The sequence below is a fragment of the Haliotis cracherodii genome, unplaced genomic scaffold (genome assembly GCF_022045235.1).
Source record: "Haliotis cracherodii isolate W230 unplaced genomic scaffold, xgHalCrac1.p SCAF_12, whole genome shotgun sequence".
NCBI classification, from domain to species: domain Eukaryota; kingdom Metazoa; phylum Mollusca; class Gastropoda; order Lepetellida; family Haliotidae; genus Haliotis; species Haliotis cracherodii.
The window spans coordinates 43,217,855-43,506,212 of record NW_027266267.1 but is presented as its reverse complement, the minus strand read 5'-3'; the positions used below and the strand labels follow the sequence as shown (position 1 = coordinate 43,506,212).

Genomic DNA, 288,358 nt, shown 5'->3' with positions numbered 1-288,358 from the left:
CTTTTACGGCTTCTGATTGGATTATGTGCAAGGGTCTTCGAACAGTACGTTTATTAAGACATATAGAATTCATTATTTGTTCGATTCAAGAGGGAGAACCTGGAGGTTTGTTCATTCAAATGGTAGCTTCCAACGGAGATATCGCATGGGAGAGTTCAAGCCATATATACGTGGATATATTCCTGCAATGAAATTGTATCACAAAGCTTTGCGGACCATTGTGACGTCATTACATTACATCACTCATCTCTAAACCTCTGAAGCTGGTTTGCTGTACCTTTTAAAGTCAGAACACTGGCTGTTACTGCTACAAACTGCAAAAGTTGGAAGATAGATTTTTGGAGGATAAATAGAATCTTATCCTCGGGTCTAAAACTCGTCGATACAAGTTTAAACCTCCTCAACAAGCCTTCGAGTTTTAAACTTTTGTGTTGATGTGTTTGATGTCGAAAGGCACTTACGTCATAGTCTCAATTTATCAAGGAAGAGAATTTATGGATGTCAATTTTTTATTATGAGGAACACAACGTTTCGGAGTATATGCTTACTCCTTCATCAGGCCAACTTCTTTATAATGAGGAACACAACGTTTCGGAGTATATGCTTACGCCTTCTTTATGATGAGGAACAAACGTTTCGGAATATATGCTTACGCCTTGAAAGAGTAAGCATATACTCCGAAACGTTGTGTTCCTCATAATAAAGAAGTTGGCATCCATAAATTCTCTTCCTATTGTGTATCACTTCTAAATGCCTTTCAAAGACCTCAATTTATTAGATAGTATGTTTCAAAACAAAGGGCATGGAATGTTTCAGAATACATGATGTAAATAAAAAACACAGTTGTATAAGATGATCTTGGAAAGATCAAAGTCACGTGACGAGTCCGCATCATATCTCTCCCACTCACCTGTTGGCACGTGTTTCATAAACGTTGGTGTGTTTGTTCACGTAGTTACTTATTATCGATGAAAAAATGGTATGTGGATAATCACCTTAAATATTTGTAAGGATTGTATTTGTTTCAACGTATGCCTTCTTTATACCAATCAATAAGCAGCTCGTTCTTTTTTTAATAACATAAAAAAAACCTCGGTATATTATCTTTTGCCCCTTCGTGCCATGCTGGATGCTGAATGTGTGCTGTGTGCTTATGTGCTTGTGTGCTTGTGTTGTAAAGTGTTACTGAATGTGGAACATTGGAGAACTCGTGATATGTTAGAGGTAAGGCTATAGAATTAATAGACGAGGACGCCAGTCGCTCACACGTCAACATGTGATCATGGTCTGATATGTTTTCAACAAATCAAAATGGTACCTCAGGGCACATGATATGCAAGTCAGACTCGAACACCTTAAAAAGATGGTTATGCGAGTAGTGCGGGCTTTGTAGTCCTCAGATCGAGTCGAAGCGTGGTCGCTCCAGTTGCCCATTCGGTCTGTTCTGATCTGGTAGTTGTCCTTTCAGGCCTGGTCTGAGGTTCAGTAAAAGTATGCGAGTATAGAACCTTGTGTTGTGGTAAGTCCTGCTTGAGTGTGCGACAGTACATGAATGTCTGTGTAAGTAATTAGGAGGTACGGTTCTCGGACCAAACCATCGCTTCTGGACTTTCAGTGTCTCATTCTTACAATGTCGTCGATAAAAAACGTTCATGTATGTATGTATGTATGTATGTGTGTGTGTGTGTGTGTGTGTGTGTGTGTGTGTGTGTGTGTGTGTGTGTGTGTGTGTGTGTTACTATGCCACATTCAGCCATATTCATGATTGTCTGTAAGTAATCAAGTCTTGGGAGACAAACCAGTGCGTGATAGCATGGCTAGCAATGTACATATTGTCACTACACTGAACGACTGACTTCGAATCTAACTGCTTCGGGATGCCTAATTGTGTGCTTGCGTGCGTGCGTGCGTGCCTGTGCGTGCGTGCGTGTGTGTGTGTGTCTGTGTGATGTATGTGTGTGTCTCTGTGTCTCTTTATATCGACACAATATACACAAATGTATATAACATTGCATAGTCTATTAACTTCACATGTTTTATTCACAAATATCTCAATAGACAAATAAAACATTATTTTAAAAAATGGTAGAAAAATGAAAATACAGATGTTCTTCTGAATGCTGAATCTTGTGTAGAATGTTAAGCTATTTTTCTACATGAGTATTGGCAGGCCTGATGTAAGAGATACCGCTGTCTAACTGCCTCCAAGTTTAGTACGCGTCTACTGAACCCATCACACGTACAATATCACAAACCCATGGGGCATATTGTCTGATATACTACATAGCGTTTGGTTTTCAGAACTTAGGGAATGTCAACATTCTAATAGGAAGGCACTGAGTTGTGTAGGACATCATGGTATTAATACCACGTATTCAAGTATTTTAAAACAGGTAATTGGAATTCGGGTAAGTAATTCATTAACCAAGTAATACCAATAGAATACTCACTGTTTAGACCTGCCTAGTTAACCAAGTAATACCAATAGAATGTTCACTGTTTAGACCTGCCTAGTTAACCAAGTAATACCAATAGAATGTTCACTGTTCAGACCTGCCTAGTTAACCAAGTAATACCAATAGAATTTTCACTGTTCAGACCTGCCTTGTTAACCAAGTAATACCAATAGAATGTTCACTGTTCAGACCTGCCTAGTTACGCAAGTAATACCAATAGAATGTTCACTGTTCAGACCTGCCTAGTTAAGCAAGTAATACCAATAGAATGTTCAGTTTAGACCTGCCCAGTTAACCAAGTAATACCAATAGAATGTTCACAGTTCAGACCTGCCTAGTTAACCAAGTAATACCAATAGAATGTTCACTGTTCAGACCTGCCTTGTTAACCAAGTAATACCAATAGAATGTTCACTGTTCAGACCTGCCCAGTTAACCAAGTAATACCAATAGAATGTTCCCTGTTCAGACCTGCCTAGTTAACCAAGTAATACCAATAGAATGTTCCCTGTTCAGACCTGCCCAGTTAACCAAGTAATACCAATAGAATGTTCCCTGTTCAGACCTGCTTGGTTAACACACAGTACTCGTACATAGTAACTGTTTCATCTTTGGTTCATTACAATATTTGGATTATGTACAGAGATGAAGGTGTCCTCTTTGAGGATGTCCCCTGTGTTGGTGCTGGTGGTGTTCCTGACGTCCCAGTTTGTGGTTGTCCCTCCTATGTATGTACGAGGTCCGACAACACCAGCATCTCAAGCTGAGGGTCAAATGACACTGAAACACAGAAGAATTCGGGTTGTACAGTTTAAGATATATCAGTCAGGTTTACTGATCACGTAATATCATAGCTATATCTATCTACTACAGGAAGCCCACAGAGGCAGTTTGTGAGCTATTTTGAGGGTAGTGTGTATGTCTCAGAAGGAGTTTTTGCCAAGTCAACAGTGTCGAGGCAACTCATGGCAGCTTTTACGTTGGTTGGTTTGTTGTTTTACGCCGCACTCAGCAATATTCCAGCTATATGACGGCAGTCTGTAAATAATCGAGTCTGAACCACACAATCCAGTGATTGACATCATGAGCATCGATCCACGCAATTGAGACCGATGACATGCATCAACCAAGTCAGCGAGCCTGACCATCCGATCCCGTTAGTGGCCTTTTACGACAAGCATAGTCGCCATTTACGGCAAGCATGGGTTGCCGAAGACCTATTCTACCCCGGATCTTCACGGGTCGGCAGCTTTTACGAAGGTATTCTTTACCATTACCTCTAACACTAAGTTATCGCTATGAGTGAGTGAGTGGGTGAGTATAGTTTTTCGCAGATTTTAGCAATATTCCAGCAATACGGCGGGGGATACCAGAAATGGGCTTCACACATTGTACCAATGTGGGGAATCGAACCCGGGTTTTCGGCGTGACGAGCGAACGCTTGAACCACTAGGCTATCCCACCTCCTCTTATCGCTATGGACAATACTATTTGTGTGCCCGTGACAGTATTAATGATATGACCCTTCTCAAATTTATCATTGTTTTCAAGATTAAGATGTTATCAATATTAAATAATCTGATTCCGGAAAAGTTTGAAAAATAACAATTCCTGAATTTCCATTAAATGGTAAAATCGTTGGGCATGCTGTATGGTTTTGTAGATAGAAAAATGTTTGACTTTCAGAGAAAACAATTGTATCCCTCGAAGCAATGGCCACCTATAATACCCCCCCCCCCCCCAACACACACACACACACACAGCTAGTCCCTCTGTTTCTACCTAGAATGAGTAGTCCCGTGAAGATCCGGGGAAGAATAGGTCTTCGGCAACCCATGCTTGTCACGAGAAGCGAATATGCTTATCGTATCAGGCTCACAACTAGGGGACTAACGGGATCGGGTGGTCAGCCTCGCTGACTTGGTTGATGCATGTCGTCGTATCCCTATTACGTGGATCGATGCTCATGATATCAATCACTGGATTGTCAGGTCCAAACTCGATTATTTACAGCCCGCCGTCATATAGCTGGAATATTGCTGAGTGCGGCGTTAATCAAGAAAACAACCAAAAGCAACTGTACACTGTATTGTGAGGTGAGGTGAAATTGGGTTTAACGTCGCGTCCAAGATTATTGCGCTTATATAGCGACGTGCATACACGTGTATGTGTGTGTGTGGCTGCTTGTACTAGTCCGGACTGATGCCGATTTATAGTGCTAGCTCACTGTGATACGATGCCGCAGTTTAACATGAATACCCCACTCAGACACAGTATACTGACTCCGAGGTGACCAGTCCTTGTTTTAGCCCCTTAATGCCGAACGCCAGACAGGGTAACAACAAGTACCATCTTTTAAATTCTTTTGGTATGAGCGGTCGGGGATCGAACCCCGGACCTTCTGCTCTCCGGGCGGACGCTCTACCACTAGACCACGGTGGCGGTCACATTGTATTGTACTGTAAAGTAGTGTATTATAATAGTGCGGCGTTAAACAACAACAACAACAACGACCTAGAATGAGTAAAGCTCACCTGGACCCGGGCAGCAGATTCCCATGTTCAGGTTCCCAGCCCCGATGTCCTGACACTGGTAGGGCAGGAGCCTCATCCTCGTGTTCTTGATCATATCCAGGCGCTCCCCGCTAAACGCTGGACCAGTACCAAGTCCCTCCGGCCCGTTCACCATCCGGAAGATCGCCGGGTTCATCCGACCACGTGTGTTCCTGCCCACGAGGTAGTCATTAAACATGTTATAAGGACTGAGCCCTTGGAGTCGAGACACGTACATGCTCTGTTGCATGGCTGGCATGGCGCTCTGGGCTAGAACATTCGTCGCACCTAGCTTGTTGATGGCATAGCGAGAGCAGGTGAGGTTTGCAATTGGGCTATTGGCGCAACCCGCACTCATTGCCATGGACGATAGACTACCATCAGGCAGCTTCTGGACCGGGTCGATACAGCCGTGGTTCTCGTACAGCTTGATGACGTTCTTCAATAAGGTCCTTTTCCTCTCATACAGCGACACCTGCATCATCAGCCTCGAGCTCCGCATCATTGATCTGCCTGTGCCTGGAGCCCCGGCCCCGCCCATGCTGCTCATAAAGGAAGCCATGCTGCCTCCTGCTAGTCCTCCCGGCATTGACATTCTTCCCATGGACATTCCTGCGCTGCCCATTGGGGACATTCCAGACATTGGTCCAGGCATAGACATCCTGCTATTGGTCCCCATTCCCATTGGTATTCCTCCATTTGAAGGCATTCCTCCCATAGGCATTCCTCCATTTGAAGGCATTCTTCCCATAGGCATTCCTCCATTTGAAGGCATTCCTCCCATAGACATTCCTCCATTTGAAGGCATTCCTCCCATCGACATTCCACCATTTGAAGGCATTCCTCCCATGGACATTCCACCATTTCCTCCCATAGGCATTCCTCCATTTGAAGGCATTCCTCCATTTGAAGGCATTCCTCCCATAGGCATTCCTCCATTTGAAGGCATTCCTCCATTTGAAGGCATTCCTCCATTTGAAGGCATTCCTCCCATAGGCATTCCTCCATTTGAAGGCATTCCTCCCATAGGCATTCCTCCATTTGAAGGCATTCCTCCCACAGGCATTCCTCCATTAGTAGGCATCATACCCGATGTACCCATGCTCGACATGGATGGCGCCTGGCCCATGCCTTGTCCTGTCTGTCCTGACTGGCTGGCCTGTCTACCCGCCTGCAACTGCGCGGCCAATCGGAGTTGTTCCAGGTATCTGCTGAGGCCAGCCATCGGGTTGGTGCTGACACCTGTCGGAAACAACATATCCCATAGGATCAGTGCTCATCCTGTTAGTCCGACATGGCATGCCAGAGGTGTGGAGGGTAGGGGATATATGGTGTTATGTCCCGACACACGTATAGGAGGTTAACACCGCAGCGCCAGACATGCACGCCCAGCGCGTTAGGGGGTGGTGAAGAGTATATACACGCCAAGATAAGTAAGCGTCAGTTAACAGTAAAAGAGCATGCAAGGTCATCCTTGGTGAGATGAAGAAACAGCAATTGGTGACGTGTGGAGGCTGACGTCCACAGTGTTAGGAGACAGAGAAAGACGCGGTAAATGGGATGAGCTGAAATGCAGCGCGCAGGCTACATTTGGTTATTCAAGGAAAAGAGAGAAAACAGACAGCGAGAAATGGTTGGAAGGTGTTAGGAAAATATAGGTGCGCCGCGCACACGTGCAAATGACATGCAATTTTTTTTCATAGATGTAAACGTTATGCACGTGTAGATAGCACGCTGATACATGCAGTGATACACGCGCAGCATATTAATTTGCAAGTATTTATATTGTCATCTTGTTTATATGTCTTTATCATCCAAAACTGGCTCCCACAGGAGATGTCGCTTGGGTGAGATCAAGCGATATCTACAGTGTAGATATCGCTGCAATGAAATTGCATCAAAATGCTTTGCAGACCATTGTGACGTCATTGGTTACCATGACGTCAGAAATCAAATGACATCACTAATGGCTCTGCTACTGAAGCTGTTAGCAGTGTCTTTTTACACTTAAGACACTGCTTATTACTGTCTATAAACTGAAAAAGTTGGAAGAATGATGTTGGATGATAAATAAAATCTCACCATCGTGTCTTTTGATATCAATTATATCAACACTCGTTGATAAAAGTGGAAAAAATCCTCGGGAATCCTCGGAGTTTTCCCACTTTTATCAACTCGTGTTGATATATTTGATATCAAAACACACTCTGGAGAGATTTTCTATGTATATTGGAAACACAGTTGTACACAGGTTATGTATCTGAATGATGTAAATAAGCAGTAAATGAAGTCAATACAATTGTAAAATTTAAAAGCGAAGCTGAGACTCGAATTTACTCTGTTTCAAGCATTTTGGGACATTTTGGTGTATAAGAAATATACCTAAATACTGTAAGTAGTATATATACGGGCGATAGTTTATACACGAACATGATTGTAAGGAATAACATATGTACTCTTCCAATTGAAGAAGTAAAGATACGGGACACGCTTCGCTCGTGTGCCGATTATGCAAATTCAGAGAGTTACACGCTCAGCGCACGTGCAGATACAAGCAGAGCATATAGTGTATCGGTATTGACGACTTGATAATCAGATATGGCAACACTTGTTCAGAGGTTATATGCTTGTAAATTGTATGCATGCAAGTTAGTGTACTTGAATTAGCTACGCCTCGAAATGGGGCGAGGAGGGAGGCACGGGTGGCCCAGTCGTCTAAAGTGCAGCGATTCGCTGTGCAGAGTTGCGTCCCTTGGGCACGCCAGAAACCTATAATTGTGGGTTCGAATCTCGGTTCGCACCGATTATGTTTCTAGGTTTGTCAGCACCATTACCGTGATAGGGGGTTTCATCGAAGTGGTAAACGTGTGAGACCTGCATCACTTCGGGCTTTCCTCCCACATTAACCTGACACACCGTGATGTAACTGGAATACTGTTAAAAGCGGCGTTAACCCAACTCACTCACTCACTCGAAATCGTGGGATGGTTAAGCATGTTTGCGTTATGTGTGGGTGAGTGAGTGAGTGAGTGAGTGAGTGAGTGTGGTTTTACATTTGAAAATAATATGAATATTAAAATATCTATAAAGAAGTCAATTGAAATCAAATTCAATCAAACAAGTGTTCGAAAGGGTGGAAACTGGACTTTTCTTTGTCAATTAACTCTCTTGCCTCGGGAAGATGGTTGAAATAAAAAAGATGATGATTATTAACATGTTGGTCTATGTAAACGCCTATATTAACTATAACAAGTAACTGTAACAATCGTGTGCGTGTGTGCTCGTAGTGTTCCATTCAAAGTTACTGGCGCCATGGACAGGGTATATTCACATTGTTTTGTTAATTAACATGGTCGCTCTTTGTCGTGTATCAGGGCTGTCTTACCTGTGGGCGGGGCATTCTGACCACCTGCAACAGAGAAATATACTCATGGTAATACGTTGCGTAATACGTTTGGCCTAATGGAATCCTCTTATTTACGCCTAATGGAATCCTCTTATTAACGCCTAATGGAATCCTCTTATTACGCCTAATGGAATCCTCTCATTTACGCCTAATGGAATCCTCTTATTTACGCCTAATGGAATCCTCTTATTACGCCTTATGGAATCCTCTTATTTACACCTGATGGAATCCTCTTATTTACGCCTAATGGAATCCTCTTATTACGCCTAATGGAATCCTCTTATTTACACCTGATGGAATCCTCTTATATACGCCTAATGGAATCCTCTTATTTATGCCCAATGGAATCCTCTTATTTACACCTGATGGAATCCTCTTATTTACGCCTAATGGAATCCTCTTATTTACACCTGATGGAATCCTCTTATTTACGCCTAATGGAATCCTCTTATTTATGCCTAATGGAATCCTCTTATTTACGCCTAATGGAATCCTTTTATTTACGCTTAATGGAATCCTCTTATTTACGCCTAATGGAATCCTCTTATTTACGCCTAATGGAATCCTCTTATTTACGCCTAATGGAATCCTCTTATTTACGCCCAATGGAATCCTCTTATTTACGCCTAATGGAATCCTCTTATTTACGTCTGATGGAATCCTCTTATTTATGTCCAATGGAATCCTCTTATTTACGCCTAATGGAATCCTCTTATTTACACCTGATGGAATCCTCTTATTTACGCCTAATGGAATCCTCTTATTTACGTCTGATGGAATCCTCTTATTTACGTCTGATGGAATCCTCTTATTTACGCCTAATGGAATCCTCTTATTTACGACTAATGGAATCCTCTTATTTACGCCTAATGGAATCCTCTTATTTACGCCTAATGGAATCCTCTTATTCTGTTTCGTCGGTAATCGAGAACGATTGTTCTCTTGCATGGACGATATATATTTACGATACTTTATATTTTTCTCTAAATCCGAAATTACGAAAAAGTGAAAAATGTAAAAGATGGTTTACTGCGTTTCCTAGTTTCACAAAATATCAGAATTCATTCATATTCTTTTAACGTCCGATGAATACAAAATAGGATATTGTCAGTAGTGAATGTTTTTTATGTAACACATTCCAAGAGCATCTTCAGCTGCAGAATCTGCTTTACAAGAGGGAGGGGGGATATTGAAATGATATTACTCAAAACGATTTGCTAATACCCACAATCGACAACGTTTGCCGGATACTGATTTTTTTCACATTAAAAAAGGCAGGCCATTAATTGCATGACGAGTTTTTGATAAGGCGTCGACGCTCGCAGTAATGTGGTAACGCTTAAATTTCATGATTTACAGCGAGTGAGTATGGTTTTACGCCGTATTAGCAATATTCCAGCAATTTCATTGAGTGAAACAAAATACATAAATAATTGCTCCTTCATACCATTGGATTAACTAAACATACGAGACGCAATAAATGTTGCTGTAAAATGTAGGAATTCCTTGTTTAAAAACTGTCAGCGGAATTTCCGGGTAATCTGGTTCATGACCAAACCGGATTTTATAGTAGAGTTTATTGCGAGAGTCACATGGTGAGTTTTAAAAACAACCCCCAAATCGTGACACTGGGAGAAGCTGTGACCCTGAATGACCTTGAGTTGATGTACGTCAACATGACGGCGGTGTGATCGGACCAAGATCGTCTGTCACATCCGTCTTTTCCGCGACGTCTGTCAACTCCTTAACACCGTAACATCACAGGGCATGCTCCATCACCAGGATGGCAACACTGCTGTTTTCCCATACTTATACATATTTAAAAAGGTGTTTAAGAACCTTGAATTTTTTTTAATATTTAATGACATTTTTTCTTTGTTTTTTTATATGTGCGATGTCATCATTGATACATCATGTCATGTTAGCGAATGTAAATGACCCCCCCAAAAGGATTCTTCTTTGTTATGAAGCTGTAATATTACCTTAAATGACAACATGCCTCCGTCAGATAAATAAAGTTCTTTTCATATGTTTTAATTGCTTTTTGACAGTTATAACGTCACACTTTCTGTTGCAAAAAAGCGTCATCATCATTCGTCAAACTGGTACTACGCATCTAAATAATCGTGTAGGACGCATCTTAAGCTTTCAACGAGAGCTTTTAACTTCCTTTGTCGTGTTTGTTAAGACGGTTAGATCATGTTTATGGTAAGGTAAGATTCGTTATGAATAAATGTTTATAAACTCTTATTATTTATACAGTAAACTACGTTTATAACGAACACGCTTATAACGAACTTACCGATATAACGAACTTATTTTTTAACCCCTGCCATTTGTTGTGTATATGCTGTATATATCTTTATAACGAACTACGGTTATTCCGAACTAAAATTAGCGGTCTCTTTGAGTTCGGTATAACCGTAGTTGACTGTATATAATCTTCAACAAAGCTTTTTTTTATTTTCCGAAAAACTGGTTAGATGTGTCTGTTTATGCAGAACAACATATCTAAATTGGTTGTTACCCCCTGTTGTTGTTGTTGCCTATGCTAAAGCATGGGACTTACGATCACCTTAGTGCTAAGATCGCTTTGGGGAACGGGGCCCTGGTAGTCAGTACACCTGTTAATATATTAAGAACTGTGTTGTACAAGAATATGTAGCCGGGAGCGAGTCGTTACAACGTGAAATATGGGAGCCCCTGGACAAACAACTACACATCGTGCATGGCTGTCTCCGTCGCTGAAAGCTTTTAAATTTATGACCGTAATAAAAATGTAAATCTTTCGTCAACGGGCTGTATGTATTATCTAAGATTATAAACGTCATAGCGAAAACGTGTATACCCCATGACAGTATTTCAAACGTACATTTACCCGGATACCTGTGCTTTGTTTTACATCGTATTAGTGACCGCCTCCGTGGTCTAGTGGTAGAGCGTCCGCCCGGAGAGCGGAAGGTCCGGGGTTCGATCCCCGGCCGCGTCATACCAAAAGACGTTAAAAGATGGTACTTGTTGTTACCCTGTCTGGCGCTTGGCATTAAGGGGCAAAAACAAGGGCTGGTCGGCTCGGAATCAGTATACTGTGTCTGTGTGGGGGATTCATGTTAAACTGCGGCATGGTATCTCAGTGAGCTAGCGCTATAAATAGTCATCAGTCCGGACTGGTACAAGCAGACACACATACACACACACACACACGCGCGCGCGCGCGCGTGCATGCATGCACGTCGATACATAAGTGCAACAATCTTTGACATCCCATTGACATTGCTTGTGGAAACGGTTTTGTCGTTTTTATTACTTGATAGAGGTGAAATAATGTTCCAGACAGCGTTAAACCAAACTATGTCGAACTAGAACTGTCGCCATAGGAAACAACTTCTTTCACCTGTTTCAATTTTATTTTACTTTTGACAAGACGTCTCGTAAAAAGGAAGAACTTGTTTAATGCATATCCTTGTATCACAGTTGCGTGGATCGAAGCTCATGACGTAAATCACTGGATAGTCTTGTACGAACTCGACTATTTACGATCTGCCGTCATGTAGCTGGAATATTGCCGCATTAACCGGGAAACAAAGTAAGAGTGAGTGAGTGAGTGAGTGAGTGAGTTGGGTTTAACGCCGCTTTTAACAGTATTACAGTTATATCACGGCGTGTCAGCTTAATGTGAGAGGAAAGCCCGAAGTGATGCAGGTCTCAGACGTTTACCACTTCGGTGAAACCCACGAGCACGGGTATTGTGCTGACAAACCTAGAAATGTAATCTGGGCGAACCGGGATTCGAACCCACAATCATAGGTTTCTGGCGTGCCAAAGGGACGCAACTCTGCGAATCGCGGCGCCTTACACGACTGGGCCACCCGTGCCCCGCGAAACAAAGAAAGAGTGAGTGTTGCCTTTGGTCTTTGAACAAAAGAAGCAATGTTCAAAATAATGACAGTACATCGATGCCGCTGAACAGAGCTATCTTAGCGCTAAGGTGTCGGTTCATACTTTAACATAGACTTACTACAACGGTTCAGGTTGTTTTGTACAGTAACAGGGCCCTGCATAGCACTTAATGTCCTTGGTGAGACAACATATTCGTTTTTATGTTTAATACATCAAGTAAACGTTGCTGTGGCTGTATAAACACATGTATGTAAAAATAACTCGCAGAGATAGTAACTTGACAGGGATGTGTCATGTCGGATAGGATGTGATATGCCACGGACAAGAAAAGCACTGGGCTTTTTCAGTAACAAATCTCCTGTCATGGGAATGCAAATTTGACGACATCATAACTTACTTTACTATCTACTTGGGGCCAGGAAACATAGGTGATGTGTGGAAGCATAACCGTCATGATGGACAGACCGGCACCAGCAGATTTTCTTGTGTCACAATGTCAAAAGAAACATAGTCATAGGAGCCATGAAACGGAACTGGTGCCAAACATCAGGACACTTCATGTGGGAGGTAGTGAGTGAGTGAGTGAGTATGGTTTTACGCCGCTTTTAGCAATATCCCAGCAATATCACGGCGGGGGACACCAGAAATGGGCTTCACACATTAAATTTTGGTTGGTTGGTTTGTTGTTTAACGCCACACTCAGCAATATTCCAGCTATATGAGGCGGTCTGTAAATAATCGAGTCTGGTCCAGACAATCCAGTGATTAATATCATGAGCATCGATGCACACAATTGGGATCGATGACATGTATAAACCAAGTCAGCGAGCCTGACCACCCGATCCCGTTAGTCACCTAGTTGTGAGCCTAAGCCAATATAACTCTAGAGTCGTTTGAGCCTACTACACCGGTCTGGCGGAGGAGCCTGGGAACACCGGTATGTGGGATGTACACAGGGCGGCCTGGGACATTGACAAATTCTTTTCGTCCAACTTCTGCTGTTCATATGACCTCAAAGCCCGTTTAATTTCAGGAGCAGATGGATAAAGCAACGTGCTCACATTTATAAAGACGTTGTCGTGGTCTCCCTACATCTATTTAACGCGAGTATTATCAATCACCTCGTCTGGAATGAGCACGAGTCTCGTTTGTTTGTTGCTTACGCCGGACTAAGCACGAGTCCAGCTATGTACGCGTTCTGTAAATAATCTAATTTACACTAAATTGGATTTGAGCAAACGATTATAAATTCCCCAATCCCCATTTGTACAACAAAGACTTTTGTTTTAAAAATGGTCAAATCTAGTTATTCAATCAGAGGTTTCAAATCACAATAACCTGCCTCTGATTAAAAAAACCCCAATTTCCGTAAAATTTAAATAACATAGCATTTGTTTTTAATGTTTAAACAGTAGGTAGACACAAAGTAAGAGTAGAACTCCATTTTTAACAGAATGCACCATTAAGAAATTAACGAGCCTATTAGAATTACAATATACAAGCGAATCAGGGAGCGCGTTACAAATATACAGCACCCATATCTGTGAGACAGTCTGCTGTCGTGATAGGGAACTTATCCTAAATATTAAGACCTGCTTGGTTCGCTTTATTTTGATTTGCGATCGCAAAGTTTGTACATATTTTCAGCCAGGAATGTACACGACTTAAAAGAAGTTAAGAAACACCCGATTGTTTCATGACTATAGTGAAACTGGCTAGAAAATACTCTGCAACAAGAAACAGTTCGTTATATCCGACTGTTCGTTATAAGCGTGTTCGTTATAAACCTAGTTTACTGTAGTAGTCATTCTACAATATATACTGCTCACATCAACTTCTAGAACACCAGTAAATGGAAGCATTTTCTGTATAGATGTTGTACATATGCTTATAACGAACTACGCTTATAACGAATTAAAATTATTGGTCCCTTTGAGTTCGTTATAACCATAGTTTACTGTATCATAATTTATACAGCAGCATACTTTGTTAAAGGTGAATTCTCCATGATTCATAAATAACTAAATTCAGAGGTCTTAAACTGGAACATGAAATGTGAAGCGAAATTGTCAAAAACTAAAATGGAAATATCAAAAACAAAAACGAAAAGGTCAAAAATAAAAACGAAAATGTCAAAAACAAAAGCGAAAATGTCAAAAACTAAAATATTAAAACAGAAAACTATTTCCATCGCGGTGATAATATTTCCACCGAGGTGGAAAAACTTTCTGTATTTTCATTTTAGTTTTTGACCTTTTCGTTTTTGTTTTTGCCATTTTCGTTTTTGTTTTTGACATTTCCATTTTAGTTTTTGACCTTTTCGTTTTTGTTTTTGACATTTTCGTTTTTGTTTTTGACATTTCCATTTTAGTTTTTGACTTTTTCGTTTTTTGATTTTGACATTTCCATTTTTGTTTTTGACATTTTCGCTTCACTTTTCAGCGATTCACTATCTTCATTATACATGATTTACCACATATTTGTATGACAAATCGTGTTAATTTGCAAAAGGTGACGATAACAGTAAGCGAAATATCAAAATATTAAAAAACAGACTCCATGTCCCTTATGGGCCACCGTAAACTATTGTGATATCAAAGAATCGGATGATCCTTAATTTTATGCCATGAAAGATTAACTTTAGTACTATGAAAAAACCCCAAAGGTAGTTAATTGTAAGCCACGGCAGATAAAATACAGTAATATGAAACCGTCGAGTGATCCTTAATTTATTTTGGGTACAGTAAGACAAAAACTTAATCCACATAATTGCATCAGCTTAAGAAAAGACAATCTGTCATATCGAGTATTAAGAAAGTCGCGTGTCGTTCGAATTGACAGTGACATTTAAAGCTCTTACAGCAGCACGGGTGTTAGCGTGACATTGATATCCTGCATGAGGTGCTGGAAACTGCAGTCATCTGACAGTGATGGGCAGATAGCGCATGTGTCTTTATAGCCGTAGGGAAGACCGATCAGGAGGTATAATCCATGACGTTTAACTACATAACACTCAGTGTGAAATGATCACATTGTCCTGTGGTGTCATTATGGTGAATAGTTACTGACGGATTTTAACTGTAAACCAGAAAGTTGAAATTACATTCATTGTAATTATAACTGCCATATTTTTGTATGTAATGTTGTTTCTTATTTTTATCATTATTGTTATCACGAATTTCATCATAATCATTAGCTCTATAATGTTGCTAAAAATGAAAGACGATTTTTTTTCTGTCTAAATTGTATAACCATATATACTTTGATTGTGGGAATTGTGATTCTCACTGACCAATAAGATTCAAGTATCGAGTATCTGTGGAGCTTCTTTCTGTTATATTTACCCAGTGACAAGATAGGAGTATCAAACATGTACATACTCGTTGAACCAGTTCGGAATGTTAAGTTAAGAAAAATCTCAAATAGTTAAACGTAATATTCAACTTAGTAACTGTACGAAATGAAATACGTTACTATGGGTAACTGTACGAAGTGAAACACGATACTATGGGTAACTGTACGAAGTGAAACACGTTACTATGGGTAACTGTACGAAGTGAAACACGTTACATTTGGTAACTGAACGAAATGAAACATCTTACTATTGGTAACTATACGAAGTGAAACACGTTACTATGGGTAACTGTACGAAGTGAAACACGTTACTATGGGTAACTGTACGAAGTGAAACACGTTACTATGGGAGCGGTAAATAATTACCTAAGGACTCAAGGACCACAGTTGGACACACGCACAAAAACGGCTTTGAGTCTCAGAATTTGTTGCCATAGCAATATTAAACAAAACACACCACTTATGAGCCTTATGATATAAATTATAAAATATTTATGAATTTAAGAAATAATAAGAAACCTCACGCAAATACATGTTTACATGTAGAGCTTTAAATATTTTGATATGATATTAAAAATGGTTTTCTATTTCTAAAGAAACCATTACACAAATAAAACATGAGCTTAAAAAAAATAAATTTTGGTTTTCAGTGGATTAAACAAATATCAAATTGCCTAAAGCTCATTGAGAAGTAACACGACGTCAACACAACACAAAACAGCTATTACTACAAAAAGCCGAGGTGGACAATGAATAGAAGTAGATCAACTTACAAACACAAGAGAGGACTGCTAGGATTATGATGGTAGCGTGTGAGGACCCCATGATGCTGATGTGAGATTCCAGTCTGAAGGGGGGTCGTCCAGACAACTTATATATAACAGGTTGATGGACACCTGTCAGAACTGATAGCTCACCAGGTTTGACATCCTGCTTTTTAAACTCGCCTTAACGGCAAACACGCTGATGTCAAAGGGGCATAAATTCGTGTTTCAGGGAGAAGATTAATCGATGGACACGGAGACATGCCTGTCTCCTGTACAGGGCGGTAAGTCTGTGTGGTAGGCTGGCCACAAGACATTGGTCAACATGGTTTATTGTGAATTAGTAGGTACGTGTCAGGACATAAGCTGTGACTTTTCTGGGTCATAAATGACATCCGGTTTTTGGCGTACACCCCCGTGGGGGCAAGGCTTGGGGGTGACACGTTGTTTCAGACTGGACTAGCATGTGTCACACTGGATGTAGTAAATAATTTTGATAAATTTTCTTGAAGTCAATCGTGACATGCTACTTACCTTTGATACCTTCGTGCATCAGAGCATCTGTTTTAAACAGTCTTCTTATGAATTGTCGGTCGGGTTTTGTCGCTTTTATTTTCGTACATACTCTCCACACGATGTTTAATTTTACATGTTAAAAAATTGTCTCTAACGTTTTTATATGTTTTATAAATATGTTGTCACATCATAAAGTGTTTTGTAAATGAACACCGGGTGGAAGCCAGCGTGTGCTATTAACTAGAGGTTTCTCTGGTCCAGATTATTTACTGACCGCCGCATTAACCTGATACCTTGAATGCTCGCGAGGTTCTCTGGTCCAGATTATTTACTGACCGCCGTATTAACCTGATAGCTTGAATGCTCGCTTGCTCGCTCACTCACTCACGCACGCACGCACGCGAGCACTCACGCACGCACGCACGCACGCACGCACGCACGCTGGTATGGAGTTTTATTCGAATATTAATTTAGGCTTAACTATCGCCTCTGTCACATACTGGATGCGGGACTTGTTTAGCTTCTTTCTTCAGATATTTTTTATTTTGGAAACAGTTACAGAAAGAAATCTACCCTTTAAACAAATCGGTCTCTATCTCATACCTCCATATATTTTACCACTCTGTTCCCTGCAAGATCTGGGTCTTTAGGGAAAACGTGTTGTACCCTAACGTAATATGTCAGAGATGAGTCATTACACAGATGAACCCCGTTCCTTCGTGTTTCACTTTACACTGTCTGACATGGCTTTGATAGATGCATAGTGCTTAACAGTATGTGTACATGTCAACAGTGTTGTAAGTGGCAGCTTTACTGTAGGTGTACCGGTCAGCAGGACTGTAGAGTGTTGGGAACTGGGTAGACTGATAGGAGGTCCTGGGTCACCAGTTCATTCGGCAGTGCGTGAACACGACATCGATGAAGTGCGTGGACATACGAAAAACAAATGGACAATATGGCTTGCATTCAGTTTTTAGCGTGTTAATGTAAAACGTAAACGACAGAGAATAACCAGTTTCGATTATCCGCCGAAACATTGGGCATAAAAGGCAAAATTGCGATGAAAATGATGTTGTTTAACGCCGCATTCAGCAATATTTCAGCTATAAGACGGCTGTCTGTGTCAATCCAGTGATTGACATCATGAGCAATTGGGATACGATGATATGCATCAACCAAGTCAGCGAGCCTGACCACCCGATCCCGTTAGTCGCCTCTCACGACAAGCATAGTCGGCTTTTACGGCAAGCATGTGTTGCTGAAGACCTTATCTACCCCGGATCTCCACGGATGCGAACCGAAGAAACATATAGAGAATTATGTAGAAGAGATGTTCCTAATGTGTACCACCTAATGACAAAACTAACAATCAATCAAGTGTTACCATTAAGTGTCTTTATTCTTATCACGATATGCTGCATGTGATATCCAAACTTTACACGCTAATTAAACGAGACAAATGGTGCATCTCGACTCATGGATCTATGACATCACATGTGATGCGTTCATGAGCATAGGTTCATACAACATACCAGTATGTTCGTTTGTGCATCAACCAATCCAATACATCTTGAATATGAGTAATTCTTCATATACTCAAAACAACAAAAGTTCCTGTGACATTGAATAAGATTTAATGCAAAGTTATGTTTTTACGAAATCTGAAACAATTTCGGTTTGCAACAGATAAAAGACTCCTGTAAGTGTTCAAATGGTTTAATTTGCCATACTGACTTCAGAAAATGCGTGATTTCATAAAAAAAACATGAACATGCCAAAATGTCAATTTACAAATCAATAGCGTGTGTGTCCACCTCTGGTTGCGATGCAAGCAACACATCTTCGTCTCATGGAATGGACCAGGCGTCGCACAAAGTCCTGTGGGATATCTGTCCATATCTGCTGGTGCATGTTTCGAAGTTCCTGGAGTGTCTGTGGAACACGTGGTTGACGTCGAAGGCGCCGATCCATCTCATCCCACCTGTGCTCGATTGGTGAGAGATCAGGGGAGCGAGCCAGCCAGGCGATGACATGCACGTTGTTTTGTTGAAGAGAATCCTGAACAAGTCGAGCAAAATGAGGCCGGGCGTTGTCATGTTGAATGGTAATGCCTGGGCCATGACGACGCAAAAACGGTAGAACAACAGGGCCGATGATCTCGTCACGGTAGCGCTGTCCATTGACGCTGCCGCCCCCGAACCGATCTTCTTCCACGATTGACGTAACGTTTATCTCGACGTCGGTACACTCGAATCCGTCCATCGCTGTGGCTGTGGTGAAAATGAGACTCGTCAGTGAATAGAACTTGTCCCCACTGCATGGCCGTCCAGCGTAGACGCTGTCTGCACCACTGTAGACGTGGTTGACGGTGGTTTCCTGTCAAATGGGACGTCTGGCGGGTCTTCTGGCGACAACCTCTGCACATCTGAGACGGCGACGTACGGATTGTGAAGATATTCGTCGAAGGCCAGGGATGCTTCTTGCAGTCACTGTTGCTGGCTGGAATCGATTTCGTAGGTGTGTTGTTCGAATCCAGTTGTCTTGTCGATTATTTGTAACTCGTGGCACGCACTCCGAGGATGGTCTGCATTCGTCTGTTGCCAACGTTGCCATAAACACCAAATGGTGTTTCTGTGGACGTTAAATTGTCTTGGAACATCACTATGACTCGATCCTGCCTCAAGCATACCAATTGCTCGAAGACGCTGATTTTTGGACAGGCGTGGCATTTCGTAATGTTGAATAATTGCGTAATTTTGTTGTTTTTCTCTGTGGTTGTTGTCAGCACGATGCTAAACAATACATATGGATTCCCGTTAACGCACATGTTTTTATACCCATTCTTGGGCAGTGAAATACACGGGGCTTGCATAAAAGTCAACTTTTGCATGGAATGCATGCTTTTCTGTAGCAGTTGTGGTTTTTTACTTGATTCCATACATGTACTACAACATTGAAAACCAAACTTTACTTGTTTGAAAAATACACTAAAATATTGATGTAACAGGAACTTTTGTTGTTGACTATATTTTAACCAACATGCGCATTTCTCTTGTCGGTGAGTATATAAATGGAAAAAGCATTGTCTTTCAAAACAAATTAAAGTAGCGGTTAAGAGACAAGACCGTCAACACGACCAGACATGCTACAAGATGTTCATGTTGTTCGTGATACAGATGACCCACTAGGATGTGACTTTGGGATGATGGACAGGCGTGCAGCTGTGACGGTGTAGCAATAAACACATCCTGTCTCCAACATTGGTCCTACATTTCATGACAACCTTAAGAATATTATGTATCCATAACATGTTTGAACCTGTTTTCTCAAATAAATATATCTGTAATATGAAACAAGAGGGCAATGGGAGACTGCGTTGTGTGTGTGTGTGTGTGTGTGTGTGTGTGTGTGTGTGTGTGTGTGAGAGAGAGAGAGAGAGTGTGTGTGTGTGTGTGGTGTGCGTGTGTGTGTGCTTGCGTGTGTGTGTGTGTGTGCGTGTGCGTGTGCGTGTGTGTATGTTTGTTTGTGCGTAAGTGCTCGTGTGTGTGTGTGTTTATATATATATGATGAGATGAATTGTAAGATGCACTGGTCTACAGCAGCACGTATGTAAAGATATTCACAAAATAATTACACAACACGGATTGTTCTAAGACTTTGTTCAGCTAGACACACACACACACACACACACACACACACACACACACACACACACACACACACACACACACACACACACACACACACACACACACACACACACACACACACGGACACACACACACAACACACACACTAAAGGCATTCCGAAGCAGTTAAGATTCCAAGTTAGAACAAAACAACGTATACTTCTTAAGTCACTTCTTAGTGACAGTCTGTACATTGCTAGCCATGCTATCATCCATCGGTTTGTCTGTCCAAGACTTGATTACTTACAGGCGATCGTGAGTATAGCTGCATGTCGTATAGTAATACAGTCACGCCGTCCTCACTGCTTACATGTGTCGTAGTGTGCATATCAAATTTGTGAGTGAGTTTGGTTAACGCCGCTTTGAACATAACTTCAAGTATTCCACCGTGTGTCATCTAATGGAGGTAAGTCTATGCGATGCCAATCTTGGACGTTTACCACTTTGGTGAAAGCAATGATTCTAATCAGGGCGAACCCACGACCACAGGATTCTGTCACTCCTAAGGGACGCAACTCTTCGTAGCAAACAGCGCCTTTAAAAATTGACGACCAGGCCACCTGCGCTCTCTTCATGCTTGTGAAGATTGGGACAATGGTACCGTGGATAATTACAATTGTCAAACAGTCCAACTTTGGGCGTTCAGAAAGGTTGACCATGCCCGCATACATTTAACACCACTCTTCGACATATTACCCTGCGAAGGTCAAGATATAGGTGCGGTAGTGTTTAAGGAAACAACTTGCACATAAATAGACGATATGAGGTCCTGCTATTTATGGCATTCTTTGTCAAAAGTAAACGTCTCCCCTGTTTGTTTATGTGTAGAAGGAATGATTAGATGTCGTGTTTCATACACAACTGCGTGATGATGCAGTAAGGACAAACTAATATTTGTTTGGTTTAGGGATTCTTGGCCCCCAAATTCAGATCGGTTGGTGAAAAAACATAATAAATAAAAATTCCAATTTCAAATACACCGTATTCTTTTATTTAACACTCGCGATTCGTCATACTTGGTTGTATTTTGAAGTTTATAAAATATACTTTCAACAGGTTATATTTATGGCATTTAAACTGTATTATGTATCTTTCATAGCGACTGTAAATGACGTCGCTCTTAATTGTAATAAAGAAGTTGTTCATCCATAAATTCTTATCCTTACTTAGTATTCCAAGTTCTAAATGTCTATCAAAGAAGAAGACAGTAAATGAGTTTATTTCACATTTTACATATTTCTGATCGGCGGAATAAAAAAGTAAAACCAGGTTTCAATGTTTTTTGGAGTCGGTGGATTCGCGAAGCAACTTTAAGACAGTGTGGCCTAAGTTGTCAGTCTCCATCGTCGGTGATGCTGGTGACCTCAGTGCTCGTCAATCCTCTCAGTCACTCTACCACACTGAAACGTTTATACTCCTGCAGTCACGCTGCCTGTATTTATTGCATTACAAATTCAGTTGAGGTCACGCTGGTAACTCCGTGATTGTCACGACCTGGGTACACGAAACCGTTCAAGAGTGAGTGAGTGAGTGAGTGAGTGAGTGAGTGAGTGAGTGAGTGAGAATGGTTTTACGCCGCTTTTAGCAATATTCCAGCAATATCACGGCGGGGGACACCAGAAATGGGCTTCACACATTGTACCCATGTGAGTGAGTGAGTGAGTGAGTGAGTGAGTGAGTAAGTGAGTGAGTATGGTTTTACGCCGCTTTTAGCAATATTCCAGCAATATCACGGCGGGGGACACCAGAAATGGGCTTCACACATTGTACCCATGTGAGTGAGTGAGTGAGTGAGTGAGTGAGTAAGTGAGTGAGTATGGTTTTACGCCGCTTTTAGCAATATTCCAGCAATATCACGGCGGGGGACACCAGAAATGGGCTTCACACATTGTACCCATGTGAGTGAGTGAGTGAGTGAGTGAGTGTGGTTTTACGCCGCTTTTAGCAATATTCCAGCAATATCACGGCGGGGGGACACCAGAAATGGGCTTCACACATTGTACCCAATCGAATCGAACCCGGGTCTTCGGCGTGACAAGCGAACGCTCAGAGATTATTAAGATACATATAACTGCTGTATCGTAACTATCATAGATTACGATTGTGTATACCAAGTTAACCAGATGCATCCCACAACGGGTAGATGTCTCCGGAGGATTGAAAAATAGTCACACCCCTCAATGTTAATGAACTGGACCAAATGATTTCATTAGATTGCTACACGACTTTAAATACTATTCTTAAGGATCGTTTTTAAAAAAAAGAATCTTAAGTAATATCTTTAGTAATCAAAAGTCCGAAAATGTTTTCCTTTAACACTGTACTGTAAAAGTTTATGCAAATGTGTCATCTCAGGCGACGATGCGTATCACGTGACATTTTGCACGCGCAGTTCATGACTGTCATGCATAAGAGCACATGTTATCGCTTTGAGACAGCGGCGTGTGACACACTGCCAGTATCGTGAGACGATATCAAGTATCATGGAGTTTGACGAGGATTTATTTCTGACTCAAAGTAATTTTATTGATGAAGAGAAAACAGAAGACATTGAATGTGTTTGCAGTTTGGCGACCCTGTAGATATAGAAAGAATCCAAGGTATGGTGAACGAAGCAACTCTATGATGCCCGAATTGACGAACAACAAATCTATGAGCAAACGGGTAAGATTTATGAAATTTAAAAATCTTGTAATATTGTCCTTGCCATTAATGGGATAAGAAGAAAATGAATCAATTATAGAACCGATTTAGATATGTATCGGTCTATGCGAAATACCTTTTTATAACCATTTAATTCACTTCATTCTGTCTACAGGGCAAGCGGAGGTTTCAGACATCTTGTACGGCAATTCGAAGAGGAGTAAAAGTGCGACAGAGGCGTCCCCAAAGTCCGTGGAATCGGTAGCGGTAGAAGGGAAACCCAGCACAGTAACTACACCCACTGTCGCTGTGCCAAGCTGAGCAAGGACGAGGAAACCCAGAAACGTCCAGTCACCCTTGTTGTCAATTATAACATGTAAATTGATGATATTAAACTGATTTAAAAAAAACAACGCTGTTTATTGTATATATTTGAAAAGCAGTCATGCTCAGGTCAGTAGGACAGTTTAATTTTCAAAAGTAGATCAATTTGCTTCATATATTATTTCTACATGCTTTCTCTACTGAAAGCAAGACTGCTGACAGAAATCTAGTTGAGCAGACCTGGACGTCACCAAGGTAGGTCTGTCTATGATTTAGGAGACCTCGTATGAGGTCTATCAACTCATCAAGGACCCCAATCAGCCATAATCCCGTTGTTTACATTACTGGCTTCATCCTTTGTATCACGGCACTGACTTCATCCATGGTCATCATCACTGCCCTTGTGTGTACACAGCAGGCTTCGCTACTCCAGTATATCTACCCTACGGTATAAACATTGCCTCCTACGTGTATATATACTTGCTTACTGCACTCTGTAAATCACTTGCTTGATAACGGTGTTAGAACCTACACCGAAACGTCGCTCTTAATTGTAATAAAGAAGTTGTTCATCCATAAATTCTTATCCTTACTCATATGAGGTCTTTAAAATCACAGAGAGACCTCGAACGAGGTCTCAAAGTTACAGATAGACCTACCTTGGGGTCGTCCAGGTCTTACCTCCAGGTTATGGCACGGTGCTAAACAAAGGGATGACGTCACCATATGTTTATAAGGATAAGTACAAAAAGTCACATAGGGACTTAACTGACAGGCAAGTAAAACGTTACGAACAGGAAAAACTGAACACGTATCCAGGTCAGAAAAGACCTCTTATGACCTGTGCGTAATGTTCAAGAAAACTAATGAGGGTCGAATGGTTACAATGTGTAAGTTACCATGTTGACCCCAGGTCAGAGTAGATCCCTTTTGCCTAGTGCTTCATGTGAAAGTCAATTATGGAGGATCGGATGGCTACGAGGTGTCACCATGGTGATTGCATGTCAATGTACCCTGACAGTATGTCTATAGACACTGATTTGTCTGGAGAAGCCTCGAATATTCAAAGGCTGTCGTTACATAGCTTGAATATTTCAACACGATACCCACGTCTATACGAATAACAATATTACAGATTATTTTATTTGGAAAGGCAATTATTATCAGTGATTCCTCATTCTCCGCATCTATCGCTACTAACTATTATAGAGTGGATACCATTTTAATTATCGCTATCAGCCCTTGAGCCATTGCAGGATTTCGATAATAGTATCATTCCTGCTGCAAAAATAACGTTGGTACTTCAAGGCAGGGCATTTTTTAGTTGTTTAACGCCGCACTCAGCAATATTCCAGCTACACGACGGCGTCCAGTTAATTGTTTGTTTGTTTGTATGTTCATTTGTTGTTTAACGCCGCACTCAGCAATAATCCAGCTATATGACGGCGTCCAGTTATTTGTTTGTTTGTTTGTATGTTCATTTGTTGTTTAACGCCGCACTCAGCAATATTCAAGCTATATGACGGCGGTCTGTAAATAATCGAGTCTGGACCAGACAATCCAATGATTATGAGCCTCCACCTACGCAAGCCTGACCACCCGCCCCGTTAGTCGCCATTTACGACAAGCATTGGTGATTGAAAACACAGACATTGTGTTCTTTGCAACCACGCGTAAAACAAAAAAACAAATCTCTCACGAAACCATTGCATAATAAACAACACTGAGGTCATCCCAAACAAAAGTTAATTTTAAACGCACAATGTGCTCTTTCGTGACGCTGTTACATGAATAGGAAATAAAAACATGCTCATCCGCTTTCTAAGTTTAAATATTTACATATGATGACACCCAAAGCACGACTGGCAGACTTGGCTAGCTCGTTCACTGCAAAATTTAGGTCAAAGTGCTCATGAAACCAGAGACCAAGATATTGGTATGCATGAGTATAATCAATGACATTGTTACTTAAAGTAAAAACAAATTTGGATCGGGGTATTACATTTGGGCGGAAATGGATTACGTTTGTTTTTTTAACGTTGACTAGCAAGCGCCAACGGGCGCACCAGTCGCTAACACACTCAAGCATACGTCGCAAGCTACTCTCGTCCGGGGCTATTAAAGCAATATCGTCTGCATAAAACAGAGTACTCAACATTGCATGATCAATGTATATACCACAGTTCAAATTGTTGATTTCACTGACCAAGTCGTTTACGTATACTGAAAATAATGTCGGCGACATGACACAACCCTGTCGAACTCCAGAATAGACTGGGAATATATCAGTGTGACTGTTGTTTACACGAACATATGATTTAGTGTTGTTATACATTGACTGAACTGCATGAAGAAATCTACCATTTATACCTAGACACATAAGTTTGTACCACAGACACCCTCTATTGACAGTGTCAAATGCTTTTTTTATGTCAATGAAGCATACATAGGTAGATTGTTTTAAAGAATTTCCTCTAATGGTAATTGAGTACAGAGTAATTGAGTTCTGTTCGTCAGCTAGAATGTTATTACTTTCTAACCATGTATTTAACCGCGTATTTAAAATGTCAGAATACAGTTTACATGGAATTGATAAGAGAGATATGCCTCTATACCCGAGGGGGTCAAGGGGATTTACAACCAGATAAGTACAATTAGTGAGGGGACAAAATGACCATAAATACTTGAGAAATATCTACATAGTACTAGATAATTCCGTGTACTGCGTGAAAGATACCAAACAATCTCGATACATGAACAGATCTGCCTACATATATGTGATAACATATATCAAATCAATACATGATGAAAGTAGGAGATTAAACTGCGAGAGGATAACATTTACAGACAACAAATTCTCTTACAATACCCTGATGAACATAAAGACACCCAGCTGTGCTTAGCGGCAGCGACCGCCTGACAGGAATGGACCGTGACAGAGAATTGACAAAATTGGTGTCACGAACGTAAGGATTTTTGGGGCGTTTTTAACTGAATAACAATAACAACAACAATAACAATAACAATAATAATAATTATAAGGCTGCAGTGTTGAGGAGTCTTCACATTCTCCGAAAAGTTCTGGGAGGGTTTGACTAGGCAGCGCAATAACAATAACAATAATAATAATTATAAGGCTGCAGTGTTGAGGAGTCTTCACATTCTCCGAAAAATTCTGGGAGGGTTTGACTAGGCAGCGCTTCCTGGGAGAAGTCCCGTTCGCTGACTGGGCTGCGTGTAGAGGGGGCAAGAGCTGATGATGAGCCTAACCACCCTGATTGTGGATCACCCAAACTCTCTTTGCTGCATTTTATATTATAATCTGTAAATAATAATAATAATAATAATAATAATAATGAAATGAAGATTGTGTAATAGATTTAATGAAAGGATGCTTCATTTTAATGGCTCTCCCTGCAACACTTCCTATTAGAGATACATAGTCGAAACGTTTTATATGTCAAATAGAGACTTACATGTTGTTGTGGCCTGGCTTTATGAATCCATCGACCTTAAAAGTCGAATCACTATCAACATCCGTGAACCAGACTAAGAAATGTAGCTTAATGTGTAACGTATAGTTAAGTTACTCACTGATACCAGTAGAAACAAAAGACCAAGGACGCCGATGCCAAGGAAAAGATTCCCCTGCAATATCTGAATGAAAGATTTGGCTTCAGTTATCTAAAACAGCACGAAGGTTATAAAATACATTCCTATACCAAATGAAAACGAATGAAATACAGTAAACTACTGTTATAACGAACTTACTTTTTTGGTCCCGACTATTTGCTGTAGTTATGCTGTATATCTGCTTATAACGAACTACGGTTATAACGAATTAAAATTAGTAGTCCCTTTGAGTTCGTTATAACCGTACTTACGGTAGTTATTGTTTTAGAACGACATAGCTTGACGATACATTTGAAATGTATAATAAATATAGGTGTTTAATGCTTTAGATGTTTCAACAAATCTTAATTAACTATTTATTTATATCTTTTTCGTGGCATGGATGAATCACATTCTTGTCCTTCAAATTATCATTGGTTTCGGCCTTCTGTGCCTTGTGGTATCTGAGAAGAGGATTCTTAAAGATTTTGATTTTTAAGAGCATTCCGTCAATTTAACGAAGGAAGTTTAAACATATTCTATTTCATATTTCTAGATTTTGTGCATTATGGAGAGAAGCTTTTTAAACAGTTTTGATGTGATATTTTTCGTTTAAAATTATTTTAAAGACAAACATGAGTTCTCTTATGTTGCTAGACAACCTCCTGAATTTCAGACTTATACCTTCAACCATTTCGGAGAAGTAGAAAGTTCACAGACAAAAGGTCAGAACCCCAACAAAATATCACATGGAGCTACACGGCCCAGATTGTCACTTACGATTACTGTCAACAGCACTGTCAAACCGATGAGGCCGTAAACCCGAGCAATCATAATCATGTCCACCACTCGTTTGTAGAAACCCTTGTAGACGTTTAAAATAAATGCAGATGTTTTATTTATGAGATAAGTATAATGTGTTTTTAATGAAGAGGTTTGTTACCTGGAGATTGAAACCAAACCCGCTGTTTAAAAGTTACTTGAAGTCAACAGGCAACACATCTTTTCATTAAACGCATTCTCCATTCTGCCACGACAAACTTCAAAGCAAATTCTTTAATATGAGCCAAAAGAATTGTTCCAGTCTTGCTTCGAACTGTTCACTTTGTCGATTCTTAGGTTACAATACAGGTTAGAGGAAGGTGTTTTCTGTTTTAGCAAATTATGTTTTGAGCAAATTACCATTGCATTTCAGTTGGAGTATCTGTCTATTAAAAAGAAAGAAAATTACTCACGCTGTGGATAGCTGCAGCGAAATCGCCCCCAGCACTGATCCAGATGTCCTTTGCTGTCGCATGACCCTGAAATCACCTTTAAGATTTTTGAAAACGTTCATGGCAACAAGCGTGAGTAAATGTATTTTAAGGCCAAGCATCAATATTCAAGCTAAAACAACATGATAATGGAGTCTGGACTGATCCACACAACAAGCCAATTTAGTCAGACCAACTCATTAATCAAAGCATCCATTCTTCTTACAGGACTCATACAATCCTCCAAGTCACATAGTCTGACCATCTGATCCTCTTACAGGATCCACACGATCATCCAAACCACATTGTCTAACCATTTGTTTCTCTTACAGGGTCCACACAATCATCCAAGTCACATAGTCTGACCAACTCATTAATCAAAGCATCCGTTCTTCTTACAGGCCCCATTCAATCCTCCAAGTCACATAGTCTGACCATCTGATCCTCTGACAGGATCCACACAATCATCCAAGTCACATCGTCTGACCAACTCATAAATCAAAGCATCTGTTCTTCTTACAGGAACCACACAATCCTCCAAGTCACATCGTCTGACCATCTGATTCTGTTACAAGATCCACACGATCATCCAAGTCACATAGTCTGGCCATCTGTTCCCCTTACAGGATCCACTCAATCATCCAAGTCACATCGTCTGACCATCTGATCCGCTTACAGGATCCACACAATCATCCATGTTACAACGTCTGACCATCTAATCCCCTTATATGATCCACCCAATCATCCACGTCACATTGTCTGACATTTGATCCCCTTACAAGATCCACTCAATCATCCAAGTCACATAGTCTGACCATCTGATCCTCTTATAGGATCCACACAATCGTCCAAGTCACAACGTCTGACCATCTGATCCCCTTACAGGATCCAGGCAATCATCCAAGTCACATCGTCTGACCATCTAATCCCCTTACAGGATCCACACAATCATCCAAGTCACATAGTCTGACCATCTGATCCCCTTACAGGATCCACCCAATCATCCAAGTCACATCGTCTGACCATCTGATCCCCTTACAGGATCCACACAATCATCTAAGTCATATCGTCTGACCATCTGATCCCCTTACAGGATCCACCCAATCATCCAAGTCACATCGTCTGACCATCTGATCCCCTTACAGGATCCACACAATCATCTAAGTCATATCGTCTGACCATCTGATCCCCTTACAGGATCCAGGCAATCATCCAAGTCACATCGTCTGACCATCTGATCCCCTTACAGGATCCAGGCAATCATCCAAGTCACATCGTCTGACCATCTGATCCCCTTACAGGATCCACACAATCATCTAAGTCATATCGTCTGACCATCTGATCCTCTTACAGGATCACACAATCATCCATGTCATATCACCTGACTTCTGATCCTCTTACAGGATCCACACAATCATCCAAGTCACATAGTCTGTCCATTTGATCCCCATCGTTGTCTGACATGGGACATATTGAGAAACTTACCCGAGTTTCTTTTGCTATCAAATGTACGAGTCGATAATTGTTTCAAATTCCGAGGCTTGCCGAGTGATATTGACGAGGGATATATTTGATATCAAACGTCACAAGGGTGAGATACTAGTTATTGTTCCTCCTATCTTCTCAGTTTGTAAACGGCAATAACCAGTGCTTTGTGTGTAAAATGTGCAGCTTACCAGCTTCAGTGGCAGAGAGATTAGTGAAATCTTTTGATGTTAACGTCATGGTAACGGATGACATCACATTTGTTTGTAAAGTATTGCGATGCAATTTCATTGAAACAATATTTTCGTAGGAGAGATCGCTTGATCTCCCTCAAGCAATATCTCCTGCTGAAGCCAGTTTTGGATGACGGGCGGTGAGGTAGCCTAGTGGTTAAAGCCTTCGCTCGTCACGCCGAAGACCCGGGTTCGATTCCCGACATGGGTACAATGTGTGAAACCCAAGACTTACCTTAGCGTTTCTTTCGATTATGAAATGACCAACACACAACTGGCAGAGGACAGCTATTAGAATACAAACACACGCCTGAAAAAAAGTGTATGAGGACGAGTTTGTTTGTTTGTTGTTTATGACGGCAGTCTGTATATAATCGAGAATAATTATCATGAGAATCGAAATACGCAATTGGTATACGATGACACGCATAAAAAAATTCCAACCACCCGATCCAGTGTCTGTACAATACAGTAATACAATATATTGTATACAAACACAGAGAAAGTTTAGATGACAGTTGACTGCTACCTGTATGTGGGCGAGGGCGGAGAATTACAATACTGTTCAATACAGTCATACATGTCCTATTTCTAGATCTTACCTTCTACTTGGCTTGCCGACAAATATGGAAGAGCTGTATGGACATGTATAAAAGGGAAACGTTTCCTGTCCAGTTTTCGATCACTTGGTATAAGGAGTATAGCACAAAGCAGTGAAAGAACAGAAAATCGCAAATGGGATACGATGACTTGCATCAACCAAGTCAGCGAGCCTGACTCTGCGATTCCGTTAGTCGCCTCTTACGACAAGATTAGTAGCCTGTTATGGCAAGCATGGGTTGCTGAAGATCTATTCTAACCCGGATCTTCACGGGTCCGTCTTATACATCCTGGTGCGGATGCAGGTTATATGTTTGCATACATCTTGGTGTACTTCAAAGAGCTTCACCCTTTGAATCAAGGGGTTATAGCGAAAACTGCACCTCAGCAAAACGTCACCGGGCGAAAACGGCACCGATTGGCGAAAACGGCACCTCGACTCAAGCGAAAACGGCTACTATTGCCTGGCGAAAACGGCACCTTATCTTTTTTACCTTGGTCAAATAAGTGATATTAAACTTACATGTCACCACCTCACTTAGGTTATGATATGATATACAAGTAATTAATACACTTGGGAGTGATATCATGGTTAGAAAGTAAAAATGCTGTATCATGTGATAACTGTGACCATGTAAATAAACCATATATATTACTACAAAAATCGTTCTTATCATTATTAAAAATAGAGGTGCCGTTTTCGCCGGACACATTGTAGCCGTTTTCACCAAATGCGGTGCCGTTTACGCCAGAGAAATCGGTGACGTTTTGCTGAGGTGCCGTTTTAGCCTGCACCCGAAGGTGTGACGACCTTACCATATACACCTGGGTTTCGGGCTGATTAAACCTTTTCCTGCTGATACATAAATTGACTTCTGTGACATATGGAAGCCATGTCCGGCATTTTGAAATGACATGCATCTGCATGGTGTATTTTGATTAGTTAGTTGGCGAAACCGCATTATCAGTGGTTCATATTGGGAAAGGGAGGTCACTCTAATTTCAATCGGGAGCTATCTCCGTTGTTTTCGTATTTACGAAAAATGACGTCAGTCACGCTGAACGTTGTAGTTGGTCCAATCATTAAGATAAAGATAAAGCGTATTCTTAATTAAATGTTTGAAGACAATATATATTTCCCTTCCCATCCGTATCTTGCAGAAAAATAAAAAAAACGGTGCTTGCCAATGGAATTAACGACCTAGTTTTGCGATGTTCGTACAAGTGAGGTCTGCTGTAGTTTATACACATTGGTATATTCTAATCCAATTAAAAGGGGCGGTCGGGTAGCCTAGTGGTTAAAGCGTTCGCTCGTTACACATATCAAACTCATTGCATTTCAATCACAAATTTGTGAAAACGGTATATAGTTAAACAGGCCAACACGTGTTGAAACATACCACTCTGTATCTTTGCCAGTCCTCTCGTAGACGTACAAGCAGAACTCCGGCTGTCATGGCCAACACTATACAGAGAGTGCCGATATCTTCAAGGAGAGGGCAGAAAGCTGCTACGTCCATGTTCTGGTCCGTCGGCAGTAACCGTATCACGAAGCCAGGCGACACCCATGTCAGGAACCCAATAGTTAGGACGCCTACTAGAATTATCTGAAGAAGAATATCAAGTAAACCATCACGGTCGGGTAGCCTAGTGGTTAAAGCGTTCGCTCGTCACGCCGAAGACCCGGGTTCGATTCCCGACATGGGTTCAATGTGTGAAGCCAATTTCTGGTGTCCCCCGCCGTGGACAATGATTACTTGTCAGGAATGTAGTACTATCTAATATATCTATATTTAGGTACAAGTGTGTTGCTATATTTAGAAGCTAGTGCTTTACTGATCCAGCACTGTGCGGAACCTACCAGAAGCTGGTTATACTATATGAGGGACCGACGGCATGCCTATGTTATCTCACATTTCATCTTGCATTAGATCAAGACCAGCTCTTGTGTGAAGATCACTTTTCACCCTGGAGATCCAGCCTAGGCCTATCTCGGAAGCTTGACCACTGTTGCTGCCAGGTGAATATTCTCACTGACATTTGCTATAACCATTACTCTCATATTTTATATTGCCACTGTACTTGTATTGCTTTTATTCTCTGTACTGTCACGCTATTGTGTACTGACATTGTAATTACTTTGCAGTAATTTGTATTGATTTGTAAACCTAGACTTTATAATACAAGTGTTAATTGTATACCATTTGTTAAGTGTTTGTTAGTTTAAAACTGAATTCTTTTGCATACATGTTTTTGGGTTAACTTACTGTTACAATTTGGAAATCGACACGTCACACGGAAATCGTCCATGATGTTATTGAAAGAGCGCCCAGAAAGCGGAAGGTCGATGGTTCGATCCCCAGCCGCGTCATGCCAAAAGACGTTAACCGGTAGTACTTGTTGTTACCCTGCCTGGCTCTCGGCATTCAGGAGAACAAACACGGACTGGTCGGAGTGAGTATTCTATGTCTGAGTGGTATTTATGTTAAACCACAACAAAGTATCACAGTGGGCTAGCACTATAAAACCTGCTTTAGGCCCACAAACACATCCAAACACACACGCGGCGGTGAACCCCATTCAGATGAATCTAATCATGTAGAACATAAACTGACGTCCAAAAGAAACTTTACCAGAGTTTGAAATCACTCTTGCTCAAAAACAACAAAACACACATGCATGAAGTAAAGTGTATTGAGAAGATCAATATATCAACATAATCAACGCTAAAATGACAATCATACCGCGACCGAGAATGACGTCAGAGCCCCCTAAACGTGTGGTACAAAACTTGAGCTTTCAGAATCATGGACAATAGACAGAGTACATAAACAATAGCTCAATAACAAGTCATTAGTAGCGTGTGTGACCACCAAATTCCCCAATACACGCAACAACTCTTCGACGCACACATAAAAGTCGGTCGTCTGATGAGGTCAGGTGGGATTTGACGCCATTCTTCTTGGAGGGCCAAGATCAGTTCTTGCCGGTTGGCTGGAGAGTGTGGTCGTTGTCGAACACGACGATCCATTAAGTCCCAGAGGTGTTCTATGGGGGACGTGTCGGCTGAGCGTGCGGGTCACGGCAGGGCGTTGACGTTGTTGGCTGTGAGGAAGTTAGTGACAATTCTGGCTGTTTGGGCTCTAGCGTTGTCATGCTGATAAACTGACACCACGTGGCTGCTGTTGGAGAAATAGTAGGCCAACTGGACGAAGAATGTTATCCATGTACCGCTGAGCTGTCAAGTTTCCGTCAACGATGACCAGCGGTGTCCTCTCCTTCCCACAGATCCCTCCCCACACCATGACACTCCCTCCACCATATGGTACGACCTCCTGCACGCAACACGCCGCCGTTCGTTCACCCCTTCGGCGATAAACACGTTGTCCCCCATCAGCCCTAAACATACAGAATCGACTTTCGTCAGTGAAGACAACCCTCTTCCAGTCACGTCGTTGCCAACGTCGTACAGTCCGGGCCAATCTCAATCGCGGACGACGATGTTGCGCTGTCAATAGCTGTCCTCTGTATGGTCTAAAAGCCCTGATTTCACGAGCCCTGAGTCTCCTGGCCACTGTATGTCGACTAACCCTGTGACCTAAGGCATTTGTCGCCGATGACGTCACTGTCAGGAAGCGATTTCGGAGGTGCAAGGAACGCAATTGCAAGTACCGGTCATCATGGGGCGTGGTCACCCTGGGTCTGCCTGTTCTTGGCCTGTCAGCGGTCCGCCCTGTCTGTCTGTAACGTTGCATCAAGTTGGTAACGGCAACACGGGAGCAACCCAAGGGTCGTGCAATATGGGCGTGGGTGGCTCCCATCTGTGTTTTTCACTTTTTCGCGTGTTATCTCGCAAACATGTAACAGACGATTAACATCTTCTGCACACACTATTGTTGTATTTAGGTTATGTGTTTTAGATAGTCTTCATCAAAGAAAAATTTATACTTTGTCTGAAATTTATATTTTCAGTTGGTAAAGTTTCTTTTGGACGTCGGTTTATAATAAAATGTATTCTCCATACAACCTTTGAAGGAACAGTGACATAACATTGTGTTGTCGACACACAGGAGAATGTCCACACAACAGATATGTATTGGCTAGAGTTTTTTCTTTACTAAATTTGAGCACAATAATGTTATCGGTTAGTGTTTCGGTAATAACAAATTGTAGCATTACTTTTAGTCAAGCTGTCTTCATTTGACATTGTCTTCAGCAACCCACGCTTGCTGTGAAAGACGACTATGCTTGTCGTAAGAGGCGACTAACGGGATCGGGTGGTCAGGTAAACTGACTTGGTTGATGCATGTCATCATATCCCAATAGCGTGGATCGATGCTCATGATGTCAAACACTGGATTGTCTGGTCCCGATTCGTTTACTTATACAGACCGCCGTCATAGAGCAGGAGTATTGGTGAGTGCGGCGTTAAACAACAAACAAACAAACATTCGACAGATGTGTACCTGAACACCTGTTTGTATCACTTTCTGAACATGCAGCGAGTACAGATGCCGAGGGAAGACACTCATTGTCCACTACTATTTATTCCGACTAGTTGTGTTGGGTTTAATAAAAGCGTAATCATAATAAAACCTCTTCCAAAAGCAGCATCCAGCGTACGATTCCGACCATATCATGAACACGTGTTTATAAATCACTATCAAATAGTGTACATGTGATGTTTACGAAAAGGCGAGCGTCTCCTGCCCTACCGAGGCGCCAGTCCTAAACCCTTGCAAAGGCAAACTGTTCATCCGAAAAAATACACCCCATTTGTCAGATATCCCATTTGTCAGACAGATTAGTAAGGATGGCATATAAAAATATGTGATGCTATAATGAATCAGTCCTATTCGACTTAATCTCCTGAGTTTGAAAGATCAAACAACTGAGGACCACTCTAATTAGATACAAATATGCTTACTACATGGAGAAGTGAATACCTTTGAGACCTAATCAATGAACTTTTTGATGACGTAAATAGGAGTGAGTGAGTATGTTTTTAGCAATATTCCAGCAATATCACGGCGGGGGCCACCAGTAATGGTCTTCACACATTGTACCCATGTCGGGATTCGAACCCGGGTCTTCGGCGTGGCGAGCGAACGCTTTAACTACTAGACTACCCGACCGCACCTCTGATAAATGAGAGGATACGCATTCATTAATGGAACATGTAGATTTTGATGAACTATTCAAGACAAAGACATGAGGTGATATGAGGTGAAATGGGGTTTAACGTTGCGTCCAAGATTATTTCACTGAAATAGCGACGTGCATGCAATAGCTTATGTCAATTAATGCATGAACCTATTTGTATGCGTGGCTGCTTGTACTAGTCCGGACTTATGCTGAAATTATAGTGCTAGTCCGCTGAGATACCATACCACAGTTTTACATGAATACCCCACTCAGACACAGGGTGCTGACTCCGAGCCGACCAGTCCTTGTTTTAGCTGACGATGGTTGGTTGGTTGGTTAGTTGTTTAACGCCGCACTCACCAATATTCCAGCTATATGATGTCGGTCTGTAAATAATCGAGTCTGGACCAGATAATCCAGTGATTGATATCATGAGCATCGATCCACGCAATTGGGATCGATGACATGCATCAACCAAGTCAGCGAGCCTGACCACCCGATCCCGTTAGTCGCCTTTTACGACAAGCTGGTCACATTTACGGCAAGCATGGGTTGCTGAAGACCTATTCTACCCCGGAATCTTCACGGGTCTGTTGTTGGTTAGACGCCGCCGGGAATCGAACTCCGGACTTTCCTCTCGCCTGTTGGACGTTCTACCACAAGACCACGAAGGCGATCGAAGGTAAATGAAATTTACCTTTTACCAATAGTTACGCAATTATAAACAGGTCATTTTGGCGCTAGACGAAATTTATCAGTTTCTAGAGGAGAAAAAAAACCCATTTATTGAAACATTTACTTTATAGTTAATAACGTAATAGTTAAGACTTTCACCCAACCACTTCAGGTTAATTATTATTACGGGGCGGTCGGGGAGCCTTGTGGTTAAAGCGTTCGCTCGTCACGCCGAAGACCCGGGTTCGATTCCCGACATGGGTACAATGTGTGAAGCCCATTTCTGGTGTCCCCCGCCGTGATGTTGCTGGAATATTGCTAAAAGCGGCGTAAAACCATACTCACTCACTTATTATCATTACCCACAACATGCAATATATTTGCAGCGTGTACGTCGGCTATAACATTAACATAAACATTAGAAACAAGTTAAGTCCACTAACACTTACACTTGTTACCTGAACCAGGTCAACCTTTCACTATGGTTTAGCGTAAGAGGTTTTGAACCAAGAGACGAATTCACGTCGGCGACACTGAATTGTACACCACGTGGTCTCTTAGTGTAAATGTTATTGGTGAAATGATGAAGGATATTTCTAGCTATGGCCTCCATGAAGTTAAAATTTGACTCGATTCTGTCACCACCTCTATTTCAAGCGAGCTGATATGAGACTATTTTTTTAAATTGGTTATACAATATATACGTCTTCCTTAATTGATTATGTGTATCTTGAAGATACACATGTCTACAACTATATTTGAGAACAAGAACAGGGATAAAGAATTATGAATGGTTTGTTTGGTTTTTATTTTTCTGAAAAATGAGCGTGAAAACGTGAACACGCCTTTAATATAAGTGAACCGTTATAATAGGAGTACCTTGAAACCAGTGATGGGTTTCGCGGCACCTATGTCACGGAGGTGAAGGTAACTGCATCGTTGCAACTGCCACACTGGCACTTTGATAGCAGTCAAATCAGCTGCAGGTATGTATAAAATCGTTTCAAAGCGGAAATTAATAACAAATAATCAATAGAAAGATATTAAGCATTTAAAAACCTTAAAAACTCCATGTGTGAATAAAATATACAATGTCTGATGAATCAAGATATGATTGAAAAAAAAGAACATGAAAGGAAGGTAATACACTGGAAAACTTACAGCCACAATTTCTGCAAGAACCATTTTCTGTTTTGTTCGCTGCTTACCGCTGCACAGCTCGAATAAGTGATCTCAGTACAGGACCTAGATATCAGCACCTGTGTTTCACTTTCATACATGCCTATGCAGCTCTTCTGTCAGCAAGCCAGGGAGAAGGTAAGGTGTAAAAATAGGAATTGCATAACTGTATTGTACAGTATTGTAATGGTAACAGCCAGCGTACACACACAACACAATCGGCGTGCATATGACAAGGGTCTATTGTCCTAAAACACTATTATTATTTGCGAACAGATAACATTGAGCATTCAGATACAGTATCAACCGGTTTGGTTCATTCCAACACATATCCTTAGTGTATCCCGCATTATTATTGGGATTTTAACGACAAAGCGAAATTAGCCCCGTAAATAATAAGTATGCTTCCTATCGTTAGAACAAAAAATGCTGACCACAAAAATGATATCGTTGGAATGTGAATTTAGGAAAACAGTAGATCCCCCCCTATCAGAATATCAAGAATATCAGATGGTCGGTCCCTAATAAGGTGTCAACATAACATACCACGTTAAACATATGTTTAGGCCAAGACAATAAAACCGTGTTGCAAAACGAACGCAGCAGACGTAATATTCAAACTTTAGCAACCAAATCAGTAAATGCACTGTCGCGTCATTGGATTTTCTGTTTCGTCACATGATTGTCTGGTTTGTTTACAGGCAAGCATCCCATGGCAGAAGTAGTGTTGGTCAGAGTCAGGCAACACACACTTACTGTTTGAAACATGTTGTGTGAGTGAGTGAGTACCGGCAGAACAGGATGTGCATATTTCTTAATCGCCTTATTCTTCACATCTTCCCGAAGCAAGAGAGTTAACAGACTTCAAAAGTCTAGTTTCCACCCTTGCCGAACTAGGCTGGAATTACTGGGCTCGATCGTAGTGGCTATTACCAGTTATGTCCCTTTTAAGCCTCTCCTATGGACCAATCACACCTTGATTTAAAACTTGAAAAGATTTGGAAAATATCTGCTGACAACGAGTTGACGGTGCACATGGTTTGCAAATCCTGCAATCGATCGAAATCTGCACGACAGTTTACGAACCTGATTACGATTTCGGTGCGCGATTTTGATTGGACTATGCATAGACTCGTTAGTCCAGCCAACATGTAACTCCATAATACCAGCCTAGTTCGGCGAGGGCTGAAACTGGACTTTTATAGTCAGTTAACCCTCTTGCCCCGGGAAGATGTATTCTTCAATATCGGACATCTTTGTGGGCGACTTGATACCATCAACGTTGCAATGTTGGTAGCAATGGTTACATATATAGCAGCTGGTATGGCTGGTTGAAACCCGCTGTTTGTGGAAGTTCGAACCCACTTCTGACGATGAGACGTTATACGTGATCTGCTACGTTGGTGATCACCTCCGTCTTCCTGGTTTCCTTAGACTGTTTAGTTGTTGACATGTTTCATTCCCTAACATGTTCTCGTCGCAATATGGCTGAAACAATAACGGTGTGATTGTACATTTTCACTCACTCACTCAAATCACAAAAGAGACAAAACCCTTTCCATATGCAACAAACTGAGTTTTTTATGCACATAGTATAAGTGGCGCGCTACCGGAGGAGCAGGACATGCGTACCCTTTTCGCGAACACCTGGCGTCATCACTGATTTTCTATTTTGACTTTTACGCCGAATAGTGAGTGAGTGTGTGAGTGAGTATGGTTTTACGCCACTTTTGAATCCTGCTGCAGGTACTGGGAAGGCTTCAGATTCAAGTGTTCTCCATGTTCATTTGTGGTTCGATCCTCGTTCGCGTTCTACCGAAAGTCGTTAAAAGATGAACCAAAGGAAGGTAATAAACCTGAAAACTTACAGCCAAAAGATTTGCCTTTTTTTTTTTCTGTTACCGCTTTCCTCAATACTCCTCGTGACCCGTGAAGGAATAGGTCTTCAGCAACCAATGCTTGCCATAAAAGGCGACTATGCTTGTCGTAAGAGGAGACAAACGGGATCGGGTGGTCAGGCTCGCTGACTTGGTTGACGCATCTAATCGATGCTCATGATATCAATCACTGGATTGTCTGGTCCAGACTCGATTATTTACAGACCGCCGTCATATAGCTAAAATATTGCTGAGTGCGGCGTTAAACAACAAACAAACAAACCATACTCCTCGTAACATTACCAGGGACTACTGGTAGTAAGCTGTGCATGAAGCGCGTCAAGTCCATATTAGTCCGTACACATTGTCCTTATCTGCCCATACGCCATTTTAAAGGTAAGGTGTAAAAATAGGACTTGTATAACTTGAATGGCTGTATTGTACTGCAGTGAAATTCCGTATTGTAATTCTTCGCCCACGTACAGGTAATATAGCCAGCTTTCATCCACAAGGTGCGTGTGTTTGTGTACATGTGCATAGAACTACGGTCGTTTTAGATTAGCAAACATTGAACAATGTGATGTGTCAATACAGTATCCAGCATTCGCACAAATGCCCGTGCTTTTTTGTATTTTGTTGTTCAGCAATATTCCAGGTATATGAGGACGTCCAGTCTATTATGTGTAACGCCCCAAGCCGTACAGGTATGAATTGAGCCATCGACCACCCGATCTATTCAGTCGCACGGTACAGAAATTTTCTTCTGTTTCTTTCAACAACATACAATGTATCTCAATAAAAGGATTAAAAAAACTCCCTGGGGAGTATAGAAACCAAGAGGCACTAGAGGGTTTACAGTCACATTACCATCTAATCATACAAGGAACCCATTCACTGCTGTGTGAACAGAGACATACTTCCAACGAAGTCACTTGCTCAACTGAGGATAAACCATATTGAAACTATGTTTCATGTGCAGCAGAATTGAAGCCCAAGAAACATTAAGTTTAGCTGGTCACCCACCAACCTCCTCTCCGCGAACAACAATCTCAAAACACAGTAGGTTTATGTCCTAATTATCAAATGGATTTAAACAATATTTCACATGGCCTCTAATGTTGATGTTCAAATTTATTTTTCATCTTTATTTTATTACTTTACTTTATTACTTTTAACACCTTTGTTTTTATATATAATTATTAATGACTATAACACGATCAACCTGCTCGACTAACCTGCAATATCTTCCATCCATACTGTTTTTTTTGCAATGTTGAAACCTGGTCTGGGTGCGCACCTGATATTGTTTTATAGCCAAATATGTCCACTGATATTACCCAAATATTACGTGGTGATAAACAATACACGATATGAATACAAGTTTTAATTGTATTATATAAGATAGCTACGAGATAAATCGCAAAGAACAATGAAGGACGAAGCGTGGCTTATTTCTCGCCCTTTCTGGAGATTCGAACATGCGCTCGCAGCTTGACGTCGTAAATGGGACGACTTTATTTTTGAGAGGGAACTATCTAGTAAGTTGGTTCAGAATAACACGATTTAACCAAAATATTTCGTAAAAATCTGAAATTCATCGTACACGAGGATTTGTAATTTGATTGCCTGCCTCAGGTCACGTGCTCAAATTTGACAAATCATGAACCTTGTAGAAGATTTCGGCAAGAAAGCGTCATTAGAAACCATTTGTTATCCAATGAAATCTTATGTTATAGCTGCGGAAAGACTCCAGGCAATGTAACGAGCGTATAGATGAAAAAACAAGCTTTCTAGCGATGTGTCATACATCAGTCTTCGACGAACGTGTTATTCATACGAAGCTTTCGAAAACGGAGTTATTTCTTCATGTTACTGAGCGGACAGCTGCTGTTATCTGGAAATGAGTGAAAACAGATACTATTCATAATTCTTTTTAAAATAATTTTCCAATTACGTAAACAATGAAAATCAAAAGGAAATGATACGTAGATCTTTTGAAATCTTATATTTGCCCCAAATCGTCAAATTTTCGCTTACTTGGTCCTTAATTTGGACGTTATGAATGTGTTAGCTCACATTGTTTTAATTTACAACGAACTTAATTAGGTTGTCAATGCATTTTTTAAATAATGTGATAAACATAACTTTCATATTTATAAACACTAGGATTAGACCTTTCAAATGGTGTATAACATTGCTGTTAATATAATTATTTTTAGTTGTTTTTTTTGCCTTTATACATGAAAATGGCACATCATTAGTTACTGGACACTGGTACATTTAGTATTTACTCCTACCATCTAGTCAAAACTCAAAAATATGTAGGACTGTTACTTTTGTGTTTGCTAGCCATTACATGGAAATGGCAGATGATTCATTAATTTAAAATACTCATTACAGTATATATTTTATGTCTAATGAACATTCATTCACTTTCATTTAATTTTTCATTTTAATAAACTAAGTTTAATTCATTTATCTCTTGTCACAATGTGTATCGTAGCATATCGAGATACGTATCGAATCGTGATTTAAGTATCGAGATACGTATCGTATCGTGACCTAGATGTATCGCTGCAGCCCTACCAGTTGGCCTACCATTTCTCCAACAGCAGCCACGTGGTTTCATTTATCAGCATGACAACGCTAGAGCCCATACAGCCAGAATTGTCACTAACTTCCTTGCAGCCAACAACGTCAACGCCCTGCCGTGGCCTGCACGCTCACCCGACATGTCCCCCATATAACACCTCTGGGACTTGATGGATCGTCGTGTTCGACAACGACCACACTCTCCAGCCAACCAGCAAGAACTGATCCAAGAAGAATGGCGTCAAATCCCACGTGACCTCATCAGACGACTAACTTTTTCTGTGCGTCGAAGAGTTGTTGCGTGTATTGAGGCATTTGGTGGTCTAACATGCTACTAATGACTTGTTATTGAACTCTGCCTATTGTCCATGATTCTGAAAGCTCGAGTTTTGTAACACACCCAACTTTGGGGGGCTCTGACATCATTCTCGGTCGCGGTATGATTGTCATTTTCAGTGTTGATTATGTTGATATATTGATCTTCTCAATACACTTTACTTCATGCACGTATGTTTTGTTGCTTTTGAGCAAGAGTGATTTCAAACTCTGGTAAAGTTTCTTTTGGACGTCAGTTTATATTTCCTAGGATAATGTTCACACAAGCATGACTATCAGAAATAAATCCTTGCAAAAGACATTAACAGTATTATCCTAAATTGCTCATCATATTAGAGGCCATTTTCTGAAGAATTCAAAACAAGAGGCCATGTACTTAATTTCGGAAATTTGAATTTGAATGAACTGTATTCAGTACAATTGACATAAAAATGTCATCTTCATCTGAAGGATTCTTGTCACTAGATGACTGTTCATTTTTCAAAGTTGTATTCAATACTCAAACAGACACCTTTTTTAATTACTTCTAACTTGGAACAGCTTGAGGCCAGCGTTCTTGACAGTGACAGATGTCCATTATGGCATAAGATCTCATGTTTATTGCTACACATGGAGGGAAAACTGTGAATATCGGGAGCATGTTAGTACACTGACCGAGACACAGCAGTGTCATCTCGACGTGTTTGCAAAGGAGCACTTGATGCAGAGACTGGTTAGATAACAACCAACACAACTGTCCACACACGTCCACTAACTACCGTCATCCGAAACTGATACCAAGCTGAAGATCAATATAAGATGTCTGCCAAATCGATGACTAGTGAAGAATGGGGTTATATATGACTTATGGACTGATCCTTCATTGACAAAGTACATAAAACATTTATCTCTTCTCTTATTTATATATCGAAAACCAATACAACGACAGCTGGAAAAAAGTATTTATCAGATAATGATGATTTACTGAATCTGAATTTGAAAGATTGGGGAAGGTGATTTCATTATCTCCCTTTGACTTTAAATAGTTTTCGATCGTTGTTATTAATGTTTTAAATGCAGTAAAAAGAAACGTGTTTCTAACAGTTATACTTACAATAAGGAAGATTCTAATGTTTACCATTCGGCCATATGGATTTACAAAAACAATTATTCCAAGAGCCCTTGGTCAGACGTATGATTTGGTTGGTTTGTTGTTTAACGCTGCACTCACCAATATTCCAGCTATATGACGGCGGTCTGTAAATAATCAAGTCTGGACCAGACAATGCCGTGATTAATATCATGAGCATCGATCTACGCAATTGGGATCGATGACATGCATCAACCAAGTCAGTGAGCCTGACAGAAGTATGAAAAACTGTATGATTATATGCTTCTGGTATTGTTGATAAACGCATATGTCTGTATAGATACTCTGTGTATGGCTCTTATAAGTGAAAATACATGATATGGATATGACAACTTTTGACATATGGATACATCTGTATTTTATTGTAGGTACAGTGTTTGTGTGTGTGCCTGATTACATAAGCTTTTATATGTATGTACGACTCGTATTTGTCACAGTGAATGTCGATAATCAGGTAATATGTATATTGACTAAAAATGTCAGTCATTTTGTATATTGACATATTCACTCAGGCAATAAACATGTTGACTGGAAGTTTCGATCAATATGCATATTACCTGAAAAATGAGACTGGAATTTACACAGATTGACTGAAATGAATTCCTCAAGAGACTCCTTAATCTTTTCATGTAGTAGGATCTATTTTGACCTTATGATCATCAAAGGAACTCGTCTAAGTAAGCAGTTCACATAATATATTGGAAGCAATCAAATGTCACCTTCTGCAGGCAAGGGAGGACTACTTACTATAATGTCCAATACTCACTCTTGTCGAACTAGGCTAGAATTTCGTGGCTTAATTATAGCGTCATCAGTTGCTAATACGAGTTATGTATTATGTGTCAGATTCAATCCCTCATATCTCGTGCATGAAAAGATTTGGAATATCTGTCGACGGCCAGTTGACGGCACACATGCTTTGCAAATCCTGCAATCGACTGAAACATCCATGCAAGTTGCCGTGTTGTTAAGGAATCGGATGTCGATTTTGTTACACAGTTTTGAGTGAACTTTGTGCAGATTTGTAAGGCTAGCCAAAACTCGGAAGTTCCAGCATAGTTTGGAAAGGGAGGAAACTAGAATTGTATAGTCAGAAAACTCCCTTGCCTCGTGAAGATGTCTGATGTCAATACATAAAAAAATATTTTTGTTTTTGTAATAAATATAAAGTGAAACAGATTTGAAGCCCAAAAGTTGATTAGACAAATAATAGGTAGTAGTGTCCTGAAGCAGTCTCCTTATCAAAGCAAATAACCTGATTTTTAACCAGATAATTACAATGGTTACTTGTCAAAACAATAGGTGATTGTGACCAGTAAGATACAATGGACCACAATCAACTGTTGCAATGGCGGCTTCAACTGAAGGGCTGTTCATAAAGTGCCTGGTGTCACCAAATCATGAAGAACGACACTGTATAAGACATGAACTGATTCTCTACAGACCATACCTGTAAAGTATGTATCTGTCGTCTTAAAACTAGCAATGAAATGTCAGATAACACATCAATCAAATGAAAAGAACAAATCAATATAAAAACAGAATGATAATAATGATTTACTGATCATTCCTTAAATGATTATCATCAGGCCGTGTCAAGAACGTGGTGAACCAAGTCAAACTGCGTCATCTGTTAGATCTAAGCATAAACATTGAGATAAACAAACTATTTTCCACAGTTTCCACTTCAATTTTCCAATTGTTACATTCCCTTTTTTGTCAAGCAATCTGGATGCAGCCCGAGCCTTTGGTGTCTACATTTCACAATTCTGGAGGTCCCATCGAGCCTGCCCTTAGAGTGTGTTTTACACGTTTTAGATTAGGTTTGAACAATTTAGTATGTAATACGGGTCGTTTTTCCTGTTTAAAAAAATATGCGTTTTTGTCCTTTTTGCCCCACATTTATTGAAAACGAATACCATTTTATGCTTATCTGTCTATGTTATGAATCGCTCAGAACAAAATATTTCCAAGGTTTACCCCAAAACATCAATACACTAATCAAGCTCCTCCGTTTTGATGAAATATCTAACGGGCAACAAAAGAATACTATCCTATACATTAATTATGGTTTACGACTTCGCAACCGTCTTTGTACAAATGATGTAACAGTTTAATTATTCTTTAGGTTATTTGCCTTCATTAATCAAATGCTTTTATCTCTTCTTATTTTTCACAAAATTGTACACGTGCACATCTCTGTGCATATAAGTCGGTTCCAAATTAAATTTGAGATATCTATTCTATAGTGGGACTTGATCATTTTCAAAAGCAAAGAAGGTTGATCTCCCAATTAGACATCATTTAAAGGTCACTAGCCATTTGGCCTAATAATTGGGCACCATCTTCCTGAGTTAAAAACAATTGAAGAATGTACAGATGCCCTTCTCTTTCCATAGACTGGATAAATGTCACAGATGACCTTATATGTTCCTTTATGATCATATCTGTGTCAGTCAGTTCTGAATGAGAAAAGTAGATGGAAATTTGAGTGAGTGAGTGAGTTAATATTTAAAGTCACATTGGCATTATTTCAACCATCGTGACTTGAGCAAGTTATGCATTTATATAATATCTTAAGACCTGTCGTCGCAGGACAGTATAACAACTAGCAAAATATCACAGATTCTAATTGTAAAACTAGTTTTAGAACAATAAAAATATTGAATTATAACACACGACACAATATAAAAACGGGCTATAGATAGTCAGCAACTGAAGGCAGACCACCATACTGGGGACAGACCACCATACTGGGGACCATGGGGACTTACAGTACCTTTGCTACCTGCATGGACCCCAGCAGGATTTACAAGATGGACATTTGAAGTTAAGTGAGTATTTATTTCCATTATTATAATAACATTATGCTTCACTTTGTATGTTTCTATAATATATATATACAACAGCAAGTTAACGATGAATTATGAGACTCACAGAACAGTTTAATCTGGTACAAATTTTCTATCCAAAAGGAAATTGTAAACACATTTCAAACTATTCACACACATTTACATCATACCAAACATGGATAATCGTACAAATGAAGGCACCTATAGAGCACCATGCGACACGAGAAAGTTATGCACTTCACTGTTCTTTCTTCGTTTCGCAATCGACGCTGCTGTTTCTCCTTGTTTGGTCCTGGCGTTAATGTTCAGAATGTTCTTTGAAACGATATACTTAACCATGTCTAGAGTTCCCTTAGTACTGACCAAGTGAAGGATGTTCTTGCCTTTATAAGTCACCATTGACATATTACCTCCTCTTCTCAATATGAAGTCAAACACTTCTCTATGTGCCTGCTGTGCTGAGAGCATCAATGCTGTCTTCCCATTCCAACGTCTGCTATTGATGTCTACAAAATCCTGAGAGACAACGTATTTAACCATCTCCTAATGTCCCCCAATGCAAGCCGCATGAAGGATGTTGGTATCTTCATTTGCCGTCAGTGACACATTACTCCCTTTACTTATAAGAAAGTCCAACATTTCTCTGTTTCCCAGTCGTGCTGCCACCATCACTGATGTCCATCCGTGTTGTCCTCTTCTGTTGATGTGTACCTTGCTCAGTGAGAGGACATATTTCACCATCTCCATCTGTCCCCCAGCACAGGTATAAAGTAGGATGTCGTTACCACGTTTATCTGTCAATGACACATCAGCTCCTTCACTTACAAGAACGGCAAGCACATTTCTATAACTCCTGTTTGCTGCCATCATCACAGATGTCCTGTTGCACTTCGTCCTACTGTTGATGTCAACGATATTCTGTGATAAGATATACTTTACCATCGCCACATGTCCTATACAAGTGGCTATGTGAAGAAGGTTGTAACCATGATCTTCAACAAGTGACACATTACTTCCTGTATTTATGAGAAGTTTTACGACGTCCTTATGTCCTGCGCATGCTGCCGCCATCACCGGTGTCCTTTCCCGCCTGTCCCTGCTGTTGACATCCAGTTGTGCTTCAGACAAGATACGTCTCACCATGTTCAGGTTCCCCTCCCAGCATGCATCGTGAAGTTGGTTGTCCATTGACCTGCCCTCCTGGTCACATGGTTTATCTGGTATGTATCTTTCAGGAGAGAACTGCTTTCCACCTGTATATATTGGAAAGTTGATATAAATATCTGAAATAAATAGTCAGCGTTTGATTTTAGTTTATATCACAATTTTTCTGTGTGGTTGGTGATTAGATGACTTGGTTGACAGCGTGGAATCGACCCCCGACGACATGACTAATTTCTCATGATACTGATCATATGATTGTCAGGTCCAGAACTGATGTGTTACAGGCCGCTTTTGTATGGTAGGAAACTCCTTGATGCGGAGTTCAACAAACAAACACGAACACCGGGTGTCATCACAATTTTTCAGTTATCCATCATTTCAATTTTATCGATATTTGCTTTTTACGACCCATGGGATCTGTTTCCACATAAAAGAGACGAGTATACTAAAACAGTTTCTGTGGACAATAGTTTTCTTTCGGGAAACTTTACATTGTAATTTAGAAATTGTTTTGGCATGTACATGTGAATTCTTATTTGATGTATTCTTTATTTTGAGGAACATCTGCCTCAATCATTATCAACTAAATGATGCAGTTACCTGTAACACAAACCGTTTTTCCAGATCGAGCCTTCAAACATCGAGACGTGACACTGCAAGACTTGGCTACACAAGAGCCAGTTGGAACCTTTAGTCAGAAGTAAGAAAAAGTATATGATTATAATGTATGTGTGTTCTATATGAAACGGGTTTTGTTTGTTTGTTTGTTTTGTTGTTTAACGCCGCACTCAGCAATATTCCAGCTATATGACGGCGGTCTATAAATAATCGAGTCTGGACCAGACAATCCAGTGATTGACATCATGAGCATCGATCTACGCATTTTGGATATGGTGACATGCATAAAACAAAATCAGCGAGCCTGACACTGGACAAAATATCATCCATTCCAAAAAATCCAAAACTTGGAAATACTACCATTCCAATTGGAAATATGACCATTCCAATATTTGGAAAGGTCATATTTCCAAGCTTGGATTGGTTTGGAAATGTTTGGAAATGTTTGGATACAATATGTCATAATCATATCTGTTAAAAGTTGTACAACTTTTGACGTTTTGTGAGATTAATAATGACATGAAAGTAAATAATTAAAGTATTTTGGCACTATGTACCACGAAAAGACCAAATCATGAGCAAATTTAACTAAAAGAAATTCTGTCATTCAAAGTGGCTACTCTTTATATTTAATTTCTTATCTTCCTTGTCTACAATCATATGACATTGACTTTGAACTTTGAACAATTAAACAAATATTTTGTTTTCCCATACTGACTTACGGTTGTCGTAGAACAAAGACCGTTTCGAGAATATAGAGGGACTCATTATTATAATTTGAACTAATACACATATGTACATAATAGTACTAGGTATAAATGATTTTTGATAAGTGTTCGTACAAGAATATGAACTTCGAATTATCTCGGAATTATGCGCAACACATAGGGCTGAAAATTTTATAATTGTTGTGGAACTATCTGACGGTAATTCAAAACAGGGAACAAGATTTCGTCAAATGAATCTTTGTGCCAGGAATGCAACGATTTAAATGCTGACAAAATGAATAAACATATCTGGAACAGAGTAGACTGTTCATGTGGACAATTATATGCTACGTCTATTGCCAATGAAGTTTATCACCCCATGTTATAGCATTTGTTTCATATAAAAGATAGAAACCAAATAAATGGGACAATTAGTTGTTATGAATTAGCTTTACCTATGTGACATATCACACAACTAAATGTGAATATGTTCATCAAATAATCAATGACAGTAATTAACGTAGTGTCCTTTTTTATACACAATTTAATTACGTATTGGGGTACAATATATAATACATATATACACGGAATGATTTCTTATTTTGTCAATTTAATCATAACCCAAATCATGAAAATCAAAGTGTGAAAGTAGTGACTATCTTTATGATCAAGGGCATAAATACTCAATTGTATCTATTAATCCTAATAGTATAACAATAAACCCTGTTATCCACGTAAGCCTAAACCTGGGAGAAATAAAGTTCTGTTCTGTTCTGAAGACGCCGTCATGATTAGTTGGCGCCAGTCTAGACTGTCCAATCAACGTGAGTATACAAACCGTGATGTTACTTGACCAGTTGATGACACCTGTCAAACTCAAAGTGCGCCTGGTCCTCCACCCACCATGTGTAATACTTTAGCGTACTTGATTGTTTAATTTGCAGTTATATCACTGTTAGGCTGAGTGATGAGAGAATACATTTTGTTGTTTTTGTTAACGATCGTTTCCATTTTCAAAGTGGTAACCTTATAAGTGACTAACTTTTTTATCAAGATGAAATGAAACATATTAAATAATCAGAGGGACTGACGATCGCATTTTTCGCATAAATGTCATTCTCGCATTAATTTCATGATTTACTTAGATTGATTTGAACATTTCTGAGCAACGATCATGTTTGGGTAAGGGAAATAATCTTGTCTCCGCTTGCAATTGGATTCAGTTCCGGGATCGCAGCTTGACTGTTTGGTACGGCCGAAAGGCGGCATCCATGTTGTTCACGCTCCGCTGATCACGTGGCCTCATTTGTCTGTATTCTGCTTATGAGCCGGGATGCTTATGAAACACGGGTGTCAAAACGAATATATTTACCAATTATACGTACGGTCAGTTAGCCAGTCCAAGAGACAATACCCTGGTTCTACCACCTTTAGGTGTAATTACGTCGCATGCCCCTGGTTCACGGTTCGTCTGATCTCCCGTCATAAAACCACGATGTTTATTTACCTGGAGCCTCTGACAGCGCCGACTTCCTGTGTACATGTACGTACATGGCAATAAATAGTTTGACAGTTGTTTGACGGAATCAATCAATAATTATTGACACGGTGATGTAATGAAAATTTGTCACTATTCACAACTCCTATTTTTATTTTTCTATTGTTCAGCTGTATTTTCGACCAGTTTTATATGTATAAAAATCTTCTCTTGTATTGATAAACCAAACCTAAAAACATTATATAAGAACAATTGTGTTTTTAAACTGTAAGTTTTCTATTAAAACAACCATGCAAGTAAGATTTCAGCTGTAATATTACTTTAGTCACTCCACAGATTACACATCTTATATGCTGCAAACGCAGCGAATGTAATGCTACTACGTCACAGCTGCCTCGGTAATTAAGGGCTGGAATGTTTTTGTGAAGGCAGTTAGAGCAGACGAATTTTCCCCCTCGCTGTATAATGACGGTCGCTAACCATATATGTGTATTTTTACTGTTTTTGGCTTGATGTGATTGTCCTTTGGTGAAAACAAATGTTCAATTGTGAAAGCAAACCCTTTTCCCCTGAACGTTAAAAGACAGCTGACTTTGTTTTTGTCTGAAATATGAACGTTTGGAGTCGTTTATATATTCGGAAATCCATATTATGGTTAATATTGATGATATAATATGGACAATGGTAAAATTCATTATCACAGTTTAAGTGCCATTCACAAATGTATGTAAATCTACTTTGTGATGAATGAAGCATAGCAATAAATGTATGCATCTGATTCTTCATTTGTTCTGTATTCTTTGACGAGAATGAGTTTCGTTAATGATGATCACTCTCACAGATTTTTTGATAAGAGGATAGGACTTTAACTGGAGAATAGTTATGAAAAATATATATATAAGTATAGGCGGTCTGTGAAACTGATACCTCATTGATTTGCTCATCGGGACTTGGAAATCATAATCTGTCATTAAATTGATTCTAAAATATATGGTTTTGACTGTAGTACATCCTGACATCATAATATTATGTTGTAAACAACTTATCTTATCTTATGTTAAGTAAAACAATTATTGATAACTTCCTGAATTCCAATTGTTCAATGAACAGAATTATTCACAGCTCTGGCGTGAGACAACAATAAATTAGATGTTACCAAAGATTGTCCATTTTATGATCTTAGGCACTTACATGTGAGCCATCTAGACGACTGTCTGTTTTGTAATTAAATGGCAGCTGCCATCCAGCCGAATACTTAATCTTGAGACCTATTAGTTGTCTCATAATTAACCAAAACATTTGCCCAAGAAACCAAACTCTAGCTCGCAAACACCCCTTACTCACCCCAATATCCCAAAGAATAACTAACTACCTCAATGAACACCAAACTCAAAATCTTAAACAAAACTGCAAAAAATCAAATATCTTCACCCCTAAACTCAAAATACCAAAATAGACACAATGCTAGCTAACCAAATAAATAAACAAACCGACCCAAACATAGCTAAAACCACCACACTTGCATTCATACACGAAAATTGGCCAAATGGGTGTCACATATACACTGACGGATCTTCAGACCCGATCTCCAACCACACAGGCTTCCGAGTCCATACCACACAACCAGTTATATCCACACAATCTTACCGACTCCCTAACAACCAATTTATATTCACGGCCGAACTTATGGGCATGGCCTCAGCCCTGCATAACCAAAAATCTAAAAACAACAATAAAATCCTAATTCTCACCGACTCCCTTAGTGGACTACAAGCCCTCCAAAACAAAAATACCAAAAAACGACCTAAATTAATCAACCAAATACTTAAAAGCTCCAACGACCTAACAAAAGCAGGCAAACAAATAACCTTCTTGTGGATCCCCGCCCACGTAGGAATTTACGGCAAAGCAGCTAAATTATCTCTTAAAATACCAAAAATAAGCCTAAACCTACCCATCTCCAAATCAGAAATTAAAAGTGTAAACAAACAAAAAATGGCATAATCAATATCAAAACTCAAATAGCCAAATAAAAAAGTGGTCAGAAAACCACTTGCCGAACCTAAAATCCTACACCCCTCTAAAAAAATTGACAGATTAATTACAAAACTCCAAACAGGACACACGAACCTAAATAACCACCTAAAAAAACTTAAAAGACACACCACAGGCAACTGCCCCCACTGCAAACAACCTGAAACCACAGAACACGCACTCAACCACTGCACCCACTACCAAACACACAGAACCACACTACAAACCACCCTCAATCTTAATAAGGTTCCTACTCTAGATGAAATACTAAACCCTCAAAATAAACTAGAAAACTTCAAGGCCCTAGGCGTCTTCCTATTCAAAAAAAGACCTAATTAAGCGCATCTAAAAACTAATTAATCTACCAATCCAAAATCCAATAAACATACAAACACCCACCTTACCCGGCTCCCTTAGTTCCCTCCTCCACACACCTCGGCATTTATTCCAAATTTAAAAATCTCAAAAATTCAATGTAAGGAACCCCTAAAAGCCCCCTCTTGGGTTGCACACACCACTTTCATCCTTTTCGGAATACACTAAATGGTCCGGCCAGGCCCGTGTGCGAAATATGCTGCAGTCGGAAAGCGCACGTTAAATCTTCTATATCAGTCAGTAGTTGTCTCAGCACTACACAATCAGCAATCTAAAAAACAACAAAAAATCCTCATCCTAACCGACTCCCTCAGTGGACTACAAGCCCTCAAAAATAAAACACTAAAAACCACCCCAAACTAATAAATCAAATACTCAATAGCTCAAACAACTTAACTAGGGCAGGTAAACAAATAGAGTTCATTTGGACCCCCGCCCACGTAGGAATCTTTGGAAATGAAAAGGCAGATAAAGCAGCATTATTATCCCTTTAACTCCCAGAAATAAGCTTAAACTTACCCAGCTCAAAATCAGAAATCAAAAGTCTCACTAAACAAAAAATCAACAAAAAATGGCAAAATATATACCAAAACTTAAATAGCCAAATCAGGAAAGTACCCCCAAAACCCCTAAATAAACCAAAAATACTACACCAATACAAAAAAATCGACAGAATAATTACTAAACTACAAACAGGCCACACCAAAGTAAATAATCACCGTAAAATAGCTAATCTACACAAAACACGAAACTGCCCACATTGCAAACAACAAGAAACACCAGAACACGTATTCATTCACTGCACACACTACCAAACACACCGAACAACACTACAGACCACCCTAAATCTTAAAACCGGACTTACACTAGAATCAATTCTAAATCCACAAATTAATTAGTAAAATTCAAAGCCTTAGGTTTATATCTAATTAAAACAGGACTAATTAGTCGCATTTAAACCCCAAATAAAATGATAAAACCAAAACTACCTTATCTAACAACCACCCAACACACACAGCTCCCTTAGTTCGTCCCCCCAACCACTCTTGGCATTCTCAAAATCTCAAAATTTCAAAATTACTATATAAGCAACCCCTAAAGCCCCTAATTCATAGTCTTTTTATTGTTCAAATTACTGCTAAAACATATTTAAACGTGTTCCTTCTAACCATATTTCCAAACAATTCCAAACCATTCCAAGTCATTCCAAACATTTCAAGTGTTGGAAATATGTTTGGAAATGTTGCCTTTCCAAATTTTGGATTTTCTGGAAAGATCGATCTTTCCAAGCTTTGGAAAGTTTGGAATTAGCGATCTTTCCAAAGCATTCTAATGTTCATTCCAAATTGGAATGGACGCTATTTGGTCTTGTGTGACGACCCGATCCCGTTAGTCGCCTCTTGCGACAAGCATAGTCACGTTTTACAGCAATGATGGGTTGCTGGCACATCAGTAAGTATAGTTACTTTTGGTATGGCTTTTATGTGTGATGTCTGTAAAGAGATAGTATGGACATGTTTGCAATATGGAAACATCTGTATATTTGTTGTGGTTATTGTTCTTGATTGTGCGTCTGTGTTATATATTGTTGGTTTGTTCTTACATGTCTGCATACATAATGTGGATGATGCTCATATGTTTGTTTGTGTGTATACGTTTATAAACATAACTGTTTGTGTACATATTGCACACAAACAATAACACATTTATTGTTAGACCCATGAATTTCCGGGTAGAGAATAGGTCTTCAGCAACCCATACTTGCCATAAAAGCCGACTTTGCATGTCGTGAGAGGCGACTAACGGGATCGGGTGACCAGGCTAAATGACTTAGTTGATGTCACCATATCCAAAATGCGTAGATCGATGCTCATGATGTCAATCACTTGATTATCTGTTCCAGACTCGATTATTATAGATCGTCGTCATATAGCTTGAATATTGCTAAGTGCGGCGTTAACCAACATACAAACAAAAGCTAAAGTAAGTTAATGTTAGGTTGGTGCAAACATTAAGCATTAAAGAGGGTAAACGTTTTGTTTATTTAGGGATATAATGATTGAGGGTACTGTTCATATATGCATAAAACTGTGTATATAATGTGCAAGTTCTGTTCACAAAGGCATACCTATCTATATAACCATTGCCTTTTTTCATAGCTTAATATGTGGATTTATAAACTGTGAGTTTCGTTCATACATGTGTCATTCTATGTGTCTTGTGAATTGTTTCTAAACATTTTATGCTAGTTAAGTATCAAAATAGAAATATAAAAAAATAAATATGGCAGAATGTACAAATTCATGACAATGCTGTGTTAGTTAGACCAAATGGCTAAAACGTAGCTTTCAGCTAAATTCTGTTTCTGAAAAGAAAATGATATTCTGTGGTGATAAGCATTCATGTCATTGATTTTATCATACTATTGTATGATGCATATTATTATGGGTTTCTTGGTAAATTAACACACCATGTGATAAACTTACGTCGGTTTGATTCCTAAGATGAAATATGTGTCTTGCATTCTCCTCAAAATTCTTTGATTCAGCACTCAGTAGGTGGCAGGTTAAAAGTTCCAAATCGTATTCAAAACTCAAACAGCCACCTTGTTCAATACATCTGACTTGGCACAACTTAAAGCCAATGTTCCCAATAGTGCCATAATTTCGAATCGTTGTGTCCCTTACAAAAATGTGGCATGGAACCTTCAAGCACGTTGACAATGTAATAACAGAATAAGCTGCTAATATCAGAAGCATGTTCCCACTGTCACCGAGACACTTCATCCTGGAGAGATCTTAGAGAAGCACAGGATGCACCACTCCGGACACAAATGTCCAGACGCTTCCTCTGACATATATCACCAATCTGACGATGGATATAGCCAATATGATATATATCACCACGTGACGTCCCACGCGTTGTCTATATCGCGTTTCAAGTCGTGCAGAACGACACTGTATACGACATGTAATGATTCAGTATAGACTAAACCTATAAAATATTTATCTTTCGTCTTGAAAATAGCAATGAAATGTCACATAAAATATCAATCAAATGATAAGAACAAATATGTATTCAACAGAATTATAATAATTATTTACTGAATGACATATATCTTTCCCATGATATTCGAGAATGATTATCATCAGGTAACGTGAAGAATGTGGTGACTATTATTGTGTTACCTCTCGACTTCCAAATTGAAACAATAAGAAAATCTAGAAATGTATGCGCCAAAACATTCAATAAGAAAACAACACATATCAAGGAAACGAATACAATTAGCACTCTCTGGAACTTTCCAGTGGCTGGTTTGGTTGTATATTTATAGTGGAACAAGAACGTGTTTACGTATCTCTCACACATTTCGTGTCTTACGTTTTTCTTCGCTTAGGTACCAGGTTTCTCGAGAACATCGGTCATCATCCCTGATTTCCCTGCCTAGGCCCTACCGGAAGCTTGGCCATTGTCGACGCTGAGTGAATATATCTTTTTGTCACTGACTTATCCTATCACCACTGTATTTTTGTATTTGATACTGACCACTGCCATCAAATTATATATTGCCATTGAATATATATTGTACTCCCACAATATTGTGTACTGCCATTGTAATTGCTGTGCAATAATTTGTATTGATGTGTAAACCTAGTTAATTTTTGTAATACACGTGTTGATTGTATACCGCTTGTTGGTTATCCACACTTGGTTCTTTTACTTACATATTTCTGGATTAACATATTGTTTCAATTTGGGAATTGACATGTAACATTGTGCAATCTACACATACCGAAAACCATGTGGGAATAGTATCCTACTGACGCATGTTGCCCAATCTTGGTGTTTTCCATCAATTTATACTTTCTCACATTCTTTTGCATTGATGAGGGTGCCTCTGATGTGGCGATCTCAAGAGACGAAGCCAGTACCTGATGAGGCTGTTTACATTGAAGTGCTTACAGTGTTCGGTCCTTTCTAAACACGATGACTTTACTTTGATACTTCTAAATTGATATCCAAACCTCACATTATAGAACAGTCTTGAAGTTTATTTAATCTTCATTGTAACTTGACAACATTATCAGCTATCCCGTGAAGATTCCGGGTAAGAATTGGTTTTCAGCATCCCATGTTTGTTGTAAGAGGCGACTAACGAGATAGAGTGGGCTAGCCAAATCCATCAAATCAATATTATATTTTGGGGAGAGAAACTAGAACAAGTTGATCATTTCATACTTTGGTATAAACTTTCACAGAAATCATCAACAGCAAACGCAACAGAATCAACGAACTGCCTAATGAAAAGAGCACGAAACGTGAACCGACCATGACATTGCCTACATGTATTGAAAGCTTTTGATGTGATGGTAGAACCAATCCTTCTCTACTGTTCCGAAATATGGGGATTTGCTAATTTAGAAATAATGGTGAAAGTGCACCTGAAATTAAACAAGGGTAACTGGTCTGAGGAAATAAACATGGTTAATGGTTTATGTGGAACTTGACGAATATATGACTTGTGTCAAATCGGTGAATGATGAAGAAGGTAGCTGTATATAACAGTGACTGATTCGTCATTGATAACACGTATTAAACATTTATCTCTTTTCTTGGAAATATATGGAAAGCCAATCCAACGTCAGCTGAAAATGAGACTCCATATTTATCTGATTGTAATGATTTACTAAAACTGAATTTGAAATATGTGAGTAGGTGATTTTATTGTATCTCTGTGACTTGACTAGTTTGCGATTGTTTTTGTCGTTGTAAGAACAGTTAAAAGAAAAGTGTTTCTACTAGGTACCATTACACATAAAGACGATTAAAATGTTTACCATTCGGCCACATAGACACACAGAAAAGTTTTAACCGGCACATATTTTCAGCCAAAACACATATCCTCACGTCATACAAAACGTAGATGCGAGAAAGTCATACAGTTCGATGTTCTTTTTTTGTTTTGCTATCAACGTTGCTGTATCATCTTTGTTGGTCCTGACGTTAATGTCCAGAAAGTCCTTTGAAATAATAAACTTCACCATGTCTAGATTCCCCTTCTGACAGACCAAGTGAAGGAAGTTCTTGCCTTGTTTTGTCACCATTGACATATTACCCCCTCTGCTCAGAACGAAATAAAACACATCTCTGTGTCCCATCATTGCTGACAACACCAGTGGTGTCTTCCAATACCGTTTTCTGCTGTTGATATCTACAGCGTTCTGAGAGACAACGCATTTAACAATGTCCAAATGTCCCCCAATACACGCCGCATGAAGGATGTTGGTACGTCCAGTTGCCATCAGTGACACATTACACCCTTCACTCTAGATATTGCAAATTGTATACAAATATCTAAAATAAATAACCAGAGTTTGATTGTCGTCTGTATCACAATCTGTATGTGTGGTTGGTCATCAGGTTGTCATACTTGGTGACTTGGTTGACAGTGTGGTGTCATACCCCGATGACGTGGATCATTTCCTATAATTCTGTTCACTGGATTGACTGATGATCCACGAAATTGGACCTGCATCAACCAAGACAGCGAGCCTGACCACCCGATCCCGTTAGTCGTCTTTCACGACAAGCATAGTCGCCTTTTACGGCAAGCATGGGTTGCTGAAGACCTATTCCACCCCGGATCGTCATAGTGATCAATTGATATCACATTTATCACGCCCCATGGAATATGTTACGGCAAATTATCGAGACGAGTTGACTAACATAACTTTTGTGAATGATGAGTCTGTAATACAAATTGCTTTTCTGGATCGTGGCTCCAAACATTGGGACATGATTTGACTACGCAGGGGCTATTCAGAGCACTTGATCAGAAGTATGATTTGGTTGGTTTGTTGTTTAACGCCGCACTCACCAATATTCCAGCTATATGACGGCAGTCTGTAAATAATCAAGTCTGGACCAGACAATACAGTGATTAATATCATGAGCATCGATCCACGCAATTGGGAGCGATGACATGCATCAACCAAGTCAGCGAGCCTGACAGAAGTATGAAAAACTGCATGATTATATGCTTCTGGTATTGTTGATACACGCATATGTCTGTATAGATATCTGTATTTTATTGTAGGTACAGTTCTTGTGTGTGTACCTGATTACATAAGCTTTTATATGTATGTATATGCCACAGTCAATGTCAATAATCAGGTAATATGTATATTGACTAAAAATGTCAGTCATTTTGTAAATTGACATATTCACTCAGGCAATAAACATGTTGACTGGAAGTTTCGATCAATATGCCAATTACCTGAAAAATGAGACTGGATTTTACACAGATTGACTGAAATGAATTCCTCAAGAGACTGCTTAATCTCTCCATGTATATAGTAGGATCTACTTTGACCTTATGATCATCAAAGGAACTCGTCTAAGTATGCAGTTCACACAATATATTGGAAGCAATCAAATGTCACCTTCTGCAGGCAAGGGAGGACTGCTGACTATAATGTCCAACTCTCACTCTTGTCGAACTAGGCTAGAATTTCGTGGCTTAATTATAGCGTCATCAGTTGCTAATACGAGTTATGTATTATATGTCAGATTCAATCCCTCATATCTCGTGCATGAAAAGATTTGGAAAAGATATTTGTCGACGGCCAGTTGACGGCACACATGCTTTGCAAATCCTACAATCGCCTTAACCATCCATGCAAGTTGCCGTGTTGTTAAGGATTCAGATGTCGATTTTGTTACACAGTTTTGAGTGAACTTTGTGCAGATTCGTTAGGCTAGCCAAAATTCGGAAGTTCCAGCATAGTTTGGAAAGGGTGGAAACTAGAATTGTATAGTCAGAAAACTCCCTTGACTCGTGAAGATGTCTGATGTTAATACAAAAAAAATGTCAATACATCAAAAAATTATTTTTGTTTTTCTAATAAATATAAAGTGAAACAAATTTGAAGCCCAAAAGTTGATTAGACAAATAATAGGTAGTAGTGTCCTGAAGCAGTCTCCTTATCAAAGCAAATAACCTGATTTGAAACCAGATAATTAAAATGGTTATTTGTCAAAACAATAGGTGATTGTGACCTGTAAGATACAATGGACCACAATCAACTGTTGCAATGGCGGCTTCAACTGAAGGGCTGTTAATAAAGTGCCTGGTGTCACCAAATCATGAAGAACGACACTGTATAAGACATGAACTGATTCTCTACAGACCATACCTGTAAAGTATTTATCTGTCGTCTTAAAACTAGCAATGAAATGTCAGATAACACATCAATCAAATGAAAAGAACAAATCACTATAAAAACAGAATGATAATAATGATTTACTGAATGATATATATCATTCCTTAAATGATTATCATCAGGCCGTGTCAAGAACGTGGTGAACCAAGTCAAACTGCGTCATCTGTTAGATCTAAGCATAAACATTGAGATAAACAAACTATTTTCCACAGGGCAAGGGCTTGACTTCAATTTTCCAATTGTTACATTCCCTTTTTTGTCAAGCAATCTGGATGCAGCCCGAGCCTTTGGTGTCTACATTTCACAATTCTGTAGGTCCCATCGAGCCTGCCCTTAGAGTGTGTTTTACACGTTTTAGATTAGGTTTGAACAATTTAGTATGTAATACGGGTCGTTTTTCCTGTTTCAAAAAATATGCGTTTTTGTTCTTTTTGCCCCACATTTATTGAAAACGAATACCATTTTATGCTTATCTGTCCATGTTATGAATCGCTCAGAACAAAATATTTCCAAGGCTTACCCAAAAACATCAATACACTAATCAAGTTCCTCCGTTTTGATGAAATATCTAACGGGCAACAAAAGAATACTATCCTATACATTAATTATGGTTTACGACTTCGCAACCGTCTTTGTACAAATGATGTAACAGTTTAATTATTCTTTAGGTTATTTGCCTTCATTAATCAAATGTACACGTACACATCTCTGTGCATATAAGTCGGTTCCAAATTAAAATATGAGATATCTATTCTACAGTGGGACTACATCAAATTTAAAAGCACAGTAGGTTGATCTCCTAATTAGACATCATTTAAAGGTCACTAGCCATTTGGCCTAATAATTGGGCACCATCTTCCTGAGTTAAAGACAATTGAAGAATGTACAGATGCCCTTCTCTTTCCATAGACTGGATAAATGTCACAGATGACCTTATATGTTCCTTTATGATCATATCTGTGTCAGTCAGTTCTGACTGAGAAAAGTAGATGGACATTTGAGTGAGTGAGTGAGTGAGTGAGTGAGTGAGTGAGTGAGTGAGTGAGTGAGTTAATATTTAAAGTCACATTGGCATTGTTTCAACCATATCGTGACTTGAGCAAGTTATGCATTTATATAATATCTTAAGACCTGTCGTCGCAGGACAGTATAACAACTAGCAAAATATCACACATTCTATTTGTAAAACTAGTTTTAGAACAATAAAAATATTAAATTATAACACACGACACAATATAAAAACGGGCTATAGATAGTCAGCAACTGAAAGCAGACCACCATACTGGGGACCATGGGGACTTACAGTACCTTTGCTACCTGCATGGACCCCAGCAGGATTTACAAGATGGACATTTGAAGTTAAGTGAGTATTTATTTCCATTATTATAATAACATTATGCTTCACATGGTATGTTTCTACCATATATATAACAGCAAGTTGACGCTGAATAAGAGACACACAGAACAGTTTAATCTGGTACATATTTTCTATCCAAAACACATTTCAAACACATTCACAAACACTATTTCCTTACATCATACTAAACATGGATAATGGTACAAATGAAGGTACCTATAGACCACCATGCGACACGAGAAAGTTATGCACTTCACTGTTCTTTCTTCGTTTCGCAATCGACGCTGCTGTGTCTCCTTGTCTGGTCCTGGCGTTAATGTTCAGAATGTTCTTTGAAACGATATACTTAACCATGTCTAGAGTTCCCTTAGTACTGACCAAGTGAAGGATGTTCTCGCCTTTATAAGTCACCATTGACATATTACCTCCTCTTCTCAATATGAAGTAAAACACTTCTCTATGTGCCCACTGTGCTGAGATCATCAATGCTGTCTTCCCATTCCAACGTCTGCTATTGATGTCTACAAAATCCTGAGAGACAACGTATTTAACCATCTCCAAATGTCCCCCAATGCAAGCCGCATGAAGGATGTTGGTATCTTCATTTGCCGTCAGTGACACATTACTCCCTTTACTTATAAGAAAGTCCAACATTTCTCTGTTTCCCAGTCGTGCTGCCACCATCACTGATGTCCATCCGTGTTGTCCTCTTCTGTTGATGTGTACCTTGCTCAGTGAGAGGACATATTTCACCATCTCCATCTGTCCCCCAGCACAGGTATAAAGTAGGATGTTGTTACCACGTTTATCTCTCAATGACACATCAGCTCCTTTACTTACAAGAACGGCAAACACATCTCTATAACCCCTGTTTGCTGCCATCATCACAGGTGTCCTGTTGCACTTCGTCCTACTGTTGATGTCAACGATATTCTGTGATAAGATATACTTTACCATCGCCACATGTCCTATACAAGTGGCTATGTGAAGAATGTTGTAACCATGATCTTCAACAAGTGACACATTACTTCCTGCGTTTATGAGAAGTTTTATGACGTCCTTATGTCCTGCGCATGCTGCCGCCATCACCGGTGTCCTTTCCCGCCTGTCCCTGCTGTTGACATCCAGTTGTCCTTTAGACAAGATACGTCTCACCATGTCCAGGTCCCCCTCCCAGCATGCATCGTGAAGTTGGTTGTCCATTGACCTGCCCTCCTGGTCACATGGTTTATCTTGTATGTATCTTTCAGGAGAAAACTGCTTTCCACCTGTATATATTGGAAAGTTGATATAAATATCTGAACAAAATATCCAGCGTTTGATTGTAGTTTATATCACAATTTGTCTGTGTGGTTGGTGATTAGATGACGTGATTAACAGCGTGGAATCGACCCCCGACGACATGAATAATTTCTCATGATACTGATCACATGATTATCAGGTCCAGAACCGATGTGTTACAGGCCGCGTTTGTGTGGCAGGAAACTCCTTGATGCGGAGTTCAACAAACAAACACTAACTTTTTTCTGGAAAATTGTGTGAGAGGCGGTTGCTACCAGTAGAGCTTTTTCCTTTTGATGAACACCGGGTGTCATCACAATATTTCAGTTATCCATCATTTCAATTTTATTGATCATTGCTTTTTACGACCCATGGAATTTGTTTTGACATAAAAGAGACGAATGTACTAAAACAGTTTCTGTGGACAATAGTTTTCTTTCGGGAAACTTTTCATTGAAATTTAGAAACTGTTTTGGCATGTGATTTCTTATTTGATGCATTCTTTATTTTGAGGAGCATCTGCCTCAATCATTCCCATCAAAATGATGCAATTACCTGTAACATAAACCGTTTGTCCAGATCGAGCCTTGAAACATCGAGACGTGACACTGCAAGACTTGGCTACACAAGGGTCAGTTGGAACCTTTAGTCAGAAGTAAGAAAAAGTATATGATTATAATGTATGTTTGTTCTATATGAAACGGGTTTTGTTTGTTGTTTAACGCCGCACTCAGCAATATTCCAGCTATATGACGGCGGTCTAGAAATAATCGAGTCTGGACCAGACCACCCAGTGATTGACATCATGAGCATCGATCTACCCATTTTGGATATGGTGACATGCATGAACCAAGTCAGTGAGCCTGACGACCCGATCCCGTTCGTCGCCTCTTGCTAATAGCATAGTCGCCTTTTACAGCAAGGATGGGTTGCTGGCACAAGAATATGTATAGTTACTTTGGGTATGGCTTTTATGTGTGATGTCTGTAAAGAGATAGTATGGACATGTTTGCAATATGGAAACATCTGTATATTTATTGTGGTTATTGTTAATGTTTGTGCGTCTGTGTATATATATTGTTGGTTTGTACTTACATGTCTGCATACATAATGTGGATGATGCTCATATGTTTGTTTGTGTGTATACGTTTATAAACATAACTGTTAAAACAGTTAAAACGTATCTTTCAGCTAAATTCTGTTTCTGAAAAGAAAATGATATTCTGTGGTAATAAGCATTCATGTAATTGATTTTATCATACTATTGTATGATGCAGATTATTAAGGGTTTCTTGTTAAATTAACACACCGTGTGATAAACTTACGTCAGTTAGATTCCTAAGACGAAATATGTGTCTTGCATTCTCCTCAAAATTCTTTGATTCAGCACTCAGTAGGTGGCAGGTTAAATGTTCCAAATCGTATTCAAAACTCAAACAGCCACCTTGTTCAATACATTTGACTTGGCACAACTTAACGCCAATGTTCCCAATAGTGACATAATTTCGAATCGTTGTGTCCCTTTCAAAAAAGCGGCATGGAATATTCAAGCATGTTGACGATGTAATAACAGAATAAGCTGCTACTATCAGAAGCATGTTCCCACTGTCACCGAGACACTTCATCCTGAAGAAATCTTAGAGAAGCACAGGATGCAGAGACTGATTTCACCACAGCTGACAAAAAACGTCCAGATACTTCCACTGGCTGATAGGACTGCGCCAGGTGACGTCCCAAGGTAACGTCCTGTGTCAAGTCGTGAAGAACCACAAGAAGTACTCATGAATAGATTATTACAGTATCTATTTCTAGTCTTGAACATAATCAATAAGCATCAGTCAAATGGTAAGAAAAAATCAGTGATTAACAAAATGATAGTTATGATTTACTGGATCAGTGTGTCGCCAAATATTTGAGACTGGATATCTCTGGCGTTGAGCAGGTGAGTCGCATTCTACAGGACTAGTCTACAGAACTAATGACGAATAGGGTTCAACCTTGGATATGCATTGAAGATCTGAAATGAAAATAATGATTTGGATGCCACAACAGATAATCTCAGTTCCAATTACTTGTCATGTTAATGATAAATGTTTTTATCAGTCACAGTGATAAGTACAGCGTATGATTTGAGGATGCTCTTGAATAGATGACACCTGTCGAAACATTCATTTTAAACAGTTGGCGGAAGATAATACGTCAACTATTTCTTTGTCAACGCCTTCATCTTAGCAGCTTTTCATGTAATGGCTATTCCTGCTGGTGATATATTTTCGACACATTTTATATGTCAAATAGTGTATAATGTAGAGTTAAGTTACACACTGACACCACTAATATCACAAGGCCAAGGAAAAGTAGACCAACCTATGGCTTAGGCCCCGCTACCCGAAAGAAGTATTGGGTTAGAGCTCGACCAGGTCGCCCATGTAACAAGGATCAGTTGGCACAGGCCTTCTGAGAAGAATGGTCCACTGAGATACCATCAATAAGTACCATCTTTCAACATCGTCTGGTATGATGCAGTCGGGAATCAAACCCCAGGGCTTCCGCTCTGTGGGCAGTTTATATTTATAATAGGCCTGGGTAATTCACATCCCAGTCAGCAGCTGTTTCATACAGTTGGACAATTGGAGTCAATAACCTTGTCCAACTATACGACTTGCATGATATGGCCTCTTGAAATGAGATCATATTTTCTCAAGTAGTTGGAGGCTAATTTTTGGTTTGCACAAAATTGTGACCTGTGCGTCATTTGTTTTCATTCGTGTTGATCCTTGGAAATATTTCCTAACATTATCTTTTCATTTAACTGAACATTTTCTTAGTAGGGTTGCATTCGTGATGTATTCTCGATGAAGATGTCAGCTTTGATGAAACAAAAATGATAAATCATTGCATTTCCATGAATTACTTGTTAAAACATAGTGTTGCAAGATGCTAACGCTTGTTGAAACGTACTTTTCGCCCGCCTGGATGTGACATTATCATTACTTGTGAGTGAGTGCGTGAGTTACGATTAACGTGGCTTATAACATTATTCCAGTTATATCACGGTGTGTCAGCTTCATGTTAGAGGAAAGCTCGAAGTGATGCAGGTCTATAAGTACTATAAGTGGGGCCCTATTCTGCCCCCGAAATCCCACTTTTTACTGACGGAAAGATCTTTTACATGGATCAGTGCTGTTCAAATATAAGCTATAATCATTCACCATGTCATCAGCAGAAGCGGCACAATGTCAACAATCTCCTGTTCCGTCCATCTGGTATCACCTTATGTGAACTATTCCAAGAATAGGTCAGTCATGTTTTCGTTTGTATTGGCCTTATACGGCCTTATACGGGGGGTCATCGTCTGGTCTTTCTGTCTGTCCGCCCCTCCCTGTCTGTCCGTCCCTCCAGCCGTCCGGAGCATAACCTGAAAACCGTGAAATATTTTTCTCCCAAATATGATACATTTATTAAACAGGGGCTGAAATGGCGCCTTTTGCTATTTAGGCAGTTTGCAGAATTTCCATGGAAACAACCTGGACGTATTAGCTGAAAATAGGTAGGTGTCGCTTCCGAAGCAAAACTTAAAACATCATAACTTGGTACATGTATTAATCAGGGACTGAAGTGGTGCCTGTTGCTTTTTAGGAATATTTAAAAAAAAAATCTGTTTCCATGGCAACAAGTTTGACTTTGACTCTGTTCACACTGGTGTGTTTGTCCGAATCATATCTCGATAATGATTAGGTATTATTTCATGAGACTTTGCACACATAAAGACAAGGTTGTCGACTGGTGCTATTTAAGGATTTTCATATTTTTTATATATTTTACCCTTCATTTGGCAACATGGTTTGACTTGCACACTGTTCATATGTGTATGTTTGTCCAGACCATATCTCTGAAACTAAAAGTCTTTCATGACACCTTGTCCACACAAAAACAAGGTTGTCAAATGGTGCCTTCTGCTATTTACAGACTATTTGAATTCATATTTTTTTGATAACTCAATAACCACTCATGTATACGGCGCCGTGCCATCATCAAGCCAAGTGGACGGTAAGGGGTAAAAAAAAAGCCATGAAAAATCTAAAAAAATATACATAGAAGTACTGCATATTGTAATGTTTCACACTCGTCCATGCACAGGAAATATTCTCCACTGATGTAATATGCGCCTGTTCATGTGACACAGAGGTCATGTTCTGTCTCTTTTTATTAGCATTAAGGGACATCCGTAAAAAATATTTTCTCATGTTTGGTCTTGCTTTCTCAGCAGCAGCGACCATCTGATTTTTGTGCTCCCTATGTCTTTTATAATAAAGCATCTTGTCTCGACCGATCTAAAAAACAAAGCAAAAATGAATAATAATGAATGTGCAATCGATCATAATTCTCAGCTTCCAGGGGGTTAACACAAGAGAAGCTTGAAGGTTTATGGACACACGGCCATCTCATTATACATGGCACCCATTCACTGCTGGGTGAACAGGGACTCTTCGAAGGAAGTCACTTGTCTAACAAAAAGAAGCCACATTTAAACTGTGTTTCAGTATTAAGCAGGATCTGACGAAACCCTAGAAAAACTCACCACGTTAGTCAAACTAATCCCCCATCCACCTACTCTCTGCAAACAACGCTGCATAACTTGTGCCTAATTTGTGATTCTTAGGCATATTGTGAACAAAGCAGACACTATATCGACGTTTTGTTGGACAGAACTGAAGCCCAAGAAACTTTCAGTCCAGCTGGTCAAATTGGTCACCCACCCACTTCATCGACCAACCCCTCTTGCCATTTCCTGGTTTGTGAACCAATACAATACACAGGATCATATGCCACCATGAACAGGTTTTCTGTTGCCACAGGTGTGAGTGGCGGGCGGAACTCGTAGGCTTACCCTTTTTGAGAAAACCAGGTGTCATCATTGATCTCCAATGATCCATTTATATAATTTTCACTACTGTTTTATCTTTGATGGTCAATGGAATCTGTCGAGACCGGTCACTTTCTGGCGTTGATGCACTTATGTAAAAACGTTTCCAGTGTGAAATGTGGCAGAAAAAATAGATGTTACATTATATTTGTTTAATGTCTCTCCGCGACCAACACTATCACATGTATACTCAGACCACAATAATGAACAGTCATTATTTGAAATTCTACCATGACATTGCTAAATGCTTGATTCTGATTGGATAAAAAGTGGTTTCCTTTTGGCTATGGAAACCACTTTCACATATATATATGTTGAAATCTGGTATGGGTGCGCACCTGATATTGTTTAATAGCAAAATGTGTCAACTGATATTACAGAAATATCACGTGCCGCCAAAAAATACACGACATGAACACAAGTTGTTATTGTGTTACATAAAATAGCTACGAGATAAATCGCAAAGAACAATGAAGAACGAAGCGTGGCTTATTTCTCGCCCTTTCTCGAGATTCGAACATGCGCTCGCAGCTTGATGTCGTATATTGGACGACGTTATTTTTGAGAGGAAACTGTCTAGTGAGTTGGTTCCCCATAGCTGGGCAAGTCAGATAAACGTGATGGCCGAACGATCGCATCCAAAACCGGGAGAAATATGACAATCGGTTGTGGGGAAATACCTACCTGTGCATAGAATGGACTTGTCCGACATTGTCGAGGTCGGATTCTCTTCAGGGAGTCATCATTACTTAAATACGGCTAGATATGTTTAAAGCTTATACATTTTATCATCATCCTTAAAGGGGCTGTACATAATGTTGAAATCTCATATAAGAAATAAGAAATCGCACAAGAAAGTATGCAGAGAGAATAAACCACACTTGTTTCACCTGAAGTATTTTATTGCACGATAAACAACTCCCCCTCGTCATTTACGTCTTAAATATTGCTTTTCAGGGCTACTTCTTGCACCTTAATAAGATGAACACTGAAACACTATGCATTTATTCGTTTTACAGGATAATAACCAATCCAAAACATTGTTCCATGGTTACAGTATATATAGGTGAAGGTCATAGAATGATGGAGGGGCTTGTGACCTAAGGGTATATTGTGAACACTTTGTTTTCGATATGACATTGAAAAGTAATTCCATGTACAATGTAATATAAACTATTCAGTGCAGTACTATGACTTTTGTTACGGATATTGTGTTTTTCAGTGACAGTTTAAATGTTTTCACCAAACATTTGTTTCAGTACGTGTCCCATGTACTCATATGAGCGTAGACACTATGTTATGGGGTGCTGTACCTACACAGGAATATATCTATATATATTTCCAAGGATAATGTTCACACAAGCATGCCTATCAGAAATAATTCCTTGCAAAAGACCTTAACAGAAGTATTATCCTCAATCGCTCATTATATTAGAGGCCAGTTTCTGAATAATTTAAAACAAGAGGCCATGTACTTAACTTCGGAAATTTGAATTTGAATGAACTGTATTGAGTCCAACTGACATAAAGAATTCATCTTCATCTGAAAGATTCGTGTCGATAGATGACATGTTCATGTTTCAAAGTTGTATTCAATACTCAAACAGGCACCTTTTTTAATTACTTCTAACTTGGAACAGCTTGCGGCCAGCGTTCTTGACATTGACAGATGTCCATTATGGCATTATGGCATTATGGCATTATGGCATAAGGTCTCATGTTAATTGCTACACTTGGGGGGAAAAACAGTGAATGTGAGGAGCATGTTGGTACATTGACCGAGACACAGCTGTATCATATCGACGTGTTTGCAAAGGAGCACTTGCTGCAGAGACTGGTTACATAACAACCAACACAACTGTCCACACACGTCCATTTAGAACCGTCATCAGAAACTGATACCAAGCTAAGGATCAATATAAGATGTCTGCCAAATCGATGAATAGTGAAGAATGGGGTTATATATGACAGGGACCGATCCTTCATTGACAAAGTGCATAAAACATTTATCTCTTCTTTTATTTATATATCGAAAACCAATCCAACGACTGCTGGGAAAAGTATTTATCAGATAATGAAGATTTACTGAATGCAGTTATTTAAATGCAGTTAAAAGAAACGTGTTTCTAACAGTTACCCTTACAAATAAGGAAGATTGTAATGTTTACCATTCAGCCATATGGATTTACTCAAAACATGATTCCGAAACATATTTTCATTCGAAATAGAATTTCCAAACACATTTCAAACTCATATCCTAACGTCATACCAAATGTGGACGACGGTACAACAGAAGTAACCTATAGACATCCATGATATGAGAAAGTCTTACACTTCACTGTTGTCTCTTCGTTTTGCTACCAACACTCCTGTGTCTGTTGATCCTGAACAGGGTCCTCCTTGTGAGCCATTGTGAAGAATGATGTAACCGTGATCGGCAACAAGTGACACATTACCTCCTGTATTCATAAAACTATTCATTACCACGCCCCCATGCCCTGCTCATGCTGCCGCCATCACTGGCGTCCATGCCTGTTCAATGTCCTTCAGAAAAGATGCGTCTCATCGTGTTCAAGTTACCCTTTTGGCGAACACAGGGTGTCATGACTGATGTTAAGTGATGAATTGGTTGCTTGGTTTGTTGTTTTACGCAGCAATATTCGAGCTATATGATGGCGGTCTGTAAATAATCGAGTCTGGACCAGACAATCCAGTGATTAATATCATGAGCATCGATCCAAGCAATTGGGGTCGATGACCTGCATCAACCAAGACAGCGAGCCTGACCACCCGATCCCGTTAGTCAGCTTTTACGACAAGCATAGTCACCTTTTACGGCAAGCATGGGTTGCTGAAGACCTATTCTACCCGGATCATCATTGTGATCCATTGATATCACATTTATCACGCCCCATGAAATATGTTACGGCAAAATATCGAGACGAGTTGACTAACATAACTTTTGTGAATGATGAGGCTGTAACACAAAGTGCTTTTCTGGATCGTGACTCCAAACATTGGGACATGATTTGACTAGGCAATGGCTAGTCAGAGCCCTTGGTCAGAAGTATGATTTCGTTGGTTTGTTGTTTAACGCGGCACTCAGTAATATTCCAGCTATATGACGGCGGACTGTAAATAATCAAGTCTGGACCAGACAATGCAGTGATTAATATCATGAGCATCGATCCACGCAATTGGGAGCGATGACATTCATCAACCAAGTCAGCGAGCCTGACAGAAGTATGAAAAACTGCATGATTATATGCTTCTGGTATTGTTGATAAACGCATATGTCTGTATAGATACTCTGTGTATGGCTCTTATAAGTGAAAATACATGATATGGATATGACAACTTTTGACATATGGATACATCTGTATCTTATTGTAGGTACAGTTCTTGTGTGTGTGCCTGATTACATAAGCTTATATGTGTATGTACGACTCGTATATGTCACAGTAAATGTCGATAATCATGTAATATGTACGTTGACTAAAAATGTCAGTCATTTTGTATATTGACATATTCACTCAGGCAATAAACATGTTGACTGGAAGTTTCAATCAATATGCATATTACCTGAAAAATGAGACTGGATTTTACACAGATTGACTGAAATGAATTCCTCAATAGACTCCTTAATCTCTTCATGTAGTAGGATCTACTTTGACCTTATGATCATCAAAGGAACTCGTCTAAGTATGCAGTTCACACAATAAATTGGAAGCAATCAAATGTCACCTTCTGCAGGCAAGGGAGGACTACTGACTATAATGTCCAACTCTCACTCTTGTCGAACTAGGCTAGAATTTCGTGGCTTAATTATAGTGTCATCAGTTCTATCACGAGTTATGTATTATATGTCAGATTCAATCCCTCATATCTCGTGCATGAAAAGATTTGGAATATCTGTCGACGGCCAGTTGACGGCACACATGCTTTGCAAATCCTGCAATCGACTGAAACATCAACGCAAGTTGCCGTGTTGTAAAGGAATCGGATGTCGATTTTGTTACGGAGTTTTGAGTGAACTTTGCACAGATTTGTTAGGCTAGCCAAAACTCGGAAGTTCCAGCATAGTTTGGAAAGGGTGGAAACTAGAATTGTATAGTCAGAAAACTCCCTTGCCTCGTCAAGATGTCTGATGTCAATACATAAACAAATATTTTTGTTTTTGTAATAAATATAAAGTGAAACAGATTTGAAGCCCAAAAGTTGATTAGACAAATAATAGGTAGAAGTGTCCTGAAGCAGTCTCCTTATCAAAGCAAATAACCTGATTTTAAACCAGATAATTACAATGGTTACTTGTCAAAACAATAGGTGATTGTGACCTGTAAGATACAATGGACCACAATCAACTGTTGCAATGGCGGCTTCAACTGAAGGGCTGTTAATAAAGTGCCTGGTGTCACCAAATCATGAAAAACGACACTGTATAAGACATGAACTGATTCTCTACAGACCATACCTGTAAAGTATTTATCTGTCGTCTTAAAACTAGCAATGAAATGTCAGATAACAAATCAATCAAATGAAAAGAACAAATCATTTAAAGGTCATTAGCCATTTGGCCTAATAATTGGGCACCATCTTCCTGAGTTAAAAACCATTGAAGAATGTAGAGATGCCCTTCTCTTTCCATAGACTGGATCAATGTCACAGATGACCTTATATGTTCCTTTATGATCATATCTGTGTCAGTCAGTTCTGACTGAGAAAAGTAGATGGACATTTGAGTGAGTGAGTGAGTTAATATTTAAAGTCACATTGGCATTGTTTCAACCATATCGTGATTTGAGCAAGTTATGCATTTATATAATATCTTAAGACCTGTCGTCACAGGACAGTATAACAACTAGCAAAATATCTAATTCTAATTGTAAAACTAGTTTTAGAACAATAAAAATATTAAATTATAACTACACGACACAATATAAAAACGGGCTATAGATAGTCAGCAACTGAACGCAGACCACCATACTGGGGACCATGGGGACTTACAGTACCTTTGCTACCTGCATAGACCCCAGCAGGATTTACAAGATGGACATTTGAAGTTAAGTGAGTATTTATTTCCATTATTATAATAACATTATGCTTCACATGGTATGTTTCTATAATATATATATACAACAGCAAGTTAACGATGAATATGAGACTCACAGAACAGTTTAATCTGGTACAAATTTTCTATCCAAAAGGAAATTGGAAACACATTTCAAACTATTCACACACATTTACATCATACCAAACATGGATAATCGTACAAATGAAGGCACCTATAGACCACCATGCGACACGAGAAAGTTATGCACTTCACTGTTCTTTCTTCGTTTCGCAATCAACGCTGCTGTGTCTCCTTGTTTGGTCCTGGCGTTAATGTTCAGAATGTTCTTTGAAAAGATATACTTAACCATGTCTAGAGTTCCCTTAGTACTGACCAAGTGAAGGATGTTCTCGCCTTTATAAGTCACCATTGACATATTACCTCCTCTTCTCAATATGAAGTAAAACACTTCTCTATGTGCCCACTGTGCTGAGATCATCAATGCTGTCTTCCCATTCCAACGTCTGCTATTGATGTCTACAAAATCCTGAGAGACAACGTATTTAACCATCTCCAAATGTCTCCCAATGCAAGCCGCATGAAGGATGTTGGTATCTTCCTTTGCCGTCGGTGACACATTACTCCCTTTACTTATAAGAAAGTCCAACATTTCTCTGTTTCCCAGTCTTGCTGCCACCATCACTGATGTCCATCCGCGTTGTCCTCTTCTGTTGATGTCTACCTTGTTCAGTGAGAGGACATATTTCACCATCTCCATCTGTCCCCCAGCACAGGTATAATGTAGGATGTTGTTACCACGTTTATCTCTCAATGACACATCAGCTCCTTTACTTACAAGAACGGCAAACACATCTCTATAACCCCTGTTTGCTGCCATCATCACAGGTGTCCTGTTGCACTTCGTCCTACTGTTGATGTCAACGATATTCTGTGATAAGATATACTTTACCATCGCCACATGTCCTATACAAGTGGCTATGTGAAGAAGGTTGTAACCATGATCTTCAACAAGTGACACATTACTTCCTGTATTTATGAGAAGTTTTACGACGTCCTTATGTCCTGCGCATGCTGCCGCCATCACCGGTGTCCTTTCCCGCCTGTCCCTGCTGTTGACATCCAGTTGTGCTTCAGACAAGATACGTCTCACCATGTTCAGGTTCCCCTCCCAGCATGCATCGTGAAGTTGGTTGTCCATTGACCAGCCCTCCTGGTCACATGGTTTATCTGGTATGTATCTTTCAGGAGAGAACTGCTTTCCACCTGTATATATTGGAAAGTTGATATAAATATCTGAAATAAATAGTCAGCGTTTGATTGTAGTTTATATCACAATTTGTGTGTGTGGTTGGTGATTAGATGACTTGGTTGACAGCGTGGAATCGACCCCCGACGACATGACTAATTTCTCATGATACTGATCATATGATTGTCAGGTCCAGAACTAATGTGTTACAGGCCGCTTTTGTATGGTAGGAAACTCCTTGATGCGGAGTTCAACAAACAAACACGAACACCGGGTGTCATCACAATTTTTCAGTTATCCATCATTTCAATTTTATCGATATTTGCTTTTTACGACCCATGGGATCTGTTTCCACATAAAAGAGACGAGTGTACTTTAACAGTTTCTGTGGACAATAGTTTTCTTTCGGGAAACTTTACATTGTAATTTAGAAATTGTTTTGGCATGTACATGTGAATTCTTATTTGATGTATTCTTTATTTTGAGGAACATCTGCCTCAATCATTATCAACTAAATGATGCAATTACCTGTAACACAAACCGTTTTTCCAGATCGAGCCTTCAAACATCGAGACGTGACACTGCAAGACTTGGCTACACAAGAGCCAGTTGGAACCTTTAGTCAGAAGTAAGAAAAAGTATATGATTATAATGTATGTGTGTTCTATATGAAACGGGTTTTGTTTGTTTGTTTGATTTGTTTGTTTGTTTTGTTGTTTAACGCCGCACTCAGCAATATTCCAGCTATATGACGGCGGTCTATAAATAATCGAGTCTGGACCAGACAATCCAGTGATTGACATCATGAGCATCGATCTACGCATTTTGGATATGGTGACATGCATAAAACAAAATCAGCGAGCCTGACACTGGACAAAATATCATCCATTCCAAAAAATCCAAAACTTGGAAATACTACCATTCCAATTGGAAATATGACCATTCCAATATTTGGAAGGTCACATTTCCAAGCTTGGATTTGTTTGGAAATGTTTGGAAATGTTTGGATACAATATGTCATAATCATATCTGTTAAAAGTTGTACAACTTTTGACGTTATGTGAGATTAATAATGACATGAAAGTAAATAATTAAAGTATTTTGGCACTATGTACCACGAAAAGACCAAATCATGAGCAAATTTAACTAAAAGAAATTCTGTCATTCAAAGTGGCTACTGTTTATATTTAATTTCTTATCTTCCTTGTCTACAATCATATGACATTGACTTTGAACTTTGAACAATTAAACAAATATTTTGTTTTCCCATACCGACTTACGGTTGTCGTAGAACAAAGACCGTTTCGAGAATATAGAGGGACTCATTATTATAATTTGAACTAATACACATATGTACATAATAGTACTAGGTATAAATGATTTTTGATAAGTGTTCGTACAAGAATAGGAACTTCGAATTATCTGGGAATTATGCGCAACACATAGGGCTGAAAATTTTATAATTGTTGTGGAACTATCTGACGGTAATTCAAAACAGGGAACAAGATTTCGTCAAATGAATCTTTGTGCCAGGAATGCAACGATTTAAATGCTGACAAAATGAATAAACATATCTGGAACAGAGTAGACTGTTCATGTGGACAATTATATGCTACGTCTATTGCCAATGAAGTTTATCACCCCATGTTATAGCATTTGTTTCATATAAAAGATAGAAACCAAATAAATGGGACAATTAGTTGTTATGAATTAGCTTTACCTCTGTGACATATCACACAACTAAATGTGAATATGTTTATCAAATAATCAATGACAGTAATTAACGTAGTGTCCTTTTTTATACACAATTTAATTACGTATTGGGGTACAATATATAATACATATATACACGGAATGATTTCTTATTTTGTCAATTTAATCATAACCCAAATCATGAAAATCAAAGTGTGAAAGTAGTGACTATCTTTATGATCAAGGGCATAAATACTCAATTGTATCTATTAATCCTAATAGTATAACAATAAACCCTGTTATCCACGTAAGCCTAAACCTGGGAGAAATAAAGTTCTGTTCTGTTCTGAAGACGCCGTCATGATTAGTTGGCGCCAGTCTAGACTGTCCAATCAACGTGAATATACAAACCGTGATGTTACTTGACCAGTTGATGACACCTGTCAAACTCAAAGTGCGCCTGGTCCTCCACCCACCATGTGTAATACTTTAGCGTACTTGATTGTTTAATTTGCAGTTATATCACTGTTAGGCTGAGTGATGAGAGAATACATTTTGTTGTTTTTGTTAACGATCGTTTCCATTTTCAAAGTGGTAACCTTATAAGTGACTAACTTTTTTATCATGATGAAATGAAACATATTAAATAATCAGAGGGACTGACGATCGCATTTTTCGCATAAATGTCATTCTCGCATTAATTTCATGATTTACTTAGATTGATTTGAACATTTCTGAGCAACGATCATGTTTGGGTAAGGGAAATAATCTTGTCTCCGCTTGCAATTGGATTCAGTTCCGGGATCGCAGCTTGACTGTTTGGTACGGCCGAAAGGCGGCATCCATGTTGTTCACGCTCCGCTGATCACGTGGCCTCATTTGTCTGTATTCTGCTTATGAGCCGGGATGCTTATGAAACACGGGTGTCAAAACGAATATATTTACCAATTATACGTACGGTCAGTTAGCCAGTCCAAGAGACAATACCCTGGTTCTACCACCTTTAGGTGTAATTACGTCGCATGCCCCTGGTTCACGGTTCGTCTGATCTCCCGTCATAAAACCACGATGTTTATTTACCTGGAGCCTCTGACAGCGCCGACTTCCTGTGTACATGTACGTACATGGCAATAAATAGTTTGACAGTTGTTTGACGGAATCAATCAATAATTATTGACACGGTGATGTAATGAAAATTTGTCACTATTCACAACTCCTATTTTTATTTTTCTATTGTTCAGCTGTATTTTCGACCAGTTTTATATGTATAAAAATCTTCTCTTGTATTGATAAACCAAACCTAAAAACATTATATAAGAACAATTGTGTTTTTAAACTGTAAGTTTTCTATTAAAACAACCATGCAAGTAAGATTTCAGCTGTAATATTACTTTAGTCACTCCACAGATTACACATCTTATATGCTGCAAACGCAGCGAATGTAATGCTACTACGTCACAGCTGCCTCGGTAATTAAGGGCTGGAATGTTTTTGTGAAGGCAGTTAGAGCAGACGAATTTTCCCCCTCGCTGTATAATGACGGTCGCTAACCATATATGTGTATTTTTACTGTTTTTGGCTTGATGTGATTGTCCTTTGGTGAAAACAAATGTTCAATTGTGAAAGCAAACCCTTTTCCCCTGAACGTTAAAAGACAGCTGACTTTGTTTTTGTCTGAAATATGAACGTTTGGAGTCGTTTATATATTCGGAAATCCATATTATGGTTAATATTGATGATATAATATGGACAATGGTAAAATTCATTATCACAGTTTAAGTGCCATTCACAAATGTATGTAAATCTACTTTGTGATGAATGAAGCATGGCAATAAATGTATGCATCTGATTCTTCATTTGTTCTGTATTCTTTGACGAGAATGAGCTTGGTTAATGATGATCACTCTCACAGATTTTTTGATAAGAGGATAGGACTTTAACTGGAGAATAGTTATGAAAAATATATATATAAGTATAGGCGGTCTGTGAAACTTATACCTCATTGATTTGCTCATCGGGACTTGGAAATCATAGTCTGTCATTAAATTGATTCTAAAATATATGGTTTTGACTGTAGTACATCCTGACATCATAATATTATGTTGTAAACAACTTATCTTATCTTATGTTAAGTAAAACAATTATTGATAACTTCCTGAATTCCAATTGTTCAATGAACAGAATTATTCACAGCTCTGGCGTGAGACAACAATAAATTAGATGTTACCAAAGATTGTCCATTTTATGATCTTAGGCACATGTCGGCGCACTTACATGTGAGCCGTCTAGACGACTGTCTGTTTTGTAATTAAATGGCAGCTGCCATCCAGCCGAATACTTAATCTTGAGACCTATAAGTTGTCTCATAATTAACCAAAACATTTGCCCAAGAAACCAAACTCTAGCTCGCAAACACCCCTTACTCACCCCAATATCCCAAAGAATAACTAACTACCTCAATGAACACCAAACTCAAAATCTTAAACAAAACTGCAAAAAATCAAATATCTTCACCCCTAAACTCAAAATACCAAAATAGACACAATGCTAGCTAACCAAATAAATAAACAAACCGACCCAAACATAGCTAAAACCTCCACACTTGCATTCATACACGAAAATTGGCCAAATGGGTGTCACATATACACTGACGGATCTTCAGACCCGATCTCCAACCACACAGGCTTCGGAGTCCATACCACACAACCAGTTATATCCACACAATCTTACCGACTCCCTAACAACCAATTTATATTCACGGCCGAACTTATGGGCATGGCCTCAGCCCTGCATAACCAACAATCTAAAAACAACAATAAAATCCTAATTCTCACCGACTCCCTTAGTGGACTACAAGCCCTCCAAAACAAAAATACCAAAAAACGACCTTAATTAATCAACCAAATACTTAAAAGCTCCAACGACCTAACAAAAGCAGGCAAACAAATAACCTTCTTGTGGATCCCCGCCCACGTAGGAATTTACGGCAAAGCAGCTAAATTATCTCTTAAAATACCAAAAATAAGCCTAAACCTACCCATCTCCAAATCAGAAATTAAAAGTGTAAACAAACAAAAAATGGCATAATCAATATCAAAACTCAAATAGCCAAATAAAAAAAGTGGTCAGAAAACCACTTGCCGAACCTAAAATCCTACACCCCTCTAAAAAAATTGACAGATTAATTACAAAACTCCAAACAGGACACACGAACCTAAATAAGCACCTAAAAAAACTTAAAAGACACACCACAGGCAACTGCCCCCACTGCAAACAACCTGAAACCACAGAACACGCACTCAACCACTGCACCCACTACCAAACACACAGAACCACACTACAAACCACCCTCAATCTTAATAAGGTTCCTACTCTAGATGAAATACTAAACCCTCAAAATAAACTAGAAAACTTCAAGGCCCTAGGCGTCTTCCTATTCAAAACAGACCTAATTAAGCGGATCTAAAAACTAATTAATCTACCAATCCAAAATCCAATAAACATACAAACACCCACCTTACCCGGCTCCCTTAGTTCCCTCCTCCACACACCTCGGCATTTATTCCAAATTTAAAAATCTCAAAAATTCAATGTAAGGAACCCCTAAAAGCCCCCTCTTGGGTTGCACACACCACTTTCACCCATTTCGGAATACACTAAATGGTCCGGCCAGGCCCGTGTGCGAAATATGCTGCAGTCGGAAAGCGCACGTTAAATCTTCTATATCAGTCAGTAGTTGTCTCAGCACTACACAATCAGCAATCTAAAAAACAACAAAAAATCCTCATCCTAACCGACTCCCTCAGTGGACTACAAGCCCTCAAAAATAAAACACTAAAAACCACCCCAAACTAATAAATCAAATACTCAATAGCTCAAACAACTTAACTAGGGCAGATAAACAAATAGAGTTCATTTGGACCCCCGCCCACGTAGGAATCTTTGGAAATGAAAAGGCAGATAAAGCAGCATTATTATCCCTTTAACTCCCAGGAATAAGCTTAAACTTACCCAGCTCAAAATCAGAAATCAAAAGTCTCACTAAACAAAAAATCAACAAAAAATGGCAAAATATATACCAAAACTTAAATAGCCAAATCAGGAAAGTACCCCCAAAACCCCTAAATAAACCAAAAATACTACACCAATACAAAAAAATCGACAGAATAATTACTAAACTACAAACAGGCCACACCAAACTAAATAATCACCGTAAAATAGCTAATCTACACAAAACACGAAACTGCCCACATTGCAAACAACAAGAAACACCAGAACACGTATTCATTCACTGCACACACTACTGGCACATCAGTAAGTATAGTTACTTTTGGTATGGCTTTTATGTGTGATGTCTGTAAAGAGATAGTATGGACATGTTTGCAATATGGAAACATCTGTATATTTGTTGTGGTTATTGTTCTTGATTGTGCGTCTGTGTTATATATTGTTGGTTTGTTCTTACATGTCTGCATACATAATGTGGATGATGCTCATATGTTTGTTTGTGTGTATACGTTTATAAACATAACTGTTTGTGTACATATTGCACACAAACAATAACACATTTATTGTTAGACCCATGAATTTCCGGGTAGAGAATAGGTCTTCAGAAACCCATACTTGCCATAAAAGCCGACTTTGCATGTCGTGAGAGGCGACTAACGGGATCGGGTGACCAGGCTAAATGACTTAATTGATGTCACCATATCCAAAATGCGTAGATCGATGCTCATGATGTCAATCACTTGATTATCTGTTCCAGACTCGATTATTATAGATCGTCGTCATATAGCTTGAATATTGCTAAGTGCGGCGTTAAACAACATACAAACAAAAGCTAAAGTAAGTTAATGTTAGGTTGGTGCAAACATTAAGCATTAAAGAGGGTAAACGTTTTGTTCATTTTGGGATATAATGATTGAGGGTACTGTTCATATATGCATAAAACTGTGTATATAACGTGCAAGTACTGTTCACAAAGGCATACCTATCTATATAACCATTGCCTTTTTTCATAGCTTAATATGTGGATTTATAAACTGTGAGTTTCGTTCATACATGTGTCATTCTATGTGTCTTGTGAATTGTTTCTAAACATTTTATGCTAGTTAAGTATCAAAATAGAAATATAAAAAAATAAATATGGCAGAATGTACAAATTCATGACAATGCTGTGTTAGTTAGACCAAATGGCTAAAACGTAGCTTTCAACTAAATTCTGTTTCTGAAAAGAAAATGATATTCTGTGGTGATAAGCATTCATGTCATTGATTTTATCATTGTATGATGCATATTATTATGGGTTTCTTGGTAAATTAACACACCATGTGATAAACTTACGTCGTTTTGATTCCTAAGATGAAATATGTGTCTTGCATTCTTCTCAAAATTCTTTGATTCAGCACTCAGTAGGTGGCAGGTTAAAAGTTCCAAATCGTATTCAAAACTCAAACAGCCACCTTGTTCAATACATCTGACTTGGCACAACTTAAAGCCAATGTTCCCAATAGTGCCATAATTTAGAATCGTTGTGTCCCTTACAAAAATGTGGCATGGAACCTTCAAGCACGTTGACAATGTAATAACAGAATAAGCTGCTAATATCAGAAGCATGTTCCCACTGTCACCGAGACACTTCATCCTGGAGAGATCTTAGAGAAGCACAGGATGCACCACTCCGGACACAAATGTCCAGACGCTTCCTCTGACATATACCACCAATCTGACGATGAATATAGCCAATATGATATATATCACCACGTGACGTCCCACGCGTTGTCTATATCGCGTTTCAAGTCGTGCAGAACGACACTGTATACGACATGTAATGATTCAGTATAGACTAAACCTATAAAATATTTATCTTTCGTCTTGAAAATAGCAATGAAATGTCACATAAAATATCAATCAAATGATAAGAACAAATATGTATTCAACAGAATTATAATAATTATTTACTGAATGACATATATCTTTCCCATGATATTCGAGAATGATTATCATCAGGTAACGTGAAGAATGTGGTGACTATTATTGTGTTACCTCTCGACTTCCAAATTGAAACAATAAGAAAATCTAGAAATGTATGCGCCAAAAACATTCAATAAGAAAACAACACATATCAAGGAAACGAATACAATTAGTACTGTCTGGAACTTTCCAGTGGCTGGTTTGGTTGTATATTTATAGTGGAACAAGAACGTGTTTACGTATCTCTCACACATTTCGTGTCTTACGTTTTTCTTCGCTTAGGTACCAGGTTTCTGGAGAACATCGGTCATCATCCCTGATTTCCCTGCCTAGCCCCTACCGGAAGCTTGGCCGTTGTCGACGCTGAGTGAATATATCTTTTTGTCACTGACTTATCCTATCACCACTGTATTTTTGTATTTGATACTGACCACTGCCATCAAATTATATATTGCCATTGAATATATATTGTACTCCCACAATATTGTGTACTGCCATTGTAATTGCTGTGCAATAATTTGTATTGATGTGTAAACCTAGTTAATTTTTGTAATACACGTGTTGATTGTATACCGCTTGTTGGTTATCCACACTGGGTTCTTTTACTTACATATTTCTGGATTAACATATTGTTTCAATTTGGGAATTGACATGTAACATTGTGCAATCTACACATACCGAAAACCATGTGGGAATAGTATCCTACTGACGCATGTTGCCCAATCTTGGTGTTTTCCATCAATTTATACTTTCTCACATTCTTTTGCATTGATGAGGGTGCCTCTGATGTGGCGATCTCAAGAGACGAAGCCAGTACCTGGTGAGGCTGTTTACATTGAAGTGCTTACAGTGTTCGGTCCTTTCTAAACACGATGACTTTACTTTGATACTTCTAAATTGATATCCAAACCTCACATTATAGAACAGTCTTGAAGTTTATTTAATCTTCATTGTAACTTGACAACATTATCAGCTATCCCGTGAAGATTCCGGGTAAGAATTGGTCTTCAGCATCCCATGTTTGTTGTAAGAGGCGACTAACGAGATAGAGTGGGCGAGCCAAATCCATCAAATCAATATTATATTTTGGGGAGAGAAACTAGAACAAGTTGATCATTTCATACTTTGGTATAAACTTTCACAGAAATCATCAACAGCAAACGCAACAGAATCAACGAACTGCCTAATGAAAAGAGCACGAAACGTGAACCGACCATGACATTGCCTACATGTATTGAAAGCTTTTGATGTGATGGTAGAACCAATCCTTCTCTACTGTTCCGAAATATGGGGTTTTGCTAATTTAGAAATAATGGTGAAAGTGCACCTGAAATTAAACAAGGGTAACTGGTCTGAGGAAATAAACATGGTTAATGGTTTATGTGGAACTTGACGAATATATGACTTGTGTCAAATCGGTGAATGATGAAGAAGGTAGCTGTATATAACAGTGACTGATTCGTCATTGATAACACGTATTAAACATTTATCTCTTTTCTTGGAAATATATGGAAAGCCAATCCAACGTCAGCTGAAAATGAGACTTTATCTGATTGTAATGATTTACTAAAACTGAATTTGAAATATGTGGATTGGTGATTTTATTGTATCTCTGTGACTTGACTAGTTTGCGATTGTTTTTGTCGTTGTAAGAACAGTTAAAAGAAAAGTGTTTCTACTAGGTACCATTACACATAAAGACGATTAAAATGTTTACCATTCGGCCACATAGACACACAGAAAAGTTTTAACCGGCACATATTTTCAGCCAAAACACATATCCTCACGTCATACAAAACGTAGATGCGAGAAAGTCATACAGTTCGATGTTCTTTTTTTGTTTTGCTATCAACGTTGCTGTATCATCTTTGTTGGTCCTGGCGTTAATGTCCAGAAGGTCCTTTGAAATAATAAACTTCACCATGTCTAGATTCCCCTTCTGACAGACCAAGTGAAGGATGTTCTTGCCTTGTTTTGTCACCATTGACATATTACCCCCTCTGCTCAGAACGAAATCAAACACATCTCTGTGTCCCATCATTGCTGACAACACCAGTGGTGTCTTCCAATACCGTTTTCTGCTGTTGATATCTACAGCGTTCTGAGAGACAACGCATTTAACAATGTCCAAATGTCCCCCAATACACGCCGCATGAAGGATGTTGGTACGTCCAGTTGCCATCAGTGACACATTACACCCTTCACTCTAGATATTGCAAATTGTATACAAATATCTAAAATAAATAACCAGAGTTTGATTGTCGTCTGTATCACAATCTGTATGTGTGGTTGGTCATCAGGTGGTCATACTTGCTGACTTGGTTGACAGTGTGGTGTCATACCCCGATGACGTGGATCATTTCCTATAATTCTGTTCACTGGATTGACTGATGATCCACGAAATTGGACCTGCATCAACCAAGACAGCGAGCCTGACCACCCGATCCCGTTAGTCGTCTTTCACGACAAGCATAGTCGCCTTTTACGGCAAGCATGGGTTGCTGAAGACCTATTCCACCCCGGATCGTCATAGTGATCAATTGATATCACATTTATCACGACCCATGGAATATGTTACGGCAAATTATCGAGACGAGTTGACTAACATAACTTTTGTGAATGATGAGGCTGTAATACAAATTGCTTTTCTGGATCGTGGCTCCAAACATTGGGACATGATTTGACTACGCAGGGGCTATTCAGAGCCCTTGATCAGAAGTATGATTTGGTTGGTTTGTTGTTTAACGCCGCACTCAGCAATATTCCAGCTATATGACGGCAGTCTGTAAATAATCAAGTCTGGACCAGACAATGCAGTGATTAATATCATGAGCATCGATCCACGCAATTGGGAGCGATGACATGCATCAACCAAGTCAGCGAGCCTGACAGAAGTATGAAAAACTGCATGATTATATGCTTCTGGTATTGTTGATACACGCATATGTCTGTATAGATATCTGTATTTTATTGTAGGTACAGTTCTTGTGTGTGTACCTGATTACATAAGCTTTTATATGTATGTATATGCCACAGTCAATGTCAATAATCAGGTAATATGTATATTGGCTAAAAATGTCAGTCATTTTGTAAATTGACATATTCACTCAGGCAATAAACATGTTGACTGGAAGTTTCGATCAATATGCCAATTACCTGAAAAATGAGACTGGATTTTACACAGATTGACTGAAATGAATTCCTCAAGAGACTCCTTAATCTCTTCATGTAGTAGGATCTACTTTGACCTTATGATCATCAAAGGAACTCGTCTAAGTATGCAGTTCACACAATATATTGGAAGCAATCAAATGTCACCTTCTGCAGGCAAGGGAGGACTGCTGACTATAATGTCCAACTCTCACTCTTGTCGAACTAGGCTAGAATTTCGTGGCTTAATTATAGCGTCATCAGTTGCTAATACGAGTTATGTATTATATGTCAGATTCAATCCCTCATATCTCGTGCATGAAAAGATTTGGAAAATATATTTGTCGACGGCCAGTTGACGGCACACATGCTTAGCAAATCCTACAATCGCCTTAACCATCCATGCAAGTTGCCGTGTTGTTAAGGATTCAGATGTCGATTTTGTTACACAGTTTTGAGTGAACTTTGTGCAGATTCGTTAGGCTAGCCAAAATTCGGAAGTTCCAGCATAGTTTGGAAAGGGTGGAAACTAGAATTGTATAGTCAGAAAACTCCCTTGACGCGTGAAGATGTCTGATGTTAATACAAAAAAAATGTCAATACATCAAAAAATTATTTTTGTTTTTGTAATAAATATAAAGTGAAACAAATTTGAAGCCCAAAAGTTGATTAGACAAATAATAGGTAGTAGTGTCCTGAAGCAGTCTCCTTATCAAAGCAAATAACCTGATTTTAAACCAGATAATTAAAATGGTTATTTGTCAAAACAATAGGTGATTGTGACCTGTAAGATACAATGGACCACAATCAACTGTTGCAATGGCGGCTTCAACTGAAGGGCTGTTAATAAAGTGCCTGGTGTCACCTAATCATGAAGAACGACACTGTATAAGACATGAACTGATTCTCTACAGACCATACCTGTAAAGTATTTATCTGTCGTCTTAAAACTAGCAATGAAATGTCAGATAACACATCAATCAAATGAAAAGAACAAATCAATATAAAAACAGAATGATAATAATAATTTACTGAATGATATATATCATTCCTTAAATGATTATCATCAGGCCGTGTCAAGAACGTGGTGAACCAAGTCAAACTGCGTCATCTGTTAGATCTAAGCATAAACATTGAGATAAACAAACTATTTTCCACAGGGCAAGGGGTTGACTTCAATTTTCCAGTTGTTACATTCCCTTTTTTGTCAAGCAATCTGGATGCAGCCCGAGCCTTTGGTGTCTACATTTCACAATTCTGGAGGTCCCATCGAGCCTGCCCTTAGAGTGTGTTTTACACGTTTTAGATTAGGTTTGAACAATTTAGTATGTAATACGGGTCGTTTTTCCTCAGTTTAAAAAAATATGCGTTTTGTCCTTTTTGGGCAACAAAAGAATACTATCCTATACATTAATTATGGTTTACGACTTCGCAACCGTCTTTGTACAAATGATGTAACAGTTTAATTATTCTTTAGGTTATTTGCCTTCATTAATCAAATGTACACGTACACATCTCTGTGCATATAAGTCGGTTCCAAATTAAAATATGAGATATCTATTCTACAGTGGGACTACATCAAATTTAAAAGCACAGTAGGTTGATCTCCTAATTAGACATCATTTAAAGGTCATTAGCCATTTGGCCTAATAATTGGGCACCATCTTCCTGAGTTAAAGACAATTGAAGAATGTAGAGATGCCCTTCTCTTTCCATAGACTGGATCAATGTCACAGATGACCTTATATGTTCCTTTATGATCATATCTGTGTCAGTCAGTTCTGACTGAGAAAAGTAGATGGACATTTGAGTGAATGAGTGAGTTAATATTTAAAGTCACATTGGCATTGTTTCAACCATATCGTGACTTGAGCAAGTTATGCATTTATATAATATCTTAAGACCTGTCGTCGCAGGACAGTATAACAACTAGCAAAATATCACACATTCTAATTGTAAAACTAGTTTTAGAACAATAAAAATATTAAATTATAACACACGACACAATATAAAAACGGGCTATAGATAGTCAGCAACTGAATGCAGACCACCATACTGGGGCCCATGGGGACTTACAGTACCTTTGCTACCTGCATGGACCCCAGCAGGATTTACAAGATGGACATTTGAAGTTAAGTGAGTATTTATTTCCATTATTATAATAACATTATGCTTCACATGGTATGTTTCTATAATATATATATACAACAGCAAGTTAACGATGAATATGAGACTCACAGAACAGTTTAATCTGGTACAAATTTTCTATCCAAAAGGAAATTGGAAACACATTTCAAACTATTCACACACATCATACCAAACATGGATAATCGTACAAATGAAGGCACCTATAGACCACCATGCGACACGAGAAAGTTATGCACTTCACTGTTCTTTCTTCGTTTCACAATCGACGCTGCTGTGTTTCCTTATTTGGTCCTGGCGTTAATGTTCAGAATGTTCTTTGAAACGATATACTTAACCATGTCTAGAGTTCCCTTAGTACAGACCAAGTGAAGGATGTTCTCGTCTTTATAAGTCACCATTGACATATTACCTCCTCTTCTCAATATGAAGTCAAACACTTCTCTAGGTGCCCGCTGTGCTGAGAGCATCAATGTTGTCTTCCCATTCCAACGTCTGCTATTGATGTCTACAAAATCCTGAGAGACAACGTATTTAACCATCTCCAAATGTCCCCCAATGCAAGCCGCATGAAGGATGTTGGTTTCTTTCTTTGCCGTCAGTGACACATTACACCCTTTACTTATAAGCAAGTCTTACATTTCTCTGTTTCCCAGTCTTGCTGCCACCATCACTGATGTCCATCCGCGTTGTCCTCTTCTGTTGATGTGTACCTTGTTCAGTGAGAGGACATATTTCACCATCTCCATCTGTCCCCCAGCACAGGTATAATGTAGGATGTTGTTACCACGCTTATTTCTCAATGACACATCAGCTCCTTTACTTACAAGAACGGCAAACACATTTCTCTAACTCCTGTTTGCTGCCATCATCACAGATGTCCTGTTGCACTTCGTTCTACTGTTGATGTCAACGATATTATGTGAAAAGATATACTTGACCATCGCCACATGTCCTATACAAGTGGCTATGTGAAGAATGTTGTAACCATGATCTTCAACAAGTGACACATTACTTCCTGCATTTATGAGAAGTTTATTGACGTCCTTATGTCCTACGCATGCTGCCGCCATCACCGGTGTCCTTTCCCGCCTGTCCCTGCTGTTGACATCCAGCTGCCCCCCAGACAAGATACGTCTCACCATGTTCAGGTTCCCCTCCAAGCATGCATCGTGAAGTTGGTTGTCCATTGACCTGCCCTCCTGGTCACATGGTTTATCTGGTATGTATCTTTCAGGAGAGAACTGCTTTCCACCTGTATATATTGGAAAGTTGATATAAATATCTGAACAAAATAGCCAGCGTTTGATTGTTGTTTATATCACAATTTGTCTGTGTGGTTAATGATAAGATGACTTGGTTGACAGCGTGGAATCGACCCCCGACGACATGACTAATTTCTCATGATACTGATCACATGATTGTCAGGTCCAGAACCGATGTGTTACAGGCCGCCTTTGTGTGGCAGGAAACTCCTTGATGCGGAGTTCAACAAACAAACACTAACTTTTTTCTGAAAAATTGTGTGAGTGGCGGTTGCTACCAGTAGAGCTTTTTCCCTTTTGACGAACGCCGGGTGTCATCACAATTTTTCAGTTATCCATCATTTCAACTTTATTGATATTTGCTTTTTACGACCCATGGAATCTGTTTTGACATAAAAGAGACGAGTGTACTAAAACAGTTTCTGTGGACAATAGTTTTCTTTCGGGAAACTTTTCATTGAAATTTAGAAATTGTTTTGGCATGTGATTTCTTATTTGATGTATTCTTTATTTTGAGGAGCATCTGCCTCAATCATTCTCATCAAAATGATGCAATTACCTGTAACACAAACCGTTTGTCCAGATCGAGCCTTCAAACATCGAGACGTGACACTGCAAGACTTGGCTACACAAGGGCCAGTTGGAACCTTTAGTCAGAAGTAAGAAAAAGTATATGATTATAATGTATGTGTGTTCTATATGCAACGGGTTTTGTTTGTTGTTTCACGCCGCACTCAGCAATATTCCAGCTATATGACGGCGGTCTATAAATAATCGAGTCTGGACCAGACCATCCAGTGACTGACATCATGAGCATCGATCTACCCATTTTGGATATGGTGACATGCATCAACCAAGTCAGTGAGCCTGACGACCCGATCCCATTAGTCGCCTCTTGCGACAAGCATAGTCGCCTTTTACAGCAAGGATGTGTTGCTGGCACAAGAGTATGTATAGTTACTTTGGGTATGGCTTTTATGTGTGATGTCTGTAAAGAGATAGTATGGACATGTTTGCAATATGGAAACATCTGTATATTTATTGTGGTTATTGTTCATGTTTGTGCGTCTGTGTATATATTGTTGGTTTTGTACTTACATGTCTGCATACATAATGTGGATGATGCTCATATGTTTGTGTGTGTGTATACGTTTATAAACATTACTGTTATAACGTAGCTTTCAGCTAAATTTCTGAAAAGAAAATGATATTCTGTAATAAGCATTCATGTAATTGATTTTATCATACTATTGTATGATGCAGATTATTAAGGGTTTCTTGTTAAATTAACACACCATGTGATACACTTACGTCAGTTAGATTCCTAAGACGAAATATGTGTCTTGCATTCTCCTCAAAATTCTATGATTCAGCACTCAGTAGGTGGCAGGTTAAATGTTCCAAATCGTATTCAAAACTCAAACAGCCACCTTGTTCAATACATTTGACTTGGCACAACTTAAAGCCAATGTTCCCAATAGTGACATAATTTCGAATCGTTGTGTCCCTTTCAAAGAAGCGCATGGAATATTCAAGCACGTTGACGATGTAATAACAGAATAAGCTGCTACTATCAGAAGCATGTTCCCACAGTCACCGAGACACTTCATCCTGAAGAAATCTGAGAGAAGCACAGGATGCAGAGACTGATTTCACCACAGCTGACAAAAAATGTCCAGATACTTCCACTGGCTGATAGGACTGCGCCAGGTGACGTCCCAAGGTGACGTCCTGTGTCAAGTCGTGAAGAACCAAAATGAAGTACTCATGAATAGATTAATACAGTATCTATTTCTAGTCTTGGACAAAATCAGAAAGCATCAGTCAAATGGTAAGAAAAAATCAGTGATTAACAAAATGATAATTATGATTTTCTGGATCAGTGTGTCGCCAAATATTTGAGACTGGATATCTCTGGCGTTGACCAAGTGAGTCGCATTCTACATGACTAGTCTACAGAACTAATGACGAATAGGGTTCAACCTTGGATATGCATTGAAGATCTGAAATGAAAATAATGATTTGGATGCCACAACAGATAATCTCAGTTCCAATTACTTGTCATGTTAATGATAAATGTTTTTTACCAGTCACAGTGATAAGTACAGCGTATGATTTGAGGATGCTCTTGAATAGATGACACCTGTCGAAACATTCATTTTAAACTGTTGGCGGAAGATAATACGTCAACTATTTCTTTGTCAACGTCTTCATCTTAGCAGCTTTTCATGTAATGGCTATTCCTGCTGGTGATATATTTTCGATACATTTTATATGTCAAATAGTGTATAATGTAGAGTTAAGTTACACACTGACACCACTAATATCACAAGGCCAAGGAAGACTAGACCAACCTAGGGCTTAGGCCCCGCTACCCGAAAGAAGTATTGGGTTAGAGCACGACCAGGTCGCCCATGTAACAAGGATCAGTTGGCACAGGCCTTCTGAGAAGAATGGTCCACTGAGATACCATCAATAAGTACCATCTTTCAACATCGTCTGGTATGATGCAGTCGGGAATCAAACCCCGGGGCTTCCGCTCTGCGGGCAGACGCTCGACCAGACAGTCAGACAGACAATCCTCAGTTCAGGTAATTGTAATAAACTGTTTATATACAATAGGCCTTGGTGATTTGCATCCCAGTCAGCAGCTGTTTCATACAGTTGGACGATTGGAGTCAATAACCTTGTCCAACTATACGACTTGCATGATATGGCCTCTTGAAATGAGATAATATTTTCTCAAGTAGTTGGAGGCTAATTTTTGGTTTGCACAAAATTGTGACCTGTGCGTCATTTGTTTTCATGCGTGTTGATCCTTGGAAATATTTCCTAACATTATCTTTTCATTTAACTGAACATTTTCAAAGTAGGGTTGCATTCGTGATGTATTCTCGATGAAGGTGTCAGCTTTTTATGAAACAAAAATGATAAATCATTACATTTCCATCAATTACTTGTTAAAATATAGTGTTGCAAGATGCTAACGCTTGTTGAAACGTACTTTTCGCCCGCCTGGATGTGACATTATCATTACTTGTGAGTGAGTGCGTGAGTTATGGTTAACGTGGCTGATAACATTATTCCAGTTATATCACGGTGTGTCAGCTTAATGCTAGAGGAAAGCTCGAAGTGATGCAGGTCTATAAGTACTATAAGTGGGGCCCTATTCTGCCCCCGAAATCCCACGTTTTACTGACGGAAAGATCTTTTACATGGATCAGTGCTGTTCAAGTATAAGCTATAATTATTCGGTTGTTTCTATATTACGTTTCGTTGACCGCATTCACCATGTCATCAGCAGAAGCGGCACCATGTCAACAATCTCCTGTTCCGTCCATCTGATATCACCTTATGTGAACTGTGTTTTCGTTTGTATTGGCCTTATACGGCCTTATACGGGGGGTCATCGTCTGGTCTTTTTGTCTGTCCGTCCCTCCAGCCGTCCGGAGCATAACCTGAAAACCATGAAATATTTTTCTCCCAAATATGATACATTTATTAAACAGGGGCTGAAGTGGCATTTTGCTATTTAGGCAGTTTGCAGAATTTCCATGGAAACAACCTGGACGTATTAGCTGAAAATAGGTAGGTGTCGCTTCCGAAGCAAAACTTAAAACATCATAACTTGGTTCATGTATTAATCAGGGACTGAAGTGGTGCCTGTTGCTTTTTAGGAATATTTTCCATGGCAACAAGTTTGACTTTGACTCTGTTCACACTGGTGTGTTTGTCCGAATCATATCTCGATAATGATTAGATATTATTTCATGAGACTTTGCACACATAAAGACAAGGTTGTCAACTGGTGCTATTTAAGGATTTTCATATTTTTTTATGTTTTACCCTTCATTTGGCAACATAGTTTGACTTGCACACTGTTCATATGTGTATGTTTGTCCAGACCATATCTCTGAAACTAAAAGGTAATCTTTCATGACACCTTGACCACACAAAAACAAGGTTGTCAAATGGTGCCATTTGCTATTTAGAGACTATTTGCATTTATATGTTTTTGATAACTCAATAACCACTCATGTATACGGCGCCGTGCACATTACCACGTGCCATCATCAAGCCAAGTGGACGGTAAGGGGTAAAAAAAGGCCATGAACAATCTAAAAAAATATACATAGAAGTACTGCATATTGTAATGTTTCACACTCGTCCATGCACAGGAAATATTCACCGCTGATGTAATATGCGCCTGTTCATGTGACACAGAGGTCATGTTCTGTCTCGTTTTATAGGCATTAAGGGACATCCGTAAAAAATATTTTCTCAATTGATTTAAAAGAAAAGAAACATAGTAAATGAAAGTGCAGTAGATTATCGTTCTCAGCTACTGACAACTTCTACAAAACCATGAGGCATGGTTTTCAGTCACATATGCATGATTACACAACAGTCATGTTTGGTCTCACTTTCTCAGCAGCAGCGGCCATCTGATTTTTGTGCTCCCTATGTCTTTTATGATAAAGCATCCTGTCTCGACTGATCTAAAAAACAAAGCAAAAATGAATAATAATGAATGTGCAATCGATTATAATTCTCAGCTTCCTGGGGGTTAACACAAGAGAAGCTTGAAGGTTTATGGACACACGACCATCTCACTTGTGCCTAATTTGTGATTCTTAGACATATTGTGAACAAAGCAGACACTATATCGACGTTTTGTTGGACAGAACTGAAGCCCAAGAAACTTTCAGTCCAGCTGGTCAAATTGGTCACCCACCCACTTCATCGACCAACTCCTCTTGCCATTTCCTGGCTTGATAACCAGGTTTGTGACCCGATACAATACACAGGATCATATGCCACCATTAACAGGTTTTCTGTTGCCACAGGTGAGATTGGCGGGCGGAACTCGTAGGCTTGCCCTTTTTGAGAAAACCAGGTGTCATTGATCCCCAATGATCCATTTATATAATTTTCACTACTATTTTATCTTTGATGGCAAATGGAATCTGTCGAGACTGGTCACTCTGTGGCGTTGATGCACTTATGTAAAACGTTTCCAGTGTGAAATGTGATTATTTGAAATTCTACCATGACATTGCTAAATGCTTGATTCTGATTGGATAAAAAGTGGTTTCCTTTTGGCTTTGGAAACCACTTTCAAATATATTAAGCGCTCGGTTCCAAATTATAATTAGAGGTATCTACACTACATTGGGACAATATCAAATTTCAAAACACAGTAGGTTTATGTCCTAATCATCAAATGGATTGAAACAATATGTCACATGGCCTCTAATGTTGATGTTTAAATTTACTTTGCATCTTTATTTTCTTACTTTCTCATTTGTAACACCTTTGTTTCTAAACATAATTATTGATGACTATAGCACGATGAAGCAGCTTGACTAACCAGCAATATTTTCGATCCCTACTTTGTTCTTTTTGCAATGTTGAAATCTCGTCTGGGTGCGCACCTGATATTGTTTAATAGCAAAATGTGTCAACTGATATCACAGAAATATCACGTGCCGCCAAAAAATACACGACATGAACACAAGTTGTTATTGTGTTATCTAAAATAGCTACGAGATAAATCGTAAAGAACAATGAAGAACGAAGCGTGGCTTATTCCTCGCCCTTTCTTGAGATTCGAACATGAACTCGCAGCTTGACGTCGTATATTGGACGACGTTATTTTTGAGAGAGAACTGTCTAGTGAGTTGTTCCCCATAGCTGGGCAAGGCAGACAAACGCGATGGCCGAACGATCGCATCCAAAAGCGGTAGAAATATGACAATCGGTTGTGGGGAAATACCTACCTGTGCATAGAATGGACTTGTCCAACAGACATAAAGAATTCATCTTCACCTAAAAGATTCGTGTCGATAGATGACATCTTCATGTTTCAAAGTTGTATTCAATACTCAAACAGGCACCTTTTTTAAGTACTTCTAATTTGGAACAGCTTGAGTCCAGCGTTCTTGACAGTGATAGATGTCAATTATGGCATAAGGTCTCATGTTTATTGCTACACATGGGGGGAAAAACGGTGAATGTGAGGAGCATGTTGGTACATTGACCGAGACACAGCAGTATCATCTCGACGTGTTTGTAAAGGAGCACTTGATCCAGAGACTGTTTACATAAAAACAAAGACAACTGTCCACACACATCCACTAACAACTGTCATCAGAAACTGAAACCAAGCTAAGGATCAATATCACATGTCTGCCAAATAGATGAATGGTGAAGAATGGGGTCATATATGACAGGGACCGATCCTTCATTGACAAAGTGCATAAAACATTTATCTCTCCTCCGCATATATCGAAAACCAATCCAACGACTGCTGGGAAAAGTATTTATCAGATAATGAAGATTTACTGAATCTGAATTTGATGATGGGGGAAGGCGATTTCATTGTCTCCCTTTGACTTTAAATAGTTTTCGATCGTTGTTATTAATGTTTTAAATGCAGTTAAAAGAAACGTGTTTCTAACAGTTATCGTTACAAATAAGGAAGATTGTAATGTTTACCATTCTGCCATATGGATTTACTCAAAACATGATTCTGAAACATATTTTCATTCGAAATAGAATTTCCAAACACATTTCAAACTCATATCCTGACGTCATACCAAATGTGGACGACGGTACAACAGAAGTAACCTATAGACATCCATGATATGAGAAAGTCTTACACTTCACTGTTGTCTCTTCGTTTTGCTATCAACACTCCTGTGTCTGTTGATCCTGATCAGGGTCCTCCTTGTGAGCCATTGTGAAGAATGATGTAACCGTGATCGGCAACAAGTGACACATTACCTCCTGTATTCATAAAACTATTCATTACCACGCCCCCATGCCCTGCTCATGCTGCCGCCATCACTGGCGTCCATGCCTGTTCAATGTCCTTCAGAAAAGATGCGTCTCATCGTGTTCAAGTTACCCTTTTGGCGAACACAGGGTGTCATGACTGATGTTAAGTGATCAATTGGTTGCTTGGTTTGTTGTTTTACGCAGCAATATTCGGCAATATGATGGCGGTCTGTAAATAATCGAGTCTGGACCAGACGATCCAGTGATTAATATCATGAGCATCGACCCACGCAATTGTGAAAAGATGCGTCTCATCGTGTTAAAGTCCATTTCATTGTAGGCCTCGTGATGCTGGTTGTCTACTGACCTGCCCCCCCCCCCCCCCCCCCCCTTGTCGTAGGCGTTATACTCTATGTAATTATCATGAGAAAACTTCTTTCCATCCAAGATATTGCAAATTTTATACCAATATCTAAAATAGATAACCAGATTTTGATTGTCGTCTATATCACAATCTGTATGTGTGGTTGGTCATCAGGTGGTCATACCCCGACGACGTGGATCATTTCCTATAATTCTAATCACTGGATTGTCTGGTCCAGACCAGATTGTTTACAGCCCGTCGTCGTATGATATGAGTATTGCTGGATGCGACGTGAGGCAACAAACACACACTACTTACCCTTTGGCGAACACAGGGTGTCATCACTGATGTTTAGTGATCAATTGGTTGGTTGGTTTGTTGTTGCAATATTCGAGCTATATGATGGCGATCTGTAAATAATCGAGTCTGGACCAGACAATCCAGTGATTAATATCATGAGCATCGATCCACGCAATTGGGGTCGATGACCTGCATCAACCAAGACAGCGAGCCTGACCACCCGATCCCGTTAGTCAGCTTTTACGACAAGCATAGTCACCTTTTACGGCAAGCATGGGTTGCTGAAGACCTATTCTACCCGGATCATCATTGTGATCCATTGATATCACATTTATCACGCCCCATGAAATATGTTACGGCAAAATATCGAGACGAGTTGACTAACATAACTTTTGTGAATGATGAGGCTGTAACACAAAGTGCTTTTCTGGATCGTGACTCCAAACATTGGGACATGATTTGACTAGGCAATGGTTAGTCAGAGCCCTTGGTCAGAAGTATGATTTGGTTGGTTTGTTGTTTAACGCGGCACTCAGTAATATTCCAGCTATATGACGGCGGACTGTAAATAATCAAGTCTGGACCAGACAATGCAGTGATTAATATCATGAGCATCGATCCACGCAATTGGGAGCGATGACAAGCATCAACCAAGTCAGCGAGCCTGACAGAAGTATGAAAAACTGCATGATTATATGCTTCTGGTATTGTTGATAAACGCATATGTCCGTATAGAGATACTCTGTGTATGGCTCTTATAAGTGAAAATACATGATATGGATATGACAACTTTTGACATATGGATACATATCTATTTTATTGTAGAAACAGTCTTTGTGTTTGTGCCTGATTACATGAGCTTATATGTATATATTTGTCACAGTCAATGTCGATAATCAGGTAATATGTATATTGACTAAAAATGTCAGTCATTTTGTATATTGATATATTCACTCAGGCAATACACATTTTGACTGGAAGTTTCAATCAATATGCATATTACCTGAAAAATGAGACTTGATTTTACACAGATTGACTGAAATGAATTCCTCAAGAGACTCCTTAATCTCTTCATGTAGTAGGATCTACTTTGACCTTATGATCATCAAAGGAACTCGTCTAAGTATGCAGTTCACACAATATATTGGAAGCAATCAAATGTCACCTTCTGCAGGCAAGGGAGGACTACTGACTATAATGTCCAACTCTCACTCTTGTCGAACTAGGCTAGAATTTCGTGGCTTAATTATAGCGTCATCAGTTGCTATTACGAGTTATGTATTATGTGTCAGATTCAATCCTTCATATCTCGTGCATGAAAATATTTGGAAAAGATATTTGTCGACGGCCAATTGACGGCACACATGCTTTGCAAATCCTGCAATCGACTGAAACATCGACGCAAGTTGCCGTGTCGTTAAGGAATCGGATGTCGTTTTTGTTACACAGTTTTGAGTGCGCAGATTCGTTAGGCTAGCCAAAACTCGGAAGTTCCAGCATAGTTTGGAAAGGGTGGAAACTAGAATTGTATAGTCAGAAAACTCCCTTGACTCGTGAAGATGTCTGATGTCAATACATAAAAAATATTTTTGTTTTTGTAATAAATATAAAGTGAAACAGATTGGAAGCCCAAAAGTTGATTAGACAAATAATAGGTAGTAGTGTCCTGAAGCAGTTTCCTCATCGAAGCAAATAACCTGATTTTAAACCAGATAATTACAATGGTTACTTGTCAAAACAATAGGTGATTGTGACCTTTAAGATACAATGGACCACAATCAACTGTTGCAATGGCGGCTTCAACAGAAGGGCTGTTAATAAAGTATCGGGTGTCACCAAATCATGAAGAATGACACTGTATAAGACATGAACTGATTCTCTACAGACCATACCTGTAAAGTATTTATCTGTCGTCTTAAAACTAGCAATGAAATGTCAGATAACACATCAATCAAATGAAAAGAACAAATCACTATAAAAACAGAATGATAATAATGATTTACTGAATGATATATATCATTCCTTAAATGATTATCATCAGGCCGTGTCAAGAACGTGGTGAACCAAGTCAAACTGCGTCATCTGTTAGATCTTAGCATAAACATTGAGACAAACAAACTATTTTCCGAAGGGCAAGGGTGTGACTTCAATTTTCCAGTTGTTACATTCCCTTTTTTGTCAAGCAATCTGGATGCAGCCCAAGCCTTTGGTGTCTACATTTCACAATTCTGGAGGTCCCATCGAGCCTGCCCTTAGAGTGTGTTTTACACGTTTTAGATTAGGTTTGAATAATTTAGTATGTAATACGGGTTGTGTTTCCTGTTTCAAAAAATATGCGTTTTTGTCCTTTTTACCCCACATTTATTGAAAACGAATACCATTTTATGCTTATCTGTTTATGTTATGAATCGCTCAGAACAAAATATTTCCAAGGCTTACCAAAAAACATCAATACACTAATCAAGCTCCTCCGTTTTGATAAAATATCTAACGAGCAACAAAAGATACTATATACTATCTTATACATTAATTATGGTTTACGACTTCGCAACCGTTTTTGTAGAAATGATGTTACAGTTTAATTATTCTTTAATTTATTTGCCTTCATTAATCAAATGCTTAAAAGTTATCTCTTCTTGTTGTGTTGTGTTGCGACTTATTTTTCACAAAATTGTACACGTGCACATCTCTGTGCATATCAGTCGGTTCCAAATTAAAATATGAGATATCTATTCTACAGTGGGACTACATCAAATTTAAAAGCACAGTAGGTTGATCTCCTAATTAGACATCATTTAAAGGTCACTAGTCATTTGGCCTAATAATTGGGAACCATCTTCCTGAGTTAAAAACAATTGAAGAATGTACAGATGCCCTTCTCTTTCCATAGACTGGATCAATGTCACAGATGACCTTATATGTTCCTTTATGATCATATCTGTGTCAGTCAGTTCTGACTGAGAAAAGTAGATGGACATTTGAGTGAATGAGTGAGTTAATATTTAAAGTCACATTGGCATTGTTTCAACCATATCGTGACTTGAGCAAGTTATGCATTTATATAATATCTTAAGACCTGTCGTCGCAGGACAGTATAACAACTAGCAAAATATCACAGATTCTAATTGTAAAACTAGTTTTAGAACAATAAAAATATTGAATTATAACACACGACACAATATAAAAACGGGCTATAGATAGTCAGCAACTGAAGGCAGACCACCCATTTGGGGACCATGGGGACTTACAGTACCTTTGCTACCTGCATGGACCCCAGCAGGATTTACAAGATGGACATTTGAAGTTAAGTGAGTATTTATTTCCATTATTATAATAACATTATGCTTCACATGGTATGTTTCTATAATATATATATATACAACAGCAAGTTAACGATGAATATGAGACTGACAGAACAGTTTAATCTGGTACAAATTTTCTATCCAAAAGGAAATTGGAAACACATTTCAAACTATTCACACACATTTACATCATACCAAACATGGATAATCGTACAAATGAAGGCACCTATAGACCACCATGCGACACGAGAAAGTTATGCACTTCACTGTTCTTTCTTCGTTCCACAATCAATGCTGCTGTGTCTCCTTGTTTGGTCTTGGCGTTAATGTTCAGAATGTTCTTTGTTGCACTTCGTCCTACTGTTGATGTCAACGATATTCTGTGATAAGATATACTTTACCATCGCCACATGTCCTATACAAGTGGCTATGTGAAGAATGTTGTAACCATGATCTTCAACAAGTGACACATTACTTCCTGCATTTATGAGAAGTTTTACGACGTCCTTATGTCCTGCGCATGCTGCCGCCATCACCGGTGTCCTTTCCCGCCTGTCCTTGCAGTTGACATCCAGCTGTCCTTCAGACAAAGATACGTCTCACCATGTTCAGGTTCCCCTTCCAGCATGCATCGTGAAGTTGGTTGTCCATTGACCAGCCCTCCTGGTCACATGGTTTGTCTTGTATGTATCTTTCAGGAGAAAACTTCTTCCCACCTGTATATATTGGAAAGTTGATATAAATATCTAAACAAAATAGCCAGCGTTTGATTGTTGTTTATATCACAATTTGTCTGTGTGGTTGGTGATTAGATGATTTGGTTGACAGCGTGGAATCGACCCCCGACGACTTGAATAAGTTTTCATGATACTGATCACATGATTGTCAGGTCCAGAACCGATGTGTTACAGGCCGCCTTTGTGTGGCAGGAAACTCCTTGATGCGGAGTTCAACAAACAAACTCTAACTTTTTTCTGAAAAATTGTGTGAGAGGCGGTTGCTACCAGTAGAGCTTTTTCCCTTTTGACGAACACCGGGTGTCATCACAATTTTTCAGTTATCAATCATTTCAATTTTATTGATCATTGCTTTTTACGACCCATGGAATCTGTTTTGACATAAAAGAGACGAGTGTACTAAAACAGTTTCTGTGGACAATAGTTTTCTTTCGGGAAACTTTTCATTGAAATTTAGAAACTGTTTTGGCATGTGATTTCTTATTTGATGCATTCTTTATTTTGAGGAGCATCTGCCTCAATCATTCTCATCAAAATGATGCAATTACCTGTAACACAAACCGTTTTTTCAGATCGAGCCTTCAAACATCGAGACGTGACACTGCAAGACTTGGCTACACAAGGGCCAGTTGGAACCTTTAGTCAGAAGTAAGAAAAAGTATATGATTATAATGTATGTGTGTTCTATATGAAACAGGTTTTGTTTGTTGTTTAACGCCGCACTCAGCAATATTCCAGCTATATGACAGTGGTCTATAATAAATAATCGAGTCTGGACCAGACCACCCAGTGATTGACTTCATGAGCATCGATCTACCCATTTTGGATATGGTGACATGCATCAACCAAGTCAGTGAGCCTGACGACCCGATCCCGTTAGTCGCCTCTTGCTAATAGCAAAGTCGCCTTTTACAGCAGGGATGGGTTGCTGGCACAAGAGTATGTATAGTTACTTTGGGTATGGCTTTTAGGTGTGATGTCTGTAAAGAGATAGTATGGACATGTTTGCAATATGGAAACATCTGTATATTTATTGTGGTTATTGTTGATGTTTGTGCGTCTGTGTGTATATTGTTGGTTTTGTACTTACATGTCTGCATACGTAATGTGGATGATGCTCATATGTTTGTTTATGTGTATACGTTTATAAACATAACTGTTAAAACGTAGCTTTCAAATAAATTCTGTTTCTGAAAAGAAAATGATATTCTGTGGTAAGAAGCATTAATGTAATTGATTTTATCATACTATTGTATGATGCAGATTAGTAAGGGTTTCTTGTTAAATTAACACACCATGTGATACACTTACGTCAGTTAGATTCTTAAGTCGAAGTATGTATCTTGCATTCTCCTCAAAATTCTTTGATTCAGCACTCAGTAGGTGGCAGGTTAAATGTTCCAAATCGTATTCAAAACTCAAACAGCCACCTTGTTCAATACATTTGACTTGGCACAACTTAAAGCCAATGTTCCCAATAGTGACATAATTTCGAATCGTTGTGTCCCTTTCAAAAAAGCGGCATGGAATATTCAAGCATGTTGACGATGTAATAACAGAATAAGCTGCTACTATCAGAAGCATGTTCCCACAGTCACCGAGACACTTCATCCTGAAGAAATCTTAGAGAAGCACAGGATGCAGAGACTGATTTCACCACAGCTGACAAAAAATGTCCAGATACTTCCACTGGCTGATAGGACTGCGCCAGGTGATGTCCCAAGGTGACGTCCTGTGTCAAGTCGTGAAGAACGACAACGAAGTACTCATGAATAGATTATTACAGTATCTATTTCTAGTCTTGAACATAATCAGAAAGCATCAGTCAAATGGTAAGAAAAAATCAGTGATTAACAAAATGATAGTTATGATTTACTGGATCAGTGTGTCGCCAAATATTTGAGACTCGATATCTCTGGCGTTGACCAGGTGAGTCGCATTCTACACGACTAGATTTGTATGATTTGAGGTTGCTCTTGAATAGATGACACCTGTCGAAACATTCATTTTAAACTGTTGGCCGAAGTTAATACGTCAACTATTTCTTTGTCAACGTCTTCATCTTAGCAGCTTTTCATGTAATGGCTATTCCTGCTGGTGATATATTTTCGACACATTTTATATGTCAAATAGTGTATATTGTAGAGTTAAGTTACACACTGACACCACTAATATCAAAAGGCTAAGGAAGACTAGACCAACCTAGGGCTTAGGCCCCGCTATCCGAAAGAAGTATTGGGTTAGAGCACGACTAGGTCGCCCATATAACAAGGATCAGTTGGCACAGGCCCTCTGAGAAGAATGGTCCACTGAGATACCATCAATAAGTACCATCTTTCAACATCGTCTGTTATGATGCAGTCGGAAATCGAACCCCAGGGCTTCCGCTGTGCGGGCAGACGCTCGACCAGACAATCAGACAGACAATCCTCAGTTCAGGTAATTGTAATAAACTGTTTATATATAATAGGCCTGTGTAATTCACATCACAGTGAGCAGCTGTTTCATACAGTTGGACAATTGGAGTCAATAACCTTGTCCAACTATACGACTTGCATGATATGGCCTCTGAAATGAGATCATATTTTCTCATGTAGTTGGAGGCTAATTTTTGGTTTGCACAAAATTGTGACCTGTGCGTCATTTGTTTTCATGCGTGTTGATCCTTGGAAATATTTCCTAACATTATCTTTTCATTTAACTGAACATTTTCAAAGTAGGGTTGCATTCGTGATGTATTCTCGATGAAGGTGTCAGCTTTGATGAAACAAAAATGATAAATCATTGCATTTCCATGAATTACTTGTTAAAATATAGTGTTGCAAGATGCTAACGCTTGTTGAAACGTACTTTTCGCCCGCCTGGATGTGACATTATCATTACTTGTGAGTGAGTGCGTGAGTTATGGTTAACGTGGCTGATAACATTATTCCAGTTATATCACGGTGTGTCAGCTTCATGTTAGAGGAAAGCTCGAAGTGATGCAGGTCTATAAGTACTATAAGTGGGGCCCTATTCTGCCCCCGAAATACCACGTTTTACTGACGGAAAGATCTTTCACATGGATCAGTGCTGTTCAAATATAAGCTATAATCATTCGGTTGTTTCTATATTACGTTTCGTTGACCGCATTCACCACGTCATCAGCAGAAGCGGCACTATGTCAACAATCTCCTGTTCCATCCATCTAATATCACCTTATGTGAACTATTCCAAGAATAGGTCAATCATGTTTTCGTTTGTATTGGCCTTATACGGCCTTATACGGGGGGGGGGGGGGGGGGGGGGGGGGGGGGGGGGGGGGGGGGGGGGGTTCATCGTCTGGTCTTTCTGTCTGTCCGTCCCTCCAGCCGTCCGGATCATAACCTGAAAACCGTGAAATATTTTTCTTCCAAATATGATACATTTATTAAACAGGGGCTGAAGTGGCGCCTTTTGCTATTTAGGCAGTTTGCAGAATTTCCATGGAAACAACCTGGACGTATTAGCTGAAAATAGGTAGGTGTCGCTTCCGAAGCAAAACTTAAAACATCATAACTTGGTACATGTATTAATCAGGGACTGAAGTGGTGCCTGTTGCTTTTTAGGAATATTTTCCATGGCAACAAGTTTGACTTTGACTCTGTTCACACTGGTGTGTTTTTTCCGAATCATATCTCGATAATGATTAGGTATTATTTCATGAGACTTTGCACACATAAAGACAAGGTTGTCGACTGGTGTTATTTAAGGATTTTCATATTTTTTTATATTTTACCCTTCATTTGGCAACATGGTTTGACTTGCACACTGTTCATATGTGTATGTTTGTCCAGACCATATCTCTGAAACTAAAATGTAATCTTTCATGACACCTTGATCACCCCAAAACAAGGTTGTCAAATGGTGCCTTTTGCTATTTAGAGACTATTTGAATTTAATTTTTTTTGATAACTCAATAACCACTCATGCATACGGCGCCGTGCACAGGACCACGTGCCATCATCAAGCCAAGTGGACGGTATGGGGTAAAAAAAAGGCCATGAACAATCTAAAAAAATATACATAGAAGTACTGCATATTGTAATGTTTCCCACTCGTCCATGCACAGGAAATATTCACCGCTGATGTAATATGTGCCTGTTCATGTGACACAGAGGTCATGTTCTGTCTCGTTTTAAAAGCATTAAGGGACATCCGTAAAAAAAAATATTTTCTCAATTGATTTAAAAGAAAAGAAACATAATAAATGAAAGTGCAGTAGATTATCATTCTCAGCTACTGACAACTTCTACACAAACCAAGCAGCCTTATGAGGCATGGTTTTCAGTCACATATGCATGATTACACCACAGTCATGTTTGGTCTCGCTTTCTCAGCAGCAGTGGCCATCTGATTTTTGTGCTCCCTATGTCTTTTATAATAAAGCATCTAGTCTCGACTGATCTAAAAAACAAAGCAACAATGAATAATAATTAATGTGCAATCGATCATAATTCTCAGCTTCCTGGGGGTTAACACAAGAGAAGCTTGAAGGTTTATGGACACACGACCATCTCATTATACAGGGCACCCATTCACTGCTGGGTGAACAGGGACTCTTCGAAGGAAGTCACTTGTCTAAGAAAAAGAAACCACATTTAAACTGTGTTTCAGTATTATGCAGGATCTGACGAAACCCTAGAAAAACTCACCACGTTAGTCAAACTAATCCTCCATCCACCTACTCTCTGCAAACAATGCTGCATAACTTGTGCCTAATTTGTGATTCTTAGGCATATTGTGAACAAAGCAGACACTATATCGACGTTTTGTTGGACAGAACCGAAGCCCAAGAAACTTTCAGTCCAGCTGGTCAAATTGGTCACCCACCCACTTCATCGACCAACTCCTCTTGCCATTTCCTGGTTTGTGACCCAATACAATACACAGGATCATATGCCACCATGAACAGGTTTTCTGTTGCCACAGGTGTGAGTGGCGGGCGGAACTCGTGGGCTTACCCTTTTTGAGAAAACCAGGTGTCATCATTGATCTCCAATGATCCATTTTTATAATTTTCACTACTGTTTTATCTTTGATGGCCAATGAAATCGGTCGAGACTGGTCACTCTCTGGCGTTGATGCACTTATGTAAAAACGTTTCCAGTGTGAAATGTGGCAGAAAAAAATAGATGTTACATTATATTTGTTTAATGTCAGGGATTGTGATTATTTGATTTTGTGATTGTGTGATCGGCTGGTCACCATCAACCTCCTCTCCGCGACCAACACTATCACATGTATACTCAGACCACAATAATGAACAGTCATTATTTGAAATTCTACCATGACATTGCTAAACGCTTGATTCTGATTGGATAAAAAGTGGTTTCCTTTTGGCTATGGAAACCACTTTCACATATATTAAGCACTCGGTTCCAAATTAAAATAAGTGGTATCTACACTACATTGGGACAATATAAAATTTCAAAACACAGTAGGTCTATATCCTCATTTTCAAATGGATTGAAACAAAATGTCACATGGCCTCTAATGTTGATGTTCAAATTTACTTTGCATCTTTATTTTCTTACTTTCTCATTTGTAACACCTTTGTTTCTAAACATAATTATTGATGACTATAGCATGATGAAGCAGCTTGACTAACCAGCAATATTTTCGATCCCTACTTTGTTCTTTTTGAAATATTGAAATTTGGTATGGGTGCGCACCTGATATTGTTTAACAGCAAAATGTGTCAACTGATATTACAGAAATATCACGTGCCGCCAAAAAATACACGACATGAACACAAGTTGTTATTGTGTTACATAAAATAGTTACGAGATAAATCTCAAAAAACAATGAAGAACGAAGCGTGGCTTATTTCTCGCCCTTTCTCGAGATTCGAACATGCGCTCGCAGCTTGACGTCGTATATTGGACGACGTTATTTTTGAGAGGAAACTGTCTAGTGAGTTGGTTCCCCATAGCTGGGCAAGTCAGATAAACGCGATGGCCGAACGATCGCATCCAAAAGCGGGAGAAATATGACAATCGGACGTGGGGGAATATATACCTGTGCATAAAATGGACTTGTCCGACATTGTCGAGGTCGGATTCTCTTCAGGGAGTCATCATTACTTAAATACGGCTAGATATGTTTAAAGCTTATACATTTTATCATCATCCTTAAAGGGGCTGTACATAATGTTGAAATCTCATATAAGAAATAAGAAATCGCACAAGAAAGTATACAGAGAGAATAAACCACACTTGTTTCACCTGCAGAATTTTATTGTACGATAAACAACTCCACCTCGTCATTTACGTCTTGTGACAGTTTAATTGTTTTCTTTTTAAATGTTTTCACCAAACATTTGTTTCAGTACGTGTCCTATGTACTCTTATGAGCGCAGACACTAATTTATGGGGTGCTGTTCCCACACAGGAATATATCTAATTATAGTTCCAAGGATAATGTTCACACAAGCATGACTGTCAGAAATAAATCCTTGCAAAAGACTTTAACAGAAGTATTATCCTCAATCGCTAATTATACTAGAGTCCAGTTTCTGAATAATTTAAAACAAGAGGCCATGTACTTAAATTCGGAAATTTGAATTTGAATGAACTGTATTGAGTCCAACAGACATAAAGAATTCATCTTCACCTAAAAGATTCGTGTCGATAGATGACATGTTCATGTTTCAAAGTTGTATTCAATACTCAAACAGGCACCTTTTTTAATAACTTCTAATTTGGAACAGCTTGAGGCCAGCGTTCTTGACAGTGATAGATGTCCATTATGGCATAAGGTCTCATGTTAATTGCTACACATGATGGGGGGGGGGGGGGGGGGGGGGGGGGGGGAACAGTGAATGTGAGGAGCATGTTGGTACATTGACCGAGACACAGCAGTATCATCTCGACGTGTTTGTAAAGGAGCGCTTGATGCAGAGACTGTTTACATAAAAACAAACACAACTGTCCACACACATCCACTAACATCCGTCATCAGAAACTGAAATCAAGCTAAGGATCAATATCACATGTCTGCCAAATTGATGAATGGTGAAGAATGGGGTCATATATGACAGGGACCGATCCTTCATTGACAAAGTGCATAAAACATTTATCTCTCCTCTTCTTCATATATCGAAAACCAATCCAACGACTGCTGGGAAAAGTATTTATAAGATAATGATGATTTACTGAATCTGAATTTGATGATGGGGGAAGGCGATTTCATTGTCTCCCTTTGACTTTAAATAGTTTTCGATCGTTGTTATTAATGTTTTAAATGCAGTTAAAAGAAACGTGTTTCTAACAGTTATCGTTACAAATAAGGAAGATTGTAATGTTTACCATTCGGCCATATGGATTTACTCAAAACATGATTCCGAAACATATTTTCATTCGAAATAAAATTTCCAAACACATTTCAAACTCATATCCTAACGTCATACCAAATGTGGACGACGGTACAACAGAAGTAACCTATAGACATCCATGATATGAGAAAGTCTTACACTTCACTGTTGTCTCTTCGTTTTGCTATCAACACTCCTGTGTCTGTTGATCCTGAACATGGTCCTCCTTGTGAGCCATTGTGAAGAATGATGTAACCGTGATCGGCAACAAGTGACACATTACCTCCTGTATTCATAAAACTATCCATTACCACGCCCCCATGCCCTGCTCATGCTGCCGCCATCACTGGCGTCCATGCTTGTTGATGTCCAATGTCCTTCAGTAAAGATGCGATTGTCGTCTATATCACAATCTGTATATGTGTGGTTGGTCATCAGGTAATCATACTTGGTGACTTGGTTGACAAAGTGATGTCATACCCCGACGACGTGGATCATTTCCTATAATTTAATTCCCTGGTTTGTCTGGTCCAAACCAGATTGTTAACAGGCCGCAGTCGTATGATAGGAGTATTGCTGGATGCGACGTTTGCAACAAACACACACTTTCTTATTTCTGATCAATTTCTGTGAGTGGCGGATGATTTCGGCAGAGCAGGACCTAATTACCCTTTTGGCAAACACTGGGTGTCCTATACATTTCTGTGAGTGGTAATTGCTTTCGGCAGAGCAGGTGTCATCACTGATGTTTAGTGATCCATTGATAACACATTGATCACGCCCCAACACTAAGTGCTTTTCTGGATCGTGGCTCCAAACACTGGGACGTGATTTGACTACGCAGTGGCTGGTCAGAACCCTTGGTCAGAAGTATGATTTGGTTGGTTTGTTGTTTAACGCCGCACTCAGCAATATTCCAGCTATATGACGGCGGTCTGTAAATAATCAAGTCTGAACCAGACAATGCAGTGATTAATATCATGAGCATCGATCCACGCAATTGGGAGCGATGACATGCATCAACCAAGTCAGCGAGCCTGACAGAAGTATGATAAACTGTATGATTATATGCTTCTGGTATTGTTGATAAACACATATGTCTGTATAGATACTCTGTTTATGGCTCTTATAAGTGAAAAATACATGATATGGATATGACAATTTTTGACATATGGATACATCTGTATTTTATTGTAGGTACAGTTCTTGTGTGTGTGCCTTATTACTGTATGTATTTGTAGCAGTCAATGTCGATAATCAGGTAATATGTATATTGACTAAAAATGTCAGTCTATTGTATATTGACATATTCACTCAGGCAATAAACATGTTGACTGGATGGCAGCCTTTAGCGTATAGAAGAAACGTCAACAAACTTGTAACTATGTATAAATCAGTAAATAAGCAATGTCCTTCATATGTAACTCATCTTATACCACCAGCTGTGCCACAGAACGTCAGTTATAATCTCAGAAACCGCCATGATTTTGTAGTTCCATTTGCACGGACAACTACGTTTAAAAAGACTTATATTATAGATACGTTAGGCCAATGGAATAATCTATCATCAGGAATCAGGGATAGTCCCTCAATATCTTATTTTAAAGCTGTCGCATCTGAGCAGCCTACATCACCACCTATGCACTATAACTGCAGTAAGAGATCTACAAACATATTGCACACTAGATTGAGACACAATTGTAGCACACTAAATTCCGACCTGTTTTGTGTTAATTTATCTGATTCTATTTCCTGTAAATGTGGAGCTCCCTTGTGAAAATTCATTCCACTTCTTCTTCAAATGTACCTTATATGATGATTTTAGGGAGACATTACTGACAGCTATCGATAATCTTAGAGGACAAAAAACTCTACATAGTATTCTTTTTGGTGATCCAAACTTAGATGTTTTCCTGAATACAAAAATATTCTTGTCTGTACACAAATTTATAGAAACGGGTAACAGATTCAGTAGCTAGCATATTATTGTTTCCAAACTGTTAATCATTAATATTGTTAAATCTATATACAACACTCAAATGTATAATATTAGGATATGTATGAGATGCACACTGTCTTCACTTTCCAGCACATTGTACATATCCTTCATATGAGCACTGTATATATATTGCGCAATATGTTTCCACAATGTGAAGCCTCAACTGTAAATTGTTCATTTTCATTATGCAATATTATGTATAACTGTATATAGGGAGAAGGCGGTATTAAGTGCTACACTTGTGCCCAATCCCTTTGTCTTTTTGGACAATAAATATGTTTAATAATAACTGGAAGTTTCAATCAATATGCATATTGCCTGAAAAATGAGACTGGATTTTACACAGATTGACTGAAATGAATTCCTTAAGAGACTCCTTAATCTCTTCATGTAGTAGGATCTACTTTGACCTTATGATCATCAAAGTAACTCGTCTAAGTATGCAGTTTACACAATATATTGGAAGCAATCAAATGTCACCTTCTGCAGGCAAGGGAGGACTACTGACTATAATGTCCAACTCTCACTCTTGTCGAACTAGGCTAGAATTTCGTGGCTTAATTATAGTGTCATCAGTTCTATCACGAGTTATGTATTATGTGTCAGATTTCATCCCTCATATCTTGTGCATGAAAAGATTTGGAAAAAATATTTGTCGACGTCCAGTTGACGGCACACATGCTTTGCAAATCCTGCAATCGACTGAAACATCCAAGTTGCCGTGTTGTTAAGGAATCAGATGTCGATTTTGTTACGCAGTTTTGAGTGAACTTTGCACAGATTCGTTAGGCTAGCCAAAACTCGGAAGTTCCAGCGTAGTTTGGAAAGGGTGGAAACTAGAATTGTATAGTCAGAAAATTCCCTTGCCTCTGGATGATGTCTGATGTTAATACATCAAAAATGTCAATACATCAAAAAATATTTTTGTTTTTGTAATAAATATAAAGTGAAACAGATTGGAAGCCCAAAAGTTGATTAGACAAATAATAGGTAGTAGTGTCCTGAAGCAGTCTCCTTATCAAAGCAAATAACCTGATTTTAAACCAGATAATTACAATGGTTACTTGTCAAAACAGTGAGTGAGTGAGTATGGTTTTACGCAGCTTTTAGCAATATTCCAGCAATATCACGGCTGGGGACACCAGAAATGGGCTTCACACACTGTACCCATGTCGGGAATCGAACCCGGATCTTCGGCGTGACGAGCGAACCCTCTAAACTTGTCAAAACAATAGGTGATTGTGACCTGTAGGATACAATGGACCACAATCAACTGTTGAAATGGCGGCTTCAACTGAAGGGCTGTTAATAAAGTGTCTGGTGTCACCTAATCATGAAGAACGACACTGTATAAGACATGAACTGATTCTCTACAGACCATACCTTTAAAGTATTTATCTCTCGTCTTAAAAATAGCAATGAAATGTCAGATAACACATCTATCAAATGAAAAGAACAAATCAATATAAAAACAGAATGATAATAATGATTTACTGAATGACATATATCTTTCTTTAAATGATTATCATCATGCCGTGTCAAGAACGTGGTGACCATTTGAACCAAGTCAAACTGCGTCATCTGTTTTATATTTAGATCTAAACAAAATATTTTCCACAGGGCAAGGGCGTGACTTCAATTTTCAAATTGTTACATTCCTTTTTGAGTCAAGCAATCTGGATGCAGCTCGAGCCTTTGGTGTCTACATTTCACAATTTTGGAGGTCCCATCGAGCCTGCTCTTTCTGCAAATTTACAAGTTTGTTTATAAATGGAATGCTTTAGTAAAACTTTTATAACGTTTGTGGAAGACATTTCCAAATTCGATGCATCAGTGACAATACATATTTCTGATGCAATTCCCTATTTTGACATGTACCGTGTGTCAACGTGTTTTTTTCCGACTGACAATTGACTTGCCTTTGGATATGTTTGTAACATTTTGGAGCAACATACGCTCACCTCTTCAGGAAAAAAATGCATCATCACTATTTAGATGTGATCCACAGTCGAGCATCAACAGAAATGTTCCCAATTGTGTCTACTAACATTTCAATTCCAAAATATACCCCCCATCTAACAGTCTTAAATGCAGTTGACCTCTAACAATATTCATTTACTTATTGTTTTAGTTGAGCCACTTTTGAAAGCAATAGTTAAAAAAAGACGAGTTACAGAAAAATACTACGTCAAGGTTACCACACTAACATCCGTAACAGCGATTGTCAACCCGAGAGAAGCAGAGAGAAATAGAATTCAGGCGGAGCAAGCCAATAATCAACTACATTGTAGTTGAAAAAAACAACAGAGCCAATGAAGAGACACTCATGATAGTAATGTAAAATATGCCACCAGTACCATTAAGAATCACGGCGTGGACCACAGGGCTTTGGGAACATCCCAATCAGAGGAGCTTATCGGGTCTATTAGAAGAGTTTAACCACCACATCCGTGAAGATCCGGGGTAGAGTAGGTCTTCGGCAACCCATACTGCGTGGATCGATACTTATGATTATAAGGGGCGGTCGGGTAGCCTAGTGGTTAAAGCCTTCGCTCGTCACGCCGAAGACCCGGGTTCGACTCCCGACATGGGTACAATGTGTGAAGCCCATTTCTGGTGTCCCCCGCCGTGATATTGCTGGAATATTACTAAAAGCGGCGTTAAACCATATGCACTCACTCACTCAGTATGATTATAACATAATCATAATTGTCTGGTCCAGACTCGATTATTTATAAAGCGTTGTCATATAGCTGTAATATTGCTGAGTGCAGCGTTAAACAACAAACAACAACAACAATAAGTAAAACCCCAGCTTATAGTGTTATCTCGAGGAAGTTCCTCAAAATATGAAGGAAACCTTTATCGACAGATGAATATATTGAATTCTACAATGACATTGATGAATGCTTAATTCTGATGGGTTAAAAAGAGGTTTCCTTTTAGCTACGAAAACCCCTTTCAAATATATTAAGCCTTTCACAAAAAACGTGCGTATGAATAAATAGATGGCCTACATATCGATTTATAATAAAATGGCTGCCGATGGATGACCCCCATATGAACTGTAAAACGTATCTAAATTTCCTCTCTTACACCTGGGTCTCTAAAAATACCAGCCAGGTCTCTAATACACGCCGAGTTAAGGGTTGTCGCGAATTAATAGACAGCATAGCGTCAAATATAGGAAATATGTGAGTTCGATATCGGATGTTTTGGGCGTTCTAGGCCGCAAGCCTGACTGCTTCGATGATGACATTAAAAAAAATAACAAATGCATATATTTTGCATAGAAATGAAATGTTTATGAAACTGTTAGGGACATGTTCTATGGTGACCAGAATCCGAACAATTTAAGCTATTTCCTCATTTAAACAACCGACAATAAACATGATGAAAGTAAAAAAGAACATAATAAGAATTTGTTTGAAAAAAACTTTATTCATGGCAACATGTTGCTCACAAACCTTTTTTGTGATCGGTATTCGTTGTCATCCCTGTCAAACACCATGACAGAAGAGGATTTGAAAGTCCATCACTCAGGAAACACTAATCTATTCGAAAAGCATTGAAGTCAAACTTGATGAAAATCATTTCAGAACACGCACCACTATTTCTGGGCCACAAATGTCTCATTTCTTTCACTCTCTTGCTTAGAGTCCGTGAAATCTTGAAATTGACAGGTCACACCATGCAGATACCTCGTGTCAATATATACAGCTCGTCTGCAGCCTAAACAGCGGCTGTTCAGCCATACTTAGTTCCAGTGGTAATCATATTGCACCAGCAGACTCGACAATTCCCAGTAAATCTACAGGTTAATGTCGAATCACATCATAGATCTGGGTTGTCATCTTGCTTCTTTTAACTAATAACGGAGAACGTGTACACAAAATTATCAGCCACTGACAGCTGTGAGGTGTGAGTAACCATGATGTAGGTCAAGTTCTGCCACATCCAAGTTAGGGGCGGAGAGGCATTTATTTTGGCCTTATTATTGTTTACTGGAGGTAATAGCTAACTTATTTAAACTAACTTATAACACTTACACATGTCAAATATATTACAGAATGTTAATTCATGAAGTTTTGTTGTAGAAATAGATTCGTTTAGCATTTTAATACCTTTTTCTACAACCAGGCACCCCTACAATGGAAAATGGCATGTTCGATTTCCCTTAATTCCAAGAAATTACATGGTCATTTCAAACAGTGCAGAAATTAAAACATCTGTCCTTGGATTAAGTTTGGAGTGCTATTTGTCAACTTCATTTTGAGAAAACAAAGAGTTTTGAACACTTATTTTCAACTACTCACGCCTATGTTCTTTTTAATCTTCAACTTAAGCAATAAGTGTTACATATATAACCACCTGTGACCACTTTTCGGAATGTTCTTAGATTGCAGACCAGCGCACCCTGTGTTGTTACGACTTGCAAGAGAGCACCGTTTTCAAACCGTTGTTGCCGTCATGGTAGAATGGAGATAAAGCTACTGTGTTTTGAAATGTGATATATCCCACTGTAAAGTAGATACCTCTTATTTATACATTTGAAACCTTGTGCTAGAGCGCTCGACTCCAAATGAAAATATGAGATATCTATTCTACAGTGGGACTGCATCAAATTTAAAAGCACAGTAGGTTGATCTCCTAATTAGACATCATTTAAAGGTCACTAGCCATTTGGCCTAATAATTGGGCACCATCTTCTTGAGTTAAAAACAATTGAAGAACGTACAGATGCCCTGCTGTTTTCATAAAATTGATCAATGTCATACATACATATATATATATATATATATATATATATATATATATATCAACAAGTTGACGATGAATATGAGACTCACAGAACAGTTTAATCTGGTACATATTTTCTATCCAAAAAGAAATTGGAAACACATTTCAAACTATTCAAACACACTGTTTCCTTACATCATACTAAACATGGATAATGGTACAAATGAAGGCACCTATAGACCACCATGCAACACGAGAAAGTTATGCACTTCACTGTTCTTTCTTCGTTTTGCAATCGACGCTGCTGTTTCTCCTTGTTTGGTCCTGGCGTTAATGTTCAGAATGTTCTTTGAAAAGATATACTTAACCATGTCTAGAGTTCCCTTAGTACAGACCAAGTGAAGGATGTTCTTGCCTGTATAAGTCACCATTGACATATTACCTCCTCTTCTCAATATGAAGTAAAACACTTCTCTATGTGCCCGCTGTGCTGAGAGCATCAATGCTGTCATCCCATTCCAACGTCTGCTATTGATGTCTACAAAATCCTGAGAGACAACGTATTTAACCATCTCCAAATGTCCCCCAATGCAAGCCGCATGAAGGATGTTGGTATCTTCATTTGCCGTCAGTGACACATTACTCCCTTTAGTTATAAGAAAGTCCAACATTTCTCTGTTTCCCAGTCGTGCTGCCACCATCACTGATGTCCATCCGCGTTGTCCTCTTCTGTTGATGTGTACCTTGCTCAGTGAGAGGACATATTTCACCATCTCCATCTGTCCCCCAGCACAGGTATAATGTAGGATGTCGTTACCACGTTTATCTCTCAATGACACATCAGCTCCTTCACTTACAAGAACGGCAAGCACATTTCTATAACTCCTGTTTGCTGCCATCATCACAGATGTCCTGTTGCACTTCGTCCTACTGTTGATGTCAACGATATTCTGTGATAAGATATACTTTACCATCGCCACATGTCCTATACAAGTGGCTATGTGAAGAATGTTGTAACCATGATCTTCAACAAGTGACACATTACTTCCTGTATTTATGAGAAGTTTTACGACGTCCTTATGTCCTGCGCATGCTGCCGCCATCACCGGTGTCCTTTCCCGCCTGTCCCTGCTGTTGACATCCAGTTGTGCTTCAGACAAGATACGTCTCACCATGTTCAGGTTCCCCTCCCAGCATGCATCGTGAAGTTGGTTGTCCATTGACCAGCCCTCCTGGTCACATGGTTTATCTGGTATGTATCTTTCAGGAGAGAACTGCTTTCCACCTGTATATATTGGAAAGTTGATATAAATATCTGAAATAAATAGTCAGCGTTTGATTGTAGTTTATATCACAATTTGTTTGTGTGGTTGGTGATTAGATGACTTGGTTGACAGCGTGGAATCGACCCACGACGACATGAATAATTTCTCATGATACTGATCATATGATTGTCAGGTCCAGAACTGATGTGTTACAGGCCGCTTTTGTATGGTAGGAAACTCCTTGATGCGGAGTTCAACAAACAAACACGAACACCGGGTGTCATCACAATTTTTCAGTTATCCATCATTTCAATTTTATCGATATTTGCTTTTTACGACCCATGGGATCTGTTTCCACATAAAAGAGACGAGTGTACTTTAACAGTTTCTGTGGACAATAGTTTTCTTTCGGGAAACTTTACATTGTAATTTAGAAATTGTTTTGGCATGTACATGTGAATTCTTATTTGATGTATTCTTTATTTTGAGGAACATCTGCCTCAATCATTATCAACTAAATGATGCAATTACCTGTAACACAAACCGTTTTTCCAGATCGAGCCTTCAAACATCGAGACGTGACACTGCAAGACTTGGCTACACAAGAGCCAGTTGGAACCTTTAGTCAGAAGTAAGAAAAAGTATATGATTATAATGTATGTGTGTTCTATATGAAACGGGTTTTGTTTGTTTGTTTGTTTGATTTGTTTGTTTGTTTTGTTGTTTAACGCGGCACTCAGCAATATTCCAGCTATATGACGGCGGTCTATAAATAATCGAGTCTGGACCAGACAATCCAGTGATTGACATCATGAGCATCGATCTACGCATTTTGGATATGGTGACATGCATAAAACAAAATAAGCGAGCCTGACACTGGACAAAATATCATCCATTCCAAAAAATCCAAAACTTGGAAATACTACCATTCCAATTGGAAATATGACCATTCCAATATTTGGAAGGTCACATTTCCAAGCTTGGATTTGTTTGGAAATGTTTGGAAATGTTTGGATACAATATGTCATAATGATATCTGTTAAAAGTTGTACAACTTTTGACGTTATGTGAGATTAATAATGACATGAAAGTAAATAATTAAAGTATTTTGGCACTATGTACCACGAAAAGACCAAATCATGAGCAAATTTAACTAAAAGAAATTCTGTCATTCAAAGTGGCTACTCTTTATATTTAATTTCTTATCTTCCTTGTCTACAATCATATGACATTGACTTTGAACTTTGAACAATTAAACAAATATTTTGTTTTCCCATACCGACTTACGGTTGTCGTAGAACAAAGACCGTTTCGAGAATATAGAGGGACTCATTATTATAATTGTTCGTACAAGAATAGGAACTTCGAATTATCTCGGAATTATGCGCAACACATAGGGCTGAAAATTTTATAATTGTTGTGGAACTATCTGACGGTAATTCAAAACAGGGAACAAGATTTCGTCAAATGAATCTTTGTGCCAGGAATGCAACGATTTAAATGCTGACAAAATGAATAAACATATCTGGAACAGAGTAGACTGTTCATGTGGACAATTATATGCTACGTCTATTGCCAATGAAGTTTATCACCCCATGTTATAGCATTTGTTTCATATAAAAGATAGAAACCAAATAAATGGGACAATTAGTTGTTATGAATTAGCTTTACCTCTGTGACATATCACACAACTAAATGTGAATATGTTTATCAAATAATCAATGACAGTAATTAACGTAGTGTCCTTTTTTATACACAATTTAATTACGTATTGGGGTACAATATATAATACATATATACACGGAATGATTTCTTATTTTGTCAATTTAATCATAACCCAAATCATGAAAATCAAAGTGTGAAAGTAGTGACTATCTTTATGATCAAGGGCATAAATACTCAATTGTATCTATTAATCCTAATAGTATAACAATAAACCCTGTTATCCACGTAAGCCTAAACCTGGGAGAAATAAAGTTCTGTTCTGTTCTGAAGACGCCGTCATGATTAGTTGGCGCCAGTCTAGACTGTCCAATCAACGTGAATATACAAACCGTGATGTTACTTGACCAGTTGATGACACCTGTCAAACTCAAAGTGCGCCTGGTCCTCCACCCACCATGTGTAATACTTTAGCGTACTTGATTGTTTAATTTGCAGTTATATCACTGTTAGGCTGAGTGATGAGAGAATACATTTTGTTGTTTTTGTTAACGATCGTTTCCATTTTCAAAGTGGTAACCTTATAAGTGACTAACTTTTTTATCATGATGAAATGGAACATATTAAATAATCAGAGGGACTGACGATCGCTTTTTTCGCATAAATGTCATTCTCGCATTAATTTCATGATTTACTTAGATTGATTTGAACATTTCTGAGCAACGATCATGTTTGGGTAAGGGAAATAATCTTGTCTCCGCTTGCAATTGGATTCAGTTCCGGGATCGCAGCTTGACTGTTTGGTACGGCCGAAAGGCGGCATCCATGTTGTTCACGCTCCGCTGATCACGTGGCCTCATTTGTCTGTATTCTGCTTATGAGCCGGGATGCTTATGAAACACGGGTGTCAAAACGAATATATTTACCAATTATACGTACGGTCAGTTAGCCAGTCCAAGAGACAATACCCTGGTTCTACCACCTTTAGGTGTAATTACGTCGCATGCCCCTGGTTCACGGTTCGTCTGATCTCCCGTCATAAAACCACGATGTTTATTTACCTGGAGCCTCTGACAGCGCCGACTTCCTGTGTACATGTACGTACATGGCAATAAATAGTTTGACAGTTGTTTGACGGAATCAATCAATAATTATTGACACGGTGATGTAATGAAAATTTGTCACTATTCACAACTCCTATTTTTATTTTTCTATTGTTCAGCTGTATTTTCGACCAGTTTTATATGTATAAAAATCTTCTCTTGTATTGATAAACCAAACCTAAAAACATTATATAAGAACAATTGTGTTTTTAAACTGTAAGTTTTCTATTAAAACAACCATGTAAGTAAGATTTCAGCTGTAATATTACTTTAGTCACTCCACAGATTACACATCTTATATGCTGCAAACGCAGCGAATGTAATGCTACTACGTCACAGCTGCCTCGGTAATTAAGGGCTGGAATGTTTTTGTGAAGGCAGTTAGAGCAGACGAATTTTCCCCCTCGCTGTATAATGACGGTCGCTAACCATATATGTGTATTTTTACTGTTTTTGGCTTGATGTGATTGTCCTTTGGTGAAAACAAATGTTCAATTGTGAAAGCAAACCCTTTTCCCCTGAACGTTAAAAGACAGCTGACTTTGTTTTTGTCTGAAATATGAACGTTTGGAGTCGTTTATATATTCGGAAATCCATATTATGGTTAATATTGATGATATAATATGGACAATGGTAAAATTCATTATCACAGTTTAAGTGCCATTCACAAATGTATGTAAATCTACTTTGTGATGAATGAAGCATGGCAATAAATATATGCATCTGATTCTTCATTTGTTCTGTATTCTTTGACGAGAATGAGCTTGGTTAATGATGATCACTCTCACAGATTTTTTGATAAGAGGATAGGACTTTAACTGGAGAATAGTTATGAAATATATATATATAAGTATAGGCGGTCTGTGAAACTTATACCTCATTGATTTGCTCATCGGGACTTGGAAATCATAGTCTGTCATTAAATTGATTCTAAAATATATGGTTTTGACTGTAGTACATCCTGACATCATAATATTATGTTGTAAACAACTTATCTTATCTTATGTTAAGTAAAACAATTATTGATAACTTCCTGAATTCCAATTGTTCAATGAACAGAATTATTCACAGCTCTGGCGTGAGACAACAATAAATTAGATGTTACCAAAGATTGTCCATTTTATGATCTTAGGCACATGTCGGCGCACTTACATGTGAGCCGTCTAGACGACTGTCTGTTTTGTAATTAAATGGCAGCTGCCATCCAGCCGAATACTTAATCTTGAGACCTATTAGTTGTCTCATAATTAACCAAAACATTTGCCCAAGAAACCAAACTCTAGCTCGCAAACACCCCTTACTCACCCCAATATCCCAAAGAATAACTAACTACCTCAATGAACACCAAACTCAAAATCTTAAACAAAACTGCAAAAAATCAAATATCTTCACCCCTAAACTCAAAATACCAAAATAGACACAATGCTAGCTAACCAAATAAATAAACAAATCGACCCAAACATAGCTAAAACCTCCACACTTGCATTCATACACGAAAATTGGCCAAATGGGTGTCACATATACACTGACGGATCTTCAGACCCGATCTCCAACCACACAGGCTTCGGAGTCCATACCACACAACCAGTTATATCCACACAATCTTACCGACTCCCTAACAACCAATTTATATTCACGGCCGAACTTATGGGCATGGCCTCAGCCCTGCATAACCAACAATCTAAAAACAACAATAAAATCCTAATTCTCACCGACTCCCTTAGTGGACTACAAGCCCTCCAAAACAAAAATACCAAAAAACGACCTAAATTAATCAACCAAATACTTAAAAGCTTCAACGACCTAACAAAAGCAGGCAAACAAATAACCTTCTTGTGGATCCCCGCCCACATAGGAATTTACGGCAAAGCAGCTAAATTATCTCTTAAAATACCAAAAATAAGCCTAAACCTACCCATCTCCAAATCAGAAATTAAAAGTGTAAACAAACAAAAAATGGCATAATCAATATCAAAACTCAAATAGCCAAATAAAAAAGTGGTCAGAAAACCACTTGCCGAACCTAAAATCCTACACCCCTCTAAAAAAATTGACAGATTAATTACAAAACTCCAAACAGGACACACGAACCTAAATAAGCACCTAAAAAAACTTAAAAGACACACCACAGGCAACTGCCCCCACTGCAAACAACCTGAAACCACAGAACACGCACTCAACCACTGCACCCACTACCAAACACACAGAACCACACTACAAACCACCCTCAATCTTAATAAGGTTCCTACTCTAGATGAAATACTAAACCCTCAAAATAAACTAGAAAACTTCAAGGCCCTAGGCGTCTTCCTATTCAAAACAGACCTAATTAAGCGGATCTAAAAACTAATTAATCTACCAATCCAAAATCCAATAAACATACAAACACCCACCTTACCCGGCTCCCTTAGTTCCCTCCTCCACACACCTCGGCATTTATTCCAAATTTAAAAATCTCAAAAATTCAATGTAAGGAACCCCTAAAAGCCCCCTCTTGGGTTGCACACACCACTTTCACCCTTTTCGGAATACACTAAATGGTCCGGCCAGGCCCGTGTGCGAAATATGCTGCAGTCGGAAAGCGCACGTTAAATCTTCTATATCAGTCAGTAGTTGTCTCAGCACTACACAATCAGCAATCTAAAAAACAACAAAAAATCCTCATCCTAACCGACTCCCTCAGTGGACTACAAGCCCTCAAAAATAAAACACTAAAAACCACCCCAAACTAATAAATCAAATACTCAATAGCTCAAACAACTTAACTAGGGCAGATAAACAAATAGAGTTCATTTGGACCCCCGCCCACGTAGGAATCTTTGGAAATGAAAAGGCAGATAAAGCAGCATTATTATCCCTTTAACTCCCAGAAATAAGCTTAAACTTACCCAGCTCAAAATCAGAAATCAAAAGTCTCACTAAACAAAAAATCAACAAAAAATGGCAAAATATATACCAAAACTTAAATAGCCAAATCAGGAAAGTACCCCCAAAACCCCTAAATAAACCAAAAATACTACACCAATACAAAAAAATCGACAGAATAATTACTAAACTACAAACAGGCCACACCAAACTAAATAATCACCGTAAAATAGCTAATCTACACAAAACACGAAACTGCCCACATTGCAAACAACAAGAAACACCAGAACACGTATTCATTCACTGCACACACTACTGGCACATCAGTAAGTATAGTTACTTTTGGTATGGCTTTTATGTGTGATGTCTGTAAAGAGATAGTATGGACATGTTTGCAATATGGAAACATCTGTATATTTGTTGTGGTTATTGTTCTTGATTGTGCGTCTGTGTTATATATTGTTGGTTTGTTCTTACATGTCTGCATACATAATGTGGATGATGCTCATATGTTTGTTTGTGTGTATACGTTTATAAACATAACTGTTTGTGTACATATTGCACACAAACAATAACACATTTATTGTTAGACCCATGAATTTCCGGGTAGAGAATAGGTCTTCAGCAACCCATAATTGCCATAAAAGCCGACTTTGCATGTCGTGAGAGGCGACTAACGGGATCGGGTGACCAGGCTAAATGACTTAATTGATGTCACCATATCCAAAATGCGTAGATCGATGCTCATGATGTCAATCACTTGATTATCTGTTCCAGACTCGATTATTATAGATCGTCGTCATATAGCTTGAATATTGCTAAGTGCGGCGTTAAACAACATACAAACAAAAGCTTAAGTAAGTTAATGTTAGGTTGGTGCAAACATTAAGCATTAAAGAGGGTAAACGTTTTGTCCATTTTGGGATATAATGATTGAGGGTACTGTTCATATATGCATAAAACTGTGTATATAACGTGCAAGTTCTGTTCACAAAGGCATACCATTCTATATAACCATTGCCTTTTTTCATAGCTTAATATGTGGATTTATAAACTGTGAGTTTCGTTCATACATGTGTCATTCTATGTGTCTTGTGAATTGTTTATAAACATTTTATGCTAGTTAAGTATCAAAATAGAAATATAAAAAAATAAATATGGCAGAATGTACAAATTCATGACAATGCTGTGTTAGTTAGACCAAATGGCTAAAACGTAGCTTTCAACTAAATTCTGTTTCTGAAAAGAAAATGATATTCTGTGGTGATAAGCATTCATGTCATTGATTTTATCATTGTATGATGCATATTATTATGGGTTTCTTGGTAAATTAACACACCATGTGATAAACTTACGTCGTTTTGATTCCTAAGATGAAATATGTGTCTTGCATTCTTCTCAAAATTCTTTGATTCAGCACTCAGTAGGTGGCAGGTTAAAAGTTCCAAATCGTATTCAAAACTCAAACAGCCACCTTGTTCAATACATCTGACTTGGCACAACTTAAAGCCAATGTTCCCAATAGTGCCATGATTTAGAATCGTTGTGTCCCTTACAAAAATGTGGCATGGAACCTTCAAGCACGTTGACAATGTAATAACAGAATAAGCTGCTACCATTAGAAGCATGTTCCCACTGTCACCGAGACACTTCATCCTGGAGAGATCTTAGAGAAGCACAGGATGCACCACTCCGGACACAAATGTCCAGACGCTTCCTCTGACATATACCACCAATCTGACGATGAATATAGCCAATATGATATATATCACCACGTGACGTCCCACGGGTTGTCTATATCGCGTTTCAAGTCGTGCAGAACGACACTGTATACGACATGTAATGATTCAGTATAGACTAAACCTATAAAATATTTATCTTTCGTCTTGAAAATAGCAATGAAATGTCACATAAAATATCAATCAAATGATAAGAACAAATAAGTATTCAACAGAATTATAATAATTATTTACTGAATGACATATATCTTTCCCATGATATTCGAGAATGATTATCATCAGGTAACGTGAAGAATGTGGTGACTATTATTGTGTTACCTCTCGACTTCCAAATTGAAACAATAAGAAAATCTAGAAATGTATGCGCCAAAAACATTCAATAAGAAAACAACACATATCAAGGAAACGAATACAATTAGTACTGTCTGGAACTTTCCAGTGGCTGGTTTGGTTGTATATTTATAGTGGAACAAGAACGTGTTTACGTATCTCTCACACATTTCGTGTCTTACGTTTTTCTTCGCTTAGGTACCAGGTTTCTCGAGAACATCGGTCATCATCCCTGATTTCCCTGCCTAGGCCCTACCGGAAGCTTGGCCGTTGTCGACGCTGAGTGAATATATCTTTTTGTCACTGACTTATCCTATCACCACTGTATTTTTGTATTTGATACTGACCACTGCCATCAAATTATATATTGCCATTGAATATATATTGTACTCCCACAATATTGTGTACTGCCATTGTAATTGCTGTGCAATAATTTGTATTGATGTGTAAACCTAGTTAATTTTTGTAATACACGTGTTGATTGTATACCGCTTGTTGGTTATCCACACTGGGTTCTTTTACTTACATATTTCTGGATTAACATATTGTTTCAATTTGGGAATTGACATGTAACATTGTGCAATCTACACATACCGAAAACCATGTGGGAATAGTATCCTACTGACGCATGTTGCCCAATCTTGGTGTTTTCCATCAATTTATACTTTCTCACATTCTTTTGCATCGATGAGGCTGCCTCTGATGTGGCGATCTCAAGAGACGAAGCCAGTACCTGGTGAGGCTGTTTACATTGAAGTGCTTACAGTGTTCGGTCCTTTCTAAACACGATGACTTTACTTTGATACTTCTAAATTGATATCCAAACCTCACATTATAGAACAGTCTTGAAGTTTATTTAATCTTCATTGTAACTTGACAACATTATCAGCTATCCCGTGAAGATTCCGGGTAAGAATTGGTCTTCAGCATCCCATGTTTGTTGTAAGAGGCGACTAACGAGATAGAGTGGGCTAGCCAAATCCATCAAATCAATATTATATTTTGGGGAGAGAAACTAGAACAAGTTGATCATTTCATACTTTGGTATAAACTTTCACAGAAATCATCAACAGCAAACGCAACAGAATCAACGAACTGCCTAATGAAAAGAGCACGAAACGTGAACCGACCATGACATTGCCTACATGTATTGAAAGCTTTTGATGTGATGGTAGAACCAATCCTTCTCTACTGTTCCGAAATATGGGGTTTTGCTAATTTAGAAATAATGGTGAAAGTGCACCTGAAATTAAACAAGGGTAACTGGTCTGAGGAAATAAACATGGTTAATGGTTTATGTGGAACTTGACGAATATATGACTTGTGTCAAATCGGTGAATGATGAAGAAGGTAGCTGTATATAACAGTGACTGATTCGTCATTGATAACACGTATTAAACATTTATCTCTTTTCTTGGAAATATATGGAAAGCCAATCCAACGTCAGCTGAAAATGAGACTTTATCTGATTGTAATGATTTACTTAAACTGAATTTGAAATATGTGGATAGGTGATTTTATTGTATCTCTGTGACTTGACTAGTTTGCGATTGTTTTTGTCGTTGTAAGAACAGTTAAAAGAAAAGTGTTTCTACTAGGTACCATTACACATAAAGACGATTAAAATGTTTACCATTCGGCCACATAGACACACAGAAAAGTTTTAACCGGCACATATTTTCAGCCAAAACACATATCCTCACGTCATACAAAACGTAGATGCGAGAAAGTCATACAGTTCGATGTTCTTTTTTTGTTTTGCTATCAACGTTGCTGTATCATCTTTGTTGGTCCTGGCGTTAATGTCCAGAAGGTCCTTTGAAATAATAAACTTCACCATGTCTAGATTCCCCTTCTGACAGACCAAGTGAAGGATGTTCTTGCCTTGTTTTGTCACCATTGACATATTACCCCCTCTGCTCAGAACGAAATCAAACACATCTCTGTGTCCCATCATTGCTGACAACACCAGTGGTGTCTTCCAATACCGTTTTCTGCTGTTGATATCTACAGCGTTCTGAGAGACAACGCATTTAACAATGTCCAAATGTCCCCCAATACACGCCGCATGAAGGATGTTGGTACGTCCAGTTGCCATCAGTGACACATTACACCCTTCACTCTAGATATTGCAAATTGTATACAAATATCTAAAATAAATAACCAGAGTTTGATTGTCGTCTATATCACAATCTGTATGTGTGGTTGGTCATCAGGTGCTCATACTTGGTGACTTGGTTGACAGTGTGGTGTCATACCCCGATGACGTGGATCATTTCCTATAATTCTGTTCACTGGATTGACTGATGATCCACGAAATTGGACCTGCATCAACCAAGACAGCGAGACTGACCACCCGATCCCGTTAGTCGTCTTTCACGACAAGCATAGTCGCCTTTTACGGCAAGCATGGGTTGCTGAAGACCTATTCCACCCCGGATCGTCATAGTGATCAATTGATATCACATTTATCACGACCCATGGAATATGTTACGGCAAATTATCGAGACGAGTTGACTAACATAACTTTTGTGAATGATGAGGCTGTAATACAAATTGCTTTTCTGGATCGTGGCTCCAAACATTGGGACATGATTTGACTACGCAGGGGCTATTCAGAGCCCTTGATCAGAAGTATGATTTGGTTGGTTTGTTGTTTAACGCCGCACTCAGCAATATTCCAGCTATATGACGGCGGTCTGTAAATAATCAAGTCTGGACCAGACAATGCAGTGATTAATATCATGAGCATCGATCCACGCAATTGGGAGCGATGACATGCATCAACCAAGTCAGCGAGCCTGACAGAAGTATGAAAAACTGCATGATTATATGCTTCTGGTATTGTTGATACACGCATATGTCTGTATAGATATCTGTATTTTATTGTAGGTACAGTTCTTGTGTGTGTACCTGATTACATAAGCTTTTATATGTATGTATATGCCACAGTCAATGTCAATAATCAGGTAATATGTATATTGGCTAAAAATGTCAGTCATTTTGTAAATTGACATATTCACTCAGGCAATAAACATGTTGACTGGAAGTTTCGATCAATATGCCAATTACCTGAAAAATGAGACTGGATTTTACACAGATTGACTGAAATGAATTCCTCAAGAGACTCCTTAATCTCTTCATGTAGTAGGATCTACTTTGACCTTATGATCATCAAAGGAACTCGTCTAAGTATGCAGTTCACACAATATATTGGAAGCAATCAAATGTCACCTTCTGCAGGCAAGGGAGGACTGCTGACTATAATGTCCAACTCTCACTCTTTTCGAACTAGGCTAGAATTTCGTGGCTTAATTATAGCGTCATCAGTTGCTAATACGAGTTATGTATTATATGTCAGATTCAATCCCTCATATCTCGTGCATGAAAAGATTTGGAAAAGATATTTGTCGACGGCCAGTTGACGGCACACATGCTTAGCAAATCCTACAATCGCCTTAACCATCCATGCAAGTTGCCGTGTTGTTAAGGATTCAGATGTCGATTTTGTTACACAGTTTTGAGTGAACTTTGTGCAGATTCGTTAGGCTAGCCAAAATTCGGAAGTTCCAGCATAGTTTGGAAAGGGTGGAAACTAGAATTGTATAGTCAGAAAACTCCCTTGACTCGTGAAGATGTCTGATGTTAATACAAAAAAAATGTCAATACATCAAAAAATTATTTTTGTTTTTGTAATAAATATAAAGTGAAACAAATTTGAAGCCCAAAAGTTGATTAGACAAATAATAGGTAGTAGTGTCCTGAAGCAGTCTCCTTATCAAAGCAAATAACCTCATTTTAAACCAGATAATTAAAATGGTTATTTGTCAAAACAATAGGTGATTGTGACCTGTAAGATACAATGGACCACAATCAACTGTTGCAATGGCGGCTTCAACTGAAGGGCTGTTAATAAAGTGTCTGGTGTCACCTAATCATGAAGAACGACACTGTATAAGACATGAACTGATTCTCTACAGACCATACCTGTAAAGTATTTATCTGTCGTCTTAAAACTAGCAATGAAATGTCAGATAACACATCAATCAAATGAAAAGAACAAATCAATATAAAAACAGAATGATAATAATAATTTACTGAATGATATATATCATTCCTTAAATGATTATCATCAGGCCGTGTCAAGAACGTGGTGAACCAAGTCAAACTGCGTCATCTGTTAGATCTAAGCATAAACATTGAGATAAACAAACTATTTTCCACAGGGCAAGGGGTTGACTTCAATTTTCCAGTTGTTACATTCCCTTTTTTGTCAAGCAATCTGGAAGCAGCCCGAGCCTTTGGTGTCTACATTTCACAATTCTGGAGGTCCCATCGAGCCTGCCCTTAGAGTGTGTTTTACACGTTTTAGATTAGGTTTGAATAATTTAGTATGTAATACGGGTCGTTTTTCCTCAGTTTAAAAAAATATGCGTTTTTGTCCTTTTTGGGCAACAAAAGAATACTATCCTATACATTAATTATGGTTTACGACTTCGCAACCCTCTTTGTACAAATGATGTAACAGTTTAATTATTCTTTAGGTTATTTGCCTTCATTAATCAAATGTACACGTACACATCTCTGTGCATATAAGTCGGTTCCAAATTAAAATATGAGATATCTATTCTACAGTGGGACTACATCAAATTTAAAAGCACAGTAGGTTGATCTCCTAATTAGACATCATTTAAAGGTCACTAGCCATTTGGCCTAATAATTAAGCACCATCTTCCTGAGTTAAAGACAATTGAAGAATGTACAGATGCCCTTCTCTTTCCATAGACTGGATCAATGTCACAGATGACCTTATATGTTCCTTTATGATCATATCTGTGTCAGTCAGTTCTGACTGAGAAAAGTAGATGGACATTTGAGTGAATGAGTGAGTTAATATTTAAAGTCACATTGGCATTGTTTCAACCATATCGTGACTTGAGCAAGTTATGCATTTATATAATATCTTAAGACCTGTCGTCGCAGGACAGTATAACAACTAGCAAAATATCACACATTCTAATTGTAAAACTAGTTTTAGAACAATAAAAATATTAAATTATAACACACGACACAATATAAAAACGGGCTATAGATAGTCAGCAACTGAACGCAGACCACCATACTGGGGACCATGGGGACTTACAGTACCTTTGCTACCTGCATGGACCCCAGCAGGATTTACAAGATGGACATTTGAAGTTAAGTGAGTATTTATTTCCATTATTATAATAACATTATGCTTCACATGGTATGTTTCTATAATATATATATACAACAGCAAGTTAACGATGAATATGAGACTCACAGAACAGTTTAATCTGGTACAAATTTTCTATCCAAAAGGAAATTGGAAACACATTTCAAACTATTCACACACATCATACCAAACATGGATAATCGTACAAATGAAGGCACCTATAGACCACCATGCGACACGAGAAAGTTATGCACTTCACTGTTCTTTCTTCGTTTCGCAATCGACGCTGCTGTGTTTCCTTATTTGGTCCTGGCGTTAATGTTCAGAATGTTCTTTGAAACGATATACTTAACCATGTCTAGAGTTCCCTTAGTACAGACCAAGTGAAGGATGTTCTCGCCTTTATAAGTCACCATTGACATATTACCTCCTCTTCTCAATATGAAGTCAAACACTTCTCTAGGTGCCCGCTGTGCTGAGAGCATCAATGTTGTCTTCCCATTCCAACGTCTGCTATTGATGTCTACAAAATCCTGAGAGACAACGTATTTAACCATCTCCAAATGTCCCCCAATGCAAGCCGCATGAAGGATGTTGGTTTCTTTCTTTGCCGTCAGTGACACATTACACCCTTTACTTATAAGCAAGTCTTACATTTCTCTGTTTCCCAGTCTTGCTGCCACCATCACTGATGTCCATCCGCGTTGTCCTCTTCTGTTGATGTGTACCTTGTTCAGTGAGAGGACATATTTCACCATCTCCATCTGTCCCCCAGCACAGGTATAATGTAGGATGTTGTTACCACGCTTATTTCTCAATGACACATCAGCTCCTTTACTTACAAGAACGGCAAACACATTTCTCTAACTCCTGTTTGCTGCCATCATCACAGATGTCCTGTTGCACTTCGTTCTACTGTTGATGTCAACGATATTATGTGAAAAGATATACTTGACCATCGCCACATGTCCTATACAAATGGCTATGTGAAGAATGTTGTAACCATGATCTTCAACAAGTGACACATTACTTCCTGCATTTATGAGAAGTTTATTGACGTCCTTATGTCCTACGCATGCTGCCGCCATCACCGGTGTCCTTTCCCGCCTGTCCCTGCTGTTGACATCCAGCTGCCCCCCAGACAAGATACGTCTCACCATGTTCAGGTTCCCCTCCAAGCATGCATCGTGAAGTTGGTTGTCCATTGACCTGCCCTCCTGGTCACATGGTTTATCTGGTATGTATCTTTCAGGAGAGAACTGCTTTCCACCTGTATATATTGGAAAGTTGATATAAATATCTGAACAAAATAGCCAGCGTTTGATTGTTGTTTATATCACAATTTGTCTGTGTGGTTAATGATAAGATGACTTGGTTGACAGCGTGGAATCGACCCCCGACGACATGACTAATTTCTCATGATACTGATCACATGATTGTCAGGTCCAGAACCGATGTGTTACAGGCCGCCTTTGTGTGGCAGGAAACTCCTTGATGCGGAGTTCAACAAACAAACACTAACTTTTTTCTGAAAAATTGTGTGAGTGGCGGTTGCTACCAGTAGAGCTTTTTCCCTTTTGACGAACGCCGGGTGTCATCACAATTTTTCAGTTATCCATCATTTCAACTTTATTGATATTTGCTTTTTACGACCCATGGAATCTGTTTTGACATAAAAGAGACGAGTGTACTAAAACAGTTTCTGTGGACAATAGTTTTCTTTCGGGAAACTTTTCATTGAAATTTAGAAATTGTTTTGGCATGTGCTTTCTTATTTGATGCATTCTTTATTTTGAGGAGCATCTGCCTCAATCATTCTCATCAAAATGATGCAATTACCTGTAACACAAACCGTTTATCCAGATCGAGCCTTCAAACATCGAGACGTGACACTGCAAGACTTGGCTACACAAGGGCCAGTTGGAACCTTTAGTCAGAAGTAAGAAAAAGTATATGATTATAACGTATGTGTGTTCTATATGCAACGGGTTTTGTTTGTTGTTTCACGCCGCACTCAGCAATATTCCAGCTATATGACGGCGGTCTATAAATAATCGAGTCTGGACCAGACCATCCAGTGACTGACATCATGAGCATCGATCTACCCATTTTGGATATGGTGACATGCATGAACCAAGTCAGTGAGCCTGACGACCCGATCCCATTAGTCGCCTCTTGCGACAAGCATAGTCGCCTTTTACAGCAAGGATGTGTTGCTGGCACAAGAGTATGTATAGTTACTTTGGGTATGGCTTTTATGTGTGATGTCTGTAAAGAGATAGTATGGACATGTTTGCAATATGGAAACATCTGTATATTTATTGTGGTTATTGTTCATGTTTGTGCGTCTGTGTATATATTGTTGGTTTTGTACTTACATGTCTGCATACATAATGTGGATGATGCTCATATGTTTGTTTGTGTGTATACGTTTATAAACATTACTGTTATAACGTAGCTTTCAGCTAAATTTCTGAAAAGAAAATGATATTCTGTAATAAGCATTCATGTAATTGATTTTATCATACTATTGTATGATGCAGATTATTAAGGGTTTCTTGTTAAATTAACACACCATGTGATACACTTACGTCAGTTAGATTCCTAAGACGAAATATGTGTCTTGCATTCTCCTCAAAATTCTATGATTCAGCACTCAGTAGGTGGCAGGTTAAATGTTCCAAATCGTATTCAAAACTCAAACAGCCACCTTGTTCAATACATTTGACTTGGAACAACTTAAAGCCAATGTTCCCAATAGTGACATAATTTCGAATCGTTGTGTCCCTTTCAAAGAAGCGGCATGGAATATTCAAGCACGTTGACGATGTAATAACAGAATAAGCTGCTACTATCAGAAGCATGTTCCCACAGTCACCGAGACACTTCATCCTGAAGAAATCTGAGAGAAGCACAGGATGCAGAGACTGATTTCACCACAGCTGACAAAAAACGTCCAGATACTTCCACTGGCTGATAGGACTGCGCCAGGTGACGTCCCAAGGTGACGTCCTGTGTCAAGTCGTGAAGAACCAAAATGAAGTACTCATGAATAGATTAATACAGTATCTATTTCTAGTCTTGGACAAAATCAGAAAGCATCAGTCAAATGGTACGAAAAAATCAGTGATTAACAAAATGATAATTATGATTTACTGGATCAGTGTGTCGCCAAATATTTGAGACTGGATATCTCTGGCGTTGACCAAGTGAGTCGCATTCTACATGACTAGTCTACAGAACTAATGACGAATAGGGTTCAACCTTGGATATGCATTGAAGATCTGAAATGAAAATAATGATTTGGATGCCACAACAGATAATCTCAGTTCCAATTACTTGTCATGTTAATGATAAATGTTTTTTACCAGTCACAGTGATAAGTACAGCGTATGATTTGAGGATGCTCTTGAATAGATGACACCTGTCGAAACATTCATTTTAAACTGTTGGCGGAAGATAATACGTCAACTATTTCTTTGTCAACGCCTTCATCTTAGCAGCTTTTCATGTAATGGCTATTCCTGCTGGTGATATATTTTCGACACATTTTATATGTCAAATAGTGTATAATGTAGAGTTAAGTTACACACTGACACCACTAATATCACAAGGCCAAGGAAGACTAGACCAACCTATGGCTTAGGCCCCACTACCCGAAAGAAGTATTGGGTTAGAGCACGACCAGGTCGCCCATGTAACAAGGATCAGTTGGCACAGGCCTTCTGAGAAGAATGGTCCACTGAGATACCATCAATAAGTACCATCTTTCAACATCGTCTGGTATGATGCAGTCGGGAATCAAACCCCGGGGCTTCCGCTCTGCGGGCAGACGCTCGACCAGACAGTCAGACAGACAATCCTCAGTTCAGGTAATTGTAATAAACTGTTTATATACAATAGGCCTTGGTGATTCGCATCCCAGTCAGCAGCTGTTTCATACAGTTGGACAATTGGAGTCAATAACCTTGTCCAACTATACGACTTGCATGATATGGCCTCTTGAAATGAGATAATATTTTCTCAAGTAGTTGGAGGCTAATTTTTGGTTTGCACAAAATTGTGACCTGTGCGTCATTTGTTTTCATGCGTGTTGATCCTTGGAAATATTTCCTAACATTATCTTTTCATTTAACTGAACATTTTCAAAGTAGGGTTGCATTCGTGATGTATTCTCGATGAAGGTGTCAGCTTTTTATGAAACAAAAATGATAAATCATTACATTTCCATCAATTACTTGTTAAAATATAGTGTTGCAAGATGCTAACGCTTGTTGAAACGTACTTTTCGCCCGCCTGGATGTGACATTATCATTACTTGTGAGTGAGTGCGTGAGTTATGGTTAACGTGGCTGATAACATTATTCCAGTTATATCACGGTGTGTCAGCTTAATGCTAGAGGAAAGCTCGAAGTGATGCAGGTCTATAAGTACTATAAGTGGGGCCCTATTCTGCCCCCGAAATCCCACGTTTTACTGACGGAAAGATCTTTTACATGGATCAGTGCTGTTCAAGTATAAGCTATAATCATTCGGTTGTTTCTATATTACGTTTCGTTGACCCCATTCACCATGTCATCAGCAGAAGCGGCACCATGTCAACAATCTCCTGTTCCGTCCATCTGATATCACCTTATGTGAACTGTGTTTTCGTTTGTATTGGCCTTATATGGCCTTATACGGGGGGTCATCGTCTGGTCTTTCTGTCTGTCCGTCCCTCCAGCCGTCCGGAGCATAACCTGAAAACCATGAAATATTTTTCTCCCAAATATGATACATTTATTAAACAGGGGCTGAAGTGGCATTTTGCTATTTAGGCAGTTTGCAGAATTTCCATGGAAACAACCTGGACGTATTAGCTGAAAATAGGTAGGTGTCGCTTCCGAAGCAAAACTTAAAACATCATAACTTGGTACATGTATTAATCAGGGACTGAAGTGGTGCCTGTTGCTTTTTAGGAATATTTTCCATGGCAACAAGTTTGACTTTGACTCTGTTCACACTGGTGTGTTTGTCCGAATCATATCTCGATAATGATTAGGTATTATTTCATGAGACTTTGCACACATAAAGACAAGGTTGTCGACTGGTGCTATTTAAGGATTTTCATATTTTTTTATGTTTTACCCTTCATTTGGCAACATAGTTTGACTTGCACACTGTTCATATGTGTATGTTTGTCCAGACCATATCTCTGAAACTAAAAGGTAATCTTTCATGACACCTTGACCACACAAAAACAAGGTTGTCAAATGGTGCCATTTGCTATTTAGAGACTATTTGCATTTATATGTTTTTGATAACTCAATAACCACTCATGTATACGGCGCCGTGCACAGGACCACGTGCCATCATCAAGCCAAGTGGACGGTAAGGGGTAAAAAAAGGCCATGAACAATCTAAAAAAATATACATAGAAGTACTGCATATTGTAATGTTTCACACTCGTCCATGCACAGGAAATATTCACCGCTGATGTAATATGCGCCTGTTCATGTGACACAGAGGTCATGTTCTGTCTCGTTTTATAGGCATTAAGGGACATGTGTAAAAAATATTTTCTCAATTGATTTAAAAGAAAAGAAACATAGTAAATGAAAGTGCAGTAGATTATCGTTCTCAGCTACTGACAACTTCTACAAAACCATGAGGCATGGTTTTCAGTCACATATGCATGATTACACAACAGTCATGTTTGGTCTCACTTTCTCAGCAGCAGCGGCCATCTGATTTTTGTGCTCCCTATGTCTTTTATGATAAAGCATCCTATCTCGACTGATCTAAAAAACAAAGCAAAAAAGGAAAAATAATGAATGTGCAATCGATTATAATTCTCAGCTTCCTGGGGGTTAACACAAGAGAAGCTTGAAGGTTTATGGACACACGACCATCTCACTTGTGCCTAATTTGTGATTCTTAGACATATTGTGAACAAAGCAGACACTATATCGACGTTTTGTTGGACAGAACTGAAGCCCAAGAAACTTTCAGTCCAGCTGGTCAAATTGGTCACCCATCCACTTCATCGACCAACTCCTCTTGCCATTTCCTGGCTTGATAACCAGGTTTGTGACCCAATACAATACACAGGATCATATGCCACCATTAACAGGTTTTCTGTTGCCACAGGTGAGATTGGCGGGCGGAACTCGTAGGCTTGCCCTTTTTGAGAAAACCAGGTGTCATTGATCCCCAATGATCCATTTATATAATTTTCACTACTATTTTATCTTTGATGGCAAATGGAATCTGTCGAGACTGGTCACTCTGTGGCGTTGATGCACTTATGTAAAAACGTTTCCAGTGTGAAATGTGATTATTTGAAATTCTACCATGACATTGCTAAATGCTTGATTCTGATTGGATAAAAAGTGGTTTCCTTTTGGCTTTGGAAACCACTTTCAAATATATTAAGCGCTCGGTTCCAAATTATAATAAGAGGTATCTACACTACATTGGGACAATATCAAATTTCAAAACACAGTAGGTTTATGTCCTAATCATCAAATGGATTGAAACAATATGTCACATGGCCTCTAATGTTGATGTTTAAATTTACTTTGCATCTTTATTTTCTTACTTTCTCATTTGTAACACCTTTGTTTCTAAACATAATTATTGATGACTATAGCACGATGAAGCAGCTTGACTAACCAGCAATATTTTCGATCCCTACTTTGTTCTTTTTGCAATGTTGAAATCTCGTCTGGGTGCGCACCTGATATTGTTTAATAGCAAAATGTGTCAACTGATATCACAGAAATATCACGTGCCGCCAAAAAATACACGACATGAACACAAGTTGTTATTGTGTTATCTAAAATAGCTACGAGATAAATCGTAAAGAACAATGAAGAACGAAGCGTGGCTTATTCCTCGCCCTTTCTTGAGATTCGAACATGCACTCACAGCTTGACGTCGTATATTGGACGACGTTATTTTTGAGAGAGAACTGTCTAGTGAGTTGTTCCCCATAGCTGGGCAAGGCAGACAAACGCGATGGCCGAACGATCGCATCCAAAAGCGGTAGAAATATGACAATCGGTCGTGGGGAAATACCTACCTGTGCATAGAATGGACTTGTCCAACAGACATAAAGAATTCATCTTCACCTAAAAGATTCGTGTCGATAGATGACATCTTCATGTTTCAAAGTTGTATTCAATACTCAAACAGGCACCTTTTTTAAGTACTTCTAATTTGGAACAGCTTGAGTCCAGCGTTCTTGACAGTGATAGATGTCAATTATGGCATAAGGTCTCATGTTTATTGCTACACATGGGGGGGAAAACGGTGAATGTGAGGAGCATGTTGGTACATTGACCGAGACACAGCAGTATCATCTCGACGTGTTTGTAAAGGAGCGCTTGATCCAGAGACTGTTTACATAAAAACAAAGACAACTGTCCACACACATCCACTAACAACCGTCATCAGAAACTGAAACCAAGCTAAGGATCAATATCACATGTCTGCCAAATAGATGAATGGTGAAGAATGGGGTCATATATGACAGGGACCGATCCTTCATTGACAAAGTGCATAAAACATTTATCTCTCCTCCGCATATATCGAAAACCAATCCAACGACTGCTGGGAAAAGTATTTATCAGATAATGAAGATTTACTGAATCTGAATTTGATGATGGGGGAAGGCGATTTCATTGTCTCCCTTTGACTTTAAATAGTTTTCGATCGTTGTTATTAATGTTTTAAATGCAGTTAAAAGAAACGTGTTTCTAACAGTTATCGTTACAAATAAGGAAGATTGTAATGTTTACCATTCGGCCATATGGATTTACTCAAAACATGATTCCGAAACATATTTTCATTCGAAATAGAATTTCCAAACACATTTCAAACTCATATCCTGACGTCATACCAAATGTGGACGACGGTACAACAGAAGTAACCTATAGACATCCATGATATGAGAAAGTCTTACACTTCACTGTTGTCTCTTCGTTTTGCTATCAACACTCCTGTGTCTGTTGATCCTGATCAGGGTCCTCCTTGTGAGCCATTGTGAAGAATGATGTAACCGTGATCGGCAACAAGTGACACATTACCTCCTGTATTCATAAAACTATTCATTACCACGCCCCCATGCCCTGCTCATGCTGCCGCCATCACTGGCGTCCATGCCTGTTCAATGTCCTTCAGAAAAGATGCGTCTCATCGTGTTCAAGTTACCCTTTTGGCGAACACAGGGTGTCATGACTGATGTTAAGTGATCAATTGGTTGCTTGGTTTGTTGTTTTACGCAGCAATATTCGGCAATATGATGGCGGTCTGTAAATAATCGAGTCTGGACCAGACAATCCAGTGATTAATATCATGAGCATCGACCCACGCAATTGTGAAAAGATGCGTCTCATCGTGTTAAAGTCCATTTCATTGCAGGCCTCGTGATGCTGGTTGTCTACTGACCTGCCCCCCCCCCCCCCCCCCCCTTGTCGTAGGCGTTATACTCTATGTAATTATCATGAGAAAACTTCTTTCCATCCAAGATATTGCAAATTTTATACCAATATCTAAAATAGATAACCAGATTTTGATTGTCGTCTATATCACAATCTGTATGTGTGGTTGGTCATCAGGTGGTCATACCCCGACGACGTGGATCATTTCCTATAATTCTAATCACTGGATTGTCTGGTCCAGACCAGATTGTTTACAGCCCGTCGTCGTATGATATGAGTATTGCTGGATGCGACGTGAGGCAACAAACACACACTACTTACCCTTTGGCGAACACAGGGTGTCATCACTGATGTTTAGTGATCAATTGGTTGGTTGGTATGTTGTTGCAATATTCGAGCTATATGATGGCGATCTGTAAATAATCGAGTCTGGACCAGACAATCCAGTGATTAATATCATGAGCATCGATCCACGCAATTGGGGTCGATGACCTGCATCAACCAAGACAGCGAGCCTGACCACCCGATCCCGTTAGTCAGCTTTTACGACAAGCATAGTCACCTTTTACGGCAAGCATGGGTTGCTGAAGACCTATTCTACCCGGATCATCATTGTGATCCATTGATATCACATTTATCACGCCCCATGAAATATGTTACGGCAAAATATCGAGACGAGTTGACTAACATAACTTTTGTGAATGATGAGGCTGTAACACAAAGTGCTTTTCTGGATCGTGACTCCAAACATTGGGACATGATTTGACTAGGCAATGGTTAGTCAGAGCCCTTGGTCAGACGTATGATTTGGTTGGTTTGTTGTTTAACGCGGCACTCAGTAATATTCCAGCTATATGACGGCGGACTGTAAATAATCAAGTCTGGACCAGACAATGCAGTGATTAATATCATGAGCATCGATCCACGCAATTGGGAGCGATGACATTCATCAACCAAGTCAGCGAGCCTGACAGAAGTATGAAAAACTGCATGATTATATGCTTCTGGTATTGTTGATAAACGCATATGTCTGTATAGATACTCTTGTATGGCTCTTATAAGTGAAAATACATGATATGGATATGACAACTTTTGACATATGGATACATCTGTATCTTATTGTAGGTACAGTTCTTGTGTGTGTGCCTGATTACATAAGCTTATATGTGTATGTACGACTCGTATATGTCACAGTAAATGTCGATAATCAGGTAATATGTACGTTGACTAAAAATGTAAGTCATTTTGTATATTGACATATTCACTCAGGCAATAAACATGTTGACTGGAAGTTTCAATCAATATTCATATTACCTGAAAAATGAGACTGGATTTTACACAGATTGACTGAAATGAATTCCTCAAGAGATTCCTTAATCTCTTCATGTAGTAGGATCTACTTTGACCTTATGATCATCAAAGGAACTCGTCTAAGTATGCAGTTCACACAATATATTGGAAGCAATCAAATGTCACCTTCTGCAGGCAAGGGAGGACTGCTGACTATAATGTCCAACTCTCACTCTTGTCGAACTAGGCTAGAATTTCGTGGCTTAATTATAGTGTCATCAGTTCTATCACGAGTTATGTATTATATGTCAGATTCAATCCCTCATATCTCGTGCATGAAAAGATTTGGAATATCTGTCGACGGCCAGTTGACGGCACACATGCTTTTCAAATCCTGCAATCGACTGAAACATCCATGCAAGTTGCCGTGTTGTAAAGGAATCGGATGTCGATTTTGTTACGGAGTTTTGAGTGAACTTTGCACAGATTTGTTAGGCTAGCCAAAACTCGGAAGTTCCAGCATAGTTTGGAAAGGGTGGAAACTAGAATTGTATAGTCAGAAAACTCCCTTGCCTCGTGAAGATGTCTGATGTCAATACATAAAAAAATATTTTTGTTTTTGTAATAAATATAAAGTGAAACAGATTTGAAGCCCAAAAGTTGATTAGACAAATAATAGGTAGTAGTGTCCTGAAGCAGTTTCCTCATCGAAGCAAATAACCTGATTTTAAACCAGATAATTACAATGGTTACTTGTCAAAACAATAGGTGATTGTGACCTGTAAGATACAATGGACCACAATCAACTGTTGCAATGGCGGCTTCAACTGAAGGGCTGTTAATAAAGTGCCTGGTGTCACCAAATCATGAAAAACGACACTGTATAAGACATGAACTGATTCTCTACAGACCATACCTGTAAAGTATTTATCTGTCGTCTTAAAACTAGCCATGAAATGTCAGATAACAAATCAATCAAATGAAAAGAACAAATCATTTAAAGGTCATTAGCCATTTGGCCTAATAATTGGGCACCATCTTCCTGAGTTAAAAACCATTGAAGAATGTACAGATGCCCTTCTCTTTCCATAGACTGGATCAATGTCACAGATGACCTTATATGTTCCTTTATGATCATATCTGTGTCAGTCAGTTCTGACTGAGAAAAGTAGATGGACATTTGAGTGAGTGAGTGAGTTAATATTTAAAGTCACATTGGCATTGTTTCAACCATATCGTGATTTGAGCAAGTTATGCATTTATATAATATCTTAAGACCTGTCGTCACAGGACAGTATAACAACTAGCAAAATATCTAATTCTAATTGTAAAACTAGTTTTAGAACAATAAAAATATTAAATTATAACACACGACACAATATAAAAACGGGCTATAGATAGTCAGCAACTGAACGCAGACCACCATACTGGGGACCATGGGGACTTACAGTACCTTTGCTACCTGCATAGACCCCAGCAGGATTTACAAGATGGACATTTGAAGTTAAGTGAGTATTTATTTCCATTATTATAATAACATTATGCTTCACATGGTATGTTTCTATAATATATATATACAACAGCAAGTTAACGATGAATATGAGACTCACAGAACAGTTTAATCTGGTACAAATTGTCTATCCAAAAGGAAATTGGAAACACATTTCAAACTATTCACACACATTTACATCATACCAAACATGGATAATCGTACAAATGAAGGCACCTATAGACCACCATGCGACACGAGAAAGTTATGCACTTCACTGTTCTTTCTTCGTTTCGCAATCAACGCTGCTGTGTCTCCTTGTTTGGTCCTGGCGTTAATGTTCAGAAGGTTCTTTGAAAAGATATACTTAACCATGTCTAGAGTTCCCTTAGTACTGACCAAGTGAAGGATGTTCTCGCCTTTATAAGTCACCATTGACATATTACCTCCTCTTCTCAATATGAAGTAAAACACTTCTCTATGTGCCCACTGTGCTGAGATCATCAATGCTGTCTTCCCATTCCAACGTCTGCTATTGATGTCTACAAAATCCTGAGAGACAACGTATTTAACCATCTCCAAATGTCCCCCAATGCAAGCCGCATGAAGGATGTTGGTATCTTCATTTGCCGTCGGTGACACATTACTCCCTTTACTTATAAGAAAGTCCAACATTTCTCTGTTTCCCAGTCTTGCTGCCACCATCACTGATGTCCATCCGCGTTGTCCTCTTCTGTTGATGTCTACCTTGTTCAGTGAGAGGACATATTTCACCATCTCCATCTGTCCCCCAGCACAGGTATAATGTAGGATGTTGTTACCACGTTTATCTCTCAATGACACATCAGCTCCTTTACTTACAAGAACGGCAAAAACACCTCTATAAACCCCGTTTGCTGCCATCATCACAGGTGTCCTGTTGCACTTCGTCCTACTGTTGATGTCAACGATATTCTGTGATAAGATATACTTTACCATCGCCACATGTCCTATACAAGTGGCTATGTGAAGAATGTTGTAACCATGATCTTCAACAAGTGACACATTACTTCCTGCATTTATGAGAAGTTTTATGACGTCCTTATGTCCCGCGCATGCTGCCGCCATCACCGGTGTCCTTTCCCGCCTGTCCCTGCTGTTGACATCCAGTTGTCCTTTAGACAAGATACGTCTCACCATGTTCAGGTTCCCCTCCAAGCATGCATCGTGAAGTTGGTTGTCCATTGACCAGCCCTCCTGGTCACATGGTTTATCTTGTATGTATCTTTCAGGAGAAAACTGCTTCCCACCTGTATATATTGGAAAGTTGATATAAATATCTGAACAAAATAGCCAGCGTTTGATTGTTGTTTAAATCACAATTTGTGTGTGTGGTTAATGATTAGATGACTTGGTTGACAGCGTGGAATCGACCCCCGACGACATGAATAATTTCTCATGATACTGATCATATGATTGTCAGGTCCAGAACCGATGTGTTACAGGCCGCCTTTGTGTGGCAGGAAACTCCTTGATGCGGAGTTCAACAAACAAACACTAAGTTTCTTCTGAAAAATTGTGTGAGAGGCGGTTGCTACCAGTAGAGCTTTTTCCCTTTTGACGAACGCCGGGTGTCATCACAATTTTTCAGTTATCTATCATTTCAGTTTTATTGATATTTGCTTATTACGACCCATGGAATCTGTTTTGACATAAAAGAGACGAGTGTACTAAAACAGTTTCTGTGGACAATAGTTTTCTTTCGGGAAACTTTTCATTGAAATTTAGAAACTGTTTTGGCATGTGATTTCTTATTTGATGTATTCTTTATTTTGAGGAGCATCTGCCTCAATCATTATCAACTAAATGATGCAATTACCTGTAACACAAACCGTTTGTCCTGATCGAGCCTCCAAACATCGAAACGTGACACTGCAAGACTTGGCTACACAAGGGCCAGTTGGAACCTTTAGTCAAAAGTAAGAAAAAGTATATGATTATAATGTATGTGTGTTCTATATGAAACGGGTTTTGTTTGTTGTTTAACGCCGCACTCAGCAATATTCCAGCTATATGACAGTGGTCTATAATAAAAAATCGAGTCTGGACCAGACCACCCAGTGATTGACATCATGAGCATCGATCTACCCATTTTGGATATGGTGACATGCATCAACCAAGTCAGTGAGCCTGACGACCCGATCCCGTTAGTCGCCTCTTGCGACAAGCAAAGTCGCCTTTTACAGCAAGAATTGTTTGCTGGCACAAGAGTATGTATAGTTACTTTGGGTATGGCTTTTATGTGTAATGTCTGTAAAGAGATAGTATGGACATGTTTGCAATATGGAAACATCTGTATATCTATTGTGGTTATTGTTCATGTTTGTGCGTCTGTGTATATGTTGTTGGTTTTGTACTTACATGTCTGCATACAAAATGTGGATGATGCTCATATGTTTGTTTGTGTGTATACGTTTATAAACATAACTGTTAAAACGTAGCTATCAGCTATATTCTGTTTCTGAAAAGAAAATGATATTCTGTGGTAATAAGCCTTCATGTAATTGATTTTATCATACTATTGTATGATGCAGATTATTAAGGGTTTCTTGTTAAATTAACACACCATGTGATACACTTACGTCAGTTAGATTCCTCAGACGAAATATGTGTCTTGCATTCTCCTGAAAATTCTTTGATTCAGCACTCAGTAGGTGGCAGGTTAAATGTTCCAAATCGTATTCAAAACTCAAACAGCCACCTTGTTCAATACATTTGACTTGGCACAACTTAAAGCCAATGTTCCCAATAGTGACATAATTTCGAATCGTTGTGTCCCTTTCAAAAAAGCGGCATGGAATATTCAAGCACGTTGACGATGTAATAACAGAATAAGCTGCTACTATCAGAAGCATGTTCCCACAGTCACCGAGACACTTCATCCTGAAGAAATCTGAGAGAAGCACAGGATGCAGAGATTGATTTCACCACAGCTGACAAAAAACGTCCAGATACTTCCACTGGCTGATAGGACTGCGCCAGGTGATGTCCCAAGGTGACGTCCTGTGTCAAGTCGTGAAGAACGACAACGAAGTACTCATGAATAGATTATTACAGTATCTATTTCTAGTCTTGAAAATAATCAAAAAGCATCAGACAAATGGTAAGAAAAAATCAGTGATTAACAAATGATAATTATGATTTACTGGATCAGTGTGTCGCCAAATATTTGAGACTGGATATCTCTGGCGTTGACCAGGTGAGTCGCATTCTACACGACTAGATTTGTATGATTTTAGGATGCTCTTGAATAGATGACACCTGTCGAAACATTCATTTTAAACTGTTGGCGGAAGATAATACGTCAACTATTTCTTTGTCAACGTCTTCATCTTAGCAGCTTTTCATGTAATGGCTATTCCTGCTGGTGATATATTTTCGACACATTTTATATGTCAAATAGTGTATATTGTAGAGTTAAGTTACACACTGACACCACTAATATCACAAGGCTAAGGAAGACTAGACCAACCTAGGGCTTAGGCCCCGCTACCCGAAAGAAGTGTTGGGTTAGAGCACGACCAGGTCGCCCATATAACAAGGATCAGTTGGCACAGGCCTTCTGAGAAGAATGGTCCACTGAGATACCATCAATAAGTACCATCTTTCAACATAGTCTGGTATGATGCAGTCGGGAATCAAACCCAAGGGCTTCCGCTCTGCGGGCAGACGCTCGACCAGACAGTCAGACAGACAATCCTCAGTTCAGGTAATTGTAATAAACTGTTTATAAATATAATAGGCCTTGGTAATTCACATCCCAGTCAGCAGCTGTTTCATACAGTTGGACAATTGGAGTCAATAACCTTGTCCAACTATACGACTTGCATGATATGGCCTCTTGAAATGAGATCATATTTTCTCAAGTAGTTGGAGGCTAATTTTTGATTTGCACAAAATTGTGACCTGTGCGTCATTTGTTTTCATGCGTGTTGATCCTTGGAAATATTTCCTAACATTATCTTTTCATTTAACTGAACATTTTCAAAGCAGGGTTGCATTCGTGATGTATTCTCGATGAAGGTGTCAGCTTTGATGAAACAAAAATGATAAATCATTGCATTTCCATGAATTACTTGTTAAAATATAGTGTTGCAAGATGCTAACGCTTGTTGAAACGTACTTTTCGCCCGCCTGGATGTGACATTATCATTACTTGTGAGTGAGTGCGTGAGTTACGGTTAACGTGGCTTATAACATTATTCCAGTTATATCACGGTGTGTCAGCTTAATGCTAGAGGAAAGCTCGAAGTGATGCAGGTCTATAAGTACTATAAGTGGGGCCCTATTCTGCCCCCGAAATCCCACATTTTACTGACGGAAAGATCTTTTACATGGATCAGTGCTGTTCAAATATAAGCTATAATCATTCTGTTGTTTCTATATTACGTTTCGTTGACCGCATTCACCATGTCATCAGCAGAAGCGGCACCATGTCAACAATCTCCTGTTCCGTCCATCTGATATCACCTTATGTGAACTTTTCTAAGAATAGGTCAATCATGTTTTCGTTTGTATTGGCCTTATACGGCCTTATACGGGGGGTCATCGTCTGGTCTTTCTGTCTGTCCGTCCCTCCCTGTCTGTCCGTCCCTCCAGCCGTCCGGAGCATAACCTGAAAACCGTGAAATATTTTTCTTCCAAATATGATACATTTATTAAACAGGGGCTGAAGTGGCGCCTTTTGCTATTTAGGCAGTTTGCAGAATTTCCATGGAAACAACCTGGACGTATTAGCTGAAAATAGGTAGGTGTCGCTTCCGAAGCAAAACTTAAAACATCATAACTTGGTACATGTATTAATCAGGGACTGAAGTGGTGCCTGTTGCTTTTTTGGAATATTTTAAAAAAAATTCTGTTTCCATGGCAACAAGTTTGACTTTGACTCTGTTCACACTGGTGTGTTTGTCCGAATTATATCTCGATAATGATTAGGTATTATTTCATGAGACTTTGCACACATAGAGACAAGGTTGTCGACTGGTGCTATCTAAGGATTTTCATATTTTTTTATATTTTACCCTTCATTTGGCAACATAGTTTGACTTGCACACTGTTCATATGTGTATGTTTGTCCAGACCATATCTCTGAAACTAAAAGGTAATCTTTCATGACACCTTGACCACACAAAAACAAGGTTGTCAAATGGTGCCTTCTGCTATTTAGAGACTATTTGCATTTATATTTTTTTGATAACTCAATAACCACTCATGTATACGGCGCCGTGCACAGGACCACGTGCCATCATCAAGCCAAGTGGACGGTAAGGGGTAAAAAAAGGCCATGAACAATCTAAAAAAATATACATAGAAGTACTGCATATTGTAATGTTTCCCACTCGTCCATGCACAGGAAATATTCACCGCTGATGTAATATGTGCCTGTTCATGTGACACAGAGGTCATGTTCTGTCTCGTTTTATAAGCATTAAGGGACATGTGTAAAAAAATATTTTCTCAATTGATTTAAAAGAAAAGAAACATAGTAAATGAAAGTGCAGTAGATTATCGTTCTCAGCTACTGACAACTTCTACACAAACCAAGCAGCCTTATGAGGCATGGTTTTCAGTCACATATGCATGATTACACCACAGTCATGTTTGGTCTCGTTTTCTCAGCAGCAGCGGCCATCTGATTTTTGTGCTCCCTATGTCTTTTATGATAAAGCATCCTGTCTCGACTGATCTAAAAAATAAAGCAAAAATGAATAATAATGAATGTGCAATCAATTATAATTCTCAGCTTCCTGGGGGTTAACACAAGAGAAGCTTGAAGGTTTATGGACACACGACCATCTCACTTGTGCCTAATTTGTGATTCTTAGACATATTGTGAACAAAGCAGACACTATATCGACGTTTTGTTGGACAGAACTGAAGCCCAAGAAACTTTCAGTCCAGCTGGTCAAATTGGTCACCCACCCACTTCATCGACCAACTCCTCTTGCCATTTCCTGGCTTGATAACCAGGTTTGTGACCCAATACAATACACAGGATCATATGCCACCATTAACAAGTTTTCTTTTGCCACAGGTGCGAGTGGCAGGCGGAACTCGTAGGCTTGCCCTTTTTGAGAAAACCAGGTGTCATCATTGATCTCCAATGATCCATTTATATAATTTTCACTACTATTTTATCTTTGATGGCAAATGGAATCTGTCGAGACTGGTCACTCTGTGGCGTTGATGCACTTATGTAAAAACGTTTCCAGTGTGAAATGTGATTATTTGAAATTCTACCATGACATTGCTAAATGCTTGATTCTGATTGGATAAAAAGTGGTTTCCTTTTGGCTATGGAAACCACTTTCAAATATATTAAGCGCTCGGTTCCAAATTAAAATAAGAGGTATCTACACTACCTTGGGACAATATCAAATTTCAAAACACAGTAGGTTTATGTCCTAATCATCAAATGGATTAAAACAATATCTCACATGGCCTCTAATGTTGATGTTCAAATTTACTTTGCATCTTTATTTTCTTACTTTCTCATTTGTAACACCTTTGTTTCTAAACATAATTATTGATGACTATAGCAAGATGAAGCAGCTTGACTAACCAGCAATATTTTCGATCCCTACTTTGTTCTTTTTGCAATGTTGAAATCTCGTTTGGGTGCGCACCTGATATTGTTTAATAGCAAAATGTGTCAACTGATATTACAGAAATATCACGTGCCGCCAAAAAATACACGACATGAACACAAGTTGTTATCTAAAATAGCTACGAGATAAATCGCAAAGAACAATGAAGAACGAAGCGTGGCTTATTCCTCGCCCTTTCTTGAGATTCGAACATACACTCGCAGCTTGACGTCGTATATTGGACGACTTTATTTTTGAGAGAGAACTGTCTAGTGGGTTGTTCCCCATAGCTGGGCAAGGCAGATAAACGCGATGGCCGAACGATCGCATCCAAAAGCGGGAGAAATATGACAATCGGTTGTGGGGAAATACCTACCTGTGCATAGAATGGACTTGTCCGACATTGTTTAGGTCGGATTCTCTTCAGGGAGTCATCATTAGTTAAATACAGCTAGATATGTTTAAAGCTTATACATTTTATCATCATCCTTAAAGAGGCTGTACATAATGTTGAAATCTCATATTAAAAAAAAGAATTCGCACTATAAAGTATGCAGGGAGAATAAACCACACTTATTTCACCTGAAGTATTTTATTGTACGATAAACAACTCCACCTCGTCATTTACGTCTTAAATATTGCTTTTCAGGGCTACTTCTTGCACCTTAATAAGATGAATACTGAAACACTATGCATTTATTCGTTTTACAGGATAATAACCAATCAAAAACATTGTTCCATGGTTATAGTATATATAGGCGAATGTCATAGAATGATGGAGGGGATTGTGACCTAAGGGTATATTGTGAACACTTTGTTTTCGATATGACATTGAAAAGTTATTCCATGTACAATGTAACATAAACTATTCAGTGCAGTACTATGACTTTTGTTATGGATATTGTGTTTTTCAGTGACAGTTTAAATGTTTTCACCAAACATTTGTTTCAGTACGTGTCCCATGTACTCTTATGAGCGCAGACACTAATTTATGGGGTGCTGTTCCTACACAGGAATATATCTAATTATATTTCCAAGGATAATGTTCACACAAGCATGACTGTCAGAAATAAATCCTTGCAAAAGACCTTAACAGAAGTATTATCCTCAATCGCTAATTATACTAGAGTCCAATTTCTGAATAATTTAAAACAAGAGGCTATGTACTTAAATTCGGAAATTTGAATTTGAATGAACTGTATTGAGTCCAACAGACATAAAGAATTCATCTTCACCTAAAAGATTCGTGTCGATAGATGACATGTTCATGTTTCAAAGTTGTATTCAATACTCAAACAGGCACCTTTTTTAATTACTTCTAATTTGGAACAGCTTGCGGCCAGCGTTCTTGACAGTGATAGATGTCCATTATGGCATAAGGTCTCATGTTAATTGCTACACATGGGGGGAAAAACAGTGAATGTGAGGAGCATGTTGGTACATTGACCGAGACACAGCAGTATCATCTCGACGTGTTTGTAAAGGAGCGCTTGATGCAGAGACTGTTTACATAAAAACAAACACAACTGTCCACACACATCCACTAACAACCGTCATCAGAAACTGAAACCAAGCTAAGGATCAATATCACATGTCTGCCAAATCGATGAATGGTGAAGAATGGGGTCATATATGACAGGGACCGATCCTTCATTGACAAAGTGCATAAAACATTTATCTCTCCTCTTCTTCATATATCGAAAACCAATCCAACGACTGCTGGGAAAAGTATTCATAAGATAATGAAGATTTACTGAATCTGAATTTCATAGATGGGGGAAGGCGATTTAATTGTCTCCCTTTGACTTTAAATAGTTTTCGATCGTTGTTATTAATGTTTTAAATGCAGTTAAAAGAAACGTGTTTCTAACAGTTATCGTTACAAATAAGGAAGATTGTAATGTTTACCATTCTGCCATATGGATTTACTCAAAACATGATTCCGAAACATATTTTCATTCGAAATAGAATTTCCAAACACATTTCAAACTCATATCCTAAAGTCATACCAAATGTGGACCACGGTACAACAGAAGTAACCTATAGACATCCATGATATGAGAAAGTCTTACACTTCACTGTTGTCTCTTCGTTTTGCTATCAACACTCCTGTGTCTGTTGATCCTGAACAGGGTCCTCCTTGTGAGCCATTATGAAGAATGATGTAACCGTGATCGGCAACAAGTGACACATTACCTCCTGTATTCATAAAACTATTCATTACCACGCCCCCATGCCCTGCACATGCTGCCGCCATCACTGGCGTCCATGACTGTTGATGTCCAATGTCCTTCAGTAAAGATGCGTCTCATCGTGTTAAAGTCCATTTTATTGCAGGCCTCGTGATGCTGGTTGTCTACTGACCTGCCCCCCTTGTCGTAGGCGTTATATTCTATGTAATTTGTAGGAGAAAACTTTTCTCCATCTATAGATATTGCAAATTTTGTACAAATATATAAAATAAATAACCAGAGTTTGATTGTCGTCTATATCACAATCTGTATGTGTGGTTGGTCATCAGGTGGTCATACCCCGACGACGTGGATCATTTCCTATAATTCTAATCACTGGATTGTCTGGTCCAGACCAGATTGTTTACAGCCCATCGTCGTATGATATGAGTATTGCTGGATGCGACGTGAGGCAACAAACACACACTTTCTTATTCCTGATCAATTTCTGTGAGTGGTGGATGCTTTCGGCAGAGCAGGACCTACTTACCCTTTTGGCGAACACAGGGTGTCATCACTGATGTTTAGTGATCAATTGGTTGGTTGGTTTGTTGTTGCAATATTCGAGCTATATGATGGCGGTCTGTAAATAATCGAGTCTGGACCAGACAATCCAGTGATTAATATCATGAGCATCGATCCACGCAATTGGGGTCGATGACCTGCATCAACCAAGACAGCGAGCCTGACGACCCGATCCCGTTAGTCACCTTTTACGACAAGCATAGTCACCTTTTACGGCAAGCATGGGTTGCTGAAGACCTATTCTACCCGGATCGCCATAGTGATCCATTGATATCACATTTATCACGCCCCATGAAATATGTTACGGCAAAATATCGAGACGAGTTGACTAACATAACTTTTGTGAATGATGAGGCTGTAACACAAAGTGCTTTTCTGGATCGTGACTCCAAACATTGGGACATGATTTGACTAGGCAATGGCTAGTCAGAGCCCTTGGTCAGAAGTATGATTTGGTTGGTTTGTTGTTTAACGCCGCACTCAGCAATATTCCAGCTATATGACGGCGGACTGTAAATAATCAAGTCTGGACCAGACAATGCAGTGATTAATATCATGAGCATCGATCCACGCAATTGGGAGCGATGACATGCATCAACCAAGTCAGCGAGTCTGACAGAAGTATGAAAAACTGCATGATTATATGCTTCTGGTATTGTTGATAAACGCATATGTCTGTATAGATACTCTGTGTATGGCTCTTATAAGTGAAAATACATGATACGGATATGACAACTTTTGACATATGGATACATCTGTATTTTATTGTAGGTACAGTTCTTGTGTGTGTGCCTGATTACATAAGCTTATATGTGTATGTACGACTCGTATATGTCACAGTAAATGTCGATAATCAGGTAATATGTACGTTGACTAAAAATGTCAGTCATTTTGTATATTGACATTTTCACTCAGGCAATAAACATGTTGACTGGAAGTTTCAATCAATATGCATATTACCTGAAAAATGAGACTGAAATTTACCCAGATTGACTGAAATGAATTCCTCAAGAGACTCCTTAATCTCTTCATGTAGTAGGATCTACTTTGACCTTTTGATCATCAAAGTAACTCGTCTAAGTATGCAGTTCACACAATATATTGGAAGCAATCAAATGTCTCCTTCTGCAGGCAAGGGAGGACTACTGACTATAATGTCCAACTCTCACTCTTGTCGAACTAGGCTAGAATTTCGCCGCTTAATTATAGCGTCATCAGTTGCTATTACGAGTTATGTATTATATGTCAGATTCAATCCCTCATATCTCGTGCATGAAAAGATTTGGAAAAGATATTTGTCGACGGCCAGTTGACGGCACACATGCTTTTCAAATCCTGCAATCGACTGAACCATCAACGCAAGTTGCCGTGTTGTTAAGGATTCAGATGTCGATTTTGTTACACAGTTTTGAGTGAACTTTGCACAGATTCGTTAGGCTAGCCAAAATTCGGAAGTTCCACCATAGTTTGGAAAGGGTGGAAACTAGAATTGTATAGTCAGAAAACTCCCTTGCCTCGTCAAGATGTCTGATGTCAATACATAAAAAAATATTTTTGTTTTTGTAATAAATATAAAGTGAAACAGATTTGAAGCCCAAAAGTTGATTAGACAAATAATAGGTAGAAGTGTCCTGAAGCAGTCTCCTTATCAAAGCAAATAACCTGATTTTAAACCAGATAATTACAATGGTTACTTGTCAAAACAATAGGTGATTGTGACCTGTAAGATACAATGGACCACAATCAACTGTTGCAATGGCGGCTTCAACTGAAGGGCTGTTAATAAAGTGTCTGGTGTCACCAAATCATGAAGAACAACACTGTATAAGACATGAACTGATTCTCTACAGACCATACCTGTAAAGTATTTATCTGTCGTCTTAAAACTAGCAATGAAATGTCAGATAACACATCAATCAAATGAAAAGGACAAATCAATATAAAAACAGAATGATAATAAGGATTTACTGAATGATATATATCTTTCTTTAAATGATTATCATCAGGCAGTGTCAAGAACGTGGTGACCATTTGAACCAAGTCAAACTGCGCCATTTGTTTTATATTTATATCTAAGCATAAACTTTGAGATAAACAAAATATTTTCCACAGGGCAAGGGTGTGACTTCAATTTTCAAATTGTTACATTCCTTTTTTAGTCAAGCAATCTGGATGCAGCTCGAACCTTTGGTGTCTACATTTCACAATTTTGGAGGTCCAATCGAGCCAACCCTTTCTGCAAATATACAAGTTTGCTTATCAATGCTTTAGTAAAACTTTTATAACGTTTGTGGAAGCCATTTCCAAATTCGATGCATCAGTGACAATAAATATTTCTGTTGCAATTCCCTATTTTGACATGTACCGTGTGTCAACGTGTTTTTTTCCGACTGACAATTGACTTGCCTTTGGATGTGTTTGTAACATTTTGGGGCAACATACGCTCACCTCTTCACGAAAAAAATGTATCATCACTATTTAGATGTGATCACACTAACATCCGTAACAGCGATTGTCAACCCGAGAGAAGCAGGGAGAAATAGAATTCAGGCGGAGCAAGCCAATAATCAACTACATTGTAGTTGAAAAAAACAACAGAGCCAATGAAGAGACACTCATGATAGTAATGTAAAATATGCCACCAGTACCATTAAGAATCACGGCGTGGACCACAGGGCTTTGGGAACATCCCAATCAGAGAAGCTTATTGGGTCTATTAGAAGAGTTTAACCACCACATCCGTGAAGATCCGGGGTAGAGTAGGTCTTTGGCAACCGATACTGCGTGGATCGATACTTATGATTATAAGGGGCGGTCGGGTAGCCTAGTGGTTAAAGCCTTCGCTCGTCACGCCGAAGACCCCGGTTCGATTCCCGACATGGGTACAATGTGTGAAGCCCATTTCTGGTGTCCCCCGCCGTGATATTGCTGGAATATTGCTAAAAGCGGCGTTAAACCATATTCACTCACTCACTCAGTATGATTATAACATAATCATAATTGTCTGGTCCAGACTGGATTATTTATAAAGCGTTGTCATATAGCTGGAATATTGCTGAGTGCAGCGTTAAACAACAAACAACAACAACAACAACAACAAGTAAAAACCCAGCTTATAGTGTTATCTCGAGGAAGTTCCTCAAAATATGCAGGAAACCTTTATTGACAGATGAATATATTGAATTCTACAATGACATTGATGAATGCTTAATTCTGATGGGTTAAAAAGAGGTTTCCTTTTAGCTACGAAAACCCCTTTCAAATATATTAAGCCTTTCACACAAAACGTGCGTATGAATAAATAGATGGCCTACATATCGATTTATAATAAAATGGCTGCCGATGGATCACCCCCATATGAACTGTAAAACGTATCTAAATTTCCTCTCTTACACCTGGGTCTCTAAAAATACCAGCCAGGTCTCTAATACACGCCGAGTTAAGGGTTGTCCCGAATAAATAGACAGCATAGCGTCAAATATAGGAAATATGTGAGTTCGATATCGGATGTTTTGGGCGTTCTAGGCCGCAAGCCTGACTGCTTCGATGATGACATTAAAAAAAATAACGAATGTATATCTTTTGCATAGAAATGAAATGTTTATGAAACTGTTAGGGAAATGTTCTATGGTGACCAGAATCCGAACAATTTAAGCTATTTCCTCATTTAAACAACCGACAATAAACATGATGAAAGTAAAAAAGAACATAATAAGAATTTGTTTGAAAAAACTTTATTCATGGCAACATGTTGCTCACAAACCTTTTTGTGATCGGTATTCGTTGTCATCCCTGTCAACCATCATGGCAGAAGAGGATTTGAAAGTCCATCACTCAGAAAACACTAATCTATTCGAAAAGCATTGAAGTCAAACTTGATGAAAATCATTTCAGAACACGCACCACTACTTCTGGGCCACAAATGTCTCATTTCTTTCACACTCTGTCTTAGAGTCCGTGAAATCTTGAAATTGACAGGTCACACAATGCAGATACCCCGTGTCAAAAAATCCAGCTCGTCTGCAGCCTAAACAGCGGCTGTTCAGCCATACTCAGTTCCAGTGGTAATCATATTGCACCAGCAGACTCGACCATTCCCAGTAAATCTACAGGTTAATGTCGAATCACATCATAGATATGGGTTGTCATCTTGCTTCTTTTAACTAATAACGGAGAACGTGTACACAAAATTGTCAGCCACTGACAGCTGTGAGGTGTGAGTAACCATGATGTAGGTCAAGTTCTGCCACATCCAGTTAGGGGTGGAGAGGCATTTACTTTGGTCTTATCATTGTTTACTGGAGGTAATTGCTAACTTATTTAAACTAACTAATAACACTTACACATGTCAAGTATATTATAGAATGTTAATTCATGAAGTTTTGTTGTAGAAATAGATTCGTTTATCATTTTAATACCTTTTTTCTTCAACCAGGCACCCCTACAATGGAAATGGCATGTTCGATTTCCAAGAAATGACCTCTCTCCCTTAATTCCAAGAAATTACATGGTCATTTCAAACAGTGCAGAGCGGTTTGGTAGAAATTAAAACATCTGTCCTTGGAATAAGTTTGGAGTGCTATTTGTCAACTTCATTTTTTAGAAAACAAAGAGTTTTGAACACTTATTTTGAACTACTTACGACTATGTTCTTTTTAATCTTCAACTTAAGCAATAAGTGTTACATATATAACCACCTGTGACCACTTTTCGGAATGTTCTTAGATTGCAGACCAGCGCACCCTGTGTTGTTACGACTTGCAAGAGAGCACCGTTTTCAAACCGTTGTTGCCGTCATGGTAGAATGGAGATAAAGCTACTGTGTTTTGAAATTTGATATATCCCACTGTAAAGTAGATACCTCTTATTTATACATTTGAAACCTTGTGCTAAAGCACTAGGCTCCAAATTAAAATATGAGATATCTATTCTACAGTGGGACTACATCAAATTTAAAAGCACAGCAGGTTGATCTCCTAATTAGACATCATTTAAAGATCACTAGCCATTTGGCCTAATAATTTGGCACAATCTTCCTGAGTTAAAGACAATTGAATCATGTACGGATGCCCTTCTCTTTCCATAAACTTGATCAATGTCACAGATGACCTTATATGTTCCTTCATATCTGTGTCAATCAGTTCTGACTGAGAAAAGTAGATGGACATTTGAAGTTAAGTGAATATTTATTTCCATTATTATAATAACATTATGCTTCGCATGGTATGTTTCTATAATATATATATACAACAGCAAGTTGACGCTGAATAAGAGACTCACAGAACAGTTTAATCTGGTACATATTTTCTATCCAAAAGGAAATTGGAAACACATTTCAAACACATTCACACACACTATTTCCTTACATCATACTAAACATGGATAATGGTACAAATGAAGGCACCTATAGACCACCATGCAACACGAGAAAGTTATGCACTTCACTGTTCTTTCTTCGTTTCGCAATCGAAGCTGCTGCGTCTCCTTGTTTGGTCCTGGCGTTAATGTTCAGAATGTTCTTTGAAACGATATACTTAACCATGTCTAGAGTTCCCTTAGTACAGACCAAGTGAAGGATGTTTTCGCCTTTATAAGTCACCATTGACATATTACCTCCTCTTCTCAATATGAAGTCAAACACTTCTCTAGGTGCCCGCTGTGCTGAGAGCATCAATGCTGTCTTCCCATTCCAACGTCTGCTATTGATGTCTACAAAATCCTGAGAGACAACGTATTTAACCATCTCCCAATGTCCCCCAATGCAAGCCGCATGAAGGATGTTGGTTTCTTTCTTTCCCGTCAGTGACACATTACTCCCTTTACTTATAAGAAAGTCCAACATTTCTCTGTTTCCCAGTCTTGCTGCCACCATCACTGATGTCCATCTGTATTGTCCTCTTCTGTTGATGTCTACCTTGTTCAGTGAGAGGACATATTTCACCATCTCCACCTGTCCCCCAGCACTGGTATAATGTAGGATGTCGTTACCATGTTGATCTCTCAATGACACATCAGCTCCTTTACTTACAAGAACGGCAAGCACATTTCTATAACTCCTGTTTGCTGCCATCATCACAGGTGTCCTGTTGCACTTCGTTCTACTGTTGATGTCAACGATATTCTGTGATAAGATATACTTTACCATCGCCACATGTCCTATACAAGTGGCTATGTGAAGAATGTTGTAACCATGATCTTCAACAAGTGAAACATTACTTCCAGCATTTATGAGAAGTTTTACGACGTCCTCATGTCCTGCGCATGCTGCCGCCATCACCCATGTCCTTTCCCGCCTGTCCCTGCTGTTGACATCCAGCTGCCCCCCAGACAAGATACGTCTCACCATGTTCAGGTTCCCCTCCCAGCATGCATCGTGAAGTTGGTTGTCCATTGACCTGCCCTCCTGGTCACATGGTTTATCTTGTATGTATCTTTCAGGAGAGAACTGCTTTCCACCTGTATATATTGGAAAGTTGATATAAATATCTGAAATAAATAGTCAGCGTTTGATTGTAGTTTATATCACAATTTGTCTGTGTGGTTGGTGATTAGATGACTTGGTTGACAGCGTGGAATCGACCCCCGACGACATGAATAATTTCTCATGATACTGATCACATGATTGTCAGGTCCAGAACCGATGTGTTACAGGCCGCCTTTGTATGGCAGGAAACTCCTTGATGCGGAGTTCAACAAACAAACACGAACACCGGGTGTCATCACAATTTTTCATTTTTATTGATATTTGCTTTTTACGACCCATGGGATCTGTTTCGACATAAAAGAGACGAGTGTACTTGAACAGTTTCTGTGGACAATAGTTTTCTTTCGGGTAACTTTACATTGAAATTTAGAAATTGTTTTGGCATGTACAAGTGATTTCTAATTTGATGCATTCTTTATTTTGAGGAGCATCTGCCTCAATCATTCTCATCAAAATGGTGCAATTACCTGTAACACAAACCGTTTGTCCAGATCGAGCCTTCAAACATCGAGACGTGACACTGCAAGACTTGGCTACACAAGATCCAGTCGGAACCTTTAGTCAGAAGTAAGAAAAAGTATATGATTATAATGTATGTGTGTCCTATATGCAACGTGTTTTGTTTGTTTGTTTTGTTTGTTGTTTAACGCCGCACTCAGCAATATTCCAGCTATATGACGGCGGTCTATAAATAATCGAGTCTGGACCAGACAATCCAGTGATTGACATCATGAGCATCGATCTACCCATTTTGGATATGGTGACATGCATAAAACCAAATCAGCGAGCCTGATCATGACGACCCGATCCCGTTAGTCGCCTCTTGCGACAAGCATAGTCACGTTTTACAGCAAGGATGGGTTGCTGGCGCAAGAGTAAGTATAGTTCCTTTTGGTATGGCTTTTATGTGTGATGTCGGTAAATAGATTGTATGGACATGTTAGCAATATGGAAACATCTGTATATTTATTGTGGTTATTGTTCATGTTGGTGCGTCTGTGTATATATTGTTGGTTTGTTCTTACATGTCTGCATACATAATGTGGATGATGCTCATATGTTTGTTTGTGTGTATACGTTTATAAACATAACTGTTTGTGTACATATTGCACACAAACAATAACACATTTATTGTTAGACCCGTGAGTTTCCGGGTAGAAAATAGGTCTTCAACAACCCATACTTGCCATAAAAGCCGACTTTGCATGTCGTGAGAGGCGACTAACGGGATCGGGTGACCAGGCTAACTGACTTAGTTGATGTCACCATATCCAAAATGCGTAGATCGATGCTCATTATGTCAATCACTTGATTATCTGTTCCAAACTCGATTATTATAAATCGTCGTCATATAGCTTGAATATTGCTAAGTGCGGCGTTAAACAACATACAAACAAAAGCTAAAGTAAGTTAATGTTAGGTTGGTGCAAACATTAAGCATTAAAGAGGGTAAACGTTTTGTTCATTTAGGGATATAATAATTGAGGGTACTGTTCATATATGCATAAAACTGTGTATATAACATGCAAGTTCTGTTCACAAAGGCATACCTATCTTTATAACCATTGCTTATTGTTGTTCATAGCTTAATATGTGGATTTATAAACTGTGAGTTTCGTTCATACATGTGTCATTCTATGTGTCTTGTGAATTGTTTATAAACATTTTATGCTAGTTAAGTATCAAAAAAGAAATATAAAAAAATAAATATGGCAGAATGTACAAATTCATGACAATTCTGTGTTAGTTAGACCAAATGGCTAAAACGTAGCTTTCAGCTAAATTCTGTTTCTGAAAAGAAAATGATATTCTGTGGTGATAAGCATTCATGTCATTGATTTTATCATTGTATGATGCATATTATTATGGGTTTCTTGGTAAATTAACACACCATGTGATAAACTTACGTCGTTTTGATTCCTAAGATGAAATATGTGTCTTGCATTCTTCTCAAAATTCTTTGATTCAGCACTCAGTAGGTGGCAGGTTAAAAGTTCCAAATCGTATTCAAAACTCAAACAGCCACCTTGTTCAATACATCTGACTTGGCACAACTTAAAGCCAATGTTCTCAATAGTGCCATAATTTCGAATCGTTGTGTCCCTTACAAAAAAGGGGCAACGAACCTTCAAGCACGTTGACAATGTAATAACAGAATAAGCTGCTACCATTAGAAGCATGTTCCCACTGTCACCGAGACACTTCATCCTGGAGAGATCTTAGAGAAGCACAGGATGCACCACTCCGGACACAAATGTCCAGACGCTTCCTCTGACATATACCACCAATCTGACGATGAATATAGCCAATATGATATATATCACCACGTGACGTCCCACGTGTTGTCTATATCGCGTTTCAAGTCCTGCAGAACGACACTGTATACGACATGTAATGATTCAGTATAGACTAAACCTATAAAATATTTATCTTTCGTCTTGAAAATAGCAATGAAATGTCACATAAAATATCAATCAAATGATAAGAACAAATAAGTATTCAACAGAATTATAATAATTATTTACTGAATGACATATACCTTTCCCCTTGATATTCGAGAATGATTTTCATCAGGTAACGTGAAGAATGTGGTGACCATTAGTGTGTTACCTCTAGACTTCCAAATTGAAACAATAAGAAAATCTAGAAATGTATGCGCCAAAAACATTCAATAAGAAAACAACACATATCAAGGAAACGAATACAATTAGTACTGTCTGGAACTTTCCAGTGGCTGGTTTGGTTGTATATTTATAGTGGAACAAGAACGTGTTTACGTATCTCTCACACATTTCGTGTCTTACGTTTTTCTTTGCTTAGGTACCAGGTTTCTGGAGAACATCGGTCATCATCCCTGATTCCCTGCCTAGCCCATAGCGGAAGCTTGGCCGTTGTCGACCCTGAGTGAATATATCTTTTTGTCACTGACTTATCCTATCACCACTGTATTTTTGTATTTGATACTGACCACTGCCATCATATTATATTGCCATTGAATATATATTGTACTCCCACGATATTGTGTACTGCCACTGTAATTGCTGTGCAGTAATTTGTATTGATGTGTACCTAGTTAATGTTTGTAATACACTTGTTGATTGTATACCACTTGCTGGTTGTTCACACTGGGTTCTTTTACTTACATATTTCTGGATTAACATATTGTTTCAATTTGTGAATTGACACGTAACATTGTGCAATCCATACATACACAAAACCATGTGGGAATAGTATCTTACTCACGCATGTAGCCCGATTTTGGTGTTTTCCATCAATTTATACTTTCTAACAGTTTTGGCATTGATGAGGGTGCTTCTGAAGTGACATTCTCAAGAGACGAAGCCAGTACCTGGTGAGGCTGTTTACTTTGAAGTGCTTACAGTGTTCCGCCCTTTCTAAACATGACGACTTTACTTTGTTCTAAATTGATATCCACACCTCACATCATAGAATAGTCTTGAAGTTTATTTAATCTTCGTTGTAACTTTACAACATTATCAGCTACCCCGTGAAGTGTCCGGGTAAGAATTGGTCTTCAGCAACCCATGCTTTTTGTAAGAGGCGACTAACGGGATCGGGTATTCAGGCCCGCTGACTTGGTTCATACAATTTCCGTATCCCAATTTTGAGGATCGATGATCATGATCTCAATCACTGTTTGTTTGTTTGTTGTTTAATGTCGCACTCAGCAATATTCCAGCTATATGCCGACGGTCTGTAAATAATCGAGTAAGGACCAGACAATCCAGTGATTGACATCAGAAACATCGATCCACACAATTTCTTTTCTAGAAAATTGCTGAGTGCGGCGTTAAACAACAAATAAGCAAACAACATTATCAGCCACCAAAACCAGATCTTACGCTTAAAGCAGCTAGTCATATTAAGCATTTCCTCCGATATAAATACTACGTCTTGAAATGAACTGTTAAAATAAGTAGCGAGTTCAATAATGAACAAGGAAGTCAAATATTAAATATATAAATGAACTGCATGCTGAAGAATTTCTGGAAGACCCTTTCTAAAGCTGGCGGAATATTCTTCAATAAACGCATCCATTTCAAGATACGATTCTAGTCTCTTATTAAGATGTGTTATGTTTGTTGCAATGTTACCGCTATATAAAGGCGCTTTGTAAATAATCGAGTATCGACCAGCCAATCCAGTGATTGACATCATAATCATTGATTCACCTAATTAGGATACGATGACATGCATCAACTAAGTCAGCGAACCTGACAATCCGATCACGTCAGTCACCTCTTACGACAAGCATAGTCGCCTTGTACGGCAAACTTTGGTTGCTAATGACCTATTTGTACCCCAGATCTACACAGGTACTCTCTTTCAGAAGAAAGGTGGACATTTTCCCAAAGCCTGGTCAACTCGAATACTCATACCTGGACGTAAAAAAGAGAAACTGGACCGACCCCAAAACTACCGAGACACCAGTGTTAAAAACAGGCAAAAAAGATAAACCTATGTTTGGAATAGAATGCAGACGATTTCGAAAGCAATATAATAGAGCAAACATGTGTCTTAAAAATTAAGAAAAAACAAAACCCAGAGAACCAAGAATGTATGGATGGGAATATACGTGAATATAAAGACAATTTAAACAAGCATGAAATACTCATATCCCCCGCAAATATGACATGTCCGGTTGTGTGCAATGCATTAGCTGCTGCGAACTATGTTCACTGTACCGTTTTGTAAATGGCCTAATTGCAGCACTTAAAAACGTTATTACTGGTAATGTTTTGCCATCTGGAGTTTATGATAGAATACGTAACTGTATTTGTAATGAGTAAAGATGAGACATATGGACGAACAACTTCTTTATTACAATTAGGAGCGACGTTTTGGTGTAGGTTCTAACACCGTTATCAAGCAAGTGAAGTACATTGTATGGTTGACAAGAATATATACAGGACAGAAGGCAGTGTTTATACAGTTGAGTAGGTTCAAGACCAGTTACACTGTTGTATTTGTAATGGGTTGTGTTATTACTTAAACAATAATCAGAGAAGTGAGGAAGTTCTTACTTTACTTAGAGATCAATGAGAGCAGGGGTCACCATAAGGTGTACTGAGAAGTACAGCACCAATCATCTGATGATCTGAGTAGTAGACTTTGGTATAAATCTTCAAAGAAATCACCAACAGCAGACTCACCAGAATCAACGTACTGCCTAGTTCACGAAACGTTTACCGACCATAAGATTCTCTATTGAAGGCTTTTGATGGTACGGTAGTACCACTGCTTCTCTACTGTTCCGAAATATTGGATTTTGAAAATTTAGAAATAATAGAGAAAATGTACCTGAAATTAAAAGAAGAGTAACTGGTCTTAGGAAATCAACACCCCATCTTATGCTTTGTGTGGAACTTGGCATGAAACAGGTAATGACGAATATATGACTTGTGTCAAATCGGTGAATGATGAAGAATGTGGCTATATATAACAGGAACTGGTTCGTCATTGACAACACACATAAATCATTTATCTCTTGGTAAGATATGGAAAACCGATCCAACGTCAGCTGAAAATAAGACTTAGCATTTATCTGATTGTAATGATATACTTAAACTGAATTCATTGTATCTCTTTGACTTGACTAGTTTGCGGTTGTTGTTATCAATGTACGAAACGCAGTTAAAAGAAACGTGTTTCTACCAGGTACTATTACACATAAAGACGATTGAAATGTTTACAATTCGGCAATAAAGACGCACAGAAAAGTTTTAACCGGCACATATTTTCAGCCAAAACAAGAACACATTTCAAACACATATCCTGACGTCATACTAAACGTAGATGTCGTAGAAAAGTAACCTATTTGCCTCCATGCGATGCGAGAAAGTCATACAGTTCAATGTTCTTTTTTTGTCTTGCTATCAACGTTGCTGTATCACCTTTGTTAGTCCTGGCGTTAATGTCCAGAAGGTTCTTTGAAAGAATAAACTTCACCATGTCTAGATTTCCCTTCTGACAGACCAAGTGAAGGATGTTCTTGCCTTGTTTTGTCACCATTGACATATTACCCCCTCTGCTCAGAACGAACTCAAACACATCTCTGTGTCCCATCATTGCCGACAACACCAGTGGTGTCTTCGAATATATCTCCAAATGTCCCCAAATACACGCCGCATGAAGGATGTTGGTACCTCCAAGTGTCGTCCGTAACACATTACACCCTTTACTTATAAGAAAGTCAAACATTTCTCTGTTTCCCAGTCTTGCTGCCACCATCACTGATGTCCATCCATATTGTCCTCTACTGTTGATGCCTACCTTGTTTAGCGAGAGGACCCATTTTACCATCTCCACATGTCCCCCAGCACAGGTGTTAAGTAGGATGTTGTTACCTTGTCGATCTGTCAATGACACATTAGCTCCTTCACTTACAAGAACGGCAAGCACATTTCTATAACCCTTGTCTGCTGCCATCATCACAGGTCTCCTTCGTTCTACTGTTGATGTCAACGATATTCTGTGATAAGATATACTTTACCATCGTCACATGTCCCATACAAGAGGCTATATGTAGAATGTTGTAACCGTGATCATCAACAAGTGATACATTACCTTCTGCATTTATGAGAAGGTTTACCACGCCCCCATGTCCTGCGGATGCTGCTGCCATAACTGGTGTCCTTGCCTGTCTGTCCCTGCTGTTGATATCAAGCTGCCCCTCAGACAAGATTTGTCTCACCATGTTCAGGTTCCCCTCTCAGCATGCATCGTGAAGTTGGTTGTCCATTGACCTGCCCTACTGGTCACATGGTTTATCTGGTATGTATCTTTCAGGAGAGAACTGCTTTCCACCCGAATATATTGCAAATTGTACACAAATATTTTACGTAAATTACCAGAGTTTGATTGTAGTCTTTAAATACAGTTTGTTTGTGTGGTTGGTGATTAGATGACTTGGTTGACAGTGTGGATTCGTACCCTGACGACATGGATAATTTCTCATGATACTGATCACTGGATTGTCGTGTACAGAACCTATTGTTTACATTGTAGGCTGCCTTTTTATGACAGGAGTATTGATGGATGCGGTGTAAAGGAAACCAACAAACAATAACTTTTATCCGAAAATTGTGAGTGGTGGTTGGTACTGCATTTCCCTTTTGGCAAACAACAGGCCTCATCACTGATTTTCAGTGACCCATTCATATAAATTTTATCACTATTTGCTTTTTATCTGTTTGAGCAGATAATAGCGGCGAGTGTACTGATTCTGTGGATGAAAGTTTTCTTTCTGGATATTTAACATTAAATGTAGAAATTGTTCTGGCATGTATAAGAGATGTTTGATGCATTCTTAATTTTGAGGAACATTTGTCTCAAACATAATGATGCAGTTACCTGTAACACAAACCGATTTTCCAGATCGAGCCTTCAAACATCAGGTCGTGACACTGCAAGACTTGGCTACACGAGGGCTTGTCGGGACATTTGGTCAGAAGTAAGAAAAACTATATGACCATGTTCTATATGCAACTGTTAATGGATAGTATCGAAAAAGTTGCCCCAAACAAACATCTGTATATTTATTGTGGTTACAGTTCCTTTTTGAGTGTCAGTCTATATGTTGTTGGGTTAGTTCTTACATGTCTGCATACATTATGCGGATGATGCTCATGTGTATGTTTGGATGTATACCTGTATATGCATCTATTTTTGTGTACATACACATTTATCTTTAGACCCGGGTAGAGAATAGATCTTCAGCAACCCATGATTGGCGTAACAGGCGACTATGCTTGTTGTAAGAGGCGATTAACGGGATCAGGTGGTCAAGCTCGCTGACTTGGTTCATACATGTCATTGTATCCCAATTCAGTAGATCGATGCTCATGATCTCAATCACTGTTTGTTTGTTTGTTGTTTAACGCTGCACTCAGCCATATTTCAGCTATGTGACGACTGTCTGTAAATAATCGAGTCTGGACCAGAACATTCAGTGGTTTATTTACAGACCGTCGCAATATCGCTGAAATATTGCTGTGTGGCGTTAAACAACAAAGAAACAAAAACAGAAAACTTTTATCGTTAATATTTGGTACACCAGCGTAAACAGACAGTGGGTATCATACTACAAAAGTATATATGAATAATCAGGGAGTTATACAAAATATACAATATATACTCAACAACAAAAGTTCCTGTGACACCAATATTTTAGTGTATTTTTCCAACAAATAAGGTTTGGTTTTCAATACAGACGAATGCAGTCAAAGAACTGTGGGAGGCCACGTGTAACCAATAATCGATATGACAACTTGATTCGAACAAAAAACCTACGAAATCGATTTCAGCCAACAACAGTGACAGCAACAAGCATCCCTGGCCTTCGACGAATATCTTCACAAACCGTACGTTGACACCTCAGGTGTGCAGGGATTGTCGCCAGAAGACCCGCCAGACATCCCATTTTGACAGGAAACCACCGTCAAGCACGTCTACAGTGGTGCAGACAGCGTCTACTCTGGACGGACATGCAGTGGGGACAAGTTCTATTCACTGACGAGTTTCGTTTTCACCTCAGCCACAGCGATTGACAGATTCGAGTGTACCGACGTCGAGGTGAACGTTACGTCAATCATTGTGTCATGCGTTATGGTATGGGATGGGATTACAGCAAGACACAGGACCCGTTTGATAGTGGTGGAGGGAAATCTCAATGGACAGCGCTACCACAACGAGATCATCTTTCAACATGACAACGCCCGGCCTTATATTGCTCGACTTGTTCAGGAAATCTCTTCAACTAAACAAAAAATGACATCCTTTGGCCGGATCGCTCCCCTGATCTCTCACCAATCGAGCACATGTGGGATGAGATGGATCGGCGCCTTTGACGTCAACCACGTGTTCCACTCCAGGAACTTCGAAACATGCTCCAGCAGATATGGACAGGTATCCCACAGGACTTTGTGCGACGCCTGGTCAATCCCCCGAGACGAAGATGTGTTCCTTGCATCGCAACCAGATGTGGACACACACGCTATTGATTTGTAAATTGACAATTTGGCATGTTGATGTTTTTTTTATGAAATCACGTATTTTCTGATGTCAGTATGGCGAATTAAACCATTTGAACACTTAGAGTAGTCTTTAATCTGTTGCAAACCGAAATTGTTTCAGATTTGGTAAAAAAATTAACTTTGCATTAAATCTTATTGAATGTCATAGGAACTTTTGTTGTTCAGTATATATATATATATATAAACTATATCCTGACTGAATAGAAGCTATGGAGTACTAAGCTGGTTTATTTTAAGGTTGGCGCAAACATTAAGCACAAAAAAGGAGTAAGCATTTTGTTCATTTAGGGATATGTTTCCATATAATAACTGAAGGAATTGTTCATATATGCATTAACCTCTGTATATGATATGGAGATATTCACTAAATGTGTGTTATGAATAGTTTATAAATATTTTATTGCATTTAAGTATAAAAAGGAGACATATCTAAAAATACTTGTGACAGATCGTGAAAATTCATCACAATGTTGTTTTTGTTGAAACAACAAATCGCCAAAACGTAGCTTTCCCGATAAATTCTGTTTCTGTCATAAACATTCATGTAATTGATTTTTTCAGAATTTTGTATGATGCAGATTATTATTGGTCTCAACAGGTAAATCATTACAACATGTGTTAAACGTACTTCGGTTTCCTCAGACGAAATATGTGTCCTTCATTCTTCTCAACATTCTTTGATTCAGCACTCAGTAGGTGGCAGGTTAAAAGTTCCAAATCGTATTCAAAACTCAAACAGCCACCTTGTTCAATACATTTGACTTGGCACAACTTAAAGCCAATGTTCTCGATCGTGACACAGTTTTGAATTGATGTGTCTCTTACGAAAAGGGGCATTGAATCTTCAAGCACGTTGACAATGTAATTACAGAATAAGCTGCAAATATCAGAAGCATGACCCCACTGTCACCGAGACACTTCATCCTGGAGAGATCTTAGAGAAGCACAGGATGCACCACTCCGGACACAAATGTCCAGATGCCTCCTATGACAAATACCACCAATCTGTCGATGGATATAGCCAATATAATATATCACCATGTGACGTCCCACGTGTTGTCTATATCACGTTTCAAGACGTGCAGGACGACACTGTTTACGACATGTAATGATTCAATATAGACTTAACCTTTAAAGTATTTATCTCTCGTCTTGTAAACAGCAATGAAGTGTCACATAACACATCAGTCAAATGATAAGAACTGACAGAATTTTGATAATTATTTACTGAATGACATATATCTTTCCCCTGATATTCAAGAAATATTATCATCAGGTTACGTACAGAATGTGGTGACCATTATTGTGTTACCTCCCGACTTCCAAATTGAAACATTAAGAAAATCAAGCCATGTATGTGCCAAAACATTCAATATGAAAACATCAAATAACAAAGATACGTATACAATGAACAAGTGTATTATAAAATTAAAAGGTTTATAAAACAATACAAATTATTACAAAGAAATTTCATTGACAGTACTTAAAAGAGTGGCAGTACAAATACAGTGGCAGTTTGATTTCAGTGGCAGAAAGCAATGGTCATAGCAACAAGAAAATAGCGTTATCACTTTCCTTTGCCGTGGGGTCTCATTAGAATTTTGTTTCTTCATTTCGAAGTGAATATAAACAATACAAAAAGAGTCCTAGAAAGACTTATTAAGAGATAGGCACTTGGGCCGCTTTATGACCTGAGAAACAAAATGATCAAATGTGAAATTAACACACAAATGGCCCATACTCTGGTAGAAATACTTCTTGATAACCTTTTTTCTTAGATAAGCTAACTTCAGTAGTTTCTTAGAACACTTATCCATATTGCAGACATTTGAACGAAGTAAAATAACATGGATAAAAAAACTTGTCCCCATTTCATGTAGTATGCACTCAGTTGAGATCCTCACCATTAACATGAGTGTATAACAAATCATTTCTCAGACTTAAACAGCTCTGGAGAACATTTGTCCCCTTTGAGAATGGGACTGACAGAAGAACCCACGAACTCCGCTCCTATATCCCCCGTTCCACTTTTTGGTGGGGAGTAATAATGTAGAAGTAATAATAATATTCACCGATTAGCACCAATAGTCAAACTACCAAAAATGGGCTTTGGCTGGATATCCAGGGTGAAAACAGGATCTTGACACAACCACTGGTCTTGATGTCATGTGAGATACCCACGTATTGAGTCAAGTAACATTCTGGAAAGTTTCATACCATGCTGGATTAGTGTATAGCTGTAATGTAATGTAAAATTCCAGATTACTTTTGATTCAAAAATGATCTAAACATAGTAAGTTCCACAACACTGCTAACATTAGATATTAATACATTAAGTTGACCTCGTTACATAAGCATGTTAACCCAGAAATCTGTAGGTAAAAGAATTTAGTGTGAAACCAACAAACAACCAACAAATGGTATATAATGAACAATTGTATTACCAAATTGGTAGTACAAAATAGAAATAGACAGTACAATATTTAATGCCACTATATAATATTGACAGCAAAGGTCAGTGATATTGATATATTCACCCAACAGTGCAAGTGGTCGAGATTCCGAGACAGGTCAAGCCTGAGAATCCGGGGTGATAAGTGATCTCATCACAAATGTTGGTCTTGAAGTAATGTCAGATGAAATGTGTGATTAAATGTGCGAGGTGAGACAGGGACGCGGCCAGCTCCACTTCAATACCGCAGACACCTTCTAGAATATTTTCTTTCCGAGCTGTTCTGGAAGTTTACACTTCACATTAGCATATAAATATAATAACTACCTCACCACTGCTTACATTAAATAGTACTACATTCCATACACCTATTCATTGTCTAAATACAATGCAATGACCTAAGGAATCGCAACAGAAACAATGTAATATGTGTAACAATAAATGCCACTGCTATATAACATTAGGCAGAGCTATCTTCCATTCAAGTCCCCCATTCCGTCACCCAAGATGTGTCTCACTCAAACCAGACATCCTGTACCTACATGTCACTATTTTCAAGTCTCAGGTATGTCGATGATCTGATATCGTTAAATAATGGTCAAATAGCCAATTGCCTTCCAATGAATACCCACCTGATTACTCACATGATATATAACAAATATCAGACCAGTCAAACCGCTTTATGTGTTTCATATTTAGATCTTAGTCTGAAGATTCAGATTGACAAACTGTTCTCCACAAGGTAATGGGGATGACCTCAATTTTCAAATTGTCAATTAATCTTCCTTTTATGTCAAGCAATATGACAGCAGATCCAGCCTTTGGTGTCTAAACTTCACAACGTGTTAGGTACAACTGGGCATGCTCTTTCTGCAAAGAGCGTCATATGATTATTACTTCATGATCATTGTATCCCAATTGGGTAAGTCGATGCTCATGATGTCATTTACTGGATTTTCTTGTCCAGACTCGATTATTTACAGACCGCCGTCATATAGGAGGACTATTGCTGAATGCAGCGTTAAACAACAAACAAACAAATACAAATATCATCAACAAATGTTCTGTAAAGTTGGAGAAACATATTTCTTTCAAATACTTCTTCATGTAATATTTCCTTATGACACAATGTATTGCAAAACACATTGCAAAACTTGTCCTGTATCCTGAATTAACGTATCCTGAATTAATGGTCGCCTGCTTACGGCTTCAAATTTTCTAAAACTAAAACTAATTGTATACACTTTTGCAGAAAATACAGACAGAACAAAGACCCAGAATTATTTCTATCTGGCACACCCATCAAAGTAGTTGAGGAGGCCAAGTTCTTTGGGCTTATTGTTGACCGCCACCTGACTTTGTTGACACACTTAGAATAACTCTAGACTTGCTGAAAGTCGTATCAAACTTTAAGTGATCACACCACCTTCTCCATTTGTACAAGTCTTTGATCCGCTCAAATTTGGACTATGGTTCCATCATTTATGGTGGAGCCTCTAAAGGTAACTTACAAAAACTGGATTCAATTCATGGAATTCTTGGAGCTTTCAGGACCTCTCCTGTTGACAGTCTCTATGTAGAGGCTGATGAGCCTTCATTAAAACAGCACCGTCTAAAACATGCTTTGTAATATATAACAAAATTAAAATCAAACCCGTCCAATCCAGCACATGATTGCATTTTTTTTATTGCTTTTACGAGGGATTATTCCAAACTAAACCGAAGCTGGTTCCGCCACTCCCTGTAATGGCAGAATTACAGTCAAGCATACTTTGCTTGACTCTGTATACTTTTCTCTCACAAGGGATACATATTATTATTCAAGTCTTCAAAGGATCTTTTTACCAATGTCAATGCTCGTATAATTCTCGATTTTTTAAAAGAAATAGCAATATTTGATGAATTTTGAATTTTGGATTGTTTTAAATTTTGTGTGATGGTATTGATTATTGAAGGCGGTTAAAGTAGTGTTAAATTATTGTCCCCCAGACAGTGGCATATTAATCCATTTATATGTAAGTGTATAATATAAACTAGTATTTTGATGTGTTGATTGTGCTACTTTTTTGTTTTAACATTGGGCAGCATAACATACAACCACTGGTGACAAAGGTGAATCAAGCAGGAAGCAAAAGCACTGTAAGTCCCTGTGATTCCCAGTTAGGTGGTCTAGCTTTGGTTGCTAGTGGTTTTTAGCCTGGTTTTAATATATATAAACTAATTTACTGACATATTCTTTGTTTCAATATTGCTTAGGTTTCATTTATATATAAACTGTGACATTAACCTCACTGTTTTACTTTCCTTCGTCAACAGGGGTCTAATAATAATAACTACCTTGTTCTCATCGCGATATGGCTGCAATATTGCAGATGCGATGTAAAAATGTTAAACTCACTCAATCACTTCACCAGGGTGACACCGACAACGCAACGATGATTACATATCTCGTATTCACTTAAACATATCAAAACAAGAAGCAGAATACCTCGCCAGTGTGTTCAACACAACCCAAGGTAGAGTAACATACCTCGTCTGTGTGTTCACCACAACCCCAGATAGAGTAACATACCTCGCCAGTGTGTTCACCACAACCCCAGGTAGAGTAACATACCTCGACAGTGTGTTCACTACAACCCCAGGTAGAGTAACATACCTCGCCTGCGTGTTCACCACAACCCCAGGTAGAGTAACATACCTCACCAGTGTGTTCACCACAACCCCAGGTAGAGTAACATACCTCGCCTGCGTGTTCACCACAACCTCAGGTAGAGTAACATACCTCACCAGTGTGTTCACCACAACCCCAGGTAGAGTAACATACCTCGCCTGCGTGTTCACCACAACCCCAGGTAGAGTAACATACCTCGCCTGCGTGTTCACCACAACCCCAGGTAGAGTAACATACCTCACCAGTGTGTTCACCACAACCGCAGGTGGAACAAGATACCTTGCCAATGTGTTCACCACAACGCCAGTTAGAGTAACATACCTCGACTGTGTGTTCACCACACCAGGGGTGCAAAATGAATTCAAATAATCTGCCATCTTTAAGATCCACCTGCTGTCAGGTTGGTATTTAGAGTTTGATTGACTTTTTAAAAAAGACATGGGAGACGAGAGGCATTTTATTTTGATCATTTGATTTTCTTTCTTATCGAACTATTTAAGGCCTGTGTGTACAATTACTGTCGTAGGGGGCGATTCACGTGCATCATGCGTGTTCAGTGTGTGGAGTGTTTCAGGAACTAAAGAAAGTAGGTACACACATATTAGCGATTTTTCTATTTCATGTAACTTGGAGGCAGTAGATTAATGTAAGGTGGGATGTTTTGTAGTCAGGCGGGAGTGGATGAAAATATATTAATTAATTCTGTATTGCCTAAATTGGTCTTTGAGAATTTTGTTTTAACGATTTTTCAAGCCTTTAAAAAATATTGCCTCATGGAGAACTCACTGGCACGTGAATATATCAGATCTTTGACAGTGTAGCTGGGAATAGCTGCTTCCAGCAATATTTACTCACTTACTGATATTTTGTTTCCAGTTTGCGGACACTTTAATGTTTTCATTTTTTAATGTCAGGTTTAAGAACCAGGGTGCCGTTGTACAAAGCGATCTTAGCGCTAAGGTGATCGTAGCCCATACCTTAACATAGACCTACGACAGTCGGAACGATAATGTTGTTTTGTACAACAATATCTTGGACATCAAAATCCTCGCCAAAACCATCAGACAATGTTCGTATATAGTTGTGCTGTAGATCAGTAGTTATTGGTGTATGTATCATGTAGGCTATGAATGCATCCATTGGGTGAGGTGAAGTGAAGTGGGATTTACCGTCTCGAATAGTTGTGCTGTATATCGGTAGTCATTTGTGTATGTAACATGTAGGCTATGAATGTATCCATTGGGTGAGGTGAGGTGAAATGGGATTTACCATCTCGTTCAAGATTATTGCACCTGTATGAGAATGTGGCAGCTCGTTCTTGTGCGGAATAATGCCGAATAATGTTTGTAGTGCTATCCCACTGAGTATACTGACTCCAAGTCTACCGGTCCATGTATTAGCCCCAGACAGGGTAGCATCAAGTACGACTTTTTATGTATGACGCAACCGGGGATGGAACCCACGACTTTCGCTTTCCGTGCAAATATCAGCATTTGCACGGAAGCATTTTTAGCTTTGTCGATCTCTCTCTAGTCAGTGATGTGCAACGATATCTTCAATCCGTTAACAGAATATTATTCTTTATATTCTGTCTGACCAAACCTGCAAGACATGAAAGGACAATGAATATTTTTCGAAAGATTCGGAAGAATCGTTAAAGAATTCAGAGATCGACTAGTACCACAAAAGCAAGATTGATCTCATATGGTTACACCAACACCTCTCGTCCATTCCTCTCAGCAACGTAGAATTTGTTACGATGCTTCTGCATATACCAATGTCTGATAATTTAGAACAACAACAACAGCTACATGATCACTGAATGCCAATAGTGATTGCTGCTTACAGTTTGTGTGTGTAAGTGGTGAAAATATGCAGTCTGTGAAGTTATTTTTGTTGACGTATTTCATTATAGGAATTGACTTTTTTTGCTGTTATTTAGTTATAAACCGGCAAACACACTTTGCGTAAATCCGCAAGCCGAATGTCAACAGTATGCATACGGGCTTTCACGTTTATACATCCATAAACACAAAACATATCAAAGTTAATTCTTTGAACTGACATGACATTCCGGAAGTTTACGAAAGGACAATTTTTCAGAGGTATAACCCGGTTGGAGATAAAAGGCATGCTTTCACTGGAGTTTTATACGGACATTTAGAAAAAAAACCCTTTAAGATAGAAAATACGTTGTTCTTTTTACAAATTTTGTGTTTTGTGCATGCTAGATCTATGCATAAAGATTCAGAATGACAATACAGTATTCAAAAGCATGTATACAGAAGACCATTACCAGAATGTTGATTTCAAATCTCCAAAAGCCAGCTTTTCTTTTGTGGCGAGCAGCGCCAGCCACCTTTGAGGTGCAATTGAATATATCCTTTCTACTACGATGTCAAAGAGTGTCATGTGACTCTTCCTCGGGATTTGTTTGATCTAGGTTGCATTTTTCGAGGCCTTGGTTGCGTTTTCAGGGAGTTATGTGGTAGGCAAGAACTCCCTGTTTGTGTGTCATGTGTTCCCGTGTTTGTTTCATGATGATATGCTCTCAAGCTTTACAAAAATGTTTCCGAAACATGCTGGATATCCTGTGAAAACTTGTGCTGTGTAAAATACCCTCACATGCTCTTCCTCACATGCATGTGACCGAAACATATCCTGTCTTGAACAAAAAATTGTTATGTTCCTAACTTTACCTAGAATCCGAGCAGGCAGTCACAACACTTTGTTGAGCAGACCCGGGTTCGTTCCTCTCTTGTCTCGCCAGTGCAGCTGTCTTGGAGACAAGTCCTTGTTCTTTTGTCTTTGACAACCCGTTGTTTGGTGGAACAGTCACGGTAACAGTCCTTGCTCTTCCACGAAGTCCAGTCAGTAAATTCTGAAACGGTCGTCCAATATAAGTACATCTAGTAACGGCTTGATTCATATAAGGAAATCTTTGTTTGTTTGGTGGGGTCGAAAATTTACAGACCGCCGTCATGTAGCTTGAATAATGTAGGGTGCGGCGTTAAACCTCAAACAAAGAAACAAACTGCAGAGCGAAGTGAAATGATATAGACGCCACGATCATTCGAAACTCGATGACATCTTTGAATAGATCTTCAATCTATTGAATACGTTGTTACCTACTTATTTATTTTGGAGATTTTACGTGCACTTTCCGACTGCAGCGTATTTCGCACACGGGAGAATACGTTGTGTGAAGGTCAAGGTCTTATATAAAAGGGGGACGGGTGGCGCCGCGATTCACTGTGCAGAGTTGCGAGCTTTGGGCACGCAAAAACATATGATTGTGGGTTCGAATCCCTGTTCGCCCTGATTATGTGTCTAGGTTTGTCAGCACCATACCCGTGCTCGTGGGTTTCACCGAAGTGGTAAACGTCTTAGACCTGCATCACTTCGGTCTTTCCTCCCACATTAAGCTGACACGTCGTGATATAACTGGTATAATGTTAAAAGCAGCGTTAAACCCAACTCCCTCACTCACTCTTATAAAAAGTGATTGTCAAATTCATTAAAATGATCATATTCCATGCAACAGCCTCATTTCAATGTATTCACTTCTGATTAATGAATAGCATGTATTAATTATTTACATAACTAGCGTACGGCAATAAAAGAAAGGAGATGGTAACAAAAACACAACAACCCTTGATTCCATCCCATATTGCAAACTGAACAGCTATGTTCACAGCCGTTATTGAACGTAACGCACTATCAGGGATACTCTGTCTCTCCTGATATAAAATAGGACCGTCCCCGTGGTCCCGTGCACATGTATATGCGTCTGTCAGGTGAGTGGATGGTTGGTTGTACAATCCCCTATAGCTAGCTGCGTCATACCAAAATATGTTAAATGATAGTGCTTGTTGTGAATATACTCGTGCTCGTGGGTTTCACCGAAGTGGTAAACGTCTGAGACCTGCATCACTTCGGGCTTTCCTCCCACATTAAGCTGACACTCCGTGATATAACTGGAATATTGTTAAAAGTGGCGTTAAACCCAACTCACTCACTCACTCCAATATGTTACGTGAACAAAATTTTCTTTTAAAAAAAATTGCATAAAATATAGATGCATGTACTCCGGTATACTAGGATTTTATGACGCTTCAGTGAAGTGAAATGACATACTGAAACGTTAAAACGAATAAATCATATAATTAATGTAAATTCGTGATATCACAAATTAAATTTATGCCAAAGAAATGATATTTATGATATCAACAAAATCATATTATGATATCAACGATTAATGATATTTAATCAGAAATCTTATGGAACGCAGACATAATGAATCTATTCTATTAAACTTATATCAATGAAAACAATATGGTAATAAATGTGAAAACGGCTTGCCATACTATAGGGGCTTGCGCTCGTCATGAGAACTGACCTCTGGTGTCATGCGATATAATATCTATTCGATCCATTTGTGGCTGAGATATATTGAAGAACATTGTTTCTGTTTTCTTAGCATATGGATTTTTTTCAGTAGCGCGAAAGTATACACTTGGAAAAATGATTTGACCCAAAAATATAAAAAAAACACAAACTCTTTTAATACGTTACTAGGCTGAAGAAGTCGCCGAAACACTAAAAACTGAAGGTCCAAAACAGAACAATATCTCACCCATATCATTTGTTTCATTTTAAGCCACCATGAAACACGGGTGTATACTTTGTTTGGCACCAGTTACACCATAACCACTCACCACCGCTCCGGTTATCTCCCTTTAGATACACGTCCCTAACTTACTTACTTATATTGGAGATTTTACGTGCGCTTTCCGACTGCAGCGTATTTCGCACACGGGCCCGGACAGGCCTTTTAATGTTTTCGAAAAGGGGAAAAAGTTGTTTGGCAGTCCAGTAGGGGTGTTTTAGTGGTTGCTTATAGAATTTTGGAAATTTTGAAATTTGGATAAAATGGCAAGAGGGTTTGGGGGGCGAACTAAGGGAGTTGAGTATGGAAGTTTGTTAGTTTGATTATGTGGTTTGGTTTTGGTAGTTTATTGGGGTTATAAATGCGATTTATTAGTCCTGTTTTGATTAAGTATACGCCTAAGGCTTTGAATTTTTCTATTTTATTTTGTGGGTTTAGGATTGCTTTTGAGTAAGAGCCTTATTTAGATTTAGGGTGTTTTGTAGTGTAGTTCGGTGTGTTAGGTAGTGGGTGCAGTGTATGAGTGCGTGTTCAGGGGTTTCTTGATGTTTGCAATGTGGGCAGGTTCCTGTTTTTTTGTAATTATTTTGAGGTGGTTATTTAGGTTGGTATGTCCTGTTTGGAGTTTAGTGATTAATTTTTGGTTTGGTTAGGGTTTTTTGAGAACCTTTTTGATTTGGCTATTTGAGTTTAGATATAAGTTATGCCATTTTTTTGTGATTTTTTTATCCCATTTGTCACACATCTCTAAAGTCCCAGTTGTCAGACAGCCTCGGAAGATGCCAGGAGGGGATTAATTAAGACAACATCTACTGATTCAAATTCAGATTCTTTATTTCTCCATAGACCACCGACGGCGGTACAAGCGCATACATTAAGTACAGAGATAAATATAATATGTACATCAAGAAGGCTGTGTGCATTTTGATTTAGCATTCAAAGTGGTAAATTCAAATAATACTTATTTTGATAGACGTTTGAGCTTGTTTAGTTTGATCGTTGAAAATAGGCTTTTGAATGAAAACACATTTGACCAAGTTAAATATCTTATAGGAATAAGTGAAAGTCTCATGTTATCAAAAGTTTGACATCGAAATATATAATGGAATTCATCTGCTATTGCTGGGGAGTTACAGAGTGAACATAGACGTTGTTCTCTGGGTACGTTATTCCAGCGGCCAGTCGACTGATATTTGATTTGTTTGATCAGTGTGAAAATTGCAATGCCTTAGTTTAGCTGCCACAATGTTTCATGGTAGACATGTGGAAGAACTGGAGCCTGTCTTTGCAAGAGTTTGATTCAGACATCAAGCATATAGCAGGCAAAGACAATGTTATTGCGGATGCATTGTCTCGAGTTGGTTGAATGTGATCAGTTCTGACTACAACCACGATTTGCATTATTTTGTGAGCATTTCTCTTAATTATCATGCATAATGTTTATTTTTATGTTCTGTACTTATCAGTTTTTGTACTTTTGTCAGTTTATTAGCAACGGAAGTTCTCATTATGTTCTAACTTTTTTTTCCGAAGATGTGTGTGTGTGTGTGTGTGTGTGTGTGGGGGGGGGGGGGGGGGGGGGGGGGTGTGTGTCATATGGCAGTGTGTGTTTATTGTTTAGATTGTGATTAGTCGTCAGAAAGCTCCTGTACCGAAGGTGTTGGTATGTCATGGAAATTATGGCATGTTAATGTACCTCTCTCACGCATTTCATCGCTTTGGAACCAGATTTAATGTGGGGATCGCTCATCATCCCTGATTCCCTGCCTATCCCACCTCGGAAGCTGCATGAATATCTATTACTATCACTGACTTTTCCTATCACCACTGTTCTTGTGTATTTGATACTGACCACCGCCATCATATTATATAGTGCCACTCTTTTGTGTACAGAGAGGCAATATCGGATGAAGCAATTAGAAATAAAAACTGATGAAGAAACTAAGCTGAAGCGAATCGATTTTCAGAATGATCCCTCTCACCGTACCTCAACACGTTATGAATGTTTTTTAGTTCTAACAAGTCTGGTTCTGGGTTTATTGACAAAATAAACAAGTTCTATTACAGTTGGTTCAAAATATACTCCTTGAATTGACTTTCTCCAGGATCTACTGGTAGCTATTGCCGCATGTCAGAACATATCATTCTTCCCCGAATGCTTTTGCGAATGTCATGTCACAGCCTTTTTGTGGTTCTGCTAATGAAAAGTTAGTTGTTGCAGACCAGTCATCAAAATCTGTTGTTGTGAGAGAGGAGTACACACCGTTTGTTTGTAAAGGTTTGTGTCAGCTGAAGGTGACAGTTTTAATGTTAAGCCCATTACGTTTGAGGGATATTGGTGCTCTTCAAACCCTGATTTTGAATGGTATTTTACCATTTTCTGAGGAGTCATCAGCGAACTCTGAGGTTTCATTAGAGGGTTTTATGTGGTTGTTCCAGTGCATCTCTCAATCTTGTGAATTTGAAGGGTGATTTAGTGTCTGGGTTGGTCAAGGTGGGGGTTGTAGAAACGCTACCTGTTAAAGCTGTAGACTTGCTCGTTGGGAATGATCTGGCAGGGGGGAGATATTTGGCTGATCCTGTTGTTTGTCTTGAGTCTAGCACTTCTGAAAGTACTGAAAATCTTGAAAAAGAAATTCCAGTGTGTTATTCTCTTAAACTGTCTAAACTTTCGAGGGAGAGTACCAAAGATTCTGACAGTTTGGTTGTCGAGGGAACCAGGTCTGGTTAGAAAGCAGTAAGTTAAGTTACAGGGGGCAGACTCAAAGGTCTTGCCAACAGGACACTCTCTTGAGAAGAAGCTGACAAGGTTCCAGTTTACTACTATTTTAAGGATAGAGTTTTGATGAGGAAACTGAGGCCGCCAGATGTACTTGGTGATAATGAATGAAAGGTACTCTATAAATTTGTTCTTACAAATTCATATCGAAAACATGTTTTGAAACTCCTTTGGTAGATCATTTGGGTGTGAACAAAACTTGTGACAAAAGTTTGTTCCATTGACTTTTGGCCTAATTTGCGGTATAATGTGGCTGAATTTTGAAATAACATGCCATGTGTGTCAAATGGTTGACACACCTAATCAGAAGATCCCAGCCGAAACTTTGATACCCATTAATGCTTTTGAAGAACCTCAGGAATGTGTTGGTCAGGACATCAGTGCATGCATACTTTCATGTGTGCTTCCATTAGATTTCCAGAGGCTATTCCTTTACGAAATATTACAGCTCAAGTTATAACCAAGACTTTGGTAAAGCTGTCTGCTATGGTTGGTTTCATTCAATCAGATCTAGGGCTCTAATATCATGTCAAGTGTTTCCTAACTGTGCTATGCAGGTTAAGTCTAGTGCACATCATCCTCAATCATAAGGAGCTTTAGAGAGATTTCATCAGACTCTCAAGAATATGATAGGGACTTATTGTTTTGAGATACAGAAGGATTGGGATGAGGGAGTCAGTTAAGCACTCCCTATGTTTTAATCCTTTTGACCTTATTATTAGCCATACTGTTCGTAAAGCTTTAAAGCACTTGAAGAAGCATTGGATTAATGACAGGTCTGAAAGGAGTTTGTTTGAGTATTTCTCATCATTTCGAGCTAGGCCCTCAAAAGCTTGTGAAGTTGCTCGTGATAACTTGATTGAATCCAAGGACAAAATAAAAGCCCATTATGACAAAAAGCCTCCAGAAAGAAATTTCAATCCTGTCGATAAAGCCTTGGTGATTTTGCCAATCCCTGGTCAACCATTGCGTGCCAGGTACTACGGTCCGTATGTTGACAGTGAGACTTACTATGTTGTACAAACACCAGGCCGTCGTAGAAAGACAAAGCTTTGCATGTCAAAATGATTAGAAAGTATCATGAAAGAAATAACAATGAACCTCCCCTGTGTGTTGTCACTGTTTCACCTGTGCATATTGCATCAGATTATGAGAATTGTGATTTTGTCAAGTAGGATGGCATTGCTGACTGATAGACCTAAGCAAAACAGTTCCTGAAGTATAAGCTTACTTGGATGCTAAGTTAAATCATTTGTCATCTGCGCTAAAGGCTCAAGTGTCAGAGTTAATTCAAGAGTTTGTTCACTTGTTCATGGATGTATCTGGCTGTACAGATTCAGTGAGTCATGGTGTAGATTTAAGTGACACTGTGCCTGTGAAACAACATCCTTATCGGATGAATCCAATCAAGCTTGAAGCTCTGAAGAAGGAGATTCAATACATGCTGGACAATGACATTATCGAACCAAGTCATAGTGAATGGAGTTCGCCTTGTATTCCTAGGCCGAAGACTGATGGCAGTTACAGATGGTGTACTGACAGGAAATGTTTCAACACTGTTTCCAAAACTGACTGTTTTCCAGTCCCAAGAATCGATGACCTCATCGGCAGCGTTTGGGACTCTAGATAGACTTCACTGATATAAAGTGATGCCATTTGGGCCCAATAGAGCTCCAGCCCCCTTTCAGTGTCTCATCTTGGGCGTGTCGAAGCCTATCCATGGAGTAGGACGAACACATGTAGAGGATCCCTGCCTTCTTCGAGATACTCACTGAAGCCAAGCTGACGGTAAATTCAGTGAAAAGTGAATTTGCGCTTATTGTTGGGTTCATTTCGCAGGTCATGTCATGGACACAGCCCGTTTTAGCAAGGGTGGAGGCTGTTTCAAAATTACATGTTCCACGGCAGACGCTCGTTACAATGTATTTGGGCAGTGATCAGCCGTCAGGAAGTTACTGTATTCAGATGCTAGTGTGGAAACGTCCGGTCCGTATACCGCGAACGGTGATAGTATGTAACAGAAGCATATGGAATGTTTTTGAAATTTTGAAACAGCTTCCACCCTTGCTAAAACGGGCTGTATCTACCTAAGATTTGATTCAATTCTTTTGCAGCACAGAGCTGACATTTGATGGTTGTTTTAAAATAAATACGAGGTAAGGTGACCACAGATGAAGATGATTGTATAGCCTATGGTTTGTTAAGCAGGTGTCAATAGGTTGAAATAAGTAACATTCATATTTCATGCAATATCGAGCTGTGATTTGAACCGATTTCGAAATCTTGAATAAGAAGCAAGATGGCGGGTGTCACTCCTTGTCTCTATGCATATAGAGGGGTGTGATTTTTTTCTACAAATATATTATGTTATACACGCTATCATCGAGTTCCTGTGGTTTCAGCAACCCATGCTTGCCATTAATGGCGAATATGCTTGTACTAAGAGGCGAGTAAAGGGATCGGGTGATACGGCTCGGTGACTTGGTTGATGCATGTCAGCGTAGCCCAATTGCGTGGATCGATGCTCATGATACCAATCACTGGATTGTCTGGTCAAGATTCGATTATGTACAGACCGCCGTCATATTGCGGCATTAAACAACAAAAAGCAAACAAAGAATACGAAAGGACATGTACACAGTATGTGTTGCTTTGACGTTATTTGGTTGGGATGATCCTGGCACGGTCCGGCTGGTTAGGATCATCATCAGCTCGGGGCAGTTGTCCCTCGACACACAGCCCAGACAGCGAATGGGACTTCTCCCAGGAGACGTTGCCCAGTCAAACCCACCCAGAACTTTTCGGAGAATGCTTTTCTAGCAATCCGTGCTTGACTTGTCACTTGGTAACTAGTGTTTCCAATAATCTGTTTTTTGGCTGGCAATCCGTGGATAACCAACCTTTCAGTGATTGACTAGGCTCTAAGTAACTAGTGTTTCCAATAATCTTTTTTTTTTCTGGCAATCCGTGGATAACCAACCTTTCAGTGATTGACTAGGCTCTAAGTAACTAGTGTTTCCAATAATCTGTTTTTTTCTAGCAATCCGTCGATAACCAACCTTTCAGTGATTGACTAGGCTCTTAGTAACTAGTGTTTCCAATAAAAAAATTCTAGCAATCCGTGGAAAACCAACCTTCCAGTGATTGACTTATCTCTTAATAACTAGTGTTTCCAATAATCTGTTTTTTTTCTAGCAATCCGTCGATAACCAACCTTTCAGTGATTGACTAGGCTCTTTTGGTAACTAGTGTTTACAATAATCTGTTTTTTTCTGGCAATCCGTGGATAACCAACCTTTCAGTGATTGACTAGGCTCTTAGTAACTAGTGTTTCCAATAAAAAAAATTCTAGCAATCCGTGGAAAACCAACCTTCCAGTGATTGACTTATCTCTTAGTAACTAGTGTTTCCAATAATCTGTTTTTTTTCTAGCAATCCGTCGATAACCAACCTTTCAGTGATTGACTAGGCTCTTAGTAACTAGTGTTTCCAATAATCTGTTTTTTATCTAGCAATCCGTGGATAACCAACCTTTCAGTGATTGACTAGTCACTTAGTAACTAGTGTTTCCAATAATATGTTTTTCTAGCAATCCGTCGATAACCAACCTTTCAGTGACTGACTTGTCACTTGGTAACTAGTGTTTCCAATAATCTGTTTTTTTCCAGCAATCCGTGGATAACCAACCTTCCAGTGATTGACTAGTCACTTAGTAACTAGTGTTTCCAATAATATTTTTTTCTGGCAATCCGTGGATAACCAACCTTCCAGTGATTGACTAAGCTCTAAGTAAATAGTGTTTGCAACTCTTCCGTGATCAACTAACTATTTGGGATCTTTAGCGTTTACGTATTCAGTCAAAGTGGCATAATCATTGGTCGATTAAGACTAGTTGATTTACAGACGTAATCGTCTATTTTTGTAGACCAAGTGACTCATTTTAAGTATAAGCTCTCGGTGTTTATTTCCCCTTCATTTACCGAGCCGATGTTATTCACTCACTTGAGTGTGGAGTTAATTGATTCAGGTGTTAACTGGTCGCGGCCAACTTAATTGGCAGTCGACCCACTGGGTCCGTATCTTGGCATTGCAGGGTGTCGTTTTAGTTACATTCCTTTTATAGCTGTATTACAGTTATTTGACTAAAACGTGGTTGTAATTTTGCGCTGATAGAATCAATTTGTGATCTGATTGAGCGCAGAATGGATTTATTGTTAACTGTCAACTATCAGTACAATAAGTAAGGCAGACACAATTTTATGGATAACAACTTCGTTAATACTGTAGAAAGCGACGTTTCATTATAGGTCCTTATACCGTTGTCAAGCAAGACTGAAATAGGTTACTTACTTTGGAGATTTAACGTGCGCTTTCCGACTAATGCGTATTTCGCACACGGGCCCGGCCATTTAATGTGTTTCCGAAAGGGGCGAAAGTGGTGTGGGCAACCCAAGAGGGGGCTTTCGGGGTTGCTTATATAGAATTTTGGAATTTTGAGATTTGGAATAGATGCCGATGGGGTTGGGGAGGAGAAGTAAGGGATATAGGGAAAATAGGGACATTGTACAGAATATATATAGTAGGTGAAGGATTAACAGTAACAACAACTGCATACATGAGTGGGATAACACGAGTTAGTGATGACAACAGAAGGATAATACTGTCACAACACAATGGACAGAGAACACATAGGTGGAAGCCAATGGGACCTGAAGTCAATTAAACAGGATAAGTGATTATTGCTTGATGAGTTCATAGTAGGCGGATTGGATGAAATAGCCTTGATCTCTGTTGATCGATGGCTTGTGGCGGCGAATGTTGACTGCTTCTGTTACTTCTCTTTTAGTGAAATCATGGAGGTTGTTATCCATCAAATTGTGTCTACCTTGGCATCCGTCAACTTCCAAGTAATGCCTATCAAACAATTTAGTTCAATAAGTAGTTATTTAAAAATAAGCTGTGAACCTATCACGACGCTTTCTTTATAATTTGTTTTATGACAACCCTGATCATTGGAGCACAGCTCATTGACACTTGTCTTAAGTGGTTTGTGGTTTCACTATAACCGTGAGCATCACTTTCCTCACTGGTGTAGCAGTTCAGTCGCATGAAATATGACATACCCAAACCCAAAACTGAGGTCAAATGACAGTGCTTGAACCTACCTACATGAACATTATTCAGAGATAATGAAATCATGTATGAGTTATACGTGTCATGAAACAAATAATAAAAGGTGAGGATCCTCCATTCTGTATCCCTTGTGATGAAAGAATCACAGTCAAGCATGTCCTGCTTGACTGTGTTGATTTTTCCATCACAAGGGACAATTATTTCCAGGTTTCATCTATGAAGGATCTTTTTAAGGTAAGTTCTCATTTAATTATTGCTTTTTTAAAAGAAATAAAATTGATTGATAAATTTTGATATGTATTGTAAAAAGAATGTCCTTTTAATTTGGTAAAATGATTATATAACTGTGATTGTTAGTGGCTGTACCTTCAAAGGGGGTTGAAGTAGCGTAAAATAATTGTCCCCCTGAGAGGGTACATAAGTCTTATTTCATTCAAAGTATTTTTCATTTTCCATGTTTTTAATCGTAGAATTCTTGTTGTTTTTAACTGATTTGGCTTAAACTTGCTGACAATCACCAGTAGCCAGAGCGATGGTGTAAATCCTGCTGGGTTACCATGTAGGTAGCAGAAGTATCGTAAGTCACCATGGTACCTAGTATGGTGACGTGCCTTTGGTTATTGGTGATCTATAGCCCATTTTTATTGTGTACTGTTATTAATTGTTACGAATTGTATTATGATATGCTAGTTTTAAATCTGCATCTGTGATAGTCTAGTTTTTTTTAATGTCCTTTGTTGACAGATTTTAATGTCTATATTTATGTATTATTAATGTACAACTTTATTTAGTCACGATATGGCTGAAATATTGCCGATGTGACTATAAATCTTAACTCACTCACCCACTCAAACAAATAATGAGTTAACTCTTACTATCCTCGCAGCCTTTTGCCTCTACTCATGAAATATGTAGCACGCAGTCCGTGTCTTTGAACGAGCAACTTTGCATGTCATAGAAATACTTAATGGAAACAAGGCGGGACTGGCTATTATAAGTTGAGGACCTGAAGCCAATTGAACAGGATAAGTGATTATTGCTTAATGAGTTCATAGTAGGCGGATGGGATGAAATAGCCTTGATCTCTGTTGATTGATGGCTTGTGGCGGCGAATGTTGACTGCTTCTGTTAATTCTCTTTTAGTGAAATCATGGAGGTTGTTATCCATAAAATTGTGTCTACCTTGGCATCCGTCAACTTCTAAGTAATGCCTATCAAACAATTTAGTTCAATAAGTAGTTATTCAAAAAAGCTGTGAACCTATCACGACGCTTTCTTTATAATTTGTTTTATGACAACCCTGATCATTGGAGCACAGCTCATTGACACGTATCTTAAGTGGTTTGTGGTTTCACTATAACCGTGAGCATCACTTTCCTCACTGGTGTAGCAGTTCAGTCGCATTAAATATGACATACCCAAACCCAAAACTGAGGTCAAATGACAGTGCTTGAACCTACCTACATGAATATTATTCAGAGATAATGAAATCATGTATGAGTTATACGTGTCATCAAACGAATAATAAAAGGTGAGGATCCTCCATTCTGTATCCCTTGTGATGAAAGAATCACAGTCAAGCATGTCCTGCTTGACTGTGTTGATTTTTCCATCACAAGGGACAATTATTTCCAGGTTTCATCTATGAAGGATCTTTTTAAGGTAAGTTCTCATTTAATTATTGCTTTTTTAAAAGAAATAGAAATGATTGATAAATTTTGATATGTATTGTAAAAAGTATGTGCTTTTAATTTGGTAAAATGATTATATAACTGTGATTGTTAGTGGCTGTACCTTCAAAGGGGGTTGAAGTAGCGTAAAATAATTGTCCCCCTGAGAGGGTACATAAGTCTTATTTCATTCAAAGTATTTTTCATTTTCCATGTTTTAATCGTAGAATTCTTGTTGTTTTAACTGATTTGGCTTAAACTTGCTGACAATCACCAGTAGCCAGAGCGATGGTGTAAATCCTGCTGGGTTACCATGTAGGTAGCAGAAGTATCGTAAGTCACCATGGTACCTAGTATGGTGACGTACCTTTGGTTATTGGTGATCTATAGCCCATGTTTATTGTGTACTGTTATTAATTGTTACGAATTGTATTATGATATGCTAGTTTTACAATCTACATCTGTGATAGTCTAGTGTTTTTAATGTCCTTTGTCGACAGATTTTAATGTCTATATTTATGTATTATTAATGTACAACTTTATTTAGTCACGATATGGCTGAAATATTGCCGATGTGACTATAAATCTTAACTCACTCACCCACTCAAACAAATAATGAGTTAACTCTTACTATCCTCGCAGCCTTTTGCCTCTACTCATGAAATATGTAGCACGCAGTCCGTGTCTTTGTACGAGCAACTTTGCATGTCATAGAAATACTTAATGGAAACAAGGCGGCACTGGCTAGTACATGTTGAGGAAAGTACGGTTGTGATAACATTGTCCAACTTGTGAAGTCTTGAGGTAGTGCTCGATTCCCAATTAAGATAAGAGGTATTGAATCTCAATGGCGATTTTCAAAACACTGTAGGTTTATCTCCTAATTGTTCAGACGTTGAATAACATGGTTTATTTGTTAAGTTAAGGAAGAAACACAGTGATGCCAGTTTTTTAAAATGATTGTTTTATTGATACCATGTTGATACACGGGCGTTTACGTTGTTGCTCAATTGATAAAAAAAATGGTATAAATGGCAATTTTTTTAATGTTTTGAAAAGTATGTACAAAAACGTTATGTTGTGTTAGACAAGGCTGCATACTTAGCCCAGTGTTGTTTTCTATATTTATCAATGAATTAGTTGTTAGTTTAGAAAATAAGTTTACGGATGGTATTGTTGTGTCAGAATGTATGTTAAACATAATAGCTTTACTGTTTGTAGATGATCTTGTATCAATTGCCGATAGTGTTATAAAATTGCAGAGGCGTCTAAATGTTGAAAAAAGTAAAATAATTGTATTTAAGATGGGTGAAAGATTATCTAAATCTGAAAAAATGGTATTATAAATGGTATGCAAATGGAAACTGTCAGTATGTATAAATATGTAGGTCTTATGTTAACCCCTAAACTTGTATGGACGACAGCATGTAAAACTTTGTCTGAACCAGCTAATAAGGCCTTGTGGGCTTTAAAATCTTTTATTCGGCGTTTTGAATTGTCTCTGATGAATTTATTTGTTTGATAAAAAAATTGTACCATTTTTTTCTTATGCTGCAGACACTTGGGGATATCGTAGAGTTGAAAGTAAAGAGATTGAGAATGTTCATAGAAAATTTTGTAAATTTGTGCTACATATTGGTTATAGATCACCTAATGCTGTTGCATATGGAGAGTGTGGGCGAGTTCCTCTTTACAATGTTCATAGTGTTAAATGTATCAAATACCGGATAAGACCAGTGCAAATAAATGTAAATAGGTATCCATGTCAATGTTATTTATCACTATTATCTATTATCGATAGAAAACGTCCAAATTGGGCAACACATGTACGCGATCTGTTATTTAGATATGGCTATGGTATAGTAGGGATCTCTCAAAATGTTGGAGATGCCGAATTATTTTAAAACCAATTTAAAGAGAGATTGTATAGTTGTCCCTCCCAAGAAAGGCGCTTGTTTTAGATTCCTCTGCATTGTCATATTACAAAACGCAAAAATCTTTGTTAGATTGAATTATGTAATTTTGTATGAATATTCGGGTGGGTCAGTTAAGATGTATAGACATAATATTCAGTCAATAACAAATGATCTTCGATGAAGTGCTTTGTTACGTTATTATTATTATTATTTCTGGGAAAATGTAGAAAAAAACGGGTTACCCGTCCAAAAGGGGAGATAGCTCAGCCACCATGTTGTTCGAACGACGTCGCATAAAACATTATGGGATATCGCGAAAAATGGATAACGTCATCTTCAATTGTTAGCGTCAATGAATTGATATGACGTCAATTTGCCAAGGGTCCCTTCGCGATCAGAGGAAATAAGACATAAGGCGTGAACTAACCAATCAGTATTGAGGCAAACATTCAGAAGGTCAATGAGAATTACTATAAATACATTAACTGATAACTGATGTCTGCACTCCTAAGTATATTCATACTTAAGACTTGACTGTATAGCAAAGTGAACCATTAAAAAGTACACGAAGAAAATATGTGCAGTGACACACTAAAAACGGAATCAAAGCTTGTTTTTCTACACGACAGAATCCTTTGTTTCCTTTCTGATGAGAATGATTGCAAATACAATTTCCAGTACCTGAAACGGAAGACAACACATTTGAGATTGGTACAACACATAATTTGGATTTTTCGATAGAGTATAGAATAGTTATCGTTTTAATATTAAACAAGCGATCACGCAAATGGTGATACCCGACCACGAGCCCATCAGTCAAACGGCAACACTAACAATATCTACATAGTTCCATGGTCAACCCAGACCATCTCCGTGGTCTAGTGGTAGAGCGTCCGCCCGGAGAGCGGAAGGTCCGGGGTTCGATCCCCGGCTGCGTCATACCAAACGACGTTAAAAGATGTACTTGTTGTTACCCTGTCTGGCGCTCGGCATTAAGGGGCTAAAACAAGGACTGGTCGACTCGGAGTCAGTATACTGTGTCTGAGCGGGGTATTCATGTTAAACTGCGGCATGGTATTTCAGTGTGCTAGCACTATAAATCGGCATCAGTCCGGACTAGTACTAGCACCCACACACACATACACGTGCATGCGCGTCGCTATATAAGTGTAATAATCTTGGACGCGACGTTAAACCCCATTTCACCTCACCTCAATAGTCAACCCATCTCGCTCTTTCAGAAATGTAATAATATTATTTTATAATAACAGTGTCAGCTATTGAAGCAAATCTCTAGCGACAGTCCGCCGTGATATTGCTGGAATATTGCTAAAAGCGGCGTAAAACCGTACTCACTCACTCACTCTAGCGACAGTAGTGAGAGAGTATGGTTTTACGCCACTTGTAGCAATATTCCAGCAATAACACGGCGGGGGACACCAGAAATGGGCTTCACACATTGTACCCATGTCGGGAATCGAACCCAGATCTTCAGCGTGACGAGCGAACGCTTTAACCACTAGGCTCCCGACCGCCCCTTCTATCAGCAGTAGCAAACGGACGGTGTAGTCTATTTTGGAAACAACTTCCTTGTAGCAGAACAAATTCTAGATGCATAATAGAATAATGTTATCAACATTTCACGACTTTGTTTTGTAGTCATAATTTTAGGGGGCGGTCGGGTAGCCTAGTGGTTAAAGTGTTCGCTCGTCACGTCGCAGACCCGGGTTCGAATCCCGACATGGGTACAATGTGTGAAGCCCATTTCTGGTGTTCCCCGCCGTGATATTGCTGGAATATTGCTAAAAGCGGCGTAAAACCAAACTCACTCACTCACTCATAATTTTAGCTGACCACATTGTGGAATTATCACTCACCATGAGAAGAAGCAACAGGACAGCGCCGAGAATGACATACACCTTGTTCTCCTCGACAAGGTCATGGATCCTATCATAGCAGCCCTGGAATGTTAAACGTATTGACGCATCGTCAACGTGTCAAAATTTGCTTGAACGGCTTATCGGGTATTGCATATTTCACTCAAGTCAGGTACCTGATCGTAAGAGGTTTAGAGTTCCGTATTTACATAACATGAATAAGATGACAGTATGTAGATTATTCGATTCTGATTGGTCAATCAGAGGTGGTTAAATCTCTATAAACCCTTTCTGATTGAAATAGCCGATTTGACGGCCACTTCACAATTGTTCATAGGGACATAGGCAACGTATGGCCTGGGTAGGTATGCCCAATGGACAAATCAAACGAAAGTGGAATTCGTTTTTGATTACATATGAATCAAATAACTGACATGTGTCTTGCCTTTGAAATGTGGAGCGAGAATGAATATTTGTGTCAAACTTGTGATACATTCCAGAAATTCTGATTTTACGGAAAGTTAAATACCCTTAACACAGCCCGGCTAACACCATTAGTGAGATATTACAACAAGGAGGCCCAGTCGCCTAAGGCGCCGCGATTCGCTGTGCAGAGTTGCGTCCCTTGGGCACGCCAGACACATATGACTGTGGGTTCGAATCCCGGTTCGCCGCAAATATGTTTCTAGGTTTGTTAGCTTCATACCCGTGCTCGTGGGTTTCACCGAAGTGGTAAACGTCTGAGACCTGCATCACTTCGGGCTTTCCTCCCACATTAAGCTGACACGCCGCGATATAACTGGAATACTGTTAAAAGCGGCGTTAAACCCAACTCACTCACTCACTATTACAACAAAGTTACCACTTTGTCCAACTCTTACCACATACCTGAGTATTAGTCTGGGTCGGATCGAAAACTCCTCCGTGTTTCTTCGCACACTCGAGGGTTGTGTCCCCATCCAAAACATCCTTCTTACAGCAGGCAGGCGAAGCTTCTATCGTTACTGTAGTACCTTTGTAGTCGTAGGTTGTCCAGGAGGCACTTGTGTCAAAGTCAGTTGGCCCAGTTGAAGCACAGCATTGGAGCTGATAAAACAAGAACAGGACACATTAATATTATTTTCATTTATTATTGGTCTTAATTAACATCTTCAACTAAAGGCCATTCAGTGGAAGGCAAGATCAGATTACCTATGTTAATAAAAGACATCAAAGCAGGATAATAACCAGTCTCGATTATCCGCTGTAATATATTTCTTTAGGAGTAAAAGGCAAAATAGCGGGGACAAATATGTGAATGGATCACTGGAAAATTATATAAATGACACCAGGTGAGCATGGGTAAGCATGTCCTTATCTACCGGTCGCACCCGTCACTTATATACGTACACAATTTGCATAAAAGGTATGCTATGTGTTACCTGGCGCCGCACAGCAGTACACCTGCCATGTTACGGCGACACGCGAACAAACCAAGCAATGGACCAGAAAAGCCAGGTGATGGACCAGAAAATCCATTGATAAAATAGCACATTTTCTCATTTTGTTGAAACTAGAAACGAAAAATACTATGTTAATTTTGAATTAAGTGTGATGTGCATAAGTGATGCCTCTCCCCGAGGCAAGAGAAAGTCGGACAAGGCTGGAATTACTGGACTCGATCGTAGCGCCACCAGTGGCTGCTATTACTAGTTATGTCCCTTCTAAGCCTCTCCTATGGACCAATCAGATTCCACACGTGCACCTCGTATCACTTGCGTTTGCTTCACACAAAATGGTGGCGCCCAGTCAGGACGATCTGATCGATAAACAAGATCTATACTGTGATAAAACGGGCCTTACATCGCGAAATGCATCAAATCACGTGAGCACCTTGATTTAAAACATGAAAAGATTTGGAAAATATCTGCTGACAACAGGTTGGCGGTGCACATGTTTTGCAAATCCTACAATCGATCGAAATCTGCACGAGAGTTTACGAACCAGATTTCGATTTCGGTGCGCGATTTTGATTGGACTATGCATAGACTCCATAATACCAGCCTAGTTAGGCAAGGGGGGAAACATGACTTTTATAGTCAGTTAACTCCCTTGCCTCGGGAAGATGACGTGATGGGATTCTGCTTCCTGCAAGTAAGGAAAAACGTTCAAGAGATAGGCTTGTCTTGCTACACGTGCAGTGGGGACAGTGTTACTGTATCGGAGCAAACATTTTGTTGTTGTTGCTGACTCAGCATAATTGATAAATGTTGCATAACTTGTGAAACACTGCCTTGAATTTGCCTTGAAATGTGAAGATGAAACAGCTAAAGCTACTTCAAAAGGTTTACATTCATCGTTTCACACTGGATGTGAATGTGCCAACATAAAAGAGTCTGTTTGTTGATGTTGTCTGTAATTTAACATAATTCTTTCTTTTTGCAGCTATTCCCAGCAGTATAACTGTATGAGACAACGACTCAGGGCAAGAGTGATGCTTTATTCATGTATCTTTGTTCTATTTTAACTCCTCACTCTCAATATTCCAGCTGTATCACGGGTGTCTGTCAATAGTCAAGTATTGACATAATCTGCATTCTTCCACGCCATTGGATGATATGATGATAAGCAATACAACGACTCTGACCACTGACCAATGTAGTCGTCTCATAGGATTATTTGTTTGTTTGTTGTTTAACGCCGTACTCAGCGATAGTCAAGCTATATGACGACGGTCTGTCAATTATCGAGACTGGACCAGACAATCCAGTGATTGACATCATAAGCATCGATCAACGCGTTGGGATACGATTGACATAATCTGCATTCTTCCACGCCATTGGATGATATGATGATAAGCAATACAACGACTCTGACCACTGACCAATGTAGTCGTCTCATAGGATTATTTGTTTGTTTGTTGTTTAACGCCGTACTCAGCGATAGTCAAGCTGTATGACGACGGTCTGTCAATTATCGAGACTGGACCAGACAATCCAGTGATTGACATCATAAGCATCGATCAACGCGTTGGGATACGATGACATGCATCAACCAAGTCAGCAAGCCTGATTACCAGATCCCGTTAGTCGCCCCTTGCGACAAGCATGTGTTGCTGAACACTAATTTCAACTTGGATCTTCACGGCTCCGCCTCATACGAAAAACATAGGTTGCCGTGGACCTATACGCTAACTCGGACTCCTCACGGGTGAGAATATGTGTCTGCCTATGCTCTGGCGACGAGTTCATTCCTTCCTGCTGCTCCGAACTATCAGAATACCCAGAACAGTGTCAGTTACAGTGGATGAGGAAACGGCTGACGACAAGGATGCACCTTGCATTACACAGTGATGTTATTATACTCACGGAGTAGGATGCCACGTCCAGCATGATTGAAAAGGTATCGTCACTGACTGGTCCTTTGTACTCGTTACGGATTTGAGTCATAAATGTTTCCTTGCCTTTGGTGTTGAGCTACAACATTAGAATGGTAGGCAATATTAGACAGACATGAAGCCACACATAACATTCAATATAGTTGAATAGTTAATACCTCTGATTCATGTAAGGGCCCGAATGAAGACCATCCCTATTTTACTTGCTATGGGTACATTCCTATATTACCTGCTATGGGTACATTCCTATATTACTTGCTATGGGTACATTCCTATATTACTTGCTATGGGGACATTCCTATATTACTTGCTATGGGGACATTCTGTATTACTTGCTATGGGGACATCCCTATTTTACTTGCTATGGGTACATTCCTTTATTACCTGCTATGGGTACATTCCTATATTACTTGCAATGGGTACATTCCTATAGTACCTGCTATGGGTACATTCCTATTTTAATTGCTATGGGTACATTCCTATAGTACTTGCTGTTGGTACATTCCTGTATTATTTGCTATGGATATATTCCTATAGTACTTGCTATGGGTACATTCCTATATTACTTGCTATGGGTGCATCCCTATATTACTTGCTATGGGGACATTCATATGTTACTTGCTATGGGTGCATTCCTATATTACTTGCTATGAGTATATTCCTATATCACTTGCTATGGGTACATTCCTATATTACTTGCTATGGGTACATTCCTATATAACTTGCTATGGGTACATCCCTATATAACTTGCTATGGGTACATTCCTTTATTACTTGCCATGGGTACATTCCTATATTACTTGCTATGGGTGCATTCCTACATTACTTGGTATGGGTGCATTCCTATATCACTTGCTATGGGTACATTCCTTTATTACTTGCCATGGGTACATTCCTATATTACTTGCTATGGGTGCATTCCTATATTACTTGCTATGGGTGCATTCCTATATTCCTTCCAGACAGTGGGCACGGATGATCTAGTCTCCCGAGGTGCCATGATTCTCTATGTGATTTTGTCCTTGGGGCGTACCAGGAAATGTATAATCGTTCCTAATACCTTTTGCGTTGCATATGATAGTCTAGAGAACATAATTTACAACTGACAACAGCATGGACAATTTAGCTCTCTTTTGTACATTCAGTATTACATCTGTACATTGATGGACGTCGGAGGTTTTTTTCTGAGGACCTTGTCCACAGAATTTTCTCTGATGTCCGCACTGCCGAGTTAGACGTGGTGATAACCTAGGATCATGGGCTCGAATTCCAGATTCGCTCTGATTATGTTTCTAAATTTATCAGCACCATATCCATGCTCCTGGGTTTCATAAACGCGATAAACATCTAAGACCGAAATGGGGGCACGGGTGGCCCAGTCGTCCAAGGCACAGCGATTGCAGAGTTGCGTCCCTTGGGCACGCCAGAAACCTATGATTGTGGGTTTGAATCCCTGTTCGCCCGATAATGTTTACCTGATTTTTTTTATGTCAAAGGTGGGGCGGTGGGGTAGCCTAGTGCTTAAAGCGTTCGCTCGTGACGCCGAAGGCCCGGGTTCGATTCCCCACATGGGTACAATGTGTGAAGCCCATTTCTAATGTCTCACTCACTCACTCACTCACTCACTCACTCACTCACTCACTCACTCACTCACTCATTTCAAAGGTTTATGCTTTTGGAGTTTTTTTAAGGATTATGCAAATATTTGAAAATATTGATTAGTTATTTTCACACCTTTCCGGCGTCATGTGTCGCCGAAACTGCGACCGACAATTAGACGCCCCCAAATCAAACGATGTGGGTTTGAACCCCGCTTGAGACAGATATTACCCGACAAAACTTGAAATCATTCACTTGTCATAAAATCTAAAAATTAATTGAACTGTTGGTTGAAGATAATATATAATTGACAAACAACTGTACACGCCTGATAAAAAATACAGCGTTTAAACAATACAATGACCAAACAGAAAGGTTTTAATTACTATATTCGGCCAACAATTGCTACACTCCTATATATGTCTGTCTGTCTGTCTATATTGTTTACGGGTTGTTTACTATGGGTACCTTCATATGTTACCTATAAGAAAGTCCTGTCGCAATGCTATATTCAAATATCACTAACGGACGAGTGCTGTCACTATGGGTATATTCTGAAATCACTTACGGGCGAGTGCTGTCGCTATGAGAATATTCCAATATCACTTACGGGCAAGTTCTGTCACTATGGGAATATTCCGATATCACTTACGGGCCAGTGCTGTCACCATGGGTATATTCTGAAATGACTTACGGGCGAGTGCTGTCACTATGGGTATATTCCGAAATCACTTACGGGCGAGTGCTGTCACTATGGGAATATTCCGATATCACTTACGGGCGAGTCTTGTCAATAAGGGTATATTCTGAAATCACTTAAGGGCGAGTGCTGTCACTATGGGTTTATTCCGAAATCCCTTACGGGCGAGTGCTATAACCATGAGTATATTCCGATATCAATTACGAGGAGTGCCGTCACTATGGGTTTATTCTGAAATGACTTACGGGCGAGTGCTGTCACTATGGGAATATCCCGAAATCACTTACGGGCGAGTGCTGTCACTACGGGTATATTCCGAAATCACTTACGGGCGAGTGCTGTCACTATGGGTATATTCCTAAATCACTTACGGGTGAGTGCTGTCACTATCGGTATATTCCGATATCAATTACGAGGAGTGCCGTCGCTATGGGTTTATTCTGAAATCACTTACGGGCGAGTGCTGTCACCATGGGAATATCCCGAAATCACTTACGGGCGAGTGCTGTCACTATGGGAATATTCTTAAATCACGTACGGGCGAGTTCTTTCACTATGGAAATAGTCCGATATCACTTACGGGCGAGTGCTGTCACCCTGGGTATATTCTGAAATCACTTACGGGCGATTGCTAACACTATGGGTATATTCTGAAATCACTTACGGGCGAGTCCTGTCACTATGGGTATATTCCGATATCAATTACGAGGATTGCCGTCACTATGGGTTTATTCTGAACTGACTTACGGGCGAGGGCTGTCACTATTGGAATATTTTGAAATCACTTACGGCCGGGTGATGTCACTATGGGTAATTCCGATATCACTTACGGGCGAGTCTTGTCAATAAGGGAATATTCCGATATCACTTACGGGCGAGTGCTGTCACCATAGGAATATTCCGATATCTCTTACGGGCGTGAGCTGTCACTGTGGGTTTATTCCCATATCACTCTCCATCGAATCCTGTCACTTTGCGTATATTTTGAAATCACTTACGGCCGTGTGATGTCACTATGGGTAATTCCGATATCACTTACGGGCGAGATGGTATACTCAAATAGTACTTACGAGCTGCCTTTCTGCTTTGTGTGCACTTCTATGTTGCTATGTTCTATTCTAACAGACGAATCTTGCCGCTGTAGGAACATTCCTATTTTACTAACAGACGGGTCCTGCTACTGTGGGGACATCCCTATTTTACAAACAGACGGGTGTTGCCACAATGGGTACAGTCCTATATTACACAGTCCTGTCTTGCCACTATGGGTACAATCCTATATTACACAGTCTTGTCTTGTCACTTTGGGTACAATCCTATATTACACAGTCCTGTCTTGCCACTATGGGTACAATCCTATATAACACAGTTCTGTCTTGCTACAATGGGTACAATCCTATATTACACAGTCCTATCTTGCCACTATAGGTACAATCCTATATAACTACAGTTCTGTCTTGCTACAATGGGTACAATCCTATATTACACAGTCCTGTCTTGCCACTATGGGTACAGTCCTATATTACACAGTCCTGTCTTGCCACAAAGGGTACAGTCCTATATTACACAGTCCTGTCTTGCCAGTATGGGTACAGTCCTATATAACACAGTTCTGTCTTGCTACAATGGGTACAGTCCTATATTACACAGTCCTATCTTGCCACTATGGGTACAATCCTATATAACACAGTTCTGTCTTGCTACAATGGGTACAATCCTATATTACACAGTCCTGTCTTGCCACTATGGGTACAGTCCTATATTACACAGTCCTGTCTTGCCACAAAGGGTACAGTCCTATATTACACAGTCCTGTCTTGCCACAAAGGGTACAGTCCTATATTACACAGTCCTGTCTTGCCACAAAGGGTACAGTCCTTTTATTACACAGTCCTGTCTTGCCACTATGGGTACAGTCCTATATTACACAGTCCTGTCTTGCCACAAAGGGTACAATCCTATATTACACAGTCCTGTCTTGCCACAAAGGGTACAGTCCTATATTACACAGTCCTGTCTTGCCACAAAGGGTACAGTCCTTTTATTACACAGTCCTGTCTTGCCACTATGGGTACAATCCTATATTACACAGCCCTGTCTTGCCACAAAGGGTACAGTCCTATTGTACTTACGGGCGAATCTCTGACAAAGAGGAGTCCTACCACTGTGGCCACAACGATGCTCAAGATGATCATAAGGATACAGAACTGTCAAACAAGAGAGAAACACAACATGCAAATGAAACTCGCACATAAGTACAATAAAATTAATATTTTCTTTGCGTATATGGATTTGCAAACCTGCGCTAAAATCATGTACATCACGGTAAAAATCATTTTTCGTTGAGTTTCATTTTTAAAGGACTGGAATTTTACAGTTCGGTTTTGTGTTTTTGGATGCTGAAAAGTTAAAATCAAAAGCTGCTTCGTGTTTTACGTTAAGACATTAATTATTGTGTCTTCTAGCCTGTTTAGTACATCGATTATAACAGCATCTTAAAATTTCTCTGACATAGGCAATGTATTCTGAGTAAGGACAGGCTGTCTTATCCAACAATACTTTCATCATAGTATTTGATTATGACCGAAATGTTTTGACGGTTTATTTGGTGTTTTGCTATTTAAAATCACCGAGAGTAGAATGTTCGTATTTTCCAAACTGTATTGTCTGCACCAATGGTGTATAAATTATGAAAAACCCTATGAAGTATTTTCTCAAGACTGATATGTATTGTTCGGTATTGTGTATTGCTTTTAGGCGACAGTACATACAATTTTCTTATAACCTTGAAATCATATCTTGTTTGTTTGTTTGTTGTATAACGCCGAACTCAAGCTAAATGACGGCGGTCTGTAAATAATCGAGTCTGGAACAGACAATCCAGTAATTGACATCTTGAGCACTGATACCTACAATTCGGATACTATGACATGCATCAACCAAGTCAGCGAGCCTGACCACCCGATCCCGTCAGTTGCATCTGACGACAAGCATAGTCGCCTTTTACCGCAAGCATGGGTTGTTGAAGACATATTGAACTATATAACAAAACATTAGCAAACATATATCTATTTAGTATGCGACCGTCCATTTTTATATGGATGTTTGGGCGCTAGATGCAAAAGCAGATTTATTTTTTAAAGTTAAAGTTATTATCCTAAATATTAGATTGGTTGGTTGGTTTGTTGTTTAACGCCGCACTCAGCAATATTCTAGCTATATGACGGCGGTCTGTAAATAATCGAGACTGGACCAGACAATCCAGTGATTAATATCATGAGCATCGATCCACGCAATTGGAATCGATGACATGCATCAACCAAGTCAGCGAGCCTGACCACCCGATCCCGTTAGTCGCCTTTTACGACAAGCATAGTCACCTTTTACGGCAAGCATGGGTTGCTGAAGACCTATTCTACCCCGGAATCCTAAATATTAGAAGAAAACACACACCTTAAGACACTGTATTGTGTGTAGCAAAATTCAGACGCATACATAACTTGTTCAATAATTATCTGAGACAAGTACTTTGTTTCGATAAAATCCTAAGACACCCCCCACCCTGACCCCCGGACTATCAATGGTTGGTTCCTGAGACTTTTATAATGAACATAACATTCTTACAATGATGAGGAAAAGTCTGTTGCCGCAGCATCCGCCATAGCAGCCGAAGAAGGTGATCACAAACAGCACGGCGCCGAGGACAAGTAGAGCCAGACCGATGTTACTGACGACTGGTACAGAGGCGACGGTTGTAGGGACATTGAACGCGGTTATACCCGATACAGCTGCTAACACGTAGGGCAACAGTAACCCTGGTTGAAACTTGAGGATCGCCCCCAAAACCAGCAAAGCCAAGGCAACAATCTGTAACAGCAACGACCACATTAAAAATAGCAAAAGTACAGTTTCGTAACATATGTATCAATAGTGCTTAAATTAAATACCTCAGAACCATGACAGGCAACACTGCGTTATAATATTATAATTACTACTAGTACTACTACTACTACTACTACTACTACTACTACTACTACTGCTGTGCAGAGTTGAGTCCCCTGGCTATGCCAGAAACCTGTGATTGTGGATTCGAATCCAAGTCCGTCCCATTACGTTTCTTGGTTTGTCAGCACCATATCCGTGCTCAAGGGTTTCACTGAAGTGGTAAGCGCATAAAATCTGCATCAAATCGGGCTTTCCTCCCACAATATGCTGACAAACATTGATATAACTGGGATATTGTTTAAAGCGGAGATAAACCAAACTTCATCACATTTCTGGCTATCTTCTCAAAATAAAAATGACACACTGTGATATGACAAACCGTGATATTACTGGGACATTGTTAAAAGCGGAGCTAAACCAAACTTCATCACAATTCTTGCTATCTTTTGAATATAAAATGACTCACAGTGATATGACAGACAGTGATATAACTGGGATATTGTTAAAAGCGGAGCTAAACCGAACTTCATCCCATTTCTGGCTGTCTTCTCATTAAATAACGACAAACCGTGATATTACTGGGACATTGTTAAAAGCGGAGATAAACCAAACTTCATCACATTTCTGGCTATCTTTTGAATATAAAATGACACACCGTGATATGACAGACAGTGATATAACTGGGATATTGTTAAAAGCGGAGCTAAACCAAACTTCATCCCATTTCTGTCTCCCCATTATAGAATGATGACACACCGTGATATGAGACAACTACTGTTCAAAGCGCCGTTAAACGAACATCACTCACTTACGCTCAAGTTAAAGTTCACCTTCATGCGCTACCTGTGACATGTCGTCATTAATAGCAACATGACTGAAATGATTGTTTTTGTTTTGTTTGTTGTTTAACGTCTAGCAATATTCCAGCTAGATGACGGCGGTCTGTAATGAATCGGGTCTGGACCAGACAATCCAGTGATTGACATCATGAGCATCGATCCACACAATTGGGATCGATGACATGCATCAACCAAGTCAGCGAGCCTGACCACCCGATCCCGTACGTCGCCTCTTACGACAAGTATAGTCGCATTTTATGGCAAGCATTGGTTACTGAAGACCTATTCTACCCCGGATCTTCACGGGCCTGACTCTTAGGATAGAACACATAGTGAACAAAGCATCCGTGACTAGACCGCAGACTCTTGAATGTGTTCAAATTCTTTTGTGATACACGAATATGAATACCGCTATGTTTACGCGTTAGTGTGGCATTCAATATGTCCCACATATAGTCCATTAGTAACGGTATACCGTCACGCTTCAACATTGCTGAATAACTCAGTGGTGGACTGTCATTGTTATTTGTTGACACCCCTGTCGTTCCAGTAAAATTATTTTCCTCACGGTCCAATGAATCTAGCTATACTGTCGCATAAAGCATTCAACAGAAATTCCTTCAGCTTTCGGCGATACTTCATACCTCTTTCAGAGGGTTAAAATACCATTGAGTTAATGTTCCTCCGATAGTGGTAAGTTTGTCCGATCTGAATCAGAGTATAGATCACCAACTGTTTTGGGATCCGGGTAGTTTATAGCCAGTATTTTAGTTTACAGTTACAGCCAGGCAGTCATTAAATATGACGATAAACTTTCTCAAAATGTTTCTCATATTTCAAATATGTAATATCAGCGTACTGCATCACTTTCATGATGCGACCGGTATGTGTACTCGGTGGTGAGGCTCGCTGACTTGATTATTTACAGACCGCCGTCATATAGCTGGAATATTGCTCTGTACGGCGTTAAACAACAAACAAACAAACAAGCAAAATTGAAAGCGTGTTCTCATCGCCATTTGGATGAGAATTGCCGATGCGGTGAAACAATTATCTTCCTTTCGTAGTTGGTTTGTACGGTAGGTATTCAGACCTTGATGTCGTGGTGTTTAATTGGGATTTCGCGATGGTATTTTACAGTGTCAAATATGGCTATTTAAATGTCGTGCGTATGTGATTCAAAGACGCAGACTGTGATTGTGTCAGTGTCTGGTGACAGATTGCCAACATGTATATCGTCTATAACGAATATCGTCTTTGATAGGCATTTAGAAGTTGGAGTACTAAGTAAGGATAAGAATCTATGGTTGAACAACTTCTTTATTACAATTAAGAGTGACATTTTGGTGTAGGTTCTAACACCGTCACTTGCTTGATAACGGTGTTAGTACCTACACCGAAACGACGCCCTTAGTTGTCATTACGAAGTTGTTCAGCCATAGATTCTTATCCTTACTTAAACAACGAATATAACGAAAACTCGGCTCCAAGTACCCACAATCGAATCTCCTGTTGAGGAATGTACCGTTTATACATTTGGAATAACATCGACTCAGTCAATGCTAACATTAATGTGGAAAGCCTGTGGGTCGTCAAAACGTCAATTCCCTGTTAAACCACAGCAAAAAAAGTGTAGGTTTCCGTCTTCCGGAAACCTTCCGGAAACCTTCCGGATACCTTCCCATTTTGGATCCGGCCCGGATACCTTCCGGAAACCTTCCGGAAACCTTCCAAAAAAAATGTCAAAATTTGGGGGGTGCATTTTGTTCACTTAAGTGTGAAACACATAAAAAAATTAACTTGAAAATACCAAGCAATTTGAAGGTTGTTGAAGGCATCTGGAAGGTTTCCGGAAGGTTTCCGGAAGGTATCCGGAAGGTATCCGGATGCAAATTTTCTTCATGACTTGCTTCTGGTAAATAATGTTAGCCTGTGCATTACAGGTACCTGTTGTAATATTCTGTGTTATTTTAATGGTAAATATCCTCCTAAAACATTTTTGGAGAAGAAAATTGTTCAATTTCATATTTTGTCCTTTTCGGATGTTAATGGTATTTAATGAACAAACATCAGTTCTTGTATAATGATATCCTTAAATTTCATGTCCAGACTTCCAGTTTGTACTGAGAAAAAGAAAAAGTCATTGACAATGTGTTCACTTGGGCCTTTGGTCCTAGTGAGATGATAATAAGACTATTTGTAACGGTACATGTACTTGTTATATCCAAAATACTAACTTCATTGACATTTGCCTCACCCTAGTTTTATGGTACTACAGTAAGCTCTTCCTCAGTTACTGTGAATTATTTTATTAAAAGGGATTGACAGTTAATTTGACACTGGAGTTGTAACCACTGCACATATATGTGTATTCAAATAATATAACAACGATGTGCTTAATACTTCACAAATATCTCCAGAAATAGGCATTTTAGTTATAATTGCAGAAATACTTTATGAATGACCCCTTCACTGTTTCCTTGATCTTACACTTCAACCCCTCATGAGTTATCACTTCTGAGTGTGAATTTGACCTTCAATATCAGAAATAAATATTTCAAAAACATTTCAAAGAGCTATCCAGCACATAAACCAAATATGCAGTCCTTTGGTAGAATTCAACATATCATTGACCAAAATATGGAAGTAATGTAACCAGTATATGTATAAGAGTTACTAAGACTTCTGTAGAAAAGGCAATTTAAGGGAAAATGTAGTATATATAGATCACACACGACCTTTTTCCAACTTCGACCCCTGCCCAAAGGAAGAGTTAGACCACAAACAAACTTTTTGTCTGGTTGTGACTTTAACCTTTGACATAACAGATCAATGTGTCATCAGACATTTTCAGAGCAAAGGAAACATGTGTTATTTATCTTGAGATGCCCAAGCAATGCATGGTTTCATAAGATAAGTGTGGCTATTAAACTGAGGCAAAATCATGAAACATCCCCATTTACACAGCTGGCAAATGAAACATAAGCAACAATCAAATTATCAATTTCTTTTATTCATATGCCTATAGTATATCGCACATTGAACAGTGTTCACATGATGGTTCCTGATGCAGTATGCAATTTCATCCTATTCTTCAATACTCATAACAGAGTGTGATAACTGTTCGCTTGACAGTACCTACGGATTATGTTCACCAGTTCAGATGACTTACTTTCCCTCAATCCTCCTTTTCTTTCTATATTGCCATGGATGAACAGGAACCAGGATGAGGGGATACCAGTTAGACTCTATCTCTGCTGCATTGTGTTAGTAGAATTGTGAACTTTCCATTTGGTGTTTGGGTCCACATTTAAAGACAATAAGTCCCATTTATCATTCCTTTCAAGTGTTTACAAGAATTTCCTGAATGTCCTGGAAGAATTCCACTCCAGCTTGGCATTGGTTGGTCTTCTCACATTAGCCAGACCAGCCTTTGTGTGTCCCAGTACCATTTGGCATACTATTTCTCGGTCGGCCTCCATTGAAATAACAGGACCCTCATCGTCGCTGTCTGCAAATCACCTCTGATATCTGAAGGGGTGCAGCCTCTGTTTAGGACTCCCTTGTCTGGTCCTTCCAGACTGTCAACCTGGAGTACTCATCCAGGGATCTCAAGCAGGACTTCAGTTTCTGCAGCATTATGTAAAAAGATTTTAGCAATCAAAAAGAATTGTTGCCACATGTACTTACAGATAGAAGGCAGCAAAATCACTTAAGTTGTCATATGTGAGTCTATATGCTAAACATTTAAGATAATCACATCTCAAATCTCAACCAGACAAACCAGTGACTAATGTTATGAACTCGGTCCAGACAAACCGATGATAACTATTATGGACAATATCCCACATCACTGTGGTATGATTACATGTGATCAATGAGCCTACTCAATCACAACCTTATCTATTAATTAGGCTTGGAATGCTGGGAATCTTTTTAAGAGATGTCATTTAGTGATTGTTTCAACTCATCAACATGGAAAAATATATATTCACAATCCTTGTCACATAGCCAAACTATTGCTGGATGCAGTGTTAAATAAATGATTTGGCTTTAACACTGCTTTGAACAGTATTCCAGATATATCACCGCATGTTAGTTTGATGTGGGAAGAAAGTCCTAAGTGATGCAGGTCTTTGATGAATCCCACGAGTATGTGTATAATGCTGACAAACCTAGCAACATAATCGGGGAGAACCAGGATTTGAACCCATGACTATAGGTTTCTGCTAAGCCCAAGAGATGCAACTCTGCACAGAAAATTGTAGTGCCTTAGATAATAGGACATCCGTGCCTACAGCGATAAGGAACAAACTGAAGACATATTTGCAAAATAACCATATGAACCAAACAGAATAATTTCAAAATATTTACCACTCACTGTTGCTCTTCTATGGTCTTTCTTTGCATTGATGCTGCACGGATGACTGTCTCTTTTATTCATCCGGACATTCTACAAACATAAGTAGCATTCACATCACAGAAATGTCCAAACTGTACATGTTGTACATTTGATTCAAATGAAAAGACCCCGGTTGTGATTCCGACTTAGAACTACCCTAATCATAATAATTCATGTCAAACATTCAGAGATGACATTTATCCCCATATTTAACAAATGTTAAAACAATATTTTGACAACAAAGTCAGGGTCATTCAACACATACATTACATAGGAAATAACTTGTTCGACAATGCAGAGAGATCCTCACCATGTTGAATATCATTCCATGAATTATTGCCACATTTTCTTGAAATGCAGATTAATGCAATGCAGTATTTACTTTTATTTCTAGGCTATTTGTTTGGCTTTTCCATGGCACTGTTTTGACAGAGATCTAACCTTGATATGACACTTTGTTCAGAAATGATATAAATAAGAGAATACTTTATTATTCCCGAGAAAATTTGGGTTACATTGTAAAAGCACAGAGAAACAAGTATAGGATTCATGATTTAAGTTAAATACACTCGACCCGTGAAGATTCCGGGGTAGACTAGGTCTTCAGCAACCCATGCTTGCCGTAAAAGGCCATTGTGCTTGTCGTAAAAGGTGACTAACGGGATCGGGTGGTCAGACTCTGACTTGGTTGATGCATGTCATTGATCTAAATTCCGTGGCTCGATGCTCATGATATGAATCACTGGGTTGTCTGGTCCAGACTCGATTATTTACAGACCGCCATCATACAGCTGAGTGCGGCGTTAAACAACAAACCAACCTAAATACACTCATACATACACACACAAACACAACATCCAAACACCAGGGTTAGAAATTGGCACTAGTCATTTTGACATTTTAAAGGTTTTGCTATATGCTATCATTTTAGGACTAGTGGACTGAAAGTGTTAGTTTCTACCGCTGCAAACACTAATCAACTAATGAATTGAGTGGTCAGACTAGGTTGTCATCATACTCTGAGGGCATGGATCTTTGCTGAAAATAACAATCACTAGATTGCCTGGTCCATGTTCAATTATTTACAGGCTGTCATCACAGAGCTGGACTATTGTGAGTGTGATGTTTCACATTACATTGAAATATACCATGATGAATACATGTAGTTTGTATTTATCACAAACAAAAATACTCACTCAATACTTGGTATCCTCCCTGAGGATGTCTGTGAACCTCCCCACAAACCCTGAACATGCTGAAACAGAAAACAACTAACTTGTCTTTATCCTTTCAATGTTTCAGTGTGAATTTGTTAAAGATTGATAATCTGTCATTATTCATTGTAATCCATATCTCACTTTCAGGTGGTTCAGGTGGCAACACATGATTGGAATTGAATGCCACGTTTTGTTTGACATGCACTTTGCCAGATTTATACCCTTGGTAACTAACCCTCATCATCAAATCCCAGCGTTATGTTGAGAATAAGGACACGACCCTTAAAAGTCCTGCAACTGTAGCTCTTATGCAAGCCCAAATAGAAATACCATGTCACAACAAACACTTGATCATAATAATAACAAAGGGTTTCCGAAAACAACAAAACTAAAAGGCCCTTGACGTTTACAGTAGTAACATGGAGATCAGGAAAATATCTAAATCAATCCATTCCATAAGATCTCTGTATAGAAATCATGGAACATTATGTCTCGAAGCCCTGCTACATACCTGGCATCTGCAAGCTGCTCTTCCTTCCTTCGGCTGTCAATCGAGTTTTCGAAATACTTGACGTCCTCGTTGTGGATGGCTCAGGTGGATTTCGACCGGGATTTCCGAGTTACGGGTGATTGAGAACAATGTATCCATACACGAGGTAAGTATATCGCAATCAAGCATCACGGTGTACATCGAGTACACGAGGTTTGAGTGTTTGTTTACAATTGTGTTCCAAAATGGCGCCCTCGGCCATACAGGGAATTATGGGTAGACTTGCTTGTCCCGGAATAACACGAGTTGGTCACGAATGACGAGCGGTCATTTCTGCAGCAGTTACGGAAAGAGACGAGGTTGGCCGATTACAGTTCATACAGGCCATATTGGGAGCCGCGGGGATTTCGACAGTGTGTATTAGGAAGTATACCTATGTGGTGTATGGAATATGCGTTTGCCTACCATGCCAGGCAGTGTGACAAGGGATATCCCAGCGGATGTAATATTCCTACAGCAGAAATGTTTCACAACCTCGATTGCAGGGAGCTGAAGATGTGACATATTCAGACAGAGACCATAATACATAGACTGTTATATGGTCTCTGATTCAGGTAAGGAATATGTTAATCATATTGATCACGTATTAAAGTTATTTATCTTCTGTAAGCCACTTATTCTGTGTTATATATGTTAGTAAATGTGTGATTTAATTTTTGTAGGATAAGCAATCTACCTAATTTATGTTAATCCTTGCTAATGTATATGATGTAGAAATATGTTTGCTTACTTGTATTCCTTTATCTAGATACTCTATAGTGACTCATTTTTTAGTTCATACCGTACCGACTAAACTTACTTTTGCAGGTGTGAATAATCAAGAACAAATTAAATGACAGGAGTTTTGCAACAGTGAACATAGTGAAGTGGAAGATAAGACATTTGAAAGGTATGGATATTTTCACTTGAACTTGTTGAAGAATACCGTGATAACAACTTTATCATGTTGGGAATTTTGGCGGTGGGGTAGCATAGTGGTTGAAGTGCTGAAGACCAAGGTTCGATTCTTGTCATGGGTACAATGTGTGAAGTCTATGTCAGGTGTCCCTTGCTGTGGTATTGCTAAAAACAGCGTAAAACCATACCCACTCATTTGGGGATTCCGGGTTGGAATTGGTCCCCATCAACCTATGCTAGTTGTAAGAGAGGGTAAAACTATAAAGGGAAATAGTACCTCGCCTACTATTGCCTGGTGAAAACAGCACCTTGTTATTTTTTTTTACCTTGGGTCTGAATATGCCCGAATACATGAAATTAAACTTGCATGGTCACTTGTAAACACAAATAACTGAGAAATTTTCAAAAAGGTTTACATTAAAAACTAGCATCTACTTGCCGACTCTGATTTGGAGATGCAACTAAACTTATTGTGAAAATATAATATGCTTTGATTTCTTTGAAGTAAAATAAATGCAATTAAACTTGCAAACACAAATAATTGTTAAATGTTAGTCACCTAAAAATAGTTTACATTAGAAATTAGCCTCTGCTCAAATTTACTCATGATTCTGATTGGGAGGTGCAACTAAACTTATCATTGAAAGATCACATGCTTTGAAGTTTTAAGTAGCTTTACTCAGATTAGCTCAATGTCAAGCTGAACCTGAGTCTGGCGAAAATGTCAAGAAACTGGACAGCAGGTATACTATATATGTCATATTTATTTTAGTAAGTAGGAAATAAATAGTAATTTTATAGAAATTTCATTTATATATATTTCGGCCAGGAATCAACATGTCTCTCCAGATAACAGACAACAATTAGTAGCCCTTTTTGCCAAATCAAGGTGCTGTTTTCGTTGGAGAAATCAGTGACATTTTGCTGAGGTGCCGTTTTAGCCTCACCCATAAGAGATAACCTAATAGATCAGGTGATCAGGCTCAGTGACCTGGTTCATGGCATCTGACAGTGACCATCTAACAGTGTGGATTGATGTTCACAATATCAATCACTGGATTGTCTAGAATTTTGGGCCTACCTTTAGAATACAGTACCTTTTCAAACAGGTCACAGTACCCTGTGATGTAATTCGTAGTATTCTGTTGCCTGACACCCTGGCAAAACAATGCCTTGTGATGTCAGGGGTCATTGGATGTGCATATATATGCTCTTTTCAGTGGTCTATCGTCTTCACACGCTATGTTGTTGCATGAGTTTAAATTATTTGTTTACTAAATATTGTTTTAAACATTTATATGTGAACTGGATGGGTAAACAAAAAAAACTTATTTGAATACCGCTCCAGAATTAGAATACAATATGATATGACAAAAGTACAGTCAAGGAATACAATTATATACATGTTCTAATTATAGAAACTACGTTGTCGGCGCTGTCAGGTCGCATTTTTAGTAGTAATAGTGTACTGCAATATACGGCAAGGAATAGTATTATAAATTTAAGATGCTATGTACAATCACAAAACCTATTGGATAGCTGAATGTAGTCTTCTACTGATTTAAGAATTTCTAAGTTTATTTTTGACGTCCTTTCAGGATTACCTAATAGAATTGAATTTAGATCATATCCCTTAACATAATAGTACATATTCTGTCTTAAATCATTGTAATTTGGACATATGAAAAAGAAGTGAAGTGCATCTTCAGTGTGATGGCCACAGCTACATGCAGGATTATCTTATAAATATTGCCTGCGGATGCACATTTTATAACAAGTGCTTGTTTATTTTCTATATACTTTTATTTCATTTTTTTACTTATTACAGTGGTTAAAATGATTATAAATATAAATTGAAACTAATAATGTGCAATAAGCGGGTTATAGCTGAAACGACACCTTAGCAAAACAGCACTGACTGGCGAAATACTCGCCGAAAGCGAAAACGGCGATTATTACTTGACGAAAATGACACCTTATTTTTTTTTTTACCTTGGTAAAATAAATGAATTTAAACTAGGAATGATAACTTGCAAAGACCAATAATTGTGAAATGTTAAAACAGGTTTACAATAGAAATTAGCCTCTACTCCAACTTATCCGATACCCGACTCAATTTATTGTGATAACATGCTTTGAAGTAAAATATATGGAATTAAACACACATCGTCTCATACAAACACAAATGCATGTAGTTGTTAAACGTTGAAACAAGTTTACCTTCGAAATTATTCCCCTACTCCAATTTACTCACCGACTGTTGTGAATGTATTTTTCACTTTAAAGTTTAAAGTACTCAATGTCAAGCTGAAACTGTATTTAAGAATCCTAACATGGTGCAATTTTTCACAATGTCCTTTCGATGTGTCATTTGAACATGTTGAAAGGTTTTCCAAGGGATATTTGTAACCCAATACTTTCCGTAACGGGCGACAATGCTCGTCTAAAGAGTTGACTAACGCCATCAGGTTACGATCAGGCTCGGTGACTTGGTTGATGCATGTCATTGATCCCAATTGTGTGGGTCGATGCTCATGATGTCAATCACTGGACTGTCTGGTCCAGACTTGATTATTTACATATAGCCGGAATATTGCTTGAGTGCGGCATAAAACAACAAACCAAATCATAAGTGTGGGATGAATGATTTGAAATTAGCAAGTTTAATGTGACCTTCAATCACTACAACCTGATCTGAGTCTTGAAAAGATATGACTTTGATTCAGTGAAAATTTGCATCATGATAGTTTCAACTGTAGATACAGTTAATCTGTTTGTTGTACAGTTTCTGTATATCAATATATATGTTGTTCAAATAAGCTTTGCCTCTTCACCAACCCTATTCCTCTTTTGGAATAAATAGTGTCTAATAATTCAAACACCATCACCATCATCCTAGTGAACACAACAAAGAAATGCACATCAAAAACGTCATTATTATTATTTCTGATCTCTGATAAATTAGAAAAAAACTGTTATCCAGCAAGATACATTTCCTTGGTCCCAAGAAGCATGGTACATAGTAAACTGACTCGATAAGTTGAATAACATTTGTAAAGGCACAACTGACTAAGCCGTCACTACTCAATTAAGTAATTAACAGACAATTGCAAGTACTAATACCCACCCGACACTAATTGCCCTGTTAATCCCTAGTCCACAATGATTTGACATTGAGTTCATTTTGCTAATTAGCTGTTTTTAGAGTAGCAAGGTAATAAACATCAAAGGTGGGGCAGGCTTTGATCATGTGTTCTGTAGAAGAGATGATGTCACTTGTTTTATGTTTATTTAGGATTAGCTACATCCCTTGATGCTACCAAGGCAGCCCTTGAGATTATCAGACAGTTTGGCTAGACACAAACTGATGTCTCCCTTGTAGCACACTATGTGTCAGACACAGACTTTGACCACTCTGTGCAGATGCATATCAATGCATAAAGAACATTGGGTAGATGATTCAACAATGCCACACAAGTCAAAGTTGGGTTTCACTGTATTTAGAAACAGACGATGGATCCAAAACTTTATAACAGTAATTATGATTAATTTAAACTTTGCCAGGCCAATATTTTGGCAGATTTGCATGTTATAGTTAATCTTTATTTAGTTAATTTTCAAAAAAGATAGGATGAATGATAAAATATGATAATGAGTCATGAATATTTGAATTCAGATCAGAACAAACAGGGAGGGTCACCCTAAAATGTGAGAGTCTGTAGGGGAGACTTTTGACAAAATGGACAATAAAATATAAAGTGCTTTGCATTTTCTTTCAGGGAGGGTTGTTTCAAAAATGAATGAGAACATACCGGTAATACATGACCGGCCCCTTTAATGTAATATACATAGTTTTTAGTTGATGGTTCAGGTTGTACTTTTCAGTTGAATTTCTTATCACTGTCTATGATGGACTACCAATTAACGGTAGATATTTAATATCCATAATAACTTAGATAAATGCTTCTACAGTCTCATCCTAATTTGTCAAAATTTGAATTTCAATATAGCTTCCATTAATGAATTAATGAATTTGGTGAGAATATCTATTGTCTGAATTCCTAATATACTTTCTTTTGTATTTGGTGTGCAAGGGTAGCCTAGTGGGTGAAACAGTCTCTGAAACCCGGGTTCAATTCACCACATGGGTACAATGTGTGAAGCCCATAGCTGGAATATTGCTAACAAGCTGCATGAAACTATACCAACTCACTCGCTCATTATGTTGTATTTTGAGATCACTTACATGACATGTGTTTTGATAATTATGAATAGTTGCATTTATGTATTTATGTATAAGAACCTATGTAACTTAGTTTTTCATAGTCTTGTTTACCCTTCCTTACATTTTGATGTAATGCAAACACTCAACCAAAATTCAGGTGAACCTTGTGGTATTGTTTTAGAAGACCGGATACATTTTTGTATTTTCTGAACACTTTACTGTTTGCAATGGCTTATTTACATGTTCAAAGATTGGTTAAATATCAGTTGCAAGATAAATTGTCAATACCTCACTGTTTGAGAAAACAACTTTAAACATTTGTAAATATGTGTGTGTTTCATAACTTTTGACTAACAAGTTTCTAAAGATGTTATGAAATGTTTCAGGTACCTGGATTTCACAATCTCACACCAGCTACATTTAAGAAGATCTTGCTCACACAATTCAGACAAGGGACTCGCCGGAAGATGAACAGTACTCCTGATAACAACCAACAGATTCACCTCAGAAAGTGATGATTCTGAATGAATAATGCCACATCAGTGTGACTGTAGGTGGTTTTATTATGACACTAATGAAGTCTGAATGAATTTATGCCAAAGCACTGTGACTATGTCCAGGTTGTGTACACCGATGCTGACCATACAAATCTGAATGACTTTTGTGGTTTACTGCAGAAACATAATTGACTTTAGATATTTTTCTTCAATAAAATTCTTCTGAGATTTGACTAATTTGTTTATTTAGAAAATGGCATTGAAGCGTCTGTTCTGTAAGGCCTTGCAAACACCACTGGTTACTTTATGCTAGTTCCTCTTCTTGCTTGATCAAATTTCAATTTGTGATATGTACCTATGAAATGCCATATAATCAATAAATAATATTTTTTTCCAAAAACATGATTTGTTTTGCTTCATTAGCATAAAGATATATAATACTGATCAGCCATAACATAGGTGCTGAACAAATATGAAATGTACTAATGCCCTGAATGTTTTCCTACTATAAATACTTAACAAAAGTTGTAGTTCCACCTTAGTAGACAAATGACATTGATATTTTTTCTGTACTTTATTTAGGTGTTTTCTATGGATGCCATTAGTCTTATGCACCAATTTGGGACAATTGTATTCTGTTTTATATTCCCATGAAACTACACTGTCCCGATATAACAAGTACTGATACCGTTCCAAACTAATCTGTTAATCTCACCAGGGCCAAATGCCAAAGCACATAGCCAATGACTTTCCATTTTTTTGTGAGTGAGAATGCTGTTTTGCCACTTTTAGCAATATTGCAACAATATCATGGTGGCGGACACCAGCAAAAAGCTTCACACATTGGACCCATGTCGCAAAACAACTTGTGAACAATGCATGCCCACATATCTCAGTTTGAGGAGGATATTTACCATTAAAATAACACAGAATATTACAACAGGTACCTGTAACTTTTTCTTTTTCTCAGTACAAACTGGAAGTCTGGACATGAAATTTAAGGATATCATTATACAAGAACTGATGTTTGTTCATTAAATACCATTAACATCCGAAAAGGACAAAATATGAAATTGAACAATTTTCTTCTCCAAAAATGTTTTAGGAGGATATTTACCATTAAAATAACACAGAATATTACAACAGGTACCTGTAATGCACAGGCTAACATTATTTACCAGAAGCAAGTCATGAAGAAAATTTGCATCCGGATACCTTCCGGATACCTTCCGGAAACCTTCCGGAAACCTTCCAGATGCCTTCAACAACCTTCAAATTGCTTGGTATTTTCAAGTTAATTTTTTTATGTGTTTCACACTTAAGTGAACAAAATGCACCCCCCAAATTTTGACATTTTTTTTGGAAGGTTTCCGGAAGGTTTCCGGAAGGTATCCGGGCCGGATCCAAAATGGGAAGGTATCCGGAAGGTTTCCGGAAGGTTTCCGGAAGACGGAAACCTACACTTTTTTTGCTGTGAACCCAACTCACTCACTGACTGTCTGACATATCATGCACACAACTAATAACATACTGTAGGTGTTAGGGGAAAACGTGACTTGGTTTTTCTCGCGTCCTGAACATTTCAGCTATATCGCTGCGGCCTGTAAATAATTTTGACTTGTCGAGACGGAGGAGTGGTTGATCGTACGAGCAGCGATAGAGATACATGCGGCCTTTAGGTTTACCGATAAACACACGCCAGATAAACCTACATGCCGCCGTGATAAATCTGATATATTCTTGAGTATCCACATACTTTTTAACCCTCCATAACACATGGGCTACTTGGGACCTTACTGATATTGGGGTGGTGTTATGGAGGGTTAACCGGGTACAATAACGAATGGTGGTTAGTTGTCACTAACCTGTCAAGAATACGCGACCCATTGATCAGTGAGGGATTAGGTCTTGCGCTGCTGATATATTCCGGCAATATCACAGGATTGACAAGAGGACTTGGTCTCACACGTTGTAAGCATGTGGCGAATCGAACACTGGCATAAGGAGAGACTAGTAAACGCTCGAACTCAGATTAGGTGGACGTCACTTACATTTGTATTTACTCTTGAAAACGACACTCAACACAACCCACTCACTCATATCTGATAACTAATTCCTACATGGGAAACATATGACACAAAAATATTAGTTCCAGTAAAGTTTCCAAGATAAGAGATATAATTATTATGATCTTAAAAAAACATCGAATCAAGCTTATTTCATCTGAAGAATACGTTAATTCAACGGGATATAAAATATTAAAGAATTGTATTTGAAATCCAAATTATTCAAAGATACATATATGAGTTTTGTTAATACATACCGTGAAAACGATATTCAGTAAAATAAGCACACATTGTCCAACACTTGAGAATAATCCCATTTCAAAGCTTGTTCGGGAATAGGTAAATATGCAGGATATGGTCTTGTAGAGACACCAGTTTAAGGGTTTGTGAGTCAGAGTATTCGTCTATATACGTGTTATATACCGTATTCGACGTCATAAGCGCTCACGGGTATATTTGGAAATATATTGGCTAGTGAACAATCCCAATTAGCACTCCTTCCGATTGATCAATGTACACAAGACTTATTTATCCGTGTATGATACGATCTCGAGTGTTATATGCCTTAATTATGGGCCTTTAAATTCTGGAAAAATATATCTGTCGTATCTAAACATTTCAGGCTGTCAGCATAAACCACGAAATTTACGATCTTTCAATTCTGTTTTTTTTCAACAAAAATAATGTTCTAATATCAGCCCCCTATTTCAAATTTTGAGAGCGCCCTGGGCGCTTATCACGTCGAATACGGTATGTCTGTTAATAAGAGAACTAACATAAATAGAACGTCGCCTGATATTTGAATGCCTGTGGTGTTTCAATGAGGCAGAGGTGGACGTATTGCGCGTAAACAGTTTATTTAAATGCAAGGAGAAATATATTGTTGGAATTGCTTGCCCACAGTTCCTCTGCATTCAGTACTGAATGAGTTTTCGCAACGTTTTGAGTGACAACCCTTCAACACATAACAACGAGTCAACAACAGACATGAATGTACTACGTCAACGCCAGAAAATAACCATTACTACATGTCCTCATGTTTGATAAGCTGTTGCTCTGATATTGAACGTACGCAACAGTAATCCCCAGCCATTGCAGTACGCTTCATTTCATAGGGCATTGATAGATTAATGTATTCAAGCGCAAGATTATTTCTGAAGCATCGAATGGTATCTTATTTTGACCAATGAGAATCAGTTATTTATAATTGTGTTTATATTGTATGTTGGCATTTCTTTTGGGTTTATATTTTTGTTCTTTCCTCTGTGATCAAGTTTTCATGTTTTTTACATCTTTCCTGTTTTCATCTGTCCTGTGGTTTATTGAAACGGGTCAACTTTTCTCAAACACTATTTAAGTCAGAGAAATGTAATTGTACACACTGTCACTGGTCATGATCTCGAATGAGTTTGACAAATTCTATCGTAAATTCATTTTTATAGTACTGAAGATATATATGAATGAAAGTTTACATGATTAAAATGTTTTGTCTCTAGACTTATGACCCTTGATCCTTGTTAATGTACTTGGTTCATACCCCGTGCAATGGGGGGGCAAGTTTTCTCCGACAGTACTAAAATTATCTAAATGAAAGTTTACATGATTAACATGATTTGTCTCCAGAGTTATGACCCTTGATCGATGTTAATGTACCTGGTGCATAATCTGTGCAATTGGGGGCAAGTGCTCTCCGACAGTACTGAAGTTATTTGAATGACAGTTTATATGATTGAAATGTTTTGTCTCCAGAGATATGACCTTTGATCCATGTTAATGTACTTGGTACATACCCCGTGCAACTACCGAAGCCTATCTAAGAGATACCAAGTGATCAAACCGAGTTATTATTTCAGAGAAGGCGCATTTGTGTGTATCAATTACACATTAAAGCATTTTCCTTCTGACGAATAAAACGGCCCAAGAGCCTATCTCTATCTAAGGCTTCATAAGACTCGTTTTTAATTTATATTCACTTCTATGTGAACACAAGATATCTAATGTGCCCCATGGCGGGTGATAGTGACAACGACGTTTCCTTGTTCGTAATGGATTTGCGATCTTGGAGTACATGGGCGTCTCTCTTCATCCCCATGAGAGCAACAGAATTACGTTTTGAAGGTCAGGGACAAACACGCATGGTTATCAATTATTCTAAAAAGCATAGTCGCCTTTTATGGCAAGCATGGGTTACTGAAGACCTATTCTACCCCGGATCTTCAAGGGTCAATTGTGTATTATATGGAACTGAACGCTGTCAACATGCAGTACTGCGAGTACTTATCTTTTTTGCACTTTCTCTGGGCTAAAAGTAAACATTGGTAAGACACGGCTTATTTGGATAGGGTAAAAAATAAATGTATGTATGTTCATGATGTCAGTCACTGAATTGTCTGGTCCAGACTTGATTATGTACAGACCACCGTCATAAAGCTGGAGTATAGTGCGAGTGCGGCGTTAAACAACAAACAGATAAAAAACTCCTACACACTCATTCTTATGAATTACCCGTGAAGTAACGCAGACACATTCACTTACTTACTCCATAAAAGGCGACTAACGGGATCGGATGGTCAGGCTCGTAGACTTGGTTGATGCCTGTCATCAATCCCAATTGCATGGATCGATGCGCATGATGTCGATCACTGGATTGTTTGGTCCAGACTCGATTATTTACAGACCGCCTTCATATAGCTGGAATATTGCTGAGTGTGGCGTAAACAAACAAACCAACTCCATACATTATTTGTCTTTAAATACAGTTTTTTATATCGCTATACTCTCGTAACCCCCATTCCCAACATTTCTCGTTGTAAGAGTTGGCCAATGCTTCGAGAGATTTCACGGAACGAATATCAGCTGTTACATTGTAATACTGGGTCGCTTTGACCTGACCTTCAGGTACCATAAGGTATCGGCACCGGGTAAACAAGGTTTAATTGCATAGCTCCTTTTGTGTTGTGTCACATAGGCCTGTTGGTGTACTTGACTGGTTCCCCTGTACCTAAGGAAGCTAAACTTGAACTGCGTGAAGATTCCAGATTGTACTCGACTTTAAAAGCATTGAAATAGAAAAACTTTAACACCACTGCTTACATTAGATAGGATATGTCTGATAACTAATTATTGTTACAACACAATGCTATTAACGTCTACTGAATCTTAACAGAACAAATTTCATGCCATTACAACATAAACAATAAATTATTACACTGACATATGGACATTTTTGTTACTCAGGCTCTGAAAGTACAGCAATGTCGGATTAACGAGACTTGACTGTAATAGGTTTGTTTGTTGTTTAACGCCGCACTCAGCATTATTTCAGCTATATGACGGCGGTCTGTAAATAATCGAGTATGGACCAGACAATCCAGTGATTGACATCATGAGCATCGATCCGCGCAATTTGGATCGATGATATGTATCAACCAAGTCAGCGAGCCTGACCACCCGATCCCGTTAGTCGCCTTTTACGACAAGCCTAGTCACCTTTTACGGCAAGCATGGGTTGCTGAAGATCTATTCTACCCCGGAATCTTCACGGGTCGAAAGTAATAGGTCACACACTGCATAATACTCTCCAGCTAGGGGCCGTTCTCTTGGGGGCAATATTTAAATTGACGTGTGAAAGGACGTATTTTACAATATTTATATTTCCACTTTCACATGCCAAATAAAGAATATCGTGGCCGCTTCCATCGACAAATGACAGATTTGCTCCTTTTTTCTCAAGTAAGTGAAACACTTCTCTATTTCTGAAATAGGCCGCCATCATGACTGCGCTCATTCCGCGCTCTCCTCTGCTGTTAATGTCTACAATATTCTGTGCTAGAATAAACTCCGCTATCTCCAACATTCCACCAAGCGAGGCAAAATGAAGAATGGTGTTGTCATATTTATCCACAAGTGCCCGACTCGCTCCTTTCTGCAGAAGTAAATCAAATGCCTCTTTATTTTGACTTATTGCTGCAATCATTAGTGGAGTCTCCTCATTTTTTGTTCTCGTGTTGATGTCATCCACAATATTCTGTGTAACAATATACTTCACTATGTCCATGTTTAATACACGAAAGGCCAGATGAAGAATGTTCTCTTGTTTTGCATTTACGCTTCTTAGATCAGCAGATTTACTAACCAGCAAGTCAAACACCTCTCCAAGTCCCCTTTCTGCTGCCAGCATCACAGCTAACATGCCCTGAAAATCTTGACTGTTAATGTCCACAATATCTTTCGAGATTACATACTCCACTATTTGCGTAAATCGTCCTTTGCAGGCAATGTGAAGGAATTTGGAACGAGAAGCTGCCTCCAGTGTCAGATCAGCCCCTTTCCCCATAAGTAAGTCAAGCATTTCTCTATGTCCTCCATCTGCTGCCATCATTCCTGGTGTAAATGCATGGTTTCCTTTGGTGTTGATGTCTATGCTGTTTTGTTTGAGGACATACTTCACTATATTAACATTTCCACCTTTACACGGCAAATGAAGGATGTTGTTGTCGTCGTCATCCACATCCACAGATATACCTGCTCCTTTTCTGATAAGTAAGTCAAATATTACTCTGTATCCTTTGTCTGCTGACGTCATTGCTGCCGTCTGTCCATTCCATCCTTTGCTGTTGATGTCTTTAACATTTTTCTTGAGGACATACTTGACTATATCCGCATTTCCTTCATAACAGGCCCAGCGAAGGAAATTCTTGTCTCCTATATCCTCTGGGGACAGATTAGCTCCTTTCTTCACAATAACTCAAACGTATCTCTATGACCCATCATTGCTGCTACCAATACTGGGGTTAAGAACTCCTCTCCTTTGCTGTTTCTTGCAACAAGGTTCTGTTCCAGAACATATTCCACTATGTCAGTATTTCCTCCCTCATATGCCTTGTGAAGGATTGTGTCATGAATTCCATCATTCATTAAAAACAAATCAGCACCTTTGTACACTAAAAAATTAATCACTTCCGTTTTCCCTTAATATGCTGCATGCATTACAGCGTTTTCCCTTAATATGCTGCATGCATAACAGCGTTTTCCCTTAATATGCTGCATGCATTACAGCGTTTTCCCTTAATATGCTGCATGCATTACAGTGTTTTCCCTTAATATGCTGCATGCATTACAGGTGTCTGTCCGCTGTATTTCCTGTTTATCTCTACCCTGGTCTGATTGAATACAGACCTTACTATCTCAGCATTTCCTCCCGGAATGGCCTTTTCAAGAACAGTAGATCCCTTATCATCCACTAGTGTTAGATCAGCTACTTTACTCAGTAGCAATTTAAATACGTCTCCATGTCCCCTTAACACTGTTAACATCGCTGCAGTCGACCCGTCCCGACTTCTACTGTTGATGTCAGTCGCGTTCTGTTCCAGGACATACTTGACTATTGGAATATTTCCCCCTTCACATGCCATATGAAAGATGTTCATCCGAACACTATTCAAGATTGACATACTCGATCCTTGTCCCACGAGAAAGTCAAACACCTGTCTGTGAGCATTCTGTGCTGCAAGCATCAATGGTGTCATTCCGTCCTGCCCTCTTGTGTTGATATCTGCAGGACCCTCAGAGAGTATGTATTTGACTCTGCACTTGTCTCCATTCTTGCAGGCATCGAGGAGATTAGTGTTTGACTGAGTTTGGATTTGTGTGTGATTCTGTATTACTGTAAGAAGACATAACGATGTGTCAGCACAAAGATATATTGACGTTTCTATATTATTTGGTTAAGTGGGGCGGTCTGGTAGCCTAGTGGTTAAAGCGTTCGCTCGTCATGCCGAAGACCCGGGTTCGATTCCCGACATGGGTACAATGTGAGAAACCCATTTCTGGTGTCCCCCGCCGTGATATTGCTGGAAAATTGCTAAAAGCGGCGTAAAACAATACTCACTCACTTACAAGTTGGGACCGATGACGTGCCTAAACCAAGTCAGCGAGCCTGACCACCCAATCCCGTTAGTCGCCTTTTACGACAAACGTAGTCGCTGTTTACGGCAAGCATGGGTTGGTGAAGACCTATTCTACCCCGGGTCTTCACGATTGATATTGTGAGCAAGGTGAAGTGGAAACATTGGGTTTAACGCTGCGTTCAAGATCATTGCACTTATGAAGCGAAGTTTAACATGAATATGCCACTCAGACACAGTATATTGTCTTTGTTTTCCTCCTTTTAATGCCGAGCGCAAGGCAGGGCAACAACAAGTATCATCTTTAAACGTATTTAGGTATGACACGGCTAGGGATCGAAATCCAGACCGTCTGCTCTCCCAGCGGACACCCTACCACTAGACCACGGAGTCGGAAAGCCCCAAGTGATGCAGGTCTAAGACGTTTACCACTTCGTTGAAACCAACGACCACGATTATGGTGCTGACAAAACTAGAAACATGATCGAGGTGAACCGTAATTCGAACCCACAGACACATTGTACCCATGTCGGGAATCGGACCCGGGTCTTCGGCGTGACGAGCGAACGCTTTTACCACTAGGTTACCCGACCGCCCTTCAAGCAATATGATAAAATTTGTCATGGTAAGATTCAGCAAACAGTTTCATACGTTAACCTACTGAATGCTCATATCCCTGGGACCGCCTCCGTGGTCTAGTGGTAGAGCGTCCGCCCGGAGAGCGGAAGGTCCGGGGTTCGATCCCCGACCGCGTCATATCAAAAGACGTTAAAAGCTGGTACTTGTTGTTACCCTGACTGGCGCTCGGCATGAAGGGGCTAAAACGTCGCGTCCAAGATTATTGCACTTATATAGCGACGTGTATGTGTGTGTGTGTGTGTGTGTGTGTGTGTGTGTGTGTGTGTGTGTGTGGCTGCTTGTACTAGTCCGGACTGATGCCGATTTATAGTGCTAGCTCACTGATATACCATGCCGCAGTTTAACATGAATACTCCACTCAGACACAGTGTACTGACTCCAGGCCGACTAGTTCGTGTTTGTTCTCTTGAATGCCGAGCGTCAGACAGGGTAACAACAAGTACCATCTTTTAACGTCTTTTGATATGACGCGGCTGGGGATCGAACCCCGATGCTTCTTACATGCAACTTTCAGTTTTTCATGAACATATGAAGTTATAATCGAACAATGATATTCTTATGATAACGGACAGACTTTGGTCGCTTTTATGTGGTGATAATGAGCTGGCTTCTCGAACGGATTAACAAGGCAGCAGCAGTGACGGAATCAGCGGAATCAACAGATACGAATGATGATGATTAGGGGTGTGGCCAACGTCCATTATGCACAGATATCAGCCTAAAACTGTCAGTGTGGAACTGTGAAGGTTTCAAGAGATTACTACAAAAGAGTCTTTCTTTAGATTTTATCAATAAACATCATATAACATGTTTCGTGGAATCCTGGTTGAATAAAGAAGATAAAGTAGACATTAATGGATATAATACATACAGCAAGACCAGAACTAAAGCAAGTGGTGCTATCAGAATCTCTCCAGAAGGATCAACCAGTCCACACTCAAAGGAACAATTGTTTGATATTCTAGAAGAGGATATTGATACGTTTCGAAGTTCTTTTCCTAATTGTGAATTCATTCTACATGGTGACTTTAACGACAGAACTGGGAATTTAGCAGACTATTTAGAAAATGATGATACCACCTATTTGCCAATTGACGAAAATATAAACTATATAATGGATGAACCCGCCCCAAGAATATCTCAAGACAAAAATGTAAACAAAAGGGGGAAGTCATTGTTAGACTTTTACAAGAAAAATGAACTCCGTATCTGCAATGGTCGTTTGTTTCAAGATAAAGACATTGGGAAAATAACCTGTATTGTGAATGAGGGCAAAAGCGTTGTAGATTATGTTTTGTGCTCAAATAACATATTTCACCAGTTTACCAGTTTCGATATTTGTAACGAAGTTGAATCCACACTTTTTCCTATCACATACTCTGTTTTGTTCAAGGGATATAAATCACCTAAGTTGACCAACGATACATTATCTAATTAGTCAAGATATGTCTGGAACGAGAACAAAATGGTAAAATACACTGAAAATTGGAATTTAATATCGGAACATTCTATCCAAGAAATAACAACATTAGCAGCATGTGGGCGTGTCGAGGAAGTGGCTGAAACATTCCACGATTTGCTACTGTCATGTTCAAAGGACTTCAAGAAATCGTCAGTATCCACAGTCAACAAGGGACATAACTGGTGGGATGCGGAATGCTACCAAGCCAGGCGTGACGCACGCCGTAAACTTCGTGCATTTCATGCAACTAACTGTACACGCGACCGCCTCAACTATATCGAAGCATGGAAATCATACAAACATTTATGTCACCTGAAATGTACACGTGCTCTCAATATGAAAAAGGAAAAACTTCAGGAGAGCCTTCTTAATAGGGACAACAAACTATTCTGGTCAATTCTAAAGGGAAAACGACAATTCACTAACCCAGTTATTACACCTGCTGAGTGGATAAGACATTTTGAAAGCCACTTTAATAGTATAAGCACTTCACCCGATGAACAATCCTTTATTGAAAGCATAATGGACTTTATTGACTCAATCACCGATGACTTGATAGATACAACTGTAAATACGAATGATTTAGATAGAGATATTAGTTATGATGAAATTACTGCTGCTATTTCAGGTATGAAAAAGGGCAAAGCTCCAGGATATAGTGGTATACCAATCGACTTTTTAAAAAAATGCTCCATTTGCTTGCGTTAACCTATTACTGACTTTATACAATGCAGTATTGAGAACTGACATCTATCCAAAACAGTGGTCACTTGGTGCAATACTTCCAATTCATAAAACAGGAAATGTTAACAATCCTAAAAATTATCGCATCATAACTTTATTGGAAGTTTCTGGTAAAATATTTGCTAAAATTATATGTGAAAGACTGACCAAATTTGTTGAAACTAATGATATTCTTAACCCTGAACAAGCTGGTTTTAGACATGGATTTCAATCACTGGACAACATCTTTGTTTTAGATACATTGATCGCTAAATACTTTGCTTTGTATAAAGGTCGACTATATTGTTGTTTTATTGACCTTAAAGCTGCATTTGATTCAGTTAATAGAAAAAGTATGTTATATAAGATTTGGTTGTACAACATAAAAGGAAGTGTTTTTCGCCTTATTAGAAATATGTATTCCAATGTTCAGTCATGTATTTCACTGCAGGGTGGTTTTACTGATTTTTTCAACTGCTTAAACAGTGTGAAACAGGGATGCCAACTATCTCCATTACTTTTTTATTGTATATTAATGATATTATAGATTTTTTTAATGTAGATGAGGACAGATGTATAGAACTGGGTATTTGTAATATTTTTTGCAGATGACATGGCACTCTTCAATAGTTCAGTAAAGGGTCTACAAAAAAGACTTGACAAACTATCTGTTTTTTGTAAAAAATGGAGCCTCTGTGTTAATGTTGAGAAAACAAAAGTAGTTGTTTTTAGAAAAGAGGGTAGACTTAGGAAATATGAAAAGTTTTATCTTGACAATAGACCATTAGAAATAGTTCCTTCCTATAAATATTTAAGTGTTCAGTTCTCTAGCAGTGGTTCCTGGTATAAAACACAGAAAACTCTGTCTTTTCAAATGTCCAAGGTTTTGAATACAATGCGCTCCCAATGCAATAATTTTAGAAATTTATCATTGCCAGTATTGCTGTATATTTTTTATGTTAAATTGTTTCCAGTGTTGACTTATGGATCTGAAATTTGGGGTTTTCATCACCCGTGTTTATGATACTTACTTTAAGCAATTACTTGGTAGAAACACACCAAATGTTGTTGCTAGAGGTGAAGTTGGATATTGTTCATTAAAAGCTAAGATGTACATCAAAATAATTAAGTATTGGCTGAGATTAATTTATCATCAAGATAATGTGATTTTACAGCAGGCATATTCTTCTCAATATAGGTTAGCTGAATTAGATAAGAGTTGTTGGGCATTTAATGTTAAAATGCTTTTATTTAAGTATGGTTTTGGATTTGTTTGGAAAAACCAAAATGTTAATTGTATCACTTCCTTTTTGTCAGAGTTTGAAGTGCGTTGTAAAGAGATTGATTACCAAATGTGGTTTGAGGATTTGTCAAAATATTCTAAATTGAAAATGTACCAGTCTGTTAAGACTGTCTTTAAATTCGAAGAATACCTATCACTTGTCATTGTACATCCTTATAGAAATGCTCTGACTAAATTTAGATGTTCAAACCATAAACTTATGATTGAATACGGACGTACACTTGGTATAAGTGCGAATGAAAGATTCTGTCCATTGTGTATCGTACCTTGTGTCGAAACTGAATACCATTTTTGTATGATATGCCCATTCTATAATAATATAAGAAGTCTATTACCGAAATACTATGTACAAAACCCAACTCTTTTTAAATTCCAACAACTACTGTCATCACAAAATGCCTACACTGTAAATGTCTTAGCGCAATATATTTTCCTGTCAATGAAAAAAAGATGTAAACAGCTCAATATTAATTAATTGTCACTTTGATTGACCAATGTATAATATTGTATGGCGCTCAATTGAATTGAAAAAATCAATGAAATATGTATTGTATAATGGGCCGGTGGCCCCTTTACTGCAATAAACTCTCTCTCGAACGGATTGATTCAAGTAACCTGTTCGAACCTTGTTTAGCTCCATCTTCAGAAGATCACACACCAGGTTGTCAATAGTGCAGTCAATGATCACGCTTCTGGTAGTACAGTCGTGACTGCACAATCTTGACTCCAAACATATCCAGATTTTCAATTTTCTGTTCCTTTAAGTCAGAATGAGTCATTGGTCCAACAGTGTCTACCCAGGCCCACATCAGGCACAGCCATACAAGGAACATGATCCTTTTCGGCCAGTCTTCCCAAATGATCAAGGTTGTGAAACAAGAAGACAAATGCAATGCTAGAGCTGCGTTCAATTGAAACATAACTCTACTACCAACATTATTTTAGCTTTATATTCTTCCTCGACCATATTGATCTTTTCTAGAACCTTTATCTTGGAACAACCACTAATTATTTATTATTTACTAACAATTCTTCCTTTCTATTTTGGATGAAAGATTAAATGCCTTATCTTCTCTGAATAAGTAAAAGGAATTTAATATAGACTTATTTTGGGCACTGTAACCACCTAAGACATTAAAAGGCAGCCATTTTGTGGTTATCACGTCTACTATAAAGAAGATGAGGCTCGTGCATGGTTTCTAATTATGATCGAACTTAAGTTTTAACAAAAGCTAGTAGATGATACAAATATTTGTTTAAGTGTAGAACCTTGTCCTACACTTGTCAAAGCTTAAATTGCCATGGCTCTATATAACACCTTCTGCGTCCCATGATAATCGAAGTAACCGGTGGCGATTTCAATTTAACTACGAACAATAATCCCCAATTACAGGTGTGTATTTTACTGCACAACATATTCTTTACTGTAAATATCATCTAATTCATCGGTTTTGATTGTTGTCATTAATCTACTGTTCTTTCAAATGACAGAAGTATATGATGGCCACGTACTCGACCTTGAATACTATACTGATCTTGACCACCCGATCCCGTTAGTCGCCTCCTACGACAAGCATTGTCGCTTTTTACGGCAAGTATGGGTTGCTGAAGATATATTCTACCCCGGATCTTCACGGGTCGGATAACCATTGGAGGCATGATATAGGGATAATTCCGAATACACTTGGTACTTGAACAATCATGTCTTGATTGTTTTGTTCCTTCTTATAACTTAATGAAAACGGAATCAGTGATGTACTATGCTGTGATATAGCGACGAGACCAAGTTAATATATCAACAATTTAGTGATTTATGCATAGTTATATTTAAAAACAAGTTGTGAAACATATTTGAGCATTCTACTTTAAAACAATTTATGAAACATAGTTGAGCATAACAATACGATGTATATAGTTTTAAAACATGGGCTATAGACCACCAGTAACCAAGGCTAGGCCGCCTCGCTGGGGATCATGGGGACTTACAGTACCTCTGCTTCCTGCATGATACCCCACGTCAACATAAGTAACACGGTATCATCATCAGATCATCAGATGTTATCATCAGATGTGCAAACAGAGAATGACTACATCTGATCTTCTGACATCATTCATGGTTATTGTATTACTTATATCTAATGCGAGCTTAATGATGATATTGAAAGTACCTCGGATTTAATATTAAAAAAAAGTTTTTTAGAAATCACATTCTTGCAAGCGTTGTTGAACTTAAATGAAATCAGTGTATTTAATCACTTGAGCACGTCGATTATGAACATGAACATTATGATATAACTGGAAAAATGTTAAAAGCGGCGTTAAACCAAACTCACTCACTCAATAGTTTGTGTGAACATGATGGTAATTGTTCTTATCACTGGCGTTCTCTTGTCAGATTAATGTTGGAGGAAAGCCTTAAGTGATGAAACCCACGAGCACGGGTATGGTGCTGATCATGACAAACCTAGAAATACAATCGGGGCGAACCGGGATTCCAACCCACAGCTATAGGTTTCTGGCGTGCCCAAGGGATGCTACTTTGCACAACGAATTTCGGTGCCTTAGACGACTGGGCCACCCGTGACCCAAGTTTGTTTAAGATTTACATTAACTTGTATTTCGCTTGAAACTGTTTCGTCGGATAATCGAGACTGGAGCAGAAGCAGCCAATGTTTGACTTAAAAGACTGAATTGGGTGTGTCTTGTGCATTCCAATATGTTCAGATGGATAGTTGCCGTACACCTCTATAACAAAACCCAAACAACATCAAGACTTGAATAGTCTCTTTGCAACCTAGGTCAGCAGTAAAACACATCGAATAGGATCTTCCGGGTTACGGCGAACGTAGACGTCACTTGACCTGTTGTATTCGTGTGGTACATCTAAGGGTATTCCTGAATATATATTTTACTCAGAGCAGGTAAGTTGTGTTGAAGACTATACCGCTAGTGCTGTCTGTCCTTTCTACCAGGTAAGCATAAATAACAGCATTCTAATTACAGGACGTCACATATTTCACAATGACCTTCTGCTCTCCGGGCGGACGCTCTACCACTAGACCACGGAGGCGGTTCCACTTGTTATAAGAATATACATCAGTACCAAGCACAGAATGACAAACATAGCAACTGAGTCTCATTACGCATTACGAACTTCCTCTACTACTTTATATCATTGTTGTGTTCATGACGTCTGACGTCAAGATTCTAGAATATTCATCCGTGAACGTAACGTTGGTTAACTTGCCAAACCCTCTCCCGTACCTAACAACGTGGCGTAAGACAGGAACGAGGCTGACTTGGCATTAAACCGAGGCATACCGGAACTACAGAAACATAAATCGTTTGGCCAGTGGCTAATTCCTTGTGAACATCACCAATAGGATGGTTTCGTCAAGAGGGGTAATCAGGGAGGCCTGGGGCCTGGAGCTGCTGAACATTGACGTCCTCTGTAAGTCATCAAAACATGTCTCGTCATTGTTCTTAATGCGTGAGTAAATCGTTCATTATATCAACAACTAGCATTCATATAATGAGCTAGAGATAACGTAATTATATGTTTGTTTGATGCTGCTAAAGTAGCGTGGCTGTTTGAAATCTTGGTGGATTTGACCTCACATTTAAATATATATAGGCAGTTATGAAAAGAAACTAATCTTTCGTGGAGAATTCAACATCGACAACATTAACAAATAATACAGCAGAAGTTGCACAAGGATGTGCAATAACCTCATCGTGAAATAGTGTTTTATGGGAAACTAAACTTGACATTTACAATCGAAAGAGTGAGTGAGTGAGTTGGGTTTAACGCTGCTTTTAACAGTATTCCAGATATATCGCGGCGAGTCAGCTCAATGTGGGAGGAAAGCCCGAAGTGATGCAGGTCTCAGACGTTTACCACTTCGGTGAAACCCACGAGCACGGGTATAGTGCTGACAAACCTAGCAAGACGTGCCCAAGGGACGCAACTCTGCACAGCGAATCGCGGCGCCTTAGACGACTGGGCCACCCGTGACCGCCCCCCCCCCCCCCCCCTTTTACTCAAAGGAAGGGGCACGGGTTGACAAGGCGTCTAATACATTATGCAGGGTTGCGTCACTTAGACAAGCCAGAATCCTAGATCGTGGTTTATAATCCGAGATTCAGCCTGATAGTGTCTCTTGGTTTGTCAGCACCATTCCTGTGCTGGTATAGCTCCTGAATGACCCGAGGCACTTTGAACTTTCCTCTAACACCATGCAGACACGCCCTGATTTAACTGAGATAGTGTTCAAAGCGTTCTGAAACCGAACACCTGAATCCAAATATTTTATCTATTTTTGACTATCTTTTGTACGGCATTATTTAAATGCCCTCAACCTGCTTTGTTTTTGTAGCGTCATCATATTTTGAATTGCGATAACACTGGCACTTGAATAAAGACATTAACCTTTGAATTAGATTGATGTACCACGGCACACCGAGTACATATACTTTCCTTGCTAAATATCCACGTGATGTGGAGTTTCAACTTTTTGTGGAAAGTTTGTAACTCGTGATCAAGAACCGAAGGCAGAGTTGTCGATAAATGGAAGCATGCTGCCTACTTCTGCAATATATCAAGATGGGCGCATGTGACTTGACTCTGCAATATGTCAAGATGGGCGCATGTGACCTAACATTGACAAGTAAGATGGCTCATGTGGCCTGACACTGCAATATGTCAAGATGGAAGCATGTGACTTGACTCTGCAAAATGTCAAGATGGCCGCATGTGACTTGACACTGCAATATGTCAAGATGGAAGCATGTGACTTGACTCTGCAATATATCAAGATGGCCGCATGTGACCTGACACTGCAATATGTCAAGATGGCCGCATGTGACCTGACACTGCAATATGTCAAGATGGCCGCATGTGACCTGACACTGCAATATGTCAAGATGGCCGCATGTGACCTGACACTGCAATATGTCAAGATGGAAGCATGTGGCCTGACACTGCAATATGTCAAGATGGAAACATGTGGCCTGACACTGCAATATATCAATATGGCCGCATGTGACCTAACATTGACAAGTAATATGACCGCATGTGGCCTGACACTACAATATGTCAAGATGGAAGCATGTGACTTGACTCTGCGATATGTCAAGATGGATGTATGTACCATGAGACTGCAATATACCAAGAGGGACGTTTGTGACCTGACACTGACAAATGTTAAGATGGCCGCATGTGACCTGACACTGCAATATGTCAAGATGGACACTGTTTTTGAAGCATCTTCACACGTTTGCTAAGCAAATTTGCACATTTGAATGTAGGGTCACTGACATGCGCACATATATGAGCCCACGCACAATCACGTGCATCAAGAGCTATTCGTCTATGTTGTAATAGGGGGCACGGGTGGCCCAGTTGTCTAAAGCGCCGCGATTCGCTGTGCAGAGTTGCGTCCCTTGGGCACGCCAGAAACCTATGATTGTGGGTTTGAATCCCGGTTCGCCCCAATTATGTTTCTAGGTTTGTCAGCACCATACCCGTGCTCGTGGGTTTCACCGAAGTGGTAAACGTCTGAGACCTGCATCATTTCAGGCTTTCCTCCCACATTAAGCTGACACGCCGTGATATAACTGGAATACTGTTAAAAGCGGCGTTAAACCAAACTCACTCACTCACTCACTATGTTGTAATATTTCAGTGTGATAGGAGATAATAATGTTTAACACCTGATTTACAATGGCCCAGATATCAGTTACGCTCATAGTACATAGTTCCCTCATATACATCTTACAGGATGTCTGCTCAAAGCGTGTGATGCAATCTATCTGTTTTTGACATGTGGTCATACTGATATAAGGCGTGTATTCATTGTCCCAGTAGATGTGTTTCCGCTTTGCTAGATGTGAGACGAAATCGTATGTATAACAATGACACGTACCGGATGCCCTACACTGCGATGTGGTTCATGCGAGGCTCCTTCACAACAAAATCCCTAGTATGGGCAGGATTGTTATGAGAATCAACCTTCCTACATTACACAGCAACCTTCTATATTTGTTCAGGTTGTATTTTCCTTCTTTATGTAAAGATAACAAAAATAGTATAATTTAAAACAATTAAATAGTCAATGCCCGCATGCAATAGTCCTAACCATATTTCACTTTTTATACATATTAAAAAGGTAACTGTGCTTCATATTTGTTTCAAATAAATATTTATTCTGAAATTAAATAATGCATCTTTTAATTCATATTCATGAATGCATTTCGTCGACTTTAAGGTCGCTGTTCACAATTTGCACGTGCATGTTCATGCACGGTGCACAATTTAGATGACTGCGTGTTTGTGGGATCATGATATTCACACGCGTGGGTTTTTAATGTGAACAGCCCACGATGATTGTTTAGCAACCAGGTGCTCATCAAACACTTTTGTTAACCGTAAATATGGCTTACGCAATACCACGGCTTGCTGAAAAGCAGAGTCTACGCGCCGTAGATATGCTGCAAATAGGAATGGAGCAAAACGATGTTGACATTTGTCTTCGCTGAGACAGCTTCCGGAATATGCCTCCTGATTGTACAGTCACCAAGTCGGTTAGCTTTGTTTATTTGTTTGTTGTTTGACGCCGCACTCAGAAATATTCAAGCTATATGACGGCGGTCTGTCAATTATCGAGTCTGGATCAGACAATCCAGTGATTGATATAATGAACATCGATCCACGCAATTGTGATACGATGACATGCATCAACAAAGTCAGCGAGTCTGACCACCCGATCCCGTTAGTCGCCCCTTACGACAAGCATGATGTTAAGGAAATATAATGCATGAAAAAGAAGTTTTATGCATTTGCATGGAATCGGACCAGGTGAATGTTCGCCTTCGACCCTCGAGTTTCTGTCTCGTGGTGTATAAGCCCATAAACATAGGATCAGACCTTGCATTGTGTGCACTGTATACACTGACACAGAGATCAGACCTTGCATTGTGTGCACTGTATACACTGACACAGAGATCAGACCATGCATTATGTGCAATGTATACACTGACACAGAGATCAGACCTTGCATTACGAGAACTGTATACACTGACACAGAGATCAGACCTTGCATTGTGTGCACTGAAAACACTGACACAGAGATCAGACCTTGCATTGTGTGCACTGAAAACACTGACACAGAGATCAGACCTTGCATTGTGTGCACTGAAAACACTGACACAGAGATCAGACCTTGCATTGTGTGCACTGTATACACTGACACAGAGATCAGACCATGCATTACGAGAACTTTATAAACTGACACAGAGATCAGACCATGCATTGTGTGCACTGAAAACACTGACACAGAGATCAGACCTTGCATTGTGTGCACTGTATACACTGACACAGAGATCAGACCATGCATTACGAGAACTTTATAAACTGACACAGAGATCAGACCATGCATTATGTGCACTGTATACAATGACACAGAGATCAGACCATGCATTACGAGAACTTTATAAACTGACACAGAGACCAGACCTTGCATTATGAGAACTTTATACACTGACACAGAGACCAGACCTTGCATTATGAGAACTGTCTACACTGACATTGAGATCAGACCATGCATTATGAGAACTGTATACACTGACACTGAGATCAGACCATGCATTATGAGAACTGTATACACTGACATTGAGATCAGACCATGCATTATGAGAACTGTATACACTGACATTGAGATCAGACCTTGCATTACCAGAACTGTTTAAACAGACACAGCGGTCAGACCATGCATTACGAGAACTGTATAAACTGACACAGAGGTCAGACCTTGCATTATGAGAACTGTATAAACTGACACAGAGATCAGACCGTGCATTACGAGAACTGTATAATCTGACACAGAGGTCAGACCTTGCATTACGAGAACTGTATAAACTGACACAGATATCAGACCATGCATTACGAGAACTTTATAAACTGACACAGAGGTCAGACCATGCATTACGAGAACTGTATAAACTGACACAGATATCAGACCATGCATTAAGAGGACCGTATACACTGACACTGAGATCAGACCATTCTCGGATACAGATATACAATGTATCCTGTTACATGCACTACGCATGTCAAGTTAAAATATTGAATTATTGATAAATGGACTGGTGATACATTGCGATTACCCAATCTGTTGTTTAATTTATGTTATGGAGAAATCATGAAAATAGGTGGATTCCGGAAGTAGAACCAACGAGCACGAAGGGACGGGTTGATTCTATTTCCGGAATCAACAGATTCGCGTGTTTTCTCTGACCTAAGCAATGTATGGTTGATGAATACTTTCTCTATTATTTTTCATTATGACACATAGCTGCGTGAGTGTGTGCTTGTTTAAAATGCACGTTCAGAATTACCAGTGAATTGCCGGCCCAGAAACCAAGAGTAAGAACAATAGCGTTATGTTAATTTATAAAATATATGCCTTATATCATACACGTGATCTGCAAATATGCAACACACTTCTACAATCTACACTTTAGTCTAGACAATGATAAAATGTTAATACTTCAAAGGAGCATTTAACAGAATAATTCACCCGCTCTGAAACGCACGGTTCATGTTACAAACGGCTTAGCAAAAAGGTGCTGATGTAAATGAGATAGCAATACTTGTATGTTTATACAAGAAAATAATGAAAATTTCATAAGAGTTATAAAAGTTGAAGATATTCACTCACAAGTGATAAACTAACACTGTCCTCAATGAGAGGCTGTTTCCGGACACAACGCCCGTTGCTCATCAAAAGTCTGACATTGTCCAACCCGGATATTATATGTATAAATAAATATCAATATACAAACGCTGAGTTGAAGTGAATGTATGGACACAGTTGTGCAGTATTTCAACACAAAATTAATAATGAATTACAGCCATCAACATATGAAATTTGGGGTACATCTCTGACGGAGACAAACATTCCGTGAATGACCTCACAAGCTCAGCCTGAATAACCACTTAGCGAACACTTGACTCTGAAGTACTCTGGTACATATACATGTCATTGTCCAACACGACGTCCGTAATGATCAACAACAATACTTGAGGTGCAATTTATACATGGACAACAAGATGGGGACTGCTTGGACATGGATCCTATCTGTCAATGTTGTGTTGTGTGCTCTGATCGGCAATCCCCACGGTACTGAAGGTGAGACATTAAAGTTATCCTTGTTATTGTTTGTTTGTTTGTTGTTTAACGTCCACTCAGCAATATTTCAGTTATATGACGGCGGTCAGTCAGTAATCTTATCTGGACCAGATAATCCACTGATTGATATAATGAACATCAGTTCACGGACTTGGGATACAACGACATGAATAAACCAAGTCAGCGAGCCTCATCATCAGTAAATCGCCTCTTACGACAAGCATTGGTTGCTGAAGACTAATTCCAACTCGGATCTTCACGGGTCTCATCATTATGGTGATTTTGTGATCCTGGAACAAACCTTTAATGTTGTTTTAAACCATGACAATCACTATCATGAATGTGAATGGTCAACAAAAGCTTAGCATTGCCACTTAGGGGTATATCTAAGGCATGTAATTTATAATGTCAGAATGTTAAGATCGGATTGGTTTATGTGATCTTAATAAAATACTATGTATCCCGGCTGGAATGGAAATACATTACTGAGCAGGAGAATAAATCCCTTATACTGAGGGATGTGATGTATGATAACAGAGGCAGGAGACACCCAAATCAAAGTTGCGTGTGATTCAATCTATGTGATTGAATATGTTATGACGCCGCTTTTTTCAACAATATTCCAGCAATATCAGGGAGGGGAACACCAGAAATTGACTCCACACATTGTACCAATGTGGGGAATCGAACCAAGGTCTTGGTCGCCACGAGCAACGCTTTAACCCCCAGGCTACCCACAGCCGTGGAAAGCCTATGAAAAGTTCTGGTGAAGTAGGCAAAAACAGCAATGTCATTCCAGCAGACATCGTGCATGCGAAAAAGTTGTCACTAACTTCAAATACATTAACAATATAATGAAACAGTGTACTTTATATCACATCAGTAACTCTTGTCATTTACACCATCACTCGCACTGATATATTTATAGAAGAGCTACACGCTCACATTATTCGTTTTGAAGAGAGTGAAAATATTCTCATATCGTCATCTTTACATAAGGAGTGTTTCCTGCTTTTAATTGAATGAAAAAAATAAAACATAGATGGCATTTTAAAATATAGATTTAATCCGCTTTTGCTCTGTGAACGAGATATCATAAGTTGTAGTAGTAACGCGAGGGGTGTAAGTGGTTTTGTGTGTCCTGCGTTAGGTTTATGATACTGCGACAACTAATATATCTTGCTGTCATGTTTCTATCTGCCATTGTAAAAAAATAATTAAAAAATAGAAAACAGTTGTTCTGTTGAGCTGAGGTGAACTTGTGCTGTGTCCCGTAAAGTTGATTTGCACATAAACAATGAGCAGGTTTTTGCTTCGCGGCGGGGTATAAGGGATTTATTCTTTCTCTAAGAATAATTTTCCCTCCTAGGCAGAGTACATAGTAGTTTATCAAGATAACATGAACCAATCAGATTTCAGTGTTCTGATACAGAGGTAAGATATGTTCCTTTAGTGATTAATAACAAGCAAGGAAACGAAGACCAGTGTGGCATTCTCGAAATAAACATTAAGAGATGCCATATGCGCTGCTTGTTTTGAAATATTCCCATGTGTAAATTCAATGTATTCAATATGTTGAGCAATGAACCATTTAATGTCCTACAAAATATCATATGTTTTTGATCTTCGATACTCCAGTCGCGTCAAACCAAACTACGTTCAAAGATGGTACTTGTTGCTGTGTTTCATTAAGAGGGAAAAACAAGGACTCTTCGGCTCGATGTCGGTATAATATTTCTTAGAGTGGCACCCATGCTCGACTGCGGCATGATAATTCAGAGGGTAAGCACTACCAAATCATCTTAACTGACTGTAAAAGGCCAGTTTCCACGTGGACACTGGACTTTTATAGTCAGTTAACTCCTTTGCCTCGGGAAGATGTATAAAACCGGCATCAGTCTGTAAACGTACACACACGAGACACGACGGGACGTTAAGCCTCATTTTAAGCACCTAAACTTACCTAAAACAGCTTGATATTTTCTTAAAATGTTCTTCTCTTCAGCATGTGGAGGCAGATTCACAAGCACGTCTGGTTCCTTCACCTCTCCCCACTATCCCAGCAATTACGGACAGAATATAAGTTGCACGTACACTGTTGACATCGGTTCTGCATTTGTCATCCTGTCTTTCCAAGACTTCAGCACAGAGAGTGGACATGACTTTGTATAGGTAATATGATATTTCTTTTCTATATGTGTGATGCGGTTTGAGGCATTTGAGACCTTGGTGGTGCGATCAAGAACTTTTGTGGGATGTTTGGGGGACATTTCCGGATTTGGCATAGGTGACATAAGTAGTGTCTGATGTGGTTTCCTGTTTTGTTTTGTGTCGTGTCTCCTCGTGTTTAATTGGGATTGCGGTTGACCTGCCTTTGCATGTGTTTGTGGCGGGTGTTTATGGCAGAATACGCTCACCCTTTTGCGACACCCTGGTTTCATCACTGTTTGATTGTGATTGGATGGTTTTATCATTGTTTGGTTGTGATTGGATGGCTTCATCACTGTTTGGTTGTGATTTGATGGTTTCATCACTGTTTAATTGTGATTGGGTGGTTTCATCACTGTTTGATTGTGATTGGATGGTTTCATCACTGTTTGATTGTGATTGGATGGCTTCATCACTATTTGGTTGTGATTGGATGGTTTCATCACTGTTTAATTGTGATTTGGTGGTTTCATCACTGTTTGATTCTGATTGGATGGTTTCATCACTGTTTGATTGTGATTGGGTGGTTTCATCACTGTTTGATTGTAATGCTTATGATGTAGTTGGAATCGTACAATGGACTTCTTTTAACAGGGATTTCTTATGAGTATGGAAATGGTTTTGTCTTGTCCAATCTATAATGATAATATAAGCATCAGAACTTTTCACAGACTTTCCTTTTTCCATGATTTATTTGTAACTTACAATGACACACGGATAACTAAAATAACAATTGACCGGATACGAATGTGTCACAGACAGCAAAGGAACTTTATCTATCTTCCAGCATAATCGTATTTTACGTACGCATCACATAGAACAATGCTTGAGTGAGAGAATTAGGTGTGTGAGCAAGAGAGCCTCTCCGAACATATTATATCACGAAGTGTCAGCCGGTGATAGGAACGCTTACGAAATACCATAGGAATAGAATATGAGTAGAATACGAGTGTCAACTGATAAGTTCTAAGCCTCACAAAAACGGATTCATGTAATAGTGAATTTTGTTATTGTGGACACTATGTCTTGTACATAGGTACATGTATATCTTGTACCCTTGTACACACCTGCAGGTCATGTAGTCGTTTACCTCATCGTTTCTTGAAGGTGTACAATTACAGCAAGGGCCTTCTGGCATCACTTGAGGATGTATGTCTGTACCCTTATACACGCCTGCAGGTCATTTAGTCATTTACCTCATCGTTTCTTGAAGGTGTACAATGACAGGAAGGGACTTCTGGCATCACTTGAGGATGTATGTCTGTACCCTTATACACGCCTGCAGGTCATTTAGTCGTTTACCTCATCGTTTCTTGAAGGTGTACAATGACAGGAAGGGACTTCTGGCATCACTTGAGGAAGTATGTCTGTACCCCTGTACATACCTGCAGGTCTTTTATTACCCACGTGGGGTGAAAATACATGTGGTAAGATACTAAATCCGTACGTCCTTGTGTCGTACGAGGTTGATTTCGTTTTATTCGTTTTGATTGGATAACCGTGACCTTTATCACACCGGGACTACGTTTTTCATTCATTGAAAAATCGCGAAACGTCATTCATTTTGCACCTGCGAGGTAGAACTGAAGCAATCTCATGAAAACGAGATATATTTACAAACACTTTATCAAACCAAACACTATAGTCAAACGCATCAAATTCGGTTTGCATTCTGTATTAGTTTGGTCTGCCAACGAACGAAAGTTGTGATGTATTTACACTTATATATATATGTAGTTGGGTAATAGATGAAATACCACACTCTTTCTCGTTAGATGCCATTTTTAGGAAACTCGTGAACTTTCATTGGTATTTGACCATGCTTTCGCTCTGTCAGATACTGTAGAAAGTCCACTTTTTCGTAAAAATGGCATCTGACGAGAATGAGCGCAGTATTCTCTGTCAATCTCAAACTTGAAGGTGTACAGTGGCAGCAACGACCTCCTGGCATCACTGTCTGGTGACAACGCTGGATACATTGTCAAACCTGCGACATTCTTACGTGTGGTGTTTACCTCTGATACGTCTGGGAGCGGCAGGGGATTTAAAGCTGTATGGAAGCAGAGTAAGTATATGTACGGTTTGTAGGAATCATTATCCATGTCAGGTTGGAAGGACCATCTATAGGGTACGTACTCGTTGTTTTATATTTTGAGATGCCCATCCCCTCACTATTACGTATGGTTTTGAATAAGCTCAATCAATAATGTGTACTTAATGGAGAAATGATATCTATCAATCTGTCTGTCTGTCTGTCTGTCTGTCTGTCTGTCTCTATATATATATGTATATTCATCAAATATTTTTTTAATTATTATGTATCATTGTATATATATATATATATATATATATATATATATATATATATATATATATATATATATTACAGCAGTTACGAGAACATTAACACACATACATACACACACACACGCAATCACGCAATCACGCACTCACCTCTACGCACGAATTATTCATCAAATACTTGTTTTTATTAAGTATCATTATATATATGAGTGCGTGATTATATATATATATATATAATGATACATGATAAAAACACATTTGATGAATAATTTGTGCGTATGGGTGAGTGCGTGATTGCGTGATTGCGTGTGTGTATATATATAATGATACATAATAAAAACAAATATTTGATGAATAATGTGTGCGTATGGGTGAGTGCGTGATTGCGTGATTGTGTGTGTGTATGTCTGTCTGTTAATGTTCTCGTAACTGCTGTAATACCGTGTGGTGTTTTGTTGTTGTATATTTTTGTTTAACTGATATCTCGGACGCTGTAAACCAAATGCCCCCTCTGGTTGATAAAGCATTACCCTATCTTATCGTGTCTTATCTACTGCCATATAGAGATACATAGTCCAAGTCAGTATCGACCCATCCTAACTGCATGCATACACGCCATGCTTACATTTGCAGTAGCGGATGCCCCTTCAGTAAGTGGCCTCCCAGCCATCATACACATGAACGAGTCTTCCAGTCTCATGATAGACTGTAGCACCTACACCAAGTACGACAACTCTTCAACACCTACCTACAAGTGGACACACGGTGCGGCTGCTGTCAACACTGAGTCAGTGCTACAGAGAAGGCACATCACCAGGAGGCAGGGGGGAGAGTACACGTGCACTGTCAGCAATACAGTGGGCTCTGTGTCTGCCACAGTTACTGTGGATGTCCAGTGTGAGTTGACATGTAATGTGATGCTACTTATTACCAGAATACTTTTATTCGGAGGCATTCAAGTTCACACATAGTATTACTTCACCAGAACACTTCCGGCAAGTACACATCCTTGTTCAGAAATGAAATCCTGCTTAAGATTGTAACTGTTGTACTATTGTCGACTGACTAATGTATTTTTAGGAACAATCTACCACCATAAATATCCATTTATGCAGTTTGTGGAGGTCTAACAAAATATTGCCATGTAGGAAATTGAATACTAGTACCAGTACTCTTGGATGATAAAGTTGTACTGATTCACCATATTTGCTTCTGAAACTGATTATTACTTTCTCATCAGTTCTGCCATGACATGTTGTATGAATGAATTTATGCTTGTGACAGGTCTTTACCCCTTAGAGACACCCGTACACGTATACCGACACACGCACTCACGAACACACGAACACACAAACACGCACTCACGAACACACAAACACGCACACACGAACACACAAACACGCACTCACGAACACACAAACACGCACTCACGCACACACAAACACGCACACACGAACACACAAACACGCACTCACAAACACACAAACACGCACTCACGAACACACAAACACGCACTCACGAACACACAAACACGCACTCACGAACACACAAACACGCACACTCACGAACACACAAACACGCACTCACGAACACACAAACACGCACTCACGAACACACAAACACGCACACAGAAACACGCACTCACGAACACACAAACACGCACACACGAACACACAAACACGCTCTTACGAACACACACAAACACTCACACACGAACACACATACGCGCGCGCTCACGCAAGTTCATATAATGCAACACACACATGCCCGTACAAACACATTACTCGGACACGTACACCCACCCACGCACGCAAACTTGCACGCATCTGTACACACACGCATAGCTGTATACTATGACTGTTTGTTACCATGTTTGTTGTCCGACTAACGGGATTGGGTGGTCAGGCTCGCTGACTTGGTTGATGCATGTCATCGATCCGAATTGGGTGGGTCGATGCTCATAATATCAATCACTGGATTGTCTGGTCCAGACTTTATTATTTACAGACCGCCGTCATATAGCTGGAATATTGCTGAGTGCGGCGTTAAACAACAAACCAACCAACCAATGTTACCATGCACAGATGCTCCTCTGATATCCGGGTTTCCGACTATCTTCTCCACGACTGAATACTCCCGTCTGAAGATAGACTGTAGCGACTACACAGTAGTAGGCAACCCTACATTGACCACCTACAAATGGACAACGAGAGGGTATACCTTTACCAACGAGTCGTCACTAGACAGAGGAAACATCAGCCGGAACGAGGGAGGACAGCACACCTGCACTGCCAGCAACGCAGTGGGATCAGTATCCAGCTCTATCAGCATTGATGTCCTCTGTAAGGGCAACTGTCATTCAAAGTTCTTCTAACAGTATTGTTTTATGATAGCTTCTAGTGCAGGTAGTTCATGTGGCATCACCATTAACAAATAATAACTTTGAATGAACATTATGTCTAAAGCAAGATCGCATTACTTAGGATTCATCGTGTGTTAATACCAAAGATATAATGATAGTGTCACACTATTTAGGAAATATCTTGTGTTAATACCGTAAATGTAAGGTTAATATCACACTATTTAGGGAAAAGCTTGTGGTAATGCCGTAAATGTAATGACAATATCACACTATTTAGGAAACATTTTGTGTTAATACCAAAAATGTAAGGATAATATTACACTATTTAGGGAACAGCTTGTGTCAATACCAAAGATGTATTGATATTATCACACTATTTAGGAAACATTTTGTGTTAATACCAAAAATGTATTGATAGTATCACACTATTTAGAAAACATCTTGTGTTAATACCGTAAATGCAATTGATAGTATCACACTATTTAGGAAACATCTTGTGTTAATACCGTAAATGTAAGGATAATATTACACTATTTAGGGAACAGCTTGTGTCAATACCAAAGATGTATTGATATTATCACACTATTTAGGAAACATTTTGTGTTAATACCAAAAATGTATTGATAGTATCACACTATTTAGGAAACATCTTGTGTTGATACCGTAAATGTAATTATATTATCACACTATTTAGGAAACATCTTGTGTTAATACCGTAAATGTATTGATAGTATCACACTATTTAGGAAACATCTTGTGTTAATACCGTAAATGTAATGATAATATCTCACTATATAGGAAGCATCCTCTATTAATATCGTAAATGTAATAATAATATCACACCATTTAGGACACGTCTTGTGTTAATACCGTAAATGTATTGATGATATAGATCAATTTAGGAAGCATCTTGTGTTAATACTGTAAATATAATGATGATATCTCACTATTTAGGAAACATTCTGTATTAATATCTTAAATGTAATCATAATATCACACTATTTACGAAACATCTTGTGTTAATACCGTAAATGTATTGATAATATTACACTATTTAGGGAACAGCTTGTGTCAATACCAAAGATGTATTGATATTATCACACTAATTAGGAAACATCTTGTGTTAATACCGTAAATGTATTGATAGTATCACACTATTTAGGAAACATCTTGTGTTAATACCGTAAATGTAATTATATTATCACACTATTTAGGAAACATCTTGTGTTAATACCGTTAATGTATTGATAGTATCACACTAATTAGGAAACATCTTGTGTTAATACCGTAAATGTAATGATAATATATCACTATATAGGAAGCATCCTCTATTAATATCGTAAATGTAATAATAATATCACACCATTTAGGACACATCTTGTGTTAATACCGTAAATGTATTGATGATATAGATCAATTTAGGAAGCATCTTGTGTTAATACCGTAAATATAATGATGATATCTCACTATTTAGGAAACATTCTGTATTAATATCTTAAATGTAATCATAATATCACACTATTTACGAAACATCTTGTGTTAATACCGTGAATGTAATGGTACTATTACAGTATTTAGGAAACATTGTGTGTTAGTACCGTAAATTCACAGATTTGTTTAAAATTAAGTATTGATGCTGATTTTCTTTCCCTGACAATGATCCTCACCACATACCATTACTTATAATAGCATGTCAACGTGCCCCTTCTCCCGCACAGATGCTCCTTCACTATCGGACCTACCGTCCACATACCCAGTGAGAGAAACATCCCGTCTGAGCTTATACTGTAGGCGCTACATCGTACAAGGCAACCCTTCGAGCACTACCTACAAATGGACCCATGACGGCTCTACTGTCAGCACCCGAGTTAGACTGAGCAGGCCAAGCATCACAAGTCACGAGGCAGGAGAATACACCTGCACTGCCACAAACCCCGTAGGGTCTGCTTCTGTCCGTATCAGGGTGGATGTACACTGTGAGTATACTGAAGGTCTTCCATAAGCGGGGCGGTCGGGTAGCTTAGTGGTTAAAGCGTTCGCTCGTCACGCCGAAGACCCGTGTTCGATTCCCGACATGGGTACAATGTGTGAAGCCCATTTCTGGTGTCCCCCGCTATTGCTAAAAGCGGCGTAAAACCATACTCACTCACTCACTCACTCACTTCCATAAGCACTTCGATGCAGCACTCATTCACTTGGACCCTAAAAACAAACGTGTGTTCGACTCAAGCTTGGGCAAGAACACTCTGAAACGTTACAATCTTCATGTTTTACACATGCATATTTCCTTAAATATGTCCTGTGTGCATTCCAATCATATCGGGTGTGAAATTGATCAATACTATAGACATGATCCTACGTCATATTCATATGTATAGGGGCGGTCGGGTAGCCTAGTGGTTAAAGTGTTCGAAGACCCGGGTTCGAGTCCCGACATGGGTACAATGTGTGAAGCCCTTTTCTGGTGTCCCCCGCCGTGATATTGCTGGAATATTGCTTAAAGCGGCGTAAAACCATACTCACTCACTCACTCACTCACTCACTTCATATGTATAGGCTATCATATTACCATATTTGGGCTATGAGATAAACATTATGCGTGATTTGCCGAGGTAATTGATTATGCAGTGTCGGATTTGTTTTATATTTGTAACCAACGCACTAAAATCAACATATAAGTAATGAGGTAGACATTTAACTGATCCGAGTGGCATGATTTCTTCAAAGTTGGGTTTGAAAAGGAAAGGATACTTCTCTAACTTGTCGTAAGAGGCGACTAACGGGATCGGGTGGTCAGGCTCGCTGACTTGGTTGATGCATGTCATCGATCCCAATGTTGTGGATCGATGCTCATGATATCAATCATTGGATTGTTTGCTACAGATTCGATTATTTACAGACCGCTGTCATATAGCTGGAATATTGCTGAGTGCGGCGTTAAATAACAAACAAACAAACTAACAAACAAACTACTAGTCTTTTACTACTACCATGTAGAAAGAGTGACCCAGTCACCCAAGGCTAACCAATTGGCTGTGCAGAATTACGTCCCTTTGGCACGCAAGAAACCTTTCATTATGGGTTCGGATCCCAGATTAGAGTTGATTATGTTTTGGTGTGTCAGCCCCATACCCGTGGTCGTGGGTTTCACCAAAGTGGTAAACGTCGAAGGCCTTTCTGGCTTTCCTCCAACATCAAACTGAGGGTTAACTGCATTTCTCGTCACTAAGGGCGTCAAATCAAATACTCTTACATTTTATTCTAGCACCGCCCTTGGCACCTACAGACTTCCAGGTGGTTGCTGTAACTGATACAGCCGTATCACTGCAGTGGATCTCCAGCTACAACGGAGGTGCAAACCAGACATTTACGCTCATGTACAAATCAGACCTTCACACGCACTGGACAACATGGAACGATGGCATAAGAGATCCAGGAAGAAACATGCAAGTCAGAGAAGACATCCCTGTGTTGACGCCGACCCAGGGATATCAGTTCAAGTTGCACGGCGCCAATATCTATGGTGAAGGGGAAACAGTCATACTAACTTCGAGAACGTTCTGTGAGTACTATTGCTTAATGCAAGAAACATATGTCGAATATCAATTTACAGCAATGTTCGCATCTGTAGCTAAAGCATAAATTGTTTGTTTACGCAACTCTTTTGCATGTGAGCAGTTACAAGGTATCTTTGTCAGAAAGGCGATTGACATCATTCATAAGGATACGTTGTGTTTGTTGAATAAGCGAACTGTTTCTGTGGCATTTAGTCTGGTGTAGTGTATAGTTTAAAAGCTAACCGATTCTAGAATTATAATCCTGTCTATCGTGTTGTTCAATTCACGTATTAAATTCAACCTGGTTAGTGTTACGTTCTATATTGCTATCTTTTATGTCCTCAGCATCTGGGAATCATGAAAAAATAATTGGCCTTGGAACAGCACTTGGAGTTTGTGTTATTGTCATCGCAATAATTGTCATCAGAACTTTCCTACAAAGACAAACACAAGGTGTGAGGACAGTATAATAATAATAAGGGCCCTGAGCTGATGATGAGTCTAACCGGCCTGACTGTGCCAGGATCACCCATCCCTCATTGCCGCATTTTTAATTTTAATCTGTAAATAATGATAATAATGATGATGATGATGATATATAACAGTAAAATAAGTAACAGTATTTAAACATAACTCAGTAAACGAGTATGTAAATACTTTAATTGTGTTGTCAGTGCCACTGTGGATTTGTATAGCTGAGCGTGGATACACTCCACGTTTGAGTAAATCATTCCACTTATTAGGTCAGGACTCACTTGCAGCACAGACCAGTCAGGATTAAATGCATTGATAACTCGTTGCTGTTATTAGATACCATGGATAAACAATAAGTTTACCTTTCAGATAGAAAGCAACCTGGCAATATACAAATGTGAGTACATTTGATACATAATACATCCAGTATTCCATAAACCTTTTTTCGACTTTAACCATAGTACAAAATCAATGTTTCGTCATTCTCCCAGCAGCCACTCTTTCTGTCACTCAAGTAAGAAAAGCAGCATAGCCTCTGTTTGCTGTACAACCCCTCTCATTTAGAATCTGCCATATTTAACAAGTTCATCTTGTTCAAGTTTCCAAGGAAATCACATACCTCATCATCCCTCTTCTAACAAATACCTAAATCATATTCCGAACACTGTTACATTTTATGCATAATACACCCAGTATCAAATAAACCTTTTTCGACTTTAACCATAATGCAAAGTCAATGTTTCATCATTCTCCCAACAGCTACTGTTTCTGTCACTCAAGTCAGAAAAGCAGTATAGCCTCTGTTCGCTGTACAGCCCGCCTCATTTAGAATCTGCCACATTTAACGAGTTCATCTTGTTCAAGTTTCCATGGAAATCACATACTTCATCATCCCTCTTCGAACAAATACCTAAATCATATTCCGAATACTGTTACAACCAGTCCCCTATATCCCAAATACGCCTTTTCATAATGTCAGGGACCGCCTCAGTGGTCTAGTGGTAGAGCGTCGACCGGAGAGCGGACGGTCCGGGGTTCGATCCCCGGCCGCGTCATACCAAAAGACATTAATAGATGGTACTTGTTGTTACCCTGTCTGGCCCTCGGTATTAAGGGGCTAAAACAAGGACTTCGGCTCGGAGTCAGTATACCTTGTTTTAGTGGGGTATTTATGTTAAACTGCGGCATGGTATCTCAGTGAGCTAGCACTATAAATCGGCATCAGTCCGGACTAGTACACCATGGCACAGCAACGTGCATGGACGTGGCTATATAAATGCAATAATCTTGGCCGCGATGTTAAACCCCATTTCACCTCACCTCATAATGCCAGGCTTCCTTTTGTTGCTATAATGTATAACGTTTTCACCCCAATATCCTAAACACTCCATTTTATACTAATTCAAGGCTGTCCCGTGTTGCTATAATATCTTCAAGAATACGTTTGCCATTCTTGATATAGTTCAGATTCATTTCAGTTCTTTTCGCCCAAAGCATATACGGAACAGAAGCGTATCTTTTGACAAAGCATTGTTTCATCTATTTTCTATTTATCAAGGGACACACAGATGCATTCTCGACCACTGGAACAGAGTAAGACAACCATATTCTTATTCATATAAGTACTAAACAACAATAACCATGCATAATAAAGCACACACAACATTTCTTATTTTGCATGAGTCTTTTCTGTTAATGAATACAAAAAATATATCACAGTTTGAAGTAATTGTTTGCTTTAAGAACATAATTATTTGTTTCTTATATAATGCTTTTTCTATCCTAGGTGAAGGTACCAACACGTCCACTGCAGAACCTGTGCGTCAAAATGAATACATAAACGTAAAGACACAAGTAGATTACCAGAGTTCTACAACTAAAGGTACGATTACAATGATGTTGTTGTGAATATGTTCAACATTTTCATTTTGTGTTCTTCATCACTACTTACTGAAACCTTATTAAATTGTTATTTGAACACTGTAATCTCGCATAAATCGGAATTATTACAATATACCTTGTACATGTGCATTACACCCGACACATATTTAATTGAGTCACTTGATGCTTCCTTATGCGCGAGCAAACCTATGCAATAAGGATCTTAGGATCACTTCCGCTTTAGTATAACTAATCTATGAATATTATAATTTATCAAAATTTAAATGCGTATGCAATGAGCATATTTAGTGTGATAACTACGATTTGTTTGTGAGAATTTTGGATGATTCTGTGTTAGCCAACGATGACTTATGTTTATGATTCATTGGTTCAATGGATTAATTTTTGGGAAGGTAAAATCCATGCCAAGATAAAATACTAAAGCAGTTTTTACTAAAATACTAAAGCTGTCGCATGAAAAAATTGCATCGGACATCATTTTGGTCACTGATGTGTCAAATCCGGAAACGTTCTCCACCTGTTTACCATAAGTCCTTCAATGTTGTAACCCGGGGCAAACGACTTTCCAGCAATGGTCTTCGTCGAAAGTACCAGCTCGGTTGTACCTCAAAAGTTGTGAAAAGAAGGCACAAAAGGTTATAACTGATAGAATATTGCTAGACATAAAAGGAAATTGACTAAAAGAAGGTTGAAGTAATACCGTCTGTCCGAAAGCGTTTCTCACTTAGTCTTTATAGATACACCTAGATATGAACTAATTCAAGCGGGTAGGGGGCGGTCGGCTAGCCTCGTGGTTAAAGCGTTCGCTCGTCACCCGAAGACCCGGGTACAATGTGTGAAGCCCTTTTCTGGTGTCCCCCGCCGTGATATTGCTGGAATATTGCTAAAAGCGTCGTAAAACCATACTTACTCAATCACTCACTCACCCTAGTTCGGGTAGGTGGAAGGGGCTATTCGATGATTATTGAACGATACAAGATCGTCGATATTCCCGAAGCCTAAGTTAAGTTCCTGGCCAAATCCCTCGTTTTGATTTTGCCAATAAGAGCAGAAAAAGAAACAGATCAGCAAGAAAGGGAGCACAACTGATGACCATCGGGATGCCTACACCTTGTCTAGATGTGTTATCCCCATGTCCACGATAAAGTCACTTCCTCCCTGTAGCTCATTGCTCAATCCTCGTTGATAAAACCTCGGCCGACACTCACCCATATTTTCACGAATATATCATCAAATGACGGAAATGACAAGTACAATTAGGTACACACTGGGAAGGAAGATATCCTGCTATCTGTTAATGGTTGGCTTTTTTATTCGGGGGCTTTCTTAAAGTTTCCTCTTTTTCGAATGATTGATGTTAATATGTAGTATCTGAGTTTGTGGCCAGGAAATATTGTGGTCAGGATTTTTAAGATTTTACGAAGGGGCAGATTACCTGTCCGATTTTACAACAGATTCTTTTATTCTGTTGGTTATGGGCTGTGACGTGTCCCCATGGATTTTTGTATCCACAGTTGCTATGATTTAAAAAGTGTCATGTATTCATGTTCTCCCAACTTCTAAATGCCTATCAAAGACTTCAGACAATTATTGTAAGTCTTCTGATCGGAGTGATCTTTGTGGCTTGTATGGATTGAGAGATTAAGTATCTAGAGGTATGAGGTGGAATGGGGTTTAACGTCGCGTCCAAGATTATTGCACTTATATATGGACGTGCATGTACGTGTGTTATGTGTGTGTGGCTGCTTGTACTAGTCTGGACTGATGCCGATTTACAGTGCTAGCTCAATGAGATACCATGCCGCAGTTTAACATGAATACCCCACTCAGACACAGTATACTGACTCCGAGCCGACCAGTCCTTGTTTTAGCCCCTTAATGCCGAGCTCCAGACAGGGTAACAACAAGTACCATCTTTTAACGTCTTTTGGCATGACGCGGCCGGGGATCGAACCCCGCCCCTTCGGCTCTCCGGGCGGACGTTCTACCACTAGACCACGGAGGCGGTCATCTAGAGGTATGCTGGTGCTAGGTATTGTTGATATTCGTAGGTAAGACTGAGGACTTTAAACTGATCCTCAAGTCAAAAAGCGCTGTGCTGGTTTGTTATGGGAGTACTTTGGTATAGCACACCTTTCACCTGGGTAATTAATCAGGCATTGCGTTATGGATTCAGAAAGAAAATCTGATCAGATTGAAAATGTATTTTATACTGGCCCAAACGACTTTTTGTCAATGTGGAGTTTGTTTTAATACCCCTACTAGATGGATTTCATATGTGATTTTAATGCCAACGGAATATGCCCTTAATATGTATATTTTAATAGCCCTAATATGGATTTAATACCAACAGAAGAAAATTTAATGTGTTTATTTAAATACCAACAGGAAACGGATCAAATATGTTGTTTTTAAATACCCACAGAAGATGGACTTCATATGTATCTTTCAATATCTACAGAAGATGGACGTGAAATGTTTTTGTAATACCAACAGAAGAGGGACTAAATATGTGTATTTTAATATCCATGGACGATGGACTTGATATGTTTATTTAATACCCACAGTAGAATGACTAAATATGTTTAGTATTTGAAGAGTACGTGCCTGGGAGATTTCTCAGATAAAGCTGACAGCCCCTACTCTCTGTGCCTAGTGTTAGAACGGCGACTTTTGGAGGTCGGAGTTTCGCCAAAGTTGCCCCCGAGCTATGGAATAGGCTGCCATTGGATATCAGGAACACTGACAGTCCTACTTTGTTCCGATCAAGACTCATCTTTTCACCAAATCTTTCTTGGAGTACTGAGGCTGTGTAATGTCTCTTTTTTGTGTAGACTCAAATAAAGCGCTTTTGAGGAGTTCTTCAAACTGGATACCAGCGCTATATAAATCTGTAGTTATTATTATCAATTTAATACTCACAGACATGGAAAACGAATATGAGCAACTCGAACTGAAACTACCGCCAGCAGTAGAGGATTCAGACACAGACGTGTGTTGCAACACAGGTGACACGAACAATGATAGAGTCACACGTACATGTAAGTGTTTTCACATTCACTCAAACGTAACAAAATGCTTTGACTTCAGTTTGTTTCACTGAACAACAATGGTTGGTTGGTGTGTTGTTTAACGCCGCACTCCACAATATTCCAGCTATATGACAGCGGTCTGTAAATAATCGAGGCAATCCAGTGATTAATATCATGAGCATCGATCCACGAAATTGGGATCGATGACATGCATCAACCAAGTCAGCGAGCCTGACCACCCGATCCCGTTAGTCGCCTCTTACGACAAGCATAGTCGCCTTTTACGGCAAGCATGGTTTCTGAAGACCTATTCTATCCTGTTTAAAACAGTCTGATAATAATATTAGTGATGATGATGATGATGATGATGGTGATGAAACAACCCAAGCTACATGTGAGGTGCTGGAAGTCACATTACTATCTAATCCTACCGGGTACCCCTTTTCTACTTAATATGTGTTTACTAGGATAGTATTACTGATTTCTTGTTGTTAAAGTGAGTCCATGGTGTTTGGTTGTAGATCCTATGTACGTGACCACCCTGTGACAAGTCATCATCCTCAGTCTGGATCGCATTCGACAGGAACTAACACAGCACTCACACTAAAACCGACAGGAACAATCTGTGGTCGAAGATGTGTTGGCCACATGGTGGTGACATGTGTTTACCGTCAGTAGTTTCCATTGAAAACGTGCGGACATCAACGCACATCCTTCATCGCTGAACCAAGGACTTCTATTGATACACACTTTTTTTTGTAAGGTGGAATGCTGTACATTGGCTATTCACCAGAACCCGTGGAGTGAAGTATCAGAGTGAAGTGTTTGTTTGTTTGTTTGTTTGTTGTTTAACGCCGCACTCAGCAATATTCCAGCTGTATGACGGCGGTCTGTAAGTAATCAAGTCTGGACCAACGATATTCGCAATTGGGATACGATGACATACATCAACCAAGTCAGCGAGCCTGACCACCCGATCCCGTTAATCGCCTCTTACGACAAGCATGGACACCTTTTACGGCAAGCATGGGTTGCTGAAGAGCTGTTCTACCCCGAATCGTCACAGGTACAGATTGAATTGAAACTAGAACTTGACGAATAAAAATGTAACCATCTGCAAACTGGGACGGTTCGTTACATTATTGAACTTTCTAATAAGCTTGAAGATTTAAACGCCTATTGTCATCTCTCTCCCTATAATTAGAATGGTATCTAACTATATTCAGATTGTATCACAAAAATATGTTTTGCGAATAAAGCACGGCAGCCTACGTATGATAAATACCCCTTGTTCAGGTGACGTACAACAGGCCATAGTCAAATTCGCCTTTAGGAATGATTGAAATGTGCGATAGGCCTACTGTTTTCAATGTAGATATAGTTACCTATATATTTATTCAATATAAATTGAATTGCGTCAGGTTTCAAATTTAAAATCAGCGATGTATGCTTGCCTCCATTATACTAAACTGCCGTAAGCATATACCCATGTTTGATGGTAGCCAAAATAAAACTAACAAGATATGGTTATTCGAAGAGATTTATTTGATACGGGTACCTGATTGTGTTTGGACATTATGTTCACAATGTATCGCCGACAGTGTTCAAGCAGGTAGCTTTTTGATAACGTTTGTCATTTTTAGTCAAAACACAGTTTTCCGGTGTGTACTTTCTTTTGTCCAGCAGTGTATGACAAAGTTCCGTTGAAGGGGTCGTTGTCGGCACATGTACTACAGACATGTACTACTAACCCTAGCCAAAATCAAAATACAGAAACGTACCCTAGAACGAGTCTATTCCGTCGCAGGGCCGCAGGGCGCAATGCGCGTAGCCGGTTCTTTACTTATTCGTCACTTCCTGTGTGCCAAACTGCGGTTAGATTCGTCATGGCAGTGCGCGTTCGTCAGGAGGTACTTTTGAATTATCCTCTTAAGCTGTATTCCAGCGTATCATATCGGAAACGACGTACGTACATTAATCTAATATTCCGCGATGCACGCATGTACCCGTAGTCAGGCGAACCGGAACTACAACATGAACCGGTTGCGGTTTCGGGTTGGGGAACATGGACTCGTCCGCCGTTTAGGGTACCAGGTACGTTTCTGTATTTTTATTTTTGCTAGGGTACATTTCTGTTCCGACAACGACCCCTTCAGCCAAAAACACATGTATAGTTATAGCATATTGTATAGTTTGTTGTTTAACGCCGCTCTCAGCAATATTCCAGCTATATGACGGCGATCTGTAAAATAATCGAGCCTGGACCAGACAGTCCAGTGATTGACATCATGAGCATCGATCCACGCATTTAAGATCGATGACATGTATCTACCAAGTCAGCGAGCCTGACCAACTGATCCCGTTAGTCGCCTCTTACGACAAGCATAGCCGCCTTTTACGGCAAGCATAGTTGCCTCTTACGACAAGCATAGTCGCCTCTTACGACAAGCACAGTCGCCTCTTACGACAAGCATAGTCGCCTCTTACGACAAGCACAGTCGCCTCTTACGACAAGCACAGTCGCCTCTTACGACAAGCACAGTCGCCTCTTACGACAAGCACAGTCGCCTCTTACGACAAGTATAGTCGCCTCTTACGACAAGCATAGTCGCCTCTTACGACAAGCACAGTCGTCTCTTACGACAAGCATAGTCGCCTCTTACGACAAGCATAGTCGCCCAACGTTACATGTGGTGGTAGCGGATATATTAAATGAAGCGGCGTGACTTGAGTGGGTTGTAAATCTCTAATAAGGAAATACCCTTACAGGAAATATGTTAATAACTTACATAATGATCTTAACTCAAACATTTTTCAAAACACATTATACTGTGGACATTGGAACTGTGTAGCAGAGCCATTTCGTAAGCCAACATTAAATAGGCATCATCAAAGAAATATTTGACGCCACAGTCGGATATAGAAAACTGACAGATTTCAAGCTCTGTGGAAAACTTAAAGAAAATAGCATCCTCTCAGTCATTTTCTATCGCGTTTTCCAAAGTGTATTGCCACACATGCATGCTTGATACATCAGAATTAAGTCTTTCACAAAGTCATGACAATTAGTTAGATATTTTGTCAGTTATTTCAATAGTACGCATGTTTATCATTATTGATCCAGCATGATAAGAGTGAGTGAGTGAGTGAGTGAGTGAGTTGGGTTTAACGCCGCTTTTAACAGTATTACAGTTATATCGCGGCGTGTCAGCTTAATGTGGGAGGAAAGCCCGAAATGCAACCCACGAGCACGGGTATGGTGCTGACAAACCTAGAAACATAATCGGGGCGAATCGGGATTCGAACCCATAATCATAGGTTTCTGGCATGCCCAAGGGACGAAACTCTGCACAGCGAATCGCGGCGCCTTAGACGACTGGGCCATTCGTGCCCGCCCCAGCATGATAAGAAGTGAGCGGAAATATACACGTGGATATGTGTTTGTTTTTCTGTGCGGGTGGTTGTGGTTGTAGAGTCTAGTTTTTATTCACCTTATCTAGGATTGCTCCTTGCCAGCAATGCGACTATCTGGGTAAGCCCATACTTTATCTTTAGAAGTGATTTTAGTATTCAAGAAAGGATCGTATGCGACACCAAGCACAGGCAATCTTGTTCAAGGTTATGGTGTCTAACATATAGAGTGTATTGTGAAAGGAAAAATAACAACCATAAATGTTTACGAACTCGCCATGTAGAAAGTGACTCACCACTATATATAGCAGGTTGACACTAGTGAACTTTCGACTCAATAGTAATATTTGTTGATGTGTTAAGCTTGTATGCGTCTGCGTCAGGGCGACCAGTTGGCCAGTCGCACAAGGCGACACAAGTCCCTATGCAGTGTAGCGTCCCTTAGGTCTTGTTTGTTTGTTGTTTAACGCCGCACTCAGTTATATTTCAAGCTGTATGACGGCGGGCTGTAAATAATCGAGACTGTGTTTGCTTGTTGTTTAACGCCGCACTCAACAATATTCCAGCTATATGACAGCGGTTTGTAACTTATCGAGTCTGGACCAGACAATCCTGTGATTCACATCATGAGCATCGATCCACGCAATTGGGATACGATGACATTCATCAACCGAGTCAGCGAGCCTGACCACCCTATCCAGTTAGTCGCCCATTCCGACAAGCATAGTCGCCTTTTACGGCAAGCATAGGTTGATGAAGACCTATTCTACCCCGGATCTTCACGGATCCGCCCCGTAGGTAAATGACCATGGGTTCGAATTCTGGTTCGCCCTGACTTTAAGTCTAGGTTTGTCTGTACCTCTTGCTGGTAGATGTCACCTAACTGGCGAACGTATAAGGCCCCCAACACTTCGGGATTTCTTTCCACATCGAGCTGACACACCATGAGACAACTGAAATGCTGTATCAAGGCGGCGTTAAGACCAAACTCACTCACTCGTTATTGCGTAAGTATTGATTAATGCATTTGGTCCAACAAACGTGGTTCGTCAATACGAAGCAGTTTAAATATCATGAATTTGAAATATCCTGACCAGCAGCGTCCGAACCTTCGACTGAATCTAAACAGTCCAACATAGGATAATGTGATGCTACTTTATTCTGCTTCAATACACATGGCATAGCAAAAGTGTAAAATGTACATCAAATGTAAGTAATTAGAAACTACGATTCAAATTGTTCACATACATGTACAGGACATAAAACAAATGAGAACTGTCTGTCATTATCTTACACATATGGAAATACGTGATCAACGTATACACGTACACATACATAGACACACACACACACACACACACACTGACGTTTACCACTTCGGTGAAACCCACGAGCACGGGTATTGTGCTGACAAACCTAGAAACATAATCGGGGCGAACCGGGACTCGAACCCACAATCATAGGTTTCTGGCGTGCCCAAAGGACGCAACTTTGCACAGCGAATTGCGACACCTCAGACGACTGGGCCACCCGTGTCGCCGAGCTACCCACAGGGAGATTGTCCTTGACACCACAGGTACTCAGCTACCCACAGGGAGATTGTCCTTGTCACCACAGGTACTCAGCTACCCACAGGGAGATTGTCCTTGTGACCACAGGTACTCCGCTACCCACAGGGAGATTGTCCTTGTCACCACAGGTACTCAGCTACCCACAGGGAGATTGTCCTTGTCCCCACAGGTACTCAGCTACCCACAGGGAGATTGTCCTTGTCACCACAGGTACTCAGCTACCCACAGGGAGATTGTCCTTGTCACCACTGGTACTCAGCTACCCACAGGGAGATTGTCCTTGTCACCACAGGTACTCAGCTACCCACAGGGAGATTGTCCTTGTCCCCACAGGTACTCAGCTACCCACAGGGAGATTGTCCTTGTGACCACAGGTACTCAGCTACCCACAGGAAGATTGTCCTTGTCACCACAGGTACTCAGCTACCCACAGGAAGATTGTCCTTGTCACCACAGGTACTCAGCTACCCACAGGGAGATTGTCCTTGTCACCACAGGTACTCAGCTACCCACAGGGAGATTGTCCTTGTCACCACAGGTACTCAGCTACCCACAGGGAGATTGTCCTTGTCACCACAGGTACTCAGCTACCCACAGGGAGATTGTCCTTGTCACCACAGGTACTCAGCTACCCACAGGGAGATTGTCCTTGTCACCACAGGTACTCAGCTACCCACAGGGAGATTGTCCTTGTCACCACAGGTACTCCACACAATTGTAATTTGCTCGTCTGGGCGAAGAAGGCAAACACTCTAATGAGAAAAGGTGGTAGAAGTTGTCTTCATAATGTCCGTATTTCAAAAGACGTAGTTTATAAATTATCATTCTGAGTAAGGGAGTAAATAAAGTTTTACGCCGTCAACAGCAACATTCCAGCAATATCCTGGCCCAGGACACAGAGAATCGTCTCTAGCATTCTAAACATAGTCCTGTTCAGGAAAGGTATCACAAAAGTCTGTGATTATCCTTCGCGGGGTGACGTCCCTCACTCTAATTTGCCTCTATTTTGAACCCACACGTGCTTCACATAGAAGTGGATTTTTAATGTTATTTATTTAGCACTGATACTAAATGTTCACGGTTGAACTCGCTTGTTTGACAGTAGGAATCCCATCATTTGTGTGATCACTCAGAGCAATATAGGTTTCGTCCCTTACATCGTTACATGCTCCCGTCCTCAACCAGTCTCTCTCCGTGAACAATTCTGTGACTTGCCCAGGTCAACTAGGAATTGTGTCACACCATTCGATGTTTCAGGGTAGTTCTTGTTACTGTTGAAAAGCGTCTCCATGGTGTTGACGTAACACTTTACAAGGCTGGACTTACAGTTGTAATGTCTGACTGGAAGTGCATGTCTGACTGGAGGTGCGTGTCTGACTGGAAGTGCAGCCTTGCAGATGTTGTTCATAATCTGGCATCTGAGTGTACAGGTGGCTCCTGGAAGTGTTGTCTGGCACTGGCGGATTGTAGTGTAGACTTGGCAGCCTGCTGTTGGCAGCTCTCCTGTCCTATGACTCCTGTGATGTATGACGTGGTCAACTACAAAATATTAACCAAACAATGTATTAATTCCTTCTGCTCAGTGCATACATCATATGTATTTAAAACGTGGTGTTATGTTTGTCGATGATACGGTGAAACATGCAAATGCCTACTCTCTCTCTCTCTCTCTCTCTCTCTCTCTCTCTCTCTCTGTGGAGGACATCACAGACAGTACAGTGAGGCCATCTGATTAGGAATGCTGTAGCACTTCTCTCATTTTGCTGGGAATTTGTCTATTTCCTCAACACCTATGTTTTTCACTGTCTTATCAGTGATCATCTTTCTGAGTCAATCCATTTCTAAATAATAATAGGATATGCATTTGTGGGTAATTATGTTAAGTGAACCACATATATTGATATACACTATTCCAATCATATATTTGAAGGGAACACCATTATTTCGCCATTAGTAGTTTGAGCCGAAGGTCCGGCTATTTACTACAAACTACAAAGGCAAGATCAAGCATATCATGTGGTACTTTGCAAATTTAAAATGTGACGGTAGCACATCGACAGCATATTTCAACAGTAATAGGGACTTACGTTTCGGAGGTCTATTCCGCATAATTACTGGAAGTCCAAAGGCAAAGGAGACAGTGACCCAGGCAGCATTACACAATTGGGCCAACAGTGGGCCAATGCCGCACTGAACATTGGGCCAATGTCGTTTGCCGGCAATGGGCCAATGCTGTTTATCAACGATGGGGCAGCATTGGGCCAACATTGGTTGTCATTTGTGAGCCATCATTGGCCCAATGTTGGGCCACTGTTGATCCAATGTTGGTGCAATGTTGGCAAGTTTAAAATTACCTTTCCTGTAATTTCAGATTATGGTCAGTAGTTCAAGGTTATGCAAGCGACAGTGAAGACTTAACGATGATTTTCAAAGAAACTCATTAGCAGTGTCACCACAGCGTTTAAAATAAAGAAATTCTTGGTCAGTCTACCACAAAACTGTATAATGCAAATCCAATTCATCAAGTCCTGCATAGTCGGAAAAATGTAACAAACAACCAGGGGATCCATCTCCTTGTTTATTTACATATAAATAGCTAATATTCGAATAAATATGCCTCCCAGAACATTAATGCTGTGAATTTGAACACACTTATAAAAGTAATATGTGTTCTTAGTCTGGTTCAGCAAACTACTCTCCATTGGGAGTAGCTGGTGCAGCTGCGGTAGCTGCTGCCTTCTTTTGTAAGGCCTTAAGGATCCTCTCCTTTCTTCCTCCGTCCCTGTCAGGGGCATAGCGAAACCACAATTTTATATGATCTTCTATCTCATTATTTGTTTTCTGGACCAGTGGGTTCTTTCGGGTGGCTTCTGCAACATAGTTGACATGATACAAGCTACTGAACTCTATAACACTGATTCGTGACATAAATGTGTTAATTACTTCACACAAACAGTTTCATGCACATTTGTGCAGGTAAATGTACAAGGATTGCGACGTTTTACACTGAAAGACTAAACATGAGTGTGACGTTGTTTCAAGTTGTTTTCAAGACAGTTTCATGTCTTAGCAATTATCAAGGAATATGTTGAGGCGAATTAAGATTGAAGCTGTACTTACTAATGATAACATCCTTTAGTGGCATATCTTTAAAGGCCCTCTTCCCGGATGTCCCTTTCCAATTTATTTGTTTTGCCAGCTTGTTTGTTATGGCCGCCGACAGGATGCGTCTCACCGTGTCTGCAGCGCTCATACCCCCGATGACACCAAGTTGTGAGACCTATAATATGTAATACATGCATGGTATAGTTACAATTACATATTCGTATTATGGAGACAGCTTTTATAGTTTTTTTTATAAAATAACATAACACGAACGAACGAACATTTATATTTGAATGAAGTATAGTTACGGATTACGAATGAAGTCAAATTAACATTGTATGAAAGCCTAACTGGGTTGGGATGGTTAGCGTTTCCTTTAAAAAACACGCTTGTAGAAACGTTGAAAGTAGTTATGTTTTATTCTATTTTATATAAATTATGACAATACGGAAATTAGCTAAAAACTTCAGCTGCCGTGATACAGAAATGAACACGTATTTTTAATCATGCCTTTGTTGTAGGATGTAATATATAAAATTAAGACCATTGAAATCGTATTATTACAATTAACGTTTGGCAATTTATAACAATGGGCTGGAATACTTACCACACTCCTGAATAGAGTAGCATCCGACAAAGAAGTGTTTGCCTCCTCCAGGTCTTGAATATTGTCAAGAGGCAGGTCTAAGGACGGTTGCTCAGATGTTGATTGTGCTGGAGCTGACATCAATAACAACAACTGGTTAAGCAGTCTGTTGTTTTCCATCGTGGTCGCTGTGTTGGTTTCGATGGCTCTGATTATTTGGACAACCTCTGTTATAAAAAGAAAAATAGCAAAAAAATTATATCTCAAAATTATTCCTGATATATTGTTCCATTATATTTCCACAATACTGCAACATTAACATGCTTTAGTTTATTTGAGGTTAGTGATCAGCCCAACTAAAATGGAACTGTATTTTAGCATCATACATGTCAGTTACTTCTTTCCATATACGGGGGCAGGGGTGGCCAAATCGCCTGCAGGCGCCACAATTCGCAGTGCAGAGTTGCGTCCCTTGGGCACGCCAGAAATCTATGCGTGTGGGGTCTGATTCGTTCCGATTATGTTTCTTGGTTTGTCGGCATTATACCCGTGCTCGTGGGTTTCACAAAAGTGGTAACGTCTGAGACCTGCATCACTTTGGGCTTTCCTCCCACATCAAGCTGACACGCCGTGATATAATTGGAATATTGTTAAAAGTGGCGTTATACACTACTCACTAACTCACTCACTCATTCTTGTCATATACCATCATTGATTTTTGGCAATACCATTGATAAATTTCTTACCTCTGCTGGTACCAACAGATGTCAATGAACCTGTTGTTCTTGATTGAAAACTAGTTTGCGGTCGGGCTGGTGTACTAGGGAAATCTGGCATTGGGCTGTATGAAGAGGTTGAAGGTGTCACCAGTCTCGCCCTGGTTGCTGATGGCCAAGGAGATGACAAACTTCTGTCTGTTGTGGACGTTGTTAGGCTTGAGTTCGAAGTAACATGCTCCCTTTGATGCGCCGATTTCCTTGGAGATCGTCGCAGAACCAGGGGTTCAATATCAACCTCAGTCGGTACACGAGGTGGTGTAGGCAGCCTACTAACCATGCCACTCCTTTCCATAATTTTGGTCTTTTTGGTGTGGGTATGGGGTTGCCTTTCCTCTTCGTCCTCACTGTCACTTGACAGGTATTTAGTAGGTGGCCTACACAAGCAATTACCAAATTGAAACCATTTTTCTATAAGAAGCTTTGGCACAAACTGCTGAATGGACAAAACATGTACATTCAATCATGTAAAACATTATGATAAAACCAATCACAAAGACATACATTTCAGAAACAGAGAATTATTTATTATTATATATTCAGTTTTATTTAATCTCTGTAAAATTACTGTCAAAGAAGATAAATATGTATCTGACATTATAATACCTTCTTTTCCTTGTATCTATCTGTCCCTCTTCCTCCATCTCTGTATCCAGGTTGGATGTCTCTTCAGCTAGTGGTAACTTCCTCCTAGCCTTGTCATATGATGCTAAAATATAAGATATTGACAGGTTTGGTCGTCAGATAAAATGTTATTGTCATCATGTATAATAGATTATTATACAAACTGTATAGGTTCATCATTACTGAAGAAAACTTTAAACTCATGTGATCTATTTTGGAATTGCTTGATATTCTGTACTGACACCAAATACACCATGTAAAAAAATGTTACCTTTGTTACCTACTAGTATATCAGTTATGATGGCAATGAAAAACTTAGCTTCTATTTTCCTAGTATATATATAAAGTAACTTACCATTTTTGTACATGATGGATATTTCATAAATCTTCCAGGTATCCTTATCTGGTTCGATTGAAGATTTTACAGCTCTGTCCATTTGATTGGAGTTCTTGTATTTCGGCCAGTAGCAGAACCTATCCCCTTCCAACCACGTATCAGGAATAAGGCCGATTTCATCACTTTTCAAGAACTTCACAATGTAATGCATTTTCCTGTGATAACATTTGTCATATAAATCTACCAATATACATAGTGTAAACAGGTACAGTCTCAGATAGTTACTTATAACTATACCTCAAGTTGTTTCTTCATGTCAACTCTGTAATTTATTTCTCACTGTGCATAACGGGTATTGCTATGAATGAATCATGTTTTGGTAAAAGAACATATTTGCATTTGATGAGTGTCAATTTTCCGACAAAAAGGTGTCTCGTTAATCGTGAAACTTTGTGGATTCCAATGATAGATGAAGAAATAGGATATGTAAAAAAATCACTCTTGTCCATAAATTTCTCATAAATTATACTAATGTCCTGATTGGAATGTAACAAAATATTCTTGATGATCACCACATCATTGTCCAATTTTACACAGTTATTTCCTCTGGAACATGATATCAGAAAATCATCCATTTGTATCTCCTTATATTGTTTAACAGAATCTAAATCACGAAGCAGTGGCCCATGTGTGTGTTCATATTTAGGTTCTCTTGTTTTGATGATGGAGTCATTATTCCGCTTAATAAACTGCCGCTCATATATTCTCCTTATTACTTGTTGAAGGGGTCTGTTTGGTGTACGTAGCAATCTTTTCAACTTTCCCAAGTAGCTCTCAAATACAAAAGCTGAGTAATTATCTAATGGACCAAATTTCTTGACGTCTTCAGACAAATGTACTAACCCGTGTACATTGTATACGAGCATGTCGTTCCCATATATCTGGGCAAAATTTTGCACAAAAATACAAAGAATTTCGTTCGCGTAACTACAGAAATTGTTTACGAGCTGAGGACTTGCCAAACATGTAATTCCAACAAAGAGAAGTAGGAAATTCGCGTAAACATGAGGAGATAAAATTTCACTTAACGCTACAGGACCAGTGTATAAACAAAACAATCTATATTCTGTTGCCTTCCACCTATCAATTTCATGTAATGATCTCCCCTTTCTACAAAATTCCCGCGGAATGTAGCTGCTATATTCAATTAGTCTCTCAGACAGCATGTTTACTGCAGTTGATCCTATCCTGCAACCAAGAGATACCGGGCCTTTCATCCATAACATAAGTAACTTCTTCATGACACCAAGGCACACTAAATGCATGTAATCGATTGGAAATTGTGAAACCATTCCAATAGATAATCGACTGAATGGTGACCTGCCATGTGCATGGTGTTCTTCATCCCTCATTTCATCAAACTTGATATCTGTTCTTAAAGCCGCATTTATTTCAGGAAATGTCATTTTGTTTATATAGATCCCGCTTTGCGTACATTTGTCACACCCATAATAACCACTGTGTCCTTTAACTGCCTTCACAAAGGCCCGAGCTGGTGTATCACAAATGACACACGACAACACAACTTCTATAGTTGTCCCTAAATAATCAAACCCATCGCGCTCCAGTAATTTCATTTCTTCCACAAAATCTTCAAGATATTCATCAAGTTTAGCTGGTTTGGAACAGCCATAGAAAAGACCAATGATGAAGGGCTCTCCAACAACAGGGCTAACTATTCTTCCAAGTATTGGCCAGAATTGCATGGAAGTACTTTTAAAAACAGGTAGTCCATCAATATTTACTTGAAATGTGACTGAAGATGATGCATGTACATCTGACAAACAACTACAAGAAAGTTGATGTGAAATGCCATTTGCGATCCCAAAGTGAAAATATTTGCCCCCGGATATGTCTTTTACATCATAATGTTTTGGAGTATGTAGTAATGATCTTGGGTCCTTTGGTAGAGTTGGATAATCAGTGCGAAGTATCTCTAATAATGCTGCCAGGGATTTCTGAGTTATCTGATATGATACAGCCCATTCACCAAGTTTACTCCGTATATTGTTATCCTTTGAGCTTTCACAGTCAGATTCAGTGCTCTCGTTTTCACTACTGTCTGTAATAATACCTTCAGGGTGTATACTTGCATGAGCTTGTTGGAAACTATGATCAGTCATCAATGGCATGTCATTATATGTCGTTTCTAAGTCATCTGTATTGGTAACAGATCTGTTCAAGGAATCATCAAATTGATCCGAGTCATCTACTGCGTAGACAAACGTATCACTGGTAACTTCTTGTTCTGTATCTCCCTGATAATCCTCCTGATAATCCTCATTGTGTGGTGCTGATGTAATTGCTTGTATATGTTCAGCTACCCTGTCCCTTACTTTACGACGTTTTGTCCAGTACGAATCATTCATAGTTATGAGAAACTAGCTATTGTTTCGTGGGAATGTACTACAGTCTGGTTTGATTTTAAATTAATCTGCTGTAAATGCTTCAGTGCATGTGTTGTAATTAGGGAACAATTTGGTCTATATATTTGTTTCTTAATTATCACTTTAAACTTTGCAGAACTTTGTAAGAAATCAGAAAACCAAACTAAAAATGCTCAAATTAATACTGGTTATCGGTAATATATTTGTTTTCATGAAAATAACATTGGTTCGCAGTATAGTCCAGCTATTTAATTGAGTTCAAATCATATATTGAGGCATAGAAATATGAAACTATAACATGAGAAACAATTACATTTAAACTGAATTCACAGATGTTAACATGAACAAAAGTAGACCAATGTACAGACCACACTTTTTTACTATGGCGCCAGTATATCAGATTTCATGAAATTAATTATCTCATCAATATATAGCTCTTTCTTCCTCAAGAACATTAAGGATATTATACTTATTTTACGCCAAAGTGGTTATCTGTTAGGAGGATTCTGTAGATTGATGAAAATCATACTTACTGTTGTTGAAATGGGCAAATTTAGAGACAAAGATATCAACAGGAAGAATGACCCACTTGTAGAATGGAATGTAACCGTTAGCTTGATCCGCGGTAAAGTGATACATAAACAGTTTTTATTCCTTATTATAATTATTTGATTTCTCTAAATAATTACCAGAGGCATATATTCCTTATCTTAGTACTCATGACCAAACAATTTATATATATATAATTTTTTTTCATCCTATCAAAGATGGTATTTAATATCAACTTTGAGTGTTCAGGGCAGATTACTGATAAGAGCGTGGCACTGTATGGGGCTACTGTCGCCTGGCGAGGGTGTGAGCGGAACCCAGCTGAGTTGTTATCTGGCATTGGCTGGCACACGTTGGCCCGCTGATGGGCCAGTGATGCGAGAGCGATGCCGGCACTGGCGATGCTGGCGACGCTCAGCCAGCATTGGCCCAATTGTGTAATGCTGCCTGGGGAAGACAGTGAAGACAAATAAATATGTTGATTTTGCCATCTTTCCAGCTGAGATCTGTGGGGAAGACTAGAAAAGCGAACAGCGCTGTAAAACAACAACTGGTATGAGGACATTGATACTCTTTCGATTTATATAGGCCTTGTATGTGGGAAATATTATCAGGGAAATCCCCTGTATCGCATGGTATATAGAATCAGAATGGGATATCCCAGTCTATCGAAACATATGTGTGACTATAAATAGAAACAAATCATTGCTTAGGTCGTAATAACCGAGGAGCCGAAGTGTGATACGATGGATCAAACTAGGCTATCACTATAGTGATATGCATTGATAACAGAGATTTGTGACACCTTCAACACCTTCTTAGAAACTGTAAGGTTTAGGTATGTTTAAAGTTCCCATATATAGACTTGTTGTAAGAGCGCACGTGCGTAGTTACACGTGCTCTGTCGGTTTATTTAGGTCACCCGGACTTCAACATTACAAGCGACTTTGAGTGCCGCGTGAAAGTGCTGGGCTTCTCCATGATCTATTTATATCTATGCTGGCCTCTTTATTTCTCTTGCTGCATGTGTAAGCTTTATGTTAGGGCTGCGGTTAACCGACGCAGGTTTTCTATGCCCCTTTATTGCTTGCCAATGAAAGGATACTCTATCAATGTTACTTCGACGATTATACATTTCCAACTAAAATATAACTGGAGAGTGCTGTTTACGCTTTCGCGTTGCAATGGTCATTGCGCTGCATCGTACCCCGACGATATTGGACGTTCCGCATAAAAGTAATCAGTGGATTGTCTGGTCCAGACTCGGTTATTTACAGACAACAAATAGGAATAAAAATGGAATATAGGTATATAGCGGATTAAACAGCAAAGTTAAGGCGTGAGGCGTTGTTCATAATATCAGCTACAGGTATGCTTGGCCCACACTTGATAGTTAACAAACAGCCCGACACGGGAAAGATAACACAAAAACATAAAAAATCGGCTATTTTTTTGAGTGAGTGAGTGAGTCAGTGAGTGAGTGAGTGTGGTTTTATTCTGCGAACATAAACATCACGATCATGTATGAGAACAATGACATCGACGGACTGGAAACATTGGACTACAGGTTAGAGCCATGGGGGAGCCTCATTGCCTAGTGGCCTTGTGGTTAACGTGTTCACTCGTCACGCCAAAGTACGTGGGTACAATATGTGAAGCTTGTTAATGGTGTTGACCGCCGTGACATTGCTGGAATGCTACTAAAAGCGGAATAAAACTCACTCGCTCACTCACTCACTCACTCTCTCACTCACTCACTCACTCACTCCTCTTTTGTTCCATTAGATTGTTGTGTTAGTTTTGGGTCCTCAGTGCTTAACATTTGTCTATCAATGCTGACATCAACGTTTGTTAAGTGTCTGTCTTTGTAGCCATTTTAAATTGTTGACGATAGGGATGGGACGGGTAACTCGAGTACTCGGTTCGAATGGGTCTTGAGAAGGACCCGGGTACCCACAGGACTACCCGGACCCGTGGTAAGTCACGTAATATATTGTTTAATGACAAAACATATCTAAAACTCTATGGTTACACTACAAGTCACTAATATTCCCATTTCTTTCTGACTATGTACCCATTCCTTCTGACTTTTTATATATTTGAATTAAGATCAAACTTCATGCAGTAAACTTCAGTATATACATGACCAGATCGCTTTACACGTGTATCTAAACACATATTGCCAGGGCTACGGTCAAACTTTTCCAAATCGGACAGTTTGTACCTATCTCTAGATATCTACAGCGGGAATCCGGGTAGGGTCGGGTAATAGGGTGATGGGTACCCGGGTAGTAAATTTGGACTCGTCCCAGCCCTAGTTGACGACATATCCATGTGCTCTATGTCGCCTATTTTTAGTAATAAATGTGGGTCAGGACCGAAGACCTAGAAACTCTAAAAATTCAATCTTGCCGAACATGTCACCAATCTAACTACTCCACTCGACAAGGGAGCTCGGGTGGCCCAGTCGTCTAAGACGCAGCAATTCGCTTTTAAGAGTTGCGTCCCTTGGGCACGCCAGAAACCTATGATTGTGGGTTCGAATCCCGGTTCCCACCGATAACGTTTCGTGGTGTGTCAACACCATGCCCTTGCTCGTGTGTTTCACCGAAGTGGTAAACGCCTGAGACCTGCATCACTACGTGTGTTGCTAATGTGTTTCTACGAAGTGGTAAACGTCGGAGACCTGCATCACTACGTGTGTTGCCAATGTGTTTCACCGAAGTGGTAAACGTCTGAGACCTGCATCACTACGTGTGTTGCCAATGTGTTTCACCGAAGTGGTAAACGTCTGAGACCTGCATCACTACGTATGTTGCCAATGTGTTTCACCGAAGTGGTAAACGTCTGAGACCTGCATCACTACGTGTGTTGCTAATGTGTTTCTACGAAGTGGTAAACGTCTGAGACCTGCATCACTACGTGTGTTGCTAATGTGTTTCACCGAAGTGGTAAACGTCTGAGACCTGCATCACTACGTGTGTTGCTAATGTGTTTCTACGAAGTGGTAAACGTCTGAGACCTGCATCACTACGTGTGTTGCTAATGTGTTTCTACGAAGTGGTAAACGTCTGAGACCTGCATCACTACGTGTGTTGCCAATGTGTTTCACCGAAGTGGTAAACGTCTGAGACCTGCATCACTATGTGTGTTGCTAATGTGTTTCTACGAAGTGGTAAATGCCTGAGACCTGCATCACTACGTGTGTTGCTAATGTGTTTCACCGAAGTGGTAAACGTCTGAGACCTGCATCACTACGTGTGTTGCCAATGTGTTTCACCGAAGTGGTAAACGTCTGAGACCTCCATCACTACGTGTTTGCTCGTGGGTTTCACCGAAGTGGTAAACGTCTGAGACCTGCATCACTACGCGTGTTGCCAATGTGTTTCTACGAAGTGGTAAACGTCTGAGACCTGCATCACTACGTATGTTGCCAATGTGTTTCACCGAAGTGGTAAACGTCTGAGACCTGCATCACTACGTGTGTTGCTAATGTGTTTCTACCAAGTGGTAAACGTCTGAGACCTGCATCACTACGTGTGTTGCCAATGTGTTTCACCGAAGTGGTAAACGTCTGAGACCTGCATCACTACGTGTGTTGCTAATGTGTTTCTACGAAGTGGTAAACGCCTGAGACCTGCATCACTACGTGTGTTGCTAATGTGTTTCTACGAAGTGGTAAACGTCTGAGACCTGCATCACTACGTGTGTTGCCAATGTGTTTCACCGAAGTGGTAAACGTCTGAGACCTGCATCACTACGTGTTTGCTCGTGGGTTTCACCGAAGTGGTAAACGTCTGAGACCTGCATCACTACGTATGTGCCAATGTGTTTCACCGAAGTGGTAAACGTCGGAGACCTGCATCACTACGTGTGTTGCCAATGTGTTTCACCGAAGTGGTAAACGTCTGAGACCTGAATCACTTCGGGCTTTCCTGCCACATTAAGCTGACACGGCGTGTGAACAAACCTCACCTGCTTCATCTGTTAATTTGCAACACATCTAACATCTTGACAGCTTGCTATGATCATAGCGCCAGTGTCTATCGTTATTCACAGATTGACCCGTGACAGGTGGCATAAACACCAGCCCTTCAGCTTGTAATTTATTTTCTAACATGTATATCGATATGCAAAAGAACATATGGCTTTTCTTGTCAAGTATATATGATTATTACATTGGTTGGTTGGTTGGTTTGTTGTTTAAAGCCGCACTCAGCAATATTACAGCTATATGACGGCGGTCTGTAAATAATCGAGTCTGGGCCAGACAATCCAGTGATTAATATCATGAGCATCGATCCACGAAATTGGGACCGATGACATGTATCAACCAAGTCAGCGAGCCTGAACACCCGATCCCGTTAGTCGCCTTTTACGGCAAGCATGGGTTGCTGAAGACCTATTCTATCCCGGAATCTTCAGGGGTCGATTATTACATTGAGTGACCTCACAATATTCTATGAGCGAGAATGTAAACTCTGTCACGTGCATTTATTGTGTATATTCTTACTGATTTAGTCTGAAACTGCTCATCGAGTCCTTATAATTATAACAGTAGTTCTGACATTAAGAACTTTTTTCGAGTGAAATATTCATAAATACTGGGATAACATTTTAATGTCACCGTAAACAATCTTACATCAAGATCTGCCTATCTATGAGTTGTGTGAATTCACAGCTGGTGAAGACTTTATAACGTTGATATCATTAATGTAATCGTGGTCTTGGTGCCTATTTCTTTACATTTACAAATACTCAGGATGGTGAGGTGAGGTGAAATGGGGTTTAACGTCGCGTCCAAGATTATTGCACTTATATAGCGACGTGCATGCACGTGTGTGTGTGGCTGCTTGTACTAGTCCGGACTAATGCCGATTTATAGTGCTAGCCCACTGGGATACCATGCCGCAGTTTAACATGAATACCCCACTCAGACACAGTATACTGACTCCGAGCCGACCACTCTTTGTTTTAGCCCCTTAATGACCGAGCGCCATACAGGGTAACAACAAGTACCATCTTTTAACGTCTTTTGGTATGACGCGGTCGGGGATCGAACCCCGGACCTTCCGCTCTTCGGGCGGACGTTCTATCTCTAGGCCACGGAGGCGGTCCCTCAGGATAGACAAAACTGAGAGTATTAACAAATTTAAATTGACACTGCACAATGCATGCGTTTGTGAGGAAGAGAATATATGGATGTCAAGTTCTTTATTATGAGGAACACAACGTTTCGGAGTATATGCTAACGCCTTCATCATAAATCCTCTTCCTTATGTGTATCACTTCTAAATGCCTTTCAAAAAGATGAGTTTGTGGTATGAAACCTTTATAGATGAGCGAGTGAGTATGGTTTTACGCCACTTTTAGCAATATTTCAGCAATACCACGGCGGGGGACACCAGAAATCGGCTTCACGCATTGAATCCGGGAATCGAATCCGGGTCTTCAGCGTGACAAGCGAATTAACCACTAGGCTACCCCACCGCCCCTGATAGATCACCATAAGGGTTGGTCGCATGGGTTAAATTGACTGAACCTAAATTCAAATGGTTATCCTTTGAGAAAATGTTACAGAGACATTTGCTAGGATTATATTAAGAAGTCATATTCTGAATTTAGGTTGCTAGGTCTAAGGGTTATTAATTCAAGAAATCTTGACACATAATAGTCGGTTAGTGAGTGAGTATGGTTTTACGCCGCTTTTAGCAATATTCAAGCAATATCACGGTGGGGACGTCAGAAATGGGCTTCAAACAGTGTACCCATTGTGGGAATCGAATCTGGGCTTTCGGCGTGACGAGCGAACGCTTTAACCTTTTGGCTACCCCACCGCCCCAATAGCATAGTAAATCAGTCATACATACATATTCCTTCAAACCAGAGGCGCAATACCCAATATTTGGTATGGTAACAAATTTACTGAACACTTGATGAGTGATGACATTTTTCCTACATCACTTCAAGATCAATCATAAAGGTAAATGTCACGAAATATCTCGTTTGCTCACCAAAACATTCGAATACTGCCAGGCACCCCTTGTTGTTGCTATGTCTGGTTCAGGTTCAGGATATATAACAACAGCACGATTCGTTTAACAAGCCGCGATTCGCTGTGCGGAGTTGTGTCCCTTGGGCATGCCAGAAACCTATGATTGTGGGTTCGAATCCCGGTTCGCCCCGATTATGTTTCTAGGTTTGTCAGCACCATACCCGTGCTCGTTGGTTTCACCGAAGTGGTAAACGTCTTAGACCTGCATTACTTCGGGCTTTCCTCCCACATTAAGCTGACACGCCGCGATATATATAACTGGAATAATGTTAAAATCGGCGTTAAACCCAACTCACTCACTCGTTTAACAAGCTGTGTGCGTGCTTGTGTGCGTGCGTGCGTTTGACGATATTAACATCTGATAGTGATTGACTATGTCAAGTTCGAGCTTGTCGTTAATGATTGGAAATTGACTCTGATGTAATAATCCGGATCTAGACCCAACTGTAATGTGTTACGATTTGAAGACCGGGTGATCAAGATCAAGTCTATCGCCGCACTCAACAATATTCCAGCTATATGACGGCGGTCTTTAAATAATCGAGTCTGGGCCAGACAATTCAGTGATTGACATCATGAGCATCGATCCACAAAATTGGGATCGATAACATGTATCTACCAAGTCAGCGAGCCTGACTACCCGATCCCGTTAGTCGCCTTTTACGACAAGCATAGTCGCCTTTTACGGCAAGCATGGGTTGCTGAAGACCTATTCTATCCCGGAATCTTCACGGGTCCGGAGAATGATGAAAGGCGTCTAATATCATTTATTAGACAGAAATTGGATGTATCGTTCTGCACTTTGTCGCCATCTCCTTCGAAAAGGTTGTGTCAGGGCTACCGAGGGTTTGATGCGGATCAGTATCAAATTTTTATACGGAATTACATCCGACACTAGCAACAGAAACCATTCAAAATAGTCCCATCCAAGTAACCCTATAGCTGGAGTAAAAACAAATGTGTTAAAAAACATTTCCCCGACACCAACCCCAGCCCCAAACGAATCAAATGGATGCTCCTTAATACTGCCGTTATATTTCTGAAATATTGCTAAAAGCGGCGGAAAACCACACTCACTCACCTAAAGAAATCTCATTTGAAATGTCCATTATACTATTTCGACCACATCATATGCATGTGTATATGAATCACTGTCAAATAGTTATGATACCAGGTGTTCGCGAAAGGGTGAGCGAGTATCCTACCCTATCGGTGGCACCTGTCACAAAAAAAACACAAAAAAAACACATGCAAAGGCAAGTTCATTGTTCATCTGAAAAAATACAGAAACCAACAACAGTTCACTGATTGGAGTGGTCATTGACATCTAGTCTGACACGAGTGGGTAGAACTCTTGACCCCAGCAGTAATAACTCACCATTTGTCTATTTGTAATTCCTATTCTTTAATTGACATTGTCATGTACTTGTTACAACTGCTGCTCAATAAACCATGTTTGTGTATATATTCAAATTGGTATTTCCGCTATCCAAAGTGTGCAGTGAGGCCGTCTTACTGTTAATAGTAATTTTGGAGGTGTAGATGTGAAACTTCATTAATGCAACCAAAGGCCTTTGCTATGATTCACGTTTATTCACGCTCGCGTTAATTTCAAGATTTCCCGTGACTCAAATAAAGGACAATAAAAGGATGACCCACTTGCAGCCATGATACTTTAATCATGATATTTTCAATAAAAACATTATTCTAAAAGTGAGCCTAAAGGCATTTTAGAATACATTTTTATTCAACCAGTCTGCGAATTTAACCACTTCTCCAAAGAACGAGTAACATTCTGTCAAATAATATTACGTATAATCAAACTAAAATCTACTGAAAATCCTGCTAAGAGCCAAGGCTGGGCTAGTTGTAAAGGGTTTTGGGACAGACTGCTAACGGACCTTCATCCATGGAAAAGCCACGTTGCATAGTGTAAAAAAAGTCAGTAATGATGAATACCTTCAAATAGTTGTTATTGGTTGGTTGGTTGTTTTACGTCGCACTCAGCAAAAATCAAGCTATATGACGGTGGTCTGTAAATAATTGAGTCTGGACCAGACAATCCAGTGATTGATATCATGAACATCGATCCACAAAATTGGGATCAATGACATGCATGAACCAGGCCAGCGAGCCTGACCACCCAATCCCGTTAGTCGTCTCTTACGACAAGCATAGCCTAGTTATTATTGAATCAAGCGAGGCAGGTTTTTTGAAATGACATAACCAATGTGTAAAGGTCAAAGCTAATGTATTATATGGTGCTTGTCTAAATAAGGAATGCTTAGGGAAATTTTCCTGGTTTTAATGCCACCCTGGTTATAAGGCAATGCTTTTCTCAGAAAGGATTTCTGCAGTGCAAATTTCCCTGGTTATAAGGCAATGTTTTTTCTCAGAAAGAATTTCCACAGTGCAAATTTCCCTGGTTTGAATGCAATGTTTTTTTTCTCAGAAAGGATTTCCACAGTGCAAATTTCCCTGGTATAAAGCAATGTTTTTTTCTCAGAAAGGATTTCCGCAGTGAAAATTTCCCTGGTTATAATGCAATGTTTTTTTCTCAGAAAGGATTTCCACAGTGCAAATGTCCCTGGTTAAAATGCAATGTTTTTTCTTAGAAAGGATTTCCACTGTGCAAATTTCCCTGGTTATAATGCAATGTTTTTTCTTAGAAAGGATTTCCGCAGTGCAAATTTCCCTGGTTATAATGCAATGTTTTTTCTTAGAAAGGATTTCCGCAGAGCAAATTTCCCTGGTTATAATGCAATGTTTTTTCTCAGAAAGGAGTCCGGCAGTGAAAATTTCCCTGGTTATAATGCAATGTTTTTTTCTCAGAAAGGATTTCCACAGTGCAAATGTCCCTGGTTAAAATGCAAGGTTTTTTCTTAGAAAGGATTTCCACTGTGCAAATTTCCCTGGTTATAATGCAATGTTTTTTCTTAGAAAGGATTTCCGCAGTGCAAATTTCCCTGGTTATAATGCAATGTTTTTTCTTAGAAAGGATTTCCGCAGAGCAAATTTCCCTGGTTATAATGCAATGTTTTTTCTCAGAAAGGATTTCCACAGTGCAAATTTCCCTGATTATAATGCAATGTTTTTTCTTAGAAAGGATTTCCATAGTGCACTTTTCCCTGGATATAATGCAATATTCTTTCTCAGAAAGGATTCCCGCAGTGCAAATTTCCTTGGTTATAATGCAATGTTTTTTCTCAGAAAGGATTGCCACAGTGTAAACTTACCTGGTTATAATGCAATGTTTTTTCTCAGAAACGATTCCCGCAGTGCAAATTTACCTGGTTATAATGCAATGTTTTTTTCTCAGAAACGATTCCCGCAGTGCCAATTTTCCTGGTTATAATGCAATGTTTTTTCTCAGAAAGGATTTCCACAGTGCAAATTTCCATGGTTATAATACAAGGTTTTTTCTCAGAAAGGATTCCCGCAGTGCAAATTTTCCCTGGTTATCATGACACCCTGGCCATGATGTCACCCTGGTTATAATGCTAACGAGATCGGGCGCTGTCATGTAGCTGGAATATTTTTGAATGCGGCGTTAAACAACAAACAAACAATGTAGATTATGTATATGACGTTCACCCCTCACCAAAATTTACCCTTTTCGGTCTATTTAAGTTGTCTCATAATAACACTATACCCCCTGAAACTATCCCTCTTTCTAAAGTATGTATATATCCGCAATAGATATATTCATCCACTGTTTCCTTGACAAACCCTAACCTTTCTATCCTTCTTAATAATGTATCATAAAGTGGTTATCAACGTGTATATATTTTAATTATAAACTCTCCTCTATCTACCTTTCCTGATAATGTATATACTATTTATGATATTTATCTTCCCTTATCTAACCTTTAAATGAAGTTTATAATAATCCTTTCTATAAAAAGATCCCTCCCCTATCTAGCCTCATCAACTGTAAAATATTTGAGCTAACAGCATAGGGTGAGGTGAGCTGAAATGAGGTTTAACGTCGCGTCCAAGAATATTGCACTGATGCAACGATGTGCATGCACGTGTGTGTGTGTGTGTGCGTGCGTGCGTGTGTGCGACTGCTTGTCCGGACTAATGCCGATTTATAGTGCTAGCTCACTGAGATACCATGCCGCAGTTCATCATGAATACCCCACTCAGACACAGTATACTGACTCCGAGCCGACCAGTTCTTGTTTTAGCCCCTTAATGCCGAGCGCCAGACAGGGTAACAACAAGTACAATCTTTAAACGTCTTTTGGCATTACGCGGACGGGGATCGAACCCCGGACCTTCCACTCTCCGGGCGGACGCTCTACCACTAGACCACGGAGTCGGTCCAGCTGCATAGGAAAGGGAAGAGTGCATTCCAAGGAATTTCGCCGGGAACATATGATATAAACATATTTATTTCCATAAAATGGAGGGATTGACAAACAAGCAAATTTTGCTTATCTGGATGCCTCTCCCAAACATGATACATATACAAATAGCAATGTATTGAAAGTGACATGAGAAATAGCATACATTGTATAATTGACATTAAAGGTAAGTATTGTTCTGTAAGTGTTTAATTACTGGATTATCTCCCATAACTACAGTTACATTATTATGTACATTCAGCACAACAACATCGAAGTATCATATAACAAAGCCAACATCTCAGACACAATCTCTTAATCGGCAAGAAGATAGAATAAAACTGGGAACATATGCTATACGAGGGGTGAATCTATTTTAGTATGTTACAATAACAGAACGAACATAAACACAATACGTTACATTTGTCATGTATACTGTTGGGGTGGTTGAAGGTGAATTTGAAAAAGTTACACAATTGGTTAAACCAAACAAATAAACGATGATCTCTAAACATGTCCACCCGCTTTAAACGAAGCACACAGATTGAATAAATAGAGCTAGATTCTCATCAATTGTTAGTCCAGGTTTAAACCTTGGACCTACTAATCAATAGTTGCCGTATTTACGTAGAAACTAATGTCTCAATTTCACACAAGAAAAGTAAAACAAAGCCAGTGGAACGGAGAAGTATGTTTCTTCAATCGCACAAAGTTACATGATGTGGTCGGGACCCAGACATCGACCTAACTCGTCCTGGCCCGTCCATTGATATAGTTTGTGAAGGGGTTGCTAATCTTCCTTGATCTGCAAATGATCCCTCACCTCAGCCTCTTTGGTCCTCCCCACTACCCATTCTGCCTTTGACTGACAACTCCTGTTTGACAACAGCAGAGGACCCCTGTTTGAAGGGTCACCTTGTCCGACCAATCAACATAAAAATGCACCTATCATTAGCCTGTCCATTGTCAGGTTCAAAATAATTTCAAACATAGGCAGTCGACTGTTTACAATATACAAAATAACCATTCATTGAAACAACTTATCAGTTAAAAATTTCGTCTGTACAAACATGACGTGAAGCTAACTGGGGGTCACAGACAGTTCACAGAATATACCTGACACAGATGGGTCCGCCTCAATGGGGATAATGTTTCATTTCTTGATGTAAAAGGTGTTACAATAGGCAGTTATGGAGTTTTTCTTTCAAACAACATTTTGTTATTCAATGTTGAAACATTATAAAAGACATAAACTTGGATTGGAACGAATTGTCAAGTAATCTCCCGAATGTTTGAAATGTAAGCACTTAGGATGTTTGATAATATTTTATACTTTTATGTCATCTAATAATCTCCCGGGTGTTTTAAATGTATGCACTTCAGGATGTTTGATAATATTTTATACTTTTATATCATCTACACAACCCTCCTCGACTATATAGCTACATTGTCTGCACGCCACCACCTCAAATATATGTCCTTCCAATACAAATAATACCAGAAAGGATATATTATTTCTACGCCTCTGCGGCGCCTCAATGTAAACGCAATTTCAAGTCGATTGTCTCCCTTCGTGAAGTTATCTCTACGATACACAGGGAATCTCACCCAGAGTGTCTTTTGATATCAAATATATCCACACGAGTTGATAAAAGTGGAAAAATTCCGAGGCTTGCCAAGGATTTTTTTCCATTTTTATCAACGAGTGTTGAAATATTTGATATAAAAGACACGAGGGTGAGATTTTATTTATCATCCAACATCATTCTTCCAACTTTTTCAGTTTGTAGACAGTAATTAGCAGTGTCTTCAGTGTAGAAAATACTGCTAACAGCTTCAGTAGCAGAGCCATTAGTGTTATACGTTGGGTGTGGCATGTTTTCAGGTTTAAGGGGGTGATGTGAGATTAAATTATTGTTCTTACATGGGAATTAAACAGCGTGCATGTGCACGTGTGTGTGTGTGTGTGTGTGTGTGTGTGTGTGTGTGTGTGTGTGTGTGTGTATGTGTGTGTCTAATAGTGCTAGTCCACTGATATACCGTGTCAAACTTTAACATGTATACGCCACTCAAACATACCATACTGACCCTAAGTCTTTGTTTTATCTCCTTAATACAGAGCGCTAGACAAGGAAAAAAACAAGTACGAAATTCTCAATGTCTTTTGGTATGACACGGCCGTGGCTCGAACACCGACCTTATGCTCTATCTGCGTAGATTATCCACCCACTAGACTACGGAGGCGGTCTCCAGGTTTTTCCGTCGTCAAAACTTGATAACACTGATGAGGATGGTAGATATCTTGGAGGAAAAGCTTATGGTCGAATCAACAGCTATCAACTTCATACATCACTCTTATACGTGTAATGTCTTATGTAAACATTGAGTGAGATAACGTGCAAAACTTGAGTAATTAATACATCATTACGTTCGTCTCCACTAGAAGTGAGTGAGTGAGTGAGTGAGTGAGTTGGGTTTTAAGCCGCTTTTAACAGTATTCCAGTTATATCACGGCGTGTCAGATTAATGTGGGAGGAAAGCCCGAAGTGATGCAGGTCGAAGACGTTTACCACTTCGGTGAAACCCACGAGCACGGGTATGGTGCTGACAAACCTAGAAACATAATCGGGGCGAACCGGGATTCGAACCCACAATCATAGGTTTCTGGCATGCCCACGGGATGCAACTCTGCACAGCGCCTTAGACAACTGGGCCACCCGTGCCCCCTGTCTCCACTAAAAAACCGTTTTCATTACCATCTAATTTTGAAACATCAGCTCCTTCCCTCACAAGCAGGTTAAACACGTCTTGTTTCTCATTTGTTGCTGCCAGCTTCACTGGCGTCTTCCCATCCCTCCCTTCACTGTTAATGTCCACAATGTTTTGTTTGAGGACATATTTCACAATATCCACATTTCCTCCTCGACAGGAAAGATGAAGGATGTTGTCACCATGATCATCTACTCTGGACGTATCAGCTCCTCTCCCTATCAGTAAGTCAAACGCATCTCTTTCCCCCAAAAACGCTGCTAGCAACACTGGTGTCATCCCTTCGTTATCTCTACTTTCAATGTCCACAATGTCTTGTTTGAGGACATATTTCACTATCTCTAAATTTCCTCCTTTACATGACAGATGAAGGATGTTGTCACCGTTTATATTCACTACTTTTGTATCGGCTCCTCTCCCTATCAGTAAGTCAAACGCATCTCTTTCCCCCCAAAACGCTGCTAGCAACACTGGCGTCATCCCTTCGTTATCTCTACTGTTAATGTCTACAACGTTTTGCTTGAGCACATATTTCACTATATCCACATTTCCTCCTCGACAAGAAAAATGAAGGATGTTCTCACCAAAATCATTTACACCGGATATATCAGCTCCTCTCCCTATCAGTAAGTCAAACGCATCTCTTTCCCCAAAAAACGCTGCTAGCAACACTGGTGTCATCCCTTCGTTATCTCTACTGCTTATGTCTACAACGTTTTGTTTGAGGACAGATTTCACTATATCCACATTTCCTCCTCGACAGGAATTATGAAGGATGTTGTCACCGTTTATATTCACTACTGTTGTATCGGCTCCTCTCCCTATCAGTAAGTCAAACGCATCTCTTTTCCCCCAAAACGCTGCTAGCAACACTGGTGTCATCCCTTCGTTATCTCTACTTTCAATGTCTACAACGTTTTGCTTGAGCACATATTTCACTATATCCACATTTCCTCCTCGACAGGAAAAATGAAGGATGTTGTCACCAAAATCATTTACACTGGATATATCAGCTCCTCTCCCTATCAGTAAGTCAAACGCATCGCTTTCCCCAAGATATGCTGAGAGTAACAATGGCGTCATACCTTCCTTTTCTCTACTGTTTAAGTCTATAACATTTTGTTTGAGGACATAATCCACTATCTCTACATTTCCTCCTTTACAGGACAGATGAAGGATGTTTTCACTGCCCCTATCCACTTTTGATATATTAGCTCCTATTTCCATAAGATATGAAAACACTTCTCCCTTTCCAAACTCTGCTGCAAACATCAATGGCGTTTCCTCGAAGGCTCCTCTACTTTCAATGTCAATGATGTTCTGTGAGTGGATGTACTTTACTACCTCCACGTTTCCCTCTCTACAGGCCAAATGTAGGATATTGTTATCATCATCATCCAACAGAGACAGATCTGAACCTTTCTCCACTAGTAATTCAAACATTTCTCTATGTCCTTTCACTGCTGCTATCATCACCGGGGTCGTGCCATTCTGCCCTCTTGTATTAATGTTCGCACGACCTTGAGACAATATGTACTTGACTTGACGCAGGTCTCCATGCAAGCAAGCATCAATGAGAGTAATGTTGGCAATGGTCTGATTTTGTGCTTGATCTTGAGCATCTGGAAGACGACATACAGACGCTCACTAATATCGAAAACGGATTATTGCAAGAAGACATGTAAATCACTTTCCACATGTTTAGACATGTACAAACAGGTAACAAAACAAAATTGTATTAAAAATATTAATATGTATCTACTACACTTGCACTTGTTTATGTGTTCATAAGCACTTTTCTTTAATCGCCTGCCCTGCACAAAATTACTTTCAGAAATTACGTCTCCGTCAAGCTTATGATAGATGAAACAAAATTTGACAAAATACGTGTATGAATAGGGGATGCCTTTTAAAAATGTTCAAATGTAGACTATGTCATATTCCAGTACATTTTTGGGTTGAGTCCTATCCATATTCAAACCCACACTCTCAAAGGTAGGCACCTAATCGTCAGCACACACAATCAGCGGCCTAACCCTTTCTGCCACCGAGGTTTCAAGCAAATGGCATTGAGATAGCTGATAGTCTAGATCATGTACATTGTGTGCCCCTTGTATACCCGATAGGTTTAAATTGGCACTGCCCCATTGCCGAAAACTATGAATAGACAATGCCTTTTAGAGTGAGCAAGTGAATTTTTTGTTTAACGCCGCACTCTGCAAAATTCCAGCCATATGACGGCGGCCTGTAAAAAAACATCGAGTCTAGACCAGATAATCCAGTGATTGACATCATGAGCATCGATCCACGCAATTGGGATCGATGACATGCATGAACCAAGTCAACGAGGCTGACCACCCGATCCCGTTAGTCGCCTTTTACGGATGGCTTTTAGAAAGTGGTTAAATTAAACATAAGTTTTATTAAGGATTATAGTTTCTTCGTATGCTGGCGATTAAGTGATTTACGCTGAGACTGTAGTTTTAAATCTTCGACGGGAATCCACCCAAAGAGTTCTAGAATTTGAGATGAAACAATATATGTGTGGCCACGCTTGTTCATGATCTTCATCAATCGTCGTTGTTGACAGGCATGGTTTTCGAATATGTTGCATACAAAGTATTCTTACAATTTGTATATCTTCGTAGTAAACATAAGAATAGATGATACGATATTAAATATAATCCACCAGTGATGATGAAATGAAGTGGGTCATAACAGGATTATTTGAATTATAGAGTGAGTGAGTGAGTGAGTGAGTGAGTGTGGTTTTACGCCGCTTTTAGCGATATTCCAGCAATATCACGGCGGGGGACACCAGACAAAACGTACCATCTGTTAGCGAATGTTGACGTAGCTACGAGATCGAACCACCGACCTTCCACTTTTAAGGCAGATTGCCACTAACGTGTATCGTTCAACTGACATAACATTCATGATGGCAGTTACCTTTAACACAGGCAGCTTTTCCAGGACCAGTCTGCAGGCATCTGCTACCTTGGCAAGTCTTGAATGCGCAGGACCCAGCTCGGATCTGAAGAAAGAAGTGAATGTACCCCTTTACAAGAGAGGGTTGTGCAGATTAACTCGTTTTGATTTTAAGTCTGATTCTCTTACACATTCATTCTCAGCTAAATGGTAAATTACACAAGTGTGCTGTCCCCTGCGTAAAACTTGGTTAATATGGTTAATATCTTAGCTGAAAATATATTTTCTGTTTCTATAAAATAGTATATCTTCTTTGCAGCTATGTGTTATTAGGAAACTAATAAATCAGTTTTAGCATGAACAAGATGATTCATCGTTTACATTCATGATATTCCTTACTGAATGTTTTACTTTTTATACAGTACAAAGTAAAATACAGTTAGTGTAGCAGGGCGTGGAGTCATCCCACAGATGACATCCTTACCTTGTCAGCTTGCTGACGGGGTTAACCTCGTTGGTCATGTGGACAAGGCGTCCGACCTCTGATCAGAAGGTCCGTGGTTCGAATCCCATCACGGGACTCGGAAATTTTATGGCCGCTACATTAGTATAACCTCTAAACGTCTTCTACACATGACAGTTTGAACCCTGGAACTAGACAACATTGCATCCTGTTTGATGATTCTGTCCAGTAATCGCCTGAATTATTATTGTATATAATCTGTTGGATACCAGCCCTATTACGTCACATATTGCATCTTAACCAATTGACCTGTTGGATCTATGCACCATGGTCACATGGGCTATTTCTCTGTCATATCTCGGCGATAAAGCTATTGGATCGTAACTTTGTTCCCAAGTTACTAATACCTGTCACAAGAGGTGTCTGAAACGAAATTTACTGGTATGACTTGCTTGATTTCGTGTCATCATTGCACTGACAACGAGGGATGGTCCTGGGTTTGCCTGGCTGGTTCAGATGCCTTTACAGCCTTTCTTGATATTGCTGATTTTTGTTCTGATTGTGGCTGAAAGCAGCATTCACTGACATACTTACATTTGTGTTGCGCTTTGGTATCAACGTGAAACGTCCACATTCTGCTGTCTCGTCCAGCTGCTTCTTCAACGTGTAACACACAAGGGAAAGACTTTGATAGCCAACGTTTACACATGAGGATCTGGCTACACATTTCAGTTTGCACATATTGACAACGAAGTCAACAAACCCGTCTACTGCCCGTTTGTCTGTTGTTTCATTCATAATGTCAGAATGTTTCATTAGTTCAACCGTGACAATCGAGTCACACATTAAACAAAGCCATATCAGATACATTTTCTCTGAAGTCTGAGGCTGCTTATATTAACTGCAGAAGATCATGACACTTCCCTCACAAGCGAGTGAATTTAATCTGAATGTCTTCGCCTGAACTGAACATCTAAACTTTAAAATCAATAATCCAAACACTGTTATCATATGTCAAACCTCTCAAGTGTTCCGTTATTCTGTTTAAAGTTTAATATATACATTTACATGGAACAAAAATAGGTATTCAGGCTATATCAACCGTAATAAATAATTAACATTTCACTATCGGAACCTTTCGAACACGTATTCTTCTTTATTTGTAATGATAAAACCATGCCCTTCCACATTCCTGTTTTTAACAGTTGCTAAACACTCACAGCCATCACTTCACGTGAGTGACCCGTGAAGATCCGGGGTAGAATATGTCTTCAGCAAACCATGCTTGCCGTAAAAGGCGACTATGCTAGTCGTAAAAGGCTACTATCGGGATCGGGTGGTCAGGCTCGCTGACTTGGTTGATGCACGGTCATCGATCTAAATTTCGTGGATCGATGCTCATGATATCAATCACTGGATTGTCTGGTCCAGACTCGATTATTTACAGACCGCCGTCATATAGCTGGAATATTGCTGAGTGCGTCGTTAAACAACAAACCAACCAACCAACCAACTTCACGTGAGTGGAATATAAATGTTTTATGATAATCGAGTTGCTGAGGCTATCAGATACACCATTCTCAGAGCTAGATGAAATCTAGAACACGAAGTTTGCTTTCCTCTGCTGATCATTAGCTTTCTAGAGTACAATAGAATCAGGATAATGCCCACTTCTGTTTGTCGGGGTTCACAGCTATTCAAGGGCTAACTAACGCCTTGAAAACGTTTTGTGTCAGACATGCAAGTGTCATTTCCAAATGATCACAAACATGCCTCATGCCGGTGACGTGCAGTATTGTTCCTCATTTTGTTCCCACATTGACTTGACTTGCCTGTGTTTGTGATTAGTGACACAGGTGGGCCAATACACGCCTTGTCGCAAACATTTGGCATTGGGATGAAGTCCGAATTGTACAATGGAGACATCTTTTAATGATTTTGGAAATAGGTATTGTCACTTTTATTTTCACTAATTCTGTTTGATATTTCACAAGGTTCAACATACAACCGATGGACGATTTGCGAACTGCTGTTGAACAAAAACGATATGGTTGCAGTGTCGTTTGGGTGGGGGTTATGGTTAGGGTTAGGAATATGATTGGGGTTAGGGTGATATGTTTGTTAGACTGGTGCCAGATATTGCAAGGACATTCTTCACCCGAATGGTTGACCTCACTCCAGTACCATGGCGATGACACACACACACACACACACACACACACACACACACACACACACACACACACACGACATGAGGGTGCAAATTAGATAACCTGAAACCCGTGCGCGTGAACGGTTGTCCATATAAACAACAGAACGACTTGGATTCCTTGAGCATGTTGATGTTGGAGAAAATAAGTTAACAGAACATGACGGAACGTACACACACATACACACACGGCACATGAAATACAACATGATTGAATAAGTTAACAGATTATGACGGAAAGTACACACACACACATACACACACGGCATATGAAATACAACACGATTGAATAAGTTAACAGTACATGACGGAAAGTACACACACACACATATACACACATACACACATACACACATGGCATATGAAATACAACACGATTGAATAAGTTCACAGAACATGACGAAAAGTACACACATACACACACATACACACACACACATACACACACACATATATATATATACACACACACAAACACACATATACACACACACACATACACGCACGGCATATGAATTACAACATGATTGAATAAGTTAACAGTACATGACGGAAAGTACACACACATACACACACATACACACACGGCACATGAAATACAATATGATTGAATAAGTTAATAGAAAATGACGGAATGTATACACACACATACACATATGCACACACATACACACACACACACATACATACATACGCGGCACATTCAATACAACATGATTTGAAAAGTTAATAGAACATGACAGAATGTACACACACATACATACATACATACATACATACATACATACATACATACATACATACATACATACATACATACATACATACATACATACATACATACATACATACGCACACACACATACACATACATAAACACACACACACAAATAGACACACATAGAGTTAGGTACAGTTTAGGTTTAGAGTTTAGTGGTCTTATAGGTTTTTATTAGAACTGAACAAAAAAAACGACGCTTTCTTAAAACAATGGCTGTACTACTATTGAATAGATATGCCTGGATTAGAAATGTTTGGCTTGTTGCGATAGTGACATGATAGGTACACATCCTAGTCTAATTGAAATGGGTACAGTGTTAGACATTTGATATGTTGAGACTCGGTTGATGTTTCACACATTAAAAAAGAATAAATGAGTGAATCCCCAGTTTACATAACAAACATATACTTTACAAAATGTAACTGGCGATTGCTATACACATAAAATATGCGATTGCATGTGTACAGGAAAACTGGGTTCAGAACAGCATTTCGGGGGAAAATATTGAGGACAGTATCTAATATAATAATTAGTTTACAGACTGAAGGTCAGATGAGCCTTATCAAGGCATGCTTGTCTGTCGACTTCGGTTTGTCGTCCTCTGTACACTGTAAAATGTCTTCAGACCCTAAATACAAACCCAAACACGTCACTTGACCCATAATGTTGACATGTTCAGGCCTAAAGATGTTTAGGATTGTGTTTAAAAGCTAAACGTGATTAAGGTGTACATGTTTTGGTTTGGTTTGTTGTTTTACGCCGCACTCAGCAATATTCCAGCTATATGACAGCGGTCTGTAAATAATCATCGAATCTGGACCAGACAATCCAGTGATTGACATCATGAACATCGATCCACGCAATTGGGAGCGATGAAATGCATCAACCAGGTCAGCGAGCCTGACCACCCGATCCCGTTAGTCGCCTATTACGACAAGCAAAGTCGCCTTTTACGGCGGATCTTCACGGGTCGGGGTGTGCATATGGCAAAGACCCTTATACCTCCTTGAATTTCATTGTAGGTTATTGTAAAAAAGGTCCTATTTCTGTGTTTCTTTAGCATTTACGCTGCTTCTAGCAAGATTCCAACAGTATCGCAGTGGGGGACACCAGAGATGGGCTTTACACATTGTGTCCATGTGGGAATCGAACCCGGGTCTCCAGCGTGACGAGCGAACGCCTTTACCACTGGGATACCCAGCTTTGTTTTGACAGCGACGACACGGTCATTGACGGTTGCAGAGTGGCTGGGATCGACACACGATTCACACATGTTTACAAACAGCGGACCCACCATCTGTGTGACCGGAATGTTGTCCACATCGGATGTTACCTTCTAGGTGACAGTGGTTATCCATGCAAGAAGAGTAGTGTTCTTTGTATTAAACATTGAACGCGAACGCAATATTTGGTTTGGATAATTATACCGATTACAAAAACACAGTTTGGATAAAATACGGACGAGTGCCATAACATCTATTATAATATGTTTTTATGAAGTTCAACTGCAAGTACTCATGTTGCTGTGATTTTGTAAACATGCTGGTTATCTTTTACCATCAGCATGAACTGCCAAAATAATCTTTAGTTTTAATCAATGTTTTCAAATGATCAAAACTATGTCTTGTGACAGTTAACAATGAAAAGACAATATTTTTTTGTTCAGCCGTTTTGAAAGATGCCCTTGATCACACTGACTTTTGCATCAAAATCAAGGAAATATATATAATATCATATTAAAGGCCATTTAAGGGCAATTGGAGTTGGTCACATGAGTCTACGAGCAGATAAGGGAAAAAGTCATAAATATTTGAAGTCAAGAATTGTTGAAGTACATGTAGTGAAGATCAAGAAATGATATAGCTCTATGAACTTATTCATTATAAACAGTACTATCGGTATGCTATCTGAGGCCAACATCGCCTGAAACGTGAGTTTAAGTGAGTGAGTGGGTTGGATTTAACGCCGCTTTTAACAGTATTCCAGTTATATCACGTCGTTGTGAGTTTAAGAGGAAAAGCCAAAATGTTAAGGGTAATTAAGGACTGCAATATCCCAGTACCACACTCTGATTGGCATGTTTGTCTTGCAGGAGTTGAGCAGAATGGAGCCCAATCAGTGATCGCTCCACCAGTAGCTGCAGTCAGAAACAGGGAGCACTTTGCCAATACCAACTTTCCATGTAAGATAAAAAATCATCATGTATTAGTGTCTTAGTCAGAATTATGAATGCTGGATTATGTTCTTTTAATTATAATTTTATTTAATTTTCCTCCTAATAAAAGTCAATTTGTATCAGCAGTACATCTTGGCAAAATGTCTTGTTGGCTCCTCAGTACACGTGTTGGCTCCTCAGTGCACATGTTGGCTCCTCAGTACACATGCTGGCTCTTCAGTACACATGTTGGCTCCTCAGTACACGTGTTGGCTCCTCAGTACACGTGTTGGATCCTCAGTACACTTGTTGGCTCCTCAGTACACATGCTGGCTCCTCAGTACACACGCTGGCTCCTCAGTACACATGCTGGCTCCTCAGTACACACGCTGGCTCCTCAGTACACATGTTGGCTCCTCAGTACACGTGGTGGATCCTCAGTACACATGTTGGCACCTCAGTACACGTGGTGGCTCCTCAGTACACGTGGTGGCTCCTCAGTACACGTGTTGGCTCCTCAGTACACTTGTTGGCTCCTCAGTACACACGCTGGCTCCTCAGTGCACATGTTGGCTCCTCAGTACACATGTTGGCTCCTCAGTGCACATGTTGGCTCCTCAGTACACATGTTGGCTCCTCAGTACACGTGGTGGCTCCTCAGTACACATGCTGGCTCTTCAGTACACGTGTTGGCTCCTCAGTACACATGTTGGCTCCTGAGAACACACGTTGGCTCCTCAGTACACGTCACATGCATGTACAGGACATAAAACAAATGAGAATTATTTGTCATTACCTCACACACACACACACACACACACACACACACACACACACACACACACACACACACACACACACACACACACACACACACACACACACACACACACACACACACACACACACACACACACTGACGTTTACCACTTCGGTGAAACCCACGAGCACGGATATGCATGGTGTTCTGACAAACCTAGGAACATAATCGGAGTGAATGTTTGTTAACAAGATTGTGTTTACTCCAGCTATAGGGTTAATTGGATGGGACTATTTTGAATGATTTCTGTTGCCAGTGTCAGATGTAATTCCATATAAATATTTTGATACTGATCCCGCATCAAACCCTCGGTAGCCCGGACATAACCTTATCGAAGGAAATGGCCACAAGGCACAGGACGATATATCCAAAGTCTGTCTAATAAATGACATGTGACGCCTTTCATCATTCACCAACGACGATAGAATTGATCTTGATCACCCGGTCTTTATATCGTTACACATTACAGCTGGGATTATTACACGAGAGTCAATTTTCAATCATTTACGTCAAGTTCGAACTAACCGACTCATAGTCAATCACTATCAGATGTTAATATCTTCAAACACACGCACGCACGCACGTACGCACGCACGTACGCACGCACGCACGCAAGCACGCACACATCTTGTTAAACGAGTGAGTGAGTTGGGTTAACCCAACGCCGCTTTTAACATTATTACAGTTATAACGCGGCGTAACAGCTTAATGTGGGAGGAAAGCCCGAAGTGATGCAGGTCGAAAACGTTTACCACTTCGGTGAAACCCACGAGCACGGTTATAGTGCTGACAAACCTAGAAACATAATTGGGGCGAACCGGGATTCGAACCCACAATCATAGGTTTCTTGCGTACCCAAGGGACGCAACTCTGCACAGCGAATCGCGGCGCCTTAGACCACTGCGCCACCCGTGCCCCCGAGCTGGGAGATTGCCCTTGTCACCACCGGTACTCCACACAATTGTAACTTGCTTGTCTTGGCGAAGAAGGCGAACACTCTAATGGGAAAAGGTGGTAGAAGTTGTCTTCATAATGTCCGTATTTCAAAAGACGTAGTTTATAAATTATCATTCTGAGAAAGGGAGTAAATGAAGTTTTACGCCGCCAACAGCAACATTCCAGCAATATCCTGGCCGAGGACACAGAGAATCGTCTCTAGCATTCTAAACATAGTCCTGTTCAGGAAAGGTATCACAAAAGTCTGTGATTATCCTTCGCGGGGTGACGTCCCTCACTCTTATTTGTCTCTATTTTGAACCCACACGTGCTTCACATAGAAGTGGATTTTTAATATTATTTATTTAGCACTGATACTAAATGTTCACGGTTGAACTCGCTTGTTTGACAGTAGGAATCCCATTCTTTGAGTGATCACTCAGAGCAATATAGGTTTCGTCCCTTACATCGTTACATGATCCCGTCCTCAACCAGTCTCTCTCCGTGAACAATTCTGTGACTTGCCCAGGTCAACTAGGAATTGTGTCACACCATTCGATGTTTCAGGGTAGTTCTTGTTACTGTTGAAAAGTGTCTCCATGGTGTTGACGTAACACTTTACAAGGCTGGACTTACAGTTGTAATGTCTGACTGGAGGTGCATGTCTGACTGGAGGTGCGTGTCTGACTGGAAGTGCATGTCTGACTGGAGGCGCATATCTGACTGGAGGTGCAGCCTTGCAGATGTTGTTCATAATCTGGCATCTGAGTGTACAGGTGGCTCCTGGAAGTGTTGTCTGGCACTGGCGGATTGTAGTGTAGACTTGGCAGCCTGCTGTTGGCAGCTCTCCTGTCCTATGACTCCTGTGATGTATGACGTGGTCAACTACAAAATATTAACCAAACAATGTATGAATTCCTTCTGCTCAGTGCATACATCATATTTATTTAAAACGTGATGTTATGTTTGTCAATGATACGGTGAAACATGCAAATGCTTACTCTCTCTCTCTTTCTCTCTCTCTCTCTCTCTCTCTCTCTCTCTCTGTGGAGGTCGTCACAGACATTACTGTGAGGCCATCTGTTTAGGAATGCTGTAGCGCTTCTCTCATTTTGCTGGGAATTTGTCTATTTCCTCAACACCAAAGTTTTTCACTGTCTTATCAGTGATCATCTTTCTGAGTCAATCCATTTCTAAATCATAATAGGATATGTATTTGTGGGTAATTATGTTAAATGAACCACATATATTGATATACACTATTCCAATCATATATTTGAAGGGAACACCATTATTTCGCCATTAGTAGTTTGAGCCGAAGGTCCGGCTATTTGCTACAAGCTACAAAGGCAAGATCAAGCATATCGTGTGGTCTTTTGCAAAATCAAAATGTGACGGTAGCACATCGACAGCATATTTCAACAGTAATAGGGACTTACGTTTCGGAGGTCTATTCCGCATAATTACTGGAAGTCCAAAGGCAAAGGAGACGTACATTAGGACAGTGAAGACAAACAAATATGTTGATTTTGCCATCTTTCCTGCTGAGATCTGTGGGGAAGACTAGAAAAGCGAACAGCGCAGTAAAACAACAACTGGTATGAGGACATTGATACTCTTTCGATTTATATAGGCCTTGTTTGTGGGAAATATTATCAGGGAAATCCCCTGTATCGCATGGTATATAGAATCAGAATGGGATATCCCAGTCTATCGAAACAAATGTGTGACTATAAACAGAAACAAATCATTGCTTAGGTCGTAATAGCCGAGGAGCCGGATGGGTCAAACTAGGCTATCACTATAGTGATATGCATTGATAACAGAGATTTGTGACACCTTCAACACCTTCTTAGAAACTGTAAGGTTTAGGTATGTTTAAAGTTCCCATGGATAGACTTGTTGTAAGAGCGCACGTGCGTAGTTACACGTGCTCTGTCGGTTTATTTAGGTCACCCGGACTTCAACATTACAAGCGACTTTGGAGTGTCGCGTGAAAGTGCTGGGCTTCTCCGTGATTTATTTATATCTATGCTGGCCTCTTTATTTCTCTTGCTGCATGTGTAAGCTTTGTGTTAGGGCTGCGGTTAACCGACGCAGGTTTTCTATGCCCCTGTATTGCTTGCCAATGAAAGGATACTCTATCATTGTTACTTCGACGATTATACATTTCCAACTAAAATATAACTGGAGAGTGCTGTTTACGCTTTCGCGTTGCAATGGTCATTGCGCTGCATCGTACCCCGACGATATTGGACGTTCCGCATAAAAGTAATCAGTGGATTGTCTGGTCCAGACTCGGTTATTTACAATATACGGTATATAGCGGATTAAACAGCAAAGTTAAGGCGTGAGGCGTTGTTCATAATATCAGCTACAGGTATGCTTGGCCCACACTTGATAGTTAACAAACAGCACGACACAGGAAAGATAACACAAAAACATAAAAAAATCGGCTATTCTAATCAGACCATGCAGCGAATTGTGTAGACGAGGAATATGCATTGTTGTTTCAGCAGTATAAAACTTTTGGTAGGAGTGAGTGAGTGAGTGAGTGAGTGAGTGAGTGAGTGAGTGAGTGTGGTTTTATTCTGCGAACATAAACATCACGATCATGTATGAGAACAATGACATCGACGGACTGGAAACATTGGACTACAGGTTAGAGCCATGGGGGAGCCTCATTGCCTAGTGGCCTAGTGGTTAACGTGTTCACTCGTCACGCCAAAGTACGTGGGTACAATATGTGAAGCTTGTTAATGGTGTTGACCGCCGTGACATTGCTGGAATGCTACTAAAAGCGGAATAAAACTCACTCACTCACACATTCACTCACTCACTCACTCACTCACTCACTCCTCTTTTGCTCCATTAGATTGTTGTGTTAGTTTTGGGTCCTCTGTGCTTAACATTTGTCTATCAATGCTGACATCAACGTTTGTTAAGTGTCTGTCTTTGTAGCCATTTTAAATTGTTGACGATAGGGATGGGACGGGTAACTCGAGTACTCGGTTCGAATGGGTCTTGAGAAGGACCCGGGTACCCACAGGACTACCCGGACCCGTGGTAAGTCACGTAATATATTGTTTAATGACAAAACATATCTAAAACTCTATGGTTACACTACAAGTCACTAATATTCCCATTTCTTTCTGACTATGTACCCATTCCTTCTGACTTTTTATATATTTGAATTAAGATCAAACTTCATGCAGTAAACTTCAGTATATACATGACCAGATCGCTTTACACGTGTATCTAAACACATTTTGCCAGGGCTACGGTCAAACTTTTCCAAATCGGACAGTTTGTACCTATCTCTAGATATCTACAGCGGGAATCCGGGTAGGGTCGGGTAATAGGGTGATGGGTACCCGGGTAGTAAATTTGGACTCGTCCCAGCCCTAGTTGACGACATATCTATGTGCTCTATGTCGCCTATTTTTAGTATCAATGTGGGTCAGGACCGAAGACCTAGAAACTCTAAAAATTCAATCTTGCCAAACATGTCACCAATCTAACTACTCCACTCGACAAGGGAGCTCGGGTGGCCCAGTCGTCTAAGACGCAGCAATTCGCTTTTCAGAGTTGCGTCCCTTGGGCACGCCAGAAACCTATGATTGTGGGTTCGAATCCCGGTTCCCACCGATAACGTTTCGTGGTGTGTCAACACCATGCCCTTGCATCACTACGTGTGTTGCTAATGTGTTTCTACGAAGTGGTAAACGTCTGAGACCTGCATCACTACGTGTGTTGCCAATGTGTTTCACCGAAGTGGTAAACGTCTGAGACCTGCATCACTACGTGTGTTGCTAATGTGTTTCACCGAAGTGGTAAACGTCTGAGACCTGCATCACTACGTATGTTGCCAATGTGTTTCACCGAAGTGGTAAACGTCTGAGACCTGCATCACTACGTGTGTTGCTAATGTGTTTCTACGAAGTGGTAAACGTCTGAGACCTGCATCACTACGTGTGTTGCTAATGTGTTTCTACGAAGTGGTAAACGCCTGAGACCTGCATCACTACGTGTGTTGCCAATGTGTTTCACCGAAGTGGTAAACGTCTGAGACCTGCATCACTACGTGTGTTGCCAATGTGTTTCTACGAAGTGGTAAACGCCTGAGACCTGCATCACTACGTGTGTTGCTAATGTGTTTCTACGAAGTGGTAAACGTCTGAGACCTGCATCACTACGTGTTTGCTCGTGGGTTTCACCGAAGTGGTATACGTCTGAGACCTGCATCACTACGTATGTTGCTAATGTGTTTCTACCGAAGTGGTAAACGTCTGAGACCTGCATCACTACGTGTGTTGCCAATGTGTTTCACCGAAGTGGTAAACGTCTGAGACCTGCATCACTACGCGTGTTGCCAATGTGTTTCTACGAGGTGGTAAACGTCTGAGACCTGCATCACTACGTATGTTGCCAATGTGTTTCACCGAAGTGGTAAACGTCTGAGACTTGCATCACTACGTGTGTTGCTAATGTGTTTCTACGAAGTGGTAAACGTCTGAGACCTGCATCACTACGTGTGTTGCTAATGTGTTTCTACGAAGTGGTAAACGTCTGAGACCTGCATCACTACGTGTGTTGCTAATGTGTTTCTACGAAGTGGTAAACGCCTGAGACCTGCATCACTACGTGTGTTGCTAATGTGTTTCTACGAAGTGGTAAACGTCTGAGACCTGCATCACTACGTGTGTTGCCAATGTGTTTCACCGAAGTGGTATACGTCTGAGACCTGCATCACTACGTGTTTGCTCGTGGGTTTCACCGAAGTGGTAAACGTCTGAGACCTGCATC

General features: G+C 39.3%; 10 protein-coding genes, 2 long non-coding RNA genes and 1 pseudogene across 13 annotated transcripts; 2 read left to right on the top strand and 11 right to left on the bottom strand.

Moving 5' to 3' along the window:
• Positions 1-3,180: 3,180 nt before the first annotated feature.
• On the bottom strand, positions 3,181-16,499 carry LOC139457917 (uncharacterized PE-PGRS family protein PE_PGRS24-like). The gene is made up of 4 exons (XM_071239257.1): positions 16,442-16,499; positions 8,394-8,417; positions 4,991-6,250; positions 3,181-3,236 (listed from the first exon to the last, which is right to left on the bottom strand). The coding sequence occupies exons 1-4, from the start codon at positions 16,491-16,493 to the stop codon at positions 3,181-3,183; spliced, it is 1,392 nt and encodes a 463-aa protein (XP_071095358.1). The 5' UTR covers positions 16,494-16,499.
• A 9,579-nt stretch (positions 16,500-26,078) lies between these two features.
• On the bottom strand, positions 26,079-32,385 carry LOC139457915 (uncharacterized). Its single transcript, XM_071239256.1, has 6 exons — positions 32,188-32,385; positions 30,423-30,497; positions 28,452-28,517; positions 27,997-28,080; positions 27,199-27,261; positions 26,079-26,926 (listed from the first exon to the last, which is right to left on the bottom strand). Exons 1-6 carry the CDS (start codon positions 32,305-32,307, stop codon positions 26,915-26,917), a joined length of 420 nt encoding a protein of 139 aa, XP_071095357.1. The 5' UTR covers positions 32,308-32,385; the 3' UTR covers positions 26,079-26,914.
• A 14,730-nt stretch (positions 32,386-47,115) lies between these two features.
• Positions 47,116-161,803, bottom strand: LOC139457425 (ankyrin repeat domain-containing protein 17-like). Its single transcript, XM_071238825.1, has 14 exons — positions 161,674-161,803; positions 157,890-157,985; positions 154,215-155,057; positions 139,666-140,508; positions 129,091-129,287; positions 128,672-128,731; positions 115,653-115,740; positions 114,299-115,141; positions 88,095-88,291; positions 87,676-87,735; positions 82,420-82,567; positions 73,251-74,093; positions 61,974-62,816; positions 47,116-47,825 (listed from the first exon to the last, which is right to left on the bottom strand). Exons 1-14 carry the CDS (start codon positions 161,801-161,803, stop codon positions 47,116-47,118), a joined length of 5,901 nt encoding a protein of 1,966 aa, XP_071094926.1.
• Positions 161,804-184,463: 22,660 nt separating this feature from the next.
• Positions 184,464-212,020, bottom strand: LOC139458435 (leukocyte surface antigen CD53-like). Its single transcript, XM_071239875.1, has 7 exons — positions 211,879-212,020; positions 196,608-196,850; positions 195,116-195,190; positions 190,656-190,763; positions 188,197-188,394; positions 187,309-187,392; positions 184,464-186,112 (listed from the first exon to the last, which is right to left on the bottom strand). Exons 1-7 carry the CDS (start codon positions 211,936-211,938, stop codon positions 186,050-186,052), a joined length of 831 nt encoding a protein of 276 aa, XP_071095976.1. The 5' UTR covers positions 211,939-212,020; the 3' UTR covers positions 184,464-186,049.
• On the bottom strand, positions 200,728-204,095 carry LOC139458442 (uncharacterized). 2 transcript variants are annotated; one of them, XR_011652672.1, is made up of 4 exons: positions 203,898-204,095; positions 203,366-203,424; positions 202,142-202,220; positions 200,728-201,397 (listed from the first exon to the last, which is right to left on the bottom strand). It is a non-coding gene; the product is annotated as an uncharacterized lncRNA (long non-coding RNA). The 2 variants fall into 2 exon arrangements; XR_011652671.1 differs by having other exon boundaries at positions 200,729-201,397; positions 203,366-204,095.
• On the top strand, positions 204,089-209,925 carry LOC139458441 (uncharacterized). The gene is made up of 3 exons (XR_011652670.1): positions 204,089-204,490; positions 204,744-204,825; positions 209,445-209,925. It is a non-coding gene; the product is annotated as an uncharacterized lncRNA (long non-coding RNA).
• Positions 212,021-215,180: 3,160 nt separating the features above from the next.
• LOC139457424 (putative ankyrin repeat protein RF_0381) lies at positions 215,181-217,149 on the bottom strand. The gene is made up of 2 exons (XM_071238823.1): positions 217,077-217,149; positions 215,181-216,334 (listed from the first exon to the last, which is right to left on the bottom strand). The coding sequence occupies exons 1-2, from the start codon at positions 217,147-217,149 to the stop codon at positions 215,181-215,183; spliced, it is 1,227 nt and encodes a 408-aa protein (XP_071094924.1).
• A 13,412-nt stretch (positions 217,150-230,561) lies between these two features.
• Positions 230,562-247,852, top strand: LOC139458438 (contactin-1-like; annotated as a pseudogene).
• Positions 247,853-252,840: 4,988 nt separating this feature from the next.
• LOC139458437 (uncharacterized) lies at positions 252,841-260,578 on the bottom strand. Its single transcript, XM_071239878.1, has 3 exons — positions 260,541-260,578; positions 253,751-253,809; positions 252,841-253,202 (listed from the first exon to the last, which is right to left on the bottom strand). Exons 1-3 carry the CDS (start codon positions 260,576-260,578, stop codon positions 252,841-252,843), a joined length of 459 nt encoding a protein of 152 aa, XP_071095979.1.
• On the bottom strand, positions 254,246-257,404 carry LOC139458433 (uncharacterized). Its single transcript, XM_071239873.1, has 6 exons — positions 257,110-257,404; positions 256,737-256,839; positions 256,101-256,507; positions 255,376-255,581; positions 254,784-254,943; positions 254,246-254,533 (listed from the first exon to the last, which is right to left on the bottom strand). The coding sequence occupies exons 1-6, from the start codon at positions 257,300-257,302 to the stop codon at positions 254,355-254,357; spliced, it is 1,248 nt and encodes a 415-aa protein (XP_071095974.1). The 5' UTR covers positions 257,303-257,404; the 3' UTR covers positions 254,246-254,354.
• Positions 257,416-258,557, bottom strand: LOC139458434 (uncharacterized). The gene has a single exon (XM_071239874.1). The coding sequence runs from the start codon at positions 258,555-258,557 to the stop codon at positions 257,421-257,423; it is 1,137 nt and encodes a 378-aa protein (XP_071095975.1). The 3' UTR covers positions 257,416-257,420.
• Positions 260,579-273,191: 12,613 nt separating the features above from the next.
• LOC139457423 (putative ankyrin repeat protein RF_0381) lies at positions 273,192-277,392 on the bottom strand. Its single transcript, XM_071238822.1, has 3 exons — positions 277,246-277,392; positions 276,210-276,294; positions 273,192-274,882 (listed from the first exon to the last, which is right to left on the bottom strand). Exons 1-3 carry the CDS (start codon positions 277,390-277,392, stop codon positions 273,192-273,194), a joined length of 1,923 nt encoding a protein of 640 aa, XP_071094923.1.
• A 6,647-nt stretch (positions 277,393-284,039) lies between these two features.
• Positions 284,040-285,088, bottom strand: LOC139458436 (uncharacterized). The gene is made up of 2 exons (XM_071239877.1): positions 284,992-285,088; positions 284,040-284,437 (listed from the first exon to the last, which is right to left on the bottom strand). The coding sequence occupies exons 1-2, from the start codon at positions 285,086-285,088 to the stop codon at positions 284,040-284,042; spliced, it is 495 nt and encodes a 164-aa protein (XP_071095978.1).
• Positions 285,089-288,358: the final 3,270 nt, after the last annotated feature.

What these genes read in the sequence shown, in the direction of transcription:
- LOC139457917 (XM_071239257.1), bottom strand. Translation starts at nt 16,493, where the DNA reads ATGGGGTCCTCACACGCTACCATCATAATCCTAGCAGTCCTCTCTTGT. An exon ending in AGCAGTCCTCTCTTGTGTTT is followed by an intron (nt 8,418 to 16,441) that starts GTAAGTTGATCT and finishes TCTCTGTTGCAG; the next exon opens with GTGGTCAGAATGCCCCGCCC. An exon ending in AATCTGCTGCCCGGGTCCAG is followed by an intron (nt 3,237 to 4,990) that starts GTGAGCTTTACT and finishes TCTGTGTTTCAG; the next exon opens with TGTCATTTGACCCTCAGCTT.
- LOC139458437 (XM_071239878.1), bottom strand. Translation starts at nt 260,578, where the DNA reads ATGGCAAAATCAACATATTTATTTGTCTTCACTGTCTT. An exon ending in TTATTTGTCTTCACTGTCTT is followed by an intron (nt 253,810 to 260,540) that starts CCCCAGGCAGCA and finishes TAATGCTGCCTG; the next exon opens with GGTCACTGTCTCCTTTGCCT. An exon ending in GCGGAATAGACCTCCGAAAC is followed by an intron (nt 253,203 to 253,750) that starts GTAAGTCCCTAT and finishes AATATTTTGTAG; the next exon opens with TTGACCACGTCATACATCAC.
- LOC139457425 (XM_071238825.1), bottom strand. Translation starts at nt 161,803, where the DNA reads ATGGTGAGACAAATCTTGTCTGAGGGGCAGCTTGATATCAACAGCAGG. An exon ending in CCTTCTCATAAATGCAGAAG is followed by an intron (nt 157,986 to 161,673) that starts GTAATGTATCAC and finishes ATATTCACTCAG; the next exon opens with GGTCGACAACGGCCAAGCTT. An exon ending in CTTCATATTGAGAAGAGGAG is followed by an intron (nt 47,826 to 61,973) that starts GTAATATGTCAA and finishes CAATATATACAG; the next exon opens with GTGGAAAGCAGTTCTCTCCT.
- LOC139457915 (XM_071239256.1), bottom strand. Translation starts at nt 32,307, where the DNA reads ATGGACGTAGCAGCTTTCTGCCCTCTCCTTGAAGATATCGGCACTCTC. An exon ending in TAATCGAAAGAAACGCTAAG is followed by an intron (nt 28,518 to 30,422) that starts GTAAGTCTTGGG and finishes AGGTGATTTCAG; the next exon opens with GGTCATGCGACAGCAAAGGA. An exon ending in CAGTGCTGTTGACAGTAATC is followed by an intron (nt 27,262 to 27,996) that starts GTAAGTGACAAT and finishes TCTTTCATTCAG; the next exon opens with ATATTGCAGGGGAATCTTTT.
- LOC139458434 (XM_071239874.1), bottom strand. Translation starts at nt 258,557, where the DNA reads ATGACATTTCCTGAAATAAATGCGGCTTTAAGAACAGATATCAAGTTT.
- LOC139457424 (XM_071238823.1), bottom strand. Translation starts at nt 217,149, where the DNA reads ATGACACCATTGATGCTTGCAGCACAGAATGCTCACAGACAGGTGTTT. An exon ending in TCTCGTGGGACAAGGATCGA is followed by an intron (nt 216,335 to 217,076) that starts GTATGTCAATCT and finishes ATCTGTCCCCAG; the next exon opens with AGGATATAGGAGACAAGAAT.
- LOC139458433 (XM_071239873.1), bottom strand. Translation starts at nt 257,302, where the DNA reads ATGCATTACATTGTGAAGTTCTTGAAAAGTGATGAAATCGGCCTTATT. An exon ending in ATCTGTTGGTACCAGCAGAG is followed by an intron (nt 255,582 to 256,100) that starts GTAAGAAATTTA and finishes TTTTTATAACAG; the next exon opens with AGGTTGTCCAAATAATCAGA. An exon ending in ACTAAAGGATGTTATCATTA is followed by an intron (nt 254,534 to 254,783) that starts GTAAGTACAGCT and finishes ACTATGTTGCAG; the next exon opens with AAGCCACCCGAAAGAACCCA.
- LOC139458436 (XM_071239877.1), bottom strand. Translation starts at nt 285,088, where the DNA reads ATGGCAAAATCAACATATTTGTTTGTCTTCACTGTCCTAATGTACGTC. An exon ending in GCGGAATAGACCTCCGAAAC is followed by an intron (nt 284,438 to 284,991) that starts GTAAGTCCCTAT and finishes AATATTTTGTAG; the next exon opens with TTGACCACGTCATACATCAC.
- LOC139457423 (XM_071238822.1), bottom strand. Translation starts at nt 277,392, where the DNA reads ATGTGCAAACTGAAATGTGTAGCCAGATCCTCATGTGTAAACGTTGGC. An exon ending in TACCAAAGCGCAACACAAAT is followed by an intron (nt 276,295 to 277,245) that starts GTAAGTATGTCA and finishes TTCTTTCTTCAG; the next exon opens with ATCCGAGCTGGGTCCTGCGC. An exon ending in AAAAGCTGCCTGTGTTAAAG is followed by an intron (nt 274,883 to 276,209) that starts GTAACTGCCATC and finishes GTCGTCTTCCAG; the next exon opens with ATGCTCAAGATCAAGCACAA.
- LOC139458435 (XM_071239875.1), bottom strand. Translation starts at nt 211,938, where the DNA reads ATGGGATTATTCTCAAGTGTTGGACAATGTGTGCTTATTTTACTGAAT. An exon ending in TGGACGTGGCATCCTACTCC is followed by an intron (nt 188,395 to 190,655) that starts GTGAGTATAATA and finishes TTGTTTTATCAG; the next exon opens with CTCCAATGCTGTGCTTCAAC. An exon ending in CGACCCAGACTAATACTCAG is followed by an intron (nt 187,393 to 188,196) that starts GTATGTGGTAAG and finishes TTAACATTCCAG; the next exon opens with GGCTGCTATGATAGGATCCA.